The sequence below is a fragment of the Triturus cristatus genome, chromosome 11, assembly GCF_964204655.1.
Source record: "Triturus cristatus chromosome 11, aTriCri1.1, whole genome shotgun sequence".
NCBI lineage: Eukaryota > Metazoa > Chordata > Amphibia > Caudata > Salamandridae > Triturus > Triturus cristatus.
Window position 1 is genome coordinate 993746245 of NC_140594.1, and position 288358 is coordinate 994034602.

At 45.2% G+C, this 288358-nt stretch overlaps 1 protein-coding gene across 1 annotated transcript; it reads right to left on the reverse strand.

The window, feature by feature from the left end:
* Positions 1 to 16568: 16568 nt before the first annotated feature.
* WWTR1 (WW domain containing transcription regulator 1) lies at positions 16569 to 210379 on the reverse strand. The gene is made up of 8 exons (XM_085635082.1): positions 209360 to 210379; positions 99079 to 99218; positions 71468 to 71673; positions 32953 to 33086; positions 30621 to 30733; positions 26648 to 28740; positions 24547 to 26587; positions 16569 to 18304 (listed from the first exon to the last, which is right to left on the reverse strand). Exons 1-6 carry the CDS (start codon positions 209791 to 209793, stop codon positions 28559 to 28561), a joined length of 1209 nt encoding a protein of 402 aa, XP_085491208.1. The 5' UTR covers positions 209794 to 210379; the 3' UTR covers positions 16569 to 18304; positions 24547 to 26587; positions 26648 to 28558.
* Positions 210380 to 288358: the final 77979 nt, after the last annotated feature.

Sequence of the window (288358 nt, forward strand, 5' to 3'; positions counted from 1 at the left end):
GGAAGAAGTCTGATGGTAGAACCCCCATTACTCAGGTATAAAACTTGTTGTACCAAGTGGGGATTCCTAAAATTGACAACTACACAATCCCCACTAATGTCCTTAGCCCGATTGCCAATCCACTTCACCCTTTGAGTCATCAAAATGTCAACTGCGTTGGCATAAGGAAACTGATATTGTCTGGCAAGCAAATGGAGGCATTTGTTTTTAAGTTCCAAATGAGTTTCAGTTTTATCTTCACCCAGTGAGGGCACACCAGCAAGGACTAGTACATATGTGTAATAAGCAGCACAGTATCACGGTAAGCTTGATGGCATCGCGCGCCTAACACTCTACCCGGCGCGCGATACCGAATACCCCATACTACAATATGGTACACTAGCAGGAGGCAGATTAATAAGAGGTAGCTCTTGGCCTCGATGACCATGAGGTGTGGGGGCTACTTCCGGAACTGTGGCAATCTCCTTTCGACGAACGAGACCGTCTGACTTTGCCTGAGTAGTACAGGCTGTTACATTGCTAGAACTTGCTGACCCCTTATCTGCAGTATGGGCTGTAGAACCTTCCCCTCTGCTTTTCTCAGCAGATGTATTTTCCAGACTAGTGCACAAAGTTGGAGCCTTATTTCTCCCATGTGTGTTGGCTGGGAGTGATGGATTTGGATGAGCCGAGTCTCTGCATGTGCAGGTCTTAGACATGGTGTCCAAACGGGCATGGTTAGGGCAAATTCTTCTTTTAGAAGCCCGCTGATTTGATTGAATAGGATGTTGGAAAATGAAGCAGCCCATGCAGGAGGCGATAGATCCATATGAATTGGAGGCTCACAAACTCTCTGGTCGTCTACTACCGACACGGCGGTTCCATTGTTTATTTTCCTCTTTTTGCCCCCCACATTCTTGGATTGAGGGTGATGATTGGCCGCACTTGAGTTAGCGGAGGTTTTAGTGCATCCTTTACTTCTAGTAGTTGCCCTACATATAGCTTCTATAATTGGAACAGGCGACTTAGGCTGACTTCGAATACTGTCGCCCCTTTCAAGGGGAAGGGAAAGGTTAGATGGTGACAAGGCCGGGAGAAGGTCCGGAGTTATAGACAGTCGGCGCTCAGTTTGCTGGAATTCTGTGGCCACCACTCCTATCGCCCTTTGTAACATCCGATCGATTGATGTCTGGGGGAGAAGTTGAGGGGTGGAACAAGGGGGGGGGGGGACATGACATAAGGCTCTTACAGTTTGTTTGCCCATACTTGTGGGGGCTTTCTTAGTACTGACAAATACAACAAGCCCAAAGAAACAGCTTACGTTGGCGAAGTAGATAGTAAGACTTACAGTTGTAGTGGTTAGTCACTCCTGCTTCTTCGTTGCCTGACCCCTATGCAGAACCCCTCACTTCCTATTACTTCTCTCTAGGCGCAAATTTCAAACCAAGGGGGGCGGCCCAGCCCAGCCTCCTCCGGCCACTGACTGGCAAAGACGGGCCCGCCCTTGGCCCGGCGCTGCCCACGCGCGTCCCACGACACGGGAGCCCTGTACTCCTTATATGCGCCTCCTGGCGCTTGCTGTGGGCGTGGTTGGTGTGCGCGCCGCGCTCGCCGCTGGTGGTGCCGGGTAATAGAGTCCCGGAATGGTGGCGCTGGCGGCAGGACTCTGTGGCGGTAAGATTGTAGCAGGATTGATGGCCGGTAAATTGCCCCCTCAGACAAACAGGGCCCCCGCTCCACCGGAGCCCTGTACTACTTATATGCGCCTCCTGGCGCTTGCTGTGGGCGTGGTTGGGGTGCGCGCCACACTCGCCGCTGGTGGTGTCGGGTAATAAAGTCCCGGAATGGCGGTGCTGGCGGCAGGACTCTGTGGCAGTGGCGGCAAGATTGTGGCAGGATTGATGGCCGGTAAATTGCCCCCTCAGATAAACAGGACTCCCGCTCCACCGGAGCCCTGTACTCCTTATATGCGCCTCCTTGCGCTTGCTGTGGGCGTGGTTGGTGTGCGCGCTGCGCTCACCGCTGGTGGTGCCGGGTAATAGAGTCCTGGAATGGCGACGCTGGCGGCAGGACTCTGTGGCGGTGGCGGCAAGATTGTGGCAGGATTGATGGCCGGTAAATTGCCCCCTCAGACAAACAGGGCTCCCGGAATAGTAAGTGATTTTGTCTTTCTGAGGTAGAGTGGCATAGAGTTCTATAGGGTCTGGGCTAAGACACGGAAGGAGCAGCCTCACATTATGGCCCTGGTGTGACGGGAGATATGTGCTACGCTCAAGTCAGTGGAGAGTAGCGCTCTGGAGGGCCTGTAGAATTGCATCAAGGTAACTAGGCTGGGTGATCCTTGCTTGAATAGGATTTTGTGGGAGATACATAGGGCCTATAACTTTCATTTTTTTCCCATGGGTAGCCAGTGGAGCTTAACCAAAAGATGGTAAGCAGAGCTGAATTTAGGAAGGGAAAAAGAAGCCCGACAGCAGCATTTTTAACAACTTGCAATCGGTTCAGGACAGATTGTTTTGCGCCCAGATAAGAGGATGTTGCAATAGTCAAGACGTGAAATGATGAGGAATTGCATAATCTGTTGGCGATATGGGGAGGGGAGGTGCTCCTTATGATGCCAAAACAGTGGCCTGATAGAGTCTTGACTTGGGTTTCAAAGCATAATTAATTATCCATCCATACCCCAAGGTTTTTCATCACCAATTTAGGTTTGAGGGGGTCTAGTATTTCCGGCCGCCATTGGTCACTCCACAAATGGGTACGAATCTCCGTTTTGTTGGAGTTACGTTTTAAACAGTTGTCGTGCATCCAATCAGTGACTGTTGTAAAACAGTTTTTAAAGTTGATACAGCCACTGGTCAACTCAGCTGAGAGGGAAAAACCCAGATGAGTGTCATCAGTATACGACGTCAAGATTACGAAGGATTTTACTACCTCGGCTATGGGGTCTGAGGTAAATGTTAAAAAGGGTGGGACTGAGTGCCGGACCCTTAACCATTGAATACTTTCAACATGAAGGCTAAAATGAAATACCTGTACTGAATTGTGAAACGAACTTCAAATCATTTCTTTAATTTTGAAATGGTCAGTGAAGCAGCTCTTGCATGGTCAACTACAAATATTACCATGTCACAGTAGTGCATTTGTCACTGTAATATATGTATTGGTGAAATGCATGTTTTACTTGTTTACTCTCCCTTTTTTGAAGTGGGTCTCTTTCTAACAAAATGTTGTTTCATACCTTTATTCCAAGTTATCTTTCCTAACAGACCCATCATCCCTGATCCATTTCTTAGATCACCAGGGGCCATGTTGCACGTGGGGCGCATTGTTCCTGTTTGTGCCATGCTCCACCTTCAACTTGGTGTGCGGGGCGCAAACAGGAATAGTGCACCCTGATCCATTTAATGCATTGCCCCCAAGGGCATCCACTAACCCGCTTCCCTGGGGCCCGCACATTAGTGGCAGGGAGGGCAGTAGTTTGAAGCAGCTTCTCTGTCTTTCACAGTGCAGACCTGCACTACAAAGGGGGTGCAGAGATCCCCCTCAAAGTGAGTGCAGTCCTGAATCACCTGCTGGGTGTTGTCTGGGGGGGGCCATGGAACCCATATTTGCAGGGGCGCACTAAGGAGGCACACTGACTGTGAATCCCCTACAATATTTAGGTCTTCTTACCTTAAATAATCCTTTTTTTTTTAAACGAAACGGGTATAGCTATTTTTCTTCATAAAGACAAGCAGTGCTTGATTATATGCAGATAATTATGGAAACATTTTTTAAATAATTTTAGATTAAGAAATTAGTAGAGGGGCTGAGATTGACAGTTATCCTCAGCTGATCAAATTGAACTGCAATTCTCCATATAATACACCAATAGACTGGGTGGCACAAGCCAAAGGGGTAGAAAACTTTAAAATAATTTAATGGTCAGATAAAAAAAAAAAATGAAACCTTTCTTAAGTGGAGCAGTAAAATGGAAACTAATAGTCAACACCGTATTAGTACCACAAAGAAGGTTAAACTGTTGTCGTGAATTGGAACACTTTAATTGGGGATCTGAAAATTTGGCTTCTATATTCCCTTACCATTGTAGCACAAAAAGTGTAACCGTGAAAGGTAATAGCAACTGGTTCACTAAACAACTAAGAAATACCTAAACAAACTTGCCAAGGAAAGCTAATATGGGGAAATGTTAGCAACAAGTAAGGGTCTGATTTAGTTTTGGCCGACACGGTACTCCAAAAAAAAAAATTGATCAAGGCAAGATCTATTGGCTTCGCCTAAGCTTGTTATATCTTCTGCTCGGTACCCGTCCTCTCCTCCCCACTGCCACCTCCCACCCTCTGAAATCCTCTCCTCCTTCTATCTCTCCTAACCCCCCCAACACCCGAACTGCATTTCTCCAGTCAGACCTTTCAATTATAAAAGTACCCACCACTTTCCCAACCTCTGACCCATATGTTATGTTCTTTTCACCTTTAAAAGATTGGATTATTGAAATAAACCCAGAGTGCTAAGCTTATGCTTCAGCAAACTTTAAAAATATATATTTTTATTTAGTTTTTAGTTTTTTTCCCCCCAAAAGCACAGATGGGTGACCTTTGCTTTAAGGCGGGGAAGCAGCGAGTTCCATAATTTGGCTCCCGACACTCTGAACTCTCTACCTCTCACCAAGTCTGTACTTGGCAACAGATTCGATGATGGCAAGTGTTGGAAAGTTGCTTTCCTAGAAAAGTAGCTCCTGCGTTATAAAGGATCCAGTTCATAAAACGTTGGCCTGCAGGTCTTCCTTTTCTGTCTCACAAGCTAATGCAAATGTATAAGCTTAGCAGAGATTTGATCAAATTACTTCACACCAAAGAGGACCTGTGCTGCAACAATTGGATTACGCTGTAATTAGATGATGGCTTTTGCCAAGAGGTTCAAGTATACTGCATTGCCAAAGTCCAATCGCGACTCAATAAGCGCATTAGCAACCCTAAATCTCTGTGGAAAGTTCAGGCAGGCAATCCTGCATGCAAAATCCCTGGTTTTGACTCCACTGATATTTGAGAAAGTTCAGTTTTTATCATGACTGGTTGGTTTATAAGCACAGCCGTGAGGGTAGGACTCCACAGACTCAGGCAGTAGACTTGGCTTCCTGGTGTTTGGAGAGTTTTGAGTCAGCAAATTCTGTCTTTTACACCTTCTTTTTTTTTTTTAAACTATATATTTTTTCTTTTTTTTCACTGAAAAGCAAAATTTACAGATGGGAAAAGAAGTTGTCAACGCAAGAAGAGTGATCAATAGTAAGCGTACAATTACATCAATGGACCATAAGTAATGTTGCAGACTTTTCAATACTAAACACAGACTCACATCACCATTATCAACCTGTAAGTACATATGTCTAAACCCCCATAATCCTTGCTCCTGATATAAGGTAAGAAGGCAGTTATTAAGGGCCTGATCCTGACCTCCCAGGAGAGAGAGCGAGGACTTCCCCTTCTTCGGCTAGATCCAGCTTGTCTTTTTCACCTTCAAATCATTATGCTCACCCACCAGCACATTGTATCTGGTGCTGTCCGAAGTGCCTGGGAAGTTATGTTATCCTGATTCGGCAGTGTCTCAAGAATTTGTGTATCATCTGCATGCATGTAAAAACTAAGAAAATCTGTGTAGCAGAGGTGCAAGATCGAACAAGAGAGACGATAGATAATGAATTTGGGAGTCCCCCCAAAGCACTGTCTTAAGGGCAAAATGTAAGGAGCCTAATTTGTCCTGGAAAGTCTTTGGAAGTCACGAGGTATGTGACTCCTCCTTAGGATCATAGTGCGCATGGGCATCGGCTCCATCCTCAGATTATTTTTCGCCAGCAGGGAAATGATGGAGTTTTGTAAGAAACAGGAAGATGCTCTTGTATGCTGTATCTAAATAACATAATACTGGAACAGATAAAGGAAGCCGGGGAGGGGGTGGGCGTGTGTAGATCTGCAGCCCTACATGTCAAGAACAGATGCATACTGGTAAGTAGCATATTCCGTTTGAGGCATATGAGCTGCAGATTACACACTATGCATAGATTGTATAGCAGTCCCACTCCTTAGCGGCGGCCACCAGTATCTGTTGCAGTAGTCGAAATAGGGTTTTGAGTACAGCTTGGCCCACACTAGCTTGTTGTTTTGATTGCACATCTACACAATAGTGTTTTGTGAACGTGTGCGGTGTAGACCATGTAGCTGCTTTGCAGGTGTCATCTAATGGAATGTTCCCTTAAAAGGCCATAGAAGCCCCTATTTTTCTTGTAGAGTGGGCTCTAGGACGAACAGTTAACGTACGTTTTGCTTTGTGGTAGCAAATTCGTATGCATTTAACAATCCATCTGGCTATCCCGGACTTTGATATGGGATTGCCTTTGTGTGGTGGTGAGAAAGAAACGAAAAGTTGTTTAGTTTTTCAAAAAGGTTGTGTTCTCTTAATGTAATAGAGCAATGCTCTTTTAACATCTAAAGTGTGAAGAACTCTTTCTGCAACTGTGTGTGGTTGCGAGAAGAATACGGGCAACTCCACAGATTGATTAAGGTGGAAGGGAGAAATGACTTTAGGGAGGAATTTAGGATTAGTTCGGAGAACAGCCTTATTGTGATGGATTTGTAAGAATGGTTCCTGAATAGTTAGTGCTTGTAGCTCACTAACTCTTCTTAGAGAAGTTATGGCCACTAGGAAAGCAACCTTCCATGTTAAGAATTGTAGCTCACATTTATGTAGAGGTTCAAAGGGAGGTCCCATTAGTCTTGTGAGAACGATATTTAAATTCCACACTGGTGAGGGTGGAACTCTGGGAGGAATTATCCTTTTGAGTCCTTCCATTAAGGCTTTTATGGCAGGTACCCTTATAGTGATAAATGTTGTCTATTTTGTAGATATGCTGCTATGGCAGCAAGGTGTAGCCTAATAGACGTATAGGCTAAGTTGCACCTTTGTAGGTGTAGTAGGTAGCTTATGATGTGTTGGATAGACACATCTAGGGGAGTGATGTTATTGTTATGACAATATATCACAAATCGTTTCCACTTGGCTGCGTAGCAGGCTCTAGTGGTAGGGCGTCTAGCTTCCTTAATGACGTTCATACAGTCAGGAGGAAGGTTAAGGTAACCGAATTCTAAGATTTCAGGAGCCAGATCGCAAGGTTGAGCTGAGCTGGGTCCGGGTGTCTGATCTCTTCACGGTTCAGGGTTAAGAGGCGTGGTGAGAGGTGTAATCTTTGGCGCGGAACTTCTGACAGTTCCAGCAATGTGGTGTACCACGGTTGTCTGGCCCAAGTTGGAGCAACTAGAATGAGAGTCAGTGAGTGTTGCCGTAGTTTGCGCACAACCAGTGGTATGAGTGGGAGAGGCAAAAAGGCGTACGCAAATCTGCCTGACCAGTTCATCCATATCGTATTGCCTTTGGACAATGGGTGTGGGTATCTGGTGGCGAAGCTTGGGCATTTGGCGTTTTTCGTGGGTAGCGAAGAGGTCTATGTGTAGTTGCCCCCACATTTGAAAGAATGGTTGAAGAACTTGTGGATGGAGTTCCCACTCGTGGATCTGTTGCGTTTGACGACTCAACAGATCGACTATGGTGTTTTGGACTCCTGGGACATGTTGGGCTAGGAGAAAAATGTTCTGAGGTATAGCCCACCTCCATATGTTCTGTGCTAGCTGAGAGAGCTGCAGAGAGTGTGTCCAGCCTTGTTTCTGTATGTAGTACATGGCTGTCATGTTGTCTGTGCGGACTAGGACAGTCTTGCTTGATATTTGTTTTTGAAATGCTTTTAAGGCAAGGAATATGGCCAGTAATTCTAGGTGATTGATGTGGAATAACTTTTGTTGAGGTGTCCACCTGCCCTGCATGGTGTGATGTAATAGGTGAGCTCCCCAGCCGGAGAGCGATGCGTCCGCTGTCATGACAATTTGAGGAACTGGCTCTAGGAACGGTCGCCCTTTGGAAAGGTTTTTGGTGTTTCACCACTGCAGAGAGCGATGAGTGCGACCGTCTACCAACACCAGATCTGTTAGCTGACCTTGAGCCTGGTTCCATTGGCGTGCTAAGCACTCTTGTATGGGACGCATCTGGAGTCTTGTGTGAGGCACTATGAATATGCAAGAGGCCATCATCACTATGAGCTGCATGAACACTCGAGCTGGAAGAGAGTGATGTGGCTGAAATTTGGGTAGGAGAGCGAGAATGCTTGCTATCCTGGCTGGACTGGGATAGGCTAGCGCTTTTGAGGCGTCTAATGTGGCGCCGAGGTACTGTTGCGTGTGAGAGGGTTGAAGATGAGACTTGGCGTGGTTTATTGTGAACCCCATGTCGTGGAGTAATTGGATAGTTGCATGAGTGTGATGAACACACTGGTTGTACGAGCTTGCTTTTATGAGCCAGTCATTGAGGTATGAGAATGTGTTATCTTCTTAGATGGGCTGCGACTACTGTTAGGTACTTTGTGAATACCCGTGGTGCTGTTGTGACTCTGAAAGGGAACTTTGAATTGATAGTGCTGCCCGTCCACTACAAACCTAAGATATTTTCTGTGAGCTGCGTGAATGGGAATATGGAAATAGGCGTCCTTGAGATCTAAGGTAGCTAGGAAGTCGCCCTGTGAAAGTAGAGGGAGAACTTGCTGAAGTGTGACCATGTGGAAATGGTCTGATTGTATGTATAGGTTTAGTGGCCTGAGGTCTAAAATAGGTCTCAGAGAGCTGTCTTTCTTTGGTATGAGAAAATACAGGGAGTAAACTCCTGTGTTTTGTTGATGCAGGGGAACTAGTTCTATTGCACTTTTTTGTAGTAAGGAAATTACCTCTTGTTTCAGGAGTGACAAATGTTCTGCTGACATTGAAAGCTGTTTGGGTGGAATGTTTGGGGGGGTAGAGGTAAGTTCAAGACAGTAACCTGATTGCATTATTTGTCGCACCCACCTGTCTGTGGTGATGTTGGTCCAGAAAGGAAGGAACTGTTGTAGTCTTCCCCCGACAGGAGTGGAATGGTCCGGGGGAAGCGGAGGGAAGTCATTGGGCAGAGGTGGAGGCAGAGCGTGTGTTGTTAGTCTTGCCTCTGCCCTTGTCATTGTTGCCTCTGTATCCTCCTCTCTGATAACCTCTGGTGAAGGTAGATTGAGTGGGAGCTTTGTAAGAGGTGGATTGGGTATCAGACGAGTATCCCCTGTAGTTGCCCTTGTAGGATGAGCGACGAAAAGAAAGTCTGGGAGCTTGCGATTGCAAGGCTCCCATTGATTTGGCTGTGTCTGTGTCCTTTTTCATCTTCTCAAGGGATACATCAACATTAGGGCCAAAAAGGTGTTGTTGGTCGTATGGCTGGTTGAGGATGGAGATTTGCACCTCAGGTTTAAAACCAGAAATGCATAGCCACCCATGCCTGCGGAGAAGGACGCTTGTGTTTACTGCTCTGAATGCCGTATCTGCCACATCAAGAACACACCGGATGGAGGTGTTGGTGATAATTTTACCCTCCTGTATGAGGTTGTTGGCCTTATGTTTGTATTTTTCCGGGAGGTGTTGGAGTAGGGACTCCAACTCATCATAGTGAGCCCTATTGTATCTGGCTGACAGGGCCTGAGTGTTTGCGATGTGCCAAATGTTAGCTGCCTGTGACGCTGTGATTTTGCCAGAGGCGTCGAGGAGTTTAGACTCTTTGTCAGGCGGAGCTGCATCACCTGATGTCTGCGAATTAGCCCTTTTTCTAGCATTTGAGACCACCATGGAGTCTAATGGAACAGGGCCCTTATGTAAGCTGGGTCTGTAGGGGCAGCTTTGTATTTTTTCTCAATTCTAGGATTGATGACTCTAGCCCTGACAGGGTCCTTAAATACTTCTGTAGCGTGTTTAATAACCCATTTGAGCATGGGTAAAGTGGATGTGGACCTTTGGGTGGTGTCAAAAATGTCCATTAAAAAATCCTCCTCGACCGGTTCTGTATGTAGGCCGACCCCGTGGTACTGGGCAGCCCAGTGTATCAGCTGATTAAAACCCATGGTGTCTTCTGGTGGGGAAGGCCTAGAGGGGTAGATGTCATCTTGCGGGTCATTAGGCGTATTATAGTCATCCCAGGGGTCAGGGGAACCTGGTGGACTGGGGTCCCCTAGTGGCAGTTCGTTGTCACCGTCCCCTGTGTCATCATATGTGTCGTCATCGTCTACTGGTGTAGGAGATGGCGTAGGAGAACGAGGTGGTTGGGGAGGTGGAGGAGGTGGAGGTGGAGAAGGGACCCTAAGAGGTGATGTGGCTATGTCCCTCTTTTTAGGTGGTGGAGCTGGTGCAGGCATGTCCAGTGGTCTTTTTCTGGAACTCAGAGTCAATTGACCAGTTTTAGGGTCTTTAGTTAGAGTTTTTTGTAGAGTGTCTGGTCGAAAAAGCTCTTCTGAAGAAGGTTGGGTGTTCGGTGCCGAGTGTGTCGGCATCGAGGGCTTTTTCGGTGCCGGCTCCGGAGCGGTTTTGGGCTTCGAGCTGTGTGGTTTACCAGTCTCTGTGTGCTTCTTCGGTGTCGATGGTTTTTTCGGCTCCGAAGAGTGTGAGTCCGAACTTTTTGGGTGTGGCTACTTCATCGGCTCCGAGTGTATTTTCGGTGCCGGGGAGTCACTGCTTGGTGTCTTCGGTGCCGAGGGCTTCAGGGTGGAAGTAGCGGTCGGCCCGGAGGATGGGTGTGGCTTCTTTTTTGGTGCCGATGATTGGGCTTCGGCGCCGGTGGCAGGCAGACTCGAGCCCGAGTCGCCGGAAGGCTTGGTAGGCTTCTTTGCCGGGCCCAAGGGCGGGGCATGGGAAGCAGTGTGTCGGTGTGCACCGGAGCCCGAAGGTGAAGGTGTGACCGAAGCCTTTGTTGTAGGGAGTGGGTCGGGGTCGACGTCTCTACTTACGACAAGTTGAGCTGGAGCCACTTCTTCGACGTCGGAGTCATCGGCTTCAGAGGCGCTGATGAGGCCTTCTTCGACCCGCTCCTCTGGCACATTGACGCCCTCTTGGAAGATGTTGTCGGGGATCGAACTCGACGAGCGCGCCATGGTCCTTCGAGCTCGTCGATCCCGGATGGTGTTCTTCGAGCGGAAAGAGGCACAAGCTAGGCAGTCTCTGGCCTCGTGCTCGGGAGAGAGGCAGAGGTTACACACCTCATGCAGATCGGAGTGGGGAAACTTCGACCCACATCGAGGACACTTTTCAAAGGCGTCCTTTCCATGAGCCAGATGCCAAGGCTCAGGTCGGCCCGAAGGCCTCCTTCGATGACCGGAATCGAAGACTTGTAGAGATAAGTGCTGATTAGGGTTCGCGATCGAGACAATACCGTCGAAAGGGTGAAGGATTGCTCGTCGAAACAGGAATCGGTAATGGTTCCGAACTGGAGCGCATGAAACACATCCGAGCCAGATGGCAGAAAAAAACAATCTGAGGATGGAGCCGATGCCCATGCGCACTATGATCCTAAGGAGGAGTTACCTACCTCGTGACTTCCAAAGACTTTCCAGGACAAAAACAAGTGCGAACATCCGGGCCCAACACCAGATGGCGATCTATGCATAGTGTGTAATCTGCAGCTCATATGCCTCGAACAAAATGGTTATATTTCCACAGCTGACAAATAAAAATGGTTTTAACCTCATTCATTAACCCTCCCTCCAGCAGGACTCCAGACTTTGTGTAGCTTTTTCTTTCTTAACAAGCAGGAAAAATGCTTACATCTTTAGTAACATTGATGCTAGTAGTGATAGCTGATCCGGAGCCAAATGAATAATCTTGATAAGGATAGTGCCACAACAGCCAGATCAGAAGTATTCCTATTCCAAAGAGTATATGTAACAAGCCTTCTAACCAGATTGAAGATGTGATCCTTTTTCAAGGGAAGGAAGTCACTACATGAGAGAGGTTCATAGTAGACGTATCATTCATGATGGCTGTAAAGCAAAAGGGGACAGCAAATTGGTCTGATCAAAGAACGGGACAGTCAAAACCAAGAACACTCAGTTTGCAGTGCTATACATTAGATTACGGATGTGCCCGGCACCATGGAGAGGAGTTAACCACTCCATTGGGTACTGTAAATGCTACGTTTTTCTGTAACTGCTGAATGCCAAGACATACTATTGATTCTGGCTAGTTGTTAAACACCCAGTTGAGGGATTCTCTGAAGAACGAAGAACCACCAAATGATCAACCAAGTGAAATAAAACCCTGCAAATTTAGGAAGGCAATAATATAGTATGATAAACCCAACAGAAAAATGCCTGCATTTTTTTCATGGGCATCCCAAAACACTTACATTTTTAAACCAAATGTGAGGTTTCTTCACCTTCCCACCTTTCTTTGTCCACTGAAGACCTTTAGCCCCATCTCCTCCCCCCTCCATCCACGTCCATTGCCTTTTATCCCTCATGTCTCTGCTCCTAGGCCCCCAATGTCCTAAGACACCCACCAGTATCTCCCTTCCCCCCCTTAACTTGCTCGTCCGAACAATGTTAAATCCTTCATCAGACTTGTAGAGTCCAACAGTGAACCAATTTTATCTGTTCATCCTAGTCTTGTTCATCTGCAACCCCAATTATTATTAACCACCATTATGTCCGCCGTCCCACTTCATCTGGCTTGCAAATGCGATGCCAAATCATTGAAAAATTGCGGTGTGAACTTCCATGACATTCAAAAGAGAAAACAAGATAGGTGAAGAGGCTGCCCAGAGCTGCAAAAAACCATCCCACCAGGATATTTTAATAAATTACATACCTACATTCAGCTGGCAAGACTCCTCAGCTGCAGAGTTTGAATCTTTGCTCATCCAAAGCACACTTTCTCCTGCCCTTTCTTAATTGTTACTGCTGATCCTCAGATCCCCTTGGTTCACTCAAACCTTCTCGGAGTCCTTAATTTAATCTATCCCGGACATTTCCCTAAACTTCAGAAATGCAGGCAAGCTGGGTGACTTCACTTGATCAAACAAACATGGCTGGCAAATATCAGACCCCTACCATTTAACCTGAAGGCCTGAAACCCCATCAATGTTTCAACAGCCCCATGTACTCAGTCTGGTTCTCCCACACTGCTAACTTCCACCATTACCTCATCACTTGGGGCAATCACCCCATCATCAACTTCCCATTACTCTTTCCACACCAATCTCCTCGAAAACAAGACCCTCATCATACTAGCGAAGAAACTCAACCACATTATTCTTCAGTCAGGACTTTTGGATTCCACGTTACACACCCGATAATGATGGGTTGGCACAAAGTTGGATGGTGCTCTAAAGAAGAAAAGGCAATAAACCCAATTAACAAAATCCTTGAAAAACTATGGACAAAAATAACTAGCTTTGCTTCTTACGTCAATGCAGAATACATAAATCCACTTTTAAGAAACAAAGCGACTTCACAACATTACCAAATGTAAGGTGCCCAACAAATTAACTCCATAATTCATTGTTGAATTCAAGACACTACAATGCACCTTCCTTGGCATCATACACTCAAACGAGCATTGCCATACAATGGGAGCCAATTTCTTCTCCAAAGCTAACATGGTGGACAGCTACTGCAAGTTTAAATCCCCCACTGTACTACTACTACATCAGACCCTCCACACGAGACTCCTTGCTCCAGTCCACAAACAAGATTGCTCCCCTTCAACTCTCTTTCCACCAGTGAGCTTGCAAAACTCATCAACGGCATTGCTACAGTTTCATGGGGCGGGCTGCTATGTACAAAATGATCACACTGCCATAGCTGCAGTATATTTTGCAAAACTCCTAGTGCAAAATACCAGAGAATGTATTCACAACCCTTAATAGCGAACTGCGCTTGCTTCTGTGGGATGGAGCCCAACCACATATAGCGCAACGAACACTACAGCGAAACCCATACAACGGTGGACTCGCCCTACCGGATATCAGGGCCTACTACAGGGCGGCTCACCTCATTATAATTAATGAATGGAATCACGCACCTAGAGACCATCCCACCTACATGTTGGAGCGACTGCAATTCAGAGACCACACACAATTGCACTACCTCTACGGCAGTAAAGGCTGGAGCCGACTCCTCCCAGCTACCCAACGAACAATAGAGGCGTGGAAAAGTGCAGAGAAGCAAATTAAATGGGATAAGAAACCCACAAGAGAAACTCCTTTATGGGAGGGAACTAGATTGAAGGAAATTGGAAAACTGAGAGGTTTTAAACAATGGGATTTAATAGGAATCTACAAATTAGGTGATGTTATAGAAAAAGGCACATTGGCCCCGTTCACCTCGCTTCAAGCCACTTATCAACTTCACCAGACTCAATCCTATGCTTACCTTCGACTACAACATGCCTGGCGAGCTGCAGGATTGAACGCGGAGACGCTGCCGGAATATGCCCCATTAGAAGGCAGGCTCCTACAGGAAGAGCTCCTGAGTCAAGCCATCTCTTTAACATACAAAACACAAATTAACAATATGCCTGACAAACTAGGCCCACTTAGAGCTAAATGGGAACTCACTACTGGCCCGTTAGAGGACATTGACTGGGAGGCCGCCCTTACACACCCGCGTGAAGTGGCGATTAAATTACGACTGCGGCTTATTCAATATAAAATCCTACACAGGACTTACTTTAATAGAGCGAGACTGCACACTATGGATAGTGCAGATAACCCAGTTTGCCTTAAATGCCACACAGAACGCGGTACATTTATACACACCCTCTGGGAATGTAACAGGATTCAAGTATATTGGAGTAAGGTAGTGCAGGAATTAAATAATATACTGGGGGCTCAAATTGAGATGGAACCTCGATACCTCCTACTGTGAATCCCCACAGAGGTGGATCTCCAACGGCATAAGCTTATGTTGGTTAACTTGGGACTGGTAGTAGCTAAGAGGGACATAGCTCGATATTCGGGTGCACACCAACTCCCTACACTAAAGTAATGGAGAAACTGTCTAAATCTGTATATGGTTGCGGAGAAAGTGACATACACGGCCAGGGGTTGTCCCCGAAAGTTTCGAAAGATATGGACTCCATGGCTACAATATTATGGTTTGGAACTAGGATTGGAGGGCGAGGGACTGGATCTGGTACTGGGAGAATCGGGAAAAGAGCCTTGAAACTTGTATTACCTGACCTATTGTTGAAAATGATGGTTGACTCCGATGCGATCCTCAGCACATGTATATATGTAACACTGCGAATTTGGCCCGTGCTCTCTTACAGAGGAAGTGTTGTTATATTTACTGTCTTACACCGACTGTCAATGCCCGTCGATCACTTGGTATCGTGTACTCATGATTTCTTTGTTCATATGTGCAAATTATTAAAAGCAAACAAAAATATATAAGAAAAAAAAGAACATTCAAGGTAGACTGTACATTTTTACTGTTATTAAATTAACAGAAAGGTTTGTGTGTCAGCAATGGGTGTAGTTAATGTACAGTTACTGCATAAGCAATCAAAAAGGTATGTTCCAAAAAATCAGCTGGATGACACATTATGCAAGGTATAAAGCAAAACTATCTTTTTGGTCACCCTATGTTCTAATAATGTCAGCAACACTGCTCTTCATTCCAGACCATTCATATAGAGCCGTTCCTACATTTTGTAAATGCTCATTGAATCCCAATCTATCAAGTCCCTGTATCACAGTCACTGGTGGTGATGAGTGGCTGAATGCCCACCAGGCCATTGGCTTTCCCTTGTTCCACCATGTGACAGACTAGTAAATTGGTCTGTTGTTACAGTAGCTTCTTAATCTTCCTACAACTGTGCACATTTACTATACAGCCACTCCTGTGACATCTATGTTCTAGCACTCATTGTGAGCGACACCCACCGCCCATAGAGTGTTTCACCCATTATACGATTAGGCATATCACGTGTCCTTCTGAGTATTTCTTAAGGCATCCAGGAAGGCAAAGATCCAATTTTTGTGATTGCTCTGTAAATCTGGTGTTAGTTCTTGCTTCTTCGTGTGCTTGTGAAGTCCATCCATTGTAGTAATTGTTTGTGCTATCTTTGAGCACACTCACCGAGTCCTCTATGAGCGGGCAACATCAACGTAGAACTTGCTAGGCATTCATTCACACCAGTGGATCACTGAAGGCACAAAGATCTCTACCATGGAGACAGGGAAACTCTTAATAGGGCGAGCAACAAGGGACAGAGGGGTAAAGACCTCAGCTGACCTAGTGGTCGATAAGCCACCTACCAAACAAATAAATCTTCCTCTGTTTCAAGATGTACAAAAAGTGGTTTAGGCAATGCACGAGGACAGAAATCGTACTGTATATCTTGCAAAAGCTTGCACATTGACCTTGGACTGTTAAAAACAGATAAACATTGAGTACCTTGATGTAGAGTTTGTGGCTTTGTCTATTTTTGGGGGAATTAGATTGCACGTTTTGAGTGTCGTTTCTGCTGGTTTCACTTTTTACCTGAAGATATTTCAAATCAACTCTGCTCATTTTCAGATTTGCTATCAATTTTTTTTAACCATAATTGTAAATTGCTGGAAAGAAAGCAATGATAAATTATAGCTAATTAACAAAACTAATAAAAATAGGAGACGCAAATAATTAAAGACTAACACAGAGGTTCCAATTCAGTATATTTATTTTTCATGTATAAGGTCAGAGAACAAAAACCAGTCCCAAACTGTGTTTACAATAGTTGGGTCTGATTTAATGCATACATTCGTGATGCAAAATATACTAAATTAAAAACACACGTATGCCATGTAACAAAATAAAAGTTACAAAAGTTAAAGTACAAGCACAATATTGCTGTAGTACATTTGAAAACACACTTCGATCACATTTTCCCGCCCCGTGTTTAAAATGAATGCAGATTTATCTTAAAAATGCGCTTTCATAATTGCACCTCAAAACGTTACATTCTAATAGTCTTTTCAGACAACAAGTTGCATTGTGAATCACCATAGCTCAAGAGATCAGTTTCCACATGCATAATATCACCGACATTGCATATACCAAGCTGCAATGGCGGGCAGGAGCCTGGTCCGCTATCATACATCATGTATTTTCGACTAAACATATTGCGTAAATTCATCGGAAAAAAAGGTTATTTTTCATATCCATAAAGAATACAGCGAAATATATCCTGCATATGTCACGAGTGAACCACAATTTGTAAAAGTTACTAATGATATGTCATGACAAGGTGATTTTATTTAGAAGAGGATACAGTTCCATTTATAATGTCTATGGAGCATCCCTTTAACAAGTAAGACCTGTAGTGTATTATCAAGAGAGATGCTGCTCGTTTCGTCCTGTATCACGTGTCTTCTTTATTAAAGATATTTGAAGGGCTCAATTTAGAGACCAGTGCAAAGACCTACAGCGCTCTAATGCCCTTGGGCCAAGTTGTGCTGCATAAAACTGCAAAAAAAGTGATACACTCTGATGCAACCTGCAGAAATTACACAAAAATGTCTTAAAAGTTGATGAAATCCCCAAGAAGAGCAGGAAATAAGGGATTGCTAAATTGAGCTAATGGATGCTGCAACTATTTTTTTGTTTGTAGTGTCTTCAAGCCATTTGCTGCATCTTTTTAGCCAACACAACTGGCGACCAGTCACATTTTTGTTAGATGCTTCATTACGAACATTATTCATCCTTGGTGCTAAATATGTAACTTTCCATGCACACGCAAGATGGCACAGACTTTGTAGTGGCACCAATTGGTGGTAGCAGCACATTTGTCTAGCTCAGACCATAGGAGCTCAAAAGAGAAACTTCAAATACAAGTACTGGAAATACTGAGAGTTACAACACCAGCTCCACCTGAAAGAAATGCTGAACCTCCAAAGTAACCCGGCTGCACTAAAAACCGTAGCGGTAAAAGGACCCAAGAACATATATCGAAGATGCGACCATCACTTGAGTCTCGAAGTGCTGCTCTATTCCAAATCAGTACTTGAATACATAATTTTACATATAATACCTGGTTTCGATTGTGTAGTAACCATTACTAAGACATTACAATGTTTCTGGGCATGTTTTTGCAGACAGGCGACAGCTGGCTTTCTATCACTCTGGTCTCCACCAAATGCGTCACACAAGGAACGTTACTGTGGAAGCCAAACACTGATTGTTGATCACATTGCAAAGTTGCACCAATAGGACTTTCTAGATATACCAAATGATGTTGATAAGAGGCATGTTTGACCTTCAAGACATGGGTGAACACTTTCTGGGTGGCCATCAAAGCTGACCATGGCGCATTGCATAGCATATGCGAGAGGTCAGAAATATCTGTTGACCATGGCCAACAGTTTCAATGGGGAACTGACAGCTTCAATAATGAATATGCTACTTACCAGTATGCATCTGTTCTTGGCATGTAGGGCTGCTGACATTCATATCTGTGCATAGATCGCCGCCTAGTGTTGGGTCCGGATGTTTGCACGTTGTTGTCCTGGAAGAGTCTTCGAAGTATCCTTGGATAGGTGACTCCTCCCCTGGACTACAGTGCGCATGGGCATCCTCTCCATCCTCAGATTGTTTTTCGCCATTGTGGCAGTGATGGAGTAGATACAGAAAGTGATGACCATGCTTGCAATAATTCTGAGAGCTGCAGCTGCGACAGGCGCCGGGGAGGAGGGAGGGCGATATGAATGTCAGCAGCCCTACATGCCAAGAACAGATGCATACTGGTAAGTAGCATATTCAGTTCGAGGCATGTGGGCTGCTGAATTCATATCTGTGCATAGAATACATAGCAGTGCCCTCTATTGGCGGCGGCTACCCGTGCCAGCTGCAGCGGTCTGAAAAAGTGTTTTGAGAACAGCCTGTCCTACAGCTGCCTGCTGTTTTGACTGCACATCTACGCAATAGTGTTTTGTAAATGTGTGTGTAGTGGACCATGTGGCTGCTCTGCATATATCATGCAGGGGAATGTTTCCTAGGAAGGCCATGGAAGCCCCCAACTTGCGTGTTGAGTGGGCTCGTGGTGGAATAGTTAATGTGCGTTTTGCCTTTTGATAACAGATTTGAATACACTTAACTATCCATCTGGCTATCCCTGCTTTGGAGATGGCGTTACCTTTGTGGTGTGGGGCAAAGGCAACGAACAGTTGTTTTGTCTTCCTGAAGGGTTTAGTCCTGTCGATGTAGTACATGAGGGCCCTCCGTACATCTAGTGTATGTAATGCCCTCTCTGCAACAGTTTGTGGGTTTTGGAAGAAAACGGGCAGTTCAATAGTCTGGTTCATGTGGAACTGCGATATTACCTTGGGCATGAATTTGGGGTTGGTACGTAGTACGACCCTGTTGGCGTGAACCTGAATAAATGGCTCTTGAACGGTTAGTGCCTGGAGTTCACTAACTCTTCTTAGGGAAGTGATCGCTACCAGGAAGGCTACTTTCCAGGTAAGGAATTGAATCTCGCATGAGTGTAGAGGTTCAAAGGGTGGACCCATCAGGCGTGTGAGGACCAAGTTGAGGTTCCACATTGGAGCCGGTGGGTGACTAGGTGGAATGACTCGTTTGAGTCCTTCCAAGAATGCTTTGATGGCAGGCACTCTGAAGAGAGAGAGGTGCTGCCTGGTTTGCAGATAGGCTGATATTGCGGTCAAATGGACCCGTATAGAGGTGTACGCCAGATTGCATCGGTATAGGTGTAAGAGGTAACATATGATGTTGTGGATGGATGCGTCCAGCGGGTTAATGTCATTATTACCGCAATAAATGACGAACCGTTTCCATTTGGCTGCATAGCAAGCTCTTGTAGTGGGTCTCCTGGCCTCCTTGATGATGTCCATACAGTCAGGTGGCAGATTGAGATAGCCAAACTCTAGGACTTCAGGAGCCAGATCGCCAGGTTCAGCTGTTGCGGATCTGGGTGCTGAACCTCTCCATGGTTCTGCGTCAAATGCGCGGGTTTGATCCGCAGCCTTTGATGCGGTACCACGGAAAGTTCGAGGAAGGTGGTGTACCACGGCTGGCGTGCCCACGTGGGAGCAACTAGGACGAGTGTCAGGGAGTGTTGTCGGAGTTTGCGAGCCACCAGCGGTATCAACGGTGCTGGAGGAAAAGCGTACGCAAATTTGCCGGACCAGTTCATCCATATCGCATTGCCCTGCGACTGCGGGTGTGGGAATCTGGCGGCGAAGCTTTGGCATTTTGCGTTTTCGCTTGTCGCGAATAGGTCTATTTCTGGGTGACCCCACTGCTGGAAGTACGGTTGGAGTACCGATGGGTGTAACTCCCACTCGTGCATCTGGTGGCTGTGTCTGCTGAGCAGATCCGCCATCTGGTTGTCCTTGCCGGGGAGGTGTTCCGCCATGAGGAACATGTTCCTCTGAATGGCCCACTTCCACATGCTCTGAGCCAGATGAGACAACTGTGGAGAGTGTGTCCCTCCCTGCTTCTGTATGTAGTACATTGCGGTCATGTTGTCCGTCCGGATCAACACGACCTTGTTGCACAGATGTACTTTGAAAGCCTTCATGGCCAGGAAGATTGCCATCAGTTCCAGAAGGTTGATGTGCATCTTCTTCTGTTGTGTCGTCCATAGTCCCTGCACTGTGTAGTGGAGTACATGAGCTCCCCATCCCTGGAGAGACGCGTCCGCTGTCAGTACTATTTGTGGAACAGGCTCTTGGAACGGTCGGCCCTTGCAAAGGTTTTGTGGATTCCACCAATGCAGAGAGTTGTATGCCCGACCGCTCACCAACACTAGGTCTTTCAACTGTCCTTGAGCCTGATTCCACTGACGTGCTAGGCACTCCTGAAGTGGGCGCATATGTAATCTCGCGTGCGGGACTATGAAGATGCAGGAGGCCATCATGCCTATCAACTGCATAAACACTCGCGCTGGAAGCGAGTGGTTGGGTCTGAACTTGGAGATCAGCGCTTGTATGCCGTTGATCCTCACTAAATTTGGCTGAGCTGTGGCCGCCAGAGTGTCTATAGTCGCACCTAGGTACTGTTGTACGTGTGCGGGCTGGAGATGAGACTTTGGGTAATTTAGTGAGAATCCCAGACTGTGAAGAAGGTGAATGGTACGGGACACGTGGCTTGCACATTGCTGGGCCGATCTCGCTTGAACGAGCCAGTCGTCTAGGTAGGGGTAGACGTGTATGTGCTGTCTCCGTAAATGTGCCGCCACCGTAGCTAGGCACTTTGTGAAAACCCTGGGCGCTGTTGTCACGCCGAAGGGAAGGACTTTGAACTGATAGTGCTGCCCCTGAACAGTGAACCTGAGGTATTTTTTGTGTGAGGGGTGGATGGGTATGTGAAAATACGCATCCTTGAGGTCCAGTGATGCTAGGAAGTCTCCCTGCTGGAGAAGCGGAAGGACTTGCTGTAGAGTGAGCATGTGAAAGTGCTCCGAAAGAATGTACTGGTTCAGGGGTCTCAGGTCTAATATAGGCCTGAGCGACCCGTCCTTTTTTGGAATTAAGAAGTAGAGGGAGTAAACCCCCGTGCCCCGCTCGTGGACGGGTACGACCTCGATAGCGCCTTTTAGAAGCATACTTTCTACCTCTTGCTGTAAGAGCGTCAAGTGCTCTGAAGACATAGGACGGTTTCTTGGTGGTATTGTGGGTGGAGTGGAAGTTAACTCCAGACAGTAACCGTATTTTATAACATCTTTGACCCACCTGTCCGTGGTGATGGAGTTCCACGTGGACAGGAACCGTTGTAGCCTTCCCCCGACAGGTGTTATGTGGTCGGGAGGAAGGGAGAGGGCGTCACTGCTTGTTCTTGGGGGAGGACCTGGTGTTGCCGTAGCCACGTCCTCTGCCCTTGGTACTGGAGCCACGATAGCCACCTCGGGTGTTCTTATCGTAGGTGGTCTGCGTATTACCCTTGTTATATGTTTGTTGTGACCCCTGTCCTCTGCCTGCTCCCTTGTTTCCGGGGCGACGAAAGGAGCCGCTCCGAAAGGACTGAGTTTGTAGGGCGCCCATGGACTTTGCAGTGTCCGTGTCCTTTTTTATCTTCTCGAGGGTGGCGTCAACCTCAGGCCCGAACAAAAAGTCGGGGTTGACAGGCTGATTAAGGATATTGTTTTGTACCTCAGGCTTGAATCCTGAGATACGTAGCCAGGCGTGACGTCGTAGGATGACGCTAGTGTTGATGGCCCTGGCAGCCGTGTCAGCAGCGTCTAGTGCACATTTGATGGCAGCATTTGTGAGTAGCTGTCCCTCTCTGATAAGGATTTCTGCACCTTCTTTGTAGGGGTCAGGGAGGTGTTGAAGGAGTTGCTCCATTGTGTCATAGTGCGCCCTATCGTAGCGAGCGAGGAGCGCTTGAGTGTTAGCTATGCGCCATATGCTTGCAGCTTGTGCGGCAACTCGCTTGCCGGAGGTCTCCAGCACCTTGGACTCCTTGTCCGGGGGAGGAGCGTCACCCGTTGTCTGCGAGTGTGCCCTCTTGCGGGCATTCGCCACAACGATGGAGTCGAGTGGTAATTGTCCTCTGATGTAAGTAGGATCCCCAGGTGCTGATCTGTATTTCTTATCGATCCTGGGGTTTATCACTCGTGCCCTGGTGGGTTCCCTGAAAATGTCAGTGGCTGGCTTAAGGACCCCCTTCAACATTGGCAGAGTCTTTACATGTCTTTCTGAGGATGCAAAGGTGTCCATTAGAAAGTCATCTTCGATGATATCAGAGTGAAGCTGTACATCATGGTTGTTCGCCGCCCGTTCAATCAGAGCGTTGAACGCCGCAGTATCCTCTGTGGGTGACGTTTTTGCCCCATATAGTTGTGGGTCCTGTGCATCAAGAGGTGCACTGGGGTCTGCAGGGTCGCCCCAAGTTTGGTCAGGGTCCTGCTGGTCATCAGGGTCCGTGTCCACATGGTAGGGGACTTGTTCACCCATGTAGTCCTCCAATGCATCCGTGTCGGAGCGTGTGGGGGAGGCCCGGTGTGGATCCTGGTAGGGTGAATGAAAGGGTTCATACAGGAGAGGTTCTGTGTCCACAGGCAGCTTCCTCTTTAGCGGGATCCTGAAAGGTTCCAATGGCGGTTCCGAAGTTATCCTTCGGTCGTGGAGAATCATCCTGCCAGTGTCGGCGTCGATGACGCGTGACGGTGACGGCTCGACAGGCGTAACCGCAGTTTTGGTGGCCTGTGTCCTGAGTTGAAACGCCTTCGGGATTGTGGATGGAGGCAAGCCGAAGGTAATGCTGGTCGGCACCGACGAAACCGCTGGATCGATCGAACCCGACTGGTCCTGGAGGGCAGCCTTGGTTTTGCAGCCTGGCATTGCGCCAGGCCGTACTCGGGGCGCCTTAGAGGTCGTGGCCCCCGCCAGGGTCGTCGAGGCGGCTGCAGATATCTTCTGCGCCCGTGGTGCATCGAGCCGAGGTGCGGAGATCACCGTCGACGTCTTCGACACGTGAGGTTTCGGTGTCGTCGAGGGGGTGCTGCGAGGCGTAGCAGGCGGGACGGCCCTCGGTGTCGGTGGCGTCGACGCCGGTAACCGAGCAGGTTTTTCGGCGCCGATGGCCTTCTTCCGTTTGTCGACTCCCATGTCGCCCGTCTCGAGTTCGGCACCGAAGTCCCCCTTGGTGCGGTCGGTGCCGACACGGTGCGCCGGCGTCGAAGGTGTTGAAGGCCTCGATCCGACTAGCGCCACTTTCAGTTTCGGTTTCGTAGGAACCTGAGCAGCTTTCGGTTTCGGTTTCGTGGAAGGGAAACCAGCTGGCTTAAGCGGTAATGGCTGCCGCTGAACGTCCGAGGCCGGGCCCGAGGGCGGGGCCGAAGGACTGCGTGATAGGTCTCGGGTAAGGCCCGAAGGCGATCCCTCGACCGGAGCCATAGTCTGTGGCACTGGTGAATTCTCGGTTTGAACAGGTAGGCCTTGTTCATCATCGGAGCTACTCTCTTCGGCCCCTAAGGCCTCCTCGTCGTCTCCTACCTCGGTGTCGTCTTCACCTCTGTGGAAGAGTGACTCGTCGGCCTCGTCCGATCCGGGTTCTTGGTCGGAAACGGGACTGGAGGGTAAGACTTCTACTTCTTCGACGTCGTCCGCGTCGTCGAAGATGTCAGCTGGGGCCGGTGCCGCGTGCTGCGCTTCGAGCCTCGCCGCTCGACGATTCCGCAGAGTCTTCTTCGAACGGAACCGGGCACAGGCCATACATGTCGACTCGTCGTGGTCCGGCGAAAGGCATTTGTTGCACACCGGATGGACGTCGATGTGTGGGTACTTCGCATTACATACCGGACACCTTTTGAATGGCGTCCTCGATTCCATCGTCGAAGTAGTTGATGGACAGGTAAATGCGAACAAAGTCGGTGCTGGAAGTTAGTAAACTAACAGAGAGTATCGAAAACCGATCGATAAACAGTACCGACGCGAACTAAAGGCCTCGACAAAATTTTTTCCTAACTTGAGCTAAGATAGCACATCCGAACCCAATGGCGGAAAAAAACAATCTGAGGATGGAGAGGATGCCCATGCGCACTGTAGTCCAGGGGAGGAGTCACCTATCCAAGGATACTTCGAAGACTCTTCCAGGACAACAACGTGCAAACATCCGGACCCAACACTAGGCGGCGATCTATGCACAGATATGAATTCAGCAGCCCACATGCCTCGAACCAATAACTTCCATTTTGGGTATTTTCTTTTCACGACTGCATCGCTTGTTTCATATCTTTCAGCTTTACCTAGGGTCCAACTCGCCAGAAATGCCCCGCCCACTAAGAAAAACCTTCCTCTGTTTACCACTAAGACTCAATAAAAGACTACTTTCTATTGCCAACCATGGATGAAAATGCCCCTTTACAAAATTAGCCTTGTGCTATAGCACACACGATCCTTACTTGCTCCTTATGTCCACATGGCGGACAAAATCACTTGTTTGCTCTTTTACAGCCATGGGGTCATTCAACGTTCTGACCTTTGCACAATTAAAAAAAATGTTTTTGGAGAGTGAAGGCAGGATCAATCCATAGATTGTCAGATACACCCTCCAACAGTCCATGCAGGATGATATAAGTCGCAAAATCAATCATTGTTCTTTTAATAAACAACACCATTAACCTAGCTAACATTTTCAGTAAGTATGGTTGAAAATGCCCCAAAAAATATTTAAGTGAGGAAAATAGGTACATAGGCAGTTATGTAGCAATGGCATAAATGTGGTGATGGGGGCAGGAAGGGGGTTCAAAATGTTGATAAAGCTACAGACTGATAGGAAGAGACAAGTACAGAAGATAGTGACAAATGTCTACAGAGTTAGATAGGGGCAGCAATGAAGAGATAGATGCATAGACAGAGATAACGAGGGAAATGGACACAGAGGTAGATAGATATACAGACAGGAAGATAGACGCACATACGGAAATAGGAATGGCCACTGATGCACAGACAAAGATGAGCACAGAGAGAGATGGGTGGGTGAAAGATCTAGACATAGGTAGAAAGAAGCATGGATATATATATGTATAGGGATAGATAAGTACAGATAGAGATAAACGAAAATATTACCTGTAAGAATAGTTTTGCAGCCTAGACTCTTCTAGATTCACATATAAAGATTAATGTAGCGATAAATGGGAAAATGGACATAGACGTGGAGATAGAGGTTGATAATGGGCAGGTAGATATGGGTATTCGGGCAGGTGTTCAGAAATAGACACAAAGGGAGAGCTGGATTACAGAGGTATCTGTAAAAACAGAGACAGAATGAGTGAGAAAGAGATAGAAAGATATAAATGATGACGAGGGAGAGGGACTAACTGAGCACAAACTAAGGTGCCAGCATGTTTAATTCAGAAATATGCAAGCTCCCATAGCGCCTGTCCATTGAACATCGAAAATTCATAAACCAGTTCCTTTTCTGTGGAAAAAAATATGCAAGAATCATTCCCACCTAAAATGTGTCTCAATCTTAAACATTCTGCTTTGAGAGCCTTTGCATAACCATCTGCTTTGCTGAAGCCACTGCACAGCCACCGCCGCCTTTGCTGTGATGTACCCAATCGAATCAAAGTAAACAGGCAGAAGAACCTGACCGCCTGCAGGCATGTTCCAGTTGTCCAATACTGAACCTCCAGCCCCAAATCCAGCCTTCTCCTAAGTCTGTAAAATATCAAACTTGTCCCTCCTCCCAGTCATTTGTTTACATTACTTGTTCTGGCATCAATCACGAGAATTATGCTGATGGAACTTTATGTATTTTACAAGCCAGCCTGAGAACTGTGTGACCATTTGACCTCGGAGAGGTCACTCTACCCTCAGCCCAAAAAAAACACATATCTTGACAAGGCCATCAAGAATGGAAACCACCCAGCTATACTTTGGCAGTGTTAGTGTGGCGTGCATAGGTTTGTATACTAGAACCACCTCCTTCCCAAAAAAGGCTACCCCCTCCACAACACATTTGAGGTCGACCTACCACTGAGGTGAAGCAAGGAGAATAAAACACTGCATGCAATAGTACTAACAGCGAAGTGCAGCAGAGGAAAGAGAATACGAGAAGGGGAAATAGAAACAACACTGCTGCGGCTAAACTGTGAAGCCCCCTTTGGCTAGGATTCCTGGTAAACGAAGAACAAGAACGATTTCCTCAGAAAATCAAGCCAACGCTCAAAGGAAAAACTAACCAGGAGCAATGGGCGAGCACTGTTCAGCCCTGCTGGCACAGCAGCTACTGCATGAATCTGATGCCATCAGTCTCTGCCCCAAGCACAGTGACAGCAGGCCTGGTCACTGCTACTCATTCTAGGGATAACCTTCATGAATAATTCTCTACCTCCAAACACACTTACAAAAAAGGCATATGAACTGAAAATACCCAAATCTCAAAAAATAAGGAAGATTTTGTTTCACGCAAAAGTACACTGGTTTCAAACCTCCAAGAAGAGCAAGTCAAGTTCCACTTCTCAACTACAGCCCAGAATGCAGGTCAATCTACCTATGTCACACATAACGCGTCGGCTGCCTCAACCGACCGGGCTCTCAGAGCCACCGTCCTAATACTTGTGCCGCATTTGCTGTAGCTAACACCGCTTCAAACACTGTCCATTGCTAAAGCTACACCTGCCCTCCTTCCTTGCAAGCTCAACGCGGACCTCCAAATGCCTTTTCCCGCCAAAAAACATTATAAGGGTTTGCGGTGCCGGTGACCCGAGCGCATTGTCGGATCTGAGTGACTGTGCTTAACCGATACACACTGCTCCATGCAGCCTTTGCTTGTCGTGAACAACCCAGACAAAGCTCAAAGACTCGCATTCATAATGCCTTTTCTTTTATTTTCTAAAAAGTATATTTTTTAATTTAAAAGCTTAATAACTTTGATTATAAATACCCCTTTAAAATACTCAATAATACCAGGACTTCATCTGCATATCAGAGAACTGCGCGCTCTGTGTCCTTGATGCTTTCTCAGTCCAAGATACCTCTTCATAGGACATAACACAGCTATGAGTACACGTGGCAGCATAGGGTGCGCCTACTACCAACCGTAGCAAGCAGCAAAATTAGCATATTTTAAGTGACAAGCCCCGCGGCACAAAGAACCACTTATTTTTTGTGTCTTCCACAATCTTTCTGGTGATGGTTTGATGCTGTGGGGATTCAAGATCACAGTCTTCAATTGATATGCACAGTCCTGACTTTGCGGTCAGGTAAAACACTACACCAACAAAATCATGACATTTCCACTGCACACCACATTTTCATTTTGTAATAAAACCCACACTTCATTTCTGAGCATGTCCAGATACAACTGCCTAGCGTAAGTGTCGGCATTTGCTGAGTTCATTGTAGTTACAAAACTTAGTAGTGCTTAATAAAATTCAACAAACAACAATAAAGATGCATAAAAAAAACATTACAAAACAATCACATTGCTTATAAAAATTATGGTAGTTAGTACCAATCGGGTCTATTTTACAATATTGTAGTGTGTAAGTGTTATCAAACATACCCCTACATTAAAATTGGAAGTTTTAATTTCCTGTAAGCCATACAGTAATATACTGAACAATAAACTACAAAAAGTACTGCTTGTGCCTGTGCAAACACATAATTAACAATCTTGTTGCATTTGATTTAAAACTACGCCTTACTCCCTATTGCAGTACAACCTACTGATACAAAGATGAATAAAGCTCGAGTTAAATAAGTAAAAAAAAAAAAAAGAATAAAAAAGCATTTGGTACAATTGTCATAAATACAAATATTGAACTGTGAGTTTGATTGCATGCTTTTTCACCCATTATAACCTCCTGCCTTGCATGGGCTAAAACCGCCTATGCGGCTCATCAGGAGTTTCGAAACCTCATGAAAAACCCACAACTTTAGCCATCTAAAAGGAACGGAAAGAGTGGCGCTAAGTCTACGTGAACTGCAAGGGAAACTAGTTTTAAGCCTCTGGGTGCTGTTCTCCAACTATCCCCATAAAAAATATGATAGGCGGTGTTATAGTATGCTTTGCTCTTGCGCCAGATTCAATCCTAAACCGCAAAATTGCAATTGAGTTATATTATGTTATGAGTTGCGAAGCAAGCAAGTTGGTTGTTGTAGGTTTCTTTTTCATGACCATACTCGGTTCCACGCTGAAGAAGGAAATGTTGTATTCTGGGGATTGATGCTGATCGAGTAGTTACAGCCAGGTGAGGAAGGGCTCGGTCTTGTTCAGCACCGACTCCACGTCTGTTAGAATTGGGATCAGGTCTTCCGACTCCAGTGTCCCCAGATCGACATTCGTTCCTGGGAGAGAATCAAGGAAATCAGGGAAGCGGCTCTGGGGATTTAGGTTCAGGGCTGGTGGGCCAAGGTTTTCACCTAGAAAACAAAAAAAATATGAATTTTAGCGATTCTGCAGGCCACAGGGTCGATTATGTGTCCTGGTAAGCCAATACCACCGATACGCTCTCAGGGAGAATGGGATCATTTGAGCTGGTTGAAGCTCAGCAGGAGACTCCACCGTATCCTTGTTCATACAATGCCTATCTTAGAAGCAAATTCTAAACAAAAAACAAGCATTGGCATGGCCAATAGGTTTCGCCTTTGGGACCTTATAAGTGTTTAGCCATGCAACAGTTGCATATCTAAATACTTATATGGTTCCAAAAGCGAGACCTATTGGCTATGCCAAGCGGCCGTGAAAGTGATCGCGATCAAACGTGGCGCGCGCGACCGCGCATATGCACTGTAGCTCTAGGTTGGCCTGGTAGCACTTTTTGGAGCCCTCTCAATAAGTCTCGCCAGACCAGCGCATGCGCTGGGTCAGGCGAGACCTAAAAAGAGGGATGACTCGGAGCATGGTAAGGTCTGCCTCATTACTGCACCACTGCCCCAGACTATCTCAGCAAATTGAATGGACATATGGGCAAGTAGCAAATCATGGGATCACCACAAACTTCGGCGGAAGTGAGAAGGCATCCCTACTCGGGTCATGGAAGCAAATATCTATCCACATGCTGTGCAGGGGGAGTATGTGCTCACTTTGTATACAAGTAAAAAGCAAGGAAGTCCTCTTTAAAACTGATGAGTCTTCCTTACTTGAACGCATCAAGCAGAGGGTTCGCTCTGCGCAGTATCTTCCGTTGACACGCATTATTCAGAGACTATACGGCATCTACATTATAAGCCTTTGTAACACAATCTCACCAGCAAATCTTAGTGATATATTATGCCTCTCTACCTATGACTTGCTTACTCACTTCCTCTCTCTGCCATATCTCACGGATTCACTTTCGCACCCCATCTATAGCTGCCTGACTTGTTTCCGGTCAACATCTCTGCCTCCGACATACTTCCTCTGTCCATCTACACCCCACTAACTCACTTCCTCTCTATATGTACCGCACTTTTCCATGCCACCTATAGTTTACTGATTCACTTCCTCCTCACGAACTCACTTCCGCTCGTCCTGTGTGCCCCGGATACATTTTCTCTCTCCACCTATATCTTAGGGACTTACTGCTGCTCTCCATCTATGGTGCGTTGACTCACTCGTGACATCCATGGCTCAATGACAGTTACATCTGTGCCGGGATTCACCTCCTCATGAGATCTGTAGCCGACGACTTACTTCCGCTATCCATTTAAGGCCTACTGACTCCCTCACTCATTTTATGGCTTGCTGTCTCACTTCCATATCTGTGCCCGATACAACCTCACTATACTGCACTCATTAACTCCTCTGCGCTCTAGGTGTCACAAACTAAAATCCTTTCTCCATTCATATCCTTTCTTTTCTAGTACTGTTCTCTGACTTCGACTTCGACCCTTTTCAGTTTCGCGCCAGGACACCCCTCGGAGTATCTGTGTGCGTTATAAGTTTATATAACATACAGAACATAACATGTCATACAAAATTGGACCACTTTTTGTACACGATGACTGTATGAGATAAGGTAAGATAAGGTAAGATGTAAAGATGTACTTTTAAAGCGTAAAATAGTCCTTCATGAATTGCAGTGCAAGCAAGCCACTGGACACTGATTGATACGCCAAACTGCAAATGGTATGGGTGGCAGAGTGAAAGCCCACTCTATGCATGTTTTAAAGAACTGGTACCAATATCCAGCTCTGCTCTCACACCAGACCATAATGACTGCAACTGAGACAAACCAACCCTGCCCAGAGGAGTGCCAACAGCACCAGCAACGTGCAGCAGGGATAAAAGCATGAAGCTAGCGCATCAGTCACATCCCTACCTGTGTCCATTTCATCCACGTTGCTGAGGAAATCTTCTGGAGTGGTCGGTATGCTGTAGCACCCGAGGCCCAGGCCACTGTCTGTGCTCTGCTCCCGCGAATGGTATGGCCCACTGCAAACAAAATGGATTCTGAAGTCAGATCACCAAAAATCAAAAAGGGAGCAAAATAGATTAGGCTAGCGGTTTTGTCAGACTGCTGTTTCGGATTGTGGCTTTTCCAGCAAAACATCTGCCATTTTAGACAACATGACCACCAGTTTTATCATACTTATCCTCACAAATCTAGGGACATACGAAAAGTGTATAGGAACTATAGATATTTTCCTATTTATCAATCAATCCTCAATACAAACAAGAACACGCATGCAAACCAGGATTGTGAGTGGCAGTTGCCGCATCAGACGATCAACACTGCTGTACTTCAATACTTGTGTCGTGATATACAAAGATCTAAAGGCGAGGGTGGAAACACTTCCGGCAACTTAATCAGGATGAAGAGGCAGAATCCCCAGAGGAGGAGGGAGGCAGACATAATCTCATTCAATACATTTGTGAGTGGGGGAGAGTGGAAGCCTGACCAATCCAGGACACCAGGTAGCAAAAGTTGGAGGATCCACTCTTAAAACGAGAAAAAACCACTAAACTTTCTTGAAACTTGGAAGTTAGAGGGTGAATGACTTCAGGCGACGAAAGTCATGCCTTGCAAGCAAAGACGACTTAATCGACTGGGGTAATAGATCACTGCAGAAGGACATTTGTGAATTCGGATTTTAGGAAGCTACACAATTCACCGCTAATGTGTGTGTGCAGGGGTGGCTCCTCCGCTATGGCAGAGGTGCGTCGCCCCACTGCTACCACCCAGCAGAGGCAAGAGTGAAAAATAAAATCCATCCAGTGGTTCAGGGAGGAGGAGTGATGGGCACTTTTTAAGGGTGCATGCTGATTTGGCCGGCCGTCTTTGGATGGCCAAACTGACGGGCACTTAGTATTTCTGCAGCCTGAGCTGTGTTGCACAGCCGGGTGGAGAACAGACACAGGCTCCAAGGCCTTGTCTGAATGCCAAACCAGGCCGCTCAGACCAATCCCATCACTTTTATCATGCTAGATAATGGTATTCCCAGCATGACAGCAGCGTCGTGATAGGCGTCTATAGGTGGTCTGCGCGGTGTCGGGAGAGGAGCAAGGTGGCGCACGCAGCGCCAGGTAAATGATATTTTATGTTTTTTAATGTTTTCTTTTGTGATATTTATTTTTGTATTAGCCCCATGCCGCCGCCCTACTAGTCACATTTGTAGCTGCCGCTACTGCGTGTGTGCGTGGGGGGGTGCAAAAAGGGGCTTTGCCTATGTAATTAAGGGCATGGCTTAAACGCAAACTACATTTCTGTGATATCCAAAGTGTGTCACCTAACTGGTATTTAGGTGCCTCCATTATTGTATCCAGATAAATAACAGAACACCTGCCATACATCTAAAACCAGCCAAGAATATTGGCTTTGTCCCTGATCATTAGCTGTTTAAGACAAAGCACTATACAAGAGTGACATGCTACATGGAAAATATACAAAGACAACAACGTCCTGAAAATACCTAACACTCTTAGCGCATGCACGATTAAGTAAAACTTGTCAAATATTAACAGGAACTAAACCACTGACTTGGATTACCCTAACATTTATTACACTCGTAGTTCAAAAATCGATCAGTGTTTTTACCAGTGAATTGTAGAATCTCCTCTCATGCTGATGTGTATGTATGTGGTATTTCTTTAGTGCAAACCTGGGCACAAGGCAGTGGAGTGCTGTACATGCTGGTAATTAGGGGCTACAGGAATTCATGTTGGCTTAAGCTTGGGTGCCAAGAAACTGACACCCACTGACCAGCGGCGGCCGGCGCAGGTAAGCGTGGTGGGCGGTGCGGGCAGAGTGGGGGAGTTGATAGACGACGGAATAGGTCAAATTAAATAAGTAAAACCTATTCTGTCATTTGTCCACTTCCCCACTCCGTCGCACCACGCCCTGCTCCACCGCGCTTACCAGCACCGGACGCGACTGCCACTTCCTCTGCCCCACCACATCCCCCCCCTTTAGTGCTACTCATAGCGCTATTTCCTCCTGAAGGTCAGAAGAGCCATAGACACAAATATAAAAAAGTGACTGCTGTTAGGCTTGTATAGTCATGGAATTCATATGAAACGGGGAAAAATTTAGTTAAAAATTGTTATCATTCAGTGCGTTTTTCTGTTTGTAGAATAAAAGGGAAATCATATTAGTTGTTATTTCCTTTCCACAGAACAACATATAACAAGATTTGAAACGGTATGTTCATTACCTGTTCAGGAAAGGGTCTGTTCCGTTGTTTGATATTGTCCTCAAGTCCTGTGGCAGGGCAGATGTGTTCACAGCTGTCTGCACAGGTGCCATGTTCTCAGACTCCATGGGAAGTTGTCGACATAAGGCTGCTTCCTATATGGAGCAAATATAGCACAGGAAAAGGCAAGGTTATTCAAACACTTCCTGTGCAGCCAGCATCAAAAATCACACTCTGAGGTGGCACATGTGTGAGAATGGGCCTGGAGCAGGAGCAGTCTCCCAAACGCACCCAAATAACAAGCATTGGCATAGCCAATACGTCTCGCCTTTGGGACCTTATGTGTTTAGCCAGAACTTTTGGCTATGTTGTATAGCATTGTGGCTGCTGTGCATTATGTTGAAAAGTTATAATAAAAAGTGTTAAGCATTTTTGTTACCTTTATACAAATGAAGACGACATTATATACAATTGAAAAACCTGATTAAAAAAACATTTTAACATAAAAAATGTCTTCTAGTTGTTTTGTATTTGTACTCCTGGCAACTTCTTCTTGCCTGTTCTCATGATTGTTTGTTTTAAAAAAGAATTGTTATGGGGGAGCGGGACATAAATCACAATGCTTGAAATGAAAAAATAGCAGTGCAGGTACCCCATATCAGAGTACCTGCTTGCAGTGGCGGCTCGCATAGGGCATGCTGCGAGGGCAGTGAGGCGGGGTGGGCGGGGGAGGGGCAGGTGGGTAGTAAACTCAGAAATAAGACGGAACGGAGGAAAGTAATTATTACGTTCCTCCGTTCCATCATATGTCTGAGTTTACTACCCTCGCACCCAGCCCCTCCCCCGCCCCACAGCACGCCCCGCAGCACGCCCTATGCGAGCCGCCACTGCCTACTTGCTTCTGAGAAGTATCGGAACTCTCCAATTAAAAGTATTGGACCTCTGCTGAGAAGGGTCGGTACTGTCCCTCTCAAAATAGAGAAGTGCAGGGACTCAGTACCTGACAGTACCAGCCTATTTAAAGCACTGTGGACAGGGCGGGGAGCTCGCAATGCCGCTCAGAACCCCAGCCGGCTGCGTCCCAATCCATCATGGATGCTAAAGCCCAACCGCACAGAATATTTCACCTCTGTATGAAATGTACGCGTTCCTGCTGCTGACACCGTTTATTGGCGGTAACAGTATAAAACAATTCATGAATGACTGGCTCCTTAACTTTAACGGGACTGTGATCGGACTGGATTTTTACAATTTCAGAAGTGCAACTACGTGCATTGCATTAATATAAATAAACCATTACTTGATGGCCTACTCTGTTGTATCAGTCGCGTTGCGTGATGGGCCCCATTCTAATAAGGAATTGGACCCCCATCTGCTGACTTAACAGTAAAAAAACACATCAGTAAAAAAACACATATTGATGGTGCAGTGGGGCCCGGTGCCACTGCACCTCCTGCATTGCTGATGATTACGCCTCTGTTGTATGTGGTCCGACTGTTGGCGAAGGCAGTGAATCTGTTGTAGAGGGGCCGCATTGAGCACAGAAGCCCAATGACTGATAGCAACAAAGCATTGTAGGTGGTAAAAACACAAAAAATGTGTGTGGCATGTTGAATTTGTATGGTTTATACTTCTCTGAATCACCCTAAGACATTTACAGGAGTCTGGACTGCTTCTCTTCTCCATACAATAGAGTCCGACTCCTCAGACATGCCCCGAAGTGGGGAAATGTAAAACCCACAGAGGAAGACGAGTGACAATTGAATGCAAATGGCAGACTCAGGCTGGGGCACCAGTAGGCTGCTTCCTCCCCGACTTACACCGACCTGCACGTGCAGCTTTACATTTCACAGCCTGGGAGGGGTGCTGCTGTCCAGGGGCGCTCGAGACTCGACCCCGAGGACACAGGGGTCATTCTCACCAGTCACAAGACAATGTGCTCCTGGGACCTGGTGCTTAGCGGTCCATGATGCAAGCACACTGCCCCGGGTGAGGCACAGGGACCTCGCGGCACCTGCTAATGTTACACTTAAGTCTACAGTGGTGCCGGGAGGAAAAGGAACCAAGACGCGCGGAAATAATGATGCACCCAGGGTCACACAATAAGCGCTTCAGTGCCACGTCAAGGGTTGTGTGCGCTATATAAATTCAATTACAATACAAGACAATTTAGCTATGCGTGAAACGTAGGACTGGGAGAGGAGGTCGTGCTTCCTGGCTGTATACCGCATTCTTCTCCCTTATGTGTGAAATTAAACAGTTGTGTAAAATGCTCAAGCAAATCCGAAGTTTGCCCCATATAAACGATTCAATCTTCGATGAATTAATCCCTGCATTGTTTGTTTTTATTTGTTGACTGAAAGGCGAGTTTCAATCGGATGAACAGAGAGAACACTCTATTCGCACTTTAACTGGCAGCCCCACTGCAGTAGACCTAGGGGCCTAATGTTGCTTAGATCCCTTCCTGTTTCATACACAAGTGGCATGAAACCGTTCATAAACAGCGGTAAACGGGAAATACTTTCTGCAGCCGAGTAAAGACTTTCAACAAAAAGCCCATGAAGGGCGAGGGGGCTATTTAAAATCTTCAATGCACAGGATGTGTAGCTCGACAGGGCCACCTCAGCCTTTCATCCATCCGACATCTATAAAAGTAATTCATTTAACTTAGGAAGTAATGTTACGAAGCAATTTTTGTGTGTGAAAATACCACCTTGTTAGCGATGCCAATGGCATATTAGTGAACGAAGAACCTGGAAATATTTTAGGGTTGCTACTTGTTAAACCGAGATTCCGCCTAGTTGATCTGACACGAATGGCTGGATCTCTTCAATTCGTGCTACATTCAAGTGCTAGCTTGACGTGGCTTCCGATGTAATTATCCTGTTCAACCAACAATAAGCACTTCATTGTCCTAGGGGCGAGCTGGGTAGAAAATGGGATGAGCTGTTCTTTGACGGGAAAGCGAGGCGCGGTTGTAGTTAACATTCAATCATGGCACGCTACACTGCTAGACCATGTGACCCAAACACCCGGACATTTCCCAAAAATAGAAGAACGACATCAATTTTACATCAACAAAGTGGTAAAGAATGACAACCCTCATTAACACAGAAGAGGCACTAAGAACATAAATAAAGTGTTATGTTCAAAACCAGCATCATACCTGTTAATTAAATTGCTAACTTATAACAGCTGCTAACTAGCCCTGATTTGGGAACACCTAATAAAAGGCTCCCATTGTTTTAAGTTGACCCTCTATAAAAACCGGGACATGACCCAAATTTGCCAAATCTGTGGAGACAGCTGTTGAAAAACTGTGACTGACCCGGCAAATCCGGGACGCCTGGTCACCCTATAAACTGCCAGTGCAAAGCTCCCGCTGACGTCATATCTGCCACACACATTCACCTACACCACACCGCCCTGTTCTTTGTAGTCTTATGCCCTGCTACGGGAATCCATTTAAGATGCCAGAGAACCCTGCTTTTGACCTTCCCGTTCTGTTGCTCAATCCACGTAAGGAACGGCTGTGCTACCTGCTGCTCGTGACACCCCTCCCGTTTTAAGCTGCATCTACGAGTGCCCCTTTGGCAATGGTGGCTTTGTCCTCCATGCTGGATGTGCCCACTTTTCCTGGGGCCATGTCCCGTGCTGCTCTCCTGCAGGGCCGCCTGTAACCATCCACGCCTTGCGTGCTCCCCTTGCCCTGCTGCCACTCCCGAAATGGAACGTCCAGTGGACTCTTGCCATCCTACACACCATCGTACGGTACCTATGTACATCAAACCAGTCAGTGCCCCGCTCCATGCCGCACGCCGCCTCCCTCGGCATCCCACCCCGCCGCAGACCGGGCCGGCTCCCAATCCACATCCGCGTGACAGGAGGCCGCAGACAACAAAGGCCCATCTGCCCTTAGAGGGCAGCGCTGATCAAACAGGCTGGCCGGGCTTACACATTCAGGGTCCACTTCACACCCGGCAGCACGATAATTAATGAGCCACTACTACCTAACACCCTTAGTAGTATTCGTCATATATACCCAGAGCTTTAGTTGTACAAAAATAACGCTTACAATAAGTACCTAAGGGGGACTTAAGAGGGGGGTACGAGGGCACGTCACGTGATCACACTGGGTGGGAATTAACTTTCTAGGCAGCCCAGTGAAGAGCTGGGGTTGGCTTAAAGCTCGCTCACAGTCAAGTAGTGAGGGGGGGTGCCACGGTGCTTTTTCACACCACAAAACCGTGCACACAAAGGCCTGGCCGAGCAGCAGCCGCCAAAACCGACAGCATACATTAGCCGCCTTTGAAGTGTAATGCGTCTGAAGGGCACGTTTAAAGGAATAAAGAAATTTCACATAATCTTGGCACCGCTTCAAAAAGTGTGCTTTGGAAAAGCGCTTGCGTAGTTTGTAAATGTCAGTGCACTTATAACTAGCCCGGAAGTTGTGCTCGAGCAAAAGTGAAAGCGCGCGTTTGCCCATATGTTTCCAATTAACGCGACCGCGAGACGCGGCACGATAATTGGAAACATATGGGGCTCATGCTCGCTCCCGCGGACCCTAGGCCACAAGAGAAAGAAGGTGGGACATGCACCCGCAATTGGCCAATTGCGTGCTATCTTTCTTAGAAAGACGCATGCAAAGGCCAATAGCGGGTGAAGAAAACAAAAGCACACGCACGAGCGTGTGTTCCAAAGTTTAAAGCCCTTACTAAACGTCTCGCAGAGTAGCGAATGCACGCTGGCTCAGGCGAGACCTATAGAACAGTGAGACAATTCCAGACCCAACCACTAGATGGCGAATAATGGACAGCATACAGCAAAACTAAAATGTCCCACACACCCCATTTAATCAAGCACTTGGTGACGCGCGGTCACTGAATGTGCAGCAAAACAACCACCCTTCTCTCATTATGGGACAGAAAGCAACTGATTATATAATTTGAATAAATACATGTGATAGAAGCGCGTTCACTGTGGACAAATAAACATTTGCATTGCAGCCAAGCCTGCACGATATTAAAAAGATGTAGAATGAATCTCTAAGGCTGATGAAGGGCAAGCAAATCCTGCTGACACAGTAGACCAAGTGTTGTCCCTCAGTTAATGTATCAGAGCCTACTATTAAGAGCAGTGCACTACAACTGAGAAAAACAACTGAGAAAGACTGTATGAATATCACTTTTGCATCTTTCAGACACCCCAGGACATTACAGCATGAATTAGCAAATTTTGCAGCACAAATATGCAAATTTTGCAACACTTTATCATGCTATTTTTTCAGTACCCCGGGGTGGCAAGGCCCGAAACTGCTAAAAAAATGCCCCCCGTGCCCCATGGGTAGCAAGACCCAGATTTGCACCCCTGGGCCAAAACTTAATTTAAAAGATGCTCCCCTGGGCCCGCTGTGTGTTCAAAACTGGATTAACAAAAATGACCCCTGGGCCCGCCACCTGCCCCATGGGTGGTAGGCCCTACATTTAATTAACAAATAGTGCCTCCTGGGCCTGCCGCATGCCCTGTGGGTGGGGAGCCCAAAAGATTATTTTAAAAAATGTCCCCTGGGCCCGAAACTGCATACAAAAATGCCCTCCCTGGGCCTGCTGCGTGCCCCATGGGCTTTGGGGTCTAGATTAAAAAAAAATTAATTGCCCGCCAGGGCTGTTTTTTAAAATCTTTTTTTGCCACCCCACTTCCCCCTGATCCCATTCTGCCCTCATACACTACACCTTTCTATTTCTAGGTGCCCCGAGTGAGGCTATGGAGCCGCACTGCTGTAGGACACCAGGACAGGAATAACCTACAGGATCTTGGTGTGCTGGTCCTCAACGTATAGGTTTCTCTTGCGTCTTTTCCCGGTGACGAAGAATGGGAAACAGCAGGCAGGTGAATAGTAAATAAACAAACAACACCTTGCCTGCCTCCTATTGGCCCAGTCGTCGCATTCTTTAAATTACGCAGGCAGTTTTGTAAAAAGCATGTGCTTTTTACAAAACTGCGGATTTTACATTTTTTTTGCAAATCACGAAATCCTGGAGGGTTTGATCTCTAATCCAAACACAAGCTATGTACCTCATAATAAGACTGTTGTGCTGTTTTTAAGCACTTTATAAAGCAGATGTTATATCACCTTATTCAAAAGTACTCAATTTATCAATCTCAAAAGGGTGAAAGCTTGAGCAGAACTTGCCAGGAAATAAACTTGTTATCTGCAGATACACAGAAAGCAGACCAAGACTCAGAATACTGGACCAAATCCCATCGGCCACAGAATCTCCAGCAAACATGCCTGAGTTAATGTATCAAAAACCTTTTCTAGATGCACTGCCAGCAGACAAAGCTCTTCCTCACTATGCATAACTGAATGCAGAATGTTTGCAAGTCTACAAATAACTATTGCCATGCTCCGGCTCAGGGGTTGAGTCAACAGTGATTGTCATAAACCAGTCGTCCCACCACCTGCCGTATCCTATTGGCCGGGATCTTACACATAGCTTTAGTGTCTGGATTCTTTCCACAGACTCTAAAGACAAACTGAAAAGCACACCTCTAAATCATAGGATGATGCACATGTATAGTGTGTACATTGTCAGTTTGATTTAGGGTGTGATAAATGTATTTATTGAACTTCATAGACTAGCACTAATTTAAAAAGAATGATTGAATAACTGAATACAAAGCACTGACTTTTACTGTTAAACGGAAGTGAAAAGGATGTGATCTTACAGTCTCTAAACTGTACTATATGAAGACCTATACTCATAACCTGGCTTAGCCACTAAACCGTATGGTGTGATTCATAGTCCATCACCTTATTGCATTATGTAGCATTTTCCTAAACCATCCAGTTTGAGGGAACAAAAATACAGAATCTGCACTCTACAAAAACCTCGCTTGTATATGCCTTATATAATATAGCTTTATAGCCCGCCGTAGCGGGCTATATCGGCCATTAAAGGCCCACTCTAGTGTTTGTTTGCGGGTCTTTAATGACCGGTATAGCCCAGCTACGGTGGGCGATATAGCTATTGGAACATTCTGACCCATTAGGGCAGAATGTTCTAATTGCTAAAACAAAGGCTGCACGGAACCCAAGGGGATCGAAATTCCCTTGGGCTCCTTGAGGCCTTTGTTCACAGGTCTTGTTCTACAGTCAACAGCCACGTGCAGGGCCACAACTGTTAGCTTTTGAACATTCACAGCAAGAGCTGTGAAAAGGGGCTGAAGTCAGCCCCCGGTTCTCCCCGTCTTGGCTGAACTGCTTTTTGTAGTTCAGCAATGCCAGAGAGACCTACAAACTGAGCAGCATTCACCCCTAACTCCATCTGAAGCCGTAGTACAACTGAGCTACAGGAGGAGGGAAGGGTGAAGGCAACATGTGTCCTCCTGCACGTCATCAGCCTTTCTTTTTCCTCTGCCTAATTAATACATCTTCGAGAGGTAGGGAAAAGAGAAAGGCAGATGCTGTGTATCAGGACACTGAGATTGTTGAGAGTAGCGGCTCTATACCGGTTCATATAGGCCGCTGCTGCTCCACTGACTTCAATGGAGCGCTCACCATTCCAATGTTCTAATATAGCCTTAGAGCCCGCCATAGCGTGCTCTACCAACCATTAAAGGTCCGCGCTGAAGGCAAGGGCCTTTAATAAGTGCACAGGCCTTAATGGCCAGTAGAGTCAGCTACACAGGCTAAGGCTATTAGAACATTCCACCCCTAGAGGGCAGAATGTTCTAATTTGTAAGACAAAGGCCTCATGGAGCCCAAGGGGGTTGGAATCCCCTCGGGCTCCGTGAGGCCTTTGTTCTGTTGCTGCGAACAACCATTGGAATGTTGATGCTCCGAGCTTCTACCAGCCTTTAGAAGCCCAAAGCACTCCATTGTCTTCAAAGGAGCTCGCAACATTCCAATTTTCTAATTGTGCTTCACATTTAATAACCATATACACTATGTAAACAGAGTACATGGCAAACACAGAAATTACACATTTTGGGTAACTTGAGGCAACGTCACCAAGACATGGGGCTATTCTTGAATGTTTCATGTTCATCAACATTTTATTTCAATAAACGTCACTCAATTCCGTGATATAATCTTATCTATACTTGAGACCCTGAAAAGTTAAACACATTTTTGATTTTAAATTTGTTATCATTTTTTTCAATACATGTGTTGCCTGATTTACATCTTTTGATGACTCCGCTCGTGCTTTGGCCCTTCGAGCCAAGCCAGAGCCCTAGTTCAACTCTCCCACGGCTCTCGGTAACACCACGCCCACACCCTTTCCCAGAAATTGTGTATCGCCTACACCCTTGATTCGGTTTATATCACTTGCTTTTCAAACAGTTTCCCTAGATATATTTAAGTAAATGTGGTCTAGTTAAGTGTTCGTTGGGTTCTGTAATTATTCATTTGCGCCACCAGATGTCACTGCAGTCTAATAATGAAGTGATAAACTATCTGTGAGATAGAGACAGAAGTAGGGGCAGCCGGAACGTCTTAATGGCTAGGTGGGGGGGAACCGAAAGTATTCACTGGGAAAAAAAATCTAACTAAAGCGGAAAAACCTTTTCTAGATGCACTGCCAGCAGACAAAGCTCTTCCTCACTATGCATAACTGAATGCAGAATGTTTGCAAGTCTACAAATAACTATTGCCATGCTCAGGCACAGGGGTTGAGTCAATAGTAATTGTCATAAACCAGTCGTCCCACCACCTGCCGTATCCTATTGGCCGGGATCTTACACATAGCTTTAGTGTCTGGATTCTTTCCACAGACTCTAAAGACAAACTGAAAAGCACACCTCTAAATCATAGGATGATGCACATGTATAGTGTGTACATTGTCAGTTTTGATTTAGGGTGTGATAAATGTATTTATTGAACTTCATAGACTAGCACTAATACTGTACTATATGAAGACCTATACTCATAACCTGGCTTAGCCACTAAACCGTATGGTGTGATTCATAGTCCATCACCTTATTGCATTATGTAGCATTTTCCTAAACCATCCAGTTTGAGAGAACTAAAATACAGAATATGCATTCTACAAAAACCTCGCTTGTATATGCCTTATATAATATAGCTTTATAGCCCGCCGTAGCGGGCTATATTGGCCATTAAAGGCCCACTCTAGTGTTTGTTTGCGGGTCTTTAATGGCCGGTATAGCCCAGCTACGGTGGGCGATATAGCTATTGGAACATTCTGACCCATTAGGGCAGAATGTTCGAATTGCTAAAACAAAGGCTGCACGGAACCCAAGGGGATCGAAATTCCCTTGGGCTCCTTGAGGCCTTTGTTCACAGGTCTTGTTCTACAGCCAACAGCCACGTGCAGGGCCACAACTGTTAGCTTTTGAACATTCACAGCAAGAGCTGTGAAAAGGGGCTGAAGTCAGCCCCCGTTTCTCCCCGTCTTGGCTGAACTGCTTTATGTAGTTCAGCAATGCCAGAGAGACCTACGAACTGAGCAGCATTCACCCCTAACTCCATCTGAAGCCGTAGTACAACTGAGCTACAGGAGGAGGGAAGGGTGAAGGCAACATGTGTCCTCCTGCACGGCATCAGCCTTTCTTTTTCCTCTGCCTAATTAATACATCTTCGAGAGGTAGGGAAAAGAGAAAGGCAGATGCTGTGTATCAGGACACTGAAATTGTTGAGAGTAGCAGCTCTATACCGGTTCATATAGGCCGCTGCTGCTCCACTGTCTTCAATGGAGCGCTCACCATTCCAATGTTCTAATATAGCCTTAGAGCCCGCCATAGCGTGCTCCACCAACCATTAAAGGTCCCCTCGGGCTCCGTGAGGCCTTTGTTCTGTTGCTGCGAACAACCATTGGAATGTTGATGCTCTGAGCTTCTACCAGCCTTTAGAAGCCCAAAGCACTCCATTGTCTTCAAAGGAGCTCACAACATTCCAATTTTCTAATTGTGCTTCACATTTAATAACCATATACACTATGTAAACAGAGTACATGGCAAACACAGAAATTACACATTTTGGGTAACTTGAGGCAACGTCACCAAGACATGGGGCTATTCTTGAATGTTTCATGTTCATCAACATTTTATTTCAATAAACGTCACTCAATTCCGTGATATAATCTTATCTATACTTGAGACCCTGAAAAGTTAAACACATTTTTGATTTTAAATTTGTTATCATTTTTTTCAATACATGTGTTGCCTGATTTACATCTTTTGATGACTCCGCTCGTGCTTTGGCCCTTCGAGCCAAGCCAGAGCCCTAGTTCGACTCTCCCAGGGCTCTCGGTAACACCACGCCCACACCCTTTCCCAGAAATTGTGTATCGCCTACACCCTTGATTCGGTTTATATCACTTGCTTTTCAAACAGTTTCCCTAGATATATTTAAGTAAATGTGGTCTAGTGAAGTGTTCGTTGGGTTCTGTAATTATTCATTTGCGCCACCAGATGTCACTGCAGTCTAATAATGAAGTGATAAACTATCTGTGAGATAGAGACAGAAGTAGGGGCGGCCGGAACGTCTTAATGGCTAGGTGGGGGGGAACCGAAAGTATTCACTGGGAAAAAAAATCTAACTAAAGCGGAAAAACGCAGCATTTATCCAGTGTTCACAATGCCACTAACGCTGGCATGAGCGTGGTTTGCCATACCAAAACATAATCGATTTGAAAAATGCAGGCGGTACCAAAACGGTTCAAAATCTTATGACGTTGTTTCAAAGCAGTTAGCTTGAAGACACTTTAACAGGCCAATCATGGTGGCCGATAGTGCATAAAAAAGAAAATCAGAAAGAACACCTGTCGATGGCTGTAGCAAGGATGTGGAGTTCTGGACGTCTCATCAAGATTGTCGATGACGCATTTGCGTGAGACGTTCTGATGCAAGACATAATTGGCTTGAACTGCTCCCTATTTTGCAACAGGGAAGGGTCACATCCTGGCGACATTTACAAAGCAACCCGAACGACCTGTTTCTAAAAAACTTTTCCTTTGTTGAAAACGAAACGTATTCTAATCTAAACCTTCCTTTTACCACAAGACTAAATGTTAAACTTCCGTTCCTTGCAGAAAATTTACAGGCAAGCCTTTATTAAAGGTTGATAGAAGCTAAAGAAAGAAGTAACTAGGTTGTCCTGCACCAGTTAACTTTAAGAACACTTATTTTCAAAGTAATTTGCATCAAAAGTGTAAAAATATGATAAGGTTTCTTCAAAAAGTATATTTCATTAACATGTAGAACCATTTTACCTTAAAATATCAGATTAGATCAGTGCATTGAGAAGTCTTTTTTTAAGTAATAGTCTTCAAATATGAATTTAGAAACAGACATACTTCCTCACACTCACAACAATGCCAATAGTGAGCTAAGAGGGAAGTCAGTTATGTGCACTTTTAGGGTGGCCTTCTATTATACATGAACAACATTCTAGTTTAATAAAACAGAGAAGGTTTTGTGTAGCGCACATACTGAAGTAATTTGCGTTCCTCTTATATGTGACAATAAAAGAAAAAAGAAGGAAAGTGAAACAAAACAATTGCATAGGATTACACAATTTGGTAAAGTGGGGCAGCTGAGATTAATCGCAGGTTTTCTGGTTTCACATAATGCAATTCAGCCACTAGATGCATATGCTTCACTTCCCCTATACCCACCTTACTGCATGCCTCCCCCGAATCAAATCAATTATGCCAAGCTCTCTGGAAAGATTTACAAATAAAGACTAACGCCCCACTGCGGCAGTATTTAGAAGCGGCGAGTGACAATCTGGCGGTTCGCCATTAGGGAAAATGTCCTTGCCTCTGGCGGCCTTTTAAAAAAGCTATCAACGGCTGGACGAACAAGAAATTCACTGATGCAAGATAAAGAGATCCTTGCACCAAGATCTCATGTTTGGGCGATACTCAATTAATATAAAATTCTTAAACCGCTGCCCTAGAGACATGATGGGCCAGACACCTAAAAATCAATTTCATCAGGTTGTGATCTGACGCCTAACTGGCCTCTCCCATGCACAACCTTGGGTCCAAGACAGAAAAAGTACTTGCTGTAGATTATGTAAAACAGGGGAAGTAAACAATATTCATCTGACTTTTATCTGCCCAGAACTATTGGAAGAAAGGAAGAGAATGAAAAAACCACTCAGCAGCGGGGAGTGCATATGTGCCGGCAAGCAGTAATTGCATGCTTTAAGTCATCGGATACCCTGCTGAATGGCAGTTATACAAAGTTTTTAAAAGTGGCGGGAAAAAAACTGGAACTGCACGAGAGCATCTCCGCTTAAATCCACTGTTAGGAACTAACTCTGTAGATAAAAATGGTCCCACTCAATATTAAGGACACTATGTGATGGACTCTGAATGGTTACGAGGACATTTTATTGCTGTTTGCACTTGCTTGCTACTTTGAATTTTAGACAATGCACTTTTGAGGAAATGGGAATTTTTAACTGTGATTTTAAATCTAGCGGTATCAACCAATTTTTATTTATTAAATCATTGGCAGAGTATTGTAAGATTTTAAATAATATAACAATAAACATTTCCATCGTTCTATCTAGTTAGAGTAGTGACTTGCTGTACACTTTAAATTCAAACAAAGATGTAATATCAGAAGGTGGTTTTCTTTGCGTTCTGCTTAAGGTGTTATTAGAGGCAGTAAAAACGTAGACCACGAGTAGGGGATGCACACAATTGGGTACATTCATACATATACTATGACACTGCGAGCCGATCCATGAATATTGGCGCAATATACACACAATCATGAGTGAAGTGTTGGGGGTAGAAATCAAACCGGAAGCGCCCAGGTGCCTCCTTAATATTTGGGAACCTACCGACCTCAACACTTATACTAGGCAATGGGTCACGCTTGGCTGCATGATCGCCAAGAGAAATATTGCGCAGCTCTGGGGAGCCCCACACCCGCCCACGGTCACAGATTGGGAGCGAGATCTTGACTGGAGTATGCTAAGAGAAAAATCAGTTTATGTGGCCCGTGGATGCCCCCGCAAATGGTCCAAGGTTTGGGCCCACTGGAATGCATACCGTGGCGATATATGTACCACTCCCCGTGATGGTGATGATCCCCCATCCCCGTGAGTTTCAATGATCTATGCTGCTGTATTTGTATGTAACTTGATTTCACTGTAACCCATTTACTGATTTTGTGCATCTGTACCTTCATGTCGAGAATGTTCAATAAAAAAGATTTAAAAAAAAAAAAACGTAGACCACAAAAATTTACATTTTTACAAAGTGTACAGACAACATTTAAACACAGAAACTGCAGCTTCCTGCAATTTGAGGCTCCAATGTTTTCACCTAGACTTGCAAAAGACAATTTTGACCGCACTTAATGATAGCACATCCAGATCGGCCAACTCCCACGCTACCACAGGTGTCACATTATATTGGATACCTTCATAGGTCCTCCCGAAAACAGCCAATATCACACAATGGAAAACAAGGCGAGCTGGAAAGGGTATGCTAGAGAAGGTGTCCAGCTCGTGTGTAGAGGTCCTGCACAACTGACGTCCATCTCAGGTGGATATCGGTGGAACCTCAAAACCTTTGCTTTTAGGGAAGGAAAGAGGGTATAAGTGTCTCTTGGGTAGTGTTCAGCATGCAGCACCGCCTCCTCTCCATGATCCTGCAACCATCAGAAGCCCTCGAGGACAGTTTAGAGAATAATGGGACCCCCTTCAGACCACACCCTCTCTAAGGGCCCTTTTTCCCTGCTCACGTGGTGAAAACCTTTCCAAAGTTGGCGGGTCTGCATTCCTGATATTAAGCCCTGTGGTGTACACAAGTGGTAGGTGTTCTCGTAACTCTCCTTGATGCGTCTCAAAATGAAAGCCTGTCATCAGGTGCCATCACCTTTTTTTTTTTTTAAAATGATAGGGTGTTGGGGATGCAATGTGACAGAACTGAAATATTTTTGAATATGGTGGTTATCCAAGAGGAACTAGCTGTTAAGAAGAACTATATGAGAAAGACATACACAATGACAACTGCAATATGTACTATGTCAGCCTTTCCCTACCCCACCCGTGTGCTATACCTCATCCAGGACTTTCCACCATCATCACTGTCTTCAGGTTTGTAAAGTAATATTTTGGGGCGTTCTGGCTTCCTTTCTCATGAGTTGTTACCATTTATTGACCGTGACCCCTGCTCACCTGGTGGGGTAACATGAAATGGTTTTGTATTGAATTGCACTGTGAATGTTTTTGTTGATTCATGATGTCTTTTTTATGAATGTAAGTTAATCTCATTAACATTTGCCGCAGTCTGTATTCACCATTATACTGTGAAAGTCTGCAACTTTGGTTTGCAACATATACAGTCCCTGCACCATTTTAAGGTCTCGCCTACGCAACGCGCAAGCGCTGCTTTGGAGTGACCTCTTGGAGTCACTCCGGGCTTTTGTGGAAACTCGTGCATGTTCTGCACTGTTTCCAAACAGCCCTCGCGCACGTTTGGCGTTTACCTTGCGGGAGCAAGCAGCGGCGCCATCTGTTTGCAATTATTGTGCCTCGCTGTTCGCTCCCGGAAGGTAAACGGTGTGAATGGGCTGCGGGCAAATGGACTGCGGGCCGCGCTTGTCTTTCAGCACTTGTTTAGGACTTGTGCCCTGCACCATAACCAGATTGCTGGACATGCGCCGCCGTGAGGTGGCTGTGTGACTTTGGGGCGGAATCGCCTTTTTAAGATTCATGGGGATGGAAGTGCACGAGCAGCAGGCCTGCAGCTCAGCTTCCTGTGCGGTGACATCCCCCTTTGTACAAACACGCAGTAGTGTTGAATCCTCGGTGCTTTCACACAGAGGTGACAGGCTGGGGCTGTGCTAAGCAGCCTGTTGCACCTCGTCCTGTTTGATGAAGGCCTCTTCCATTCAGCCACACGTCCAACATCAGCTGCCGCCGGCTCCGTGGTCACCGATTCCTGCTTTCTACCCACGTTAATCTCAAAAGCGGTGGCACAACGTGCAAGGAGGTCTTCTTCACAAACAGAGAAACAGACTTTGCTTCCAAAAGGGAAGCAAGAGTCACAGACCGACTTAAAGGCAGACTCAAACCCCCAGCAGATGGAGAAATGGGCATGAGACATTATTTTACATCCAAGCTCCCCGACTTTGGAACGGCGACCTCTTAGCGCACAGAAACCTCCAGAGCCCACTACTACCACAGTGTAAGGCCTGTTGCACTGCAGCTTTTACATCCCCACTTTGGAGTGCAACCTTGTCACCCCGCCGAGGAGCAGTGACGGTGCGTTGACACTTTGTACTAGTCAGTGGGTGAGCAGTAACCAGCCAGCCAGCCCTTGGCACAACTAGACGCAGGCAGGAGGGCTGGAAGCGGGGTAGTTTAACTTCATGGAGGACACCGTCAGCGAGTCCCAGTCTTTATCCAATAGTACTAACGGCAGAGAGATTCTTTGGTTTGTCGCCTAAAGGGTTACAACGCAAAACTACACGTCCCAGAATGCAAATTGCTGTTGGCCGAAGATGTCACATCAAAGAATATGAGGCATGTTTTTGCAATCAACCTTCCATCTCTTCTACATTTAGAAGGAAACTCCTGCTGAATCATATTTTATTCGGTGGACTCTGAAAAGCATTGAATCCCGGTTTATGGCACCGACAGATTGGTTCAATATTGTCTCTTATGTATGGGACAAAAACAAACGCAAGTTTCCCCTTGGTGCGTTAATGAGAAGGGCCCCATTGTATACATTTTGCACTGGTGTAAAACTATTAGAAAGGCTCAGTTGGCCCCTTTTTTTGCTGCTTGTCTCATATACAATCCGTCCCAATGGGCTTACTACAGTGCATGCTGCTTAAAGGTGTTTTCACTCATGCAAAACAATGCAACCGCCCTGGTTTGCTCTGCTCTGATGTGTTTTCATACTAAAGAATGTAGCAGGTTTTCTCCACTTCTGAAACATGAAAAATCAAGTTTGGAGCTAAATCCGTTTTATTTTTGAACAAGAGTTAATAATGGGTCACGCCTTTCCGTGGTTAAAAGCTATTACCTAAAATTATGCATAAACAAAAGTAGTGTGCCATATATATTTTTGCAATTCTTTCAGATCCGTTGTATGTATGTGTTTTACACCGGACGCCCCTGTTTATGGGATGCAGAGCGAAGCAAGGTCTGTTTGTGGCCTATTTAAAATGCACATTGAAAATGGCAGATAAGAAGCTTTTTTGCTCATTTTCGAAATGTACCTGGTCCCAAGAGCTCCTCTTTTTTTGCTGAGAAAGTGTGTTAATTGAATTATATTGTATATATATTGATTACTCGTTCACGAAAGGCCATGTGACTGAAAGTGTAAATAAAGAACGAAAACGGGCACTCATTTTCTTAACCTCAGAAAGATGGACTGGGTCAGCAGGCTGGGATGAATAGTTGTTTAAATGAGTGTTGCTTCTTCTGGTAGCTCTGGTCTAAACCCACTGTGCTTTCTTATCAGCATAGAGAGACACCCCAGAGAACTGATGGCCCTGTTGAGGCATCATGTGTTAAATGACTCCATCTTCTCTTGTGCGGTGATTGGCCAGTCAGGCAAATGATACGGTGTTACGGCCAGGACTGCCGGCTTTGAAACTGGTGACCCGGGTTCAAGCTCCGGGATCGGCTCAAAATTCTGTGATCCTGGGCGCATCACTAAATCTCCCCGAGCCAGCTAGTGGTGGGCGAGCCAATAAAGTAACAGGGAGAGGCGAGCCACAGCAGAGCCAAGGGTATGGCTCGTTTCTTAGAGCCCGTGCACGAGCCGAGCTCTGACAATGTGTGTTATGGGAATCATAAAACAAATCAAGTAAACTGTGCTAAAGTCTCCTAAAAGTTGGGGGGAAAAAATGTCATTATGTGGAAGCTTCGACATTAATGGGACACATTACATTACTGCGCTGAGAAGTACATATTAAATGTGATAGTTGTGTACAACTGGTAGGCTGAACTCACATATTTGAAAATGCTTTCATGAAGAACAAGCATTGGCATAGCCAATAGGTCTCGCCTTTGGGACCTTATAAGTGTTTAGCGATGCAACAGTTGATGTTGTTGCACCAAGAATATTGTGCTGCATAACTAAATACTTATAAGGTCCCAAAGGGCTATGCTTGTTCTTGGGATGTATGATGTTACAACGCATGCTTTTACAACGCATGCTGTTACAACAAATTTTTTACAACGCAAATGCTGTGACAACGCAAGTCTTTACAACGCAAGTCTTTACATCGACTTGCAGTAGATGGCGTGCTAACATTAAAAAAAGGGTAATTTACTATTCTAACTCCAGTCCACGTTGCAGTAGGGAAGGTGTTTGGATAGTAAACTACACTATTTTTAATGTTAGCACGCCATCTAGTGCAAGTCGATGTAAAGACTTGCGTTGTAATGGCATGCGTTGTCACAGCATTTGCGTTGTAACAGTTTCGTTGTAATGGCAGTGCGTTGTAAAAGTTGCGTTGTAATGGTTGTTCACCTTGTTCTTGTTGCCTCAGACAAGCATAACTTTTCATGCAGTGGCCTGAAGTCCTCTGAGGAAAGGGAGAAGGACAATTTTCTTTACTAGAAGGAAACAGTATATAAAAAAACCTGGAGTCCAGTCTATCAGAGGAAAATGTTGACCATTCCAGGGGAAAGGGTGCCAGTATAGGGGCAGGGGCCGTGGTTAATGACTGTTGAGTTGAGGAATGGTATGAGGGGATTGGACGTTTTACATTTCAAGCAGAAGTAAGGAAACTCAAATGTAGGCTCTTTTTAGCCTGTGACTAAATGTGCAGAATTTCCTGTTAAAATTTCTAATGCTTGCTTATACTGAAGTTTTACTATAACAGCCATGCATCTTTTATGGTTTAGGATAAAAGCTGTCTCTGACATCTCAAAAGATGGATGGATAGACTTAAAGATTTGAGGGAGTTTCCAAACTAGTACACTCTTTTGAGTTACATCTGCCGGAAGGTGCCAAAAATCTTTGGTCTCTTCACAACTCCAATAGTAAAATGTATTTCAGATATTTGGCCGATATCAGGATTGTATTTAATTCCACTAATAGCTCTGTACAAAAGTACAAATGTTAAATTTCCCATTCAGTAAAGGAGTCAAGCGTTACTTTTCTAAGTTCCCTTAATCCAATTTGCACGCGTCTTTTCTATCACTAGATCATCTTTGGGCCGACCGGGCAACCAAGGCCTGTAGCCTTTTTGTTGTAATGGCAACTTCAAAAGAAATATTAATCAAATTGGATGCAAGTGACAACAGTAAAGAGTAGACAAATCTAGCAGAACACATTTGGAAGAAGTGCAAGAGAAGGTCATGCAGATGGGAAAGTTTAAGAGATATTTAATCTCAAATTCAAATATAAAAACATTTAAGTTATTCTAGGTCTAACTCTGGGGACATACGGGGTAATCTCATGTACAGCCTTACAGCAGGCTGGACAGACAGCCCCTGCAGCACTTAAAGCCGCCTCCCCAGCCACCAGGAAATTCTTCAATTTCTTCGTTGTTGTCTCCGCCCTGGCCTTATAGTAACTGTACCAATCCTCAAATTTACACAAAACACATTCAGCCTGAATCTGAATATATCCAATTTGGCCTTGTTCAGACACAGACTACACCGGACACATGCCGTTGCTAAAGTAAAGTGAACAAAAGGCTTGAGACTAGATAGAGAAGCATGTGGTGAGCTCTTACTTGGTAGAAAGAAGGAGCCATGATTCCTAAATATTGATGTAGACTCACAGTAATGTTTATACCATCACAAAACATGAATTTCACAACTCCGATTACACATTCAGTTTCCAGCTCTTGGAGACCATTCAGACCTCATCATCCCGCCGCTCAGTTTACATTTGTACTCTTGCACTCTGTAGTCCTGAGGCACCAGGGGTGACGCAATTAGCCGTCGGCGCCACATAACTATTAAAAATCAAATAAATTGTCTGCAATCAACACAAACAAACCTCTACTAAGAAAGTCTCAAAGCAAAGCTACACGTTTTGTGATTACTTAACACTAATTGCATAAGTTAAGTGTTTACCAATGCAGAAAGATGTTTGTATTATGTCCATTTGATTCCAAGAAAGAATTGATCATATCCAAGATTTCCTTTCCCAATGCAGTAAGATGTTTAGTCAATTTTGTGAAGATGCACTAGTGTAGCACTGCACTAAACACCCTCCCAACTAATTAGGTGTAGTTGAAATGTTGTGCATCATTCATTCTGCATAATTTGTGTGTGGATTTTTAGTTGTTTATATATTTTAAGAGTTTAGGAAAATATTGTGCAGATTCTGAGCTGCCTGGCCCAGAACCACCAAGTTGTACCTACTTGCATGAAGATCATCAACAAACCAGAACACCACTCTTGGTACCTTTGTAGCATTCTGCCTCACACCCTTGTCCCTTAAGAAACACAGCATTGGTAAATGAACCGAGGAGACCCAACAGCTTGAGAAGAAAGCCAAGGACCACCAGTCTTCACCCACAGACTTGCACTGTTCTTGGACATTAATGTTACTTGATGCATATGGCCCTATCCTGCAAGTAATATTAAACTGATTGGAGTAGTATTACTGCCACAGACAAGAACCTTCGCATATGATCAATTTAACATAGTTTTAATACGTGTAAATAAAGAGCATTTCCGTTTAAATAGGATACAGATCTCACAAGATACAGAGCTTTCTTCAAGATATTACTTTGTCATACTTTATTTGAGCTCCAAACTTCATACAACCCTTCTAGAGTAAACTTTGACTGCTCTCCCTCGCTACCGATGGAGAGTTAAATTAACAAAAACAAGTTTCTTAGTTTTAAAATTTGGAATTCAGTAGAATCAAAGGACTTGAGATAAACCAGAATACAATGCGCATATATTTCAAGCAGCCCACGACCGCCTGAAGACCAACAGATCAGGCAGAGCGTGATTTCAATGGAGCCCAAATTCGGTGTATGTGTATGTGCGAGCGTATGTTCTTATGAACTTGACTGACATGTTCCTATCGAGGCTGGCAATTTCAGCATTTGGAGTACAAGCCAGGAGTGGTAGTTCTAGTACGAACACCATCTAAAAACCAACTCAAGAGTGAAACTGTTGGAAAATGGACTGTTGGAAAAAGGAAGAAAGCAGGGATGAAAAAGAATCACTCGAATGAGATAAAAAGGCATAAAGTGTAGGGTCCTGGTAGATGAATGCACGAGGTGGACTAGTCAGTTGCGGCATTTGACAACCCTTGTGTTCAGCAGCTCCAGCGAAGAACTCAGAAGAAAAGACCCGACCTATGCACTAATAATAATAATAATTATTCTAATTAATATTATTAATATGCCGAATAAGCACTGCTCTGTCCTGAGAACAGTTCATACAAGCACGTTTTAAATATGCTACCTAATTCATCTTTCCAACCTGCTTTTGATAGATTTCAACTTGTCTCGGAAGAAAACAAACTTATACACAAAAGAAGCCGGAAATAGTGTCACCAAACACTAAGGCTGTTGGTGAAGGCCTAATCGTCACCTAGCTGTTGTCCCTGGACTGCTGTATCAACCAGTTGCCCTATGGTACATTTAAGGGCGTCTCTAAACTATTCTGTCAGCATGATCCGGTATAAGAAAGAGGGCGGGACTTTTTTTTTGTTACCGACTGTCAGTTTTTGCGGTCTTCATTCAGCTCCTTGGCCCTGTGTTCATTCCCAGCTGCAGCACCAGCTGTCCGCACATATGCCCTGGTCTGGCTTTGATTGTAGCCCACAAGGGGCAGCTGATGTTCTCTGAAATAAACCCTTGACCTTGCTGCACCCTCAGACAGCTCTTCATGCCTTTGCAAGACTGCGCTCGCTGTATATCATCATGTTTTGGATACTGTATGGTTAGACCTAATATACTTGAAATGCATGTTTCAGATGAATATTCTGATGAGTCAATTAAAAAAAACTATATCAGGGGCATCCAATATGTTCAGCACTTAAACCTCTTGAAGTAAGATCACCTCAAACTTGAAATTTCAAGTCTAAGAAGTGCTTTTATTTGGACACCTTATAGGTCCAACAAGTTATAATTATGCATAGTCCATTCAAATAAAAACGGAATAGTTCCTTTGGCACATGAATCCAGTTTAATTCTGCCCAAACGTTACCACAAAAGCGACACAGCCGACACGTATTTCGCAAGACGAACCCCTGCTTTTTCAAGGCTTATCGAGGTAAAGCCCTTGATTAGGCTCCTGCTGATAAACAGCACTCGAGCCGCTATGCTAGACCAGCTAATGGGAATTATGTTGGTCGGTGCTGCTCATCAGTGGTGGTTTCACCAGGGCTTCAAGTGGGATGAAAAAAACGGGGTTCTCTCAAAGGGTTGTAGCTGATGCATATAAAGGCATCGCTTAAAAACACCTAACCTAAAAATCTGTGCTGAGCCTAGTGTGCCGCCCGCCTGGTATTTTGCTGGTTCTGTCACTTCATCCGGATATGATACAACAAGTAACATTATACCTACAACAAGTAACATTATACCTACAACAAGCCAGGGCTATTGGCTTAGTCAATGGTTGTTAGTTGCATAAGATAAATAAGCAACAACTATGGCTTTGTTGAGTATAGTATTGAAAATGCTTCAGTGCTGAAATGATGAGACTGTGAAAGAACTATAACGAGTCTCTTCAAAGTTGCATCAAAGGCTTTGAGCAGTGGTCCTGCTGCAGAGTTAAGATTTTTATTTTTCACCCTGAGGGTGATGACAAAAATGTAGAGCGCGATAGGGACCCGTCTCAACACCTGCTTTTAAGCTGAGCACCGGCAGGACACGGACCACTTAAAGCCATGGGTTTCACATCAGTAACATGCCAAAACCATATCAGGGAAATCTCCACTTCTTAATCAATGGGGTGTCAGTATTCTGAGGGGAACAACCTTTACAACGCAACTTTTACAACGCACTACCATTACAACGAAACTGTTACAACGCGAGTGCATTGACAACGCAGGACATTACAACGCAAGTCTTTACATCGACTTGCACTAGATGGCGTGCTAACATTAAAAATAGTGTAGTTTACTATCCCAACACCTTCCCTACTGTTACGTGGACTGGAGTTGGAATAGTAAATTACACTTTTTTAATGTTAGCACGCCAGCTAGTGCAAGTCGATGTAAAGACTTGCGTTGTAATGTCCTGCGTTGTCAATGCACTTGCGTTGTAAAACTTTCGTTGTAACAGCATGCGTTGTAACGTCATACATCCGTATTCTGAACAAGGAAGTTGACCGTGCATGGGTTCCACATGAAGCGTCCACCTTCAACGCCACACAGGGCAAATGGGTGCCCCTCCCAAGGCCTGTCGCCTGCCTGTGGAGCAGGACATGGTGAGCTGTTGCCAAGGCAGCACTGGCCCTCGCGGCTCTGAGAATCGCATAGAGCGGGAGAGGGTAGGAAAGAAGACAGCAAGAGTGCAGCCAAACCCAGCTCCGATGACCACTGCCAGCGCGCCCCCTCCTCCCCAGTGGCACCGTGCCATCAGTAACCACTGGACTGGACCTCGGAATGCCATGCTGACCCAGAGCACTTAAATTATTAAGGAGCAGAAACCTTTGAAGTTGGCTCCTGAACTCGAAGCTCGTTACCTACCTTACAATGACAGGCCAAGGTGACGATGAAGCGCCGATGACGATTACTATTATTTTTAAACCCATTAAAGCAAAACTGCACTTGGGGAATGACACCATTCTGCGTATTTGCTTTGCAAGAAATCTGAGCTAAAAATAGGCATTTTAAGAGGAAATGTGGAGCCCCTCTGAGTAGAGTCCAAGCCTGTGTCCGCCCAGAGGCTTTCTATATGTGAACCACAGGGAGCCCTTCGCTGCTCGTTTACCCTCAAAGCAACAACTTAGACTTTGAGAGCTGGATAATTCATCCTCGCCAGATCCCCTTCCTGCTCCCAAGGACTAAATATTGCTAGTTACAGTTTCCTGGAACCCACTTGGCACAAACACCTCCCTCGTCATGCCCTGGTACGGATCCGCGCTGTCAAACTGCGCCACCTGATGGAGTCTGTTTACACTCGGCGCCGCTGTGGTCTGCTTCCGCCGGAAGAGCCCTGACAATCGATATTTTGTATACCCTGGGCCGTTACGAATTCAGCAGTGTTTTTATTTCACGGTCCTTGCACGCCCAGTCAGTGGTCCGTAAAGGATAAATACGGGGCTTTCTTTTCATAGCGCCACGGTCGTAGTTTTGTTTCAGAATTTGTGGTTGGGGCAGTGGGGCCAAGGAAATTAAGTGCTGAAAATGGAAGCAGTGGCAAAACCCCGTGCAGAGGAAGGCAGTCATAAGTGGCGCTGGGGGCACGGGTAGCGAGAGAGGTTACTACATCCGGGTGACAGACTACCGATAGGCCACCTGTAGAAGACAGGAAGCAACTAGTGTGCAGTGGCGGAAAGTACCTATCATGCTACCAACAGATTAGTACTGTTGCAGGTCCACCATACTTCTGATGTTACAGAACCAGCCCTACTCATAAGCTCTCTGCATGCTGTATTATGGATGAGCTGAACCACCCACATCTCAGCAGAGCTACTGTACTAAGTGTGGAACAGTACCAGCCCTACTCCGCATGGTGCTGTGCTTGTAATGGACAGTACTGGCAGTCCTCGCCAGAGCCGCCTGCTTTACTTGTATTTGACAGTAATATTACGGTGTACAAAGGCTAGTATACTTCTAAATTACAGAACCAGTACTTCTCAGGAGGGCTGCCACACTAGTAACTGGCAGTACCAATACTTCTCAGTAGGACTGCCATACCAGTAACGGGAAATACAACTACTTGTCAGCAGGGCTGCCTCACCAGTAGAGGTCAGTAGCAGTACTTCTCAGCAGGACTGCTGCATTAGTAGTGGCTAACACAAATGCTAGTAATGGGGAAGTACGAGTACTTCTCAGCAGGGCTGCCACGCTAGTAATGGGCAGTACGAGTACTTCTCAGAAGGGCTGCCACACTAGTAATGCGCAGTACCAACACTTCTCAGCAGGGCTGTCGCACCAGTAGTGGTCAGAAGCACCACATCTCAGCAAGACTGCCACATTAGTAATGGGCAGCTTGATTACTTCTGAGCAGGACTGCAGTATTAGTAATAGGCAGTACCAGTACTTCTCAGCAGGGCTGCCTCACTAGTAGTGAGCAATATGAGTACTTCTCAGCAGGGCTGCCACGCTAGTAATGGGGAAGTACAAGTACTTCTCAGCAGCGCTGCCACACTAGTAATGGGAAGCATGAGTACTTCTCAGCAGGGCTGCCACACTAGTAATGGGCAGTACGAGTACTTTTCAGAAGGGTTGCCACACTAGTAATGCGCAGTACCAACACTTCTCAGCAGGGCTGTCGCACCAGTGGTGGTCAGAAGCACATCTCAGCAGGACTGCCACATTAGTAATGGGCAGCATGATTACTTCTGAGTAGGACTACAGTATTAGTAATAGGCAGTACCAGTACTTCTCAGCTGGACTGCCACATTAGTAATGGGAAGTACGAGTACTTCTCAGCAGGGCTGCCACACTAGTAATGTGCAGTACCAACACTTCTCAGCAGGGCTGTCGCACCAGTAGTGGTCAGGAGCACCACATCTCAGCAGGACTGCCACATTAGTAATGGGAAGCATGATTACTTCTGAGCAGGGCTGCCACACTAGTAGTGGAAAGTACAAGTACTTCTCAGCTGGACTGCCACATTAGTAATGGGAAGAACGAGTACTTTTCAGCAGGGCTGCCACACTAGTAGTGGAAAGTACGAGTACTTCTCAGCAGGGCTGCCACACTAGTAGTGAGCAATACGAGTACTTCTCAGCAGGGCTGCCACGCTAGTAATGGGGAAGTATGAGTACTTCTCAGCAGCGCTGCCACACTAGTAATGGGAAGCATGAGTACTTCTCAGCTGGGCTGCCACGTTAGTAAAGAGGAAGTATGAGTACTTCTCAGCAGGGCTGCCACACTAGTAATGGGCAGTACGAGTACTTCTCAGAAGGGTTGCCACACTAGTAATGCACAGTACCAACACTTCTTAGCAGGGCTGTCGCACCAGTGGTGGTCAGAAGCACATCTCAGCAGGACTGCCACATTAGTAATGGGCAGCATGATTACTTCTGAGCAGGACCGCAGTATTGGCAATAGGCAGTACCAGTACTTCTCAGCTGGACTGCCACATTAGTAATGGGAAGTACGAGTACTTCTCAGCAGGGCTGCCACACTAGTAGTGGAAAGTATGAGTACTTCTCAGCAGGGCTGCCACACTAGTCGTGAGCAATACGATTACTTCTCAGCAGGGCTGTCACGTTAGTAATGAGGAAGCACGAGTACTTCTCAGCAGAGATGCCACACTAGTAGTGGGCAGTACGAGTACTTCTCAGAAGGGCAGCCACACTAGTAATGCGCAGTACCAACACTTCTCAGATGGGCTGTCGCACCAGTACTGGTCAGAAGCACCACATCTTAGCAGGACTACCACATTAGTAATGGGCAGCTTGATTACTTCTGAGCAGGATTGCAGTATTAGTAATAAGCAGTACCAGTACTTCTCAGCAGGACTGCCAAATTAGAAATGGGCAGTACGAGTACTTCTCAGCAGGGCTGCCACACTAGTAATGGGAAGTACGAGTACTTCTCAGCAGGGCTGCCATACTAGTAATGGGAAGTATGAGTACTTCTCAAAAGGGCTGCCACGCTAGTAACGGGCTATACGAGTACTTCTCAGCAAGGCTGTCAAACTAGTAATGAGAAGTACGAGTACTTCTCATAAGGGCTGCCAAGCTAGTAATGGGCAGTACGAGTACTTCTCAGAAGGGCTGCCACACTAGTAAAGGACAGTACGAGTACTTCTCAGAAGGGCTGCCACACTAGTAATGTGCAGTACCAACACTTCTCAGCAAGGCTGTCGCACCAGTAGTGGTCAGTAGCAGTACTTCTCAGAAGGACTGCTGCATTAGTAGTGGCTAGCACAAATGCTAGTAATGGGGAAGTACGAATACTTCTCAGCAGGGCTGCCACGCTAGTAGTGGAAAGTACGAGTACTTCTCAGCAGGGCTACCATACTAGTAAAGGGCAGTACAAGTACATCTCAGAAGGGCTGCCACACTAGTAATGTGCAGTACCAACACTTCTCAGCAAAGCTGTCGCACCAGTAGTGGTCAGAAGCACCACATCTCAGCAGGACTGCCACATTAGTAATGGGCAGCATGATTACTTCTGAACAGGACTGCAGTATTAGTAACAGGCGATTACAATACTTCTCAGCAGGACTGCCACATTAGAAATGGGCAGTACAAGTACTTCTCAGCAAGGCTGTCACACTAGTAATGAGAAGTACGAGTACTTCTCAGCAGGGCTGCCACACTAGTAAGGGGCAGTACGAGTACTTCTCAGAAGGGCTGCCATGCTAGTAATGCACAGTACCAACACTTCTCAGCAGGGCTGTCGCACCAGTAGTGGTCAAAAGCACCACATCTCAGCAGGACTGCCAAATTAGTAATCGGCAGCATGTTTACTTCTGAGCAGGACTGCAGTATTAGTAATAGGCAGTGCCAGTACTTCTCAGCAGGACTGTCACATTAGAAATGGACAGTACGAGTACTTCTCAGCAAGGCTGTCACACTAGTAATGGGAAGTATGAGTACTTCTCAGTAGGGCTCCCACTTTAATAGTGAGCAGTAAGAGTACTTCTCAGCAGGGCTGCCACACTAGTAGTGGGCAGTACAAGTACTTCTCAGCAGGGCTGAAACATTAGTAATGTGCAGTAAAAGTACTTCTCAGCAGGGCTGCCACACTAGTAGTGGAAAGTACGAGTACTCTCAGCAGGGCTGCCACACTAGTAGTGGAAATTACGAGTACTTCTCTGATTGTATCCCCTACAATGCAGATTCGGGGCAGGTCAGAGTGTTCTGTTTCTGTACGCAAGAGGTGTGAATAGAGAGCGTCATTGGTGATCCATGACAAAGGCTCTGGGTGCGCGGTACTTCCTCAGAGTCACACTATCTAAATGTCAGTGTGAGCAGGAACCAAACTAGGCTGTGTGGGAGCGTAGATGCTGCAGCGGTGCCTATCTGCACTCTACTGGTCACTGCGGGCCCATCCTGGTCCCATCACCCTGAAGAATAGCACACACCAGGATAGTCCTGGTTCCACCAGAGCTGGTGCGGATCAATGCACCAAACACTTACTGCAGAAGTGTAATCCAGAGCGTGATGAAGTCACGGCCTACCATCTGAACAAATGCAAAAAGAACAATTGATGGACAGAATGCTGATCAATGTCAAACATTACAGTTCAGAGATCTGGGCCCAAATCCATCGTTTTTTGCTCACCACGCCATTCCAGTTTAAACCCAGCCATATGCAAATCAGCCTTGACCCTGTGCCTCATGGGAACAGTCCAGCCTGAACTGCCAAGCCAGGCCCTCCCTGGACTGGAAACAAGCATCATGCTACTGGTTTCGGGGCATCACCCCTCATCAACCAGGATAGCTTGACTCAAGTGGCATGGACAGCACGAGACCCACGTCTGGGCATACCGGCCCCACTCAGGGTGACAAATGCAAAAAGAACAAAAAATGGACAGAATGCAGAACAATGTCAAACATTCACCCCAGTACAGAGATCTGGGCCTAAATCCACTGTTGTATTGCTCTCGATGCCATTCCAGTTTAAACCCAGCCATAGGCAAATTAGTCTTGACCCTGTTCCCCAAGGGAACAGTCCGGCCTGAACTGCCAGACCAGGATCTTCCTGGAACGGAAACAAGCATCCTGGGAACCATCTGAACAAGAAAGTGCCTGAAAGCCTGTGTAGCTTGCCTGATGCGGACTATCCTGCTTACAGATTTCTATGTGAAAGTATTCCTCTTATTCTTAGAACACGTTTCGTCAGGAACATTGATAAGGGAGGTAGGGCTCACTGTGATTGTATCCTATCTAAACTAATACAGCACACTGCCTCCAATAATACTTTCTTCCATCCAGAACTCCGCAGCCAGACTCATCCTCGGGACACGGCGCCACAAAAACATGACCCAACACCTAAGAGACCTCCACTGGCTCCCCGTCGAGAAGAAGGTCACCTTCAAACTCCTCACCCAATCCTACAAATCCCTCAACAACATCGGACCCAAATACCTCAACGAGAGAGTTTCCTTCCACGTACCCAAGAGGAACCTTCGCTCCGCCGACCTCGCCTTGGCAGAAGTCCCCCGCATCCGCAGAAACAGACCCGGCGGGAGCGCCTTCTCCTACATCGCAGCCAAGACCTGGAACGAGCTCCTGGTGAACATACGACGCTCCCTTACCCTGCATACGTTCAGGAAGGCACTCAAGACCTGGCTTTTGGACTGATCCGGAGCTACACCCCCTCCACCCCCGAGCTCCTTGAGACCCTCACGGGTGAGTAGCGCGCTTTATAAACCCCTTATTGATTGAATGATTGATTAGGATCGAAGGATAATTAAAGTGAATAAATCAGACAGGTAATCCGCCCCTTGTTGCACTTACTTGATAGAAGGGTGCCAATTGCAGGTCCAGGACTGAAGGATCTGTGCGAAAGTTTCAGAATGATAACATCACAAATTATCTGCCATTTTTATGGCTATAACACAAGATGCAGGCCAACAGTAGCTCTTGTGTGGTCATATCTAGATAATTCCAATGGGCTCCATGTCGGACACCCTTGACACACAATCGCCAACCTACAACTCAGTGAGAATGCTGCACAGACACAAGTCCTAAATCTGAGCCGGCGATATCACATTAACCCAGGCCTGAAAGACCTACACTGGTTATCAGTCGCAAGAAAAATATCCTTCAAAACCCTCTGCATGCACCCAAATTAGTCCATGTGACGGATCAAATCGAATTAAAAATGTTAATCAAACTTTAGCGCAAAAGGGGAAACCCTAGATCAAGGAGAGGTATATTCAATTTGCAAAAAACAGCATGGGTGGGAGCTCTTGCACCCTACAGACTTGCACACTTTGGATCAAGCAATGACTCAGATTTAAGAAAAGCATGCAACAGTAAACTAGAAAGCAGGAAATTACACATCAAGAGGCTCGGACTACTATTCATAAAGATTTGAATGGACAGCATGCAAAGCTATCCCTCACCCTCATCATATGCTACTACCTTATCACAATCTGCGAGTCTTCGGCACGACACCAAAAAACACCACTTCCTGATGACACTTCAACCAACAACCTTCTCCAACCATGCACTACAACTTGAGTAACTACTTACTTGACTAACCAGAAAGCCCCTTTGGACCTCTTCAAGGGCTGGAAGAGCGCTCCAGGATATTTAAGGAACATACAAGAACTCATTATAATAGTGCGTGTTTATCCTAAAAATATTACGTGGATCTTGGCCTAAAGAACTTTTTCCGGGCACTCCTACTTTAGGATCAAAGATCTGAAGTCATGTCTGAGCACAGGGTTCCAGCTCAAACTACATTCATAAAACGAACACACGCTCTGTTCATAGGGCCAATCGAGGCCTGCCACTGAAGCATGGCCTGTGAAGTAAAAACGTTGGGGACCAAATATAGACATATGGGGGCGAGGATACGATTCATCTTTTGATTTCTGCAGGAGCAAACATTTGAAGTCAAACAAGAAACTAAGTGTGTTCTTATGCAAGCAAGTACTTTCTGTACCTGGCTTCAACCATGGCGGGACTAGCCTCAGCCAGACTACAGAGAGAAGGCGGGTGAGCTGTCACACCTGCCACATCCCTACAGTCATGTGCTTTACGTGCACAGGAGGTGTATTAGTTCAATTGGTCAATTAAAGCAAACAACGACTAGACTGCAAACAGAGCTTTGATCTGTTAAATGAAATCTCAGGACTAGAAACATGGTGCCCTGCCCCATATGTACAGTCATTTGGCAATTCTTGCCAGTCACCTGCACACCATGCCGTGAAGGTTAAAGGGTGCCACCGAACATCTGATAATACCCGCTACACCAATTTTTTAAAACTCATTCGCCTTTTTCTGTCAGCCCCAGACTTGTCCACAAAACCGAGTCATTTTTTTGGTCATAGTGCATTAAAAATGTTAATTTCATAACATAATCTTTGTGATAGCAAATGGACCCAAGGTCTCTTTGAAATGGATATCGATGAAATGTATTCAAAGATATTAGAACAGCAGGATCCAGGAGGGAAATTGGTCCACTGTGCGATAGCAAGGCCTGGAGAGGTGAAATCAGGACCCAGGAAAGCGGACACGGGGTCCGGGGAGAGTACAGCGGGGCTCTGGGGAGAGTACAGCAGGCCCCAGGGGAGAGTACAGTGGGCCGGGGAGCATCATTTAGTGTAGGACAATTTAAAGGAGGAGTAAGCAGGACCCGGAGCCACAGGGGCTTTTTGAGAGTAACAGGCTTAAAAGGGTGACAGAAGTAGAACATAATGACTGAAAGAGGGGGTGTGTGGGGGGTGGGGGTTGAAGGAGGGCTGAAAGGACAGTGGGGTACAGTAGGGGAGACAAGGGAATGACAGTGGCCTCGGATAGAGGACTCTGGAGTACTGTGTGTAGGGTTTTTAGCAAAGTCAAAAGGAAAGAAAAGTACCAGCCTCCGGGAGGGGCGGCTCCTCCGTTTGAGCAGCGGTGTCAGCCCACTAACCAAGTCCAAAATACCCCAAAAAAGTTCCAGAGATGAAAAATAAAATGGTAATAAAGTTGATTTAAACAATTTTTTCATCCTCCCCATCCCGAACTGAGTGTCAGGATGGAGTGGGGCTTGTTGCGTGGTAGAGGCAGGGAGGGGGCGGGCTGGCTGCCTGTTCACTTTTCAGAGAGCGCATGTCCCTGTAGCCGGACGTCTTGAGATGGCCATCCAGACATGTGCACTTTGAAAGGTGTAACCCAGCCATCTTAAGACAGCTGAGTTAGAGCAAGTGCATGGCTCCAGTGTCCTCGGGAGCGGCAACAGAGGTAGCTCAATCCAATCCTGGTGCTGCTCTCACGCAGCATGAGACCAATGACAGGATTGGTTAGGGGAGTTGTTATGGGTCTGGCGCTGGAAGAGAAGACCAGTAGATGGAAGCCAGACAGGAGCGCGGAGGACGTTTGTGCAGGTGAGTTTGTTTTTCTTCATGTAATGTATCCCCCACCCATTTGCCCGCCCACAACTCTCTAGTGCTGCCAGCCGTAACTGGCCCCAGGAGAAAAATAGCAGGCTCCGTGGAAGAAAAGCAGGCTCAGAAGGTGACCTCACAGGGGAGAGGACAGCAGGGTAATGTGAGCCAAAAGAGGGCCCGGGGGAACAGACATCAGCTCTCAGAGAAGGTGGGAGAGGAGCGAGGGACCAGGGGAAGTCCGGGAGGGAGTACAACGGCACCCAGTGAGGTAGGACAGCAGGTCCAGGATGGAAGAACATGGAACCACAGGCTGCGCAAGGAAGAAATGGTAAGACAGTGGTCACCACAGGCCAGGCAGAACAAAAGCAGAGCCTGTGGGGTAATGACCGCAATATGCTAAGTTGGCCTAATGGAAACTGGTTGTGAAAACATAAGTGGCATAATGGAAACAGGTCATGGTGTACCCATTGGACCTTTAGCAGGAGGTGCTAGCTGGGCGCAGTGGAAGTTCTTCTCACTGGCTATAATGGAAGCTAGCCATAGTATGCTAACTGCGCAAAGTGGCAAGTGATCATGATGCGGTAACACAACAGGGTATAATGGGAACCAGTAACGATATGTTGAATGAGGCTAATGGAAACTAGCCACTGAGAACTAGATATGATGCAGGGATGTGGAATTCCTATAGCCCAACGCCCAGGACATATTGTTTGGGGTCAAGGGCAACAAGTTTTCATGAGTATTTTGTCCTTGGGACAAGTAGGCCCAACCCCCTGCAGCACAAACCCTTTAACCCCTTCCATGCTGCGCAAATTCCGCCGCTGTGCTGACGGTTTCTTGCGCGGGCGTGGTCATGACGGAACGGTTCCGTCATGAGCACAGCTCAACCGTGGCTCATGACGGAACCGTTCCGTCATGAGCACCGAAGGGGTTAACTGCCAGTTTGCCGCCCCACATTATGGATCAGGAAAGGGCACTGTCTGCAGTTAAGGTAATATTTTTGTCCATATGTAAATGCTGTTCAAACTTGTATTTATGGTTCATTAATTGAAAGCCTTTATTATTAGGGTGAGCGCTCTTAGTAAATGTCGTAAGCTCCGACTGCACTGCTGACAGTGGCTCCAGTATGAAAATGTGTACACACGTTTTCAAAGTTTGGCAATATGAGGCTATGTATAATGCTACCAGAATGCTCTCTGATTTCATGCAAATATTTGCAGAAGCTTGAAAGCAAGATTGATGATTCGTGGCTTTCAAAATAAATTTTCAGAAAAAAATGAAAGCAGGAAAAAAAACATTTTGATTAACTACTGTAACATTGCAGGTACTATTTCTTTGCAGCATCATTTAGTAACGTGTTGATGCATGGTAGTATTTGCCAAAAATATTCATAATGGAAAATCATTGCAACCAGCTTCAAAGAGATTACGGGAAACAAAAATAAACAAGCATCGGCAAAGCCAGTAGGTCTGAAATTGGTGGTCAGCTTTTTAGTTTTGTCAATGTGTGACTTCTTTTGGCAAAGTTTTTGTAAAACCTTAATGGTGTGGGAGCTGCCAGGCCCTCATCCTTCTAACAAACATTGGCAAAAGGAAAAATTACCTTTGTTCTTAAAAAGCACACACTGCCACAGTAGTTACTGGCACTGAACAAAACTACTTTGAGTGCCGATATACTCCTTGTGAAAGAGCAGAATGCTGTAACTCACAGTTAAGCCAGCCGATACAGAGAGAGAGAGACAGAATTTTAATAAACGCAAAAGGTCATGGTCAACGCCAGACCAAATTAGGGGCCCAATTATTAAAAAAAGTCTCAAAAGTGAACGCATGGTGTATGTTCTTGCATTAAGTGCAGCTACACGGCTTTCATGGATTTTCAAGAATTTACAGAAGTAGGACAAGAAAGAGTACCCATAGAAAATATTTGTGAACTGCATTTTAGCATGAGCAAATGTGCATGTGTAGATTTGCTCATGCGAAAATTTGAGTGTTTGCAAGTTCACTTTCCCTCCAACCACTGTTTTCCAAACTCTGGAAGAAGGTTTACATCTGCCATTGTCAGGAGTAAATTTCCAAAATTTCTCAGTATGGGAAAAGATTAGAGAAGAGTTGGTACAAACCCTTAAAACATGTAAGTTCGTAGGTTTGCACAGACTCAAAAGGGCATTCTAACCCTGGAACTATTGCTTACCACTACCTTCAGCCCCAGTATGTAGATCTGCGAAAACGAGGCAACATAAGGGGATTGCAAGTATTCAAACACTACTATGAAAGGAGCCCTGGCATAATCAGAGAGGCTACATCCAAGCTCTTATATTATGAGATTTCTGCCATAATTTGTCGCCACACTACATGGCACCAAAGTGACAAGTTGTTTCTGTTACAGTACAAGTAGATTTATGATTTATGAAGCAACCTGCCCCATGGACAAGTAGCTATTTTATTAAATTACACACCCCTGTGATGCAATAAATGGGAATGCTGAATACTGGCAATGTTGTGCTTTCTGAGAATAACAAAAACTGGCAATTGTGTGCTAACAAAGAATTAAACAAAATGCTATGATTTTCTGAGTGGGCATACTGGTTATTGTCAATAAAAACATCACGAAGAGGCAACATTTTCAGATTAAGTAATATAAAACACAACTACCCGCATTACAAGTATCGAGTCAGGCAAGCTACGCGTGCCTTCTGGTGGAGTGCCACTTCAGAGCTTTCAAGGTTCTCAGTTGCATGAGTAATCTACACAGTCCAGGTTTTTACTTTCCCTTCTGGGACTTGTAGTTGTGATTTTAGAACGAGACACAGAACTACAAATCCCATAATACAAAGCAAAACAAAACCTGAAATGGATGATCTCCTCGCGCACTGAACTGGGAAATGCTATAACCCTACCACGTTCACTTATATCTGTAAATCTTTTGGTGAATCTACCAAGTAAAGTGCAATTCTCCTCACCCTCCGCCACACAGCAAAAACAGCATTCAAATAAACCAGCAAAACGTAATCCCAAGCAGACACACTCCAGGACCTGCGTTCTTGCCCTGAAGGGAGTGCCAGTAGCCAGCAGAGTTGACTGCGAAACCAGCAGCTGCAGGTGAGGTTGAAAAGGAAACAAGAAACCTGACAAAATAGCTCCACTCCCCTTCACCCGAAGCACTTTTCACCTTATTCATGTTGCCTAGCAACAAGCGCCAGAATGTAGTCAGTGATTATCAAGAGGCAGTTTGTATTAATAAAGCAAGTGAAAGAAGCAAAGATGAACAGATGGAACAGTGAAAAACCAGCATGGATTCCTCCAGCAGCACACTCCCACCCACAGGAAGTGACGTTGACTGTTACAAGAGACAAGTCTGACAAGGGTTGGCCAAAGCTGGCTCTGATTACAGTGCTTGCTCGGGAAACGAAACGGGCACACTGCTAAGGTGACCAGATGACACAATGTTACTGGGACAACATTTTTTCCTGTTGTGGGTTTATATATAGCATCAAAGTGCATTCTGGGAGTTGTAGTCTTAGTCGGTTTTACTTGAGCCAGGTGGACCAACACAACTAAAAACAATGATCTGTAAAAGCAAAGTCCAGCAACGGGAAACCGTGGCCTAGTTAAATGGAGGTTTCTGATCACTGCCGACTGCATGCCTGATATATACTGCTTGAGCACACCGAGGAGGCAAGAACTGCAAACTTCTCGCTTAACGTACAACAGTTAAAGTATGTAATTAGCTCCAGGCAGGACAATGTAGATGAATTCAGAATTAATCAATCAATGCAACACTGTTGATTGGTCTCACGTCCGAAACTTTAAACAGAGGAAGGGCCTTTTCCCACCAACAAGTGGAGAGGATGCGGCGCAGTGGCCAGAGCTGCCGCTTCAGGAGCTGGGGATCCAGGTTCGCGTCTCGGCGTCAGCTCAACATCCTGTGATTGTAGGCAAATCACCTAATCACCCCGTGCCGATGATCAGCGCCTGGATACCCTCATGGGTGATAAGCCGCGCTATATGACTCTACAAATTAATTACAACTTGCTCATATCGTGCCCGCTATCTGACACTGCTCCTGGTTTGACGACCATTGGGCTATCACAGGGTTTTAATTGGGCCGGGTCCAGTCGGTGCACAACACCGGTAGGTCTAAAAAGCAGGTGCTGAGACGGGTCCCTATCGAGCTCTCCATTTTTGCCCTCTGGATGGAAAAAAAGGATATATCTTAACTGCAGCAGTACCACCCTTCATTGCCTTTGATGCAACTTCAAAGGGACTCGTTATAGTTCGTTCACAGTCTCGCCATTGTAGAATGGAAGCATTTTCAATATGCTATACAACGAAGCCATAATTGTTGCTTATTTATCTTATGCAACGAACTAGCATTGACAAAGTCAATAGTACTGGCTTGTTGTAGGTGTAATGTTACCTTTTGTATTATATATCTGGATGCAATGGCGGAAGTGGCAAAATGCCAGTCGGTCGGCCCACTAAGCTAAGCACAGATTTTAAGCTTACCTGTTTTTAAGCCACGCCCTTAATTACATCGGCCACGCCACTTTGAGAGTCCCCCAGTTTTAAAAAAAAAGAAACATTAGTAATTAATTGCCTATCTTATTAGTTGGTTAATGGCATCAGCCTCCAGTCCTCACTCTGAGCACGCCCCCTCCGCCCAACAGCTAAAAACCTGAGAGAGGTGCTTTGTAGATCAAAGCATAAAAAATGTTGTAACTCCAAGCCACAGCTTTAGCATATCAGCTAAACTTCATAAAAGCTATGAAGACCTCCCCTCCAACAGATCTACTATGCCTTTACCAACTACACCCGAATACCGCCATCTTGGCTTTGGTAGCACCCGGAAGTGGTCTGCTGTTCAGGCAGCCAATAATAACAATACTTCACAAAGCTGTTGAAGGGAGGGAGACAGAGAGAGAGCGTGGGAGTGCCTCTCTCACCCTTAGCTGAAACACCACTCACAGCCGACCGTGAGTACTACCACGTGAAAGAATGTCGTCATTTTTTATGTTATGAAAGAGTCACCTGGTGTCAGGTTCAATGCACTCGCCGCATGCTTGCATTTTCCACTCGGTGTCGCTTTTCATCTTCTTCCCCAATGCCCATTTTCACTGTACCTCACTGGGGCACTTACTACAGATTAGTAGGGAACTCCTAGGAGTGGCCGCGGGAGTAGCCTCCATTCCAGCCCGTTACAATTAACTCTTATTTACATCCTGACCCACTTTCCGTCATACATACACCTAATTATGGGCCGAGTTCCCGGGCGACCACTACAATTACCGTATTATTCACAGAAAGCGCCAGGGGCCCTTGTTAAATGAAAGGAGCCATCCAAGGTGGAGGGGACAAAGCAGTTCATGCCCAATCTAGCTTTGATACACATCTATTTTGGGAACTTGACACTACTGGGGCAGCTGCTGGATTTTAGTCGCAACACTGTGAAGGCACCCAGCAAACTCCCCGCTACCCAGCACCCTCTTGACTCAATATAAAATATACATTGTAAAGTCATAATGTAGGCAAGTTGGCACAGGTCAAGCCAGATAAATACTTTGTCTTGACACACTTCAACAGCTGATTGAAAAAGATTGTCAATTACATGGAGGCACGTGCCTTCAAAAACTCATTGGGCCTGTTTCCCAAAGATGTTGCTGTGACGTACTCTTGTAGTGCTCTTGACTAAGTACTAAAATACACCAGTAAGATATTTCCAATCCTGGGTTACTAGCAAGTCAGGTGTAACCCACGGGTAGTACAATCTTAAATCCGGCCTGCTTATGCCAAAATCTTTGCTAATCGAGCCTCTCCCAAAAACAAATGTTGATTTTCTAGTTCACTTCATAATCGGAACTACACAAAACTTTTTCCTCTGCAGCTAATTGAAGTTTCTTTTAAATCTTTACAATCTAAGTACATTTCACAAAGTTCGTGAAGCAAAATAAAAAAGCAGAGAAAAAGTTTCAATAGAACAGGGTTTATTTGAAGAAAACCAACACAAAAATACCCCTGCTGTTTTGTCCTCTCTCAAGAATTAGGTGTTGGTGTGGCAGGGCCTATGGTAAACACTATTCAGGGCCTATGGTAAACACTATTCAAGGCAATAAGTAGGGTGAATGGATAAGGTGTTAGTTGTCTCCATTGAAATCCCCTGGCTGCAGACACAATCACGAGACAGCAGTCTAATTCCAATAAGTCAGTAAAACCAGAGAGCAGAGTTGAAGAGGAACTACTTATAAGCAACCCACTCAAACTTGCTATCATACTTAGAGAAGTGTAGAGAGAAGACACCTCTGCACACTGCCACCTGAGGCAGATAACTCTGCTAGGCCACCATAGTGGCGTTACTCAAATTCAAGTCGATTGCAGTGCGTTCAGGCTGGACTTACCAAACGAATGATGATAAATGACTGCCACCTACAAGCCAATAAACATCATTATGCCGCCCTTCCCTAAACCAGCCTTAAAAAAGCACGTGGCCTACTGGCCACACGGGCGAAACACGTGTCGGCTGTTCTTTTTTCTTTGGTTTATTTCTGGCAACTAATACAGAATATCTTATTGAAAATGTACATCGGATCTCGGGATTCATTAGCCCAGGATTTTACAGACATTTAGAAGGCAACACCTATTGTATGTTCATATCAATTTCCCTTAATTCAGTGGTTCTTGGGTGAAGCCCCCAGCTAGGCAGGTGCCATATTAAAAAATTGGGTCCTGTCCCATTGTGTGTGAACCCCGGCAGTACCCACCACTCAATGATCCCAATGAACCAAGAGACAGTCTCTGGAACATCATTAGTGGTGACCTGTTGGACTCAGTGACGTCACTCAGCCTGCAATCAGGATGGTTCATGAGTGTAGAGTATGTGGTCTAGAGAAATAAAGAGAAAAGGTAGAGGACTGAAAACAGTGTGTGGCCGTCTTCCTGCTGGGCAGTGCACAGCATTTTCAGGTCACTAGTTCTCGTCGTATAAGTAGTTCCCAAAATAATAATATCCAAAAGTGTAACCAACTCAGGCAATTGAGTGGTTCAAGTGCCCCTTTAGTGATGAGGGACAGAACCAATCTGGAGATGGTTAACTCACCTAACAAATTAATTATTTCTAGGCAGTACTTTCGCACTTTCTTTTTGAGAATGAAGAGGTGGCTATTTGGAGTTAAAAATAACATACTATGTCCCAAAGCCAGAAACTCTAAAATGGGCATAGGTCTTTGTAGACAGAAAAAGAGTGGGAGGGAAGAACCTTCTATCGTCTCCTTTAGGCCCCAATAGCCACAAATATCCTGGAAAAGAGGCAGGTGACGCCCCTTCCAAACTGCCCTCTAGAGGTTCTGCATTACAAATGGGGTCTTTGTGCTGTAAGATTAGGTGCAGCGTTTCATCAGTCAACGTTTCCATGGTGTTGCCACATTGTTTGCAGATTTGTACCTGTCTTAGAAGCTCTTCTTGGCGCATCCGGATTCTTTCCCGCTCCATCTGGATCCTCTGGAGCCTCAGCTTCTGCTGCTGCTGCTGCTGGCTGGTCAAGGCGTTGGGCAGGGACATCAGGCCCGCCTGTGGATTCTGGGTGGGGTGGCTCTGTTGCGGCATAGTGGGACTGGAGGACATTTGAGGCTGATGCTGGTGGTTCATCACTACAGGAAAGAAAAATTGCAACGAGGAATTACTTTTGATGATCTGTACGTTAACGTACAAAATGAATTGCACTTATTAGTCGTCCATTTTCCATTTGAGTTATTTAGATGTATTGTACTGCTCTTAAATAAGCTAAAAAAATTAAAATAATATGCAGGACAAGATGGTGAAAGCTTCCTGAGCCAATGCAGAGCTCTTCCTTGTAATGCCGCTGTTAATTCTGCTAGGTTTAACCTGTTTCTGGTGTTTAGAGCTCATTCTCTAGGCAGAAAAAAAGTATTTGAGAGTAAAGGACCAGCTGAAAGCACAGCAGGAGAGATGGAGCTGAGCCCAACAATATATATACAAAACAGTGATGGAAGGAATGCTTGAATTAATCTCAGCCACTGGTCATAACTCTGGCCGCATCTCAATCCATCGTTATTTTGCACACCATGCCACCTTCGGTTGGACCCAGCTATATGCAAATCAGTCTTGACCCTGCCTTAATAGGAACTATTAAACCCAATAGTATCATAAGGCACCAAAGTGGGCACTGCTGTGCTACTTGGCCAACTAGCCATCATCCGGGTTGCAAAATCCCTAGTTGCTGTAAGTGCCAGACTGGCGACTGACTGAATCCAGCTGATTTAATAACATTTGGGGGCATATTAACAACGGCCAGCAATAATTATCGCTGGCCGTGCTTAGCGATAATTATATTATCGCAGGCTATCTCTGGTATTTATCGCCCTGGTAGCGTGTTATTAACAATGCGTTACTCCAGGGCAATAAAAATTCCAGAGATAGCGAGGTTATTGCCCTTTTGCAGGGAACATCGCTGGTTTTCCAGCGATGTTCCCTGCAAAAGGGCGATAACCTTGCTAATACGACCCACAGGGTCGTATCAGCATAATCCACTCCCTATGTTAGGGATGGCTAAGTCAGGATTTTAGCAGACGTTAGGTTTTGGCGAAAACGGCCGTTTTCGCCAAAATCTAATGTGTGCTAAAATCATGTGGGCTGCCTTGTAAATATTGCGATGTAAACATCAGCGATATTTGCAAGGTAGTCCATCTTGGGTACGCTCAGTAACGCCCACTTTGCATCTCATTGGAGATGCAAAGTGAGGCATTGGGGAAAAGGGTGCCAAGATGCGATTATGCATGTTAGCACCCTCTTGTAAATAGGGCGCTGGTTTTATCTCCGCTTTTTTGGCTTTGTAAGCCAAAAAAGCGGAGATAAGGCCCTTGTAAATATGCCCCCAAGTTCTTAAATCCATGCATTGAGCTTCTAGTGCGAGCAATCATTTAATTAAGAAAAGCATGCCTTAATTTCAAGGCCTTTACACGAAAACCTGTACATACGTAGCACAGAAGCTTAAAATCTCTTCTGGCCCCTCAGGCCCAAGTAGACCACACATTATTTTTTTTGAGGACATACATAGTAAACGGGAAGCACTCCGCCTGTGCTTCTATGGGTTTGCTACTTCAATATGGAATTCTTAACCATTTTATATACGGGTTTATCACACTAATTCCACCATTAACTATAAAAAAATAAAACTTCTGTAGCTCTCTATACCCTGCCAAAGCTGAAACCAGCTCTCACTTCATCAACCTTCCCTATTCTTCATGCTCTCCTTATGCAATCTGCCGCTCTCCAGTCCAGGAGTAGTCTCCATTGTTGCTTTGAAATTATGCCCTACTTGTTGATGTCTCTTGTAAGGACTGAGGCATGTGGTTCACTGTTTCATTTTGAGTAATCTTATCTCTCCCCAGTCTATGCTCTCTGTCAGAGGTAAAATAGTGACTGGCGAAGAGCAGCGTTTGTTGCCTGAGAGGAGTGACGGACATCGAAAGAAGGCAAAGACTTTGCAAAGTTGCACCGTTCATACATAGATGAAGGCATGAGTCAACAAACTATCTGTGACATCACAAAATGACCTCAATCAGTAGTTGGCATTCGGTTCTGAAACTATGTCTAATGTTAATCATAATGTTTCCCGGTCAGACTCAAGTTTTTCAAAACTCGCCTAGCCCTACTGGGACTGCATGGGGAGCTGCAACACACGCACACTTGAATGCCATCACTTGGGGTGATTCCCCCAGGCCATGCCAATCCCCTGTATTGTACCTGAAGTTGCACGATTAAAGTTAGATGGAATATAAGTATTTGTTCAATATCACTATGCTCATCCTGCTGCTATGAAAATGGCAATCCACACTTTGTGGGAAGACAACAAGGGATAGCATGAATAAATATTCCAATCCCTCACTCCTTATCTTGGTACCTTCTAGATATTCACACCTTTCAACTTACTACACTGAATCTTCCATCTTAGGAGAATGGACCAACTTGAGGTCCCAAGTACAATAACTTCAAAGTGTAAGTTGCGAAAGTCCATCTCAGCTCGGCAAAGCCCTTACGAATATGGTTTCAAAACCATGCAGAGAAAATGTCTTATAAAATGAAGAAATTCTGAGAGCTGAGGAACATTGGAAGAGGAAGTGACGTTTGGGTGCCATAACACAATGAGCATAGAAACAGCAGAACAGAAACACCCACAATGTAAAATAGCATGGGTCAGAATCATCTATCCCAACCAGAAAGATGGCCGGAAGAACGTAATGACAGCAAGTGCTCGCAGAGTGGCTTAGACGAAGCGGGATATTGCTCTGGACAGGGTGGGAGAGAAGGCAATTTGTTCCTGTCTGAAGTTAGATTTGAAGAAAAAGAGGGCTAGTTTATAAGTTTATTTTTAGGGCATAAAGCTTTTAAGACTGCTACACAGACTGGTTCAACACGCGCTACTGTCCCAAATGTCCAGATAGTTATTTTCCAGAACACACAGGACATTCAAAAGTTTTTCAGTCCATGACCACTAGAGTTTCATGAAGTCCCAGAAAGAAGGTCTGTAAGAGGAAATAACATAGCAGAGCCCACTTCTAAGCAGTGGCCCCTCCATTTCAAGTGGTGTCAGACCCACCAAGCGGCAGACCCTGATGGTGGAGGAACCTGTGGCTCTCCCATCGGGAAGACCACCTTCCACACACACTGATAAGTGGAGGAGACCACAAGGCGGGAAAACGGCACATCTGCAGTTTTTGGTGTTTGTCCAACTCACACCCACCCTTAAATGACCCCCAGCTTAACTAAATGTGGTTTGCATTCATAATCCCTCTTGAGGCTAGATAACATTTTAGAGCTATAAAGTTAACAAGAACGGATGTGTTCTCCATGTCTTAGGGACAACATTCCAGGATTCAGTTGCAATATTTTTTTTTTTAAACCATCTCCTGGTCAGTATCTTCTTTCTAGCCCTTCTAAATGCCAACAACTGCTGGAGCAGAGAATTCTGCCAGAAACATGGAGTCTCAGCCTCCTCTTCAGAGAGTCTGGTGATTCACTGTATAGAAGAGCTTCGGATGGGTCAGTAAAGGTAATAATCCTGCAAATATGTCCCCTTCTTGGAGACACAGGCCCTAATAAGAGAAAAAAAGGATGTCCCCTTCTCAAGGATGGTGTCGAGCAACTTCCCATTGATGAATTACTAAATGCTCTTGATTGGAGCGTACAAAGCATATTTTCTGTTGCACCTACCACAGTCATTATTTTTGACGAGCACTTGATTTTCATGTTCACAATTTAGGCCTTTCCAATAATCTAATCTAGCTTGGTGTCTGCGATTGATTTCGCTTTGGGAGCTCCGTGTTCCTCAGACACAAGGGTGACTACGGCGTAAGATCGATAGGTGCCACCACAATGGTACTCGCATGGTCTCTGGTGCGCGATAGTAAGTCAACAATTCTCCGTAATAGTACCTTGTCCACTAGTGCCCGAGTAGCTAATTCCAAGTGCGTACAAAGTAGAAAGTGCTTGATCTTTTTGAGTGTCTTTATATTTCTAGCCAGCAAAGGACTTTTCACCAGAATTTTATTTTATATGTTAATAGAGAATTGATGATGTTAAAAGTTATTTGAATCTCAATGGAACAGACTAGAACTATTAGCACTAATAGTTCTATTGTAAGTCACAAAGACTCAAATAGCTTTCAACAATACCGAGTCTGCCTCTGACTTCTTTCTTCACCCAATTCCCCCAAAATAAGCTGAATATCTCCTGTATAAGCCCCCGAGATGTTAAACTATACCTAGCATGCACACCCCGTTTACTGTGCCGGGCGCTCAACTGCACTCTATGTCTATGTTTTACAACCCCGCCTCCGGCCAGCCCCAAAAATTAAATGTAAAAAATCACCCCAAAAAATGGTTGGTTCAGAATAATGCCCTCGAAAAATGCTAACAAGGGGCAGAACTGTGACCAGATTGCATCTAGAGGGAATATGGTTGAAACACTTTTCGCAGAACCTTGGGTATTTCATCAAGCTATATGGAAGCAATGCGTCCTGCATCGCGGTCAATTCTATTACTTCCAGTGTTGTCTGCAGAGACCAGAAAGAGGCATGTTGGATACTTCTGGGCACAGCATCCTGGGCCGTGAATTACAAATAAAGTACGAGCATCGCTGGAAAAGAAAATGAAACCCATCAAAAACTACACCAACAATGATGTGCAGTTCAAAGCACCAGGCCTCCAGCATTCGTAATAAGGAGCTTAACCCAAAGGAAATGAGAAACTGTGTGGTAGAAGGATTTTGCAAACACAAAGGTGTCTGGATCCTGAACTTACAGTGGGGCTTAGGATGACAAAGATACACTTCTTGAAGAAAGCGTTGTGCAAGAGGAGTGTTGATGTTTCAGGCCACCTGGGTTCCACGTGGGGCGCGTCTTCGAGGGTTAATCCACAGCCAGAGAGTAACTAGATCCTCTTCAACAGTTTATATTTCTGTCTGAAACCTTATCTTTGGGAGTGTTCAGATTTTAAGCAGAAATGTTTTTTAAAACCACTCCCTGGCTGGAGCACCGACAAATTCTTGGCCAGTAGAGCGAACAGTGTGCAGAAGCTGAGCGCAGTCTCAGAGAAACTCATTTTCACTTAAACTTCTAAAACAAGTTAATAAAATGTTAGTAGGGTGTCAACCATATCTGTCTTTTTTGTACCTCTGGCTCACAGCCGTCCTTTGTCATTTGTAGCAAGTAAAATTGGAGCCAATATCTTCATAGGCCATTGAATGGATATCTAGACCAGTCGCGGCCCGTGCAGGTAAGCACGGTGGGGCCAGGGGTGGTGGTGGGGGGGGTATTTCGACAGAAGATGATGAGGGAAAATTATTTATTTAATTTTCCCTCGCCATCATCCATCGAAATCCCCCCCTCACCTGGCCCCACCACCCCATCGCTCTTAATTGCACTGGCCGCGACTGATCTAGACCACCAATACCACCTGCCACTTTTAGTAAATAAACTCAAAAATCCATTTCCGGGCAATGAGCAAGCCATTTTCACAAGTCTTACAGAAACACAGAGCAGACCTGTAACACTTCAACAACAAAAGCCTCAACCACACACTGACAAGACACAAATATACCACGAGTACCAATTACAACTCATAAACCAAGACACTAGTCTAGGATAGAATCCCTGAAAACAGGGCAGAAAGATACCAGACTCCATTAAGGGGGAGAATAACAACTTAAGATACTAACTGTAACAAAGCGTCCAGGTAGAATAAGCTTGTCACTACTCTAAGTGCTGGATGCAGAAACAGCTTTGCATAGATGTGGGTGAGCGTCCTATGAATTCGGTCATGCCTCTAGTATCCTTTTTCAAGCCACATTCATGGATGTCTTTGAAATGTTGAGCACCTGAGGATGGGTCACCTGGGTTTCTCTACCATCGTGAAACTTCATGTTCAATGTTGCTTACGGTTGCATGCCACATTACAGAAGTAAAGTCTCACACTTTTTTAATGGTGGTTTCTATGGAGAGCTTGTTCTTAAAGTAGCATTGCAGGTTAAACTATCTCTAGCTAAAGTCTGCCTTGCTCTGCTCTGTCTAGTGCGTTGGCACTCGACATCTTGTAGAGGTAGGGAGCCATCTTAGCTCCAATTTTGTCCCAAACGTACAGGATATCTTTGACAATTCTTCACTCATTGGAGCCGCTTTGGATACTTGGGCTGCTCAGGACTTGCTTGCTGAAAAGATGATGCCATTATAGGTTGAGTCTTGTGTTCTGTTAAGTTTGTAATCCTCAAGTTTGAATGTTCTCCTCCTCCTCCATTTTGGGGCATCTTTTTTCTTGGAGTGGTTAGTTCACAATTTAGTTGTTGTTGAGGGTTAGGTGGGTTAAATCATTCTATTAGTTGGTGTTTTAGACTTTCTGGCATGGAAGGCTTGAGTCCAGGAGGATGCATGTTGCGATTTCTGATCAGTTGGCTAGTGGATGCCTGATTGGGTACTGGAAGTTGGTGAAGGTGTGCATAATAAGTTTGTTAGTTGGATAAGACAGTGTGAACAGAACAAACTGTGGATTTAAATGCTAAATTGTATTTTATTGTGAAAAAAGTCTTGCTTGCCATGTCTGTGACTGGTTATCTAGGAATACTGGGAGTATTTTAGAAGATATAACATTTGGCTCATTAGGTGGTGCAATTTGTGGTACAATGGGTGAAATTCCGCAGCCATTACCCTGATGCCCAGAATCATCGGTCCCTTAGGCCCAGAGGCAGGACTGTGAGGTCAGGAGAGAAGGATTTTTTTAGGGGGCGAGTAGTGAAACCTATGCGTCAGAAGAGTGGGTTCTTAAAAGGAAGACCATTAATTCTACAGGAAAGCACTTGGGTCGTGGAAAGTGGATGGTTGAGTCACCAAGGATGGATTTAAGTCATAGGAGGGAGAAGTGCCGTTCGTCATGTTAGGCACGTTGATGGGTATAGGATGGTGTTGCAAGTTAATGCCTACTTTATAAGAACTGAAAAGCAGTGGCCCTGTGTTAACACTCTGTCCTTAGTATCTTTTACAGCACAGCCTAGAACGACTGCTTGCAGCTCTCTGCAAAAAGCACAACATGTATCCAATGTGCAGAGACATTCAGTCCAGAAGCAAATGGATTGTTTTCAGTGATCTGTCAATATTCCAGTTTTGCAACTTGTGCGTCAAGGAAGGGGCAGGATCATCTTCTTGTTTATCACCCCCCCCCCCCTCTCCTTTATTATTCCAAATTCTTGTGCTTGGTGCTTATGTCATGTTGATAGTCTGGGCTTTGGGCTGCCACTACACTGAGTGGCCGCCATCTTGAAGACACATCAGGCGGTGGCCGAAAATCACTGGCTAGAATGATAAACCTCTTTTTACAAACCAAACCTACATCTTTGTCTGCAACCACCGTTTTTTTAATCATCCAAATAAAAAATGGAAAAGGAGGAGGAATCCTTTCTCCCTTATGAAGGCATGTCGCGCCTGAAGCCGTGCCCCATTCTAGCTTGGATGGTGTTCCATAAAATAAATATGAGCATATAGATTGCGTAATTTGTTTCAGTGAAAGTATTAAAGGGCTGTAAAACATTAAGAAAAAAACATAACTCTCCCTAAGAGACTTTCCACATTCTACCCCCTGGCAGGGTACGCAACACAAACAACGTTGGGGAGTTCTACGAAGCAGCGGGGCTCAATGAACAGAAACGCGTGTGACTGTAATCCGGAGAATATGGTTTATTTTACAACCATCTGTGGTCTGCTCACGTCACAGGTCTGCCCTCTTAAGCTCTTGCTGTGGTCTGCCCTGAGGACCAGCAGACGCGCAGGTGACTTTCAGATATTCACCAACATCGTCCTTGCTTCTTGCCTTGCATCTATGTTGCATCAAAATAAGCCTAAGCTGTTCCCCTGCGTCCCCATGCTTCCCCACTTAGACTTATATCAGGCAAGAGAGACTGCAGTGAGAGGAACTCCTCAAGCTCCCTATTCAGGCTTTAGTGTGCATTGAAATCATTAGAGGCGACAATGACATCATAGCACCTCTGACCCCATACCCACCGGGCTGCCCAGCTTGCACATAAAGTGGGACGTTAACACTGTCTTTCAGCTCCCCTAACCTCCGCCTACAGACATATCGGTCAGTTTGACGTCCATGCCAATCCCTGCACCACCCATGCTTCCAGGCCTCGACTTAATTCAATGGACGAGAGACTGACCTCCTCGTCCACTTACATGAGTATGATAAAAATGATTTTCAAGCCACTCCCGTGCTTCCAGACTCACGCTTCTAGCAGTGAGATCAGATGCAAGTCCACACCTCCGGCCGTGCTTTCTGACTGTACCTGTAAGAGTGGAGGTCAGATAGAATCCAAGCCACACTCCTGTAGTCACCATGCTTTCTGAATTGTGTACCTGCATTAGAAGAGGCCAGAAGGAAGAGTGTGGCTCTATTGTTGTCTTTCCTTGCTTCCTGACCTGTGCTTTCATCAACAGCAGAGACAAAGACGACCAAAGATCTCCCCGTGCCGCCCCTGCTATGCTGAAGGGGTCTATTTCAACCTTCTCTTGTACTTTGTCGCATGATGCCATTTTTACCCACGGTTTGTTTTATAAAGAGTGAGTGCATCATTTCACGTTATACTGCACCATATTTACAACCTATAGAATTATAGATAAGAGCGAAGCTTGTCTATGATGTCACTCAGAGCCCCAAGACGGAAAATATCTTCGTTATTCACATTTTTGCCAACGTTGGACTAATAGCGAGTGTAAGGTGGAGGGCATTCCATGGAGGTCAGTTGCTGCTGACACCTTGGAGTGGACTGACACCAGGCTGTGCCTGCAATAAAGGTTATTTGGAAAAACCTCCCGATTGGTGCCTTGATGGTGTCTTCCTTCCACAACAAATATCTAGGTCCTGGCACCCTCTCTTTAAAAGGTCAAACAGATAACACCTATGGAAGGGAGGTCCTTTATAGTACTAAAAGTCCATATGAAGCATGAACTCTTGATGCACAGTTGGAGACCAGCATTTAAATGGGAAGAGGAGGTACACAGCCCTGATTTCCACGCAGCTCGTTTGTTGTGGAGACGGTACAGTGACTGGCACGCGCTCGGCCGTCCTGCACGCGCTATCGTTTGTTTCAATCAAGCAGGAAACCCCCAACAATAGGCGCAGCATTCGCGCCCAGGAGTCACAAACGCATAAGCCATACTTTCCACATCCTGCTCTGCAGCGGCCTGAGCCCTTCCTTTGTCTGCCGTGAATGGAATGAGTTTTGGTTCCATGAGCACAGAAGGCTACAGGAAAAGCTGCTGCTGTGTAAACCCTGCAGTTGGACCGGACAGTCAGGGTGGGAAGTTCATGCGCTCACTTTAATAATATAATATATGACACTCCTGATGCAGAGAATGAGCACTGGTGTGGTGTGACCTCTGTTGCCTACATACTTTGCTTATGGAAATGAAATACTGCCAGGGCCGGCTTTAGGGCAGTGCGACTGGTGCAGCCGCACTAGGCACTGACCTGTGGAGGGGGCACTGTTACCTCAGAGGAGCGCTGTGTTTAGCAATATCTTATGATAGGAGAGATGATGGGGCACTTTTGCAGGTGGTAGGGAGAGAATCCGAGGAGGCAGTCTTGAGACGTGGGGGCGCCAAAAGTGATTGTTGCACCGGGCGCCACCGGAATACAGCCCAGATATTTACTTACTAAATATTATTTCTCATGGTGGGGAGGGGTCATGTGTAGGTAGGCCTGTTCCAAATGTCCTTTTTTGCGTAATTTCAGGAAAATTATGCAGAAGCCAAATCAAAATGTTGTTGCATCTCCAATGATAATTGAATTCAAGGACATACGACACGTTCAAAAGTCACTCGGGAGACCGGTAAGAGGACAGACAGACAGGTTCATGGACCAAATGTTGCCGGCCTCTTCTGGAACACTAAATGAGTTCATAATAAAAAGAAAAAATGACTCATAACCACGGTCATCACTGCGACCCATTTCAACTGCCTGCGTCTCTAGAAAGTCATTTACCAGACGAATTGCACGTTGGCTATCCCCATGCAGTAGATGATCATGCTGTTGTAAACATTTTGTGGGCTGTTAGCGATACCATCAACGTAAATTAACAGCTACTTATGCCAGGAAATAAATGCAAAAACCAACTGATCAATATTTTGCAAACTGTTTAAACATCAACATAGGAGAGTGCTTCTGTGGAATGTAATATTTCTGTTACGTAGTTGGATAAACACTTAGCTAACTCTATTTGTAGCAGGGTGTCATGTGGTGTAACACCACTCCTTTTGCAAACATTAAATATAAGCAATTCTGGACTGTTTTTAATTGATGTGGATGTGCGACAACAATTCCATTTTTACCACTGGTATGGGTCTCGCTGGTTGGAGAAAAACTGTCTTCTGGCAAACTTTGTACCTAAATATGTTCCAGTATCAGAAAAATCCTAATTATAATGATTGTGTGTTGTGGACAAAAAAAGTAGATGTAGCTTGTGAAATTTTTGCCTGAAACGGAACACTGAAAAGTTTCAATATGCATGGGATCCTCCAGGCAGGTTATTTCTAAACAGTAAAGTATGTTCTTAGTAAATATTTTTCAAGCGCCTTTTTTAATTCCCTTATGCTCTTTTATAATGTCTCTACTCTTCACACTTTTTTTAAAAATATTGAAACTAGGTCAACCCACGCCACACTTCCCCCATTTCCCCTCCCCATATTCCAGCAGTCCTTTTCAACATCTCTTCTCTCTGCAGCTCCAGTTGTATTCTTTCTCTCCTCCCAATAGTTAGCTTGTAGGCCTGAAGGTAGGGTGGGCACCCTTTCTCACTCCCTTCCCTCAAATATGCTGAGCTACCCCTTGTCCTCTATCACTTTATCAATGCTGTTTGCAAAATGCTCCTTTTACATCACAAATTCACATGCTGAGCCCTTCCAAAACTTCCCATCTAAACTTGCACTTTTTAGGTCGAGCCTAGAGTCAGCGCGCATGCGCTGCCCTGTAAAACTTATCGTAGAGGAGTAGGGAATAGAAGCCCCGCCCACTCTCCGCCCATATTTGCCCATGGCTTGTGTCATTGTCTGTCCTAAATGCTGGCTTCTAAATCGTCAATAGGCTTGTTAGTCCCTCCTTAGTACTGCCTCCTCTTCATTTGTCACCTCCCATGGCGACTGGCCCCTTTACTTCGGTTGTTACACGGTATGTGTTATTTAGACTGTGAGCACTATTTTCTTCAATGAGGTTCTCCTACTGCAGGCACAACATGCTTTGCTGCCTTCTTTACTCCCCCGTTGTTGTGCCTTCTTTCCCCCCTGCCCTCCCTCTCGTTGTCTGTGCTTTCTCCCCCATTGCCTGCCCTCTCGTTGTCCGTGCCTTCTCACCCCCGCCTGCCCGTTGTCCATGCCTTCTCCCCTCGCCCGCCCTCCCTCCCATTGGTGATGCCTTGCCCCCCCGCCCGCCCTCCCTCCCTCCCTCCTGTTGTCCGTGATGCCTACCATTTGCAATGCAATAAGTCTCGCGTAAATGCGAGACCTATTGCATTGCAAATGCTTGTTATATATCCGGTCTCTCCTTTTCTTCTTCTCTGCTCCAATCTATTATATTTCCTATCTGCATTAAAGTAGACATAGAAAAAAGACTTCTGCGGGCTCTTTTTAAACTTATTGAACATTATTTAAGAAATGCTACATTTTTTTATGATGACTAGAAACTTATATGACTCACCACACCTACTTGTTTAGGAAATGTTGGAGCCTTTGAACGTGTCTTTTTACATCCCAGCACCAGATTTTTATACTGGGACTTTTGCCTTTTTCAAGAAATCATTCTGCTTGCCACTTCTTTTTTTCTTGGCCCACATCCTTTTTATTTTACATTGTGTTTCGTGTCTCGTCTTCATTTCGGTTCTCTTCCCTCTCACCATCCCCCCTCCTCACTGCGACAGTGTCCAAGTGGAGATGCTGCGACGGGAAAGGCCACCTTGGCATCCCTAGTGCATGGGAGGAGTTTGACCGAGCTGAAGAAAAAACGTCCTTCACAGTTTTCGCGGAGGAAATTTCACTACAACTGAAAGGCATCATTTTTGCTAGCCTAGGGGAAGGTTTCTCGGAAATGCGGAAAACAGACAGCCCTTTGTTGGCAGAGCCTGCGAGGGGAGCGAGGCTGGGTTTTTTTTTTCGCGTCGTCGTGTTGTCTGAGCTAGGCTCGGAGTGCAGGCCTTCCCCTCCACCTCGGCGGCATGTGTTTTGTATCAGACGGGGTTGCGTGACTTCTAAAGTTGGCCAGTTCACGTGAATTCAAGCGCAGACTGCCGGAAAAACGATCCCCAGATGTGCCCAGACGCTCTTGGCACTGAAGCAATGGAAGTCACTGCAACCACGCTGGCACCACCACGCGAGCTCGCTCCGTCCAAATGTGCACCTGTAGGATTCGGCATCTGCAGCCTGCACATTTTTTATAGACCGGGAGTTAATCTCTGTATCGTGTAAAATGTGTCCGAGCGATCACTTCCTTTATTTATTTAATTTCTTATTTCCATCATCAACTAATTCTCATCTCTCAAAATAGTTTATTTTGTCTCTTTTAGATCTACTTTATTCTTTTCAACTTTTTCGGAAATTCTCACTTGCTTTCTTTATTCAGTACTTTTCTTTTATTCATCCTTTTCTTATTCGGGCATTTTCTTATTTTTTTCTTAATTTTGTTTCCATAATTTGTCTTGTATTCGGTTTATGTAAATATGTGCTTGTTTATTTTTTCTCTAATTCCCTTGCTAACTGGTTTAATTTACTGTATGAAACTGTTTGATTCTTCTTTTGTGATAAAACACACAGAGCCCTTAATTTATTGATAATTCACTCACAGGCCCCTCCTCTCGGAATTACACGAATTGATCTTCCGGTTTCATGGCTCCCAGAGGTTCCTCTCGGTTTAGCATTAGAATCAAAAGACACTCTGCTTTATGTTGGTGAAGGGAGTATACTGCCTGCCCCTGACCAAGGGGAAAAGTTTCAGCTGGACAAGCTGAGTGAGGTCTGAACATGGATTTTGCCTTCTCATTTTGTAGTTTGCGGATTTTTCCATTTAGTAATTCATTCATTCTGATTTTGGGCAGAACTAGAGAAGAGAAGCTGAGGTACACTTATTCACAGCAGGCTCCCAAGAGCCTTTAACTGTAAATTCTCATGGCGGGATCTTCCTACAACCTACTTAGTTCTTTCTAGAGTTTAGATGCATGCACGTACCCTAGAGTTAGAGGCGGGTATAATGTGTGCATGAGTTCACATGCATACATGTACCCTTGAGTTGGAGGTGGGTATTGTGTGTGCATGAGTTTAAATGCATACATGTACCCTTGAGTTGTAGGTGGCTATTATGGGTGCATGAGTTTAAATGCATACATGTACCCTTGAGTTGCAGGTGGATATTATGTGCATGAGTTCACATGCATACATGTACCCTTGAGTTGGAGGTGGGTATTGTGTGCATGAGTTCACATGCATACCTGTACCCTTGAGTTGGAGGTGGGTATTGTGGGTGCATGAGTTCACATGCATACCTGTACCCTTGAGTTGAAGGTGGGTATTGTGTGTGCATGAGTTCACATGCATACCTGTACCCTTGAGTTGGAGGTGGGTATTGTGGGTGCATGAGTTCACATGCATACCTGTACCCTTGAGTTGCAGGTGGGTATTGTGTGTGCATGAGTTCACATGTATACCTGTACCCTTGAGTTGCAGGTGGATATTATGTGCATGAGTTCACATGCATACATGTACCCTTGAGTTGGAGGTGGGTATTGTGTGCATGAGTTCACATGCATACATGTACCCTTGAGTTGGAGGTGGGTATTGTGTGTGCATGAGTTCACATGCATACATGTACCCTTGAGTTGGAGGTGGATATTATGTGTGCATGAGTTCACATGCATACCTGTACCCTTGAGATGGAAGTGGGTATTGTGTGTGCATAAGTCACATGCATACATGTACTCTTGAGTTGGAGGTGGGTATTACGTGTGCATGAGTCACATGCATACGTGTACCCTTGAGTTGGAGGTGGGTATTGTGTGTGCATGAGTCACATGCATACCTGTACTCTTGAGTTGGAGGTGGGTATTGTGTGTGCATGAGTCACATGCATACATGTACCCTTGAGTTGGAGGTGGATATTGTGTGCGCATGAGTTCACATGCATACCTGTACCCTTGAGCTGGAGGTGGGTATTGTGTGTGCATGAGTCAAATGCATACCTGTACTCTCGAGTTGGAGATGGGTATTGTGTGTGCATGAGTTTACATGCATACATGTACTCGAGTTGGAGGTGGGTATTATGTGTGCATGAGTCACATGCATACATGTACCCTTGAGCTGGAGGTGGGTATTGTGTGTGCATGAGTCACATGCATACCTGTACTCTTGAGTTGGAGGTGGGTATTGTGTGTGCATGAGTTCACATGCATACGTGTACTCTTGAGTTGGAGGTGGGTATTATGTGTGCATGAGTCACATGCATACATGTACGCTTGAGTTGGAGGTGGGTATTGTGTGTGCATGAGTCACATGCATACCTGTACTCTTGAGTTGGAGGTGGGTATTGTGTGTGCATGAGTCACATGCATACCTGTACTCTTGAGTTGGAGATGGGTATTATGTGTGCATGAGTCACATGCATACATGTACCCTTGAGTTGGAGGTGGATATTGTGTGTGCATGAGTTCACATGTATACCTGTACTATTGAGTTGGAGGTGGGTAGTGTGTGTGCATGAGTTCACATGCATGCAAGTACCCTTGAGTTGGAGGTGGGTATTGTGTGCGCATGAGTTCACATGTATACCATTACTCTTGAGTTGGAGGTGGGTATTGTGTGTGCATGAGTTCACATGTATACATTTACCCTTGAGTTGGAGGTGCATATTGTGTGCGCCTGAGTTCACATGTATACCTGTACTCTTGAGTTGGAGGTGGGTATTGTGTGTGCATGAGTTCACATGCATGCATGTACCCTTGAGTTGGAGGTGGGTATTGTGTGTGCATGAGTTCACATGCATACATGTACCCGTGAGTTGCAGGTGGATATTGTGTGCGCATGAGTTCACATGTATACCTGTACTCTTGAGTTGGAGGTGGGTATTGTGTGTGCATGAGTTCACATGCATGCATGTACCCTTGAGTTGGAGGTGGGTATTGTGTGTGCATGAGTTCACATGCATACATGTACCCGTGAGTTGCAGGTGGATATTGTGTGCGCATGAGTTCACATGTATACCTGTACTCTTGAGTTGGAGGTGGGTATTGTGTGTGCATGAGTTCACATGCATGCATGTACCCTTGAGTTGGAGGTGGGTATTGTGTGTGCATGAGTTCACATGCATACATGTACCCGTGAGTTGCAGGTGGATATTGTGTGCGCATGAGTTCACATGTATACCTGTACTCTTGAGTTGGAGGTGGGTATTGTGTGTGCATGAGTTCACATGCATGCATGTACCCTTGAGTTGGAGGTGGGTATTGTGTGTGCATGCAGCTCGCTTCGGGTTGCTTGGTTTTAACCATGATCGCGTGTTAAAGTCGTGGGTTTTTGTAATAGCTCTCTGTGACCACAGACCTCCTGATTGAACATAGAGCCAGAATGGTTGATTGCCAGGTTTTGAAAAGCGTGCTATATCCGGTGGTTGTTGTAAGCACAAGGGGAACAATGCATGTTTGGTGGAATTGTGTGCAACAAATCTTGACATTTTTGATCTCCTAAATAGAGCGCAAAGTCTGGCGAAAAATGAATTTAGTGCCCCTTTGAGCAGAATTATTTTCTCTGCTGTGAGGCTGTTTTTTGATTGCTACATTTTGCAACCCTGCCATAACTTTCAGATCTGTTATTGAGACCCAAACATCATCAAGTGCATTCAAGAGAAGCAACCGGACCTTGCTGTTGTGCCCAGAATCTGAATTTTGCTTACTCTTTAGGTGTTATTTATTCATAATAATGAGGGCTCGAAAGTTTACATTAAAGTGAGCCAAGGAGTGGGACGCAAAATATGGAGTGGTGCTGGACGCCTGCAACCCACTCGTGGCTGCTCTCCAGATGTCTGTGTTTTCATCCTCTTCTTCGTCCCCTCACTTTTATTCCCCTATTGTCCATGCTGTATGACATTTGTCCTAAGCCATTAACGCTAAGGGGACAGGCTAAACATTCTAGAGTCCAGGACCGGATTGGTGATCAAGAGACTTTACTCCACCTACACATCAATATCATCCCATGACAGCTCTGTTGGTGTGAGTTCTCATATGATGCCAGTCCTACCTGACCAATCATTGTTTTTTAACCTTTTTATTTTCCTATTTTTCTAATCCTCTCTTTTATTTAATTATTTCGTTTTCTTTTCCACCACATTTCTACGGCAATTCACATTTTTATCTGTTCCTTTATTTCCCTATAAACTAATTTGTTGACTGACTCTTTTTGGTAAACCCCTATGTCCCAAGGCATTCCTTAGTTGGCAAGTTGCATGTTTTTCAAAATTAAACCATACAGCCATACTCCTAAGAGGTAGACTGCTTGGTGACTGTAAGTCGCATGTACATTTCTCCACCCACCAGGCTGTTTACGCATTTTCTTTATTCTAGAACGTTTCAGACATATTGATGTTTTTGTTTGTTTGAAAATTAAATCTACGTCATAAAAAATGTAATAAACTTTAAAAAAAAGTTACATGTCTGAATATTGTTGCCGAATGGGAACCGCAAGAATGTTCAGCAAGGCAACCAATACAAATGTGGCTGTGGAAACATCTAACAAAAACAAGCCCGCATAACAGTTAAAACCACTCCAACATTAACAGGAACAACGCTGCTCCATGCCGAGTGGCGTCTAACCTCAACATGAGAAGGCGAGGCGCTTGGTATCCATCTTTGTGACTCCAAGGTCATGAATGCACAGATTTCTGGTGGCTTGCCTGTTTACACTCTCGGTTACTGTTAAAAGGATGCATTGTTCTTCACATGTCCAGACTGCTGCCAAAAGACTGTCAGCCAACAGCCCAGGCAAGAACAAAGAGGGATTACACAATAGCTCCCCATCAAGCCTTCGCCAGAGAAGGATACGTGTAATTTGTAATATATAACGGAAGAAACGTGAAGCATCATACACAAACACAGGTCAAAAAGTTAAATCTCCTCATTTCCAGAAATACCCGCTCACGCTATCCTGTGCCGTACGGTTACTTCCAGATGTTCGCATTATCCCTTACGTTTACACGTCACAACTTAATCCAGATCTGGACGCAAGGTGACTGGTGGAACTGCAGTCGTTCGTCCTTTGCTAGCCTACTAAGTACTGCAATCCAGCCCGGGCTTCTTCAACATTACACAGAATCTCAGGGATTGGTTACGGCTAGCCACCTAGTGCCTCGCGAGGTGCGGCAGCCAGGGCAGTCTGATCTCCCCTTGCCTTGGCCAATGTCTACATACTGATAGGTCTAGCTTCAAACGCTCATTAACCTGCACGGAGAAAATAAAACTAGATATGGGACCTCAAGGATTGGTCCTACACTTGAGACTGTGCAGTAGGGGTGCTTTTGTCTCTCCCTGGCCAATGTCTACAGCCTAATACGTCAACATCTTGACACCGATTCACCTATGTGGACACAGGGAGCTGAATGTGGGGAGTCATAGGATCAGCCCCTCCTCCTCAGTTTTCTCTAGTTGGTTATGGTCAGTAGAATGTGATACTAGTTTGGCTTCCAAATTCACCACATTTCATCAGTTGGTTGATGGCTTCCACTAACTGATCCAATGCATTCTAATCCAACGTCAGAACTATTCCTTCGTTCCCTTTGAAAACCTATTAGAACAGTCTGAGGAAAATTTTTCGCTAGGAAAACAACTGAATGCCGGCATCAGGTATGTATACAAACATTGCATCTCCCACTAACTGATATTTATTTAGCTCTTCCCCCCCCACCCCCCACGATCGCACTTTTGAGCAGCATCCATGTATAAGGCTCTGAGTAATCCTACAAGCCCCACACATCATACCAACAACTTTGCATCTACCACATGCTCTCCAAACCCTGTATACGTTCTCTGACCTGCACTCAATCATTGCAAAATGATACTACTGGTAGAAGCCTACAAAGCAAATGCCAAAAAACAGTAACAATGGTGAAGCCAATTGTATTTAACCAACAAGGCGCTACAAGCAAGGTCCTCACTTTAAGCCCAAGGTGTAAAAAAAAAAAAAAATCATAAAAACAGTGAAAAAAACAGCCGGTCACCAGCATTCGTAATTTAGGTATCTGACAATAGTACGGCTTCTTTATGTGCTGTTCCATAAAGTCTTCTCTTGTCTCACAATTCTTGCTCCCCCCATGGGTTCGAGTTGGGTTGGGTTCCCATGGTTCCCCTCTAAACCCTATATATATATAACCTCCAAGTCCCTCATATTCTTTCCCATTTTGGGGGGGAGCCCCTACCCTGATACAGCACCTTTTCAGCCAGCATATACCAGTCCATTTCGCTTTTCCATTCTGCTAGGCCTGGCACTTCCCCAGCGCCCCATTTCCAGGCCATATTACGTTTCACCACAAGCAGGCCCAACGCACCCCATAGTTTGGCGTATTTTGGAGCATCGTCCTCGTCCCAAATATTCAGTACAAACCACTTAGCGGTTCTCGTAAATGGCACTCCTGTCACTGGTATTGCCTATTGTACAATCACCCACCAGTTATCCTGTATCTTTGGACAGGTCCAGACTATGTGAATGAAAGAGCATTCTTGAGTGCAACTCCTTACACACTTCGGTGAGTTGATCTTCCAACTTTATGTAGGAGAATTCTGGAATAGTATGATGTGTGCAATATGCACAGCTGTATAAGTACAAATCCCAATCTTAAACCAATTTCTCGTGGGCCTCGTAGTGCTTCTTCACATTCCTTGTGTTCTAGCTGCTCTACGTCTTTTTTCCAATCTGGCTTAAGATTCGGAAGGACACTTGGGGAGCTATTGATTATCTTTTTATAGATCAAAGACACCATTCCCTTGGTAAGTGGATCTGTCAACAGCCTGTCTTCCAGGAGAGTTGATTCTTTCAGCATTGTGCATGGTCTAAGGAGGGAGTAATGTCTGCTTGATTTTAAGGTATCTGTATTTTTGAGTGTCCGCTACTTGGTACGCTACTCGTCTCTCAGGGTCTCATGTCTCCCTCCCTCCCTCCAGAGGTCACCTAGTTTGGAGAAAACTATTGTGTCCCACTTTGTGAGCACTTTCAGGTTTCCCACCTCCAGAAACATGGCAATGTCCCATAGTGGTGTTTGTAACGTCAGAGTATCTTTCCAGACTGTTACAACCATATCCGTATGGCTCGGCAGTTTGCCTTTAGTTTGGGTCTTATACAATAAAGCAGGGTTGCCCTTAAGTCACATTGCGTATCTGTCTACTATGATCACCCGTTTCTCTTGAGCTGCGAACACCCAATCATTTACTATCCCTGCCTGAGCAGTAGATTGCTTGACGTTTGGTGGGGCTATACCTAAATCATAAACCCCCCCTCATTAGCTTCTGTAATGCAATGTGGGAGGGCCTCTATCCCACAGCAACAGTTGCGTTTCCGCTTCCAGGTTTTAAAAAAGATGCATTAGGGACCCAAAAGGGGGTATTTTGTAAGGCATATAGGAATCTAGGTGGGGTCACCATCTTGAGCAGGGCCTCCTTGCCCAGCAGTAACACTGGTAATGCTCAGCAATATTTCACCTTTAAAGCTTTTTAGAAATCTATACAGATTTCGCTTAAGGAACCTTCCTGGTTTGTGGTTACATATATGCCAAGATATTTAACCCCTTTGGGGGCTATGGGTATCCCACAGTTTGGTGGCCCACCCCATGAGTGAGTATATTTGAGATTCGTTCCAGTTCATTTTGTACCCTGAAAACTGACCAAAGGTCTTAAATATTTGAAGTATTCTGGAAACTGTCTGATTTGGGTCTGCCACATAAAGCAGGACATAGTCCGCATATAGTGATATTCTTTCTTCCCAATCGTCCGTCCAGTGCAGGCTTCGGATTAGTGGGTTGTGTCGCATCCAGTTGGCTAGCGGTTCTAGTGCTAGGGGGAACATTATGGGGAAAAGCAGGAAATCCTGTCTAGTCCCCTTCTCGGGCATAGTTGCAAGAAACATTGCACTGTTAACCTTTACTACCGCAAGTGACTGCTGCTATAGGAGCCTTACCCTTAGCATATAGCAAGGTCCAAAGCCCACTTTATCTAAGACTCCAAACAAGCTACAGCCATTCGAACGTGTTGAATGCCATCATGGCATCTATGGACATCAATAATGTTTGTTCTTGTATTCGGTCTGCCAGTCCCAGGACCCCATATAGGTGCCGTAGGTTAAATTTGGTCCCCCTGTTGAGCTTGAAGCCTGATTGGTCTGGATGGATCAATGTCAATATTACTCCATTTAATATAACTTCTAGAACTTTAGTCTGCATTTTTGCCACCACATTCAGCATTTACAAGACCAGTCTGCATGATGTATTTTAGCTCAAGCTTAATGTTTTATGAAAGGGGTTAACACATTCTGTCAACAATGTAATGTTATGTATGCATCTCAGAGAAGACAACACATTGTTCTCGCAAATAGGACATTATTTACTTGTAACTGACCACCTGTTTCTAGTCTACGGGTTAATGTGATAGAATAAAGCCATATTGCGCATATTCCAGCTAGTCATACAAATGTTTCTTTTTTTGGTAAGTGGGGGGGGGGGGGGGGATTTTGTGCTGTATAGATTTCTGGATATCTACTTAAATAGTCTATAGTAAATTTCAGTTGCATCTTGGGACATATTTCTAATACACAATGGCATTTATTGATTTTAGTTGTGTTTTCATTTACCATTATTCATACAATTGCGTTCACACTATTACTACTACGTTTATTTGGGTCCAGAAATATCCATTTACATGATATGTAACATTATATTTTCACATGCTCGGTGTTGTGATGGGAAAGTCCATTGCATGGTAGAGGGGCATGTACCCTTGCCCTGCGTGCCAACTGTATGTGAAACCCATGCCCTGGTGACACGCTAAACTAGCATGTATGACGGTGCAAGGCCAGGTATCCGTCCCGTGACCTGGAGTAGCACATCAAGCTGGTCTTCATGGTAAGTAGTGGGCTATTGTCCATGCACTGGATGGATCACAATGGGTGGTGGTGGTAACATTTCAATCTATACTGAGACCAGACCTTTTTCCTATGCCAGTGTGAGGGTGGTCTACTGACCCTACTCATCTCAAGTTCAGCTGTAATGTGGAACCCAAACCTTGGCTCGGACATCCTGTTTGCATGTCTAATGTGTGTGTATGTGCGGTATGTGTGTAGGACAGTCCTCTGAATTTTTAGAACTGCAAACTACTTTTCAGAACAACACATTTTCACGACCCATCTAGCTTTAATGGCGTTGAGGCGGGCAATATTTTTAAAGTAAGTGAAGCATTGTGCACCAGCGCGCTCTCGTTTACAGGCAGCACATTTTCCATTGAAAAGGCCATTAAATTTGCTCAGACGTATGGTTTCACTGATAAATCTGTACTGAACACAAATGATTGTGAGTGGAAATCGGGTTTTAGTGAATATTTATAATTTGTGCATCACCAAGTAACGTGTACTGATTTGTTTTTATCTTTTTAAAATTGTTGCTTCCATCGCACTTCATAATTACAAAAAATGTGCTTCATTTTTGCTTTTCCAACAGCCCAATGTTTACAGTTCATTTACAGTTTGCTGTTTGTTGCTGCCATCCAACAATCTTTCTGTTCACACTCTACGTACAACAAGAAAATTGTCGTGTGAACACCAGTGGTGTAACGAAAGTTCAAAGCCCCCCCCCCCCCCCCGCAATATACACGGAGGGCCCCCCCTCCGGATTTATTCCGGAGCGCACTGAGGAGGGTAAAGACCGGTCTCCCTTAAAAAGTCCATGAGTCCTTTTTTTAGCAAAAGGCTAATTAGTTATCATTGTGCTTTGCTATTTGGTAGATGGTCATGGTAAGGGGTGAGATGTTTTTTCTGTTGTACGAGGTGAGGAAGTTTCAAGGCAGGGCCTGCCCTTTTGTCTGTGTCTGATTACTGCTTTGAGAAGGTGATGGCAGCCAGGTGCTGGGAACTCACACTGCATTGTGCCCATGTTTTTAATACTCCTGCTTGGAGCCAGCCCCATTGCTACCTGCTGTGAGAAATATCACTTTGCACAAATGCTGTGTCTGGAGAACAGATCGAAAATGACATCTGAAAGCGAAACACCCCAAACCGGCACTGAAACTTTAGCTAGTGGCTCCACATCCTCTGTGGGGACAATTTATATACAAGGACCTCAAGACCTGGCTTTTCGAAGAATCTCCGTGAACATCCAGAAGCTGCATATACCCCCCGCCCCTCAGCACCTTGAGACCCTTCGGGTGAGTAGCTGCGCTTTATAAACCCCTGATTGATTGATTGAAAAGTGAGATCCAAACCACCCTACTTTGATCAACTTCCAAACTGTTCATGAGCAAGGAACGGGGTGCTCCACAGAGGTCTGATATGTAAACAGGCGTGGTGTCTGCCCGACAGTCAGTCTCTCAGAGGTGAGGGGACATCACCTGAAGCCTGCATTTTTTGTTGGAGGAGCTGAGGGTCCCCATTGTGCATGCTCCGCTTGTTCCTGGCATGCAGAACACCCAGGCAGAGCCAAGCCCGGTGCAACCAGTGCTGAAAGAGGGTCTCCCGACCTCTCTAGAAGATTCTGGTTGTGAACTGCACTAAGAATTTAAAGCACAAGTACTATAGAGTCAGTTGGCAGACATGTTTGGACAGCAAGCTGGTGCTGCGAGTGCCGACATGGCAGAAGAGCAGTCACTTCGCTGCTGAATTGGGAGACAGATAGCCTTGGGAGACCACAACTGCCGAAAACATACTACAGCTGGCTAATTGGCCCGAAGGCTGGAAATGTCTCACCTGGGTACCCATCTATATTTGACGGGGGGGCCAAAACGTCTGAGGATGTCATGCTATAGCATCCGATTTGCCATGCTGTTCGCATACAATGATTCCTGTTCCAAAAGGAAGCTGCAGCTGTGGTCCCTGTAGGGAAGTGCTGCTGCTTTGAAGGGCAGGGACATGGGAGGCGCGTACCCCACAACACGATCTGCAACACCAATGGGCAGGTAAAAGCTGGGCTTAGCCTGGAAACGGAATGAGTGAGTCCACCAAGGAATCTGACATGGGGAGTTGAGACTTTTTGTCCCAGCTAATAATTAGGATGAGAACTACTGAATTGAGTTGTGTATCTAACCAGTGGGGGTAAAAATAAAGCAACCCGCGCCTATGCCCAATCACGTCTCTGCCGGCAGTATACTGGGGACTATGGCGGTTTAAATCGACAGAGCACGAAGAGAGTATAGTAAAGTGGGGTGTAACGCTTACTGGAGATTGTAACCAGATTTACAACCCTGTATGCAATTGCTATTTCAGCTGAACTGTGCAGCACAACTTCTGATGTGTCATTCATGTACTTTCTTTTTACATAAAGAATAAGCACTGGTTTGGTCATTATGTTATTGTGTTTGTAGGGTGTCTGACTCAGCTCTTGTCTCCCACCCAGAGGAACCTCTGACTTCACGCTAGCCTGGCGCTCACGTGCGCAAAGGTCTGTTCTTGGCCCGCTTTGCAAAGCCATAATTGGACAGGCCACAGGACATCAGCAGCAACTCACCTCAGTAGTCAGGTTCTAATAAACTCTGTCTGCCAAATGGACCTCCTGAACAGGGTCTGACACTCATTGTTACACAATACTTACCGTGCGTGCATTATTCTTCCTAATACCTGGATAACTGAAATCAATTACAAATTGGCATTGGTTACTTCTCTAGAGAGGTTTATCCATTTCCATGTCAAATAAAGTAGCTGAAGATTTAATGCTTCCTAGCTTTTCACTCCATCAATTTCTTCATGCATCTGGCTAAAGCAATAGATACTTCAAAAGTGTCAATGTTTTGTACCAACTACAAAGCATTATCCACAGCATGGACATGTTGTTTCAGAAAGAGAAGACGTAAATACACCCTCCTTGCAGCAGCGAGAACATCAATAAGCACCCTCCTTGCAGCAGCGAGAACATCAATAAGCACCCTCTTTGCAGCAGCGAGAACATCAATAAGCACCCTCCTTGCAGCAGCGAGAACATCAATAAGCACCCTCCTTGCAGCAGCGAGAACATCAATAAGCACCCTCCTTGCAGCAGCGAGAACATCAATAAGCACCCTCCTTGCAGCAGTGAGAACATCAATAAGCACCCTCCTTGCAGCGGCGAGAACATCAATAAGCACCCTCCTTGCAGCAACGAGAACATCAATAAGCACCCTCCTTGCAGCAGCGAGAACATCAATAAGCACCCTCCTTGCAGCAATGAGAACATCAATAAGCACCCTCCTTGCAGCAATGAGAACATCAATAAGCACCCTCCTTGCAGCAACGAGCACATCAATAAGCACCCTCCTTGCAGCAACGAGAACATCAATAAGCACCCTCCTTGCAGCAACGAGCACATCAATAAGCACCCTCCTTGCAGCAGCGAGAACATCAATAAGCACCCTCCTTGCAGCAGCGAGAACATCAATAAGCACCCTCCTTGCAGCAGTGAGAACATCAATAAGCACCCTCCTTGCAGCAGCGAGAACATCAATAAGCACCCTCCTTGCAGCAGCGAGAACATCAATAATCACCCTCCTTGCAGCAGCGAGAACATCAATAAGCACAAGTCAATTTTTCTATCTCAAGTGTGTCATGTTGATGTGGCTTTTTTCCATCATGCAGATTGACCCACGCATCAGGTAGATTGTCTAAGGATATGATGATTCCCTTCAGTCTCAACAGGGTACAACATAATTAAAAAAATCAGAGCTGGAACAGATATCCATGAACATGCCAGATTCACTTCTACAAAGAGTGACAGTCCCATACTCTACGTCGCTCTGTTCAAGATTAAGCTACGTACAGTATAAGGGTTCAAACTACAGCCATCTTTCCAAATTACTTTAATTGTACTTCCTGAAACGTATACGCCAACTTTTTCACTTTACAACACTTCATATTAGTCAACTCAGCAAATGCAGCTAACAAGCAGAGAACTCATTCCATGTATGGGACACAAACTACTGTGGAAGCGATAATGTAGTTCTAAGTTCTCCAACATTTCTCTCTACAAAATATTTAAAGGTCCAACTGGAGAGCCATCAAAGAATGAGGGTGTCCTCATATTCCTTCTTCAGTGCAAACAAGGGTATTTCCTGAAGCTCTATTGAATCAAATCAAGCTATCAAACACCAGTACATTTGTGCGACTAAGTAGATTAAATTACATGTCTAAGATCCTGTAAGGGTCCACCATAATAAACTCGTAGCCATCAAGCCACCATTAATATTGCTTTCTTTTCAGTGCAAAAACTATCAAGAAGGTCTGTTAGTTGTTCAGCATTAATCTGTTTCCCCGACAGCAGTGAGTGGAAGAGTACCGCTGCTTCTCCAGATCCAGTGGTGTCCAATCTAAAATGTTCAGATCATCTGCATACAAGAACCCGCTGATGACTGAGGAGAGAGCAAGTGGATCCCTAACACTATCTGAAGAGTTGCTGTAACAAGCTGAAAAAAAACAGGACACCGTGTACACACTTCCTTCAATGCACTCTTGATCCATGTTTGGTATGCACTGGACATTTCTACAAATCTGTGCTTGAGTCCCATTCACAGTGTGCAATACTCATGTGATACCCAACCGGTCAGGAGACCGGCCCTTCCCTGAAGGCTTTTTAGAGTGTCGGCCTACTCACGCTAACCAAGGCGCCCTAGAAGTTTAATGACGCAAGAGCATAATCACTCTTCCGCTGCACTCAAGCATGTCTAAGCTAAGCGCCAGAGGGCAGAACATTGATCTATTGTGGTAACCTTCCGTTCTGCTCCAATGGGACTGCCTGCTGCCCTTCAATCCAGACCTCTTTATGGTGCAGCTCTCACTAATGAAGATATTAATCTGTGCTTGGATGGGTCGCCATTTTAAATATCAGACTTGTCTGCAAGCCTCTCAGAGACGGGGTAATAGATCAGTTTCCAAAGTCCTACCCAGGAGGCATGTGTTCTTTGTGCGCTCTTAACCTGCAAATGTATCCTCACAGCACTTCACAATAGGGGTGCCACCCCGTTAAAAAATTGGTATTTTCGAAGGGCTTTAAAAGCCACCGGTTTCAAGAAATCTAGTATCACAGAAATGCCAAATGGGCAAAATTCAGGCAAACATCTTTGCTAAAGTATCTAAACCTGACAAAGTCGAAAGTGTTTTCGTAAGAAGGGAATGCTGTGGAGGTTGGTGCGACAGTTGTCAACTGAGCATAGTTTTCTGTTGAGGGAGCAGAATATGGGGTGTCGATCCTAAAAGGGTGTTGTGCAAGGCCTAAGGCAACTCACCAGGCAGGGTTACATTATGCATCTATCGAAGCTCTGCGAACAGGTCACCCTTAGATGCAACAGTGGGCTTAACAAGGCTGAAGACTGGGAGGGAGGCAGGAGTAATGATCTTTTTGAGACATCCTTCTCTCAATACACATGAAGAAAGTATTCAAGAACAAGAACCCATGGATCAACCAATCCAATATTCAAGACACTGTAGATACCACACGCCTGGCAGTTTCAGAGAATTGAGCAAGCAGAATTTGGAAAGTGCATTCAAAGATTGTCGGAAACAAGAGTTGACTAGCTCTTCCTCATGCCAACTGGTCAGTTGCAGACAGATGCACTAGCCCTTCCTTACATGGCATGTCCATTCCCTCTGCATTACATGAATCCCACGGTAGCAAACCTTCAGCTGTTCAGTCAAACATATTAATTGAAGACAGCATTTTCTTCCTCTTACACTTAGAAGAAACATCTTGGTCCATCAAACTCAAATTTATTTTCATTTTCTCCTATTTTAATTCTGTGATCAGTGACGGAAGTACATACCCAGCATCCAACTATGGATATACAATGGTTTAAACTATTAAGCATTTTGTAATGGTTTTGAAGTTTAATTATAATAGATTGAAATAGCATTTAGACTTTTTACAAAGTGCCTGTGAGGTAGGTCAACCAACATGGCAGATTCATGCCCTGGGGCAGCATTCAAAATCGCAGAAGTATAACTCTACAGTTTCCAAATTCTGCTTTTGCCTCTCTGAGCCAGCCAATTAATTTTTAAGGGAGGGCCGTTCCTATGAAAAAAAGAGCCTATCTTGTCACCTCATACCTCTCGCGAGAACAGACAGACCAAAAGAGATAAAAGCGAATGGTCAAATCTCCAAATTATAAACCTACAGCAGTGTAGTGGTGTGATAGCTTCCACAACAAAAGCCATCTCTACATTTAACCAAGCCAATAATGCTAAATGTATTTGAAAGCAGACACTTAGTGCCACCTATCTGGAAAAGAATGATATTACAACATAAATCCGAATGGCTTACCAAGATTGGGCTGCGACATAGCCAGCGATCTCTGTGACATAGTGGTCGAAGGGGCTGGAGGGTGGTGGGTCATGAGGGTCATGGGCTGCTGGGTCATTGTCTTCCGTGGGTCCTGCCATGTTGTGATCTTTTCAATATGGCTGCAAAAAGAAGCAGGAGGAGGTTAGGTCACTTCACGGCTGCGCACCAATTGCAAGACTACATTATGGTCGAAATCACAAAGAAATGTTTAGCGATCGGCCATACACAAAGAGGAGCACAGTACAGCCTGCCATGCTACCACAAAGGGATGTCCTGAAGTTCCATATTTTACAGAAAAAGATACATCTAATAAAAAAAGATTTAGTTTTTTTACAATTTACACAAAAACAAAGTACATATGAAATTATTTTTAAAGCTCTTCCTTTGTCTCAGCATAACTTTCAGTCTGGCTTAGCATTAATGTTCGCCACACTGGTAAGACAGCTACGTAGGTTAAAGCAACTGTATCAGAGGTCAGATCACAAGATTGCATCCGATTGCACTGACCTAGCCTTGCATCCTTACAAAGAAACAGAGTACCAGAGAGCTGCTAAGAGTAACAAGCTATTTACATTGCTAAGAATCTGCACAATTGAGTGGAAAGGGCTAAGGAAAAAAAATAGTACTATTAATAAGACGCACCGGTGGTGTTGACATCTTTTTGTTTATTGGTCTCTAAAGCACTGAACAGCTGCTAAAGAACAGTGTAATGCACTCAAATGATAGCTGGCTCAAGCCCATTGTTTAATATATATTATAGGCCTGGGTGAAACTCGCGGAGTTCAACTCCACGGAATTCCATGGAGTTACAAAAAACGTCACGAGCCTCCACAGAATTCCACGAATGGACGGAAGTAGGCACGTCACGCTGCTTGCACTGTAATTTACCGAAGGGGGCTGGTTCAGCGCTGAAAATTCAGTGCGAACAGCACCACATGGCGAGCCAGAAGGCACAGCTTCTAGAGTTGATGTTCAACTCAAGGAGCAGCTTTCTGACTGCGAACGGTTGCGACCTCCCGCGACTGCCCATGTAGGAGAAATCTCGCCCGGTGCCCCCTTAGCGACCGAAATCACACTAGGGGACACCGGATCTCACTTTCCAACTTACAGTGGACTAGCCGAGAGAAAGAAAAAACTTTACTACTACTAAATGCCTTTTGTGAATACCGAAAGTCGTAAAGTTAGGATTCTGTCTCAGTTTAGTAGTAGTAAAGTTAGGAGTCCTAACTTTACTACTACTAAATGCCTTCTGTGAATACCAAAAGTAGTAAGTTTTGGATTTTATCTCAGCTTAGTTCTGTGAATCGGCCCCTTTGATCCTAACATACTGGAATGCTGTTGTGCACGTCCACAACTCCTATCGCACACACACTGAAACACTCCATACATGTGCACTGCGATGTACACTGCACCGTCTTTGAACCTCACGTACCTCAACCAGCATCTCCTACATAGGACATAGTGCAGCCAAAACACCTACAAAAAGGCCACCCTAGAACTGATGAAAAAGAGAGCACTTTGTGGCCTCATTAGGGACATGAAGCGCTACCCAATTACCCCAGGACAATATAATACGATGAAGAACACAGAAGGCCCACCAGGAAAGATTGGGCCAGAAAGCGGGTCGAGCAAGCCTCTCAGCAAATTGTTCATCTCTGTATCCTTGGTGAATGGAGGCAGAAGAGTGACCGTGAAGAGAAGAGACATCCGAGAAACAGAGGCTCTGTGGTGTGAGGAAAATGTGTGTTACACAGTCACTCATCGCATCCTAAGGAAGTTTCTAACTGACAGGGCCAACAGGACAGAGGAAATTAGGGAACTGATTAGGGCTAGAGACCAGAAGGTAGTAAAGTAAGGACCTGGAGATAGGAAAGGTAGTAAAAGGAGACAGAAAAAGAGAACACTAAAATAATGATAAAAAGATCAGGAAATTAATACAGAAAAAGCGAGGAATGAAAGGCAACGGAATGGAAATAACGGTATAAGAAAAGAAATAAGGGAAAAAGTGAAGGAACAAAAAGTGGATATGGAGACAGAAAAGGGAAACAGAGGAAGCAAAAAGAAGTGGGATGAGCACATTGAGAAGTGATGAGGAAACAGGAGGGCAAAAGAGCAAACGTGAGTAAATATGAGGGAACATATGAGAGGGAGGTTTAAAGTTTACTAGGGGACATGAGAGAGAAGGGAACAGAAGAGAGAGGAGATGGTAACAAGGCAGAGAGGGAGAAGAATAGGCAGAAGAGGTAGGGCCATAAGAGGAAATCAGAGAAGGAACTATAGAAGTGGAGGGAGAACAGGAAGATCAGAACAATGGAACTGAGAGGACAGAGGGTATGGGGAATGAGGAATCAGAAGGCGGAAGCAAACAACAGGGCAAGGCGGAGAGGAAATAGAGGAGAGTAATTATGAAAGCGTTGGAACAGTATAGAGAACAGTGGAAAGGGAAGGACATGAGAGGTAAAAGAAGAATCCAAGAGGAAGGAGAGGAATCGTGCGAGAGGGAAGGAGAGAAAAGGGAGCAGGATCCAAAAACATGAGGCGGGAAACAAAAGGCCCATTCACAAATTAAGCCAGTATAATCAAAAGGGTGACCAACTTTAGATCTGCTTTTAGGAAATAGAACTCTTCATATGAATAGGCAAACAATTCAGTCGAGGGAGGAAGAAGAAGTATGGTTCCAAACTGGGCATTAGCCACAGCCACGAACAGACGAAGCAATGTGCACCCCGGAACACCACATGCAATTCAGTGCAGGGACAGGAAAGAGAATTGTACTAGAAAAAGGTCAGAGTAAGGAGAGTTGCAAAACCAAGAAAGGAGTAGAAAACAGCTGAAAGAGGGTCTGGCATAGCGCCAAACCACATCTGTTATTCCAAGAACTTAGTCTTAAAGACACAAGGCTGTCCAAGCCCCACTGGACCGGCACACGCTGAATTCAATAAAGCTACATAAGTATCAATAGACCAATGGTGGGAAATTGCCATAGCGCCGAAGGAGAACATGCAACAAATTCATTATGTACCTACTGAAGGTGGATATCACTCACACAATATCAATCTCTGCTCCTAACTATTCATAACATTTTACAGAAATGAGAATACCCAGAACTCAAACTGGACTCAAACCAATGCCCGGGTTCACCCAAGGACAGACGCACAGACTTTCTTCTTCTACCCGCACAGTCAGGCAGTGCATGGTGCGACCTCGGAACCATCGATTCCAGCACGGAGACCCTATCTATGAAATCAGGTGTGTAACTGCACACCTGTGTGATGTAGGGGAGACTCCCACCGCCTGGGGCTCCATCTCACACCAAAGCCTGCGTGTATCCCTGAGGTTACACACCAACGTAAAATTTAAGGTTCCCCTGTACAGATTCCAGAGGAGGATCTCATCCCTTCGCGATATAAATGGAATAAAGGGTACTCTCTGCAAGCTGCTGCTCTCAATATGGGTCTGGTAATTAAAGTCTGAATTATTGTTGCATACAAGTGCTAAAGCTCATTACTTACATAGGTGAACCAAATCGGTTGTATTCTTAAACTACAAAAAATTTAAAATACCTTTTCAGGATCCGAGCAGAGATTCCTTGCGATAGACAGAAATCTGCTCCTAGGTGCAGCTGAAGCTGTGCCAAAGTTATTGTTTTTTTCTAGGGATGATTTTCCTTTCCTTTAAAGGAAACACTTTCTGGTGCGCTCTGACCACAAGCGAGGTATTTCTACACTTGATCCAACCTGTTGCTCTTTGAGGGCACCCTGCTCGTCAAACCTTTGAACATACACCCAATCCAGGAAACCACTTCTGAAAAATGTACCGCCTCAACGCCACTTTCTTCTGGCTACACTGCACACTCTTCTACCAACCCCAACCACAACCCCAATCAGAATAACGTGTAAAAGACAGTGCGTACAGGCGAGCACGGCGAAATGTGGCTTAACGGTTGGGGAATTGATGAAATGATCAATGCATTCACTTTGTCTGTGCTGAGGGATACGAGAAAGCTGCATAGGTCGATTGTACTCTGGAATACGGAGTCCAAAAACATTATGGCACATATTGAGAGGCAAACTATCGAAAGGTAAGTGCATACAGGGAGGTATATCGTATATTTTATTCGCTTGATATCATGCCAATTAGGCAATACAGGGAGCTTTAGATTTACTCTTTCTAACCCCACATCTATGTACCTTGAAGATATGGATCTAGATATGGAGTTAGCTATGGAAAATCTACACATACTTTCCTTTCGATATTTTGCCCCTTGATGTTCGGTCCATGATATTATGGTCCCGCATTATTCGGTAGTCTATATTCAGGATCCACACCCCAAAGGTCTAACACCCTTGTATGTGTGCATGGAATGGAGAAGCTTTGCTAGCGAGCAACAGAGCCCCGTCATACCATAAGAGATTGTGTACAGTAATCATGATCAAAAGGGAAAGTCCAGTGTGGGTGGGATAAAGAATGAGTTATTAGCTCTTTTCCGTGTTGCTCTGAGCGTGCAAGCTGGAGATGGCTTTAATATTTTCAATTCCGGTCTGACAATGTCATGGGCTCCTAGCTCGTGGTATTGCGCTGGGCGCCACAGATGCTCAATATTTCCAAGTATTCAAACCGTAGCATGAGTTGCAGCCCCTGAAATGGAATTAGTTAATGGCAATATTGTAGAGTACACACAGGACAGGAACTGGATCCTGTGCTTTAACCTAACGCCAGATTGGAGAGACCAGGCATTTTATGCTATGTGCAGCTGCTAGCAGCAACTCTACTCATCTCTCTGTGGACTACAGGTGGTGGGGAGGAAAGGACAAGAGGAGATTGGGGTGTTGAGGAGCACAAGGGGCTCACAACATAAAACTGTCTGTACATACGAATCAGCAGAAAGATGCTTCTCCCCCAGTTGTTATCCACATTACAGACAACTTGAGCTTCCCACTCATTGTCCTGATGCCCTGGATAAAAACTCTCATTTCCTCCACACTTTACCATGCACAGTTCTCTATGCACTACTGCACTTCAGAATCCATACGTCCCTTTGGGATCACCAATGCACAAATGCTCCACCCACTACAGTGAGCGTTGGCCAACACTCTCTTGAGACGAGTAAACACTGGACGGGCACTGTTTCGCTGCATCCTAGAAGGAGACAGATCATAAGTACCCATTATAGGCACAGTCAAAATCCTCAATAAGCAGCCAAAGTGAGTGATTCCTCTGCGCTAAGATGGTCTCCGAGCAGGCAGTCACGTAGGTAAGAACAGGCACACATCTGCTCAACACGGAGATCTGTCGCAGGCACTCATTTGGTGTCCAGGTAAAGAATATCGCTTCAGTGGCACCAGATGCCAGGCTTACTGCTTCTTGCAAACAATCACTGCTAGTTATAACTGACCATTGTTTAAAGAGTTGGGACAGTCACCCTCGTATGACAAAAGACATCCAGGCACCAGTGAGGCCACCGCTCCGTAGAACACTGAAAGGTTTCAAGCAGGATTTCCAGCTTGGAGAGTCACAGTAGCCGCTCTGGACTTCTAAGTGGTGAATAGGATCAGAAAGAGGAAGAAATTCCGTCTGCTTATTTTGACTTAATAGTCAATCACGTGGGTATAAAACTAAAAGACTAAATGAGGCGGCCTAAAATACACAAAAACAAAACAATCTGCAAGATTTGGATTTCGAAGCTATATAAAAGAGCAGACAATAAATGCAATGATCGCACAATGCTTAAACCCTGGCACATATGTGCAGGGCGGCTGCTGAATGGCTGCACCGCCATATCTGCACCTTTGCTGAGGAATACTGCCCTGCAAACCTTCACCCCAAAAAACTCACGGATGGGGGCAGCCTAAAAAGGAAACAAAAAATGGTACCTCAACTTGTACAACCATCATGCGCTGCTCAGTAACATAATGCGATACAAGGTGCATGTTCTATGTTCATGTCTATTTATTTATTGTTTTGTTTTGTGTGGCTTTCGTGTATGACAAAATCTCTATAAAATGTTATTGAAATAAAAAAAATAAAAAAACACGTACAATAAACCATGGAGCACATTGAATCCAGTGCAACTGCCGCATTTCTGTACAGTTCCGAGTGCTCATATGCTCCTAAAATGAGGTTTAATTCAGACCTATGGGAACAGATGCTTGAAGCCGCCAACACAGGGATGCATTGAAAGGCCGACGCGGGGGAGCGTCGTGAAAGGCCGGCTGTGTGCGCCCGTGGCGGCCATTTTAGGCAAAGCGCAGCGTGGATGTGAGCCGGCCTCTGTGCGAGTACAGGATACATGCAGCACATCTCTGCCCCTTGGCACCGAGAAAAGCACGGAAATTGTTTATCTGTCTCCTCAGACCATGCCAGAAAAAACGTGGCTAGTCCTGCAGAACATAAAAGTATGTATTATGCATGAACCACTAGCAGTCAACATCACACCCCCAGTCCGTCCCACAACCCCGTTATTTCGCCCTTAAAGGCAATGATGCTAATCATAACATTATTTTATGGCACTGAATTGACAGCACCGAGTGAAAAAAGCCAAAACAGCACCAACTGTGCCCTCCGGGGAGAATCACACATACTATTTATGTAGAACTAAACGGTCTCTTTTAGCAGCTGTCTACAAGATCAATCGTTATTAGCTCTTTAAAATAAACAGAGTACGATTTGGCTCCGCCGAGAAGGGTATTTTTCTCTAATTTCATGCCTCTGGCTGTTCGGTTATCATTCTGCCTTCTACGGAGTTCTTGCATTGCTGTGCACGAGGGACTGTTTTATATTTCAATAGTACTCTGAATCGTGTCACATTAATTTCCTTATCTCATAGATGCACTGTATTACGAAAGCAATATTTCTTTTGTTTTCTATTATTACTGCCTCAACTTTAAAAATAAAATAAAAAAAAAATGGTTATGATCACTTTTTTTCAGGACACTTTAAAGTACCATCTTCTTCATGAGGAATTCCATTACAGTTTCTAGTACTTTTTTTTCTGGGACAGCTAAATCCCCCATTGCCTCAAAATTTCCAAAATAGCATTTTTAGATCGAATCTAACCAGGCAGCACAGCTGTCTGGCAAAAACGATCTGTTGTGGGGTTGCCAAGAACATACGATGGGCTTCAAGCCCGCCAATTGCTTACGATTGGCTGACTTAACTGACTTTTATTTCCTGGCTTCTTATGTGATAGTTTGCCATATCTATTTTGTGTGTCCCTCCCATTGAGCACAGCCTCTTTACCACCCTCTTTAATTATCTGACGTGTGTCCTTCCACTGTTCAATTTTAGGCAACTAATTTTTTTCTTTTTGATTAAGCACTCCATGACAGTGCATGTGTTTTCCAGGTCTTACTGTCATGTACTACCCCCAAGTTTTTCTTTCATGTACCACTCCCCATCCTGTGTTGTTTTCTCCCTCACACTTCTCTCCCACTCTGTGTTGCTGTCTTTCTTGTGTGCCACTTTCTCTTGAGTGTTCCTTTCCCTCCCCGCGCACCATGTTCTTCCCACGAGCTCTCCAACATTTCTCTCTCCCACACCTTCCTGTGCTGCTTTTCCACTCCCGCCTCCCATCTCCCCCCCCCCCCCCCCCCCCCCACCGACACCGCTCCTCTTTGCTCCCCCACCATCCTCAAAGCATATTTTTTGTCCCGGTGAATCAACTTGAGCGTCTCTGGTGTAAAGAGGTGTCCAAATGTACAAATGGCCAATTTGTGCCCAGAATGAAATAAAGGCCCTCTGCAAACCTTGATTAAGTTGAAAACACAAACACATCTTTCTTTGAAGGCAGTTGCATACAGGAAATCTTTCGTATATGTATGCTAATAAAAACTATCCACCAAACAGATTCCATACAGCTGTATTAAAATCTGATGCACAAAATATGATGCTAAAAGATCACTGAGCTTTAACCATATACCCGAACCACCAGCTTAACTGGTGACCAGTATTAAATCCAAACGCATACCTGTCGACCAGTGGCACTCAAAAGCCAGATGTGTACCAGGGCGATCCCATTAAAGTCAATGGAATGAAACCAATTTAGAGGTGAGGCACATTTGCAGAGAGGGTATATATATATATATGGAAGTTAGTGAAGCCATGTTGCTATTTAGGAGGGTGAATGTTGTTAAGAAGAGGGCGACACCTGCCAAATGAGCGAGCTGTCATACACGTTGTCGTCCATCACCGACTTGCAAAGGTGATACACAGGGACTACAAACGACAGCGTCCATTCTCTGTGCTGCATGCAGGACTCATACACACAGGCCAGCCACATCAAAGAGGGAGGGAATATACAATCTGTGCACAATGATGTGACATCAGCATCATACCACTCACTGCCTCCCAGCAGATCGGTCGTCAGTACGAGCTGGCTGGCTGAATTCCCACAGTCTGCCCCAGGAGCCTGCAATCTCGCCTATGGCATGTCCAGACTTGCAAGAACAAAAGCACATATCCTGCAAGCTGTTTAGAAAGGTTGAGAAACAGGACATGATCATACACGTTTTATTCTGCTACTGAGGACAGGGTTTACACTTGTGAGCATCTATGTTCTATGGATTAACTGATACTGGTGTCCACCCACTGCAGCGCAGGCCTTTGTCTCTAAGGACCTGTAGATCCTGTCCGTTTTCTCTAGAATGAACTCTAAATATAGGCCCCTCCATTGTCATCAGCCCAGATTACAGGCCATATCTCAAGCTCACTTTACAGCACACCCACAAACTTAGCATCACAAGTCCGCTCCATGGATTTCTTCACCACCAGGCTCCTTGTGCAAGAAGTACACTCTGAACAGACGGTGGGTAACTTATGCAAAGCATTTGATAGGATTTTGATTTAAGTGGAAAGGAAGGACTTTGTCATTGCTGTGCACCCACTTTTTAAGCGCTAGTCAATCAAAAAGGAGGTTTTTAGGTGTTTAAATGGAGCATAGCTGAATAATTACAAGCAATAGTTCAGCAAAAGGTTTTGCTCCATCAAGTCATCACTGGAAAACTAGCCAATGTAAGAGACGGTGTGGCTCCCACGGGGTACGATAGCTAGTTGCATTGAGACATTTAAAGCCAGTTTATGTTTAGTCTTGGACAAAACCTTTTTCCACCTGAAAAATCTCGCGTTTTTTGCAGGTGCAAAAGTTTGCTAAAGGTCCTGAAGAAGACCTTTTCTTGTTTAACCAGTCTCGCTTAGTATGTCATGTGACTTTTGAACGTAAAGTGTGCAATTACTTTCAGTTTTCCTGAGGCATACGAGAAAGTACATTTTGGGAAATTTCACCCTATTATGTTTCATCAAATGTTACAAAAATAAAAAAATGAGTATATACACCCAAACTTTTAGTTCCAGAGATTTTCTTTGCAGAAGCAGCTACCATCAACTTTTCTCAGCTCTGCAAAGCACCTGCTGCCGTAAACATACATCCGTTCATCAACCATGACTGTTGCATGTATATTGATGCTTGTCAACTACAATGAACATGCAACAAATTTATACTTATAATATGTCTGTTGTTTATATCAGTGAATAAAAATGTTCAACAGAACAAGCACATTTTTATATAACTTGTTTTCTGTAGAATTTTTCATCCTCCAGTAGAAAAAGGCATTATTGAACACAATACAGCTCAGTAAGTGTAACAAGAACTTGCTTCTCCTGGTATCCTCAATCTACATTAAAACAAACATTTTGAAGAGTAGCTGTGACAGGAGTTCTGGAGTACTACAATAGTAAGACATAGCAAAATCATAATGAATCGGACACAAGAGTATGGCCGGGATCATCGGTCCACCAAGGTGCAAAATCCAGTCATATTTCAAGGATATCCGCAGTAAATATGTAAAAATGTACATGTACTAAATATCTGGGGAATTGTTTTCCATATTCAATGGTCATTCTGAATCTATAACCACATTTTAAAATTTAGTGGCTCAGTGAGCACATCTCTAATTGACACAAATCTTGGTGGAGTTCCAAAGCCCGTGTCACGGGTGTTTTCTGCATACAGGACGGTCACCGTTCAATTTATAGCGCAGATGGCACTGGCATGACCGCGTGGCTGTATTACCTTATCGCAGAGTCTATGCAAGTCACGCTCGCATGCATGGCTAGGGAGGTTCAAGAGTGGCTATAGGGGAAAAACTGAGAGACAAGCTTGAGACCCAGACATGCTCGGACCGTGCTGCACCGATGATAGACAAATTTCAAACTTTCTTGTGAAAGTGACATCTCAGGCAAACTGGGACATCAATTTTCTAAGGTAAATAGATTCCGCTCATCAATCAGTGGTGACTAAAATGATATACGGGTAAATGCACACTATAAAACAAATTCCCGATAAGCGGTTGCCGGGGAGCCTTGGGTTTGGGAGATAAATGAGGAGGGAACAGTCATATCCAATACCTGTGAGTTACATTAAAGTCCATCTTAACTTCCCTCAGTAGCTCGCTCAAAAATGTAGTAGGGTTAATGGTTTAAGGTTAAATTGACCCAAAGAAATGACGACTTCAACGACTACAGCGGTGTCCAATGTTGATCCAGGAGGGTGGAGGGGCCTAGGTCCATGCCAGATTTCAGGTTATCCACAAATGTAAAATGTACATTGAATGAATCTAAATGGAACTTACCTTTTTGTGAAAGGTTATCTAGAAAATTTGGTGTGGTTTGTACCCGCCTTGACTTATGTCGGACACCCCTGTACTAACATAAAGAAGCGCGTTTCCTGAGAGTGCGAGAAGTCCTGGGAAACCTAACAGTCAGTTGTCTGAATGAACAGCAACACAATTTGTGGTCTCTTTGCTGTGCCACTGCATTACTTGAAGTAATGCAATCTCTCGAGGTCCATGTAGCCAGAGCTGTGGACATAAAACGCAGCTACTCTCTGCTGCGCTCACCTTCACAATCTTACCAACGGTGGGAATACAATGGCGACGAGGTTTCTAGAAATGAAAATGCTTCTATTTTTGGCACCAGTGTAAATGGTGTCAAACCTTGGGCAGGTTCAGTAACCAAAACTTCCAGCTTGGCAAGTCAGACTAGTTTTACCCTATTATTCGGGACAAAGACTCAATTCAGAAAATGTTGTTAACGATTGCAAGGTGTGGCCAAAACTGTAGTAGGAAGTTGGTGCTTTAAGTTTCGCTAATATAGGTAACGAGTGTGGTATGTCAAGTGTGGAGTGCTGGAGCATTGACAAGGCTCACACTTACCATCCTTGCTGTACATTGTCATAAGGATTGGTGTGTCATCAGAAAAATGTGGAAACATTTGACAAATTTGCAGACAGCTTGATAGAGGAAACAGCGTTTACAACGCTGTTTCCACAACGCATACCCTTTACAACGCGGTTGTTACAACGAACGCGTTGTTACGACGCGTACCATTACATTGCAAGTCGTATCAACGACTTGCTGCAGGGGGCGTGCAACACCAGAGAATGTGTTGGATTTTAAATCGAACGCCTTCCCTGCTGTTGCACAAACTGGAGTAGGACTAGTAATTAATACTATTCCTAAGTCCAGGGCGCCCCCTACAGCAAGTCATTGATACGACTTGCGAAGTAATGGCACGCATGGTAACAACGCGGTCGTTGTAATGACCGCGTTGTAAAGGCATGCGTTGTAAAGGCATGCGTTGCATCGTCACATATTCCTTGATACGCTTAGTTCGAAGTTCTCACGATTGAGACATCATGGCCAATTTTTCGTTGACTGTGGCCTCCCTTACATCAAAAGCACAGCACTCTCCAAATGTTCTGCACATGGAAAGATTCCAGGGTCGTATTATAAAGGGGATGGGATCAATTATAATAAAGTTAATGCATTGTAATAAAATGGCGCGGATGTCTATGCATAGATACCTGCAGCCATTCTGCCAAATACCACCGCTCCAGCACTTGCATGCTATTAGCACCTACTATAGAATGCTAGTCTCTCAGAATGCTTACAGCTATCATCAGTCTGCTCAGCCAATTTCTGAGTTGGTTGGTGTGTCTTTTTGTTCCTTATCCTGCCCCACGTCTACAGTCCCTCTTATCAACATCTTCCTAGGTTTTTGTAAGCCTGAGATATGCCAGAACAGCTGTGAAACTGACCTAATTCTAACAATATAAAGAGTGCTGCCTTTGGTTCCGCCCATATCAACGTCAGCTTTCTTCGGCCAGCCTTTTTAAGCCATTGGCTTGAGGCTTTGCCAATCATGTCTTGGCTCAGCCCAAGTGAATATTCACCTCTCACCTGATGCTATTGGCTGTTTGAACATACCCTTGCTCTAAAGGGGAGTGCTTGCTCTGAACTGCATGAGGGACTACTTTACAACTATAGCCCTATCTGTCCACTCCTGCTGGCTCCCTCCCATGTGTCTATAATGTGCGAATGCAACATGTGCTAGCAGATAAACCACAAACTATTGGCTTTGCTAAGGCTTGCATCAAAAAGAGGCAACCCTGATCCAGAAACTGCCCCACACTTGATCAATGGTGCAAAGACATGGATACAGCAATGGTGGCGGAAAGGTCAGTCTATATCCACCGGAGGTGTCCCACGAAGTGGGAAAAGGTTTGGGGTGGCTGGAACAATTATCGTGGGAATATCTGTGAGCCCCCCCCCCCCCGCCCGATGAATCGGACTCAGATGCCAGTGGCTCAGCTGATTAGGAGAGACGCACATATAAGGGGCGTGGATGATGAGACCGTAAGGATGCCAAAGATGGAACGAAAAAGAGGGCACTGTGAGATGTACTGTAATGCTAATGTAGATGCCGAAACATTTCAGTTCATATGTCACATGGAAGTAATATTTATGTCATGCTTTGCAAGATGTTTAATAAAAAGATTATACAAAAAAAAAAAACAGGCAACCCTTTTTTCAAGTTCTCATCTCCGTGCTTCATCACAGAACCTTAAGGGACTGAGCAGAGCACAGTGGCTGCAGAGAGCACATGCTTCAACCAATCTCAGCTTTCTAGGGTAACATCATGAGTTTTTCATGAAGGCAGTGGCTACAGGGGGGGCGGGTGGAGGCTGTGAATAGGCTCTGTGTGTTACATCAAAGAGAGGCAGGTGGCAAAAGCAAGCAGGCTGGCAGGTAGTGGTATTGGAATCATTTTCAGACTGCAGGCAATGCCATCAATGTTTATCACTGAATTCATAGGGATTCAGAAAATGTCGAGCATCACAATAGAACAAGTGCCACAGATGAGCCACACCCATTCAGCAATGGAGGGGTAAGGGTGTAGTACGTGGCTGGTATTACATTTAGGAGCACACTGTCACAAATATATTACTAAAGCATTGTGTGCTAGTGCACGGTCATTTACAGAGAGCACATTCCACTGAAATGGCCTCTAAATTTACACAGACATACAGTTTTACTGCTAAAACGATATAGCGCACAAATGATAATCCGAGGAGATCGGGTTTCCAGCAATATTTGCCATTTCTGCATCACTAAGTGTCTTGGTTTGTTTTTATCCAATTAAAATCTTGGATCTAATCACACTGCAGAGTTGGGAAAAAGTGATTTATTTGTGCTTCTAATAGTTTATTTATTTTGAAATATTTGTACAGTTCAATTGTAGGTATTTAAATATTTTTATGTGGCAGAAGAAAACACCCTACAGCCTTTCCATTCACACAGCACAATTTTCACATTTTTGTCTTTACAAAATTCTAACCCTTTGTAGTAAGCATTAGAAAAGTAAACACCAGTTTTCAGGTTCAAAGAATAAGCTAAGACTGGGCGGAGTAGCACTACGCGGAGGTCCACGGAGTCGGGGAGCAACTATGTGGAAACTCCGCTCCACCGCCCGCCTCCACCCCCCCGGAAGAATTACATTAAATATACATTAAAGGTAAAAAAAAATAAACACTTACCTTGTGTTATATCCTATACTTCCTAGTCCTGGCTGCTCAGCCTGCATGAGTGTGATGTCATGGAATGTTGGGTGTGTGTGCATGCTTTGAAGGAGAGAGCAGTTAGACTGAGTGGGGCTGAGCAGCAGGATGCTGCTCCCGGTGGGGCAATCCTGTATCATCTTACTTGAACAATAAATCTACCTAACTACATCTCTGGCTCCTGGTCTACCTATGAAGACAGCACTTTCTTCAATTACAAAAATGGCGACGAGGATGGGATCGGCCTCGCACATCAGGGTTGCGTTGGCAGTGTCCCTCGCACGTCATGGTTGCGTTGGGAATATCCTTCACACGTCAGGGTTGTGTTGGGAATGTGATTGGCCTCGCACGTCAGGGTTGCGTTGCCGGTGTCCCTCGCACGTCATGGTTGCGTTGGGAATGTCCCTCACACGTCAGGGTTGTGTTGGGAAGGTGTTTTGCTTTGCACGTCAGGGTTGCATTTGCAGTGCACTATTTATTATTGGCGTGCATTATGTTTGTTTTGTTCCCTCTCTCACATCAGTTATTGTGCGTTGTTACATGTTTTCTTTCATGTTGTTAGCAGAGGGAGATAGGTGTGTTGTGATGTTCTTTTGGGTGTACTGGGTAAGTGTTTTGAATCCATTATCTGTGAAACACATGCCATATTTTGTGTTTGCACCCTGCATGAAACATGTGCAATTTTTAATGTGATTTTACATGTTTCATACCATTCTATATAAAGATCAATATCATTTATGCTATATGTTCTTATGTGAACTAGAGAAAAATCATTTATCTCTTTTCAATTTATTTGATCTTGTCGATTTTAATATCCGAGAATGCTAATTGATCGTTATTGTGATCTAAGTAAGCATTTACCTATTTAATGTGATTTTCGTGATTTAATTGATTTTTATTTACTAAGTAACAAATTGTGATATTGTTCCAGCAATTTGTTTCTTGTTGTTTTATTTGTTTCTAAAGGAAGGAGATATGTTATATCCTATACTTCCTAGTCCTGGCTGCTCAGCCTGCATGAGTGTGATGTCATGGAATGTTGGGTGTGTGTGCATGCTTTGAAGGAGAGAGCAGTTAGACTGAGTGGGGCTGAGCAGCAGGATGCTGCTCCCGGTGGGGCAATCCTGTATCATCTTACTTGAACAATAAATCTACCTAACTACATCTCTGGCTCCTGGTCTACCTATGAAGACAGCACTTTCTTCAATTACAAAACCTTGACTGCGGCGTTCCCGGGCTGCCGTCCTCTTCTTCCTCTGTTTTGCGATGATCTGCGCATGCCCGCGCCCGCGCATTTCTCACGTAGAATGCGCAGGCGCGTGCGCATCCGCAGATTATCGTGAAACCGAGGAAGAGGAGGACGGCAGCCCGGGGACGCCGCAGTCAAGGTAAATGTTTTTTTTTTTTACCTTTAATGTATATTTAATGTAATTCTTCCTAGGGGGAGTAGAGGCGGGGACTGGGCAACTCCGCTCCGCCGCGGAGGGTGCCGAGTTGTGCCTTCTCCGTGTTCTCTGTGAAACACGGAGTAGGCACAACTCCACGGGCGGAGCAGAGCTCTCCGCCTACGTTTAGAATAAGCGGCAATCTGTCAAGAGACTAGACTGACATTTGTACTATGTCTAAAAACACACAGCAAATATGACTAGGTCTATTCAGACTGTCATCCTTCTGAGGTCGATAAAATGAGTCCCACTGAGTTGGGTAACGATCATCTGTTACAGCGCCAAGATACCCTTCAGGGTGAAGGTACGCTTTACAAATACAGGCTATGTAGAAGATAAAAACAAAATTCAAAGTCATCTTTAATGCTAATTTACCTTCAGAACTCCAGCATGGTTGTTTTGAGGGAGCTGCAGCCGGGCCCCCTGACTTCCAGCACCTATTATATCAGGCAAGCATTTCTTTGATCCTTCTGACCAGCAATGTGCCTATCTTTTGGGATGGGGCACCCTGCGCAGGAAGGGAGCAGATCATGGTAATATATTTATTACCCCAAACTGCAAGGCAATAACCACTCGTAATTACCTGCTCTCACTTTATTGTAAGCCCACGGCTTGGGCAATAAAATGCCCCATTATATTAAGCAGCAAGATTACATAACACAAAGTCACAACATAGACACCTAAATTTCTCAACTTTATTCTAAAGGAAATGCTGCCAAAGTCCTACCTTGCTTCACAGCAAGGACAAAACAAGCATTGACAAAGTCAAAATGTCTGGATTTAGTGTCCTGATGCATGCATCAGCATATTAGAGCTAACACTTGAAAGGGAGCCAGAAGGAATGGACAGAGAAGGCGACAGGCCAATAAAAGCATTGGAGTGGATGCAAGTGACACCCAAATGGCCAATAGGACTAGATGAGAGATGTAAACTCCACTGGGCTGAGCCAAGATCTGACTGACAAAGTCTCCAGCCATTGGCTGAGAGAGGCTGAATGAGTAAAGTCAATGGTTGAAAATTGCAGATCAAAGTCCATTTTATGTATATTGTTAGCAACACGTCAATTTGACAGTCTTGCTGTCAAACCACTAGAGCTAAAAGTACTTTTATTTCCCTTAAAACCTTGCCCATTTTTTCATCTGCAGACTTCCATGGCTCTCCACAAGAATTCGACCTACTTCTTATACATAGACACCGTTGCACCAGGTCAATGTAAACAACCATACAATAGCAATTGTTGCTATTGAGACCTGTTCGTTAACATAACTGACTCGTCAATATTGCCACACCGGAAATACAGCATACATGCCAATAGACTAGATTAAGAAATGGCTTAATTTAGACAGTCTCTCGCCGGAAATTGGCTCGGCTTCAATAGAAGAAATACATTCTCCCATTTTTTTATTTTTTTTTAAATCTTCCACTTTCCTCTTCTAAAATGTTGGCATGTATGATACAACAGTGCCCTCCTTGTGGGATTTTTTACAGGGGCGTAGATTCCAACTGTGCACCTAGAACTGTGGCACTTGGGCTCAGAGCCATGAGGGGCACAGTGAACCCCAATTATTGTTGTATGCTATAATTCAGACTGCAGAATTGGGTGTGTCCTTCCTTGCGTAAGGTCCATGACACACTGGCTAGGCTACTGGACTTATAATAAGTTTTGCATTATCTTAACACACTTCACGGCCTTCAAATATCTGTAGGTGATGATGACCATTATGAGCAGGATATGTAAAGCGCCCAGATGTTCCTTAGAGCATCCCGGTGCTAGTCCATCAGCAATTTAGTTAAGTTTCGGTGAAAAGCCATGTTTTTAACTTCTTTTTGGAAATCTGCTCCAATCTCTCCAGCCAAAGGTCATGGGGAAGTTTATTCCACTCAGAGGGCCAAGAAAGCAGAAAGACCATCCCCCAGCCCTAGACCGACGAATTCTAGGGACCTTAGCGAAGGCCCTGTGCAAGGACCGGAGGTTCCTGGCAGGACAGCAGAAATTAAATCTGGTGGACAAGTGGCTTGGGCCGATTGGATGCAGAGTTAAACTGATTATCTGGAAAAAGCTGTAAAAAGGAACAACCATGTCGAAAGGTGACTCGTGTGAGCCAGGGCCCGCTTCACTTAAGATGGTAAATTTCAGTCATTTGAACAATAACTTTCAATTAATTGATCTACCAGGACATGGTGGCCTTTCCTTCTCCCTGGGTGATTGTTTGCCTCTGTTCCATCGCTTTTCTAATTTCTCCTGCCCAAAAGGTGACAACGCAGAGATAAGGAGTGTCAGGCCCCACAACAGGGCGAACAAGTGATCAGAGAGGCAGGGGCCCTCGTTTGCAAACTCGGCAAACGAGGGCCCTTGTTGGGGGTGAACATATGTTCTCTGCTTTATCAAGGTGACATGAGCAGGTACTGAAAAGCCGGTATTACACGGTGGGTGGCACAGTGAGCTAGGGAACCCCAGTGCACCCGTGGACACTTCAGAAGCTTTTATTTTTTAGGGTGGGTTCACTGGCCACATTCTTTCCCCATGGCCGTTCCCTCGCGTGGGTGGTGATAGTAAAGTGCTCAAGGCCCATCCACTTCCCACTCCAAGCCCCCTCTACTCACAGTAAGATTTTTAGGCCTGGCATTATCCAAGACCTTTTCATTTTACTAAAATTATATGTATAATATGCTTACTTATAGAGGCTTTCAGCAGCTCTCCTCATCCATTAGTCTGTTGCGGTGTCATTCACATTTTTCTTCTACCCACTACAGTGTATAGCATGGGGCAGTGGGCAGGCCCTCAGCAGCCATTGGCTAACTTAATTATGATTGACACATTCTGCTCTTTCACAAGGTGCATAGTCTCACACAAATTAAATCCTTTCAGTGCCAAGACGAATATGGCAATGTGGGTTTTTTTAATCCCAAAAAATGTTTTACTTTCAGCAAGGTTGTTTCAATTTATATTGGCAAACCTAGCCAAAGCTTGTTTTTCAAAGTGGAGAGGTATGAAGTCTCCAAAAATGAGTGAAGATTCCCATCACCTGAAAACACCAGCACAAATCGAGCACCATCTGCATTTTCACATCAACTACATTAGGCCAAGCAAACCAGAAAGAAAACTATCAATCACCTAGTAGACCATATTGTTTTTTTCTAACAAGTGGGCCTGGGGACAATTGAGTGTTAAATGAAGAAAAAAAAAAAGCTCTGAAGGAGTAACAGTTGAAAAGAGAATATCTTTTTAGCATCATCTTTTCTCATAGCTAAAACGAACACATCTGTGGTACCACAACTTACAAGGGAACTTATTTCTACTCACTTTTCTCTTCTAGCTATGGTTGGAGCTTTTGATGTATTGGCTAGGTTTTATGTATTTATTGTGATTATGAAGCAAGCTCTACAAAATGTATTATTTCTAAACTAAACAGACTAAAAAAATAAATCTGTAGAAAGTGTACATGGTTGCTGTGCCAATAACCAATTTAGCCCATCCTGTGGTAACTTAAAGTTTACATAGAAAGAATTTAACCACCCGTTTTAACCTCAGAAAAGTGGGCAGTTTTAGTGTCTTCGGGCAGTGATCCCAGATTTTTGGCCCCAGCACTGAAAATCTGCAATGCCCTTTAGCTATGGAGTCGGTACCTTGGGTGGTCAACAAAATGTGGTTGTCTGATCCAGTTGTTGGAAGCTAGTGCAAGGGGTTTGTCCCATAAATATTTAGGAGCTGTCCTGTCCCTTTGATGCATCTGAAACCACACACAGGCCACTTTGAATGCAATTTGTTTACACAACGAGATGCAGTGAAGAGAGGCAAGTCAATTCCCAAAATATTACATATTTTTTAAGGACCAGCCAGGCTGCCTGCCGTATTTTGCAAGTTCAGTAGTTGTTCAATTTGGCATTTACTGTGGCCTCTATGTATAGCACTGGCATAGTAAAGTTTCCAATTTATCGTCGAACCAACTATGCATTCAGGATGTCCTTCAACTAGGTCAAGTAGGACTCTCATACACCCTACAACTCCCAGATTATGTGCAGCGTTGTTGAATCTGAGTGGAAGGCTAAAGCGTTTGGGGAGATTTTTTTTGGCAATCTGTTTGGCCAAGCTCGCTATGCTAGCCATCTAAGAGTACGAAATCAAAGAAGCTATAGACTATTTTAATGGTACTTTATTGGCTGATCTTGGAAGGGTGGAAGACGGAGCTGGACTTGCGGGTGTTCAAATGTGGCACCTGCATATCATAGAGAACGTCAGCAGCAGCAGTTCAACTCACCGAGCAGGACCACTGCTCAAAACCTTTGATGTAACTTCAAAGGGACTCGTTTTATTCTTTCACAGTCTCGTCATTTCAGAACTGAAGCATTTTCAACATGATATGCACAACAAAACCCCAGTTGTTGCTCATTTATCCTATGCAACTAACAACCATTGACAAAGCCAATAGTCCTGGCTTCTTGTAGGTGTAATATTTTGTTGCATCATATAACTGAATGCAATGACAAACAGCAACAACAAAAACAGTCGGATGGCACGCCCTTAATTACATCGGCCACGCCCCTTTGAGACACCCCCTAGTTTTTTCATCCCTGTTAAAGCCCTTATGTTGGTCACTTACTTTGGCTCCCAATACAATGCAATACCTCTGCACGCTGAACACTAATGCTTTCCTTTGGGAATGTACAGACGTATACATGATCTGGAGTTAAAACAAGCCGCAGTTTATTAGCATGTTCAGAATACAAGTCCACCTCCCCAGGTGCACGCGGACCCTTTCCCGCTCAGTGTTGTGTGGGTGCGTCACCGCGTGGACAGAGTTGCGCGCGCTTTGGTTCTCTTTCCCGCGGCCTCGCGCCCAGTGTGCAGTCGGAAGTGAGAGGCTGAGTGTTCTCCCGCGCAGTGTGTGAGCTGTCAGTGTGAGGAGAGCAGGGAGTGAGTCAGGGCGTGTGTGTTGGGAGTCCTCGTGAGTCACCAGCGGCCAGTGTGGCCCCGAGGCGGGCTCCCTTTGAAGTGGCTGTGCCGCTAAACCCACTATTCTCGTAAAGCGACAAAGCCGCGATAATGGCGTTGAAGTGATAGCAGCTCTGCTGGCCCAGCGGCTCGCTTTATCTTACCTGACAGCCGATTTGCATGGGAAAGGCAGCCATTCATTCATGTTGTCTTGTCTCTGCCAGTGATGGGGAGTTAATCCCTTGAGACCCAACGCACCACATGCCGCCCAGATTGAACTCGCCAGCAGGACGGCGAGCTACACGAGGGAAGTGGCGCGCTGAGTGGCAGAACCAGCCCACTGCATAGCGAATGTTAAATTGTGCCTGAGTTGTGTATTATGGGACTGGTGGCACTGCTCAGTAAAAATACCGGTCTGGTACTCCCAACTGAGAAAATTCCAATAGTGGCTTCTAATGCACCCAAATATGAAGTGGGTGGGTGTTTGGGCAACAAATAAACTGCAATTGACATCATTTCACTTGCACCTTGAAACTAGTACACCACAAACTAGAGCAAAATTCACTCAACATATTACAAAGAATTGTATTTTAGGTAGGGGAAATGCAAGGGTTGTGATTGTACAGGCTCACCAGATTTCTATCTTGGCCGAACTGCCCGCTAGAGATAGACCTCAGAATCCCGCCCAGCAGCCCAATCACGTGATCATTAGTTTGTGTAACAAAGTATTTGTTTACAGATAATTATCACGTCGTGCGAATACCCTGAACTGGCCTCATTTAAAAGCCCCCCATATTATCAGGCAGGAGTATTCACGTTTTACCGTGCGACCACAAGCACGTTAATTCAATTATGAACAACTCCGATCAGCAGGAGGGCAGCCTGCAACTCCCCTCGGTGGGGAGGGCGGCTCCCTTGGCCAGCCTGCCTGTCTCCTTCACGCAGAGAGCTGGCAGCGTGGCTTTATGTTAAAATGTGTGGGCAGATTCCCCATGGGGGCGGAGAGGTGACATGACTTGAGTGATGAGCCGTTCAAGACACAAAAACTGTCCCGCACTTCCTGAGTTAATTATACAGTACTGGCCACTGCCCTGTGTTATCAGTCACTTTCGGGCCATTCCGTAGGTAACAATTTTTTTTTTTTAACCCTAAAAGCCTTTATACCCTGGGACTTGCAGACCCACAAATAAACTCGGTGGCCACCTTACCCATGAAATTATAATCTAATGCATTCTGGGGGCCGTAACCAATGTCTTTAGTATGCTCCTTCCACCGCTTATTAAAAATAATAATAATTTGCACCAATTACATTTCATTTTTTTTTTAATTGACCGATTCCATCTCAGATCCAAAAATTGAGAAAAATTGAGGACGTATCATTTCACAGGCACTTGTGTGCATGAACAAGCATGCGTCACCACACATGCACACGCCTTCAAAATGACACGGCCCGCAGACGCCAATGTACCTTGTTTTTTTTTCTTCATTTTTAATTGTCGAAAGCTGCACAGCATCAGCAGAAAAAGTGCTTTCCGCAGATGTTGCATCGGCAAAGCCCATAGATTAAAAATGTGAGACATATCAGCTTTGCCAATGCTCGTTATAGCCTGCATGCTGACAGTAGCCTTACATTTTCCAGTGAGAGGGACGTAGCGCAACAAGGCAGCTTACCTCCTATAGGCAGGAAGCATGAACAAGTAACATAATCGATATAGTCACAACCATATTCCATTCATTATTATTAGTTTTTTTTTAATAATGTCTTCGTATTGATGTTCTTACATTTTTTTCAAATATTTATTGATTTTACGTCAGAGATTGTCTGTACATGGTCTTCAGTTCTGAAGAAAAAAAATATCAAGAATGCTAGTGCCTGCTGTGCGTATTATTCCCTTAATCATAAAATAGATCCTTCACAGCATTCTGTTGTTCTGCGGTATAAATAAAGCAATAAGAGGCGAGGCAAAGCCGCCGCTAGTCTTCTTGGACTTTTCTCAAGGCCCAACACAATGTAGAGAAAATCCCTACGACCTAAAAGCAATAAATATTTGTAGAACAGCAATACGAAGATATACTAAAAAAATTACCAAATATAAAAGAACAAAAACTAAAACTGATAAAATCATTTATGATGAATGTTCAGGTACCAGGGCCCACCACTTTGCTTGATTCAGCTGGAAAGCGCATTCCCAATTAAACACCTTGGTACCAAAGAAGCCTAAAAGATTTACTACTTTATTTGGGAAAAATTGAGGGAGGTTCCACACCAATAGCACCCTATGTCCAATAGGTAGGCGTCTGCAAAAATCCATTCTAGTTGGCCTGATTTTTAAAAAAGGTTGGAGTACCTTGCAAAAAGCTTCTATAAGTTCTAAAATTGCCTGACTAGTATAATATAATATACAAAAGCGATATTGCAATTTAAAACATGAATTTGGAAACAATTTTGAAGGTTATTTACAATGAACAATTTCAACATGTTTAACACTCTTAGGGGCCTATTAGGATGGCGGTCGGAAATTCTCCCCGACCGCCATGGTAGCGGGAAAAGACCGCCCACAAGGACCGCGGCATAATCGCCGGTCCGATTAGGATGCTCCGCAGTCGAAATCCGACCGCAGCGGTCTGATTCTGGCGAGTAACATTGCGGCGGTTGCTGCTGCCAGCAGCACCTCCGCGGTGTGAAAAGGAGCATGTCATGCATGTCACTGCACTGTGTGGCAGGCACTGCACAGTACCTACCACCTGTTACAGGGACATGTAGGGGTGTACCCATGGTGCCCCCCTGTGCACCCACACACCCCCCCAACACATTGGGGGCCCCCGGAGACATTCTCCGCATACCTTTCCATGGCGGTTCCACCGCAGCGGAAAGGTTGGCTACCGCCGGCATCATAATCATGCCGGTGGAGCCTGGCCCTGCACCGGCATCATTGCAGAGGTCCAGTTCTGCCCGCTAGGCATGCGTGCGGACAGGTACAGACGGAAAAGGGACGGGCGGAGATTCTCACCCCCGCGGTCGTCACCGCCATGCTAATGAGACCAGCGGTTTTCAGGATTGCGATCGCGGGCGGATGTCGGCCGCCGGTCCGGCGGTTGCCACCGCTGGCTGCCATCCGTTCGCCATCCTAATAGACCCCTTAGAGACAGAAAATCAGGGCACAAATTGCCAAAGTTCAGGGAACACTGAAGATAAAAGGCAACCACCAGTAACGTCACCTTAATGATGTCTGCAAACCCAGATGCCAAAGTCCTTTCACTTTCACAGAGTCATCACTGACTGTAGCTGAAAAGAACAAGTTTTTCATCAACTTCGAATATGAGGTTTTCGGACCATGGAGTTTAAGTATAAACCCCTTATGTTTTATGAGAAGGTCAGATCTGAAGTCCAGTAGAGTTGACAGTACTACGTTCCTGAACTTCAGTCCACAATTGGGTCTTGTCGGCCACAGAGTGAGATGTGAGAAGCCCAGAGCGTCCGCCTTTGCCAGAAAGGTCTGAACAGAGGTTCACTGATAAGCAAACACAGATATGTGTGACAGATCCTGCTGATATTTCTAGTCAGTACCTTTGCATCAGACTGAATGGTCAAAATATAGTAATAAAGCTCTTTGTGGCAACCAAAACATAGTAATTGCTGGGTGCAAGCGGTCGTGGAAGGTTAGAAATCACGGCAGCACCAATATCGTAATCAACAGCGAAGAGTAAATCGACTATGATTTAAATTTGTTCCACCATAAATAAAAAGAAAACAAACTGATGAAACAGACCTTTCTAACAGTTGTAATGGAGCACCGAGAGTACTTGTGTAAAGTGAGGAAGATAATGGATGCTAGATATAAAGACCCTCTGATGTTGGAGTGAGGCGCATGCATGATGGACTGTAAAAGAACAGAAAATAGAGGGATATACCAAGTGAGTATGATAGGGAATTAAGTATAGACTGAGTTATTGGGGGTGAACTACTCCTGAGCCCGAGCCCGATGGTCTATATTGTGAAGGAGGTGTCCCACACGCTGAAGTCACACTACAGGAGTACGTCTGTTATTTATTAATTATCTGACTCCCACAAAGGAGAAATGAGCTTATTGATATACAATAATATAGTGATCAAGGCATTTTACTCTGGGTCTTAAATTATTTTTCTCCTTCAACATGACACCAAAAATTATGTTCGTATTTAGTAAAAGAAAAAGAAAAAAATAAGAAATCAGGAAGGCCAGTTTCAGGTTTTGAAATCTGTTTATCCTTTAAAGAAGGAAAGGAGCAGCAGATCCAGATGTTTCTTCCTTCACACAGGGACAGTCAATCCCAGTAATTACCTGGCGCCTGTTATTAGGCACATACATAGAAGTAAAGCCTTTCCGGTGACAACTTTATAAAGAAATAAAATAATATAGTGGCTGAGAAAAAAAATGCGAAAGCAAACCCCCAGTTTTAGTGGCAGAGTTATTTTATTAAAACAAATATTTGGCAGAAACATTCTTATGAAAAAACATTTTCTGCTGAAAAAATTGAATGGGCTACGTTTTGAAAAGTTACCAAAGTTTAGCACTAGTTTTTTTTTTAAAACGTCTCAACAAGAGCAAAAAGGTTTCCTAGAACATAAGATATTTTTGACACACGCACCTTACAATTAATGATTAGTGTTTGCACCAGCTGATCATCGTTTTGTGAGAATGAGGCATAACTAACTTCCTCTACTTTTTCCTAACTACCTCTAGTTGGTCCTAGTGAAGTCACACCTTTCATTCAGGAAAGACTTCAGTTTTAGAAGTGTGCTTTCCTCTTATGTACAGGCCACAGACACATCAAAGAATGGCTTTGAAAGAATATTGATATTTCCTTAAAGAAAGAAAAGGGGGACGAGGGGGGGGGGGGGAAATCAACGTTTGAATCCAAATACTTCCAATAAGTCCAAAATTGAAAAAATTATAAATCAGTAAAAAAAAGTCACCACGTGGGAAAAGAACGTAGTTAATATGAGACTTACGACACACTAAAAATGACCAAAAAATATGATGCTTTTGAGACTGCCTGGTGAATAGAAAATATGAATAATGACATGCTAATATCATGTGGTAGTTTTTTTAATATGGCAAATTAGACCCCGCCTACTCCAAAAAAAATTGAGTGTGTAATTAAGTTAGAAATCTATAACTGTATTGCCAAAGAGACTTAGGCTACTGCCTGCATAGTGCCCACGAGATACCCCTGTTAGGGGTACGAGTCTGACTGATTGAATGTACTTTTCATGAGATACTGTGCAAGTGGTTCAAGCGTAAATTGTTTTAAGGATTTTACTCAGGCCCCTTCATATATATGAAAAATAAGGTTTGGAGGCAAGCTCTGCAAACAGAGACTATCATTTTTCATGTTATATACATTACACCATAATGAGCCTTAAAAAATGCCTCGTTGACTATTTGTCTGTCAGATGGACGCAAAATGTTGGCTATGTGTGTTTCTCACAATGTATTATCTACATAAGAAGTGATATTGATGAACTCCTAATACTGATGGGCAGGACAACATCCAAACAGGGGAGTGGGGACAGGAACAAATAGACACTGGGCCCGATTCACAAAAGTAATCTAAGACAAAATCCTAACTTTACGACTTTCGGTATTCACAAAGGGCATTTAGGAGTAGTAAAGTTAAGAATCCTAACTTTACTACTCCTAAATGCCCTTTGTGAATACCGAAAGTCGTAAAGTTAGAAATTTGTCTCAGTTAAACTTAAGTTTTGGTCTTAAGTTAAGCTTAAAACCAAATGTGGAATAAAAAAAACATATCAATCCAGATGCATGCAGTACCATTAGCATTTTTTAATTTTTTTAAACACACCGATCTGGCTCTAAGATACTGGAAACATTAACCTGGGACCCAATGTAGGGGATTTCAGCACTTCCATTGCCAGTAAGGAAACAACTTCTACTAAACAAATCTGGTAATGAAAAATTAATATTAATGATTTCCCATGCACATTTCCTCTGAAAACATCAATATCTGCCCAAGCTACCTCACTAGTGACTTTTAGGTGGTACTTTCTTCATCCAGGACTCAACAACACTCCAGTTGTACTTCGACCAAAGAGTTCAACAGCAGTAGACAAGTCTTAAGGAAACTTTGCACCAAGCTGCATTGTCATGCTTTCATAACACAAACATTACTGGATAGAGCTCCACCCTTGCCGTGGCTGTCCAGTGACCTACTTCCCATAACTTCTACATGTCCTACAGTACAAACACAGCCCTGGTCTTCAATTACATTAAATGTTGTCTCTTGTTGCTAGGCAGCATAAGAAGCGCATGGATCCTGGGATGAATGGGAGAGACTGCCTTTCAGTCACTCTCATTAAGTGATGGGTGTGTGATTGATGATTTGCATATGTAATGGTTCTGTGACTGGGTCCGATTGGACCTAAAGTTGGTCCTTTGCAAACGTTCGGCAAATGAGTCAGCCCTACAAGGGAGCCAAAAGTTAAGTATAGCAAAAGGGGATTTCCAGATATAGAAATAGTACATTAATTTTGTATTGTGTTTAATAAGTGTGTGAAGTTATAATTTCTTCTTCAAGGTACAGAACTGTGTAAAGTTATTGTACGTTTCCCAGATTTCTGCTGGTGTATAATTTTCCCACAATAATGTTTTTACTGGAGAAATTTAGCTAGGTTTCACAAGACATTTTATCCACAAAACCCAGTTTTTGTCATTTTCATGCAACTGTTTCTTCAAAGAACTGTATCCAAGATAACAGGTGATATTTTCCTACCTATCACAACACTAGTTTTTCATTGGTGTTAGAGCTAAGTACCATCAAAGTTGCACCTTAATACAATAGAAAAGATTATATTCTAGGGAAAAAAACTACATTTACATTTTGAGTTTTCTTTTTCACCACTGAGATATTCTGTACGTGATAAGCAGTTCTGACCGTACCCAGACAAATTCACTTATGGCCGATGAATATACCCCAAAATGCCCAGGATCTACAAGCACGTCAAAGCAGGCAAAAGGAAAACAATCTGCTTATTTTTAATATCAAATCTTAGCCCAAACCAGTATTGATCAGGTAGGTCGTTTGTGAACAATAGCCTACTTTTATAGATCTACCAGTTATCGAATAATATCATTTCAGGGTATTCAATGGAGGACAAGCCAGACATAAAAACTGATGGTAAATAGCCTTCAGTCGTGGTCATGATGCTACAGTGCGTAATATCACAAAAAGTGGCTTGTAATTCATAGCTAGACAATCATCTGTCAGCACAACAAATACATAACTAGTGATTAACTGGACCCTTTTCACAATACTGCCGACTGCCTACTCATTACCTTGTACTAAGCTGTCATATGTGTTTGCTTGTGTTCCATACTGTGTCTAATATGGGATTTTTTGTTTGCCATGGCCAACTGGAAGAAACTCACTCAACCATGGCTTTAATCGCCATAGTCCATATGTATCAGCCTTCACAGTGCAATCACGTGGCCGCTGTCACATAGAACATTGTATTGTTACCGTTTCACCTTGAAAAGCTAGACGCATCCAACATAAACTCTGAGGTGAAATCAAAAAGCAGAACCATGAGCAGAGGACAAACTTCCTGGCTGCAGACAGCAAACTAGTTGATGAGATTACAAGTGATGCAGCCTTGCTCCATGCACACCTCCATTGATAATACCGCCTCTTAACCTGAAAGATGAAGAGTTGATAAGCTTGCTTCTGGTTCAACCTAAACAGCTCCGACAGGTCGCGGCTGCTTGAGCCAGCATGAATATATGCCCAACTTCCTGCCAGGGATTTTCCAGTTTCTAATGGGCTACGGTGGATGCGCATGTCTTGTGACATGGCCCCAGTCCATCCTGTTCTGGCATGACCATACAGGTGACAAGGAGCACAAACAAATGAGTCCTGAAGTGGCGTTATCCACTTCCGCAGGCTTATTCAAAGAAACACAGGGCAAGCGGCTTTTAGCTTTGCAACTCTTGTTCTGCCGATGTGTTGCTACTGTAAGGCGAGCATAGACAATGCTCTCATTGCACTGCATGAGATCACAGGAGGGCACATCAAAGCATTCAATTCAAGTACTTATCGTGGACATTTGAGGCTATTTTTTGTGCTCAATGCAAAAAAGCAGCTTTTACAAAAGTTGTTGCTCTTTTTGATGTTGTTATTTCAGGGCAGAACAAACAATAAGATAAGAAAACCCGTAAACACATCATATTACAACAGATACGCAACAAAATTTAATTCACTGGTCTATACATCAGCATAAGAGCAGGCATACACCGACTTCTAACTTGGCACCTAGATGACGTATTGGAAGGTGAACAGATCAACAAACCCTAGCTTGACAAATGGCTAATGGCTTCGTTCTAGATCCAAGGATTGGATCCAATTTAGATCAATGATGGAAGCACACAATGAAAGCAAATCTTTCATATGGCCTATGTGAAATTATTTGATGAAGTCTGTGCAGTTCATGCTCATACGGGATCTATGTAAGTTAACTCCAACTCAATGATTGGCCCCAAATAGTGCCAATATTTGTGGTAAGTCTAAGGAAAGAATAATCATCAGGTCAGAAACAGCATTCTCCTCCTGCAAAGCAGGATCTAAACCTGCTGGAGCACGTTATGAATTTGACAATTTTCAACTCTCGACTACTTACTATACACTGAGCACTCAGGCGCTCCCTCAAAATACACGTCGACATGAGAATTACAGGCGTAGCTGTAGGGCAACATCTTCTCCTGCTTCCAACTCACTGAACATTCAATAAACAACAGCTGACTAAGGCTTATTTAATAGATCAACAGCAGGGTCAACCAACAAATACAAACCTTGGCAAAACCAAACATTCTGGCCCAGGCATGCATGCCATTTTTATATATTAGTAAACAAAAAAGGCAAACACAAAAGGAGTAGCCCAGCAGCCCACGTAAGTGCACCAATTTTTAGGTGACTACATGGGATTAGACAAAAGTCCGTCACTGAGTGCACGGTAGCCAATAGCTAAAGTGCCCTGGTCACATTCCCGTGCTGTTTAGTGGAATAATATCAAGATTCAATGTCCCAAATTCTACGCACAACTTAATTACTGTGCAGGACGCACATCTATTCAACAACTTGGGATGTTACGCATAAAATGCATGTCCTCTTTTTACACAACTTATCCGGTCCACAAAATGACCATTCACCTACCTATCTGGGTGTACAAACCTGTCCCTCAACCAGCTTGCCAGGTTTTCAAGTCCCAAGGGCCTCAGACACACCGGATTCTCTGACAAAGATACAAAACTATTTGCCGCGCTTCCCATTACAGTTTTTAAACACCTGCAACCACAATCTCTGTTCAAAGGATCCACTTTTCTGCATTTGACTATTGAGGTCTGTGTCACCAAGCCCTGCATGTAGCACCTGGACATTGTTCACACCGGAGTGTATGCCACCACAGCATTACTCACAGTCAGTTATGATTTGCCTCTCAACGAAGAGCAAAAAGAGTGCCAGTACTCTACAGTAGCCTGGATGTTTTTTTTCCCCACCATTGTGGTTTCGCCATTTAGATCGCAGATTCTGTCGTCATGAAATCTGTGAGACAACTCCAGAACATACTCAACTGAACTGCTGAATGGTAGTGAACAAAACAAGCTCAATCCGCCGGGAGGCCCCTGGTGGGGCAGCTGTTGCGCTATACAAAATGGCAGTAACATAACATAACAATCCCACCAGTTTCAAGTCCAGTGTTGGTCAATCTTGAATATTATAGTGAGATCTGAGAACAGCATTCCAGCAGTTGCACTGCAGAAAGGAAAATATGGCAAGGTCAGACTAGGTTTTCTCACGTCATCGTGAAAAGGGGAGGGTAATCTTCCAAGTGTTCCATTTATGTCACGATTATTATTATCTCTGCAATAAAAAACAGTTTAAAAAATATTACATGCTGGAGAGGGGGGTGGGTCGTGGGGGCGCAAGCTACTAGGGTGTGACTTTTTGTTTGTTTCTTTAGACTGTGAACAGGATTAAGCGGATGTAGTGCGATCACAAGGGGGTGGGAGTTAAGAGTGGGGAAGCTTATTATCACTTAGCATGCCTTTGTTATGCATTTTAATTTTACATAAACAATTGTCGTTTGCTTTCATGTATACGTATGTCTGATTTGGCAGATGTCTCTGGAGTACAGAGCCCTGCGCTGTGATGGCTAGATGACGAATTAAATAAAATATGTTTACAAAAATATATATATATTACATGCTACCACTGATTATTTTCATCTGTGGAAGGGCACACGTGTGTTACATACATGGTTTGGGTATAGGACACTGCCAGAGTGGACCACATCAGTAGACTGATTATCAAATAAAGAGAGAAGTAAATCTAAAACCTACCTTGAAACATATGTGAAATGTAAATATTCAGCACTAACACAATTTCCATATGCATTTTGATGGTTCACATTTACAAACAGACCATGGTGCACCCCGTGTAACAAGAGGCCGTTGCTGCTGGTTACTGCTCGCCAAGATGCAGCTGCCACCATTCACCAGCTGCTGGTATCAACAGCTTTACCCACTTACCAGCCAACACGCCTTATTTCAACCTTTACGTCTAAAAACCTGGAAGAGGGAGTATTTGGAATCAGTTCTGTTCTATCAGGAAATTAGATGGCGAGTGGGGATCCTTTGCATGTTATGACCCTGAGAATCGATGTGTTGTACCTCCAGCGGATGCTAAAAGGCACAGGTGGTGAGGAAAAAACAAATGACCCTCCAAGAGCACAGCCGCAAACTCTCCCAACTGAGCCCAGAAAGACTTCGACCATCATGAACGTTGCACGCTCATGAACGTAAGTACCCCAAGGCAAGAGCCCACACAATATTTTCTTACGATTTTCTACAGATTAGATACTACACTCCTGTGCACACATACCACTAATAAAAATTAAGAATTAGAATAAATATTCAACATGCCTTGTAAGCAAAAAGCAAAGTGCCTCAACCTGTTGCGGTGTAATCCAACACTAAACAAATTCAATGTAATTGAACTATGGAAAAATGGAGACGCGAAATGGATCAAAACACCCCTCAAATGGAACAGAAGACAAAATTTGCACACTTTATATATCGCATTCCTGCAGGAAGCTGGAATTAAAAAACCCTGATATAGGGTAAGGTGCAGCCAGTCCATTAGGCAAAAATATAGCTCGTAGCACAAACATATCTGTACTCAAAACTATGCTTCTGTGCACAATCTGAAGGCAAACCAAGACATCCGGTTTCAGCTTTCCAACAAAGTCTGGTCATTTTAAAAAAAACAACAGTGATACACAAATTAAATGACATAGAACCGCTACATATTATTAACATTCCCAAAAACGAATCCAAAAACAGGAAACTATTAGTTCAGGTGCGCAGTCTACAAGCCACCTGTAACATGCATAACAATAAACCGTCCTGTACACAAAGATATGGCCGCCCTCCAAAATGATAGAGGGATGGTACAAGATGTGCCTTCTCAGGTCGAGGTCTCTAGCGGTAATAACATGATGTTGTTCCTGTTGGATGCCAGCCACCACAAAGGAAGGACGGAGTCTAAAGCTGGGCTATAATCAAGGGACAGAATCAATTCAAAACAGTACCTTTCTGTAAAGCAACGCGAGGGATTTCAGGGAACATCCTAAAGTGAAAGTAAGGAGTGTGCAGAGGGGAGAAGATGTGAAAGGTTTTAGGGCCCCTCAAAAGTTTCAATCTATGTAACAGAAGGAGAGAAAAAAAAATCTTCATTTTATTGTACAATGTCAAGAAGTTTCATTTCATACATGGCGAAGGGTGACCAAATGTCCCAGATTTGATGGGAAGTCCTTGTTTCCATGGTCTGTGCTGGAAAGTGTCTTTTAATATGCTACATGCCCCGGTGATCAAGGAGGCTGGTCTGAGCACAGATTGGGAAGGGCCATCGTGTGTGCATGTGCAGGGTTGGTAAAGGAACTCGTTAGAAAACAATTTACATGACTGTCAAAGTTGCATTTAATTTTACACGTTTTATCGGTTTTATTTTTTGGGCAACGATATCAGCTGTCAGTCCATGCCTGGAAGTCACTACAATTTTGTAGTTCTGCTTTTTTGTCCATGTTCCGGTATGTTTTAGTGTGTGTGTGTTTTTTTTTTTTTTTTTTTTTTTTAATCAGGCCATCCAATATATGGGACATGTACCATGAAAGCCAGCATACAAGTAAACAGGGATACAGCCAGCATGAAGCAAAATGGAGGCTACTCCCTAAACTGCAGCAGGGCAGGACGGTAAACAATTAAGGAGAGAATCAGGTAGAGGAGTCGAGGAACAGACATACTGACACAGGGACGGACGCTAGTATGCATCTTTAACATACTAAAAAGCTTAATTTGTGTATTCCGCTCCGTGAAATGGAAGCTGAATACAGAATGCCCATTGGTGTAACCAAGCCACTGCCAATACTGTGTAGTGAACAAGATGGTGCAACCATCGGTTTTGAGCAAAACCAAAATATGTTTAAGAGGGTAAAAAAAAAAAGTCAAAACACTTCCTTGTGTTTTGTGTTTGTTTTCACCGGGAACAGAAAAGCAGGACGCTTTCGTGGACCACATGTAACACTCGTGCCCTCCCTTTTAAAGCACGTTTGCGTCTATTCTTAGCGCGCTCTTAAAATACTTGCTGGCACTCCCAGCAAACTAGTTCTGCTGCTCAGATGTACAGCTGCTGCAAAGCACTATGGGTGGCTCCACTCAGAGCCCTTGAAACAACTGCTGTGACCCGGCACCAGGCGCCGGGCGCAGCTGTCAGATCCCAGAGTCTAACTTTAGCAAGTCACCGAGCCCGCTAAATGAATCCCTCTGACCGAGCAGGGCAGCAGCCAGCGGACGCCCACAGCGCCTCGGGGCAAAACATACATCTACCACATTACACCACAGGAAGCTCACGTTTTAAACACTTTAAGGCGCGAGAACGAATTAGCATATCTGATATCATGGACGTGATGTCACGCCAGCTTCGACATCAATGACAATGGAGAAGCTGACATCATTAAATTATTTAAACAAGCACTTGCAATGCAATGGTCTCGGCAATATTATAGGTAGAGCTATTGGTATTGCTCATTATTTTTTTTATCATTATTGTATCCCTAACTAAATGACATTGTCATTTCTATTGGCATTAGCTTTTTTTTTTTGCATATGTGATACCTATTGCATTAGCAGAGAGAGAGTGAGGCAGTGAGATAGAGAGAGTGAGGTATTGAAATAGAGTGAGGTAGTGAGGGAGAGTGAGGTAGATAGAGAGTGAGGTAGTGAGATAGAGAATGAGGTAGATAGAGAGTGAGATAGAGAGTGAGGTAGTGAGTGATGTTGTGATGTAGTGAGATAGAGAGAGAGGTAGTGAAAGTGAGAGTGAAAGGGAGTTAGTGAGATAGAAAGAGTGAGGTAGTGAGATAGAGAGTGATTGAGGTAGTGAGTGAGAGAGAGTGAAGTTGTGAGGTTGTGAGCTAGAGAGTGAGGTAGTGATGTTTTGAGAGAGAGAAGTTGTGAGATAGTGAGGTAGTGAGATAGAGTGGAGTAGTGAGGTAGAGAGTTATGTAGTGAGAGAGAGTGAGGTAGTGAAACAGTGATGTAGTGAGGGAGAGGGATGTTGTGAAGTAGTGAGATGTAAGCAGAGTGGTGTTGTGATGTAGTGAGATAGAGAGAGGTAGTGAAAGAGACAGTGAAAGTGAGTTAGTGAGATAGAAAGGCGCAGTAGCGACCCCCAGCTCCCCAGGCGAAGACGAGGAGGTTCTTGGCGCCGAGAGCAGTGGCAGGGTAAGGGCTTAAGCAGCGGGGGAGCGGATGCGGTCCGGCGGCTAGATTGCCGACCTAGGTGCAGGAAACCAGAGTTCGACACTCGGGGTCGCGTCCACATCTCGTGATCCTGGCTAAATCCCTTAACCCCCCCTCGTGCCTGAATGCGCAACATAACCGGCGCGCATGTAAAGCGCTCCAATACCTTCGGGCGAGTTCACGCTATATAAATAAATTTTTTAAAAAAAAGTTAGGACAAGTACTTTACTAAAGCTGGCTCCTATTACTCCTTAATGTGCACCGGCATCCCCTCATTCCGAATGCACCGATCGTAAAGGAGTCTCCCCCGAGTGGAATGCTAAGTAGGCGCCATTGGTGCGGAGGGCGCAGGAGTCGGTGGAACAGATGCAAGCTGTGGCCTTAACTCTCGTGATCCTAGGTAAATCACTTAACCCCCCCACGTGCCTGAATGCGCAACGTAACCGGCGCACATGTAAAGCGCTCCAATACCTTCGGGCGAGTTTGCGCTATATAAATAAAAAATAAATAAAAAAAAGTTAGGACAAGTACGTTACTAAAGCTGGCTCCTATTACTCCTTAATGTGCACCGGCATCCCCTCATTCCGAATGCAACGATCGTAAAGGAGTCTCCCCCGAGTGGAATGCAAAGTGGGCGCCATTGGTGCGGAGGGCGCAGGAGTCGGTGGAACAGATTGCAAGCTGTGGCCTTAACTCTCGTGATCCTGGGTAAATCACTTAACCCCCCCTCGTGCCTGAATGCGCAACGTAACTGGCGCGCATGTAAAGCGCTCCAATACCTTCGGGCGAGTTCGCGCTATATAAATAAAATTTTTTTTAAAAAAGTTAGGACAAGTACTTTACTAAAGCTGGCTCCTATTACTCCTTAATGTGCACCGGCATCCCCTCATTCCGAATGCAACGATCGTAAAGGAGTCTCCCCCGAGTGGAATGCTAAGTGGGCGCCATTGGTGCGGAGGGCGCAGGAGTCGGTGGAACAGATGGTAACAAGCACACCACTGCCTTTCTCCGAGGCGAAGCAGAAATGCCTCGGAGAAACACAGCGGAGGTTTTCAGATTCGGGGGCGTGGCTAAAAAGTGGAAAGAAGAGCAGGGAACACGCCCCCAAATCTGAAAAAGACGGAGCCTATTTGGAGGGACGGCTCTCTCCTCCAATGGCTGGCGTCCGTTTAGGAAGCCAGCCAATGGAGGAGAAGCAAAAAGAGAGGCGGGCTAAATAGCCACTCTAAGAATCATTAAATCTCCGGACTTCCGGTTCTGCCTTCGGCAGACTGGACGGTCCCTCGACCTAAAAAAGGAATGTAAAATTAATTCAAACACAACAGTAGATGAAGGACTGTCAAAGGCTGTGTGGAGCTGCACTCGAGTGCGTCCGAGGCCGCCCCTAGGGGCGGTATTGCTGCCTGAAGGTTCTGCAGCGCCCAGAAGCCATCTGCACAAAGCAGAGAGCGCTCTGAATAGAGATGCATTTAGACGTCAGGTTCTAGACCTTCCCAGAAGGTGGGACATTTAGTCTGCTGTGACTGAGAGCTCAGCCTCGCCTTCAAACGTCTGCCTCTCATTCCCAATCATAGTTGACATCTCCCACACCATGCACAGACGTCAACGCCTACAACACCAAGCTAGACTGTACCAAATAACTCAAGATGGAGGGGGTGGTGCTCGGCCACAAACGGTAGACATGATGGGTTTCAGTTTTGTTATAGGGTAGGGCTTCGGCCTTCTCTGTACCGTTTTTTAGGTCTCACCTAGCGACGCAGTGCATGCGCGCTGAACGCCTTGGCGAGATCTGTTGTTGTCGGTTTAGTGTGCGAAGGGAGACAAACCATGTGCGTGCATGGACAGGCGATGTGCACGCGCATGGCATCTCCTGTCTAGCGATTTAAGCTATCACACGCTCCCACCTTGATTGAGGTTTCAGTTTCACTGCGCGATGCAACTATACAAGGCAGACACATAAATTTCAGCGCTTCAGCATATCAAGAACTTTGTGCCGCATGGTATTTACTTTGCTTTTTTTCGCTTTTGTTGCCTCAACACACAACAGTATTGTTCTTGCCTCGCCGTGCTTTTTATCTGCCCGCACTCTATCCAGCCACTTATCCTGAGGTTTTTAACTCTCCGGGCGAACCAGGTCAGCAGAGCTGCTCTAGAGGCAGAGAATCAGGTCAGCAGAGCTGCTGTAGAGCTAGAGAACCAGGTCAGCAGAGCTGCTTTAGAGCCATAGAACCAGGTCAGCAGAGCTGCTTTAGAGCCAGAGAAACCAGGTCAGCAGAGCCGTTGTAGAGCCAGAGAACCAGGTCAGTAGAGCTGCTTTAGAGCCAGAGAACCAGGTCAGCAGCACTGCTTCAGAGCCAGAGAAACCAGGTCAGCAGAGCCGTTGCAGAGCCAGAGAACCAGGTCAGCAGAGCTGCTCTAGAGCCTAAGAACCAGGTCAGCAGAGCCGCTATAGTGCCAGAGAACCAGGTCAACAGAGCTGCTCTAGCGCCAGAGAACTAGGTCAGCAGAGCCGTTGTAGAGCCAGAGAACCAGGTCAGCAGAGCTGCTCTAGAGCCTAAGAACCAGGTCAGCAGAGCCACTATAGAGCCAGAGAACCAGGTCAGCAGAGTTGCTCTAGAGGCAGAGAACCAGTTCAGCAGAGCTGCTGTAGAGCCAGAGAACCAGGTTAGCAGAGCCGTTCTAGAGCCAGAGAACCAGTTCAGCAGAGCTGCTGTAGAGCCAGAGAACCAGGTTAGCAGAGCCGTTCTAGAGCCAGAGAACCCGGTCAGAAGTTGCTCTAGAGCCTAAGAACCAGGTCAGCAGAGCTGCTGTAGAGCCAGAGAACCAGGTCAGCGGAGCTGCTTTAGAGCCAGAGAACCAAGTCAGCAGAGCCGCTTTAGAGCCAGAGAACCAGGTCAGCAGAGCTGTTGTAGAGCCAGAGAACGAGGTCAGCAGAGCTGCTCTAGAGCCTAAGAACCAGGTCAGCAGAGCTGCTCTAGAGCCAGAGAACTAGGTCAGCCGAGCCGTTGTAGAGCCAGAGAACCATGTCAGCAGAGCTGCTATAGAGCCTAAGAACCAGGTCAGCAGAGCTGCTCTAGAGCCAGACAACCAGGTCAGCAGAGCTGCTCTAGAGCCAGACAACCAGGTCAGCAGAGCTGCTTTAGAGCCAGAGAACCAGATCAGCAGAGCTGCTTTAGAGGGAGAGAACCAGGTGAGAAGAGCCGCTATAGAGCCAGAGAACCAGGCCAGCAGAGCTGCTTTAGAGCCAGAGAACCAGGTCAGCAGAGCCGCTTTAGAGCAAGAGAACCAGGTGAGCAGAGCTGCTATAGAGCCAGAGAACCAGGTTAGCAGAGCTGCTTTAGAGCCCGAGAACCAGCTCAGCAGAGCTGCTTTAGAGCCAGAGAACCAGGTCAGCAGAGCTGCTCTAGAGCCTAAGAACCAGGTCAGCAGAGCTGCTCTAGAGGCAGAGAAACCAGGTCAGCAGAGCCATTGTAGAGCCAGAGAACCAGGTCAGTAGAGCTGCTTTAGAGCCAGAGAAACCAGGTCAGCAGAGTCTGCCTCTCATTCCCAATCATAGTTGACATCTCCCACACCATGCACAGACGTCAACGCCTACAACACCAAGCTAGACTGTACCAAATAACTCAAGATGGAGGGGGTGGTGCTCGGCCACAAACGGTAGACATGATGGGTTTCAGTTTTGTTATAGGGTAGGGCTTCGGCCTTCTCTGTACCGTTTTTTAGGTCTCACCTAGCGACGCAGTGCATGCGCGCTGAACGCCTTGGCGAGATCTGTTGTTGTCGGTTTAGTGTGCGAAGGGAGACAAACCATGTGCGTGCATGGACAGGCGATGTGCACGCGCATGGCAACTCCTGTCTAGCGATTTAAGCTATCACACGCTCCCACCTTGATTGAGGTTTCAGTTTCACTGCGCGATGCAACTATACAAGGCAGACACATAAATTTCAGCGCTTCAGCATATCAAGAACTTTGTGCCGCATGGTATTTACTTTGCTTTTTTTCGCTTTTGTTGCCTCAACACACAACAGTATTGTTCTTGCCTCGCCGTGCTTTTTATCTGCCCGCACTCTATCCAGCCACTTATCCTGAGGTTTTTACCTCTCCGGGCGAACCAGGTCAGCAGAGCTGCTCTAGAGGCAGAGAATCAGGTCAGCAGAGCTGCTGTAGAGCTAGAGAACCAGGTCAGCAGAGCTGCTTTAGAGCCATAGAACCAGGTCAGCAGAGCTGCTTTAGAGCCAGAGAAACCAGGTCAGCAGAGCCGTTGTAGAGCCAGAGAACCAGGTCAGTAGAGCTGCTTTAGAGCCAGAGAACCAGGTCAGCAGCACTGCTTCAGAGCCAGAGAAACCAGGTCAGCAGAGCCGTTGCAGAGCCAGAGAACCAGGTCAGCAGAGCTGCTCTAGAGCCTAAGAACCAGGTCAGCAGAGCCGCTATAGTGCCAGAGAACCAGGTCAACAGAGCTGCTCTAGCGCCAGAGAACTAGGTCAGCAGAGCCGTTGTAGAGCCAGAGAACCAGGTCAGCAGAGCTGCTCTAGAGCCTAAGAACCAGGTCAGCAGAGCCACTATAGAGCCAGAGAACCAGGTCAGCAGAGTTGCTCTAGAGGCAGAGAACCAGTTCAGCAGAGCTGCTGTAGAGCCAGAGAACCAGGTTAGCAGAGCCGTTCTAGAGCCAGAGAACCAGTTCAGCAGAGCTGCTGTAGAGCCAGAGAACCAGGTTAGCAGAGCCGTTCTAGAGCCAGAGAACCCGGTCAGAAGTTGCTCTAGAGCCTAAGAACCAGGTCAGCAGAGCTGCTGTAGAGCCAGAGAACCAGGTCAGCGGAGCTGCTTTAGAGCCAGAGAACCAAGTCAGCAGAGCCGCTTTAGAGCCAGAGAACCAGGTCAGCAGACCTGTTGTAGAGCCAGAGAACGAGGTCAGCAGAGCTGCTCTAGAGCCTAAGAACCAGGTCAGCAGAGCTGCTCTAGAGCCAGAGAACTAGGTCAGCCGAGCCGTTGTAGAGCCAGAGAACCATGTCAGCAGAGCTGCTATAGAGCCTAAGAACCAGGTCAGCAGAGCTGCTCTAGAGCCAGACAACCAGGTCAGCAGAGCTGCTCTAGAGCCAGACAACCAGGTCAGCAGAGCTGCTTTAGAGCCAGAGAACCAGATCAGCAGAGCTGCTTTAGAGGGAGAGAACCAGGTGAGAAGAGCCGCTATAGAGCCAGAGAACCAGGCCAGCAGAGCTGCTTTAGAGCCAGAGAACCAGGTCAGCAGAGCCGCTTTAGAGCAAGAGAACCAGGTGAGCAGAGCTGCTATAGAGCCAGAGAACCAGGTTAGCAGAGCTGCTTTAGAGCCCGAGAACCAGCTCAGCAGAGCTGCTTTAGAGCCAGAGAACCAGGTCAGCAGAGCTGCTCTAGAGCCTAAGAACCAGGTCAGCAGAGCTGCTCTAGAGGCAGAGAAACCAGGTCAGCAGAGCCATTGTAGAGCCAGAGAACCAGGTCAGTAGAGCTGCTTTAGAGCCAGAGAAACCAGGTCAGCAGAGTCTGCCTCTCATTCCCAATCATAGTTGACATCTCCCACACCATGCACAGACGTCAACGCCTACAACACCAAGCTAGACTGTACCAAATAACTCAAGATGGAGGGGGTGGTGCTCGGCCACAAACGGTAGACATGATGGGTTTCAGTTTTGTTATAGGGTAGGGCTTCGGCCTTCTCTGTACCGTTTTTTAGGTCTCACCTAGCGACGCAGTGCATGCGCGCTGAACGCCTTGGCGAGATCTGTTGTTGTCGGTTTAGTGTGCGAAGGGAGACAAACCATGTGCGTGCATGGACAGGCGATGTGCACGCGCATGGCATCTCCTGTCTAGCGATGTAAGCTTTCACACGCTCCCACCTTGATTGAGGTTTCAGTTTCACTGCGCGATGCAACTATACAAGGCAGACACATAAATTTCAGCGCTTCAGCATATCAAGAACTTTGTGCCGCATGGTATTTACTTTGCTTTTTTTCGCTTTTGTTGCCTCAACACACAACAGTATTGTTCTTGCCTCGCCGTGCTTTTTATCTGCCCGCACTCTATCCTGCCACTTATCCTCAGGTTTTTAACTCTCCGGGCGAACCAGGTCAGCAGAGCCACTATAGAGCCAGAGAACCAGGTCAGCAGAGTTGCTCTAGAGGCAGAGAATCAGTTCAGCAGAGCTGCTGTAGAGCCAGAGAACCAGGTTAGCAGAGCCCTTCTAGAGCCAGAGAACCAGGTTAGCAGAGCCGTTCTAGAGCCAGAGAAACAGATCAGAAGCTGCTCTAGAGCCTAAGAACCAGGTCAGCAGAGCTGCTGTAGAGCCAGAGAACCAGGTCAGCGGAGCTGCTTTAGAGCCAGAGAACCAAGTCAGCAGAGCCGCTTTAGAGCCAGAGAACCAGGTCAGCAGAGCCGTTGTAGAGCCAGAGAACCAGGTCAGCAGAGCTGCTCTAGAGCCTAAGAACCAGGTCAGCAGAGCTGCTCTAGAGCCAGAGAACTAGGTCAGCCGAGCCGATGTAGAGCCAGAGAACCATGTCAGCAGAGCTGCTATAGAGCCTAAGAACCAGGTCAGCAGAGCTGCTCTAGAGCCAGAGAACCAGGTCAGCGGAGCTGCTCTAGAGCCAGACAACCAGGTCAGCAGAGCTGCTTTAGAGCCAGAGAACCAGATCAGCAGAGCTGCTTTAGAGGGAGAGAACCAGGTGAGAAGAGCCGCTATAGAGCCAGAGAACCAGCCCAGCAGAGCTGCTTTAGAGCCAGAGAACCAGGTCAGCAGAGCCACTTTAGAGCCAGAGAACCAGGTCAGCAGAGCTGCTATAGAGCCAGAGAACCAGGTTAGCAGAGCTGCTTTAGAGCCCGAGAACCAGCTCAGCAGAGCTGCTTTAGAGCCAGAGAACCAGGTCAGCAGAGCTGCTCTAGAGCCTAAGAACCAGGTCAGCAGAGCTGCTCTAGAGGCAGAGAACCAGTTCAGCAGAGCTTCTGCCGAGCCAGAGAACCAGGTCAGCAGAGCTGCTTTAGCGCCATAGAACCAGGTCAGCAGAGCTGCTTTAGAGCCAGAGAACCAGGTCAGCAGAGCCGTTGTAGAGCCAGAGAACCAGGTCAGCAGAGCTGCTCTAGAGCCTAAGAACCAGGTCAGCAGAGCTGCTTTAGAGCCAGAGAACCAGGTCAGCAGAGCTGCTTTAGAGCCAGAGAACCAGGTCAGCAGAGCTGCTCTAGAGCCTAAGAACCAGGTCAGCAGAGCTGCTCTAGAGCCTAAGAACCAGGTCAGCAGAGCTGCTCTAGAGGCAGAGAACCAGGTCAGCAGAGCTGCTGTAGAGCCAGATAAACCAGGTCTGCAGAGCTGCTTTAGAGGGAGAGAACCAGGTCAGCAGAGCTGCCTTAGAGCCAAAGGACCAGGTCAGCAGAGCTGCTGTAGAGCCATAGAACCAGGTCAGCAGAGCTGCTTTAGAGCCAGAGAACCAGGTCAACAGAGCCGCTGTAGAGCCAAAGAACTAGGTCAGCAGAGCTGCTGTAGAGCCAGAGAACCAGGTCAGCAGAGCCGCTCTAGAGCCACAGAACCAGGTCAGCAGAGCTGCTTTAGAGCCAGAGAACCAGTTCAACAGAGCCGCTGTAGAGCCAGAGAACTCGGTCAGCAGAGCTGCTGTAGAGCCAGAGAACCAAGTCAGGAGAGCGGCTCCAGAGCCACAGAACCAGGTCAGCAGAGGTGCTTTAGAGCCAGAGAACCAGGTCAGCAGAGTTGCTTGAGAGACAGAGAACCAGGTCAGCAGAGCCAGAGAAACCAGGTCAGCAGAGCCGTTGTAGAGCCAGAGAACCAGGTCAGCAGAGCTGCTCTAGAGCCTAAGAACCAGGTCAGCAGAGCCGCTATAGTGCCAGAGAACCAGGTCAACAGAGCTGCTCTAGCGCCAGAGAACTAGGTCAGCAGAGCCGTTGTAGAGCCAGAGAACCATGTCAGCAGAGCTGCTTTAGAGCCAGAGAACCAGGTCAGCAGAGTTGCTTTAGAGGCAGAGAAACCAGGTCAGCAGAGCCGTTGTAGAGCCAGAGAACCAGGTCAGCAGAGCTGCTCTAGAGCCTAAGAACCAGGTCAGCAGAGCCGCTATAGAGCCAGAGAACCAGGTCAGCAGAGTTGCTCTAGAGGCAGAGAACCAGTTCAGCAGAGCTGCTGTAGAGCCAGAGAACCAGGTTAGCAGAGCCATTCTAGAGTAAGAGAACCAGGTTAGCAGAGCCGTTCTAGAGCCAGAGAACCAGGTCAGAAGCTGCTCTAGATCCTAAGAACCAGGCCAGCAGAGCTGCTCTAGAGGCAGAGAACCAGGTCAGCAGAGCTGCCGTAGAGCCTAAGAACCAGGTCAGCAGAGCTGCTCTAGAGCCAGAGAACCAGGTCAGCAGAGCTGCTCTAGAGCCTAAGAACCAGGTCAGCAGAGCTGCTCTAGAGCCAGAGAACTAGATCAGCCGAGCCGTTATAGAGCCAGAGAACCATGTCAGCAGAGCTGCTATAGAGCCTAAGAACCAGGTCAGCAGAGCTGCTCTAGAGCCAGACAACGAGGTCAGCAGAGCTGCTCTAGAGCCAGACAACCAGGTAAGCAGAGCTGCTTTAGAGCCAGAGAACCAGATCAGCAGAGCTGCTTTAGAGGTAGAGAACCAGGTGAGAAGAGCCGCTATAGAGCCAGAGAACCAGGCCAGCAGAGCTGCTTTAGAGCCAGAGAACTAGGTCAGCAGAGCCGCTTTAGAGCCAGAGAACCAGGTCAGCAGAGCTGCTTTAGAGCCAGAGAACCAGGTTTGCAGAGCTGCTTTAGAGCCAGAGAACCAGGTCAGCAGAGCTGCTCTAGAGCCTAAGAACCAGGTCAGCAGAGCTGCTCTAGAGGCAGAGAACCAGTTCAGCAGAGCACCTGCAGAGCCAGAGAACCAGGTCACCAGAGCTGCTTTAGCGCCATAGAACCTGGTCAGCAGAGCTGCTTTAGAGCCAGAGAACCAGGTCAGCAGAGCCGTTGTAGAGCCAGAGAACCAGGTCAGCAGAGCTGCTCTAGAGCCTAAGAACCAGGTCAGCAGAGCTACTTTAGAGCCAGAAAACCAGGTCAGCAGAGCTGCTTTAGAGCCAGAGAACCAGGTCAGCAGAGCTGCTCTAGAGCCTAAGAACCAGGTCAGCAGAGCTGCTCTAGAGGCAGAGAACCAGGTCAGCAGAGCTGCTGTAGAGCCAGAGAAACCAGGTCAGCAGAGTTGCTTTAGAGGGAGAGAACCAGGTCAGCAGAGCTGCCTTAGAGCCAAAGAACCAGGTCAGCAGAGCTGCTTTAGAGCCAGAGAACCAGGTCAGCAGAGCTGCTGTAGAGCCATAGAACCAGGTCAGCAGAGCTGCTGTAGAGCCAGAGAACCAGGTCAGCAGAGCCGTTGTAGAGCCAGAGAACCAGGTCAGCAGAGCTGCTCTAGGACTAGGTCAGCAGAGCTGCTGTAGAGCCAGAGAACCAGGTCCGCAGAGCCGCTCTAGAGCCACAGAACCAGGTCAGCAGAGCTGCTTTAGAGCCAGAGAACCAGGTCAACAGAGCCGCTGTAGAGCCAGAGAACTAGGTCAGCAGAGCTGCTGTAGAGCCAGAGAACCAGGTCAGGAGAGCCGCTCCAGAGCCACAGAACCATGTCAGCAGAGCTGCTTTAGAGCCAGAGAACCAGGTCAACAGAGCCGCTGTAGAGCCAGAGAACCAGGTCAGCAGAGCTGCTTGAGAGACAGAGCACCAGGTCAGCAAAGCCGCTGTAGAGCCAGAGAACCAGGTCAGCAGAGCTGCTTGAGAGCCAGAGCACCAGGTCAGCAAAGCTGCTTTAGAGCCGGGAAACAGGACATTGGGGCTTACTTACAAGCCCCTTGCACCGCCGCTGCGTCACTTTTTCCCACACAAAAGTGAAGCACCGGCAGTGCAAGGGACTTGTAAATAAGCCCCATTGTGCGCATTTGAATGCAATAAAACAGTTACATAGCCTTCACACCACAGAAAAGGTGAAATAAAGCACCAGTTTCTAAAGTTATTGCTCTTTCCACAGTTACTGGTAACTCAAGTCTCCTACCTGAGGTCTACTACATTTATTGTAATTTAAAACTTCAGGTATCAAAATGCTAAGTTGTGTGAGCTATTAGCCTTACACTGGCCGAACAACTGCCTCCTACCATAGGACTGTTACGAGTGTATACAAATCTAAGATTGTATTTTGGGAAGTAGATGATGCACCTCATGCCTGCAACATAAAACAAGCATTTGCAATGCAATAGGGCTGGCATTATTAAAAGTTTGAGCTATTGGCGTTGCAAATGATAATGTTTGTTAGTTTTTGTATTTTTCTGTTAAAAAATATTACAGCAGTAGCATAAGTAATTAAATAAAATCCACGTAGACCACCAGTACCACCACCACTAACACCACCAGTACCACCACCACCAGTACCAATACCACTAACACCACCGCTACAACCGCCACAAGTACCATTACCACCACTACAATTATTACTATTACTACTCTATGGTGATAGTAATAATAATAGTGGTACTTATGGTACTGGTGGAAAATTACTATTATAAATTACAATACCTGTCAATTTTTCAAAAGGCGTTGCCATTTACAATACCAATAGCTCTAAAACTCGCAGTTGCGAGACCTATTGCGTTGTAAATGCTTGCTGCCATTTGTTAACAGTAACTGGCTTTATAGGTTCCAGGGAAGCCGCACCCTCTCTGAGAGTTCCCAACTACACCCCTGCACGGCCTTTGCACTGAACTGGTTGACACACAGGAGAGCAACACCCCATGCCTCCGATGAAACCACCCTCTGCTCTGAGCAGCCCCACACACACTCCAGTACATTACGAACTTCCAAGGAAAGTGGCCTTTGCACTGCATGTACTTACTCACAGAGGCCCCACAGGGAACCAAGCTCTAAATATTGCCCCCACCCAGCCTAAGAACCAGGTCAGCAGAGCTGCTCTAGAGGCAGAGAACCAGGTCAGCAGAGCTGCTGTAGAGCCAGATAAACCAGGTCAGCAGAGCTGCTTTAGAGGGAGAGAACCAGGTCAGCAGAGCTGCCTTAGAGCCAAAGGACCAGGTCAGCAGAGCTGCTGTAGAGCCATAGAACCAGGTCAGCAGAGCTGCTTTAGAGCCAGAGAACCAGGTCAACAGAGCCGCTGTAGAGCCAGAGAACTAGGTCAGCAGAGCTGCTGTAGAGCCAGAGAACCAGGTCAGCAGAGCCGCTGTAGAGCCACAGAACCAGGTCAGCAGAGCTGCTTTAGAGCCAGAGAACCAGGTCAACAGAGCCGCTGTAGAGCCAGAGAACCAGGTCAGCAGAGCTGCTGTAGAGCCAGAGAACCAGGTCAGGAGAGCGTCTCCAGAGCCACAGAACCAGGTCAGCAGTGTCAGGCCGTGAGGTAACAAGCCGCGCCTACTCCCGACATCCCGTCGGAACTACAATTCCCGGCGGCCTTTGCCGAAGGGGAGGAGCCACGAGAATATAGTCGCGTACGACGCTCCTGGCGTCGTACGTGATACTGACCAGATTTTGCCAAGCGGACGCTTGGCACGGTGATTTCCGCGTTACGAGGCGAGTGCTATCGCCCAACCCGGGTTCTATCCGGACCCACCTTCTGACTACGCGACACGGCTGAGCGTGAGTTAGAGTCCAGGAACCTCGAGCCGAAGATACGGAGCAGCTGCGGACCGTCCACGAACGCGGGAGGACCCGTAGCGGTGCATCTGACCCCCCCCGGTGTCTCCCTGAGACAGGGTTTTGGGCAGGACTGTTCCCGGTCGAACTCCGTGAGACCTGGGTCTGCCGACGACCAGAGGGGTAAGACTCTTGACCCCCGGAGCGGAGGTTGAGAGTAGGTTGTTCTCATTTGTTTTCGAGACATTTGGCCACCGCCTCTAGGCTTCCAGGGAGGAAGTGGAGAGGCTCGTTTTTCTTTTGTTATTAGGGGCAAAAATCAGGGACGAGACTTGTGTTCGTTTGATATTCCAGGGCCTTTTTCGAACTTGTGCACAGGGGCAACGGGGTTTATCAAAACTATGCCAACCGAGTTTTCAGTGCTCCCAGTGAGGTACTCTGTACTCCAGCGTCAGAACATTGCTGCATTCCTTTGATTCCCCGGTGAGGGGCCTTTTTGGTTTGTTCTGTTTCCTGCTGCTTGATGCTGGCAGCGTTCTTGTATGCTTTCGGTGTGGGCAGCACGGTTCTTCTCATCCGTGATTTATACACATCATACCGTCAGGACTAGAGAAGACTGATGGTACGAAAAGGTCCTAGCGAGAATGAAATGAGAGTAGTTAGGGAAATAAACTGTTGTTGACCTGTGTGTTTCTCTCGTTTCAGGTATCCCTTCCCTTGCAGCCCCTTCCTTACCTTTCCCTCGCTTGATTACCTCTATGCTCTGTTCACAATTGTCTAGTCAGAGTGTGGGGAAATCAGGAGGTGGACCCATATGAGCATCACCCTGATCCTGAGGAGCGTGGAGCCGCCGTGACAGAATCACGTACCCACGAAAACAGTCTCCTCCCGGTCAGGGTTCGGCTCAGTGATGGCTACGTTAGAGGAAGTTATCCAAGCTTTGAATTTGGTCCAACAGGAAGTCGCCGCTTCTCGCGCAGAGAATGCGGTGCTGAAGGATAGACTTGATAGACAAGCCAGAAATCCATTTGATGTGTCTTCAGGCAGTTCACAGATCCAGGTACATGTCCCCCCGCCGATTCCCTTGGCTAGTCCGGAAAGGTATGCAGGCGACCCCCATAAAATACAAAATTTTCTGACACAAATTGCGCTACATTTCTCTTGTAGACCTGCCTCTTTTGCCACAAACATATCTAGGGTATCCTTCGCTATATCATATCTCACTGGGGCCGCCGCCAATTGGGCGGTTCCGTTGGTCAGAAACGACGATCCACTACTCTCCGATTGGACAGCCTTCCGGATGGAATTCGAGAGGGTGTTCGATAGGAGAGCCACCACACTCAGTGCGGATCGGGAGTTGTTGGAACTGCGGCAGGGTAGGAAGGATTGGATTACATACATGACCTCCTTCAACCGACTGGTGGGAGAAACAGCATGGCCAGAGGAAAAACGAATGGCCCTGTATTACCAAGGACTTCGGGACGAACTAAAAGACGTCCTGGCCCAAATCGATCCCCAGCCCAACACTTGTACGGATCTCATAAACCTCACCCTGAGACTAGACCATCGAATGTCCGATAGGGGCGGGGACCGTAGAGGAAGAGAAAGAGGAGCGGGGGGCGTAGAGAGACCAATCCGACCATCTCAGGCCTCGAATGAGGCCGTTCCCGAGCCCATGGACGTCGGAGCTATAAGGCCTCCACTGTCCAAATCCGAACGCGAATCCAGGCGAGTGCAGGGGCTCTGCATGTACTGTGGGAAGAAGGGTCACTACGTAAGGGAGTGCCCTGTGAAGCCCAAGAAAAGGAGTGCTTCATATCCAGGGAAACAAGTTGCCACCGCACAAACGGAGTCTGTCGAACCAAAAACCGGAGACCTCAGGCGGGAGGAGGTAGCTGAATGCAAATGGATAGTTCCGTCGTTGGGGTTTTCAGGGGAACAGGGAGCTACCGCTCACATAGTGTTGACAATGACCCTCCGAACCGGGCGGAAACAACATCTGGTTCGGACGATGATTGACTCCGGGGCCACCGGCAACTTTATAGATGACAGACTAGTGCAGCGACTGGGACTTGGAAGAGTGCCCAGCGAAAAACCAGAAACCGTATTAGCAGTAGACGGCAAACCGTTGAAATCCGGTCCCGTTACTGAGCATACGGATATCATAGAATTAGTGCTCGAAGGTTCACCACAAGACCATGTGGAGAACCTCGCGCTGAACATCATTGAGGCACCTCAATACGAAATAATTCTGGGCATGCCATGGCTCTGGCATCACAATCCCACCCTGGATTGGAAACAAAAAACCATTGCGTTCAACTCTCCAGACTGTTTGACCACGTGCATGAAAGCCCATACCTCGCAGGTTCTATCCATGATTCAGGGTTACCAGGTAGCCACAGCAGCCGAAAAGGACGTGGCGTTGCCCGCGGAGTATCGGAGATACCGAGAGGTGTTCAGTGAAACCAAGGCGGAGAAACTCCCTCCACACCGCGAATATGATTGTCAAATTGATCTCATAGATGGCGCCATCATCCCATCATGTAGGGTATATGCCTTATCGGAACCCGAAACGAGACACCTACGGGCCTACCTAGACCATTTCTGTTCCATTGGCTTTATTCGCCCTTCTCGTTCACCAGCGGCATCCCCCCTTTTTTTTACGGCGAAAGCCAATGGGGAACTTCGCACGTGTATCGATTACAGACAACTGAATAAAAACACCATTAGAAATCGATACCCTCTCCCACTCATCCCCGTGTTGTTGGATCAGGTCAGGGAGGCCAAGATATATACCCGATTGGATTTAAGAGGGGCGTACCACCTGGTGAGGATCCGAGACGGAGATGAGTGGAAGACGGCTTTTAAAACTCGTTTTGGTTTATTTGAATACTTGGTTATGCCGTTCGGGCTGTGTAACGCCCCGGCGGCATTCCAGTATTTCCTTAATGATGTTTTAAAAGAATACGTGGACAGATTCGTAATCGTCTATATCGACGACATTTTGGTCTATTCAGTCACAGCTGAACAACATACCCGTCACGTCTTTCACGTCCTACAAGCACTACAGGACAATGGCCTCTATTGTAAACTCAGTAAGTGCGAGTTTAGCGTTACAGAGGTAGAATTCCTGGGAGTAATATTAAATCCCCGGGGGTTTCGAATGGCAGAGAGGAAGGTGGAGGCAGTCCAGAATTGGCCCATTCCCAAAAGCGTGAGGGAGGTGCAATGCTTTTTGGGGTTCTCAAATTACTACAGACGGTTCATCCCTCACTTCTCGCAAGTAGCCGCTCCCATCACTAGATTGCTGAGAAAGGCTACCCCGTTTCTGTGGACCTCAGAGGCCACGGAGGCATTTGAACAACTGAAAAGGGCCTTCTGTAACGCCCCCATTTTGCGACATCCCCAAATGGAGAACCCATTCATTGTGGAGGCGGACGCCTCGGATGTAGCCACGGGGGCGGTGCTATCACAGAGGGACAAACACACAGGCCAATTGCACCCGGTGGCGTTCCTATCCAAAAAGCTAAATGCAGCAGAAGCAAATTACACGGTGGCCGAGAAAGAACTCCTGGCCATAAAGACAGCCTTCCAAGAGTGGAGGCATTACCTTTGGGGAGCACAACATCCAATAACGGTATACTCGGACCACCAAAACTTGCAGTATATGAAAACGGCCAGACACCTGTCACAAAGGCAAATGAGGTGGATGCTGTTTTTTGCAGGATATGACTTTGTGATCACCTTTAGACCAGGAGCTGACAACAAAAAAGCAGATTCATTGTCTAGGCAGGGGGAAGCGGAAGAAGCCATACAGGATGAACCAAGAACAATCATACCTCCCGAGAGAATTGTATGTACCATATCTGCAAATCAGTTCATGGAACACGTGACCGGTAACCGATCTCCACAACAGTGGAAAAAATGGGCATCTCAAGACGTTCGTAGGACTCTCAAACATGGAATCCCGCTGCACGACAACAAACTATACCTACCTACCCACGCCCTCCGTTTGAAGGCGTTCAATTGGTGTCACAATGCGACATTAGCAGGCCACCCAGGAGTAAAAAAGACCATGCACTTGGTGCAAAGGCAATTCTGGTGGGGAAGTCTGGCAAAGGACGTGAAACTATGGATAGAACAATGCGAAACATGTGCCAGGGCAAAAGGCGAACAGAACAAGAACAAAGGACTGTTAATGCCTCTACCCACACCCTCCTAACCATGGCAATCTATCAGCGTGGATTTTATAGTGGGTCTCCCACGGGATCAGGGATGAAACGCCATATTAGTAGTCGTAGACAGTCTGACGAAAATGGGCCATTTTATTCCCTGCAATAACCTGCCTACGGCCAGCGAAACAACGCAACTACTTTTGACGAATGTAGTGAAGCTACACGGAATTCCTCGGGTCATAATCTCCGACAGAGGCCCCCAATTCATAGCACGGTTCTGGCACGTGTGGTGCCAGGCTCTTCGAGTGGAAGACGCTCTGTCCACCAGCTTCCACCCGCAAACCGATGGGCAAACGGAGAGACTAAACCAAACCATCAAGAAATATCTACGATGCTATGCCAACGAAGCAGAAAAATCGTGGGTATCCCTGTTATGGTTGGCCGAACTATCGTACAACAATGCGTGGCATTGTTCGACAGGAGAAACCCCTTTTCGGGCCAATACGGGCTTCCATGCAAACACCTTACCAGTGGCCATTCCTAGGGAAGTACAAAACCATCCAACGGTCTCGGCACAGATGAAAGCCCTCCTAAAAGGTCATCGCCGCATCCAAGCACATCTCCAACAAGCCAAGACATCCTACAAGAAATGGGCAGACAAACACCGACAAGAGGGTCCCACATACCAAGCAGGCGATAGAGTATGGCTCTCTACAAAGAACCTACGGTTCCGATATCGAAGCATCTTCCACCCACGGTATATAGGTCCATATACCGTCCTGCGCAGAATAAATCCAGTGGCCTATAAACTGAAATTGCCAGGGTCATTGAGAGTCCACCCAGTATTCCACTGCAGCCTGCTGAAACCAGCAAAAGGCAAACCCCACAAAGTACCGCCACCTGTGATAGTGGACGGGGAAAGAGAATACGAGGTACGACGCATCCTGGATTCCAAGTACCGCCAAGGATGCCTGTGGTATTTGGTGTCATGGAAGGGTTACACTGCGGAGAACGATTCATGGGAACCGTGCTCAGGGGTCCATGCCCCCCGTGCGGTGCGATCGTTTTATGCCCGAAATCCGACCAAACCTGGCGCTAGGAGGCGCATGGGAGGGGGGCGTACTGTCAGGCCGTGAGGTAACAAGCCGCGCCTACTCCCGACATCCCGTCGGAACTACAATTCCCGGCGGCCTTTGCCGAAGGGGAGGAGCCACGAGAATATAGTCGCGTACGACGCTCCTGGCGTCGTACGTGATACTGACCAGATTTTGCCAAGCGGACGCTTGGCACGGTGATTTCCGCGTTACGAGGCGAGTGCTATCGCCCAACCCGGGTTCTATCCGGACCCACCTTCTGACTACGCGACACGGCTGAGCGTGAGTTAGAGTCCAGGAACCTCGAGCCGAAGATACGGAGCAGCTGCGGACCGTCCACGAAGGCGGGAGGACCCGTAGCGGTGCATCTGACCCCCCCCCGGTGTCTCCCTGAGACAGGGTTTTGGGCAGGACTGTTCCCGGTCGAACTCCGTGAGACCTGGGTCTGCCGACGACCAGAGGGGTAAGACTCTTGACCCCCGGAGCGGAGGTTGAGAGTAGGTTGTTCTCATTTGTTTTCGAGACATTTGGCCACCGCCTCTAGGCTTCCAGGGAGGAAGTGGAGAGGCTCGTTTTTCTTTTGTTATTAGGGGCAAAAATCAGGGACGAGACTTGTGTTCGTTTGATATTCCAGGGCCTTGTTCGAACTTGTGCACAGGGGCAACGGGGTTTATCAAAACTATGCCAACCGAGTTTTCAGTGCTCCCAGTAAGGTACTCTGTACTCCAGCGTCAGAACATTGCTGCATTCCTTTGATTCCCCGGTGAGGGGCCTTTTTGGTTTGTTCTGTTTCCTGCTGCTTGATGCTGGCAGCGTTCTTGTATGCTTTCGGTGTGGGCAGCACGGTTCTTCTCATCCGTGATTGATACACATCATACCGTCAGGACTAGAGAAGACTGATGGTACGAAAAGGTCCTAGCGAGAATGAAATGAGAGTAGTTAGGGAAATAAACTGTTGTTGACCTGTGTGTTTCTCTCGTTTCAGGTATCCCTTCCCTTGCAGCCCCTTCCTTACCTTTCCCTCGCTTGATTACCTCTATGCTCTGTTCACAATTGTCTAGTCAGAGTGTGGGGAAATCAGGAGGTGGACCCATATGAGCATCACCCTGATCCTGAGGAGCGTGGAGCCGCCGTGACAAGCAGAGCTGCTTTAGAGCCAGAGAACCAGGTCAGCAGAGTTGCTTGAGAGCCAGAGAACCAGGTCAGCAGAGCCAGAGAACCAGGTTAGCAGAGCCATTCTAGAGCCAGAGAACCAGGTTAGCAGAGCCGTTCTAGAGCCAGAGAACCAGGTCAGAAGCTGCTCTAGATCCTAAGAACCAGGCCAGCAGAGCTGCTCTAGAGGCAGAGAACCAGGTCAGAAGAGCTGCTGTAGAGCCAGAGAACCAGGTCAGCAGAGCTCCTTTAGAGCCAGAGAACCAAGTCAGCAGAGCCGCTTTAGAGCCAGAGAACCATGTCAGCAGAGCCGTTGTAGAGCCAGAGAACCAGGTCAGCAGAGCTGCTCTAGAGCCTAAGAACCAGGTCAGCAGAGCTGCTCTAGAGCCAGAGAACTAGGTCAGCCGAGCCGTTGTAGAGCCAGAGAACCATGTCAGCAGAGGTGCTATAGAGCCTAAGAACCAGGTCAGCAGAGCTGCTCTAGAGCCAGACAACGAGGTCAGCAGAGCTGCTCTAGAGCCAGACAACCAGGTAAGCAGAGCTGCTTTAGAGCCAGAGAACCAGATCAGCAGAGCTGCTTTAGAGGGAGAGAACCAGGTGAGAGGAGCCGCTATAGAGCCAGAGAACCAGGCCAGCAGAGCTGCTTTAGAGCCAGAGAACCAGGTCAGCAGAGCCGCTTTAGAGCCAGAGAACCAGGTCAGCAGAGCTGCTTTAGAGCCAGAGAACCAGGTTAGCAGAGCTGCTTTAGAGCCCGAGAACCAGGCCAGCAGAGCTGCTTTAGAGCCAGAGAACCAGGTCAGCAGAGCTGCTCTAGAGCCTAAGAACCAGGTCAGCAGAGCTGCTCTAGAGGCAGAGAACCAGTTCAGCAGAGCACCTGCAGAGCCAGAGAACCAGGTCAGCAGAGCTGCTTTAGCGCCATAGAACCAGGTCAGCAGAGCTGCTTTAGAGCCAGAGAACCAGGTCAGCAGAGCCGTTGTAGAGCCAGAGAACCAGGTCAGCAGAGCTGCTCTAGAGCCTAAGAACCAGGTCAGCAGAGCTACTTTAGAGCCAGAGAACCAGGTCAGCAGAGCTGCTTTAGAGCCAGAGAACCAGGTCAGCAGAGCTGCTCTAGAGCCTAAGAACCAGGTCAGCAGAGCTGCTCTAGAGGCAGAGAACCAGGTCAGCAGAGCTGCTGTAGAGCCAGAGAAACCAGGTCAGCAGAGCTGCTTTAGAGGGAGAGAACCAGGTCAGCAGAGCTGCCTTAGAGCCAAAGAACAAGGTCAGCAGAGCTGCTTTAGAGCCAGAGAACCAGGTCAGCAGAGCTGCTGTAGAGCCATAGAACCAGGTCAGCAGAGCTGCTGTAGAGCCAGAGAACCAGGTCAGCAGAGCCGTTGTAGAGCCAGAGAACCAGGTCAGCAGAGCTGCTCTAGAACTAGGTCAGCAGAGCTGCTGTAGAGCCAGAGAACCAGGTCCGCAGAGCCGCTCTAGAGCCACAGAACCAGGTCAGCAGAGCTGCTTTAGAGCCAGAGAACCAGGTCAACAGAGCCGCTGTAGAGCCAGAGAACTAGGTCAGCAGAGCTGCTGTAGAGCCAGAGAACCAGGCCAGGAGAGCCGCTCCAGAGCCACAGAACCATGTCAGCAGAGCTGCTTTAGAGCCAGAGAACCAGGTCAACAGAGCTGCTTGAGAGCCAGAGCACCAGGTCAGCAGAGCTGCTTGAGAGCCAGAGCACCAGGTCAGCAAAGCTGCTTTAGAGCCGGGAAACAGGACATTGGGGCTTATTTACAAGCCCCTTGCACCGCCGCTGCGTCACTTTTTCCCACACAAAAGTGAAGCACCGGCAGTGCAAGGGACTTGTAAATAAGCCCCATTGTGCCCATTCGAATGCAATAAAACAGTTACATAGCCTTCACACCACAGAAAAGGTGAAATAAAGCACCAGTTTCTAAAGTTATTGCTCTTTCCACAGTTACTGGTAACTCAAGTCTCCTACCTGAGGTCTACTACATTTATTGTAATTTAAATCTTCAGGTATCAAAATGCTAAGTTGTGTGAGCTATTAGCCTTACACTGGCTGAACAACTGCCTCCTACCATAGGACTGTTACGAGTGTATACAAATCTAAGATTGCATTTTGGGAAGTAGATGATGCACCTCACGCCTGCAACATAAAACAAGCATTTGCAATGCAATAGGGCTGGCATTATTAAAAGTTTGAGCTGTTGGCGTTGCAAATGATAATGTTTGTTAGTTTTTGTATTTTTTTTGTTAAAAATATTACAGCAGTAGCATAAGTAATTAAATAAAATCCACGTAGACCACCAGTACCAGCACCACTAACACCACCAGCCCCACCACCACCAGTACCAATACCACTAACACCACCGCTACAACCGCCACAAGTACCATAACCACCACTACAATTATTACTATTACTACTCTATGGTGATAGTAATAATAATAGTGGTACTTATGGTACTGGTGGAAAATTACTATTATAAATTACAATACCTGTTAATTTTTCAAAAGGCATTGCCATTTACAATACCAATAGCTCTAAAACTCGCAGTTGCGAGACCTATTGCGTTGTAAATGCTTGCTGCCATTTGTTAACAGTAACTGGCTTTATAGGTTCCAGGGAAGCCGCACCCTCTCTGAGAGTTCCCACACACACCCCTGCACGGCCTTTGCACTGAACTGGTTGACACACAGGAGAGCAACACCCCGTGCCTCCGATGAAACCACCCTCTGCTCTGAGCAGCCCCACACACACTCCAGTACGACATTATGCACTTCCAAGGAAGGTGGCCTTTGCACTGCATGTACTTACTCACAGAGGCCCCACAGGGAACCAAGCTCTAAATATTGCCCCCACCCAGCTCCCCGCTCAGCCTGCCTGCCAGGAAAGCGGCCTGTGCCATGTGCAGTCCTACACCCACAGCCGAGGCAGGATGCAGGTTAAACGGGGTGCAATACCAGGCGCAGTACTACATCTAGCAGATCAATTACCACCCCGTTTCCTGGTCATTACAAGTAAGAGGCCTGAAATGGGGAATAACGTGGAGACTGGGTATTCTACGGAATGTTCTCGGGCATTCCAGGCTCTTTCTGGTCTAGAATGAAAAAGCAAGTGGAAATAACGTGTATGACATTGCCATCAAATGTGGTAATCCTACCATGGTAATATTTGTAATTGTGAGGAGTGGTATTACCACTGCAAACCATGTGGTAACCTTGCATTCTCAACTAGTATTAAGGGCCTCGGTGCCTTGGACTGCACACAGCGCAGGTTACGTTTATGTAATTACGTAGGTCTGGCATTGGCAAACGTGCAATTATTTATTTCTAACCATATGCAAAATATTTTCCTGCAAAGAAAAACAGAAATTAAGGTGTAGCTCAGCGGTCCAGTCACCATCTCTGCATCATTTACAAGGCATAAATGTAAAAAGTGCATAGACCCATTCCCTGTGCTATGGGAGGTAAAATCAAACGTGAAGGGCACTTTAAGAGAGCAACCAGTGAAGATGGCGGACTGAAAAGCCCTTTATATATGTTTATATGCATGTATTATTGTTATTAATTTCTTCGGGGGAAAAATGATGATGATGCCGCAACTAAAGCAGTCTCTCGACCAGATCTAAAAAGGGCATCTTTTCTTGAAATGAATGACTTAAATACAAGCAAAATAATGAAGTCTTTCATAATATTCTGAAGAAACGTGTTGGTTTTTAATTTTGGACCCGGAACTATGAGGAATAAATATAATTGATGCAAGGTACAGTAGCTAACAGAGAGCCTTTTTGACTCCGCGCCTGACAGATGGAAAGGAGTGTAGCTTGGAGGGTAAAGCAAATGGGATCAGCGGCTGAAGTAGACGAGAGAGAGAGAAAAGCACACAGGGCTAAAGAGAGAGAGAGAGCAGCACACAGCTGGAAAATACACAGATGCGCATGAAGTTCTTAATCAAAAAGAAAAAAAATACCTTAAAAGTGAGCAGTAGAAGGACAGAAGCCAGAGAGATGGTAAAGAGGTTGTGCTCCAGGGGCGGGACAAACACCAGATGGACAAGTTGGGACAAGGAACACCATTGAATACGAAACAAGCAAACGAGAGTGCCAATAAAGCCAAACAGTGGTAAGAAATGGTCAGGCTGTAAACTCCCTGTAAATTCTTGATAATCCCACAAGTCCTTTGCAGCTAGACAGATTGGGCTGTCGGGGCAACTCAACTTAAATAATTGAATGCACGATTCATGCTCAACCTTATCATGCAATCAAGGTCCAATCATTATGTGGGTTTTAAAGGTCAGTGTAGTAACAGGTGCCCTATGATTCGGCCAAAGAGAGTTTGGTCTCTCTCTGTTCCAGTCAACGTTTCTGGTGGATATCATGAAAGGCTTTCAGGCATTAAAGCCTATCCTTGGCAGAGCCCACGCTCTGGAAAGTTAGTGTCACATACATCTGTGTGCATAAAACCATGCCACTTTGGTAAGGCCATATTAGGGCCCCTCTCAGTTTGCAAGACACTCAACTGATCAGTTTACAAAAAATATACTTAAAGTGATCTTAAAAACTATGATCTGGGAAAGAGCATTTGAATGCTGATACAGATTGGTTCTGCAGACAGCAACACGAGGGTACGTGGCCCAGACCAAACGCTTGGTTGGCACAAAAACTCCCCTGACACTCAACATTTAAGCAAACACATTCAAATGATTGTGCCAAATAGAAGAGGCTGAGCTGCAACAGTGCAATATGAATGTAAAACAAAAAAGATCTCTGCTGTAAGTGCAGTTGCAAACTAAAGGCACACCTGTAATCAAAGACAAACTTAAGTTTGAGTACTAAAGTGTTTTTCCCTAAAATCTCTAAAAACAACTATTAAAAAAGGATATTAGTGGTTTCTGCTCCCCCTTCTACTAAAATACACACTGGGGCGATTGCTTCCATCACTTCATTGAGATTTACAGGAGGTGGACGTTGCCTACTCATTGTATGACTGGCACAATCAACACTTTTATTAGCACCAATACCCCAGCAACACACACAAACAAAAACAATGACGCGCATTTGTCCACCCCCACTCCTGTGTTGTGTGTGTTTTTTTTAGCAGTGCACCGTTGGCCAATTCCTTGACCTTAAGGCAACTGGTGCTTTTTGGGCCATCAAGGTTTGTGACTGTGGGGTTTCACACCCGCGACATCTCCATGGGAATTAGGAGAGTTTATCCTACACTGGTGCTAAAAGGATAGGGGGATGTGCAGCTTTGCACATCTGAGAAATGAGGATTTCTAAAAGATGCCAGCAAAACCCACCAGTAGCCTCTGCAGAAGCCTCTAGTCGAAAAGAGCAGGGCACCCAATCATCTCTGCACGTCTTCCATGAAGGAACCTTACTGCTTGAAGCTCCTTTAACAACTTCAACGCGTAACTATGATCCACCTTGCAAAGTCCTGAGATCTGCTCCTAGTAGAGCGGGGGCAGGTTCTGGTTCTTCTCCATATTAATGGACCGCCTCTGGAACACTCAGAAACCCAGCAGCCAAGCAATCACCCAAGGGCGGAGGGCGAAAAAAACAATTCTGAACAATTAGGGATGAAGAACATGCAGGAGCAAGACAGCCGGTGTTGGATTGGGGTATTTCCTTTACATCTCAGTTCATTTTGGAATTTCATGTCGAACTTGTTCCATACGTAACTACACCTGCAAATACAGCCACACACTGTGGACTGTATGGCTCAAAGCACAGACTCCTCCTGCTATGGGAAACTTTATGCTGCATAATGTCTTAAGTTCTGTGCTAATACTATTTCACTATTTTGACATTTTAGAACAAAATATTCGTTTCTGGGCAAAAGTTTCACCTCAGTATCAGTTTAAATCTTGATTACAGCTATCACCAACTTAAAGGTGAGGGATAAACTTGGCGATAATCTGTCACTGAGGCGCAACGTGCGCAACTTTTGATATTTAGTAACTTTTGATGAGTTTGAGCTAGAATCATTTTTTTGGTTGACGTATAAATTATACGGTTGATGGTGGATTATGTGGCAAGTATGGTAAATCAACAATTATGTGGAAAACGCTGCTACCGCAAATTGGTACAACTCCAGGGGTCTGGCTATTAGGTCACAAATTTGTGAGGCCAAAGACCATACACTGGGGGCTGACAGAGAGTCTGATTTTTATAACAATGAAAACTCATAGCCATCAACCCGATGATTTTAGAGGATTTCTGTGATTTCTGAGCGCGATGTCGCCATTAACTGGATTTAACAGCATTTAATGAAAGAACAGCTCGGGCTTGGGATCAAAGTAATTGGTTCAAGCCATTTTCTCAGCCTTTATGGAACGCAGATGGGTCGGAAAAAACGAAGGAGCCCTGATAGCTTGCATCTGCGAAAGCATCAGAAATCGGAATCCACTTACTCGGGCATTTATTACACTGTTTTCTTGGCTAGCCTTGCTATAGTCTTTTTCACTCCAACATCTGGCGGGCGGTGTGCCAAGGTTTCCCAGCTGGGAAGTGTTGTTTTTACCCTTTTAGGAAACACTACACAATTCCAGAAACTACCCAAATCGCATCTATTAAGTAACCGAGCACCCCAATGCATTTTCCAGATAATATTAAATGCAAGGCGGGCATGGTGTTTCTTATGGCTCATCACCAACCAACCACCCACCCAAGCCCACACCCAGATACTGGCCCCTTCCACCTGTCACTCCACCTGCAATTCTCTCACTTAACCAGGGCCTGACTTGCCTCTCGCCGGACCGCCGATTCCACAATCTGGCACCGCCCCATCTTGCCTCAGTTTCCATCTTCAACTCAACTTCTTGGCTCCATGGCCCCCTTCTTGTAATTAGCACCTCCACCTTGCCTCGATTGATTGATTTGGCAATTTATAAAGCACTAACAAATGCCCGAAGGTGTCAAGGCGCTGATGCGATTAGTCCGATGGTTGGCAACAACTTCATCCCTAAACTGAAGTAGCATTAAGAGGCGAAAAGTCATGTCTTCAAGGCCTTGCGAAGAGGGAAATGAGATTCTAGGCAAGACATGGATTGAGGGAGGGAATTCCAAAGCCTGGATGCAGCCACAGCAAAGGCTCTCCCTCCCCATGTTGCCCATCGAAACCTAGGACTAACCAACAGATTTTTTCCAGCAGAACACGACTGTCTAGAAGGGACATACCGTTGAAAGTGATGCCTAACTCCCTCAGGGCCTAAATTGAGAAGTGCCTTATGTACAATGCATAAGGCCTTGAAGGCAATCCGTTTCGCGGCAGGGAGCCAATGCAATTTCCGAACAGCAGCAGAGACTGAATGATATTTAGGAAGATATAAAATGAGTCTTGCTGCAGCATTCTGGACAAACTGCAACTTGTCGATGGCAGTTTTATTAATGTCAAGGTAAAGCGTGTCCCAATGATCCATCCTGGACATAGTCAGTGCTACAGACGCTTATTTGTGCATGGGGGAAGAAAGAACTGAAACACCTTCGGAAGAACCCAAAAACAGGATGATACTGTCCTGTTGACCTGAAGATTAAAGGACAAATTGTTATCCATCAGAAAGCCAAGATTTTTAGCAGAGTTAGCAGGGCTAGGGCCTCTTCTGCTTCAACCTTCCTGGCTTGTTGACCAGACGTCTATGGTTGACTCCCAGAATAAAGCAAAAACCAAAGGAAATGATGGACGGAGTGTTGAACATTGCAAGCACTCACCCCCAGTCAACTGATCTGGGTTTAATCCATCACCGTTCTTTAGCCCACTCTGCCACCCCAGTTCAGACATGGCCATATGCAAATCAGTCTGACCCTGTGCCTCATGGGAACAGTCCAGTTCTGATGCTCCGTCCATCACCACCCCCTTTTGTACCGCTTTGTTCGCCATAAGTTGGCAGGGTATGCTCAGACGTGAGTCCCTTGCTCACTTTGCCACTGGATTCAAGCAAGCCTGGCTGAAGACGGCTGAAATGCCAGAAACCGGTCCTAGGAAGCTTGTTTCCGGTCCAGGGAAGGCATGGCTTGGCAGTTCGGGCTGGACTGTTCCCATGAGGCACAGGGTCAGACTGATTTGCATATGGCCATGTCTGAACTGGGGTGGCAGAGTGGGCTAAAGAACGGTGATGGATCAAACCCAGATCTGTTGACTGGGTGTGAGTGTTTGATTGGTTCTGATGCTCCGTCCATCACCACCCCCTTTTGTACCACTTTGTTCGCCATAAGTTGGCAGGGTATGCTCAGACGTGAGTCCCTTGCTCACTTTGCCACTGGATTCAAGATAGCCTGGCTGAAGACGGCTGAAATGCCAGAAACCGGTCCTAGGAAGCTTGTTTCCGGTCCAGGGAAGGCATGGCTTGGCAGTTCGGGCTGGACTGTTCCCATGAGGCACAGGGTCAGACTGATTTGCATATGGCCATGTCTGAACTGGGGTGGCAGAGTGGGCTAAAGAACGGTGATGGATCAAACCCAGATCTGTTGACTGGGTGTGAGTGTTTGATTGGTTCTGATGCTCCGTCCATCACCACCCCCTTTTGTACCGCTTTGTTCGCCATAAGTTGGCAGGGTATGCTCAGACGTGAGTCCCTTGCTCACTTTGCCACTGGATTCAAGCAAGCCTGGCTGAAGACGGCTGAAATGCCAGAAACCGGTCCTAGGAAGCTTGTTTCCGGTCCAGGGAAGGCATGGCTTGGCAGTTCGGGCTGGACTGTTCCCATGAGGCATGGGTCAGACTGATTTGCATATGGCCATGTCTGAACTGGGGTGGCAGAGTGGGCTAAAGAACGGTGATGGATCAAACCCAGATCTGTTGACTGGGTGTGAGTGTTTGATTGGTTCTGATGCTCCGTCCATCACCACCCCCTTTTGTACCACTTTGTTCGCCATAAGTTGGCAGGGTATGCTCAGACGTGAGTCCCTTGCTCACTTTGCCACTGGATTCAAGCAAGCATGGCTGAAGACGGCTGAAATGCCAGAAACCGGTCCTAGGAAGCTTGTTTCCGGTCCAGGGAAGGCATGGCTTGGCAGTTCGGGCTGGACTGTTCCCATGAGGCACAGGGTCAGACTGATTTGCATATGGCCATGTCTGAACTGGGGTGGCAGAGTGGGCTAAAGAACGGTGATGGATCAAACCCAGATCTGTTTACTGGGTGTGAGTGATTGATTGGTTCTGATGCTCCGTCCATCACCACCCCCTTTTGTACCGCTTTGTTCGCCATAAGTTGGCAGGGTATGCTCAGACGTGAGTCCCTTGCTCACTTTGCCACTGGATTCAAGCAAGCCTGGCTGAAGACGGCTGAAATGCCAGAAACCGGTCCTAGGAAGCTTGTTTCCGGTCCAGGGAAGGCATGGCTTGGCAGTTCGGGCTGGACTGTTCCCATGAGGCATGGGTCAGACTGATTTGCATATGGCCATGTCTGAACTGGGGTGGCAGAGTGGGCTAAAGAACGGTGATGGATCAAACCCAGATCTGTTGACTGGGTGTGAGTGTTTGATTGGTTCTGATGCTCCGTCCATCACCACCCCCTTTTGTACCACTTTGTTCGCCATAAGTTGGCAGAGTATGCTCAGACGTGAGTCCCTTGCTCACTTTGCCACTGGATTCAAGCAAGCCTGGCTGAAGACGGCTGAAATGCCAGAAACCGGTCCTAGGAAGCTTGTTTCCGGTCCAGGGAAGGCATGGCTTGGCAGTTCGGGCTGGACTGTTCCCATGAGGCACAGGGTCAGACTGATTTGCATATGGCCATGTCTGAACTGGGGTTGGCAGAGTGGGCTAAAGAACGGTGATGGATCAAACCCAGATCTGTTGACTGGGTGTGAGTGTTTGATTGGTTCTGATGCTCCGTCCATCACCACCCCCTTTTGTACCACTTTGTTCGCCATAAGTTGGCAGGGTATGCTCAGATGTGAGTCCCTTGCTCACTTTGCCACTGGATTCAAGCAAGCCTGGCTGAAGACGGCTGAAATGCCAGAAACCGGCCCTAGGAAGCTTGTTTCCGGTCCAGGGAAGGCATGGCTTGGCAGTTCGGGCTGGACTGTTCCCATGAGGCACAGGGTCAGACTGATTTGCATATGGCCATGTCGGAACTGGGGTGGCAGAGTGGGCTAAAGAACGTTGATGGATCAAACCCAGATCTGTTGACTGGGTGTGAATGTTTGATTGGTTCTGATGCTCCGTCCATCACCACCCCCTTTTGTACCGCTTTGACTCCCAGAATACCCTACAGCGCCACCAGCCAAGGATGATGAGCGTTTTAGGGAACAACATTCTAGTCCGAAGGCTCACCCATCTTTCACTCTCCTGAGCTCTTGTTTCCTCTCCTCCCACGCTCCAAATTGGCCTCAAGGCTAGGTTAAGTGCTTCACAAGCAACATATGTGACATAACCCATCTATATTTTCGTAAAGTAGTAGTTCCATACATCTTTTTTCCAAGAGTTGGCCTAACAGCTAGGGCGCTCGACCTCGGACCTGGGGAACTGGGTTCGAGTCTCATCCTGTGATTCTGGGCAAATCACTTAATCTCCCCGTGCCTAACAAAGAATGAATGTGTGTCCTAATGTAACGTAACTGGTGCTATGTAAAGCGCTCTGATACCCGATAGGATTCGGGTCAAGTTCAAGCTATATAAAACTCTGAAAAAAAAAAAAAAGAATAGCACACAATGGAGGGAGGATGCAAAACCTTTTTTAAGAGCTTTTCCAAAATGGTGCTCGTATTCGAGTGCATACTGTTGAGGTTGCCCATTCTCACACAAAAAATACCAGCCATTTGTTTACGTTTTGCTATAATGAAAGATCTAAGTGCTGGTGGGTGAAAAGAAATTTTGCAAAATTCTCAGTATCCTTGTGTACCAAGGCACTTATCTCTCTGTTTTATATGGGTTTAGATATCATTTAACCTGCTGCTCTCAAACACTTTTTAAGTGACTTCTTCACGTTTTCCTTTTTAAAGTTTAGATTTCAACAAAGGATTTCACAGCTTTTTCCATTATTTTTTTACTGGCAGGGATATTACAATATAGGATAGCCAAATAATAAAACTGGCCTGGGGGCAACCCTACCCACTGTGTGTGCCATAATCCTGGTTCTGGGCACTTGGTGGTTCAGGCCTTTCCTGAGCAGGGGGTTGAACATTGGCTACTTTTACTTCAGGACTAGAAACCGCAGGCTTCGCAGTATGCACGGAGACCAACCATACCATTCGCAATTCTATAGAGCAACATGACAAACATATATATGTATATAGCTACGAACCGGAATCTCGCTGCAAACACAATACGCCCTGGTTCCTGCATGGACAGGTTTCTCTGCCAATTGGAAACACAAAAGAACACATAGTAACAAATGGATGATGCTCGTTGCAAACGTTTTAACTACTGGTACAGGCCCGCTCATGAACTATTATATCCCTGCCAGCCACCGTTCCTGCGGTGTGCCATTGTGCCTGGCAACTTTCCATATTCGAGAGAGCAGGGCAGTCTTTTTTTTTTTTTTTCATTTTACCATCGTTGATACAGCTTTCTAAGCCTTCTGGGCTCCACTATTGATATTTGTGAGGGGTATTTGGCTTTATTTTTTCTCTGTTCACTAAGTTTCTCCCAAAGTACACAGCTGCAGGTGATGTGGAAGGGCAAGTAGGGGTGTGTATTGGGCCATGTGTCCTGGCACAGCTAAGACAGGGGCAGAAAAGGGCTGGTGGGCGGTAGGAAGGCAGTTTGGCGTTGAGACAGGGAAGGTAAGGCAGATGTGAATGGCCTCACCGCCATTTGCTGTAGGCAATACTGGTCTTTAGTTATCTGCCTCCTCTTTGTGGGTGTTCACTTGTGGCGCCGACCCATAATTGTGGAAGGAGGTGGCCAAGAGCCGGTACTTCCCACAGTAGCAATTCAATTAAATGTTCTGGAATGAAGAGCAAAACAATTAATGCAACATGAGGATGCATGTGAAATTCTACTTTAATGTATTGAAATAAAAAATAAAAAATTGTGAGTAGGCCGCTGACCCCTATGTGTTCAAGATACAATGATCTGCAGTCCATGGCAGGGAAAAAACATTGGCTTATTGATGGAAAAGTCATGGTGGACCAAGCAACAAAAACTTGATGCCTTTCCTTAGTTATCTGAATTGGTCTTGGTTCACAAAAACACACAGTTTTTTTTAAAACACAAAACTCTTGCTCAGGGATGCCATCTTGAACTTTGCTATGCGTGTCCGCTGCTCTCAAATCACCAGATACAAAAGTTGATTTCGTTTATCTGTTCTGTAAGAAGTTACCTCGAATGGAGTCCTTTTGCAGTCTGTGTGGAAGAACTGCTATTCCACTTAAGCAGCACCTGCTCCTTCTCCCTTTGTTGATGGTGCAGCTGCTCTGCAGGACTGTTGTCTGGGGTGAGTGAGGATATGAGGCGAGGGCACTGACTGACCATTAGCAGGTGCTGAAGGCCTGCTGAAAGAGTAACCTTAGTCATTGGTTGCTAGAAGCAACATGTGCCTCCCTCTAGTAAAGGGCACTGCTGCACCTCCACCACCAACAAATTCTGACCCTCGGCCATTGGGGAGGAGGGTTTTGATGCAACGCCGAAGAGTGGGAGGGGGGCATCCACATATAGATATATATATGTGTCATGTGATCAAGACTGCCGTTGGGCAGTCGAAACGTGTCAGGCTGGGCACTTGCTTTCTTAGAGACTTTGCACATGTACTTTTAAAAAATCTGCAATAATAAAGAAGAACTTATCTCCATATTGCGGTCTGTACCTGTTTTTCTGATCGAGATTGGGATCATCTGCAGGACTGTGGTTAACGTGTATGTATGTATATATATATATATATATATATATATATATATATATATATATATATATATATATATATATATATATATATATATATATATATATATATATATATATATATATATATATATATATATATATATATATATCCTACTGGCAGTCGCCAGTAGTTATAGTTAGGACCTATTGTCCATAGGAAATCCGCATCATTCTATTTGGAATAACAATGGCGCCGATTGACGAATCTTCACGAAATTTTCCAAACTTTTGGCCAGCTCCGGTCCGCTCCTATCCTGAAAATTTCATATATATGTTTTTTTTTGTTGTTTTTTTACTGCTCACTGTGTTTCTGAGTTAGATGTCCCTTCTTCTACCTGAAAATGTGGACGCTGAGGGTTTATGGACAGCCAGGGTCGATCGGGAATGTTCAATACTACCAGAAAAATCAACATTGACAAGGAAACGGATTGAAAACTAGTTTGGCAGCATATTTGGTGAAAATGTAGAGCACTACATAATATTATTTGAAATCATACCAGAAGCAAAACCAGGCCTGCACTGCACTTCATTAGCGGCTCTTTCTCCGTGATGCCATACTCAAAACTGTTATGGCCTTTGTATGTTGCTTACTGCAGAAATGATCTAGTTATTGGCTGATAAATTGTTAAATAAAACAGATGGCATATTTAATAAAGGACTTGTGATGATGAGATTGCATGACTATGTTGAGATCGAAAGTATCGGCTGACTACAATGGAACATCCACTCTATCTCCTAGCACTATACCATCAAGAACTGTACTTTTCTTAGTGTGTGTGTGTGTGTGTGTGTATATATATATATATATATATATATATATATATATATATATATAATTTATTTTTTATTTATTTATTTTTTTTTTTTTTTTACTCTGACGATACCGAGGTAGGCGATATAGTGGGTGTGATAATACTGCCATGCTATATAAAGCATGCAATATGGTGGAGGTTTAACATGGTACAATTATTGTTTAGAGTAACACTTTCCTATCAACAACCGGATGTTGCACTTGGCAACATTGTTCATCATTTGTGACATTTTTCTGCAACAGGGACAATATCACAGCAGTAGGGAAGTATCTAAAAAAAAAAAAAACTTTAAAGAAAAGACTTTACACGGTCAGTGTAATACTGTCCGTAAAACACGCATCCATGTATTGTAGTCTAAAGATGTACTATAATTTTAAAGGTGCTGGCCTTAATCGTCATAACTTTAGTCGTTCTTTTTTCTTGAACTCTTGCTGAACTTGAAGTGGTGCACTCCTTAGCTGCCCTGTGAGGCAGGGCTGCCACTTAAACTCTCAGAAAGGCAGTCTTCAGATATCTCAAGCTCTGCTGTGTCCAGGAAATCCTGCCAGACGGGTTCTGTTTGCCAATGGCTGGAAAGTATGGTCGCTTGCCATCAAAAACAAGGCGAAAACCAGGATCTGCTTAACAGCGTGTCTTTTCCCCAAGTTAAACCTTTCCAAAATAAAGAAACAGTGTCTGCTAGTGCTAACTGAGTGAACCTCGAGCGAGCAGAGGGGGCGGCCAGACTGCGGTGCTCAGCACAGGGTTCTTGCAGTTTAGAGCGAGGTGTCCAGGGAGCAAGGGCTAAGGGCCCGTCTACTCCGGGTTTGTAGATAAAGCATGAAAAACATGGGCAGCGTGGCCCCCAGGGACCCATCGGAAAGGCCAAAATAGGGATCTCATAAGCAGATCCATTGTGCTTGAAAATTCCCGCTTGCCCCCCCAGGCGGTAGGCCCAGTTCACCTCTGCCACCCGGGGGGACTGGCAGCTTGCATTCGGAGACTTGGCCCACCAAACATCATGCAGCCAGGCAACTGCATGCCACCTGCACTGGATGGTTGTACGGAACAACAACTCCCTAAACCACACATGCCTTAACAATGTAAATGTAAATGTTGTAGACTTGTAAAGCGCACAGCTGCCCCAGCAACGGGGCGTCCCGGCGCTGTAGACCGCTGGGGAACCCGTCCTGGCTATCCCTGTGAGATGGTCCCTTTCTGGGTATCTCCAAGGTGAAACCAGGCATCCCCGGCGTCTGTGGGGGGCCGTTGTAGAGATGAGGCAAGCTTAATGCCCAGAGTTGCCGAGTGTGTTCCTGGTTAGAGTAGGTACCGAGGCAAGAATTATCAAGTCCGTTTTGACCCTGGTCCACGACCCTGCCGCGTCGGGAATTGAACCCTGGTCCTTGGTCGATTCTCTGCCTACGGGTCTGCCGCCTCTAACCAGTGAGCCACACCTCTCCATGCGGTCTTAATAGCGACTGTGTCTTTACTACGCATGCCTTTATCAAGCGTGCCTTTACAACTAACTTTGTTGTAAAGGCATGATTAGTAAAGGTATATGGGTGGAAAGATCACACCGCAGCCCCTCCCACCCTGAGCCCTAAAACCCGGCCCCAGCCCAAAAAACTAGCCCAACCACAGCCCATCCGCCCTGAGCCCTAAAACTGCCCCAGCCCTGAAAACAGCACCTTTCCTCCCTTTGCTTTAAAACTCGGCCCCCAGCCTCAAACACGATCCTGACTCCGACCCCCGTTCACCCGACCTGCACCCTAAAATCAGCCACCAGACCTAAAAACTACCCCGACCCCCCCACCACCCTGCGTGGTTAAGGCATATGTGTGGTAAGGCAACTGTTCCGCTTGCGTTGAAACGGCATGCGTGGTTAAGCCTGCGTTATAAATGCTGTTTCCCGCTCTGGATACCACCTCCCACTCTCGCTGCTACCCAGTCAATGTGACCTGCAGAGGAGCGGCGGCACCGTGAGGTGAGGGGCAAGCACAAGGAGACTGTGCCTAGCCCTGTGTCCCCTCTCCCACCGTGCCCAGCCCACATAACGTGACACAGGCACTGGATGCAAGGTGGCGTGCCCGACCAAAGGGGACTGCCCCCCACTGATGCTCCAGGGTGGATGGGCTGTGGAAGGTAGAGTTCTGTGTAGGTTTATTAGTAGCGGGGTCAGGTTTCTGTCTCTTTGACCAACTCCACTTGGACAGGTGCCGTTTTTTTTTTAGCATCCTCTCATTTGTAAGGAGGAGGGGGCACAGGTGATGGGCTGGGGTAGAAATTTGGAGAGATGGAGCAGGTCTGGGTAAGAATCGTTTTGGGAGGTTGGTGATCCCCTTGGGATCTGGCTGTCGCAAGGAATCGCTGTGAAATGTAAGAGAAATGTATGAGTTGGGAGTACTTAAGGGTGGGAGGGAGTTAGGTCCTCGCATTGTATCTGAGAGAGTTGTTCGAAATTATTTATTAATCGCTATAATGCAGCAAACCTGCCCTAATAAATGTGCGCATTTTCGCTGTCCTGGAGGTCTGAGATGTATGTAAAATCTTACAGGATGGGTCCAGTTGAAGCTGTAATGAATACGTCTTAGCAAAGAAGGTAAACTCCGAACTGGACAGCGAGCTGTTTTAACACCAGCAGACCCATCTGAAGTAACAGCACAACTGGAAATCACTCTGGATGGAACTGCAGTCTGTTCTGCACACGGTTTTAGAGGACACAAAGACTTCCTCTCACAAACTGTCATTATTGCAAAAAATAGGATTAATTATCTGTGGTTCACGAAGTTTTCTGCAGGTGGGTTTTCAGGTTGAAATTTGGACATTTTCACACAAGTTATTTCTAAGCTGTTTCGAGATAATAAAAAAATGCCAACAGTCAATTAGTTTCCCTGACAGTAAATAAAAACTTTTCACACTCACTAGTTCAAGAGAACTTATTTATTAGGCGTACTTCACAAGTAGATTAGCATATTCAGACTAAAAAAACTAACCTATATTTAGAGACCGTAACTGGTAGAACGTGAGCAAAATAACATTAGTAAAAACTTAAACTTAAAAATAGATTCTTTCTTGATGAGTTACCCAACACTAAGCCTTTGTCTCAGTTCAAAACTTAAACATTAACTATTTTATTATTTGCTTCTAGGCTTTAACATTTGTGACTTCACAACACATGGTATAAGATGTCATTACAAAGAAATGGGATTGCTGATGTCTCTGGGGCAACACTTCAGAAATCTTTCCTCTCTAGGCATTAAAAAGGAGAACATGACTGCTGAATGTGGCCATTCCACAGCTTTGTGTGTCCCCTGAATGCCGCCCTCAAGGCCCATGAACCTTGAAATGGGCAAAGGGTAGCATGAATTGTCTTAAAGAGACAGAGACATTCCTAAGATTCTAAAAAACAATATGTTTTGTTGCATTCCTTTCGTTGTCAATCATAACAAAGGAGCACATTTATCAAATGTTCTGCTTTGAGGTAATGTGGGTTGTCTGAATTTCAGGTCCCAGATACCGTCCAGTGTTTGCTTCGCTGTACCTTATTGGGCGCACCAGCACGCCAGGTGAAATAGGGTACAGGCCCTGGTGTAGCCTATAAAGCACATATGTGAAACATTTGTCTCCTCGTTCAGTCCATCAGAATACAAAGACATCACTGTCCAACTTTCCATACATCCTTCAAGGGGAATGTCCCCTGAACACACTCCAAGCAGAATCTTCTTTGCTTTTAGAGGCACTGAAATTTGGAACGAGAAACAAACAGTCGTGCTGGGACAAGTTCCAGAGGTGGATGCTGCCATCAATGTCGCATAACTGGTCAAAGGGATTATGAACAAAATTAAGTGTCACAAAGAACAAGCGTAGCTATTGAGCCACGCCCATTTAGCAGGAGAGTGGAAAGGGTGCCCTATGAGGCCAGTGGTGTGTTCTAGGGCACATTGCCACAAATATATAACAAAAACATGGTGTGGTAGGGCAAGGTCTTTTGCAGGATGCTAGTTTTCCAATGAAAGGGCCCCTAAGTTTCCTTGGACATCAGGTTTTACTGATAAACCTATATGGTGCTCAAACGATAATGTGTTTAAATCGATTTTTAGCAAATATTTACCATTTGTGTACTACACAAGTAAAGTGTCTTGATGTGTTTGGTCCTGTTAAAATCTTTGTTTCCATCACACTTCAGAATTACAAAAAAACAATGCGTCTCATTTGCGCTTTCCTAGCTGCCGATATATTTTTGATATTTGGACAGTTCATTTACAAGTATGCAAATGTTCTATGTTAGAAACAAATGACACCCTATAACAATTCCATTCATATTCCCTGTACCCCAGCAAAATTGTCACACTTCACATCACAAAATCCTCTCACCTTGCAGTCAGAGAAAGGAAACACCAATGTTCATGTTAAAAGAATAAGCATCATTTACATGAAGTCAGTGCCTGACAACTGACATCAGTCTTCCAACGCACTGCAAATGTGACAAGATGTTTTGCTCATTCACATTTTGAACTCTAGCATGATTATTTTGGGGGTTCCTCCGCCGACATCCCTACTTCAAGTGCCAATATGAAGAATCACTTTCAATTCAGGTACATTAATATTTGGACAGCAGCAGCCTTTTGGCGACCTTAGCCATCATAGACAGTAATGTAGGACTCTCCATAGGCACACAAATGTGCACAGGCTTTGGGCAGAGAGTTCCACCCCAACCCTGACGAACAACAAGAATTGAATGGGTGGGTGGGGCTATGTTTTTACAATATTTTCAGAGCAAGCAACGCTCTTCCAATATTTACTTAGTGGCATGGCACTAAAGGGGCCTGAGACCCCTCTTTCTGAGTGCACACATTGAAGGAAAAACAAACTAAGGGGGATCAGAAAGTCACAGGAGAGACTAGATTACAGACTTGCTTCACAAATCCAATGTAGACTGCAGGAAGTAAGGGTACACACACGGGCGAGGATTGAGCTTCACAGAGCTACCCTTGGTTAAAGTTCTGACCAGCATAAGTCAACCTGATTGGCTTATTACCCCCCCCCCCCAAACTTTACAACCCAGCTCCAGCTCCCTCTGCCCTGCCCATACTCAGCCAGACATCTTAGAGGGTTATGAAATCTCTGTTGAGACCACCTACCCCAATTCCATTGAGATTTCTTAAATAAATCCACTCCCTATACAGTGCAAGACAGACAGCTAGGTGAGAGGGCTAGAGTGCTGCTGCCAAGTGGCGGTCAATTATTTGTGGAACCCTCTCCAGCCTTAGCTCGTTAGCATCTGGTGCATGTAGTTTTGCTTTTGGCACCAGTATAGGATCACCCCACGCGTCCCAATATTCAAAGTGCTATTAGCAAAACAGCCACACTGTCTGTGGCATATAAGGCATGGGGCTTCCTGGCAGCGCCAGAGAGCCCTGGCACCAGTGCTGCAGCCCTGGCACTGGAAGTCAAATCCTCCAGGAGTGCAAGTCAATCAAAAGAGCCTCACTGAAATTAGCCAGTGCTTCTAATATTTTATGGGTCTGGCTTGACTGCGCAGCTATGGTTACCAATTCTTTGAAATAAACATAGACTGGACTTTGGCTCCACCCAGAGGAGTATTTCTCTCTCGCCTCAGGCTATTCATTCTGCCTCCTATTGGGTGCTTGCGTTGCAATGCATAAGTGCCTATTTTACATCTCCAAAGTGCTCTTAGTCATCATACATTACATTCTTTATCTCATAGAAGCATATCACGTCTACCAAAAAAGCAATCAATTTTTGTTGCTTTTCACTGCAGCAGGCCCTTTTGACTGTCTTAAGACTCAAAATGATGCCGATGCTTGCTTAATCTTGTGAAGCGGTGCTGGGTTCTATAAATATGGCCATTTTTGATTTCTTGGGGAGAGGATGTGGCCTACCAGCTAGAGCGGTCGACCTCGAAGCTGGAGAACCGGGTTCGAGTCTCGGCTGGCACACTCAACATCCTGTGATTTTGGGCATATCACCTAATCTCCCGGTGCCTAACTAAATGAATGTGTCTCTCTCTAACGCAACAGGTGGTCATGTAAAGTGCTCCGATACGTTCAGGTCGAGTTTACGCTATATAAAACTCACCCCAAAAAATTGTAGTAATGCATTTCCCATATTTAGCGAATGATTAAAGGCCAACAAGGATTTCATGGGGTAATGATGCCAGCAAAGGGTCTCACAAACTAAAGTGCAGTGAATGGCTGTTGTGGCAGCGACGCCATAGCCAACAGGCCAATGTGAAACGTCGACTGCTAGAACCCTTGCTTCTGCGCTACGTCGCGTCACCAAGCAAATGCACTTAACGGCAGGACGCAAATGAGAACCAAGTCAAAAGCAAAGAAAGCATTAGACCCACAACCACATTTTTAGCTGAGTGCGAGAAAGCGTTCCAGCTAATTACTTGCTGGGCTCTGAAATGATTTACTCTGGCCACAGGGATGTGAGATGGTGACCTCTAACCTCCCAGCAGTCCTAGCTGCGGATCTGGAAGCCCTCTCCTGCATCCAGGCCTCGGCCTGAAATCCACCTAGTAATAATGCCAACAAACAACGGATGTGATGCTGGCAAAATATAGATTTTGTTGTTGTGGGAAAACCATCGCCAGTGAGAGACCTGGAAACAGATTTTGAAGCAGAGCATCCTGAACTGAAACAAGGCGGCTTCTCGTTGTTTACTCCAATCTCTGCAGTTCTGTGAACATAAAACATCACTCAGGAGAATTCCAGCCAATGCTGTTTGAAAGGGAAGAGGCGCCAGGCTGTTGGCAGTACAAAGAACAGAAAGGTTTGGTGAAGTTTACTTTTCTTGATAAAAAAAAAATACCAGTCTCAGAACTGTATTGGAGGCACTGCCCCACATAACATTAAAAAAAGATGCCCGAATGGGCGAGATCTCTTTTCACACTAGTAAAGAAAACTGCACAATAAGATGCTCTCCGTGCAGACCAGAGGAACTCTCACTGTCAGGTGGAAAGGAGGCGGTGTGGTGCCTCCTGGGAGGTTGTCTGGTAGGGGCAAGTTTGAGGGTGGAAGATTTGGGAGGGCAAAAAGACCTTTCAATGCATTCTGTAGAATGCACCCAAGAGACAAGCAAAAGGCTAATATTACTTTGGGGGGGCGGGGCAGTTCAAATAACTCAGAAATGACAATGGCAAAAGGAGGGGGGAATAGAGCTGATTTACATGGCACTTATCACACATCCAATGTAAATTAGATCTGATAGTGGAAAAGGAACCGCCAATGTCCACCCAAGCTTCTATGGGGGAAAGCAGAGTCCCTCTGCTCTTCTATAAAGAGGGTCAAGGTGGAAGGCAGAGACTTACAAGACTGGCTGATAAATAAAGGACGAAGTGGGCACTATAGCTAAGGTGTGACCTGGCAATCAGAGGGAACTCCATCACAATGGGGCTTCATTTGCCACAGCGGAGTATAAAGCATAGAGCCTTGATCCGAAGACAAACAGTGCGAGATCCCATGTTAATTCTACAGATGGTGTTACAGGGACGGAATGATTCTAAGTTTGGTCTTGGACTAAGAAAAACATCAGTGATATTGGTAAATATATATATTTGGCCTTAGCCAAGGGAAGCTAACAAAGGAATCTAAATATCAATTTTTGGGGGGGAGAAAAGAAACATTTGTAGCTCCACATTGATCGATCTTCCATCATAGAAGCACCTTTTAGACCATATACTGCTAAAAAGTCGTGTCTGACTTTTTCACCACAGTCCTAACTCAACCTCGGTGTGGAGTATAAGGGAAAATCTTAGTGATAGCTCAATCAATGATTCATCTCTATCAAGTGATCAACATATGTAGGATAATTGCGCAACAAACAAGTGGGTACAAGTAGATGGGTCCATCTCCTACACACTTCAAGTGAAGAGAGTCAGCACACATGTGTTCCTTTAATCTTCTCCTGCCCAAACAACACTCCACCAAACAGGTGATGCTTGAAGTGATGAGGTCAACAGTTCATGCATAAGACTTTATACAAGATCCAAAGTACCTAATATCAAGCCGCCCCTTCTTATACGTTAGTCTCCGAAACTACTTCGACCCACACTTAAGACCTCAAATTGCCAACAACTGAGGCAAAATCCTAGAATAAAACAATAAGCACTGGCATAAATCTGCATGACAACGCCTCAGTATTATAAATGGCCCCATCGCCTATAGTCTTTTGCCTTCTCCATCCATTCCATCCACAGAACTAGATTTAAATGCTTTGGATAGCGGTCATTACATGCTGGAGACTACAAATGGCTTTTTGACCACACTTAAGAGTTGAAAGACTTCCTAATACTCCCTGCTCCTGTGCTGCATACAGGTCCAAATAAGAGAGTCCCATGCAACCTCAAATTTCAGGGCAGCACAATGAGTCAGCAACAACAAAAAGAGCCAGTCTAATCCTCAACTGGACTGACTGCCTCTCTTCAGAAGCTACCTCCCTGAAACCTCTACAAATACTCAGAAGAGGCAAAAAATGTCAGTGCGCATTTTACAAAAACTGCACATAAATGAAGAGTGGACCGCAATCACAAACAATGGGAAAGCTATGACCATCAGAGGTCACTAACTTTAAGGTCACAGAATTACGTCTAAGCTCTCCCCCATTAAGTTCAATAAAATTATGGCCAAGTTCATGACCATTACTGCCAATGAATGTAGGGCATCGCTCTCCACCATTATAGTAAATAAATGTGCTGAACTTACCACTACTGAAGTAGATTTAGGTCTCCACTCACCACCACCAAGGTCAAGATATTTATTGCTGAGATCACCACCACTAAGTAGAATAGATTAACTGCTCAGCTCAAATGTATGGCAAGCTCAACACTACTAAGGTTAACAGGACTAGGATGGACCTCACCACCATTCAGGTGAACACAATTTGGGCAGCGGTCATCACCAATAAGTTTTAAAAAAATTAGGCTGAGCATATCACCACCAAGGTCAATAAATGTATGTCCAAAGCTTACAGCCAGTAAAGTCAACAGATCTATTTCCAAGCTTACCACCACTAAGATCAATAAATGTAGCGCCGAGATCACTACTGCTAAATTCAACAGATTTAAGCTCAACAGAATTAGGGTCAGGCACACTTCCAAACAGCATTAGGGCCGAGGTCACCAGCATTATGGTCAAACACTGTATGCCCAAGTTCACCGCCAGTAAGTTCAACAAATTCATTGACAAGTTACCCACCATAAAAGGTCAATAAATATATGGCCAAGCTCACCACTATTAAGGCCAATAAATGTATGCCCGAGATCACCACCAATAAGGCCAATAAATCTAGGGACACAACTACAGCGACCATGAAGAACATTACTGCATACACAACACCGGCCACTCAGTCCCACCGCTATGATCAGACTCCCCAAAAGATCTGCTAGCTACTCTTTTCTGGTGTTTGCTTAGCATTATAATTTACTTAATAAATAATTGGTCACCAAGCAAGAGGAAAATCATAGATGACATACTAGTGCCAGAGAAATGAGAACACACAAAGCCTATGGCCGGCTTATTGTCATAATTAACAAATGTGTTATGCTAAAGAACTATGTGACTTTGTTCCAGAACTGTGTGTATGTGTTCACAGAGTGTAAAAATGCAGCACTATGTGGAAAAGCATGCAATTTTTCTGTAAAATGCACATGTCATAGTGCAGACACTTCTGAAATAGTTTAATTCCCGTAACTCGCACTAGGGATACTTTATGGTATCCTGTTTTTGAAGCAAAACGAAGCGGGATTCTGTGTTTTTGGGAGATAAAGACAAGCTGTAGAACAATGCTGGTCTTCTGCAGGCCAAGCTGACAAAAAAGGAAATGTGAATGAGTCAATATCCTGCCAGTCCAGCAAAACACAAGGCCCCAAATCTGAGCCAAATAAACCAAAACACCTGGAAACTCTTCTCACATCTATAACCTCATGGGAGACTACAATAGCTCCAACATTTTTATTTTATTGTTCCTACAGTGCCTGGATACCCTCAAAGGAGATAAGCAACGCTCTACAGATCGTTGATTGATTGACAGTCTTGGTGCCCAGTCCACAACTGTTCCACTGCACACATCCTTGCCGAGATGAGGAGCCAATAATGATGATCAGGAATACGCCTACAGTACTTAGCAGAGGTTCAGACCTATTCAAGCCTTCCATCGGTCCTGTTTTTGCTGCCTAAGTTGTGTGGGTAGGCCCTGACATAGGTCCCATGCTCATTGTGACTTAGGGATTTGCGATGCACCATACTGATGAGACCAAACAAGTAAAAAAACTTCTGTGGTTACTTGGACTCCCATTCAGCGGGACGCGGCCTAGCAGTTTGGGCTTGGCAGTTCTTATTGGAAAAGGGCCAGGGCTAATTTCCCTAACATTGATCTGCTCATGCAGTGACCACAGGAAACACAGATTAGTACAAGTCTTTGCATCCATCACTTTTATTTGCTGTCTAATTAAGTACTCGCCAGCTCTGACCTCCTTTTCCCGTTAGACTGTCTGAAGACAAAGGCATTTTCAGGCCGGACAGCTTCAAAATATTTTTCACTGTGTGAGAATTAAGGGAAGGGGGCGCGTTTTCACATTGCGCACTGACTGAGACCTACGCCTACCATTCCACAAAACACAAAGAAATGCTTATGGGGTTGCAGCTGCTAAGCCAAGGCTGTGCAGCACCACCACACCATAGCTGCAAACCTACTCTTTGCAGGGGCTTCTAGCTCACCTTGTGTTGTACCACATGACATCCTCTCGTCACCAGGTGATCATGGGAAGAGAGTAGATATCGTGTGGCACACTGTGGCATCGTTTGTGTTCACAGGCCTGCACTTCGGTGCCTCTCTGCCCCTCGCCCACCAAGTCATCAACATCTAGCAGAAGGCAACCTTGACCTCTATATGCCATTTAAGGGAACGCAAGGTAACACTGGACCCGTAACCAATGAGGAGCCTTTGGTGAAAGACTTTTCCAACCACAGCTGATGTGTTTTAAGATCCTGCTGGTTTTTGTCCAACTGACTACCACAAGCGGAGAACAGCGATACAAGTAATGCAGCGGTGGCCACAACAAAAACCCTAACAAGAGTGTCCAAAATTACCAGTCAAACAAAGAAACCACAAAGGTTCTGGATGAAAAAACACTACTGTAAATGAACCCACTATGCTGACTCGGAAATCTCTACCAGACTCTAAGAGTGTTGGGTTAGATTTCTGTGCCACTCCTAGCTAAATTGTATCTACTGACTTGCCTGTACGTTAATAGATAATAAGTAACGATTATCCAAACACAGAAAGGCAGAGGGCTTTCCAGGATTGTAGCCAAATATTTAGAAAAAATTGCCTAGACTGCCCACCGTGTACCACAACCTAATGCAAACGATAGGTGGAAGTCTCCATTTTGTTTTATCTTATGCGACTCTACGCAAAACCTATTTGAGATCTTATCTCTGAAAATGTGACTGAAGTTTCTATGTACACACAAGGGTGTCACTCAATTGGAACTTTGATGACACCCTGATAAACACCAGGTTAATTTAGGTCCCATGTGCCAATGACGCACAACCGAAAATTCGAAAAAATTATCTTCTCTAGCTCACAAGGCAATTCATCTTATGCAACCCTATTTAGTAGCTAAATTGATGGCAAAGTTTCTACCCAAAACCTCGCTATCCAGCAACTGCAGACTCAAGAGACCTTTTAACAGAAAATACAGGGCAATAAAAGGACGACTGAAAAGAATCCCTCTTCATCTTTGGGTCCAATACTAACATTGGACCTACAGCCTACTTTACCATTGCTATAGTGTGCAACACTGGATGCTCGGAAGCTGATGGGTAAATCAAGCCACCCGCGAGTGAGTCTAGTGGCAAGCTCCTGCAAGTATATTAGGCACTTGATGCCGGTGGCGTCCGACGCCCAAACCACTAAGTTTCTTGAGATCCGCTTCTAGAAGCACCAAACCCTATTAGTCTTTGTGGTCTCAGTTAGATTTTTGCTGAGCCTTGCTCTGCAGGATGCGTTTATGGGACGAAAGAGGCTTGATGCAACTGTAGTCTGGAGGTGCAGAGAATACACCAGTGACCAACGACAGCAACCCATCTTAGCCATTTACGTTATGAAGTGCCATGTTTTTTTTTAACAATATCCCATCAATTGTCCACAGGCGCCGTCGCTGCTCTCTAGAATTCTCTACTGCCAGATATTAGAATGATCTCTTCAGGGCAGAATGTGAGAGCTTTTGCTTATTCACTTGTACTTCAAATGCCAATTATTGAACATTTTCTTGTTCCACCTGCGTTCTACTTTGTTAATTTATCTTTATGTTCAACTGTCATACATAATGTATCCTGGATTATGCACCATTTATTTCACATCAATGGTTTTGGGTTTTGTTATAAAGCCCTTAAAACAGCCCTCTGTGCCTTTGGTCTAGTTCACTCCATTTAGAAATGCAAAATAAATAAAACGGGGTTACTACATCCTGGCAAATCCATCATATTGCACCCACTTTAAATCTCAGTTACAGGTAGTCTGTAGGCACAGATTATTTCCAATACATAGCATATATTTTGAGTGAGTTTTGGGTCAGCGCCTTGCTCATAACTGGATGACCTTTTGTCTATCTCAGTTGTTTGCTGATGATTTTCCACCCTAATCTTTTCTTTGTCCCACCCAGGGGGATTTTGGCCTTATTGTGTTCTGACTGGGTCAGTTGTATCCTTCCACCACATACCTGAGGGTACTTTTTTTTCCATTTGTTATTGAGGACTCCATAGTATTGCATGTGTTTCTTTGCTCTAGCCTCCTTTTTCCAAGATTGGCAGCCATGCTAGTGAATGTGCCTTGACTCATGAATATCACTCGTTACAACACATGTGTTTACGATGCATGCCATTACAACACAAGTCGTTAAAACAACGCGTTGTTACATCGCATGCCATTACAACGCAAGCCGTTACGACTTGCTGTAAAGGGGGCGCTGGAGTTTGGAATAGTATAATTTACTATTCCAGCTCCAGTGTGTGCAACAGTAGGGAAGGTGTTGGATTGAAAATCCAACAAATCCAACACCTTCTGCCCCTACAGCAAGTCGTTGTAACAACTTGCGTTTTAGTGGCATGCGATGTAACAACGCATTGTTGTAATGACTTGCGTTGTAATGGCATGCGATGTAACGCATGCATTGTAAACTATTTTTCTCTCGACTCATACATCTGCTCATGTCAGTGTCAAAAAACAATTGGTCAATGCAATAGGTCAACTTTTTCAAAGTTGCGACCTATTGGCTTTGCCAATGCTTGTCACTATAGGAACGAGTGAAACCCATTCATATTTGCGGTGTAGAGAACATGAAGCAAACGGTGAGAAATGGTCCACATAATTACATGTTCGGGTTCTGGAGTTGACCCTTCCCCATCACTTCCTATTTTGAATAGTAAATTAATTTGCATTGATTGGCAGATGTAGCCAGAAGTTGCAAAAGCTTTATTTACCCTCAGACACAATCCTTTGCACGAAGGTGCCAGTGATTCTGCCCAAATGGACGCCACACAAACCTTAATGACTGTATTGATGAAATAGCTAACTACAGTGGGGGTCGATTCTTAAACGATGGTTTGACAGCGTGAGTAATGGGCCTGGGTGCTCCATGAGGAATTGATTGACAGCACTACAGAAAGAATGGGAGCATCATGAGGGGTGATTGACAGTATATTGGTTAGTTGTGCATACTTTATGCTGATTATCAGTACTAGACTAACAAGGCCTTGTTTATCCAAGTAACTACACACGAAAATGCAACATTTATTGAGGGTGGACATTAACAGGGTAATTTGCTTGCCGGTGCCATAGCTGTTCTATTTTGTACGCATTTTTGACAGTTTCAACAGGTCCTAAGTGTTTTTAAAGGTGCTGATGGCAAAAAAACAGTACAGGCATTTTAAGCCTCGTCACCAATTGGGATTCAGTGTTTTGGAGTAGACAGCATATGACACAAACGAAGGCAAAGAATGAAGCTATTTCCACTAACGGGAACCCAATCTCGCTGAGAACAAGCACATTTATCAAACTGCCTAAAAAATTAGAAATTAAATCTATCAGTCGAGAGGTCATTAAAAAGTAAATTAGAGAAATGCTTCTACAATTATTGTACAAAACAGAAAATGACAGATATGGATCATGATATTACAAAGCAGATTAAAAGAAATCTCATTGTTCTGAAGGTTGTTAGTTCTGAAAAGGACATCATTTTTTGTGCGGCACAATGTATCTCTGCAAGTAGAAACATTTTTAAATGCTCCAATTTCACTGTTACTGGCACAATATAGTTTATCTTGTGAAATATACTTTTTGAAAGAATGTATTTCAAGTTAGTTTACTTTCTACCCTGGATTGGAAAGTATTAGGGGGACGGGGCACTAACCCGTTTTTTTAATGAATAACTTGATGCCTTTGAACTCACTAAAGCGTTAAGGCAATGTGAGGTTTTACAAAAGACTTACAATCACCATTATAAAAGCAAAACCGTTCCATTCAATTACATAAGGACCACAATGTGTGGGGAGACCAGCTGGAAGAATAGTTGGATTGTGATAGAATTCTCAAAACATTTTTTTTCTTTTCTCAATGCCTATTTTTTGCCCAGCATTCTTCTTGTATCCATCAGTGGTGTGTCACTGTCCTACCTGGCAATTTCGATTTATAAAAGGAAAGACCATAACGTGAGGTGCACTGCGCCGATGACATGGAGTTATATGGTCACCCTACATATATAAATAAAAAATTAAATCAAACACAACTAATTTTATTAACCAAACACAATCTTAACTATCTAACATTCAAAAACAAAAAATCACAGAAAGAAACTACCACATCTCAACTAATTAAAAGGAGCAACAACCCCTGATGTAGAAGTCATGCAGGGTGTGTTCTGTGTTCCACGGCATTCCAGCTCAATCTAATTGATACAAACATCAAAAAATATATTTGCTCTGAATTTTAGTTCTATATTTTATATTGTAAAAAAATCATATTACATAAAATGTAAACAGAGTGAAAGTCAACTACTAAATATGGCAGACAAAGTTCTAAAAAAGTGTTCCCACGTATGTTGCCCATTTCAACACTTCTCTGTCCTACTCGGTTCAGCCTGTTGCTTGGTCTAGCCACTTTTATTTCCATATTCAGCCAAAAAAAGTTTAATTATCGTCCAAGCCCCGAACAAAAAAGCATTTCATTCCTATGCATGCTTCCTTGTTTTGAGGCAAGCTGGCAGCCGCGCGCCCTTCTGAAGTAGCTCGATGCATTATGGATGAAATGTCAAGAATAATTACGACAAAATGGACCTCTAATTCCCACAGAAACAATCTCGCTTTGTGAGGCCCACCCACACAAAATCCCGCCTCGCTCATTGGCTTGGAACCCGGTCCCCCAATTACCGCCTGAAAGAACGCGATATGTGCGCCTCCGGCTCTTCGAGGCGGCGGAAGAAAACCAAGTAACGCGGCTCGCACCGCCCTGCGTTGTGTGGCTTTCTATATGGGATGCAATGGTGTTCCGCCGCGACCCTGCCAAAATACAGCTTTCCCACTGATGCCCGACCTACACTTTACCTTGAGGAAAAATTCAGAAGAAAAGTCAGCGTTTAAATGAGATTTAGCACCAATTATAGGAGAATTCATGCAAGAAACCACACAGCGGTCGGCACATCTGGCACACAACATACATCGACATAACCACATGGCCAAAACAACTCGCTCTAAAAAATAATCGTAAAGGAAAGTAATCAATGCCACGCGCCAGCAGGAACTCAAGTAATATTTTTGTTGTACTTCATCCGATCACATACATTTTATGTCTTGTAGTCACGCTAGGGCCTGGGGTATTGCAGGCTCGGTTACAAAGCGCCGCTTGTCCTATAATAACCTCGGTAGGCGCAGAGCGCGGGGATGGGGAGGGCCAGCCAGACAGAAACGGGGCCCTGCTCTATCCAGGGAAATGAGTCAATCCCCGCCACTGGCTCGGGATGCGAGAGCTCGGGAAATCAAAGGAACCGCAGAGCGGCGAAGAACAACGCGGATTTTATCTTCTTTATTCAGCCATTTTCCATATAATATATCTCACATGCATATCCCGCAGGGAGGCGCTGGCCCGAAACCTCAGCTAAGCCCACGTCATGACAGGCCACTTGAAAGGCCTGAAAAAATCCCTCCAGCACTTAGGCCTCAGAAGAGGAAGGAGAAAGTGTGCAAACTGAAGAGATAACTCTGCGAAGCCAATAAATAGACCAGGAGTTGGCGGTCATCCTTTTTGGCTCGGTCAATAAATGCCTTTCTTGTTTCCTCGTTTTTGTAAAAGTTTATTGCTGGGCATCCTTCCGGGCCTTTGTCAATATGTATATAAAAAAAACATTGGCTAAAAGAAAGAATAGTTTTTGGTCTAAAAAATAAGTTGCCGTAGTAATCCCTACCACTACTATGTAGGTAAATGTGTACATTCTAAAAGAACAGAATGCCATCACTTAGAGTTCTACTGTAAAGACAGAGCCCCCCTGCTAACAGGGTACAGTTCCTTATGGCAGGGCTAATTAATCTAGTGTACAGACTTAAGGCCACAATAATATCAACATAGCAAATATTACCTAAATTATACTAAACATTATCTATGTTTCTTTACAAAAATACGTTTTTATTAATAATCAATTAATTAGCAAAAAAAAGTAATTTCTTACTAGAACAACACCCCATTTATACTCATATTCATTCATTCAACATGTGACTAGCAATCAATTAAAAATTAAAATTTTCTTTGCTTTTAACGGTACAATGATGACAATCAATTTCTAATAATTATGGAGAAACAGTGTGGCACAACACGTGGTAGACTGTTATATTCAACGCACGTTTCGGCACAGAAGGTGCCTTCGTCAGGAAAAGGGGCCACTATTTGTCAAAGTTGGTTTCTTGTATCTCGCAATGGGATGATCAAGTGGTAACTGTTACTCCTGAGAGCTATGAGGCAATGGTTGCATCCTAGCCAAGGATGAAAATAAACTCCAATTAGTCTCCAATATACATCAGTGCTTTCACCTCCAACCCAGGGTTGAAATGCATCTAGCGTTCGTCTTGATATATTTTATTCTTTTATTTTGATTTCAATATATTAATCTGCTGATACATGGATTTATTTGTTTTATAACATCTGATTTCCCGATAGAGAGTCCTCCGCACAGCATGATCTCTGCGTAGAGACTCCCTTTAGTATAATTTATGTAATATTATCACTTAGAGTTCTGTTAGCCAAGGACAGCATTGGGCTGACCCACTACCCTAGGCTGTACGCTGTGGAGAGCGGAAGGAAAATGTGAATGAAACAACAGACCAATGGATGAAGAGGTCTCACGGAAAGTATATGATGTATATAATTTTAGTAAAATCGAGACCTAAAAAGAGTTTGAGACACTACCCAGAATGCCTCACCACATAACTGAAAAGTACCTCAGTTGCTGGGGCATGATCTGTGCTCTCTTTAAAGATAGGTTGATATTTTGCGCTTTATAAATGAGGGAAGAAATGTGCAGGCTGTAGAGAGAAATCAGATCAGAAATAGAGCCCTTGGGTAAAAGGTAATACTTGGCACCGTTTAGAATTAAATATTATATTTAATAAAACAAGCATTGGTAAACCCAGTAGGTCTCACAGGAGCAAGCCTGGATGATTGATTGTTTTGTCTTCGTACTGGTGTTAGCCAATGCACTTTGATTTTACTAAAACAATAAGTAAGATATGCTTATAAAGGCTTACGGCTAGCCCTCTTCATCCACTGATTTGCTACTGTGACATTCACATTTTTCTTGTGCCCACTAAATCTTTGAGATCAGGTAATGCAAGAAAAGAATACATTCATTCGCTCACAGATTTAGCAAGAGAGCAGATCCCCTCATAAAGTAGTTCCCTTCAGTGCCAGGAAGTTTTATACTAACCGTGCCCTTTTTGATATCAAACAAATGTTTTTTGTCTTAGCCACTGCTTTTGGCCTCATAGTTCATGATGTTACCAGAACCCATAAATGGCAAATTAAAATGTAGGACTGGTGAAACAGCTAAAGCAGTCTTTAAGTCTGACCAAAAATCTAAAGTTGCCAATAGCCACGTCATAATAACCAGCTATCCAGTCCTTGCGTTTTAGCCAAAGGTTCACTGTATGCTGGAACCCGCAGGTTTGCTTTTCCACTACAAGTGTCTACCCTCGACTCCCAGCATGCAAAGCGCAACTGAATTAAAAGCAAAGCCTGGATTAAGGTGCTCCTGATTACAGAGGGTCAGAAAACTACAGTGAGACAAGTGTTTGTGGGTCGGCACAGTAGTGGGGGTGCATTTGTTCAGCAGAATCGGTGAAATGACTACGGTGGCAGAAGTCTGGGTTCAGATCATAATGTCCAAAGGAGGCAAGTACAGGTCTTCTCCTGCCTGCTAAAAATCAGAGTTTCTTGTGGTTCAAGAACAGCAAAATAGCAGGTTGAAATGGTTTCGCTGAGACAAAGAAAAAAATTGAGAAACTGGAAAGCTTTGATAAAAATGTTTTTAAATCTCCTTCCCACAGGAGAAAACAAGTGAACACAGAAAACACTTAAGTACAGCACCAAAGATTAGGAGATTGGCCAACCACACAATGTGGGGGTGGGGGGGGCACAAAATATTGGATGTGGACCGGATTTTGAGATTTAAATGATGTGTATGCCATACTGATAGGGGACTTAACACCCTAATTGCTTAGAAAAGTTGAGAAGCAACATTACAGTAAAGGTACTTACTTTGTTGTTACAACAAGTATCATACATAGAGAGTAGTTTAGTTGCTTTTCAAAGAAATTGCGGTTTATCATGATTGGATGAATTTAAAATCAAAATCTGTTGTTAAAACTAAAAAAAGACCTGTCTGATAGACCAACAGAACTGGAAGAGAACCAAGAGGGAATAATATATAAACAGTTTCTCTTAACTACATCTTAGTAACAAAGTTTCAAGTTTAGCTGCATGGGTAGCGTGTAATGCCTGTAAATACTAAACAAGCATTGGCATAGCCAATAGGTCTCGCCTTTGGGACCTTATAAGTGTTTAGTCATGCAACAGTTGCATAACTAAATACTTATAAGGTCCCAAAAGCGAGACCTATTGGCTATGCCAAGCGTCCGTGCGGCCGCGAAAGCGATCGCCATCAAGCATCAAAGCGGCCGTGCGGCCGCAAAAGTGAAAGTAATCGCGGTAAAAGCGGCGCGTGCCCGCGCACATGCACTGTAGCTCTATGCTGGCCTGGTAGGACTTTTTGGAGCCCTCTCAATAAGTCTCGCCAGACCAGCGCATGCGCTGGTCAGGCGAGACCTAAAAAGGCTTAGGGGCAAAAAAGATAACCGCGTTCCAAGGGCTAGTGAGTATTATGAAATGGCAACTAGCATAGCATAGCTGTCAAGTTCCCCAAGTCAGCTCCGCACGTCATGTGCGGTTCCAGTCTAGATTTATTAATTTGAATTCTGTGACTTTTAGTCCTGTTTTATAATGAAATAAAAAATACAAGTCCCAGAATTCAAAGGAAAAAAACGGACAGTGGCAACATATCACGCAGAGACCTGGAACACTTGGAATCGCAGAACTAGGAAGCTACTGCAGCATTCAAAACTTTGCTCCTGACACGTATGTTCATAGAGCTTCCAAGTTTCCCAGCTCCAGCGTGAGTTGCTCACCCAGTCTAGGTTTTGCTTAAATTTCTCGTCCCTTTCCAAGATCACAACTACAAGTCCCAGAATGCAAATCGAAAACTGGAATTGGGTGTGCAACTTAAGCAGACAAGTGGACGCTGCAGAGCCCGGCTATTCATTAAGGCTTTGATAGTGGATAAAGGTAGTAATAGTATCTGCACTTGATATGAAGGATTCTAGATGTATGCCAGTTTCTGGTACTGCACCGTGGCACATACTGCATAAAGAAAGATTCTATGTTAGTTCTAATTTTGGAACTTGTAAAACAAAATTGTAATGGTGCCTCTTCCTGGCACCAATGGGCAGCACATGACGCTGCCCCAATGACCCTGTCCCTTTACTTCTTCTCTGATCTTTAAAGATAATCTCGGTTAATCATCGCCAGCCGTTCAATTGCTGTTAAAGTGTAAGAAACAGACAAAGAACAATAGCGGCCCCGTGCACGCCGCTGCAAGACTTACCCTGCACCGACATGTTCCTGAAACGTCAATTATTCTCTTGAACCAGTTTCTGTGAGCAAATCATTGGCTTCCAGTCAGGGCCGAGTGCATTAATGCCATAAATAAATAAAAACTCTAGGCCTAAATGTACCACACAGCATGCTGATTTTACGGCACTGGTCAGCCACAAAATTAACAAGATAATGCGATCCCGATATAGAAAGAAAACGGGCAGTGAACTAGACAAAAAAAAATTTAGAATGTATAATTTCATGTTATTGTGATTTGCGCCTTTTTCACAGGCTCACCCACAGAGCTCTAGGAGTGTCCTAGGTCAGGGTTGAGATGTTCTGCTAATTGTCACTTTTGGCTCACTTTGTACAATACTACCACTTCTGGCAAAATTCAAACTGCAAGTACCAAAATACAAAGCAAAACGAACGAAACAATCCCATATTAGCTAAACATTTGATGGCAGGTTTGGGACAGCCTTTCAGGATTGTGCCTCTATAAACAGACTTGTGTTACCGAAGTAAACTTCACGGTGATGCGCCTTGAACCTCACCCCCACCCGCTTAAACACTTCACTGATGCACAACAACTCCGAACTGAAACTTAAATTCGCTGCAGAGGGTCGAGATGGCAATAAGGAGAACCTTTATAAAGTAAAGGCTCCCTGGGGTATGGCAGCGCACAAAAATAGGGTGCTTCAAAACACTGGATGGCATGTTTACTTTGTAATAATCACGGAGGTATTCAGAAATTGTAATAAGACAATGAAGGAAGACTGCAGATAGACAGTGAGAACAGACTGCACCATGTTGGGATTTTCAGGCGTTTGTAATGGACAATAAAAGCGGACTTCAGAGTGTTGAGGTTTAGGAAGGTTCTGAAAGAAGAAGGAAACGACTCAGAATTCAAAGAAAAATACCCGGACTGGAGCAGCACATCGCGCATGGACCTGGGACACTTGGCAGCAAGGCTTAGAACATGTGTGCCCCTTTAAAGTACACTACGTCACAAAGCGGTAATAGCCCACACACCATTTAACACTACTTCAGAGAATCAGGCCTGGTGACGTAACATGAGCTTTCCTGCCTGCTGCGATGGCGCGTGCCCGCTGCGGTCCTTGTTTCAATTATTTCATGAACTCAATGCCTGGAGTGGCCACAGACAGTGCAGGGACAGCCAGGCCTGGCATGCCCTCTGCAGCGGCCACCGACGCCTCGGCACCCCCTGAGGATTCTGTCAGGCAACAGTTGCCACTAGTGTGGGTGGCTAGAATGCCCCCCTCCCCCCGACAGCACGTGGATGGGGTGAGACAAACGGGGGGCATGTGCTCTTTCAAAGGCAGGTGAAGCAGACTGACAGAAGTGTGTGAAACGACTACAAGCAAACCTACACACTCACCGTTAATGTTTATTTTGGGAAACGACTTTCATAATGCATGAACAACATTAAAAAAATATTAAAAAGCTCTTTCTTGCACACCAATATGGAACAAAAAGAGAGTAATGTGCTAGTGCATTACACAATCCAGTTTCTCCCCCTATCTATATACACGCACACACACATACATACAAATGCACACACACACATTGCCACTTTTTCATTGAAAAAGATACATTTAAAACGGAGTTATTGTGGCTCAAACATGCAAACCCACCAAAAGTGACCAGTTATGGTATGTGAAGCACAGAAAGCATGCTAAGAATTTGATCGGGTGCCATGGTTTGGTCTTGTTAGTCGGCTTATTCTCTCCTGCATCATTTTAGAATGGTTGTTTTGGGTTTTGTTTCTTTCAGAGCAGGCGACCCATTTTGTGGTGTGCATTGCATATCATAACTGGCATACTTTGGGGACTGCATATCTGAACCACAACTATAACTCAGTTACTAACTGCAGCTTTCTTTTGTGAATTTCTTTGGGTTTTTATAGTACACTTTTTTCCCAACCCCCACTGTGCAGGACTTTAGCCTTGCAGACCAGGCACTGATCACAAAGCTTGCACATACAACAAGCTACAAGCAACCAACACCCTTTGCGCATAGACTCAGGCCATGCACAGCAGTGGTTTGCTCTCTCGTGCACCGCTACAATGCAGCACACGGCCTTTAGCCATGCACAACAGAGACTGGCCGCAGGGCCTGCAGGAAAGCCTTGCACCCAACTCGCTGCGGTTGGCTTTGGTCATGTGCAGTGGGGACGGCCGCAGGGCCTGACCCGAAGCAAGGCGCTGTACCCAACACCCTATAGTCAGCCAACCATCAGTTGCTTTGCCGAACCCTCCACAGGCAGCCTACCTCCACTGCGTACCTCCTTTGGCTCTGCATAATGTGGGTTCCATATTTAATATTTTTATTTCATGCACAAATAGCTGTGTCTCATGAAATTTTGTGAAATAAAAGCCTTGATGTGTTGAATCCCTAGAGTGCTTTGTATCATTGTTGGAATTAAATATGTATATATAGTGCCATCCACACCGAGCTGGAAAGGGTCAAAGCCCTTTGCCATTTCTACAGCAAAATCTTTAAGAACTCTAGGGATTCAACACATCAAGACATTTATTTCACAAAATTTCATGAGACAAGGCTGTTTATTCATGAAGTAAATGCCTTGATGTGTTGAATCCCTTGAGTGCTTAAAGATTTTGCTGTATAAATGGCAAAGGGCTTTGTTCCTTTCCAACTCGGTGTGGATGGCACTGTGCTAATCCTATGCTTAAAAAACTTTGCTAGAAAAGCAGACATTTGAGGTGAGCAGATTCAGAGTGCCGCTGGTGTTGCAGGGTGCTCTATATAGGAGCTGCTCTCCACCTAAATTTGGGAACTACCCAAAGTTCTTGGCTTTCTATTTTGTGTGTGTGTGTATATATATATATATACACACACACACAAAATAGGAAAAATGTACACAATGTAAGAAAATGAACATATATAAATAATATTTGTAAGAAATGTTTCTTTTGTGTATGTAAAAATCATGATTTCCTACACAAAACAATACCCTTTTCCAGAGGCATACAACAGCCACGGAATTGCGACTTTCTTAAAAAGCAATTGGTGCAACTAGGGCATAATCTGGCAAACTACACTGTACAGCCATGTCAGCAGTGACCGCAAGGTGCAATCTCACAGTGGACACTTTTCTATCATGGTGCAGTCCCAAGTATGCACAATTTACTTAGGGCGGCATAGGCCACAGTGAGCGCAATTTGTTCAGTCTACCATGTTATACCTCAGAGCGTTTATGCTTTACTGTGTGTGACCTACAGGACACAGGTTCTCATCATAGTGAGAAAGCACAGGGGGATAATGCACTTGCTGCAGATGTACTGCCTTCCAGCACCACATCATCAGTGTGAAAAAAACTAAACCACTATAACATTTATAAAGAATTATGAAGCCAATACCATAACCCCGACCTTTGGCAGTTTCCTCCATAGGTCAAGGACTACTCCTGGGAGATCATTTGCAATAACATTTGCTGCCACTTTGGGGGCAGACATCTGCTGTGTCAAAGGTCAGTCCTGTGCATTCCACTCACAGTGACACCGCACAGTAGACCTGAGGTCGTGAAATGATGGCAACTGTGCCAGCCATGTGTGACTCCCTCAGGAGCAAGACTGCGTTGGTTGTGTTAGTAGTAATCATATTTCCATGCTGCCACCTGTCAGTGTCCTTTCTGTAGACTATGGCTACAGAGAGAGGACTCTGATCACACGAGGTGTCTAAAAGTCCCACGAAATCCGAAGTGGTCTCAAATATATATATATATATATATATATATATACACACACACACACACACACACACACATATATTATATAAGCATAGGCTTAGGTCGAGACTTTTGACTGTCTTTGCAAAACTAATGGCTTAGCCAATGCCTTTTGCTGATGCTTACAGCACAGAACGTGGAATGAAGGGATCAGGAGTGGAAAGCTGCACACTGGGGGACAGGTAACGAGAAAACATGCACTTCCGTGGAGTGCTAAAGACATAAGAAATGTCAGCAGCGGAGGGATACATTTCATCCCATCACTAGGACGATAAAGAAGCTATGTTTCAGGGGAGGGACAAACTCAAGAAGAAGAAAGAAAGCCATCGAATAAGAAGCAAGCCAAAGAGAGTGACAAAAAAGCCAGCCAATGGTGAGCGATGGGCAAGCACAAAGCCCACTGTAAGTATTGGTATTTTTCCACAATAGGTCCTCTACAGTGGGCAGCTAAATGCAGATGTAGGCCAAACCTAAATAGGTTAACAGAGAAGCATGCTCTCGTATAAGAAACTTGAAATATTCCTATTTACAAATGCATTTCCCCCCCCAAAAGAACGACGAAAAGCCAGGTAATGATCTCTCTCCATACTATAGGTCTTCTCTATAGACCCCACAATTGCCTTCATTAGCAGAGAGCTGGCACACTTTGAAAAAACGATATAGCGCATACCCACCCATACCCAACCTAGCATGGCATCAAAATCATCACACACTACAGCTACATCTCAAGGGCAGGTTCTTACACACAGAAAAAAAACTTGGACCAATACGGCTGGAAGTCCACAAGGGCAGTACGTCTGAAAACACCCCGGACCTGGGGCAGACCATCCTTTGCTGGGTTAGGCAATTCTCCTATGTTCTTCAAAGATCCACTCTCTCAAATGGTGCGCCAAGTGACACTAGCTGAAAAGGTGGATATAGGGAAATTAACTACATGCTGGACATAGAGTGTGTGCAACTGGCGAAAAGTGGGTTCCTCACTATGATATGTGTCAGGTATGTTCCCCAATGACTAGATGATGGCTCTTTAGATCTCCACATTTGGCATTTCATGATAAAACATATACTGGCACATGCATCAACAATGCCATTTGCGATTCCTTATTTTTGCTTTGATGCATGTGGGCCATAATGTTGACTTTCCTTGAACAGATGTACCTTCAATACCTTCAGAGATAGGCTTTCCTAGCTAGGTCATTAAAACCATAACCAGTTCAGGGGCTGCAGTAGTGAAAGAGGCTTTGTTCTAGGACAACGTTACATACACTTGCTATAGCAATGCTGTAGCAGACACATGACCTACAGAATTTTAAAGCCCTATTTCATTACTTTGAAAGAGTTGCTCTTCTGTGCTGGACTGACGAGGCCTACAGAAAGACTACATAAAATCACATCCAACTTCTAATAGTAACATACACCGAACAGGGAAGCGATTGAAAACTTGCTGATGACATCTTTATCTCGGCTCAAATGCACCGAAGGCTCACCCTCAAATACACCATGAATTAGTTCTTCATTTAGTGGAAGCAACAGACAGAAGAAACATGACGTTTACCGAAACTTCATGTCCATGTTGTCTCAAAGGACTTGTGCGACCAGTTCCAGCCAAGATCTGGCTGATTTATGTTTGGATTTCTCACCTCTAAGCCACTCTGGTAATGTGTAACACATTTACACAAAGAGTTGACCCGTCTGGACTCCACTGGTAGCCTAGCAAAGAATTCACATCGCAAATTCTCTGTTCGTCCAGTCCTTAAGAGTGTTTCTTTGTCATCCTCAGACCCCAAACCTGAATCTAGAGTGAATATGCCCCATGGTAAACCAGAGAGATATGTGGACATTTTTAAAAGTCAACAATATGAAAACGGAGAGGCACACTCCTATTTAGAATACTTTTTCAAATCAACACAGTATTAAACAAATTTTGCTGAACTTTCATCATAAGCGTGCAACAGGGGAAGGCATGAAACAGTAAAATTGATTATGCTGTCATACCAATAGGTAACAGTAACAGTGCACAGAGGTTGGGTCCCATTGACCCTTTATATTGATGTGACATTTTTAAAAGTGCCACCTTCTCCACAGAGCCTGACTCTTTCTTCCTGCAGTTCTGTAGGGAAGGGAAGCAAGGTTTTTCTTTTTGATAGGAGCCACTATGAGATCAATACCAGATCCAAAGACACTGAGATCCTTGTAGGAGGACGGGCACGGTGGATCACAACACAAAACGTTTACTTGGCAATCATGTCTTGACCACAGACACAATCCCCACAGGGACGCAGACAAAACATGCAATCAGCCAGCCTGCCTATCCCCATTAGAATGAATCCCAAGGAAGCAATTAGGTGGGCTGTGTTGGAGGGTCTGGGTCTGTACAATCAAGTTCAGATCATGCATGGAACATCCTGGCTGAGCAGAGACCACAAGCAAGAGCTGGCTTTCATTGACTGCAAAATTGATACCATGGCTTAGTGACTTCACTGGTGAACGTAGTGAGCTGCACTCTTATTAGAGAATTGGCTAGACTGACCTCGGTCACTCCCGCTTCAGAACACCAACAGAACGACTTCGCTCCCTGTCTGAATCATATCAGTTCACCGTCCTCACTCACTTTCTCTTCACCATGGCTACAGAATTGCATTGCGCACTCCCTCACGGACTCCATTAAAAGATTGGCCATCATCATTCGCCACACAATACCAACATCCAAATTCTCTCGCTCCTTCATTCAACAAACCAAGAGGCTTACCTCGCACCAGGCCACGAGAGTGACCATATGCACTCTCTGCACCGTCCGATACACCGGCCTCGTTCTCTGAATCTCTAATTTAACCTCCTCTGAGTGCAGTGTTCTACCAGACTGACCACTCTCTCTCTGTACACCAAACAAACATACCTTGCCCACTCTCACAGCACTTTATAAAGATTAAACCGGTTCACTCACTATCTACCGATCTCACTCACTATCTTCGAACAATACTAAGACTGACCGTGCTCAATCTCTCTGGCCTACCTCGCCCACTCTCTATGCACCATACCAACAGGCTGACCACAAGCGCGCTTCTTGCACCATAAAAACAAACAGAAGCCAGACATTTATTACTCTCTCTATGGTACCGATAGACTCAACCAGCTCACTCTCTGCACTATGCCAACAGACTGACCTCGCTCAGTCTATGCACTATGCCACTGGACTGGTCTCACCAACTATCTCTGTATTGCACGAAGAGACTGACCACGCTCACTCTCTCTGCACTATAATAGGCTGAGATCCCTCACTCTTCCTACCTCGCTCACTCTCTCTGCACTATAATGATAGGCTGACATCCCTCACCCTCTCTACCTCGCTCACTCTCGCTACACTGTAATAGGCTGAGATCCCTCACCCTCTCTACCTCACTCACTCTCTCTGCACTATAATGATAGGCTGAGATCTCTCACTCTTCCTACCTCGCTCACTCTCTCTGCACTGTATTAAAAAGCTGAGATCTCTCTCCACCGCGCTCACTCCATCTGCACTATAATAATAGACTGAGATCCCTCACCCTCTCTGCACCATGCCAATAGACTTACCTCACGTATTCTCTCTGAACCATACCAACAGACTGACCTCACTCACTCGCTGCACCAGACCAAGAGACTGACTTCGTACACTCTGTGCACCTTACTGACTGAATATGCACTCACTCAATAACAATCATCTGACCTCGGTTACTCACAATCTCGAAAGACTGAATTTGCTCAATCTCTGCACTCTAAGAGCCTTACTTCTTTCACCCTCTCTCTGCGCCAGGCCAAAACTGTCAGCACCAGACCAACAGACTGCCCTCACTCACTCACTCGGCATCATACTGGTAGACTGACGTTTCACCTTTCTTAAAAGCACGGATGCTTGTCTCCAAGACATATGATCATAGCAGCAGCTCCTCACCACACTGAACTCTCGAGCCAATGACGCACATGCACAAAGTTCTCTCTGACATTTGATGAACTAAGTGAGTCAGAGATCCCAAATACCCTACAAGTTCACAATATACACTTTACATTTCACATAGGCATGGGCGGATTCGGGGCAGCTATTAATTATACTGTCAGACAACACAAAATTAAAAATGTTCTGGGCTAAGTTTAGTGATGACTCAATGTTATGGAAGAGACAGGTAAAAACATAACATGAAATCTCTAAATCCTAAAACAGGATTCCCCAACTTAAAAGTAGATCGTCATTATAGGGTTGGTTACCTTGACCCAGTTTCCTGCAACTAAGCATCTGTGTGGGAGAACTGCAAGTCACTGCCTTCCAAGAGACTGACTGAACATATGGGGAACTATCTCATCTCACCCGTAATCTTCTACGAAGGTGTAAATCTGGATCCCTAAACTGTAGCTACAAGAAAAGTGCCAACTTCACCAAGACACGGAATTTTAATTACTGTCAATCTCACGCTGTGCATATGGATCAATTCGCTGTTGGTTTAGATTTTAAGGTACAATGGCACTGAGACAAACTGACAACTACATGTCCACAAAATGAATACAAACATGTATAGTACATTTGCTAGGATAGAGATCAGGTCTTGGGTTACAAAAGAAATTGTTACACAATTGTTACTTTCCCATACCTACACAATTCTTCCATAAAGCACATCAGAGCAAGACACGCAGAAGGAAGACGCCGGAGTGAACAGAGTGGGCCACATTTGTAAGAAGTCGCGAGAGCAGTTTCATGCAATCACTCGAGCAGAATGGAAGGGCGCAGCCAACAGCTCTGGGTGAAAGATGACTACTCCACTGACCTGAGCCAAGAAGCGACTGCCAATGTCTCAGGCTAATAACTTAAAGAAGCTGATCGAAGAAAGGCAATGATTGAAAGGGGTGGACCTAAAGACCACTCAATATATACTGTTAGCAATAAGACTGTTTACAGCTAGACTTGAAGAAATCAAAACCTTCTCAGGGGTTTCACTGATACACCTGGTCCTTTTAAACCAACAAAGAAGAGAGTGGCACAGAAGCTGTAATATAAAAGACATCTTTTTTATTAACCTCAGATGAGGGAGATTGCGTCACACAGTAATCTCAAGTCACTGTAGGAGGCATTGTAAGGAGTACAGAGAACAGGGGCCTTATATACCCACACAGGGGCTCAAAAGAAGGCGGTACAAGTACACATGAGAAGAGTTACACACATAGATGGTCATACAGAAAATGCACAGTCAACAAGTAGGAGGAGTAATGAGTTGCTGACATCAGTTAGAACAGCCTGACAGTTCTATGCTAGGTACAGGTGCATTCTACTAGCTAGGCCCTTCTAAGCATGTGCAAGGCTCTGGATGAGGGAGAAAGCAAATGGCTAGCACATAGCTAACTAAAATGGCTGCCAAAAAAAATGGCTTTCAGCTCATGCTAACAGATCCCCGTAATCTTTAACAGACTGACAAAACCCTGAAGAAATTCGGGTTGTATCAAATACTGTACTATATGGTTAGGTAAGAAAGAACAATTGATATGTTAAGACAAGTGATACACACCATGGTTGTCAATATTAACCCACTGTGTTAGTTGCAGAGAGTAACCTTTGACAAAACCCAGTGGCACGTGTCTTTTTGCAAAAATGAAATATCTGGTCCTTACTATGGATTCATTTATTTCTGCTAGATTTTAAAACTACACCCCAAAGTATCTTATTTCTTAACTCCATTTGAGAGCATGTTCTTCTCCATCAAGCTGTGGTTTGCAAACACTCCCTGATATCACTACCTGCAAACAGGCAATGATCTCAGATGAAGATGAGAAATGCCGCCTCCAAAATGCAAGACAAAGGTTTTGTGGATGGAACGTATCAATACATCTTTTGTACAGTTATGCTGCAATAGCTACTTATAGTGCACTTTCTGTCCTCCTCTCTGATCCATTTCCTATTTCATCCAGTGAAAGCAGCTTACATACTGGAGGACGCTCTAAGTAAGAAACAGGGTTAAAAAAACTAGCAATAAGAGAAACAGAATGGATTTTTGATTGATAAAGTTGGCACACTTTTCAACATTAATAGCTACAACATATTACATATATATTTTGTACCCTCTTATGTCACAATGGATAAAGACTCTTCTCGTGTGCCAGCCAGCAGAGGAAATCCTACCATAGATGATATTCTACAAGCTATTCTACTATTTTTACAGGCGAGAGAGATCATAACGCGTGTACTAAATCTTGTTCACAACATGAGAGCTTTATTCAAGTTCTGCTTAGAAATTTGGGTAGCATCCTGTGGAGGAACACATAAGAAGAACAAAAATCACTGTGTAGGTAGACCTACACTTTAAAACTGTGGTAAAATTGCAGTGAGGCAGTGGAAATATCCTGTATACCAGAAGTCCGCCATCACAAATTTCAGAGCAGAGACGTTCTTATTGTTGTTAGTAGAACACAGAAGAAGACTGGACTATGCAAGTTGGGTCTTACACAATTTAAGGGGTCACTGTGAAGGATATTTACCTCATCTGACATGGAAGCTTCAACAATAGCCAGAGTCCAACTACTTTCTATTGAGTCCAAAAGTATTTTGAATCACTTTTTAAGAATCATTTTGTTAAGGGGTCAACCTAAGCTCCTCATTCAATGTGTTGCCCAGTTATTTTCTTCTACTTATATCAGAACGCACTTTTAATCAAAACATTTCTGAATAGCTCAGTACATTTTCTGCAATTTCAATTCAGCACTGAAAAATCAACCTGGACCTGGGCTTGGCTTAGGTTTCAGTTGCACATTAAAAGGGATTGAAAATGGTTCTATTAATTTCAGAGTCAGGATATTCATCACATGACAGCCAATCATCTAAGAGTACCTCTGTGAAAAGCCCTCACACACTTTTCTTGACAGCTCATTAAGGCCTCTTTCTTTCACTTACTACACCCCAATTATTTCACCTACAATATATCCCCTCACATCTCTGAACAGCTTTTCCAGACATATTATGGTCAGTACAGTGATTTCGAAACCATTCGGCTGGGACACTTGTGAATTGGTACGAGTATGTGTTGGGAGTTGTGGGCACTATAAGTCAAAAACAATGTGCAATATTACAAGTGGAGGCGGCAATGTCACAACATTGAAGAGCGTGGGTTTCTATAGAAGAAGGAGAACATATTAATGAAAAAAAATACACAATACTCTGGGACATAATGCATCCCACTGTCTGCAAGGGTAGCATAGAAAGACCTGAGTGTTGGGTATGCCTTGGATTGGGGACTCATATCAACAATGACAGACAGTGGTCACCGCTTACCCTACAGGTAGTACACACGCTCTTGTTTTGCTTTGCAGGTAAGCGTATTCAGCCTCCGCTTTAATGGCCTAAGTAATGAGATGGGAGAAGGGGCAGACCCACAACATGACGCTCTTAGTGGTCACAAAAACAACTCCATTGAACACGCGTTCCCTTTTGTGTTGGATGAGCTTCAAACTGTCGATATAAAAAGGGTAATTAGGCAGACGGAAGTTGCTATTTAAAGGAGGAAAGCTTTCATTCAAATAATTATCAATACCTCCTGTGATATAGGTGAGAAAATTGGAGGGTTTCCCGAAGGCAAAATGGATTTACCATGTTGAGACTTGGTATTTTAAAAAACATTTTGGTATCTATAAATACATCAAAACAAATAGATAACAAGTCAGAAGTAAAAAAAATAATAAAGGGTCTGATTTCAGGGGTCTATTCGACATGCCAAAGGAAACCATTTAGTTTCATTTTATATTGCATCAGTCTTGGGGGGGCGGTAAAAGAGAGAGAGAGAGAGAGAGAGAGAGAGAGAGAGAGAGAGAGAGAGAGAGAGAGAGAGAGAGAGAGAGAGAGAGAGAGAGAGAGAGAGAAAGAGAGACATAAGTATAACCCAAGGTGTAAACCTTATCAGGCATGTATTATATTCCACCTTATGCAGGAACTCAGTCCTCTACAGGAGCACTAGGAGAATGTGGGCATGGTGGGGCAGACTGGCCACCGAGGAAAATCATGTTAGAAAGTCAGTTAGAAAGTCAGGGAAGCAAAGAGTGAGTGAGAAGGTAAGCAACAAATCTAATAATAATTAAATTAGATTAAGAGTAGGAAAGGAAAGAGGACAAGGAGTCAAGACTGGGCGACGACAGCCACTGACCAAACGGTTCCACTGAGAGGTGGTTACAGAGGTAAAAGCCAAAATGTTATGGGTAGGTTTTGTGAGACATCTTGTAGGGTGGGTGGATTAAGGGGACCTGGGTCCAACCAACCAAAATAAATCTCTAACTGTCCACTAAGGGAGTGGATGCACCCTATTTCTGGCATCCTGAGTGCCATGTGCTTGGGGTACTGCCTGAACAGTACTGAGTTAGAGCTTGAAGCTTCTTGATGAGAGAGACATGCAAGAGTAGATCCTCAGTGCTGTGATGGGATCATGAAAAAAAAAAACAGTTGCGGACAATGCCACCCAGCCACCCTTCACCCTAAAACAATACGGGCAGCAGCGTTAAATATTCCAGACCTGGAGGTGTCACGTTCTGTATGGACCTATCTCCCTCTGTCATATTTCTGCACGATCGCAGTCAAAGAGCGAGGCACACTTCTATCTGCAGAGTGACAACTTCATGGCCAACATCTTCACCAGTGCAACTCTACCTAGATTAGAATCAGTGAGCGCTCAGCATATGGCATATATAGGAGTAAATGAGCCAGGCGCCATATGCTAATACATACTGTTAACCTGCATCAGTCGGTGCCACAACACGACTGCTTAAAGGAAACTGTATTATATACACTGTTAAAATAATGTTTACTTTGGCAATTTGAATTCGGTGTACATGTTATACGTGTGCTATATCAACATTATTTGGAAGGAGTAATGCATGCAGTGCAACTGGGGCTTTACAAGACCACAGTGGGCATGCTGCGGGGGAAGAAATATATCAATCCAGGCAAAAGATCATATAACAAAAGCACATTATTTTTTTTAAATTAGATTCCTTGCTTCTGAGCAGATTTACTTGCCTTAAAACACCTACAAGTCAAGTGGAAATTAGTCAGTTTCATGCTCACTCAAGCATTACTGAAGATGTTGCGCAAGCAATGCAACGGGGGAGCTCGAGACAGAGAAAAGGGAGTGCGAGGCAGGGAGACCACTAAGAGGCAGAGATAAGAGGCAGCGGCGATGAACAGGACAGGATGGACAGGCCAGGAACCGGAAGCGGATACATGAAGTACAGCACAAGCCATGCAGGCAATGGCGGTAGGCGCCAGAGTGCAATGACTCAAAACACAGGACCAGCAGGAAAGGTGAGAAATGGCAAGCCCACACAGCAGAGGCAGTGCACAAAGGAAGAGCACGTTTCAAACGTAAAACCTGCCAAAAAAAGACAAATTAATACTTCTGGTGTCTTAACTACATCATACCGACGAGCAACCAAAATTGCAAATTCATCTAGGACTGTTGAACTTCTTCCAAGAATTTTTCTTTTTGCCTGTCATTGTAATTTTAAAGTGGTAATCACTGAGAAGGAGATGTGTGTACCCCAAACTTCGGCTTGTGCCTCGATTTCGCTTTGAAATCCCCGACAGGAGAAAAAGGGTGGCAGCTGGCTCTATGTTTTGCTGATGACCACAGGGAATTACTTTTTTTTGGTATGGAACTAAATTCTTTGGGAAAAGTAGGGGGGATGTATTTTAACATTATTGTTTTCCTATCTTTTTCTTCTTTCTCTCATTCTTCCTTTCTCTCTCTTATTCTGGGTCAAAATCCAGAGAAGAAAATTAAGACCTGGTCCTCAAAAATAAGAGCCGGATCCCACTACCGACAACCACCTGCACAAACTAAACACTAAAAACTAAACTCCCCATCACAATAGCGGAACACTAACTATCAAGACTCTTCATTTCTATACAAGACTTTAATCTACCGCTTATGCTAGACTTTAAAGAGGATAAAAGCACCTTTCAGAGAGTATTCCAGTTGCCTTGAAAAAAAAAAACAATAAACCTACTCATGGACTAGGGAAATAGGTTGTACCGTACGGGGAAGGGGGGTTGGCTATATTTCCTAATGAGTAAGTGTTATTAATTAATACAATGTAACAACTTACAAGTGAAACAACAACTTCCTAGCAAAAATAAACACCAGAAGGAAAAATAAAAATAAATCAAACTAAAAACCTCCTGCAAGACCGCCATATCCAACCCCACCAACCACCCCAAAAAAATAGAGTACATTTTAACCGCAAATTGGTTTGAAATTACCAATTTACCTATTTATTTCGCAAAGTTACTAGCCTGATGATACCCATTTACACCACTGAGTCTCTGCAAATTCCAATTATGTACTATCCTCCAACTTAACAGAACATCCAAAATGGCTGACAGGTTGACACTGAAAACTAAGGGTCAGATTTAGATATCAGCAGACAGGTTACTCCGTCACAACAGTGACGGATATCCTGACCGGTGAAATATAAATGCTACGGGTCAGGATATTCGTCTCCATTGTGAAGGAGTAACCCGTCTGCTGATATCTAAATACAGGCACTAAGTGAGCTATGAATACAATTCCTTCTCCTCTCACCCAGACCGAACTTCCCTCTATTGAAAGCTGGAGAAATACAATTCAATCTGGGGGTTTTAGAGAACAAAATTGTTGGTTCTGCAAAATACTTAGGACTCACACTGGACAAGAAACTTAAACTTGAAATTCACATCAAGAATCTAGCCATAGGAGCATTTTTTCCCCACTCAGACTTCTTAACAGCTGCTAAACCTTCCTACCACTAAATGACCCGATAAATGCTGGGGATAGCCCTTGTTCTCTCTGGCCCTGATGACGGCAATGCGCTTTTAACAGAATCCCTAAAATAAGAGTATGGGTCCATGAAAGGCCATCCCTGCATGCTGCCGCCATGCTTGTGTTGAACCCTAGCAAATATGTTCAGATCACACCAGCCCCCGTCTCCTTACAAAGTGGCTCCCAACTGAGGAAAGAAGCCCTTCTCAAACTAATTGATAAAACTACCAGGTGCTACACTTAAACACCTCTCTCAAAACCTCATTTCAGGAGGGGGCTCCCGCTCAGAGAGAAGCAAAACTTACAATGACCTACAGAGCAACCCATACAAGAGAAAGTCCTCCCCTGCCTGGCCCTTCTGTGGGCATGCACCAAAGATGAGGAACTCCCAGAGAGTGTGACTCAGACAACTCAGCTATTCCAAAACTCCTTTTTGAAGTACTCCTTGAAATCGCACCTAATCTTATTTCTCGACTATTGATGCAACTGCAGCCCCTCTAGCATCCCTCTGAAAGATGGAATATCAAAACTTAGCAAAAATGTTCTCTTCAATGATTCAAATTTAGCTGACTTTTGTGACTATGATCATACATCCTGTAATCAGAATGCAGCTAACACTACTAACTCAATTATTTCCCACATGCTAATTTCTGAAACAATATATGGTGTGGTAGCATATGTAGTCTTTTCGTACATAATTTGTGACCCCCTTAGGGCCTTGTTCGCACTTTAAAAAATAAGCCAAAAAAACACACAATAGCTACCACAGGATCACAGCTTGTTCTAGAGGTGCACTTTAGGAATCTACAGTCTCTACACCACAGGATCACCAGGTGATTCCCCACAACCACCCGAGGGCAGTTCTCCCACGATGCTGCGAGTCCCCTGTTCCATGGCTTGCATGTGGCACTGCTCAATAGGCCAGTGGTACTTAACCCCAGGATACCATGAGCTCCGTGAGGCCTACTCATAGTGTCCGCAGCTGTTTTACAAAATTAAATAATATTAAAAATAATAAAGTATATACAAATAAAGCTAAATTGAAAATGTAAAAACCTTTTCTGTATTGGATTATGAATTAAATAAAATATTTCAATATGTTTGCTTTTATTTAGGGTATAATTATTTTTGCATTTTTGTGCGTTGTTCCGAGATTCAAATCATAGAAATTACTTAGGCTGGGGATCCCCGCTTTCCCATAATAACTTTTTGAGGGTCCACGGATTCCAGTTAGGGTCCAGTGGGGGTCCACAGCAGTCAAAAGGTTGAGAACCAAACGCAGCATGAATGTTACTCCACAGGCTCCACGAGGCACTATGCAATAAGCAGCGCGGGATGCCTTTCTATAGAGACCTGACAAGGACCCCTCTAGTGCCACATATCTCACAAGTAACTAACAGTGAAGCGGAGGTGTGACTGCCATGAAGCAGATGTATGTATTCCTTATACATAGGTGAACGACAGTCAAGATAGTGCCTAGAAACGTCATTCGGAGCAAATATAGCAGGCGTTCCACGTGTATTTCTTATACACTGGTCGTCGTTGTGAGAAACCGCTTCTTTCTGCAGGCGCAGCGATGAGTAAACAGCAGATAGAACATAACCTGGGGGGCCCGAGCAAACTGCCGGAAAAGCTAGCGCAAAGAGGCTCAGAGCGGGTTGTGGGACCCAGCATTCTGCTGTCGGATGTCACAAACAATGAATAGGGGCTGAAAGGGTTTCGTGAGTGTAAAGTTCCCAAGAGCCACTGGTGGTTTAAAAGTACCCTGATTTAAGAGTCAGGGGGCGCCCCAATAGATGCGCGGGTCACAGATGGGGGTGTGCGGGCGCTCTCACTGACTGTCTGTCGCAAACACAGCTACAGCTGCGAATATTTGCCCTTCCACAGGCTGAGGACACCCGAGGCTCGGTGACAAAGGAGTCCCTTTCTGTGACGCAGTGTTTATGGTGTGAATATAAACACACGGGCACGAGGTCGGAGCTCTGCGCTGGCCTGGGAAGAGGGAAACGTCCTGTAACCTGACGCCAATGTGTGGGAATGCCATGTGTGGGAATGCCAGTGTCTTACTCGGAGTCCGCGGTGTGGTACTTCACTGAGGCGGGACATCAAGGATCTCGCCTGCCTGACTACTGTATGAGCTGAAGACACTTCTAGGTAGGCTGTGCTCAAAGATGCCGTCTGCTGAAAAATAATGCAGCGCGTATGCTGGCAAATGGACTGAAAAGAGATGCAGTCGCCCAAGATCACAAGGCGATTCCATGTGTCTAAACTTGAACTGCACTAGACGCTTAGGCTAGATTTACACTAACATCATCTACGCAGCAGAACATATGGGTGTGGCGGGGTGTGCAGCATAGAGCCTGGGGGTAGGGGGTGCTGAATTTGACCACGGACTTTTAGGATAGGATATTTGCTCATTAGAACATTGTTAAATGTATTTCAGTGACATGCCGTCGAGTCACACGAGGGCACCAGTGAAATAGAAACTGGGCACGAACAAGTTTTTTGGAAGCCAGGCTTAATAGCTGGGCAGCACTGAGCCGCCCTCAGGGTGAAACTCCTGACCTAGTTTTCACGGCCTGCCCTGCCCCTAGCAGCAGTCAGCAGTCTGCAGGCGCCACCCTGTCCTCATTTCACTTTGAGGTTTCTTCACCGAGAACACCTGGGCTGGACAAAACCTGTGTGCTGGAGCAGAAAAAAAACAAGCACGTGCAACAAGTCTGATGGTAAACGTGCGCGTGAACACACTGGCATTTCCAGTTCCTTTTCTGCTGATGGGCAGAGTGGGTGATCCCTTGAAGCGTCACTCGCTTCTCAGCCTCACCCTCCAGAACATAACCAATCAAACGGTGGTTGAACCATACACAAAATGCGAACTTGGGTGCTTGCCCAGTTCCTAGTTTCCTGGTGGGGACATGTACACGTGGGTGTGGGCCTCACAGAGCCAAAGATGTTGCTAGAGAATGGCTTTTGCTGAGGCGATCGCTAGGTCCTCTCACCACTGTCTCGTGGGGTTCAGTTGGAAGTGGTGTCTCTGGTTTGCAGGTGCACTCCCGTGAGTGACCTGGCGGGCTCCCAAGTTGTGATGGCCACTAGGGTCTGCCTGCTGGCTAGGGGTGGGGTTTTGGGGATACGCTGTGCTGACGCCACAAATTCTTGTGGTCTTTGAACACTACAGTCTTCCATCAAGAACTCCTGTTCTTCAGGAGGTGGGGTCTTCCTTTACACAAACCTAGATTGCGTCTACTCTATAGGGCAGCCTGCCCAATGATAATCCTAGTATTTGCCTTGAGCGGCGCCCTCACGGCAGCACTTCAGTCAATGCACAGGGAAAAACACAGATATATTTAGAAGGTATAAATTCACCTTTGCCCTGAATTGTCTCCTTTGCACCTTTGTCCTGAATTGTCCCGGTACAAAATGGTGTTCAGCTAATAAGTTGTTCTTTCCAAGTTTCTTCCAGAATGCTAATCGTTCTGTAAATTATCCTTGGAGTTATGTTTGGTAAGTTTTTAATGTGCCCGTAGAGAAAATGAGTATTGTAACGCGCCCATATCCCCATGATGCAGGAACACTGGGGAAGACTTAAATAAATGTAAAAACATGGTGGTGCATTCAGAAGGTAGCTAAGTCACTGGGCCTCCGTCTGCACTGGAATATCACCAAAAGCTGAGCTGCGGGTGAGGCCAGGTCTGCTTTTCGAATAGTCCTAGAAGGCAAAAAGTCACTGCTAGCACCACACAGCCCTTGTGAGTACACTTGCTCAACATGGAAAATGCCACCCAATCAGCCTGTCACTCCACCCTATAAAACATCACATGTGCATCAAGTTGTGCTAACAAAAATATATAGTTCCCTGCACAGAGTGACCTATATACAATGACTGTGAAAAACAGTATAGAATCCTGCTCGTCCTTTATTTGCCATCAAGGGACGTATCGCTGATACCAGTGGCACAGTGAGCCCAGGACCCACGTCTGGGCATATCTGGCGCACTTAGGGCGAGAAAGCAAAAGACACACAATTGATGGACGGAATGCAGAACAAATCAAAACATTCACCCCCAGTCAAGAGATCTGGGTTAAATCCATCATTCTTTTGTTACCATGCCACCCCAGTTTAGACACTAGAATCAAGCTATCCTGGCTGAAGAGGGGTGAAACCCCGAAACCGGTCCAAGGATGCTTGTTTCCAGTCCAGGGAGGACCTGGCTTGGCAGTTCGGGCTGGACTGTTCCCATTGGGCACAGGGTCAAGACTGATTAGCATATGGCCAGGTCTAAACTGGGGTGGCATGGTGAGCAAAAGAATGATGGATTTAACCCAGATCTCTTGACTGGGTGTGAATGTTTAGATTTGTTCTGCATTCCGTCCATCAATTGTGTGTCTTTTGCTTTCTCACCCAAGTGCGCCAGGTATGCCCAGACGTGGGTCCTGGGCTCTCCATGCCACTGGAATCAAGCTATCCTGGCTGAAGAGGGGTGAAACCCCGAAACTGGTCCTAGGATGCTTGTTTCCAGTCCAGGGAGGACCTGGCTTGGCAGTTCGGGCTGGACTGTTCCCATGAGGCACAGAGTCAAGACTGATTTGCATATGTCTGGGTTCAAACTGGAATGGCATGGTGAGCAAAAAAACGATGGATTTAGGCCCAGATCTCTGTACTGGGGTGAATGTATGACATTGTTCTGCATTCTGTCCATCAATTGTTGTTTTTGCATTTGTCACCCCAAGTGGGACGGGTAAGCTCAGACGTGAGTCCCGTGCTCTCCATGCCACTGGAATCAAGCTATCCTGGCTGAAGAGGGGTGAAACCCCGAAACCGGTCCTAGGATGCTTGGTTCCAGTCAAGGGAGGACCTGGCTTGGCAGTTCGGGCTGGACTGTTCCCATGAGGTACAGGGTCAAGACTGATTTGCATATGGCTGGGTTCAAACTGGAATGGCATGGTGAGCAAAAAAAAATGATGGATTTAGGCCCAGATCTCTGTACTGGGGTGAATGTATGACAGGGTTCTGCATTCTGTCCATCAACTGTTGTTTTTACACTCTACTCGAGGCGCTCAAGCCGCTAGTCCACCTGAGAGGAGGGTATCCTTGCAGAATGGGGTCGCACGGTGTAAAGAAAGAACCTACCAGACCTCTTTAATTAGTCTTGCATCTCTAATAATCACCAATAACTGAGTTTTCCTTCCACACTTGACCAAACGGGTGATTCTGTGACACTTAAACTCCTATTTTCAGTTTAATTATTTGCCCAAAACGCGAGTTCTTAAATGTGGGCTCGACACGAGATTTAAATGTTCTGCTCCCTGCAATCACTGGTACATCCCACGGGCTTCAAGTGGAAGCTGGAACGTGTTAGCAATGTTTTCTAAACGTTCGTGTCCCTTTAAAAGAAGCATATTCTTTCCTGATTTTGAAAGAAAATTCCTGGAAGTAGTCTTACACGCCTTTCATCTGTGTTAAAAGGGTGAACTACTCACTTAAGGATGCGCCTTGCTTAAAAAAAAACAATAAACAGAGGCAAAAGTGTGAAAAATCAGGTGGACGGTTTTAACTCGCAAACAATGGACATTGTTCCTGATGACAGAGGTGACCCGTTAACATCCGGAAAACCTGTCCACGGTTTCATCTAAACGCCATACTTCAGTCTGCTTCATACAACTGCCTTTCAGCTGCCCTTCCGGTCCCCCAAGACTGACCATGTCTTTCGGGACATAAACATCATCACCTCAAACGTAATCGTTTCTCGCCTTTACCGATTGAGCGGCAAACGGTTACTGTTCCAGGCCGAGGTTTTGGGGCACAAACAGACAGATGCATGTCGCAGTGCCGCGCATTTCAGATGCGCCCCCGCCTGAAGAAGGAAGTGGAGGCAGCTGCAGTGTTTGGGACACCAGGCCATCCCTCCCGAGCTAAGACTGCCTGGAGGACCGACATCTTGGATCCGAGAGAGCAGCTATCCCCCCCCCCCCCCCCCCCCCTTGAGATTCTAGCCCTGGTGTTCACGTGACACCTGAGGAAGTACGTCCGACAGGGGAGTTCTGCCATCTATCCCGACCAGGGGCCTTCCAGGTGCTCCCACCACAGGCTAGACGCTTCATGTTCTAGAAGACACCTTTGGGGCCATCGACCTACTTTGCAATGCAATTTACGTCTGTTTTTCTTTACAGTATGTATGTAAAGCGCTCTGAAACCTACGGGTCAAGCTAGCGCTATATAAAACTTTTTAAAATATAAATTAAATAAAACCCTCTCTGCCCTGACCACTGAGGCTGTGACAGCATGGACGAGTCCCCTTTTAACTTGCTTGACACTCCTTGGAACATTTAACCAGAGGTGGTCAAATGTCCTGAGGCCATCTACTCAAATATCACGGCATGCATGAGTGATTGTCACCGTCCTATGCCAGGGAACTCAGACCCTTGGCCACAGCCTTGCACCTCAAGTATCGCTGCGCTTTGTCAAGCACTGGGCCCTGAGGAAGCATCTCTGGACCAGTATAAGGAGGGGTCACTGCCCAATGGCCAAGACCCCAGGTCCTGTCCTATAACCCTTGCACTGGGGTCTTCCTTGTCTAGCAGGGGCTTATGTTGGTGAACACCATCTCCACGTGCTTGTGATGCACTCTCAGAAATCTGACCTCACTTCTTGGTCAAGTCACACTTTTACCCAACTCTCTCCTCAAAGAATTGCCTGAGACAGCCTCCAAGCACAGCTTCGAGGGTGAGGGGGGCATAATCAGTTAAAACAATCACCTCCTCTCAAAAAAGTGGCAACTGAAGGCTACCAAAGGGAGAAGAAGACTATAAAGAGAGTGGGGCCTATTCACAAACGGCATTTTGTTGTACATTAGTGGTAATACTAACATACCACAAAATACTATTCACAAACTTATGACAGCGGTCACACCTCCGCCGCTCTTATCTTTTTCGGTGCAAAGATTCCTGCCCCGAGTGCAGAGCCTCCATAACTGCAAGGTTAGGTTTTACAAGTGAATATGGAAGCGGCTGTAAAATGGGGGATGCGTACGACTAAAGGGAGGAGCTAATGGTGGGGTAAAGAGAGGATTAGGGAGGGGTTTACAGATGGACATCTATCCACCCACAAAAGAGTAAGCTCACTCCTATTCACAAACTGCTCTTTCTAAGTTACAACAGTCAAAAAGGTCCCCAAAAAACAGTAGTAAATTACTACAGCTCAGAGCTAAGTCCAGCACCACACATAACCAAACACTGCTGATGCAACGCCCTACTAAAGAAACGAAATTCTCAATCAAAGTAAAATAAACTATATGTATATGTATATATATATTTATTTTTTTATTTTTCTTACACGCATTTCTATTGGAAGGTATATTAGGAATATTACAAGTAATTTAATTATATTTCAATAAAAACATGTTTATATTCAAAACCAGTTACAATATTTTATAATTATATAAATGCTTTATTTTTAGGTTTTTGGCAGCATTAAATTATATTTTTCTATATTTTTAGCTATTTTAAATAATTTAGTGTAACATTATTCTCTATAAGGTTGTATTTTAAGTCCCTACCCGCAAACTTTGCTATGGGAGGTCTTGGTGTACCATTGGCTGGACATGCTAGGTGCTGGACCTACAATAGTTTCTTTATGGAAGTAACTCACACTTGTAAATTTGGTGGCTTCACCAACTTTTTCTGAGGGTGATGGTGTGTAAATCCACACTTTGAGTAACTTTACCCTTGGATTTTGTGAATAGCTCTGTGAATCTCTGGCAACGCTCCCAGGATGTGGAACGCTCTCCTTAGAGTCCTCAGATGCAACCCCTCCTTCTCCTGTTTCAAAAGAGACCTGAAAATCCATCTCCTTAACAAATACTTTCCTGACCAACATCAACTAACCTAGACTTCAATATCCGAGTTTACTCCTCTCTCTTGACATTCAAGGATAGTTGGTGACCGGAGTGTGTTAACCACCTTATCTTCCATGCTGTATTTTTTTTATCCCTGGTTTTGCTTCCTTACTGCCTGCCTACTATGTAAAGCAATTTCCGTCTGTTTTTCTTTACAGTATTATGTAAAGCACTGATACCTACGGGTCAAGCTAGCGCTTTATAAAACTTTTAAAATTAAAATTAAAATAAAAAATAAAGAAGTCAAATCAATCGAAAGTGAAAGCGTCACGTAACATGTGGACTTACTGACAAGTGTAACTTTCCTTTGTGAATAGCCCTCTGTGTGCGTAAGAGAGCGAGAGAGTGAAAAAGAATTAACTTGGTATCGCAGGGCACTGAGGTTTATAGTGTTCTTAACATGCCAGGCCATACACAATCACTTCTCAGGTTGGAGCAAGCAACAATATTCTCCCATTCTTAAAGAGACCAAATTGCTTCCAAAGCTGTACCCTGATATTGTCACTGGGCATCTATCTATTTGTGGAATTATACGCGACTCGCGTGGGCAAAGGTCATACTGCTGTACTTGTAACCCCACATCATATCTCAAGAACCTTAAGGCGCACTGCCCATGACATATCTCTTGACAGCATGTGGTACGTTGTCAACCGAGTGGAGGCCAGAGGTTTCCAGTGTGGTTGGCGGCCATATCTTCCTGCTTGTGTCCCTTCAGCATCTGTATGCGACAATCTGTACCATCCTGTGTCCCATCCGCACGGAGGCCTGGTTAGCATGTACAAAAGTAACATTTGACACTTCATATGATGGGCTAATGACACGTCCTGGGGACTCGAAATACCTCCCTAAACACTAAGGAGATTTATCTCTGGGATGTGCGACAGCCCCTCCCCAATACATGTTTTCAGGCCCAACGCCTCTCATGGAAAAAAAGTCCCCTCCTTAGCTATCGTAAATGACTTCGGCCTCGGACCCCAGAGCTGTCGAGAATGTCTGCCAGGAGGCTGTCAGCTGGCACTCACGCGCGGAAGAATACAGATCTGCGCACGAAGTACAACTGTCAACAGGCCTTGAATTATACTTCTGCCCGCTAGGGCAGCTCTGTCCCAGACTGTTAATGTTCAATTACCTCAGAGGCATCTCTTGGGGGCCGTGCGTGACATGGGCAAGAAGCTTTCCTTGGGGTAACACAACACACATCTCTGGCCATTGCTGGAGTGGCGTAGCACCCCCAGCTTCGGATACCAGCGCCCCCATCGTCAAAAAATATACTGCAGCTTAACCACGAGGATGAGGGGCAGTATTTACGGGAAGACGTATCAGTGGCAACAGGCGTGAGTGCGTGGCTGTCATCCAACATTCCACTGGGCCTCACTGTCAGAACTCTGTCCCTGCGAGGGGATGGGAAGAGAGAATGATCCTATATTCCCCACCCAAGAGTGGGCAGGACATGGCCTCTTGAGAAAATGTATTTTCGGAGGGGTGGGGGTCTTCCCAGGTTACCATCCAAGAGCTCTACCACAAGCGACCATTCCACACTTATCAGAGAAATCACTTCTAGCCTCTACAGGGGGCGATCACCTGCCCCGGCCTTGCTCCCTGACCCCACTCTGACCTCTGCCGGGGGCTGCACTTCTCCCCTGACTTCATGGCGCATCTTTGACCTGTGTGTGCACTTTACACCTCAAGGTGCTTCCAACGCAGACTCCGTACCGGGAGTTCGAAGGTCAATGTTCGGCTTCACCTTCCCTTCCTCTGCCCCTCAGGCCCGCCCCCACTCCCACCTGACCCCAGCTGTCAAGGTCCACTTACTTGAGGAAGTAGCGCTGGCCGGTGTGGGTGATGGCCATCTCCCAGCCGGGGGGCAGGGGCATCTCGTCGGTCACGTCGTAGCTCTGCTGGCGGAGGTGAGCGTGTTGCTGCTGCTGCGGGGCGGCCGAGGCCGGGCCCCCAGCGCCCCCCAGCTGCAGCGAGGCCGGGGAGGAGTGCGAGCGGACGTGCTGCACCAGGCCCGGGGGCAAGCCTCGGGGCACCGGGGGCAGGCCTCCCGAGTCCGTGCTGGACTGCCTCGAATGGGAGCCCGAGTCCGGCTCCATGAAGAACGACTCGGGCAGGATCTTCTTCCTCCACGAGCTGGGCTTGGGGTTCATCACGGAGTTGAAGAGCGCCTCGAGGTCCGTGTCTAGGTCCTGCGTGACGTGAATCACCTGCTGCCCCGGAGGGGGCACACCGGGGGCTTGGTTCATCTTCAGCCCGAGGGAGGCCGTGCACAACCAGAAGGGATTATTGTCCTGCGGGGCCTAACTGGAGTCGGACCCCCACACAAAAACACTGTTTCCAAACAAACTGCTGGAAGTTCAGATCCACGCGAGAAAACTCAGCCGGCCAATAAATGCCCAGACCAAGCCACACAGCAGCGCTGCAGTCACAAAACACAGTTCAGATCCGCACTGTGCCGTGCCAGGGAAAGTTGTGATGCACACGCAGTGAAACTCTCTGCGCCAAGGGAAGTTCAGATCCACTTAGGAAAACAATGGCAGAAGTTCCAAGAAAGAGAACAAAAGTCCGCAAAAGTTCAATAAAGTATAAAAACAATGCAAACTAAAAATACTTCAGAAGGCAGTAACAGTTAAGACCCGCGCGGTGGTACTGTGGTTGTTCTGAACGGTGATGATCGCACAGCTGTCCCGCACGGTACAAGGTCCGGATCCCGCACGGCGAAGGTTCTGCCGCGTGACGTCACCGGGGAAGGTTCTGCCGCTCCCACCGTCCCGCACGGGCTCCTACCGCATCCCAGCTCTGCCCCGAGCAAACTTCGGGAAGCAGCCAGTCCACAGGAAGGGGAGGGCAGAGCGCTAGGGCGCCGCTCTTTGGCAGAAAGTTGGCCTCTCTTGTATATTCATGAGCTGCGCCTGGGACAGGAGGGGTGAGGGGAGAACCAGACTTACTGTCTGCCTGCCCCCTGTCCGCCCCCGCGATCCCGCCCCTCACAGGCGGCAGGGCTGAAGGGGCAGACCTGGAACCTGAGGGCCCGGGGGCGGGAGCACTTGTGCACAACTTTGTGAGTGTTTTGGAGAGCGCCTCCCCCCGCCCGCCCCAGGCTGTGGACCCAGCTCTGATTTACACGGGAGGGGGGAAAGGGTCTTAATCAGAAACTGCGGCTCAGTGACGTCGGCGCTGAAAGCTGAGGAGGCGGAGGGCGCCCCCGTGCCCCTAGGCCCGCAGTGTCCGATTTCTGTGCACTAGAAACACGCTCTGCCCGGGCTGTCGCACAAACACAGGAGCGAGATGGGGTGGGGGGAGGCGAGTATCACTGACACTCCCAGGCCTTGGCTGTGTGCCGCAGGTGTGGACTCGCAAGCCTCAAGTGCCCTCATTTCAAAGCCTGGCGGCCCCTTTCTGATCTTGTACTAAAAGCTGACACTTCCCTTACCCTGTAAAATATTCACCCACTCAGGCCCCCTTTACATTTTACGAACAGAAAGCGGCCTCTGTTAGACCGTGGCCTGTCCTCTTACCACTAAAAGTCACCTCTCAAGGTATGCCATGAGGAACTTGTTATGGGCCCTTAATTTGTGGCGGTGGTTGCTGTTGTCAGCACCAGCACTCATTTTTGGAGACCGGAACTTATTTGTCCTCATCAGGCACTGACCCTGTGAACAAGCATTTGCAATGCAATAGGTCTCGCATTTACGCGAGTTTGAGCTATTGGCATTATAAATAACAATGCCTTTTATTTATGTTTTAAAAAACGAAAACAAAAAAAAAAGGCATTGTCATTTACAATGTCAATAGCGCAAACTAGCGGAAATGCGAGACTTATTGCATTGCAAATGCTTGTTTAAAAGGGTAGCATGTTACACTGTGGGGGAGCGCATTGGTGGCAGCGTGTTGCATTTACTGCGATCCAGTGCGGGAACGATTTAGGTGTTGCGTGTGAGTGACCAGAGATGGGCTCTTATCTTATCACGGGGAGCACTGGAGCAGTGCCTAGCAGTGCGATGGAGACGGTGGTGTGAGAGGACGGCGTGCAAACCATAATTGTATTTAGCTAGTGGTTATAATTTAATCTACAGTCCACGAGTTATGTTCCATAGATTCTCCTTGATGCAAAAGTCAGGGGAACAGGGCAAGGACCTACATCAATGTCATGGGGCCACAACACACCGAACACTATTCCTGCGTCAGTGCAGAAACAGATTCCATGCCTGCACCCCCTTACTGCATGCAGCATACTACCAACATGTCCTTGTGCACACACATATATCAATCAAATTCTGACTGAAAGGCATTCGATTGTGTAAGGAAGAAAAACACCCTTCAAGCTGTAGTCCCTGTGCGTGCTCTGGGATGCACATTCCCATGTTCACAGCACCCTGCATTTAATATTAAAAACGACAAAACTATGTGCATCAGAATCACAGCACACAGTCTAAAAAAAAAGAGCATCGACATCCAAAGACAGTAAGGTGAGTATTTTTTCCATGTCTACAGTCTCACCACCCGCATCTATGATTAGCAGAGAAACACGGTTTTAAGCAATTGTGCAACTATAATATTAAGTGGAAATTGCACAGATTTCTTTTTGCCTTTTGATGCTGTTCTACACATTCTTCAGACTGAAAGTCCAACATTATAATACAGACTTTATTGCTTGATGAATCAAAATAGCGCTACATTGTGTAGAACAAAAACTTGCTATTTGGGGCAACAAACCACAAAGATCTAAATGAATAAATACAGGTACTTTTGATAGTACAGTTCCTGCCTCCTCACGAGAACTGCTGGCACTCTCCTATTGAAAGTAGTGTACCTCTGTGCGTAGTATACCCATCTCTGCCCCATTTCAGCTAAAATAATATATATAAAAAATAAAAAAATAGTGCATGTACCCAGATGCTGCCCATTGGAGGCATTGGTGCCAATAGAACGGGTGCGTAAAGCACTGCATGACACCCCTGAAGCTACACGTGGTTGGTGCTGTGCTCTGGAAAAAGTAAATATAGACCACTTACCTCGTCCAACAGACCTGCTGGTGGAGAGTGGACTGCGCCATCCCGCGGCCCGGGGTGGGGTCAGTCAGCGCCCAGGTCTGCGCACCCCAGAGCGGCCCCGGACGGAGCTGCAGTTGTTGGCGGGTCCCTACTTCATGCTGCACACAGCGCTGCCGCCGCTGACAGGCAGCCGTCCTCTCTCTCCACGCTCTGCCTGAAGACTCCCCTGTCTCTGTCCCACCTTTGGCTGCCTCCCCTGTCCCTGGTGATGCTCACGCGCTCCCGGGTGCCGTTCGGCGTGCGCCTTCTGGAAACTCGCTCATGCCTCCTGGAGGTCCGTCTGGAGCAAGGGAATGCCAGCTTTCCGCTCTCCACACGCGTCCCACATCCAAGGTGCACCCGCTGTCAAAGGCCTCTTTGTAATTGTAGCCTCGAGAGATCAGCTCAGAAGCTTGGCACCGGCTCCACAGGGATTTTCCGCTCAGCACTTTCACAACAAGTGATCAGGACATGTGATCACGCCATGCGCCAGACGCGTGCATGTCTCTTAAAAAAAGTATCACAGGACGCGTGCACATCTCCTGTCCTTTGAGTTGTGCTAACGCTGCTGTACGAGCGAGCAAGCAGGAGGCGTGTTAACGCACCGCCAGCCGTACGGGTGCACACATCCTGTCTTGCTGTCAGCCATACACGTGCACATCTCCTGTCTTGCTCTCAGCCCTACGCGTGCACATGTCCTGTCCCCCTTCCGAACCCAAGTCGACAACAATAGATCTCGCCAAGGCGAGCAGCGCAAGCGCTGAGTCACTAGGTGAGACCTAAAAAGAGAGAGGCACAAAATGGTGACAGAAGGAGGAAGAAAAGATAGCAAAACATTGACAAATGGAGAAAGAATTGATGAAAAAGAACCTCAGAGATGGAGAAGAAGCAACCCTGCATAACTGTGTCACCCTCGGGATGACTTTGTATGGACATCCCCTCAGTGGTGTAACGAAAGTTTAAGGGGCCCCCCTGCAATATACACTGAGGGGCCCCCGCTCCGGATTTTATCAGGAGCACTCAGACCTGAGTACTGTGCTGGGGCCTGTGTTACGTGCCTGCATCTCCTTAGTGTGTGCTCTGGCTTGGGAAACCTAGTATTTTTAGGTCGCACATTCAAGGCCTCTTGTATATACTTTAGTATATACTTTAGTACATACTTATATGTGTATGTACTTTGTGGGCTCTGGAGATCAGCCCTAGGACTTGTCTGCTTCCGCATAGGGACTTTTTTCTGTTCAACTGCCTCTTTTTAACTGTCTTAATAGAAAACGACCAGCAGAGGTCAGTGACAGAGCGCGGGTCACCAGCTCTAGCTAAACACATACATACCTAAATACTCACCTAGGCCCAAACCATTCACGCAAATGAGCTAGCATCCCCGCTGATATACATTTTTGAGTTTACCTGTAATTTAATTTCACCTCTACCAAGTCTTCCAATTTGATCTCCTTAATAATTCCTTTCTCGATGAATCAGATTTCTGAGATAGTTTAAGGTAGAAAATGACATTTAACTTAAACTTGAAATAACCACAAACTCAAAAAGTTTTAAGAACTTTATCTAAATCAATAATTTTGTGAGTCAGAATCAATTACAGCTTAAACACATTCTTTCAAGAGGCAATTTAAAGTAAAATAAAACAAAGTCATAATAAGGATCAATGAAGACGGTACCTGGAAAAAAAGAGAGCAGGTACAATTGACAGTTTTAGCAGAATTATATTTATAAAAATCCGATTGGCCGCACTCTGCTAGTCCTATCAGCGTGTTGCCTCAAAGAATTGTGGTCCATGAAGTAGCGTCGGTGGGTACGCCTATGCCAAAAGTTTAAAATGAAAATGAGTGTCGCGTTAGCCATCCCTGGACCACAATTCTTTGGGGCAACACGCTGGTAGGTGGAGCAGTGTGCGACCAATTGGACTTTAGTTAATATTCAGGCTCCTTGAGCCGGTGGAGCTGACGAGCTCATGGTTACGCACCTGCGCGCTACGAGAGGTACTTTACCTGAAAACACTTATTTTAGCAGCCTACACAGCAACCCTACACACTTTCCTACTCCCTGCTGACGAGAGGCAACTACCTTGAAACACGTGTCCAGGGATGGCTAACGCTACACTTACTTGCACTCATGACTCGGGCATAGGCGTACCCGCCGACGCTGACTTCAGGGACCACAATTCTTTGGGGCAACACGCTGGTAGGTGGAGCAGTGTGCGACCAATTGGACTCTAGAATTATATTTACCTAAGGTGATAGATGAACCCAACTCTTTGAAGATAGACCAGATAGAATCTGCCAGGACTATATGCAGTCAGAGGATTGGACAGATTCGGATCTGGGAAGGTGACCTCTTCTAAGTGCAACGCCAGCGGGTGTCCCTCTTCCGAAATCCCCTTCTAGATGATTAGATTAGCGATCAGTATCTCAATTTCTCGAGCAGAGTTTCTGGCAGCAGCAGGGTCTGAGACGGCGTATCGGATAGAGTCTGTAGCAGCATATGCGTTGGGTCGGTGACGAGTCGGAATGACGGATCTGACAAGTCTGACAAAATTTCTAGTTAACTTACCTCAATTATACTATTCTGTATTCGTGTACCTCGTCCTAAAATTGCAATATTTGTGTTTTCCCCTATTCTGATTGGTCAGGGCGAGGAGGTGAGTTCATCACACCATATTAAAAGTAATAATTTTACTGTGAACTATTGTTCTATGTTTCCGCCCCTTAATTTACTTTCCCATAGCTTTATTCCCACCGGCATTTCACATTATGATCATTACAAGTTATACATTTTATTCAAAATTGTTGCTTTCCTCCGGTTCAGGGGTTTACTTTCCCAGGCGTCTTAGCCTAATGTGGCCTTCAAGTGTGTCATCCCAGTTTCCGGCAAGTTTCTATGCGCATGCGCGCGGATCATGTGAGGTAGGGATTTCAGTCATCCTCCGAGGCCCAAACGTGAACTAATAACAAAGACAGAAAAACACACGTTAGAATGTGACAATAAATGATTTCACTGTATACCGCTTATCTCTACTCTATCCCCATTTACTTATTTCTTCTTTTTGCATTAGTGTTTAATAGAACTTACGAGTTTTAGTTCAAGCAGTAGCATATGCGTTAACATGTGAGTTTCAAGCAGCCATATTTAGTGCTATTGCGCAGCTGCAAAGAGTTTTTCCACCAAGTGACAGAATACGTCATACTACGTAGATGCAGTAGACGCATGCGCAATAGAAATCCTGCGTTTTTGGCAGCCATTTTAAGACACTCGGGTTACTTGTTAGTAATACACATAGGAACGCTTCCCTTAGATACAGTATGTCATGTATAATGCAATATTAGTATTTACAAAACGTGTTGGTTACGTGGTGACATGTTATTTGAGAGGATTGCATACAAGCAAGTTTCTTTAATACAAAACCTTGCTCCATCAATCCCCTCTCTGATGGCATTTAATGCCATCACTAATGTCTACTAAATCAGATGCCAACTTTAGCACATCTAAATTTCTTCTTCAACCCTTTCATTCCTTTCTTTCTCCCCCTTACACTGTAATCCTCTCATTCTTTTGTAAAAGTCTCCTTTTAATTCTTCTAGTTGTATTTCCTTGAATTTTCTTTTCTTACCTCTTTCATTCAATTCATATTTCTTTCTCCCTTTGCAACATTTATGCCAGAACATTATTGCTAATACTAATAGTGTTATTCCCATTATGGGCAGTATTATATGGCCTAGAATGCCATTACCTATGTTAGAAAATCAACTACCTAAACTAGAAATGCTATTTGTCAACTTCGTCCAAACATTTTCAACTTCCAGTGGTTTCAACTCTTCTTCTAATTTCGTAATATTTTTAATGTATTTCCCAATTTCAACGCTTGTATCTGTAATATACGTGCAACAATGTTGCGCTTTCAATAATTTACAGACTCCATCCTCTTTTGCCAATAGTATGTCAAGAGCAAGTCGATTTTGCATAACTATAGATCTGACCACAACTAATTCAGTGTTGATCATTAAGAATTCTCCAGCAGTGTCAGTAGATAACCGATCAACTACTGTAGATAACTGACAAATCTTCCGTGAATTTAGAAGAAAACCCACAAAGGTATCAATGCTCCAAAAATGTCACCTACTATTTCTGAAAAACAAGCTCTTTTTACGCGTGTTAGTTCATTATTGCCTTCATTGCTTCCAGTGATTCTCTTTACATGGTAAACTTTAGGGAATACTATTCCAAAATAGCAACTCCCATACCAGTGCTCAGGCAGCCTAAATAGGCTTTATTGCCACACACATAATAGATTCCAGGAAATACTGGATCTGTTCCTCCTTTTAGTCCCCATCCCCCAATTACTAAGAAATTATGTTCACATTCACTGGAACCAATCAACACATTGTTATATTCAGTCTTTAACCTATGAAGAAAGATTTTTCCCTTCTTTTCAAAATCCAAAGACATTGCAGCACGAGTCTTGCCATTTGCATAATGCTCTTCCTCCTCCGCCCATTTAGGTATCTGAGGTTTAGGTTCATCAGCTCTACTTTGAAAATACCGTCTTTTTGTCTTAACTAAATTCAAAAATATTTTCTCTTCTTTATGCAATGTACAAGTTAAATTGTGCTTGTGTGCTTCAGCTATATCTATTGTTTTCATTGTTAGAAAATATTCACCCATAAATTGTGAGTCTCTCGTACTAAGGACAGGGTTCATGCTTTTTCACATAGGAACCTCAGAAAAGATCACATCTACATTAAAATAATAATACTGCAATTTCCCTGTTCTATAGAATAAACTTGCTAAAATGCTACACAAAATACCATATGTCAATGGTAGATGATGATATTTTATAAGGTATATTCTCTCTGTACCCCCTAGCACTTCCACATTTATATGCCACGAGGAGTTAGCTCTTCGCTACATTGCAGATCTTGTAAAACTTGAGCCTATACTGCTGTGGCATAGAGTCTGGTGTAAGGACCAGACAAGGTTAAACAGGGAGATGTTAAAAGACAACTTGAGATTAGACGGGGCCTTAGCAATCCCTTGGATCAAATTCGTACATGATTTTATGAATGACCTGGGTAACCCAGAATATTTTTCGAACCCAATATCTATTATGGAGATCTCTAGAAAGGCCTTAAAGAAAGAGGCCCTCCAGTTATTGGAAGCAAATAGAATGGTTGGGGAAATCTCAGCAAAAATCACAGTGAGGCACCACCAGTTGATATGTACCACCCTGGGAATGGAGCCTTACCTATCATTCGTACCAGGAACCTTTGATAGATTCCTTCTAACTAGGCTCAGACTGGGTAACATTCATAGACTGGTGTTATACCCGAAACTAAATGACTGGTCGCGTACCTTAATACTGTGTCCATGTGATAACATCTCCGACCAGTCCACCATGCACCTAGTCCTGTTTTGCAAATTTTATCTAGAGCCAAGGAAAGTTTGGATTGTTCCATTTTTTAAAAATTTAGGGCTTAGGCAGTGCCGTCAAGCCATGCTTCTACTCCAACTATTGGAGAATGAGCACATAGCATGGAGGCTAGCTCAGTTTTTAAAAGCAGCGCTTCATATAAGGAAAATAATTTTATTGGAACAGTAATGTTTGCACTATGTTCTTAACTGTAAATTAATTGTATTTTCTATTTTGTTGTAAATAATATGACATGTAATTTTGTGCATTGTATTTTGTGCTTTTATGACTGTTTTAAATAGCAGCCGAATAAAGCTTTCCTGGACCATCATATGTTACTCCTTCTGCTACAGATGCGGGTAATTTCATACATACATAACAATCACCAACCTCCATGGTTTCTACATATTTTACTAATAAGTTGGTAAAAACATTCAAATCTGTATCATTTTATTAACAGTGTGATGTAAATCTAACTCATCTGGTATTTCTAATTCTACTTTGTCTCCTTTGATGGTATCTACCTTTCCATGTGTATTAGTGCTATTTTGTACATTTGTAACCATCAAATAAGGAATGGAAACCGGTTAATACTAACCATATTATGAGTACTAAAAATATACTACCTATACATATTCTAAAACATTTCTATACACAATTCGGTTTTTCAGCAGCTCTGTCATCAGCCATTTATCAAATGGGATAAGAAGATTTCTCTTCTTTACTTTAGTATTTAACTTTGTGACAGAATATCAAGGGAAATTCTTTTCAGGTTGGCCTCACTTCTTCATCAATTGGTTCTGCATTTAAGCTTTCATCATCTTCTCCAAATAGTTCCAAATTTTCGAAATCTTCAAGAATAACATATGTCCATTCGGGACCCTTGAATTTATTATTTATTATTTTCAATCTTGGACTTCTTCGTTTTGGTACTTCAGTTGATGGTCCAGATTGACTGGATACTTCGTCTACTTGTTCTGGTTCCTCTGTTATGGGTTTAAACCGGTACTTTACTCTCTTGATAACATTAGGCCAATTATCGCCTCTCCTGATTCTTTTAGCTTGCACTGCGCTTTCACTTTCTTCGAGTGTTCTTTTACTTTCACTAAGTTGTGGCACAACTTGTTTATTTTTGTTTTCCGAATCCCTCTCTACCTGACCTTGTCCAGGGCTTAATATTTTGATGTCTCCTGCCTGGATGCATTCTTCTTCCCTAATCTGACCCTTTTCAGGTTCAGTTCTAATTGGATTTTCTTCTTCTTTTACCTGAACTTGTTTGACTTTGTCCTGCTCAGGCCTTTCTGTTTCTTGATTTTCTTCTGCCTGAACATTTTTATTAAGACCTATCTGTCCCTCCTCAGACACCGGGGCTGTAACTTCAACTTCGTCTCTCTGAGTAAATTGCTCTTTCCTTATCTGGTCCTGATCAAGTTCCCTAACAATTGTGGTTTCACCTACCTGAGTGTGTCCTGTTCCTACCTGATCCTCACTCTTTTCCTGACTAGCTAATCTAGTTTGGCTCCTTGCCCTTACAATTTCTCCAGGTATCTCAACTATTGGGATCCAATCATCTTGACTGGTGCTTGGGTGTTCCTGCTCAGCTACTTCAGGATTTATTATTCGTGATCCTTCAGCTGTACAACCTTCAGCCCCGTCACCTGCTTGAGTCTGTTGAGTTTCTTCTTCGTCTGGTGCTGGTACTCTTTTAGTATGGCTTGCATGAATCCAATTAGGCAAACCTGCACATTTTACTGCTGTTGTTGTAACCAATATAACCTGATGTGGTTCTTCCCACCTTGGTGCTAGGCACGATTTTCGAGTATGATTCTTCACTGCAACCCAGTCACCGGGATTCAGATCATGCGCTTGGTTCGGCTGCCTGGGGACAGTTTCTTCTCCAACCTGGTGAGATATAGAACGCACTTGGTCAGCCAACTCTTTGCAATACTCCAGTACCAAATCATCAGTCATATTTAACAACTTTTAACACTTAAAAGATAAAGCAGCAAGGTTATACATGAGTGCACAGCCTGGACCTGTCACTTAGCAGTAGTGAGAGTATTGCCCACCTCAAATGGCCAGCTGCTTAAACGACCATAAATGAAGCATATATACACAAGTATGAGAGGCAACACAAAACTACATACACTGTATTGGTACAGTATGAAAACTGAGTGCTGAGTCCACACAAGGATTGAATGATTCAAATGTTCTTTATTCCAAGATGTAGTACAACCATATTCGCAGCCAACGCGTTTCGCCCAAACATGGGCTTCTTCAAGGCTGTTAAGGATCATACAAAGATATTGGTTGTAACAAAGAATATGTACATAACAAAGCTTCACAAACACGAATAGTAAAAAAAAGGGAAAAAACAGAAAATGCAAGGAAAAACTAAAGAAAGCAAGGGAAGAGCACGAGACGGCAAAGCACAGAGAACTCAGTAAAAGGTTAAAAGGACCAGTGAATAAGTAACTAAGAAAAAACTAAACTAGTGCAATGTGGGCAAAAGTCTGAAATAACCAAATAACCTGATGATAAGTGAAGAGAAAGAATAGATGAAAGAAAAGAGTAGTAGCCCCTAACAAAACCCCTAGTGAGTGTCCAAACATGGACGCAAGACTATGTAAAAAAAGGAGCCGAATGTGTTGCCGAAAGGAGTTTAAACATAACCGAATTACGCCATCTCCAAAGAGTTTGAGCTAAGTTAGGAGAGTATTAAGGAATAAAGGTGAAAGATCTAGGCTAAAAACAGTCGCTTACCAAGGTTTATAGAGCGTAGATGCACATCAAAATGTTCGCAAATGTAACGGAGGTAACTTGACCCAGTATTGAGTCTGTAATCAAAAGAAACACCAATGAATGATATTCCAAGGTGAAGAAACACCAATCAGAGTTGGCCAAGGCTTGAAAACACAGTAGTGTCGACTCACCTTGCTAAATAAATAGCCAGTGAGCAATGGATTTACGTCTGGTGTGGTATATCAAAATTAATTCTCAAGAAGCTCTGGATAATCAGATCTGTTAGAAAAATAGAATCACAATACGATGTGAATAAGTGGTGGATTATGTCAGGGTAACTGGCCGCAGGTACAGATCACAACACACATAGTATTTAAAAAAAAGCACACACAAATCCCCTACCCGTAAACCCGCCAATAAAGTAGACCGCGTCCACGTATTCTCAAAACGCACGAACAGACTTTAGTGCTACGTGAACTATAATGACAAGAGACAGTCTTAAAGTTCACGGAATCATGCAAGTTTAACGAGTGTATTGACCCAACTAGTTAGATACATCAATGAAAGGTGCTAGTCCGTAGATTACTGATGCTTCAATTATTCCCGTTTTTGAACGATAAACGCTAATCACAGGCAAGAAGGAAAAATACCCTTATATCGCTAATACCCAAGTATTTTAGCGTCTGGCTAAAATGCCACATAGTGTCACAGACCTAGAAGAAGATCTACCCAACATACGTAGCCACAAAAGTATGACGGTGTTTTTCCCGATACAGGATCCTAATGCCCGACGAAGTCGTGTCCCCCACCATACACTTACTTCGATTATCCCATAGCATTAATTCCAGTGGAGGTCCGTAGCGCCGTGATTCCCGTCGTGTTGGAACGGTTACCTGGGTGATGGCAACGCCCTTGAATTTATACATTGGTGCCAAGCAAAATATATCCGGTAAGCAACGGTGACGAATGCAAGAGCGCTAGAACGTGTCAGTGACTGGAATCCTCCATCTTGGAGTAGTTCCGGTGTGCCGGCAATGTAATACAGAATACGTATCCTATGTGAAAGGACGTTTTAAAAAAAATAAAAAATAAAATAAAAAATAAAAAATAAAAACGGGAGGTGGCAAGTGACATAGTAAACAAAGAGGTTACTAATGTCAGATAATAGTATACAGTAACACAATAGTGCTACCGTGTCAACCCGCAAGTCGGGAGTACCACAAGATCAAATTCGAAGTGTCAGTAGCCTAAATACTACATTCCGGAGTAGTACCGGTATGGAGGCAGTTTGATGCAAAAAGCGAGTCTGATACGTAGAGTACCACATGTACGGCATCTGAGTAGGTGGAGGGTGAAGAAATGGCTGGGAAAGCGGATGCTGTTACGCGTAGGGTGGTCAGTGCAATTGAAAAGAAAAACACGGGGTAAGCGACTAGAAAACAGGATTAAAATAAGGCCATATTACGACCCATAACTATACAAAAAGATTTTTGAACTAAGGCATACATTGATCGTCTGCTGTGAGACTCGGACTATATCCAAAAAAGGGAAGGATAAAGACTAGAAATTTTTTATTTAAATATCTGGAAGCGGGAGGAAGACGTGTCTAAAGTACATCTTATTTCGGTATTCTAAGAGATCTAGAGTGAAGAAAGCTGTAATTTCTTTCTCGGATGCATATTCATATAGCATTGGAGTGATAGATAAGCAATAGTACAGATCGGGCTAAAGTTCATACAAATAGACTTACTAGGGTACATTCCACCAATCAGATTAATATATCTAATTTCGACAATAAGGAGCAGTATTATCGGACAGGGTATGAGCATAGTTTTAAGTTATGTTTGATACATAAGCAACACACCCAATTGTGCTCCATTGTCATCACTGTGTACAGAAAGCAAAGAAAGTGGGACAGAAAAATAGCAAGGATGTCCATACGTTTAAATGCAAGGAGCACAAATACTTTTGCGTCACATGAATGTACATACAAAAATTACAGTGTTCTAGCAAGAATTATTTTAACAATGCTGTTACACTCCTTGCAAAAGCTGTGCCAGATTATAAGAAATAATGCATTTCATTATCGTTGTTAAAGCCCAGTGCAACCGCCCGCAGGGTACAGATCCATCTCGCCTCCAGTTGCCTAAGTCTGAGTTCTCTATCCCCACCCCTGTTTACTGGTAGGGCTACATCAATAGCATGGAACCGAAATCTAGACCTGTCCACACCCTCTCTGCAGGAATGTGTCACTAGAGCATACGTAGTGTCCCCATGTAGTGCAGCTCTACGATGTTCCTGTATGCGGGTTTTGAGTGGTCTTACAGTGCTACCCACATACATTTTGTTACATCCACATATCAGGACATAAACCATAAAGGTGGTAAGACAATTGATAAAGTGGTGAATAGTATGTTGTCTGTCTGAATTGTACTTGAACGTCAGAGTTTTATTACATCCTAGGTTGCAAATGTCACAGGAACTACAAGTATAGAACCCAGAAGGTTTTTTTAGCCAACCTGGCTTGGGGGGCTGTGGCAACGTGTAACTGGGGCATAGGCTGTCCCTGATAGTTCTGCTTTTTCTGAAGGTCATCGAAGGTCTAGATGTAATGATGCCGTTGACACCTGGCGCTCCCTTGAGGATGGGCCAATGTCTATTGAGTACCTTAAATACCTCATGATTAAGAGTAGAAAATGTCGTAATGAATGCAAGTCTTTCCTGGTGTCTAGGAGTATCTTTGTTGTTCTTGGTGAGTAGATCCCTTCTATTCAGTTTTGTCGCCCTGTTTTTAGCCAGCTGTAAGATGTCATGTTTGTACCCTCTCTTGTGTAGCCTATTCATAGGGTTCTATACTTGTAGTTCCTGTAACATTTGCAACCTAGGATGTAATAAAACTCTGACGTTCAAGTACAATTCAGACAGACAACATACTATTCACCACTTTATCAATTGTCTTACCACCTTTGTGGTTTATGTCCTGATATGTGGATGTAACAAAATTTATGTGGGTAGTACTGTAAGACCACTCAAAACCCGCATACAGGAACATCGTAGAGCTGCACTACATGGGGACACTACGTATGCTCTAGTGACACATTCCTGCAGAGAGGGTGTGGACAGGTCTAGATTTCGGTTCCATGCTATTGATGTAGCCCTACCAGTAAACAGGGGTGAGGATAGAGAACTCAGACTTAGGCAACTGGAGGCGAGATGGATCTGTACCCTGCGGGCGGTTGCACTGGGCTTTAACAACGATAATAAAATGCATTATTTCTTATAATCTGGCACAGCTTTTGCAAGGAGTGTAACAGCATTGTTAAAAGAATTCTTGCTAGAACACTGTAATTTTTGTATGTACATTCATGTGACGCAAAAGTATTTGTGCTCCTTGCATTTAAACGTATGGACATCCTTGCTATTTTTCTGTCCCACTTTCTTTGCTTTCTGTACACAGTGATGACAATGGAGCACAATTGGGTGTGTTGCTTATGTATCAAACATAACTTAAAACTATGCTCATACCCTGTCTGATAATACTGCTCCTTATTGTCGAAATTAGATATATTAATCTGATTGGTGGAATGTACCCTAGTAAGTCTATTTGTATGAACTTTAGCCCGATCTGTACTATTGCTTATCTATCACTCCAATGCTATATGAATATGCATCCGAGAAAGAAATTACAGCTTTCTTCACTCTAGATACGAATTAAGATGTACTTTAGACACGTCTTCCTCCCGCTTCCAGATATTTAAATAAATTGTTTTTAGTCTTTATCCTTCCCTTTTTTGGATATAGTCCGAGTCTCACAGCAGACGATCAATGTATGCCTTAGTTCAAAAATCTTTTTGTATAGTTATGGGTCGTAATATGGCCTTATTTTAATCCTGTTTTCTAGTCGCTTACCCCGTGTTTTTCTTTTCAATTGCACTGACCGCCCTACGCGTAACAGCATCCGCTTTCCCAGCCATTTCTTCACCCTCCACCTACTCAGATGCCGTGCCCGTGGTACTCTACGTATCAGACTCGCTTTTTGCATCAAACTGCCTCCATACCGGTACTTCTCCGGAATGTAGTATTTAGGCTACTGACACTTCGAATTTGATCTTGTGGTACTCCCGACTTGCGGGTTGACACGGTAGCACTATTGTGTTACTGTATACTATTATCTGACATTAGTAACCTCTTTGTTTACTATGTCACTTGCCACCTCCCGTTTTTCTATTTTTATTTTTTGAAAACGTCCTTTCACATAGGATACGTATTCTGTATTACATTGCCGGCACACCGGAACTACTCCAAGATGGAGGATTCCAGTCACTGACACGTTCTAGCGCTCTTGCATTCGTCACCGTTGCTTACCGGATATATTTTGCTTGGCGCCAATGTATAAATTCAAGGGCGTTGCCATCACCCAGGTAACCGTTCCAACACGACGGGAATCACGGCGCTACGGACCTCCACTGGAATTAATGCTATGGGATAATCGAAGTAAGTGTATGGTGGGGGACACGACTTCGTCGGGCTTTGGGATCCTGTATCGGGAGAAACACCGTCATACTTTTGTGGCTACGTATGTTGGGTAGATCTTCTTCTAGGTCTTTGACACTATGTGGCATTTTAGCCAGACGCTAAAATACTTGGGTATTAGCGATATAAGGGTATTTTTCCTTCTTGCCTGTGATTAGCGTTTATCGTTCAAAAACGGGAATAATTGAAGCATCGATAATGTACGGACTAGCACTTTTCATTGATGTATCTAACTAGTTGGGTCAATACACTCGTTAAACTTGCATGATTCCGTGAACTTTAAGACTGTCTCTTGTCATTATAGTTCACGTAGCACTAAAGTCTGTTTGTGCGTTTTGAGAATACGTGGACGCAGTCTACTTTATTGGCGGGTTTACGGATAGGGCATTTGTGTGTGCTTTTTTTAAAATACTATGTGTGTTGTGATCTGTACCTGCGGCCAGTTACCCTGACATAATCCACCACTTAGTCACATCGTATTGTGATTCTATTTTTCTAACAGATCTGATTATCCAGAGCTTCTTGAGAATTAATTTTGATATACCACACCAGACGTAAATTCATTGCTCACTGGCTATTTATTTAGCAAGGTGAGTCGACACTACTGTGTTTTCAAGCCTTGGCCAACTCTGATTGGTGTTTCTTCACCTTGGAATATCATTCATCGGTGTTTCTTTTGATTACAGACTCAATACTGGGTCAAGTTACCTCCGTTACATTTGCGAACATTTTGATGTGCATCTACGCTCTATAAACCTTGGTAAGCGACTGTTTTTAGCCTAGATCTTTCACCTTTATTCCTTAATACTCTCCTAACTTAGCTCAAACTCTGTGGACATGGCGTAATTGGGTTATGTTTAAACTCCTTTCGGCAACACATTCGGCCCCTTTTTTTACATAGTCTTGCGTCCATTTTTGGACACTCACTAGGGGTTTTGTTAGGGGCTACTACTCTTTTCTTTCATCTGTTCTTTCTCTTCACTTATCATCAGGTTATTTGGTTATTTCAGACTTTTGCCCACATTGCCCCTAGTTTAGTTTTTTCTTGGTTACTTATTCACTGGTCTTTTTAACCTTTTACTGAGTTCTCTGTGCTTTGCCGTCTCGTGCTCTTCCCTTGCTTTCTTTAGTTTTTCCTTGCATTTTCCCTTTTTTTTACTATTCGTGTTTGTGAAGCTTTGTTATGTACATATTCTTTGTTACAACCAATATCTTTGTGTGATCCTTAACAGCCTTGAAGAAGCCCATGTTTGGGCGAAACGCGTTGGCTGCGAATATGGTTGTACTACATCTTGGAATAAAGAACATTTGAATCATTCAATCCTTGTGTGGACTCAGCACTCAGTTTTCATACTGTACCAATACAGTGTATCTAGTTTTGTGTTGCCTCTCATACTTGTGTATATATATTTAACAACTTGTGTCCTGGTATAAATGCCTGCCTCATTGTTCTTCCCATGATTATTTCATGGGGACTTAATCCGGTATTCTTGTCTGGAATACTTCTAAGTCCCATCAGAACAAGAGGTAAACCTTCAGGCCAATCCAGTGGAGTGGATGCACACACCTTTCCCAGCCTTGACTTAATTGTGCCATTCAATTGTTCTACCACTCCAGATGCCTCTGGGCGGTATGCACAGTGCAGCTTTTGTTCAATTTTGAATGCTTCGCAAATTAATCAAATTATTTCATTATTAAAATGAGACCCTCTGTCTGATTTAATAGTTACTGGAAAACCGAAACGCGGTATAAACTCTCTTAATAGGTGTTTGGCCATTGTCAAGCTGTCATTTCTTCTGGTGGGGTATGCCTCCACCCACTTTGAAAATAGACAAACAATGACAAGTAAATATTTTAATCCTCGACTAGCAGGCAAATGAATGAAATCAATTTGAAGTCTTATAAAGGGACCTTCAGCTTTTCCAATTTTCCCTGTATACAATATTGTTCTCTTGTCAGGATTCATTTGTTGACATGTCAAGCATCTTTGGCAAAGACTCTCTGCAATGTTCCTGAATCTTGGATTAAACCAACCCCGTCTAAAGAGTCTAATCATTGCATCCCTGCCTATGTGGGTGTCTCCATGATACATCCTAGCCATAGGTGCAAGCATACAGTCTGGCAATACAAGTATGTCATCTAAGTAAACCCATACACCATCTTCTGCCATTCTCTGACAACCAATTTTCTCCCACTATTCTCTTTCTTTTGTCTCTGCTTCATCTTGGAGTTCTCTTATCTCTCTCTTTGTTTGTAATCCTGACAATAGCATAAGTTGGCAGCTGATTCCACAATTTTCAACTTTCCCGTTTACTGCCATTTGAAATTTTGCGCAATGTTGGGCAACCTGGTCAGCATATCGATTTCCTGCAGTCACACGATCATTTACTAACTTGTGTGCGGCACATTTGACCACAGCCACCTCTTTTGGTAATTGTAAAGCTTCAAGCAACTCTTTTACAAAATTTCAGTTTTTTATGGGAGACCCCGAAGAAGTCAGGAAGTCTCGCTGCATCCAGAGCTGGCCAAAGTCATGCACAACCCCGTAACCATACTGACTATCAGTGTAAATGGTTACTCTCCAATGTTTCCCATTTTTGCAAGCTTTAATTAAAGCTATCAATTTGGCTACTTGTGCAGACTTGACTCCTGGTAAATAGGATGCTTCGACTATTCCAGCCAATGTACATACGGCATAAGCAGCACTCAACCCTCCCTCCTCAAGGCGCATACATGAGCCATCTACAAAAAGCTTGTGCTCTGCATCTCTCAAAGGCTCATCCTGTATGTCTAGTCGGGGTTTGGTACTGAGTTCTGCTACATCAAGACATTCGTGTTCAGCTTCATCTTTCACTTCCGCATTGTATGGGTCTGACAACAAGGTAGCTGGGTTAAGAATGGTACATCTGATTATGGTCAAATTTTCTGCTCCCAATATGATCCTTTCATATTTGGGTAATCTGCTCGGAGAGAGATACTGAGTTTGAGTTTTTGTTAGCAGAATTTAAACTGCATGAGGGACGTATACCTTAACAGGATGGCCCATTACAATTGACTCACTTTATTCTATGCTTACACATGTTGCAGCCACAGCTTTTAGGCATCCTGTCAATGCAGATGCTACAGGATCTAAGGTAGCAGAAAAGTATGCCACTGGACGTCGCATTAGACCTGAGAGAGCACAGTTATCTCTCTCACAACAGAACAATGCAAATTCTTTCGAATAATCTAGCATACCTAGAGCAGGTGCTTCACATAAACAATTTAGCAATTTTACAAAAGGTTGCATGCTCAGATCATCCCACTCTACTGGGTCTTTTGCTCGTTTCTTTATCATTTGTATCAAGGGATTTGCCAGTAGAGAAAACCCTACAATCCATTGACTGCAATATCCCACAACACTAAGAAACATTCTTATTTCTTTTTGTGACTGTGGTAGTTTCATTTGCTTTATTATTTTTATTCTCTCAGTGGTCACTCTTCTTAATCCTCGTTCTATTTGGTGTCCTAAATACTTTACTTCGTTTCTGCTGAATTGCAATTTTTCAGGGGACACTTGATGTCCACCTATTGCTAGATGGTTTAATAGGGCAATGGAATCAGTTACACAACCACTCCTTGTTTTAGACGCAACCAATAGGTCATCAATATACTGCACCAGGACTGATTCCAGAGGCAGCACCAATGTCTTAAGGCATTTTTTCAAAATTTGGTAAAAATGTAAGGACTTTCAGTGTACCCTTGAGGAACGCAATTCCAAACATAGATACGATCCTCAAATTTAAAGGAAAATAAAAACTGGCTATCATGATGTAGTGGGATGGAGAAAAAAGCATGGCATAAATCAATTACAGTAAACCATCTTGCATTCCATGGTATTTGGTACAAAATCACTGCAGGGTTGGGTACTATAGAGCAACATGGCACAACAATCTTGTTTATTTTTCTTAAATCTTGAACTACCCTATATTTTCCGTTTGGTTTCTTAATGCCAATTATAGGTGAATTACAGGGACTACTCATGATTTCCTTTAAGATGCCCTGTTCGACCATTCGATCAATTTCAGCTGCAACACCAGCCTTTACTTCGGGACTCATCTTGTATTGTTGAGTATTTGGATAGACTGCACCTTCTTTCACAGTCACTTTAACAGGATCTACGTCTGTCATCAACCCTACTTCTTTTCCTGTAAAATCCCATACTTCAGGATTCCCTGTTGTTTTGACCTCATTGGGTAAGTCAGCTTTGGTCATCACTGAATATAATTCATCCACCCCTGTTCCTTGTTTGGCTAACATGATTTTGTATATTACATCTTCATCAGGGGTCTGAATGGCAACACCGTCCGGTGTGCAAAATATGGTGCAATTCATTTTGCACAACAAGTCCCTTCCCAATAGGATTACAGGACTAGAATGCACACCACAAACTTGTGCATTTCTTTAAAATTTCCAACACATACTTCCATTGGTTTTGTAATAGGGGTCCTAATTTGTTTATTAGAAACGCCCACTACTTGGAATGCTTCTCCCGAGAGGGGTAGGTTTGGGATGTCTGCTGTTCTCACAGTAGAACGGATAGCACCAGTGTCCAACAAAAAGGTAATGTAATTTCCTTCTACCTTTCTATCAATGTACGGACCTGACTGATCTACCGGTAAGGATGCGCCAAGTACGCACTCCCCTTCCTCCCCTCTCAGGCACCGTCATTGATCTTGATCTCCAAAATATGTATCCTGCAAAAGAAACTGCGATGTTACATAGTTTTTCTTACCACTTCCTTCTTGGAATCCTGTGTCCGCACTGTACTTTGGCATAGGGGCAGGTGGCAATTGACTCTGTAGGTTTACAACCTGCTGGGGTTGATTCATTAGCACCTCATTCTGCGCCTGTGGATTTAAATTTTGATGTGGGCCATTATTATGTTGTATGCTTTTACACTCGTTCTTCCAGTGCCTGAATTTTCCGCACCCATGACAGGGAAACCTTTTCTTGGCCTCTTCTCTACTTAACCGCCCTTTTGGTTTACCCCCATTATTTCCCCACTGACCATGCCCCCTTCCTGTATTTCCTGCCTGATTTTGTAACTGGAGTTCTTGCTGTTCTGCTAATTTCACTTGAGCCCACATCACTTTTTCTTCTAAATTCTTTTGTCTATTGTCAATTTCATCTCCGCAATATTGTGCATATTTTAAAATCTCGTCTATTGGCTTTGCTTGCCAGCACAAATTATGCTGCTTACTCATTTAAGATATTTCTTTTCGTAACCCTGTCACAAACCGATACACAAAATGCGTCATGTCCTTATCCCCAATACTCTCAAATCCACTATACAATTTGAATACCTGTAAGAGGGGCTCATAATACGCATGTACAGACTCATCTTTTTCCTGGGTTGTTCTATCTATTTTTATCCAATCTGTTTCCTTTGGGTGAATTTTACCTTTTAAGAAAGTTATTACTTGGTTATATTTCTTCATAACCTCCTCTGATGGAGCTCCTGTTTTCTCATTTCTCGGGTATTCATCATTAGGCCAATCAACTGTAATTTTACATTCAGTTCACAAATCAACAGGCACCACTATATCAAAGAGACCATCTAAATCTTTCAGCAATACTTTCGCTACCTTCACAAACCTTTCAACTTGCCTGTACTATTCCACTGGTTTTTCTCTCAGCTTTGGAAAATCATTTGTAAATGATAATATATCCTGTCGGGTCCATGGGACATGTACATAACCTCCTCCTGGAACCTCTCTCATTAGGTACAACCTTTCTGCCTTCTCTCTTTCTTTCACTAAATATTCAGATGTTACCCCATTTGCCCGGGCTTCCTCTTTTTTCTTTGACCACCAAACTTTCCACCTGTCTAAATCTCCCCATTTCTGCAATATCGTCATTAATTCTTTAACCTGTAATTTTCTTCCTGACACATTCATATTTTCTAAATCCTTATCAGAAAATTCTGCTCTATAAGGTTTTTGCAATACTTTGGATCACTCTATTTCTATTCCCATTTCAGAGTCTAAATTTACCAGTTTTTCATGAAATGTTTTTGGGTTTCGGGTTATGCTTCTGCAAATGAATAGCAATTCTTCTTCATTATAGGTATTCAATCTATCCAGTCCTACATTCCCAGCTATCATTTCTACTAGTTCAACTCTCAATTTGAATATGTCTTATATTTTCGGTGGTGAATTTGGTTTCTCTATTTCTTGTGCCCATCTTTCTATTTCTTATGGGGTTACAATTGTGGCACTTTTCGATCCGGTAGCTGGTGTGACTTTTCTGGGTGTGTCATTTATTTGCCCTCTTATCGGTAAGTCCATTAATGAAATTACAGACTCGCAATCACTAGCTTGGTCTTAACTACTAACTTCTCTTTTCTTTGCTCAATAATGGGTGTAGTTTAGGACTATTTGATTTATCCCCGTACAGTGGGACAACAGGACCTATAGTCACTGGTATAGTCAAAGCTTCGGGATGTGCGTTTAACTGTGTTATCTTCTGTATTAATTTATCTCTATTCTTATTTATCGCTTCCCTTACTTTTTCCTGAAGTACCCTTTCCATTGTTCTCTAATGTACTATTTGTGGCAATAAGGGTGTATCTAGAATCGGACCACTCGGGTTGTTCTATTAGGTCTTTCTTGATAAGGCGGAGGATTTTTCATTAAGATATCTTCTAAATAATCATCTTCTGAATCCCCGCAACCAGTTAATGTTAAATGCTTTTTCTTTTCTGTGCACTGTCCTCCTGTCTGTTTCTCTGCCACCAATACAGGATATAACCCTTCAGTTAACATGGTTTATCTCGACTGTTTCATCTGCTTATCTTGAGTTTCACGTGGAAATTTTGGATAATATCTGCTCAAATTTCTGTCACTCCTAGGTCTATCTCTCTCAAATGCCTCAGTTTCCCATTCTTCTAGTGCTTCATACTGAGTTAATCTGGGTCTTGGTTCTATTTTATTCATTCTAGTGTGTAAGTTATGTAAAATTCTTCCATTAAATGTTCCGTACTCTGGGAACGCCAGTATTCCATCATCTCTTGTATATTTTACCCAATTTTCTATCCATACACAAGTATGATAACCTCTTTCTACCATCATATAGGATGCAGGAGTTTTCGGAGGAGGAATGAGAATTCCCTCTCTAGTTTTAATGGGTTTATCCTTTTTAAAATAATTCTTAATTCTCTGCATAAATGAAATTTTTCTTTTCTCTCCATACATTTTGCGGGATCTTCCTTTTATGTACTGTTCGTGGGCAAAGCCTAAATATCTTCTGTCTGGGCGATTCCCTATTAAAGAAGGATCGTGTCTCCACATGCAAGACCCACTATCAATTATTATTATTATTATGGCTTCTATTTTCAACTAATCAAATGTTCGCTTTTACTTTAACAATTGACAAATACCAGCACGGCTTCCTTTCCTTCTCACCAATCAGATTCTGTTTTGCTATGCGTTTAGCCAATACTAGCACGGCTCTAAGTGACGTCAGTATCACTCCTCACTACTGACCCCTCCTTTACAATTCTTCACGTCAGTCACACGCCGCTGTTTCAACCAATCCCAGCGCGGCTCTCTGTGAAAACAGTGCAGCACTCGTAACTGACCCCTCCTTTGCAAGGTAATACGAAAAATGTATTCTCTCACAATTTTACATATCATTTTCATTAATCAACAACATAAACACATTCGCTACTGTGTCTGATCCTCTAAATTCAAAGAATAGTCAACTTTTTACTGCGAGCGAACCTTTTCCGCTTACTCTTCACACACTACGAGTAAAACCCTTCCGCTTACTCTTCACACGCTACGAGTAAAACTTTCCGCTTACTCTTCACACAAACATCAGAGAACCTGCTACTCCTTCAGTATTACTCTTTGTAGGTGATATAAGACCAAAGTTTTACCAGTGGACTCCTTTGCTACCAATTACTCTCACTTTATACGAAAGAAAATAATCCCTAATTCAGTGCCTCTAGTCCTGCGTAACTTTCAGCACTTTCCTGATCCAGACAAGTAACCTCACTGCGGTCTGGCTTCCATTTGCCACCCACTATTCAATATTCCCGGGAATTTCCAGACGACATGAAACAATACATAACAATTAACAAATAGCGGTTGTTAATGCATAAATCAAATAATTCAATCCACAATACTTCCTACCTAACTAACTAGAACCTAACCATGCCTCTGCTACCAAAGAAAAACTGATAGAGCACGGGTCACCAGCTCGGGTTAAACACACACATACCTAAATACTCACCTGGGCCCAAACCATTCACGCAAATGAGTTAGCAAACCCCGCTGATCTCAATTTTTGAGTTTACCTGTAATTTAATTTCACCTCTACCAAGTCTTACCAATTTGATCTCCTTAATAATTCCTTTCTCGATGAATCAGGTTTCTGAGATAGTTTAAGGTAGAAAATGACATTTAAGTTAAATTTGAAATAACCACAAACTCAAAAAGGTTTAAGAACTTTATCTAAATCTATAATTTTGTGAGTCAGAATCAATTACAGCTTAAACACATTCTTTCAAGAGGCAATTTAAAGTTAAATAAAACAAAGTCATAATAATGATCAATGAAGACGGTACCTGGAAAAAGGAAAAAGAGAGAGAGCAGGTACAATTGCAGAATTATATTTACCTAAGGTGATAGATAAACCCAGCTCTTTGAAGATAGGCCAGATAGAATCTGCCAGGACTAGATGCAGACAGAGGATTGGACAGATTCGGATCTGGGAAGGTGACCTCTTCAAAGTGAAACGCCAGCGTCGCACCCCTCTCTGATACTACTCTCCTCGGGTGTCCCTCTTCCGAAATCCCCTTCTAGATGATTAGATTAGCGATCAGTATCTCAATTTCTCGAGTTTCTGGCAGCAGCAGGGTCTGAGACAGCGTCTCGGATAGAGTCTGTAGCAGCATATGCGTTGGGTCGGTGACGAGTCGGAATGACGGATCTTACAAGTCTGACAAAATTTCTAGTTAACTTACCTCAATTATACTATTCTGTATTCGTGTACCTCCCCCCAAAATTGCAATATTTGTGTTTTCACCTATTCTGATTGGTCAGGGCGAGGAGGTGAGTTCATCACACCATATTAAAAGTAATAATTTTACTGTGAACTATTGTTCTATGTTTCCGCCCCTTTATTTACTTTCCCATAGCTTTATTCCCACCCGCATTTCACATTATGATCATTGCAAGTTATACATTTTATTCAAAATTGTTGCTTTCGTCCGGTTCAGGGGTTTACTTTTCCAGGCGTCTTCGCCTAATGTGGCCTTGGCTGTGATTTAAGTGTGTCATCCCAGTTTCCGGCAAGTTTCTTTGCGAACGCGCGCGGATCATGTGAGGTAGGGATTTCAGTCACCCTCCGAGGCTCAAACATGAACTAATAACAAAGTCAGAAAAAGACACGTTAGAATGTGACAATAAATGATTTCACTGTATACCACTTATCTCTACTCTATCCCCATTTACTTATTTCTTCTTTTTGCAACACCTCGACCACATATTGACACACAGATGGAGTGAACAATGGTTAAACGATGCCAGAATTGGCCCGCGTGGCATTTCGGACCATTCCCCAATAGAAGTGATGGTGAGGGGTCCGAGCCGGACATCCACTCTACCACCCAGATTGAACGCATGGTTCTTCAAATACAAGGAAAACACCCAGAAAGTCAGGGAGCGGGCACAACTTTACTTCCAGGAAAATGAGGGGACAGTAGAGAAGGCCTGCACTTTGTGGGAAGCGTTTAAGCCAGTAATGAGGGGGTTTGTCCAGGCCTGTATAGGGGCTAGCAACAAAGAAAATAAACTTCAATGGGACACGTTAGAGGCAGCAGTGATCGAGATGGAGAGACGCTATCTCGAGGGATGGTAGCAGGATCAGGAGCTAGCGCGCCGTATAGACCTCAAGCGACAGGAATGACAAAATCTGGCACATAATGCTGCGAGATCGGCAGCACTGGTCACGCAGAGACGAATATATGACCTGGGGGACAAGGCTAATAAAATGATAGCCTGGCTCGAAAAGAGAGACAGAGTTAGGAGTTGGGTCGCGGAATTACGTGATAAAAGCTTGCGTGCAGTACCGGGGAGGAAATGGCACGAGTCTTCGCGGACTATTATGAAGAGATATACGCATCCAAATCTGACTGGACAACTGTAGATGGCAGCGAATTATTGGCCGAGATGAGACTTCCAGAACTATCCACTGAAGATAGGGATCAAATAGACAAAGACATTACGACAGAAGAATAATCGGGGCAACATAAGAGTTACAGGCAGGGAAGGCACCGGGACCAAATGGGCTGCCGGTGGAGCTTTTTAAATGTACAGCGAGTATAGTGGCCCCATACCCCAGGGAATGTTTAATGAAGCGAGAACACAGGGGTGTCTACCAATAGATCAGTGGATGGCAACGATTGTTGTAATCCCAAAACCAGGCAAGCCGGCCGATCACTGTGGTTCGTACCGGCCAATATCTCTGTTGAATATGGAGGTTAAAATACTAGCTAAAGTATTGGTAAATCGATTGTTTGAACCAATCAACAACCTTGATCCACCCAGACCAGTCTGGTTTTATGCCCCGTCGGAGCACCAGGCTTAATCTCCGATGCTTATATGGAGTGATGCATCTAGTAAAAATATATCCGTGGGTAGAAGCGGCATTATTATCCCTTGATGCACCTACGGCGTTCGACAGAATAGAGTGGCACTATCTATTCGAAGTCCTAAAACGGTTCGGGTTTGGCCCTCAATTCCAATCCTGGACTAAACTGCTATACGAAGCTCCCCTGGCCAGGGTCTGAGTGAATGGGTCGGTGTCTCCATCTTTTGCCCTTCATAAGGGAACAAGACAGGGGTGCCCCCTCTCCCCGGTGCTCTTCACACTGGTGTTGGAACCGTTGGCAGCATGGGTGAAAGGGGACCCAGTGATATCCGGTATTTATGGGGGGGGACCAATGTGGAGAGAAAATCTCATTGTATGCCGACGATGTTCTCTTGTATGCGACAAGGCCACGATTCACTGTGAACCGGCTCTTACAGATTGTTTAATTATTCGGGGGCTATTTAGGGTACCAGATTAACTGGGATAAATCTCTCTTGTGCATGTTATCAAATGGACCCCCACCAGTACTACGGGTGGAAGTCAAACTTCAGGTTAAGGATAGTTTTAAATACTTGGGCATACAGGTAGCCAAAACGAATGCTGAATTTCAAGCAGGAAACCTACAGCCACAGTTAGATAGGTTAAAAAGTGATGTTGCCCACTGGAGAACCCTGTCAATTTCCCTTATTTGGAGAGCGGTTCTTTTTAAAATAATGTCCTTACCCAGAATGCTATACATTTTTCAGAACACACGGTGTCCATTTCTGGATAAATTCTTTAAGGAAGTGGAGGGCGAACTAAGGACACTATTATGGGATGGAGGGGGTGCAAGGATTGCATTAACTAAGCTACAGAGAGGCATGTATGACGGTGGATTGGCCATACCGGACATTCGGAAATACTATTTGACATCGCAGTTAATGGTTATTAATGATTGGGTGTTTATGGACAGAAACGATACAGCATATCGTGTGGACCACTGGGCAATGAGTCCCGAGGGTTCATGGGGGCGCTATACATGCGTGAGGTGAACAAACATATGCCACCACACACTAACACGTGATAAATGTGGGAACAAAAGCCACTAGATTCCTCGGGTGGGCTAACAAGCTGACAGAACAGACCCCCTTGTGGGATAGTGATATGCTAAGGGATGTAGGTAGGCTACAAGGGTTTGGTAAGTGGAAACTAATAGATACAGTACGTCTAGGAGATATATGGCAGGGACGGGCCCTGGTCCCATTCTCGGATATGCAAAATGAGTTTCAACTAGCAGAATCAGAGGAGGATAGATACCTGCAATTGGGACATGCATTACGTAGGCATATAAAAAAGAGGGGGAGCACCTCCCTGAATATAGCCCACTAGAAGACAGATTACTATTGGATACGATCCCTGAAAAAGCACTGTCTTGCACATATAAGAAACTTATTAACAATTCACCAGACCCCCTCACGAAGTTAAGAGAGGCATGGGAGACCAACGCAGGTTTACGTGAAGATGATCACTGGATGGAAGCTGTGCAAAGCCCTAGGGAGGTTGCGATCAGGGCGTGATTCCGACTGGTTCAGTTGAGAATATTACACAGGTCTTACTCCACTAGCACACTTATGTTCAGGCTGGGTCGCACTCTCACAAAGGAGTGCCAGAGGGGCTGTAAGCAGAAGGCCACCTTCTTCCATATACTAAGGGACTGTCCGATTATACAACAGTTCTGGAGGAGGGTGATGCGAGTAATGTCAGCCCTCCTTGGGCTCATGGTACCTATGGAAGCAAGATGGCATGTTCTGTGTGTATCTGGGGAACAAACGTGCTAGTGGCCGCAATGGTGGCCAAGAGAAATATTGGCAGGACCTGGGGAGCCAACCAACCACTGACAGTGGCGAGTTGGAAATTGGACATGGATTGGTGTTGTGCAGCGGAGAAAACAATCTATGAGAGCCGAGGCTGCCCAAAGAAATTGGAAAAAGTATGGAGCCAGTGGGATGTATATAGAACTCTGTAAGGGAAGTGGGGATGCATAGATGGGAGGGGGTGGGAGACTAGGATTACTTTGGGTAAAGTTCCCGTAAGAAAAGACAATATATTGTAGACATGTATCATGTGATGATGTGTATGTAATGACAAATGCGAATTGTGGTAAAGCTGTTTACTAACACTGATGTTTCTTTAACCCCTTGGCTGCGGCAGGAATTCCGCCGAAGCGCTGGGGGGGGCTTGGGGGCAGTGCGGTGGCGCTGTGCTCATGACGGAGCCACTCCGTCATGAGTCACGGTTGAGCTGTGCTCATGACGGAGTGGTTCCGTCATGACTCCACCCACTGCGCTAATCGCCCGCACAGGCGGGGAATTAGCACCGCGTGGGCGGAGCGGCCGCCAACGGCCGCAGCATGACGGAACCACTCCGTCATGAGCACACGGCGCCCGTGGCTCATGACGGCGTGGTTCCGTCATGAGCACGGAACGGGTTAATAAAAAGAAGTTTAAAAAAAAAGAAATGGGGGTTTCTAGTTGGCAATGGTTTGCACCTTTGTCCAAGTAGGGACCCTTCTTCCTAGTCAGGGTAACGGGGGTACACTTCCAAAATAACCCCTGCTCACCCCCTTGGTAGCTTGGCATGAGCAGACAGGCTTATCTCAGAGGCAGTGTGTAAAGCAATAGTGATGCATACAGTAACACAGTGAAAACACTACAATGGACACTACACCAGTTTAGAAAAATAAGCAAAACTTTATCTAAACCAACAAGACCAAAAACGACAAAAATCTAGCATACAATACTGTAAAAGTAGTTACTTTGCAAGATAACCTTTAAAATGCAAAAATAGCTCCAAAACAAAGTTCTTCTGAGTAGGCAGCTCTGGCCGGGGCTTCTGCAATCCTGAAAACGACAGAGGCTAACAGTTCCATCCGACCGCATCGGTACAGGCCAGTTAAAGCGTTGACAGACTCGTAGACAGTACCTTTCTCGTTGTGGTCGACATGTTGGTATGGGTCGGTTGGGGCAGCTGTCACGGTTGCAGGGAAGTGGAGCGGGGCCCTCACGGTGCGGTGCAGGCAGCGGCTCGGTGACGGTCATCCGACAGCGTAGATGAGGCCAAGGCTTGCGATGCGGAGTGAGGCGGTGCTCGATGCGGTGCTGGCAGGTCACTAAGCAGGCGACAGAGCCGGTTGGTGTTCGGGTTGGACAGTGACAATGTTAGCGACGGCCGGGCAGAGTGAAGCGATGTAGTGAAGAGTGCGGGCCCACAGGGCGCAGTGCAAGCAACTGCTCGGTGACGGTCCCCAGCGGTGTCAGTGAGACCAAGGGTTTGGTGCGAAGTGCGGTGGTGCCTTCAGCGGTGCCTTCAGGACACAGAACCAGCGATGGACTCGGTAACAGAGTCAGCTGCTCTTTGCTTCTGCTGCCATGAAACCCAGCGGGTCCAGAGAAGGGTCCCAGAAGGATGGTGAAGTCTTTGCTGTTCCTGAGACTTCTTGCTTCCAAGCCCTTTTAGATACTTTCTCAAGCAGGATACACACACAGTTCCGCTCCTTGGCAGAAACAGCTACTGCAGGCCAACCCCAGACAGCACACAGCAAAGGGGCAGTACTCCTCCTCCAGTTTCTTCCAGCTGTTCTCCTTGGCAGAGGTTCTTCTTGAATTCCAAAAGTGATCTAAAGTTTAGGGGTCTGGGCCCCATGTTTTTTATAGCACAAAATCATTTGTTCTCTGGTGGCAGAGAAGCTCTTTGCCCAGCCAAAACTAGGTCTGTCTTCTCTGGTGCAGCTGCCCGGCAGGAGGTAAAGACAGCATTGTACCAGGCAGACCAGGCCCATTCAGGTGTAAAATAAATCTCCCCTACTCTGAATGCAGTCCAGGTCTATTCAACCTAGCCCTGACTCATGCAGGAAAGTCAGGACACACATCACCCCCCCCCCCCCGGTGGCTGTCTGAGAGAATGAAGCAAAAACCAAAGGAAATGATGGACGGAGTGTTGAACATTGCAAGCACTCACCCCCAGTCAACTGATCTGGGTTTAATCCATCACCGTTCTTTAGCCCACTCTGCCACCCCAGTTCAGACATGGCCAAATGCAAATCAGTCTGACCCTTTGCCTCATGGGAACAGTCCAGCCCGAACTGCCAAGCCATGTCTTCCCTGGACCGGAAACAAGCTTCCTAGGACCGGTTTCTGGCATTTCAGCCGTCTTCAGCCAGGCTTGCTTGAATCCAGTGGCTTGGCAGTTCGGGCTGTCGTAAGTCACTGCTTGAGTCCAGTTCTCCCGAAGCTGGCAGCTGCCTCCCCCCTCCTTTCTTCCCCCTCTTCCCTCTCTGTCTCGCTCCTCCTCATGTAGTAAAAACCGGTCGGAGACTTCAAGAAACGAAACAGGTATTACCTTCTCTTTCCTCCTTTTGTTTATTTGCTTCCTTGTGAAATGGATCTAAAAAAGAAAACACTTGCTGGAAACGTAGTCTTTTGCTGACATTTTTCAATTTCTAAGTGCAGTCTCAGGGTAGAGAGGAATAAAACATTCAAAATATGAAAAATAACTAACTAACTAAAGCAAGGTGGCCATATTGATTTATTCACACCTAAACACATTAGCGCCACATTAGTGTTTGCCAGTCAAGCCCTACTTTTGTCGCCTCCTCGCTCTTTGAACAACCATGTTTTCCCTGGGTGGGAAAGCACACTATTCCTGGAGGTACTAAAATACCTGCTTGTTGGGTGTGTGCATTGGAAAACAAAATGCATACTGCGGCTCTGTATTCACAAACGTGGTCTTTTGAAACCATTCTGCTTTCGTTTTGTAATGATAAAAGCAATGGGCATTAGGTCAGCTCCGTTACTCTCACACGTTCCTTTCTGCACCCTCGTTCCCTTATGTCACTGTTTCCTTCTCTTTCTATTCCCCGGTTAACTGATTTTTCTCTCTTGCTCTGGGGGTGAAGGCCGATGATGAGAAATACGCCCCGGACCGGACACCAGACCTTAAAAGAGTGGCAGCGCTAAGTGCCCACCGCCTGCAATCACCGGTACATATTAGGCGCTAAAGTAGAGTCTAGAGATAGTTCATCCGATTCTTGTGAGATGTGCTCTGTCGTAACTAGTTGACATTTGCTATGACGGGGGAATGGAGGTGCGGAGACAGAGAAAGAGACGAGGGAGGAAGGGATACTGAGATGTAGGGAGGGATAGCAAGCAAGATGGATGTGACAGCAACAAGATAGGAAGAGATAGCAAGATAGAAAGAGGAAGCAAGATAGGTAGAGAGGAGAGCATGGGGGTTGCGAGACAATGGATGGGGCAGCAAGAGACAGTCACCGGGCAGTGTCAGCAGCACCCAGCCAGTGACAGAGGAGGGGAGATGCTGAGATCGCGAAAGAGATAAGGTAGGAAGGGATACTGAGATGATGGGAAAGTGAGAGTGTCACTGGAAGAGAGTGACACCGATAGAGCAGCTTGCAGCCACTTACAGGTGAAGGTGGTGAATTCTGGGAGAGAGATAGGTAAAGAGAAAAGTGACAGTTCACAGAGGCACTTTCACAATTGCTTTATTAACCTTCCTGATTTCTCAAATTTGCTTGAAAATGCACCATTTTTCTTCTCTTTTTTCAAAATTTTCACGGGAAGAGAATCGCAACGAACCCCCCTTATGGTGGTTCAGGCTCGCTCGCTACGCTCGCTCTTAACTGTGCAGTACACCAATCATTTTACGCCACCACCACTTTCAAATGTCACCAGCCGCCCCTGATTAAAGCTAATATCGGCTTCCAAGCACCCTTTACATTTGGAGATTAGACAGTTGGCTACATTTACATTTCTTATAGGCAAGCAGGCACCCAAGCAAGAAGGTTTGTTTGACTGTCTGCCCCTCCCCTCGTTTTCACAACAGAGGAGACTCCCTGCCTTAAACTGCAGCTGAAGCATTTCAATTCTCGGAGTGAATGTTCCTGGGGCGGTTGTCTTGTCACAAAAAGTAGGGGAACCAAACCAGTGCTTTAAATGGGCAGGTACTCTCAGGTACTGAGTACCTGCACTTCTTCAATTAGAAAGGGAGAGTACAGGCACTTCCCAGGACTTGTGCAATACATCTAATGAGTGTGCCTGCGGTAAACAGGTACTCTGAAGTAGTGAGTATCTTCTATATTTCCATTTCATGCACTGAGGGGGACTGTGGTTTGTACTATCAGCCAGCTACAAGAGGAAAGATCTTGTTCAAGTTCACAAAGCTGTCTGGTCAGGCTGATTCAACCCACAAAATCCTGCTATCTACTGCCTGAAGGGTGGGCACAAGACAAATATATGGCATCTAATTGCAGATTGCCAATCAAATTTAGTTGCCTTATAAGCATTTTAGGTGTTTTGTGCGACATTTGTTCTTCATAATATGAGGAATTTTTATTAAGATAGCATTATCATTGGCCTTCTTTTGTGCCTTCAGATGCAGTAACTTGGTGGCCCACTCTAAAGAGGGCCATAGCCTGAAAGCTTTGGCCATTCAGCATATTCAAATGGGAGAAGTTTGGATGGCCATTTCATTAAGAACTTCTGAAACGGATCAATAGGGTACCGGGGCCACTTTCACAGTAGCTTCACTGGATGGAATCAAACACTGCACATTAATGTGGCCCATTAGCCTGACTCCTGGTGTGCTATTGCATCCCTAGGTGTAGGCGGGCTGGGAAGTCTGACAAACAATGGCCTTTTTAAGAGAATTACTGCTGCATGTACAAATGCTATACTTCAGTGTGTATGAAGCCGGGCATATATTTGCAGCACAGCCTAAGTGTGGTGGTTTGATTGTAGCTCTATAACTGTGTGATATTTAGAATAAACTCTTTACAAGCATGGTGTTGTTCATGACAAGAGAGTAGGTGCCACAAAGCATTCAAAAGTGTGTTTTTTCTCCTTATGCGCAGATAAAAGAGTCTGGGTTATGATGCAGCAGAGTTTACCAGCTTTACACATTCATACAAACAACACACATTTGGGCCCATATACATTCATAAACACAATGAGCGGGCAAATATCCACTGGTCATCAATTTTATTTTTCCCTCTGAAACCTTTACACCAGTATTCTTACCATTCCTGTCTCCTGAGTAAATGTACATTTGATAAGATCTAGTAGTAGACTAGAATAGGGAGAAAAGACAAATATGCATTTAACTTTGATTTTAAAGAACCACAGACTCCGGGGAAGTTTTAAAAGTGTATCTGAATTAATAATTCTGTGAGTCAAATCAATATACACATGACTGAACTAGAAATCTCCATCAGGAAAAAATAGTACAGTTAGCTTATAATCAGTTGCATTTATAACTCTTTGCAATGACAGCACCTGAGGAGAGAAAGGACAGAAAAGCAAGTACGGGGCATTTACCCTACAATTATATTTACCTAGTATGGTGTGAGGACCCCGATATCAGAGTGTCAGAGTTTCGGGATGGGAAAAGTGTTACACCCCTCTCTGGTGCTACTCTGTCCGGTTCAGGTGCGTCCGGACCCTTCCCTGGATGTGCCTCCTCGGTTGTTCTGCGAATTTCCCTAGTGTAGGATTCTTCAGTCAGGTTGCAGCAAAATCGGGCAGTATCTCAGCATAGCATTAGCATCTCCGCATCAAGTGTGTCTAACTATCTATACCTACCTCCTGTTATACCAAATTCAAGTGTATGATCCACCCTCAAATGTTTCAATTCCATGTTCACCCGTAATTTGATTGGGCCAAGCAGTGGGGAGAGGACATGACACCATACCAAGTGCAATATGTTTCTAAAGTCCATTGTCTAATTCCCCGCCCTTTAATTTTAATACCCACAAGCTTTATTTCCACAAGCATTTCGCATTATGATTGATAATTTTAAGGTACAATGTTGCTGGGTCTTCCTCTCGTAGGGTCAGGAGTTTACTTTCTCATGTCCTTGCTGGGTTTGGGTTTTGGCAGTCCGTCAAATGACTTCCTTGACTTGAGAGCAAAACTATTGGGCGCATGCGTGGTTGCCACAAAGGATGAGGACACTAGTCACCCTCCAAGGCCCAAATGCGAACTATTAATATAGTCAGAGAGAAACATGTTAGAATACAAATTTAAATGAATTCACTGTATGCCATTACTTCTACTCTAACCCCATTTACTTAATAAATCTTTTGCATTAATATCTTAGTAGAACTTGCATGGGTTAGTTTCAGCTCAGCATGCGCGTGAGTAAGTTGCTTTGAAGCGGCCATATTAGAAGCTATTGCGCAGCTGCAAAGATTTCCCCCAAGCGACAGAAGAACGTCACACCACGTGATGTGGATGACGCATGCGCAGAAGATTTCCCGCATTTTAGCGGCCATTTTTATGACATTCGAGTTACTTATTAAGACAGCACATAGGCAAGCTTCCCCTAGATATGGTTATATAAAATGTGGTGCAAGATTAGTACTCACGGACAGATTGGTTATGGTATTACAGGTTATTCGAGAGGATTGCATACGAGCAAGTTTCTTTAGATGTGAAACCTTGCTCCATCAATGCCCTCTCTGATGGCATTTTATGCCATCACTAAATTCTATTTAAATCAGATGCCAACTTTAGCATTTTACCATTTCAATGTCTTCAAATCTTTTATTCTTTCCCTTATCTTTCTTAAATTGTGATCCTTTCATTCTTTTATAGATATTTCCCTTCAATTCTTCAAGTCGTATTTCTGCTAACTTTCTTTTCCTACCTTTCTCATTCACTTCGTACTTCTTTCTTTTCCCACTGCATTTGCGACAACCCATTATCATCAGAACTAGCAAAATTATGCCCACGATTGGCAATAATATTCGACCTAAAATACCTTTACCTATATTAGCAAACCAACTACTTATAGTGGAAAAACTATTTGTTATTTTCTTCCATACACTGTCAACCTCCAGTGGTTTCAATTCTTCTTCCAAATGTGTAATATTTTTAATATATCTTCCAATTTCTACACTCTTAAAGTATATACTTGCAACAATGTTGCGCTTTCAACATTTTACAGACTCCTCCCTCTTTTGCTAATAAGATATCAAGGGCAAGTCGATTTTGCAAAACCATAGATCTGACCGCAACTAATTCTGTATTGATCAGTAGAAATCCTCCAGCAGTGTCAGTAGATAACCGATCAACTACGGTTGATAATTGACAGATTTTCCGAGAATTTAGTAGAACTCCCACTGAAGGTATCAATGCACCAAATACATCACCTACTATTTCTGAAAAACTATTTCTTTTATATCTTGTTAGTCCACTATTGCCGTTATTCCTTCCAGTGATTCTTTTAACATGATAGACTTTAGGGAATACTATTGCAAAATAGCAACTACCATACCAGTGATCAGGCAACCTAAAATAAGCTTTGTTTCCACAAATATAATAAATTCCAGGAAATACTGGATCAGTTCCTCCTATTAGTCCCCAACCCCCAACTACTAAGAAGTTGTGTTCATATTCACTGGAACCAATAAATACGTTGTTATATTCTGTTTTAAGTCTATGGAGACAGATTTTCCCTTTCTTTTCAAAGTCCAGGGACATAGCAGCATGAGTCTTGCCAGTTACTAAAAGGTCTTCCCTTTCAGCCCATTTAGGTATCTGAGGTTTCGGTTCAGAGGCTCTTCTTTGGAAATCCTGTCTCCTATTTTCTACTAAATTCAAAAATATATTTTCTTCTTCATGTAATTTACAGGTTAAGTTGCGTTTATGTGCGTCAGCTATATCTATTGTTTTCATTGTTAGGAAATATTCACCCATGAACTGTGAGTCTCTAGTACTAAGGACAGGGTTCATGCTCTTTCGCATGGGAATTTATGAAAATATTACATCCACATTTGAATAATAATACTGCAGCTTTCCAGTTCTATAGAATAAACTAGCCAATACACTACATGAGATACCATATGTCAAGGATAAATGATGATAAGTTACTCCTTCAGCTACTGAACTTGGCAATTTCATGCAAACGTAGCAATCACTAACTTCCATAGTTTCTACATAATGTACTAAAAGATTTAAAAATACATTTAAATCAGTTTCGTTCTTATTTACAGTGTGGTGTAAATCTAACTCATCTGGTGTTTCTAAGTCTACTCTATCTCCTTTAAGGTTTGCAACTTCTGTGTGTGTATTAGTACTATTTTGTTTATCGGAAACCATCAAATAGGGAATAGCTATTGCTAATACCACCCATATTATGAGGACTAATATTAAACTACATATACAGATCCTACAACACTTCTTTATATAGCTCTGTTTTGGTTTTCTGGCAACATTATTATCAGACATCTTGGGCCAGAAGATTATATCTTCTTCAATTCAGAACCTGGTAATAGATAACACCTTGAGCGTCTTCTCCCTTTCAAGTCGGTCTCACTTCTTCTTCAATTTGCTCTACATTCAGCTCTTCATCACTTTCTTCATTTAAATCGAGATTTTCAAAGTCTTCAAGAATGACATATGTCCATTCAGTACCCTTGAACTTGTTGTTCAATGTCTTCAGTCTTTGACTCCTTCGCATTGTTATTACTTTGGAAGGTCTAGATTGACTAATTACTTTATTTACTTGGTCAGGTTCTTCATTGATTGTCTTAAGTCGATATCTCAGTCTTTTGATAATTCTTGGCCAATTATCACCCTTTCGACTTTTCTTAAATTTCACTGCACTGCCAGGTTCTTCAAGACTCCTTTTATTTTCTTTAGATCTTGGCACAACTTGATCAGCTTCGTCTTCGAATTTCCTTGCTATCTGACCTTGTCCAGGGCTTATTACTTCAGCCTGTTCTGCCTGGATGGGTTCATCTACCTCAATCTGACCCTGTTCAGGATTAGTGATGTCTGGTTTTTCTTCTGTATCCTGAACTTGCGTTTCTATGCCTATCTGGTCCTGTTCAGGTCTTTTTACCTCTTTACCTTCTTCTGCGTGAACGTGTTCTCTAATTCCTGATTGTCCCTCCACTGACTCTGGTACAGTGCTTTGGGTTTCTTCTGCCAGAGTATATTGTTCTCTCCTTATCTGTTCCTGTTCAGGCTCCTTAACAGTCGGGTCCCTACTTTCCCGAGCGACTTCTTCTATACCTATCTGGTCCTCACTCTGTCAGGATCCGGGCACAACGCGCCTGCAAAGACTACGACTCTCAGAATTCCCTGTGCTGGAGTGGGAGGAGCCACGGGCATAAAACGCCCTGAACGCACGCACGACGTTGTGCGTAATTGACGATTTTGAAATCGACGAGCTGAGTTCTCGTAACTACTTTCCCGCATTGCTTTTGAGAGCCGCGGGGATTGCTGTAGCTTCGGCCGAGTATTTCGGCATCAGAGTCTCGAGGAATGAGACCGGGACTCCTTGAGTGCAGTTCCAGAAGTTCTTGATTCCATGCGGAGAGACAAGGACTGGAGGCATTATTGATTTCGTTAAGGCACCCGTAAAGACCTCAGGAGTAGTCAGAGGTACACGCGAAGGCTAGCGTGTCGATCCAAGGCGGAGACCGGTGAACACCGCAAACTGCAAGTATCTGGGGGGTGTGCGCACGATTCCCGAGAAGGACATTTACTCGCGCAACATTATTGTTTCCCTTTCAAGAGGGCCTCTTGCAATTCACTCCGTCCCTAAACACTCTAAGAGTCTGGAGTAAGACCAGTGTTTAGTATTCGATATCAAACGCGGTGAGGAAACCGCCTGGACAGCGCTTAAGAAATAGGTCAGGTCAGAATCAGGCTGGGTGTCACTTATATATAGTACGGGAAACTCGCTGGAGAGACATTCCGGCAGACTTCATGATAAACCCGTAACAGGAAATATAGAACTTTACCCACCAAAGGTATACCGACAGGGTGCACCACTCTCGTGGGTATTGGATGCAATAAGGGTGCACCGCCACAGTGTCCTGATATCCCTACAGATAGGACCAGAGCCTCTCACGCAAACAAACGTAGAGAAGGAGACAGCCAATCCTCTCTAGTATCTTTAACAGTATATAAGGTCCTAACCCAAATATACTAGGGTTATCTATTGCTTGGTCCGCTTGTGCATGTTGTGTATGGTTACGCAATCGAGTTGTGGTGTGCTTGTTTATGAGGAAATAAGGAAGCTCATGTATCAGAACTGTGACATGTAGCGAGAATTAATGAGAGTAGATAATTGGTCTGGCATTGTATTCTGTTCTTGTCTGTATGTTAATTTTTCTTTTACAGGTTCTACTCCCCGCTGTTCCCATCCTTCCCTTCCCTCGCTTGATTGCTCCAGTCTTCCGTGCCTTTAGTGCAGGAAGTTGGTGACGTCGAGAGGTGGACCCCATATAGCGTCGCCCGAATCCTGAGGAGTATCGGGCCTGGGACTGATTCTCGACACACTCTTTTCCTGTCTATCTAGATGTGTTTGACGTCTAGTTCTTATAAGTACTTCAGGTATGTCCACCACTGGGATCCAGTCATCCTGATAAGTGCTCGGTTGATCTTGGGCGGCTACTTCAGGACCTTCTATTGGAAGTTCTTCAGCTGCACAACCTTCAGCAACCACCGATTTCTTCTTTCAATTGTATTTCTTCTTCAGGAGCTGGCATCCTTTTGGTATGGCTTGCATTAATCCAGTTAGGCAATCCTGCACACTTTACAGCTGTTGAGGTAGTCAGAAGAACTTGATGAGGTTTATCCCACCTTGGTGCTAGGCACAATTCTCGAGTGTGATTCTTCACAACTACCCAATCACTGGGATTCAGATCATGTGAGTGGCTCAGCTGTCTGTTGAAAGCGTCTTCCCCAACCTGATGAGAGATAGAATGTACTCTATCAGCCAACTCTGCAATTTTCCAAAACCAAGTCATCAGTTGTATTCAACAGCTTGTGTCTTGGTACACATGCTTGTCTCATTGCTCTTCCCATGAGTATTTCATGGGGACTCAATCCAGTATTTCTGTCTGGAATACTTCTGAGTCCCATTAGAACAAGAGGAAAAGCATCAGGCCATTCCAGTGGAGTGGATGCACACACCTTTCCGAGTCTTGACTTGATTGTGCCATTCAATTGTTCTACCACTCCAGAAGCCTCTGGGCAGTAAGCGCAGTGCAATTTCTGTTCGACTTTGAATACTTCACAGATTAGTTGAATTATTTCATTATTAAAATGAGACCCTCTATCTGATTCAATCATTACTGGAAAACCAAATCTAGTAATGCGTTCTCTTAATAAAAGTTTGGCCACTGTCAAGCTGTCATTTCTTCGGGTCGGGTATGCTTCCACCCACTTTGAAAATAATTAAACTATGACAAGTATATATTTCAACCCTCGACAAGCAGGCAGTTGAATGAAATCTAACTGTAGTCTCACAAAAGGACCTTCTGCCTTTCCAATCTTTCCCATGCAGACCACAGTTTTCCTGCCAGGGTTCATTTGTTGACATATTAAACATCTCTGGCAAAAGCTCTCTGCTACATTCCTGAACTTTGCGTTAAACCAATCTTGTCTAAAGTGTCGAATCATTGCATCCCTGCCCACATGTGTGTCTCCATGATACATTCTAGCCATTTGCGCAAGCCTATTGTCTGGCATGACTGGTCTGCCATCATAACAAACCCACACACCATCTTCTGCCCTACTCTGACATCCTATTTTTACCCACTCTTCCTTTTCTCTCATGTCTTCTGCATCCTGCAGACCTTTCACCTCCTGCCAGGTTCCCACTCCTGCAAGTAGCATAAGTTGGCAGCTGATGCCACAAGTTTTGATCTGTTTATTTAAGGCAATCTTATGCCTTGCACAATGTTGGGCAACCTGGTCAGCATATCTGTTACCAGCTGTCACATAGTCATTTCCTTATTGGTGAGCAACACACTTAACCATGGCTACCTCTTTTGGTAATTGAATTGCTTCTAGTAATTCTTTCACAAAAATTCCATTTTTAATAGGAGTCCCTGAAGCAGTCAGGAAATCACTCTGCATCCACAGTAGGCCAAAATCATGCACAACCCCCATAACTATATTGACTGTCCGTAAATATGGTTACCCTCAAATTTTTCCCAATTTTGCATGCCTTAAATAAGGCGATCAATTCAGCAATTTGAGCAGATTTGACTTGTGGTAAATAGGATGCTTCAACCACTCCAGTTAATGTACATACAGCGTAAGCAGCACTCAATCCTCTCTCCTCATGTCTCATGCAGGAGCCGTTTACAAACAGCTCATGTTCTGCATTTTTCAAAGGTTCTTCTTGTATGTCAGGACGTGGTTTTGTGCTCAGTTCAGTCACATCAACACATTCATGCTCAACCTCATCTCTCACTTCCTCTTCATGTGGATCAGGTAGCAAGGTAGCTGGGTTAAGAACAGTACATCTTACTATTGTCACATTTTCAGCCCCTAGTATTATTCTTTCATATTTTGTCAGCCTACTAGGAGTTAGGTACTGTGTTTGGGTCCTGGTTAGTAGAATCACCACTGCATGAGGAACATACACCTTGACAGGGTGTCCCATCACAATTGACTCATTCTGCTCTATGCTTACGCAAGTTGCAGCCACACCTTTCAGGCAACCTGGTAATGCACAGGCCACAGAATCCAAGGTAGCAGAAAAATAGGCCACTAGCCTTCTCATTAATCCGTGTCTCTGTGTTAGGACTGAAAGTGCACAATTACCCCACTCATAGCAGAATAATGCAAATTCCTTTGAATAGTCAGGCATTCCTTCACACAAACATTCCCGCAATTTTCTAAAAGCTCCCATGCTTTCATTATCCCACTCTATGGCATCTTTCATTCTTTTTCTGGTCAGCTGTATCAAAAGTTTAGCTAGTAACGCAAAACCAACAAACACTACTGCCTACAGTACCCTACAACTCCAAGGAACATTCTTATTTCCTTTTGAGTTCGTGGCAACTGCATCTGACTTATTATTCTGATTCTTTTAGAAGTCACTCTTCTAACTCCTGTCTCTATTTGATGTCCCAAGTATTTAACTGAATTTTTACAGAATTTGAGTTTTTCAGGGGACACTTTATGTCCACCTTTTGCCAAATGATTTAACAATGCAATTGAATCAAAGACACAGTCCTCTTGTGTGTTTGACGCCACCAAAATGTCGTCAATATACTGCACCAGGACTGACTCTCTGGGCAATACAAGAGATTCAAGACTTCTTTTGAGAATCTGATTAAATATTGAAGGGCTTTCTGTGTACCCTTGAGGCACACGACTCCAGACATCAACAGGCTCTTCAAATTTAAACGAAAATAAAAACTGGCTATCTGGATGCAGTGGAATGGAAAAGAATGCATGACATAAATCAATCACTGTGAACCATCCTGCTTTCCATGGTATCTGATAAAGAATCACAGCTAGATTAGGCACTACTGGGCAGCATGGTACAACAATCTTGTTAATTTTCCTGAGGTCTTGAACCACCCTATATTTTCCGTTAGGTTTCTTGATACCAATTAAAGGTGTATTACATGGGCTACTCATTATTTCTTTCAGAATACCTTGTTCGACCAATCGCTCAATTTCTGCTGCGACACCTGCTTTTACTTCTAGACTCATTTTGTATTGTCGGGTGTTCGGGTAAACAGCACCTTCTTTTATAGTTACTTTTACAGGATCTACATTTGCCATTAATCCTATCTCTCTTCCAATAAAATCCCATATTTCTGAATTTACAATCAGTTTTACTTCTGCAGGTAATTCATTTTGTGTCATCATTGAATATAATTCATTTACTTCTGTTCCCTGTTTAGCCAGCATGAACTTGTAAACTCCATCTCCATCTGGGGTTTGTATTGCAACACCATCCGGTGTACAAAATATAGTGCAATTCATTTTGCACAACAGGTCCCTTCCAAGCAAGTTTACAGGGCTTGAATCACAGACCACGAACTTATGCATTTCTTTACATTTTCAATTTCGCACCTCCATGGTTCTCTGGGATTGGGGTGCTAATCCGTTTATTTGAAACACCTACTACTTGTATTTCTTCTCCTGAGAGGGGCAAGTTAGGAATGTCTGCTGTTCTCACAGTAGACCTGGTAGCGCCAGTATCTAACAAGAAGGTAATATCATTTCCCTTTCCTTTACCCTCTATGTAAGGCTCTGACTGGTCTACCTGTAGGGATGCACCAAGTACGCACTCCCCTTCCTCCCCCCCTCAGGCACCATCATTCTTGATCATGATCAATCAGTGGGTTCTGCAAAAGAAACTGAGATGTTACAACATTTTTATTACCACTTCCTTCTGGAAATCCGGCGTCCACACTGTACTTGGCTTGACTCACAAAATTTGATTTAGGGGCAGGTGGCAATTGACTCTGAAGATCTATACCCTGTTGCTGATGACTCAATAACACCTCATTCTGCGTCTGTGGATTTAAATTTTGATTCAGGGTGTTATTAACTTGCATGGCTTTAAACTCGTTCTTCCAATGTCCCAACTTCCCGCACCCGTGACAACTGAATTTTTTCTTTGCCTCTCCCCGATTTAATCTTCCTCGTGGCTTTCCCCCATTATTATCATTTTGACCTCATGCTCTTCCCTGATTTTCTGATTGCTTACTTAATTGGAGCTCTTGCTGTTCGCCTAATTTCACTTGAGCCCACATTACTTTTTCTTCTAATGCTTTTCGTTTGCTATCAATTTTATCCCCACAATATTTTGCATATTTTAAAATTTCATCAATGGACTTTGACTGCCAGCACAGCATGTGTTGCTTAATCATTTGAGATATATCCGTTCTCAGCCCAGACACAAATCGGTATACAAAATGAGTCATGTCTTTATTTTCTAAACTTTCAAACCCACTATACTGTTTGAACAACACCTGTAAAAGACGTTCATAGTAGGCATGTACTCATCTTTTTCTTGAGTTGTTCTGTCTATCTTTACCCAATCAGTTTCTTTCGGGGAAATTTTAATTTTCAGAAAGGTGATTACCTGATGATATTTTTTCTTTACATCCTCTGTTCTTGCATCTCATGGATATTCTTCACTAGGCCAATCTACAGTAATTTTACATTCTGTCCACAAATCTGCAGGTACTACTATGTCAAACAAACCATCCAGATCCTTCAATAAAACTTTTGAAACTTTCACAAACCTCTCAACTTGTGGGTACCACTCTACCGGTTTCTCTCTCAATTTTAGAAAATCATTTGTAAAAGACAAAATATCCTCTCTAGTCCATGGCACATGTACGTACCCCCCTCCGGGTACTTCTCTCATCGGATACAACCTCTCAACTTTTTCTGTTTCTCTCATGACATATTCAGATGTCGCTCGATTTACATGTGCTTCTTCCTTCTTCTTTGCCCATCTAATTCTCCATCTTTCAAGATCTCCCAATTTTTGTAACAAAAATAACAACTCTCTGATCTGCAACTTTCTTCCCTACACATTCATATTTTCCAAATCCTTATCAGAAAATTCTGCTCTATAGGGTTTCTGCAATACCTTTGATTTCCCTATGTCAATTCCCATTTCCGATGCCAAATTAGTCAGCTTTTCATGGAATGCCTTTGTATTTCGTGTAATGCTTCTACAAATAAACAGTAATTCTTCTTCATGTAGGTGTTTAGCCTGTCTGGACCCACATTTCCAGCAATCATTTCTTCCAATACTACTATCATTTTTAAAATGTCTAATATTTTTGGCTGTGACTTTGGCTTCTCTATTTCATGAGACCATCTCTCTATATCTTCTGGGGTTACTATGGTGGCACTTCTGGTTCCTGATGATGTTTCCAATCTAACCTCCTTTGAACAACTGGGCAGATTTATTTTCGGGGTTTCCATTATTGGCTCTCTTGTAGGCAAATCCATCAATGATATTACTGATTCACATTCACTGGCTTGATCATCTATGATGACCTTTTCTTTTCTAGGTTCTATGCTTGGAGTAGGCATTACAGGAATTTTAGGACAATTTGTTTTTTCTCCATATAATGGAACTACCGGACCTATTGTCACTGGTATGGTCAATGCTTCAGGATGTGCGTTTAGCTGAGCTATCCTCTGGATCAATTCATCTCTGTTTTTAATTTATCGCTTCCTTCTCTTTCTCTTGAAGTACTCTGTCTGCGGTATCATGTACTATCTGTGGAACCAAGGGTGTTTCTATCATCGGGGCACTAGGGGTCATTCTATTAAATCCTTCATTATAAGGTGGAGGACATTTCATCAATACGTCCTCTAAATACCCTTCTTCTGTTTCTCCGCTATCTATCATCGTTAAATGCTTGGTCTTCTCTGTACATTTACTTCCCATCTGATCTTCTGATGTTAACACAGGATATAAACCTTCTGCCACCATCGCCTGTCTCCATTGTTTCATTTGACTATCTCTTGTTTCTCTGGGAAATTTTGGGTAATATTTGCTTAAATGTCTGTTACTTCGGGGCCTGTCACGTTCGAAAGCTTCCATTTCCCATTCTCCTAAAACCTCATATTGAGTCAATCTAGATCTGGGCTCTAACTCATTCATTCATGTTCTTAAATTGTACAGGATTCTTCCATTAAAACTTCTGTACTCAGGAAATGCTAACATACCATCATCTTTTGTGTATTCTACCCAATTCTCTAACCACACACAAGTATGATAGCCTCTTTCCACCATCATGTATGATGCGGGCATATTTGGAGGAGGAATGAGAATCCCCTCTCTACTCTTAATGGGTTTGTCCTTTTTGAAATAATTCTTAACTTTTTGCATGAAAGTCATTTTTCTCTTTTCTCCCTACATTGCGTGCTTGTGCTGGTTAAGGTACTGCTCATAAGCAAACCCTACAAACCTTCTATCTGGTCGAGTCCCTGTTAAGGTTGGATCGTACATGCAAACTCCACTATCTATTATTATTCTCGGGATCTCTATTTTTATGGCCAATCAAACGCTTGCTTTAATTCTAGTGATTCTCCAATACCAGCGCGTTTTCTATTCTGAGTATCAATCAACTTTCACTCTGCTCGCTCGCTCAGCTAATGCTTGCGCAGCTTTTCTGTGACGTCAGTATCACTCCTTACTACTGACCCCTCCTTTCCAATTTCGCATCAACAGTACGCCCGCTGTTCCAACCAATCCCAGCGCGGCTCTCAGTGACGTCAGTGCAGCACCCGCAACTGACCCCTCCTTCACAAGGTAATGCGAAAAACCTATTTTCTCACGAACTTTTCACACAATTTTTCCGTTAATTAACACCGTATAAACATTCGCTATTGTGTCTGACCCACTAATTCAAAGAATAGTAAGATTTCTATCACTGCGAGTAAAACCCTTCCGCTTACTCTTACTCTTCACACACTACAAGTAAAACTTTTCCGCTTACTCTTCACACAAGCATCAGAGAACCTGCTACTCCTTCAGTATTACCCTTTCTAGGTGATATAATACCAACATTTTACCAGCGGACTCCTCGCTACCAATTATTCTCACTAACACACAAGAACTTTTCCCTAACTTAGTGCTTCCAGTCCTGCCTAACTTTCAGCACTTTCTCGATCCAGACCAATAACCTCACTGCGGTGTGGCTTCCATTCACCACCCGCTATTCAATATTCCCGGAATTTCCAGGCAACGAAAAACAATACATAACGGGTTTTGGTTAAAACATAAATCAATAATTTCAAAAATTTCAAACACAATCCTCACCTAACTAACTATACTAACCATGCCTCTGCTACCAAGTAAAACTGATGCAGCGGAGTTTACCAGCTCTACACATTCATACACACAACACACATTTGGGCCCATATACATTCATACACACAATGAGCTGGCAAATATCCACTGGTCATCAATTTTATTTTACCCTCGGAAACCTTTACACCAGTATTCTTACAATTCCTGTCTCCTGAGTAAATGTACATTTAATAAGATCTAGTAGTAGATTAGAATAGGGAGGAAAGACACATATGCATTTAACTTTGATTTTAAAGAACCACAGACTCCGCTGAAGTTTTAAAAGTTTATCTGAATTAATCATTTTGTGAGTCAAATCAATATACACATGACTAAACCAGAAATCTCCATCAGGAAAAAATAGTACAGTTAGCTTATAATCAGTTGCATTTATAACTCTTTGCGATGACAGCTCCTGAGGAGAGAAAGAACAGAAAAGCAAGTACGGGGCATTTACCCTACAATTATATTTATCTAGTATGGTGTGAGGACCCCGACATCAGAGTTTCGGGATGGGAAAAGTGACCTCGTCTAGTGTAACGCCAGCGTTACACCCCTCTCTGGTGCTACTCTGTCCAGTTCAGGTGCGTCCGGACCCTTCCCTGGATGTGCCTCCTCGTTTGTTCCACGAATTTCCCTAGTGTAGGATTATTCAGTCAGGTTGCAGCAAAATCGGGCAGCATCTCAGCACAGTATCAGCATCTCCGCATTAAGTGTGTCTAAATATCTATACCTACCTCCTGTTATACCAAATTCAAGTGTATGATCCACCCCCAAATGTTTCAATTCCATGTTCACCCGTAATTTGATAGGGCCAAGCATTGGGGAGAGGACATCACACCATACCAAGTGCAATATTTTTCTTAAGTCCATTGTCTAATTCCCCGCACTTTAATTTTAATACCCACAAGCTTTATTCCCACAAGCATTTCGCATTATGATCGATAATTTTAAGGTACAATGTTGCTGGGTCTTCCTCTCGCAGGGTCAGGAGTTTACTTTCTCATGTCCTTGCTGGGTTTGGGTTTTGGCAGTCCGTCAAATGACTTCATTGACTTGAGAGCAGAACTGTTGGGCGCATGCGTGGTTGCCACAAAGGATGAGGACATCAGTCACCCTCCAAGGCCCAAATGCGAACTATTAATATAGTCAGAGAGAAACATGTTAGAATACAAATTTAAATGAATTCACTGTATGCCATTACTTCTACTCTAACCCCATTTACTTAATAAATCTTTTGCATTAATAGCTTAGTAGAACTTACATGGGTTAGTTTCAGCTCAGCATCCGCGTTAGTATGTTGCTTTGAAGCGGCCATATTAGAAGCTATTGCGCAGCTGCAAAGAACTCCCCCCAAGCGACAGAAGAACGTCACACCACGTTATGTGGTAGACGCATGCGCAGAAGAACTCCTGCGTTTTAGCGGCCATTTTTAGGACACTCGAGTTACTTATTAAGACAGCACATAGACAAGCTTCCCCTAGATATGGTTATATAAAATGTGGTGCAAGATTAGTACTCACGGACAGATTGGTTATGGTATTACAGGTTATTCGAGAGGATTGCATACGAGCAAGTTTCCTTAGATGTGAAACCTTGCTCCATCAGTTACCAGGCACTCTTTCGCAGCAAGGTCGACAAATAGAAATCAACAGCCAGAGCGCACAAGTGACCTGGATCGACATGCTGACATGGGCAATGTTGGAAGCTAAAAAGGAACCACCTATTGAGGGCAAGCGAATAAAGGCCCAACATACTGGTGATACACCAGTGGGGAATGATGCAACTACACCTAGCAAAGGTCATCTGCTCGATGAAATAAGATCCTCCATTGTCAGGTTGAGTGCCAACCTGGAAGTTTGCAAGAACTCCCTGGGGTGAAAGGTGGGTGCCAGGGCCCACTCAGTCCTCAAACCGTCAAGGAGAAGGGTGAAATGTACAATGAAAAAATTCACAAAGAACTTGGACGTTTGCTTCATTAAATGCTTCCTTAGTGGCTTCTTTGCACAATATGGGGTCCATTTGTCGGTCGAGGGCAATGAAGTATTCATACAAAATATTGTATGGGCATCAACGTCATTAGGATGTAGCTAACTTGCCTTAAACCTGGACAAGTTGGGGGTGGGGCTCATGGTCGCACGATGCCACTTGAAGCTAGGTGGGGTTACTGGGCGACTCTAACTCACAATGGGGCAGATTTACAAGCCCCTTGCACCACTTTTGTGTCACTTTTCCCATGTTAAAAGTGACGCAAAAGTGGCGCAATCGGCTTGTAAATCTGCCCCAAAGTACACACTTGTGCCAAGAATGGGAGATCGGATCACGAGCTGCATCTCCTCAGGCCTGAAGGTGCCATGAGAGGAATGAAGCGGCGACCCCGTTATCACAAAAAGGACAGTTGGTATCCTGACAACTGGGGGTTGGCTTCAAATCTCTCTGTATTGACACCGATGCAGCACCCTAAGAATTGCGTGGGGATACAGAACCATGTGAAATGACGAGCACCGGATGTTGAGATACGACAAGTTACGGTGATTCCTGGTGGCTCCGGTTTGGTTTTCTGGATGGGTGTCCAATATTTCCCTAAGACAGCCCTGAACACCCGGATCATCTGTAAGTCAACACTGAATGCGAATCGCTGAGATCAATGACCTTGGAACAGTTCTTCCCAACACAATAATGTGTGGCCTGTGTTTTGATGTATAATTTGTCCAAACTAGTGTATGGTGGAGGAAGGAAGGCATGATGTGGAATCAGAACCAGGCAGCCCATGTATTCAGCAAAAAAAACATTCAGCAGCACTGGTGGCAGACTCCTAAGAAAAACTCTGGGCCGTTATGCTTCTTTTATTTATTTGTTGTTAAATTAAACACAGAAACAGAAAAAATAGATAGCGTAGGTATTCCTCACATAAGCACAGTTCACCCTGTTTCAAAGGCAGAAAATTGTAACCCTAAAATACTCTAATTTTAGGGGCTGACAGTCTTTCATTTCTGTCTTCCACCTTAGTAACAAGATCTGACAAAGCCAAACGGTCTCTCTTTTTGGTTTTGCCAATATTTCTGCCAACGCTGTCCAACAATGGCAAAAAAAAGATTAATTCCAATTCTGAATTGTATTGGCAAAAAGGAAGGTAGCCCCACCGTGATGATGAATATGCGTGCATGCACCTATGTACCATGACACCACCCTATATCCATGATGACATCACAATGGCCTGGAGTAATGATGCATATGTGTGCATGCACTTATTTATCATGAATTCAACCCATAGCCATGATGACACCACATCGGCCTGGAGTAATGATACACGTGTGCGTGCACTTGTGTATCATGACAAAACCCACCATCTTCTTCTTTTTTTCTTTTACTATTCGAAGCTGTCTGTTGCCAATCTCGTAGCAGTAAATTAAAAAACGTGTAAAAAGTGTGCAAAAGTTATCTTCCTGAAGCTATTCTGGGGTTGAGCTCCTACTTAAGAGTTGCTATGGGGTGTCCCTGGTATGCGCGCGCATCATTTCGGTGTGTCCATCAGGAGGTCCTATCGGTGTGGCGGGTGTTGCCTGGGTTTGGGGTGTCTTGTCCGGGTCATCCCGTGTCGTTTGTTGTCTAAAGTGGTACAGTAGTTGTGCCCATTCCATGGAAATATGATGTGTGCGCGTCCCTTTCACTTCTTCATCCCGTATCGCTTCCTCTTCAGCCATCCCCCATTTCTTAACTGCTCCCACCCAGGCATCCAATGGGGGTACCTCTGGGGCCCGCCAATGCATGGCTATTCCTCTTTTCGCCAGGAGGAGGGAGAGCGACATGAATCGGACCTGTACTTTATCAGTTTTTCGTCTTCTGAACACGCCTATTGCACTTGCCTCTCATGACGTGATACCTGGGACATTCGTGGTGGCCCGGAGTGTCTCGTGAATGTAATCCCAGTACTGTTGTAGTGTGGGGCACCCCCAGAACATGTGTTTGAAGTCCGCAGCTGGGGCTGAGCACCGGGGGCAGAGGAATTGCGTATCTGGACAGAAGCGGTGTAGGCGCTTTGGTGTCAAATATGCCCTGTGTAAGATGTTAAATTGTATATTCTTAATGCGTGCGTTTCTTGCGACCTTTTTGGGGTATTCTAGAGCCTGTTCCCACTCCTTGTTGTGTAACGGCCGACCCATGTCCTCCTCCCATGTCTGACGCAGTGCAGTCAGGGGTTTGAGCAGTAGTTCCCGAACAGCCTTATATAGCCATGTGACTAAGTGTCTGCCCACCCCCATAAGTAGTATGGCATGTATTACTGGGTGTGTCGGTGGTTCTCCTGCGTTTGGATCCCAAAACCGGCAACTACTGGCCACAATACGTCTATGCAATAGGAATTGCCCCAGAGGAGGTCATATTCTTCCACTAGCTGATTATAGGGTCACAGTTGCCCATCCTCGAACAGGGATTCCAACTCTGTTAGTGAGTTGTCGGTCCCCCTACCAATGGAAGCAGTGGGGAATACGGAGGTTTCCCCCCAGACATGCAATGTATTCACAGCATACAGGTGCGAGCTATCGACACTTGTAGTGGATAGGAACGTTGGGGCTTGGTTCCAGGTAATAGCATGCGTCGGAGTGCTGGCAGGGGTATGTGTCCCACGTCAGAGGTTGCCTCGCCACTGTACTGCAAAAAAAATAGGCTTCAAAGGCTGGAGCGCCCAGGCCCCCTCTGTCTGTTGGTAGTAGCAATTTAGACAGAGGTACTCTGTGTCGGCCCGCTCTCCAGATAAGAGAGGTGAGTAGTGTGTCCAACTACCAGAAAAAGGGGCAGGGAGGAATGACAGGGAGATTAGCAAAGTGGTACAGTAATCTGGGGAGAATGATCATTTTGGCCAGCGCCACACGCCCAATGGGGGCCACGGGTAGTGTTTTCCAAAAGCTCACCGCCGTCTGTACACCTGCCAACGCCTTACGGTGGTTTCCTTCATAGATGTCCTTGGGGGAGTGGTACAGTCGAACTCCCAGGTATCTAGGCGCAGCACCGCTCCATACGAGCCTCTGATCCCCTATTATAGTGTCAAAAGGGGCTAAGTGTGAACTCAATGGGTAGATCGTGGACTTACTCCAGTTTATTCAGAGGCCTGAGGCGTTCGCAAATTCCCATAGCGTTGTCCAGATTAGGGTCAAGTCGGAGGGTATGTAGCGCACGTACAATAGCAGATCATACGCGTAAAGAGATATGCTGTGGAGCGAGCCTGCTATTGGGATACCCCAGGTCTCTCCTTCTCGGCGCAATCGAAGTGCCAGTGGTTCTATGGCCAAAGCAAACAGTAAGGGGGAGAGTGGACACCCCTGTTGTGTACCTCTCTCTACCCAGAGCAGGGAAGATATATATTTGCCCAGGCGTACCCTCAACGTGAGGTTCGTGTATAGGAGTCGTGTATATGCCAATAGGGTCGGACCCGAGAACAGCGAACAAATATGGCCATAGAAGAGTGTCGAAGGCTTTTTCTAAGTCGAGGATCAGGCACGCTGCATTAGGGCACCGGGGATGGGCACTATTCTGCACATGAAACAACCTGCGCAGGTTCTATGACGTGTTGCGTCCTGGCATGAACCCCACTGATCGGCGTAAATCAATGGGGGGAGGACTTGAGAGTACCGGTCTGCTAGTATTTTCCCCAGGATTTTACAGTCTGCATTTAGTAGTGTTATCGGCCTATACGAAGCTGGGAGCCTCAGGTCTCGATCTGGTTTTGGGAGCGTTGCCAGGACGGATTCTCTGAGTGAGCTGGTAACTCGCCACGCTCCAATGCATCCTCCTACATGCCCACCAACTGGGGTACGAGCTGACCTGAAAATGTGCTATAGTATTCTAACAGGCAACTGTCCATGCCCAGGGCTTTGTTGGTACCAGGGCGCGGATTGCGCAGGAGATATTGGCGGACACAATCTTCACATCCAGGGTGTCCCTACCTGCTGCTGGGACTCGCGGTATAGTTAGAGGGCTCAGGAATTGTTTGATTGGTATTAGACAGTCTGGTGCTGGGCATCGGTAAATATCTGAGTAGAAGGCGTGGAAGATTTGCAGAATCTCCACTTGCGAGTATCGGGGGTCCCTGTCTGGTCTATCACTTTCGTGACCAGCTTTAGCTCCGTATCTTGTCGAGCTAACCAGGCTAGAAGCGTCCCGGCCCTATTACACTCTCTATGGGTCCTGGTCGCATGTGCCCTAAAGTTGTATTTACGTAGGTCTCATAGTGTCTCTGCGTAGGTCGTCTTAGCCGTTGCTACTTATGCCGGGATGGCTTTGCTCGCGTCTGCATCCTTAGTGGGAGTCGCTAAGGTAGTCTCTGCTCGCTAGAGTGCCTGCTCAAGTATTTTCTGGACCCTCACTATCTGCTGTATACACTGTCCCCTAGCAACAACTTTGAAAGCATCCCATTCCAGCAATCGGGACATTGCTGTGTGGGCGTTGGTTGTGAAATAGTCGCGGATGCTATTCTCCTGGTTGTGTTTGAACACTTCATCTGTAAGGCACTCTAGCGGTAGCTTCCACGTGGGCACTGGGGGACGAGGGGGTCGTCATCTGAGGGTTATGATGTGGGCATCATGATCCAATAGGATCCGCCCCAAATAATCGGAGTGTTGGATTTTAGGGAGCAGTGATGTAGAGCAGAGGAACCTGTCAAGCCGCACCTGTAGGTCATGGGGAATCGAGTGAAAGGAGTACAGCCTAGCGTCTGTGTTCCGGACCCTCCACACATCCGCCAGTGCCCATTGTGTGACCCAAGTTTGGAATTGTTCCATCTGCTTACGTGCCGGGAAGTGCAAAGGGGGGGGGGGTGGGATCTATCTAGGTGAGGATCTAGTATGCAATTGTAATCGCCCCCTAGGAGCCATGGCGTTGATGTGTATTGGGCTAGAACCTTGCTGAGGTGTACTCAAAACTTGTGCTGGTCGACATTGGGGGCATATATGCTCCCCAGGAGTATCAGCTGACCTTCTAGGGGCCCCTCTAGGAGTGCATACCTGCCTTCCCTGTCTATGGTGCATTGAAGTTCTCGGAAGGGAATCCCTGGATGGAGCCAGATCAGAGTACCCCGAGCAAAGGCCGAGTAAGTCGTGGCACAAATAATCCCCCTCCATTTCCAATGCAATCGGTCACCTTCCAACGCCGTCAGATGTGTTTCCTGCAACACAGCTATATGCGCTTGTTGCCTTTTGATATATTAGTATATGGCGTATCTTTTGCACGCTGTGTGCAGTGCATTCCCCTGCCATTGATTGTTATGATTGTGATATCTGTGTTAGGGATTTTGGGAGGCATACGATATGGTTGGAGGTGACCTCCCGCATTCAGGCAAACTGGCCATATTTGACGGGCTCGCCCGTCCGCACACTTTTCTCTGGGTGTCTGGGTGTGTCTGCAAGGGGTGGGAGTATAACTAAAAACTAGGAAAAGCTCCCAACAAAAAGGACCTGTCGCTCGTGGTGACATGTCCAAACTAGAAAGTGTGTACATACTCTAGTCCAGTAAGTGAGGGGTCGTGGTCTTTCTCACTTTCAAACGGTGGTCTGCGTGACCCGGTGCAGCATGATTGTGGGAAGGTGATGCCGGTCGGGCCCCTCACTCCCCGTGTGTTGTAGCCAGTAGAAGGATGTGATGCTCTTTTAGCCTTTCCCAATTAGTCCCATCATGTCATATTACTATGCTACTGTTCAGGTACTCGGCGCTGGGGTAATGTCAGATGCGCCGAGGAGACTAGGTGGGTCCCAGCATCCATTGTTAGACGAAGATGTCCGCAGTCTGTGGGGTCCCTGTTGAAGGGGTGATCAGGTTAATTCGGGAAGAGCTCATGTCTGTGAGTTCCACCCCCGGCGTGATACTGGTTGCATCGAGGAGTCAGGTGGTGGCCCAGTGTCTTTTGTTAGATGAGCGTGTCGCAGTCTGTGGTGTCACTATGGGTGGAGTAATGGAGCCATCTCGAGATGTGTTTGTGTCACTTACTTCCTCCTCTGGTGTGAAAAGATGGGGTCCTTTTTCCTCATCGGAGCTCTCTGCTGTCGGGCCGATCTTTGTAGCCGCCTTCAGTGCTCTCCTGCATTCTACTATTATTTTCTCCAGGTCAGGGGAGCTTCGAGTGCTAGCTTGAGGTCGTGGGCTTCACTGTTTGAAGGTAACTATCTTCTGCCGACATCGTTGACTTCTAGGTTCCCGGTTCCCTGGGGGTGTGCCACCAGCCTCGGCACCTGTAGGTGTTGCGCTACCCAGTCATGTGCTTCCTTGGGATCCGAGAAAAAGTACGTGTTACCATTGCGTATGATTTTGAGGCGTGCTTGGAACAGGAGGGCATATTGCACATGTTTTTGGCGTAGTAGGCACTTAACCTGCAGGAAAGTTGCTCGTTGTCTCTGGATCGCCTTGGAATAATCGGGGAACAGCATAACTTGCTTATCTTCAACCCGGATCGGCCCGTGTTGTCTGGCCTCCCGGAGTATTGTGTCCCTGCACCCATAGTGAAGCAGTTTCAGCAGGAATGGTCTGGGTGGGGAGCCCGGGGGAAGTCTGCGTGCCGGGACGCGAGGTGCCCTCTCCACGGAGAAGAAGGGGGTCAGGTCAGTTGCTGACGTGAATGTGCTGAACCATGTTACGGCGTACCCTATGGGGTCTAGTCCCTCAACTCCCTCCGGCAGGTTTAGAATCCTTATATTGCTGAGACGAGAGCGCCCCTCCAGGTCATCTGCTTTGTCTTCTAGGGTTTTCACTTGCGTCTGGAGGTCGTTCAGGGCGGTCTGCTGCGACTTCATTTGGGGTTCCATTGTGTGCATTGTTTTCTCCCCTTGTTTCACCTTGTCTGCCAGCTTGCGGTGGTCTTCACGCAAGAGGTTAAGGTCTGTAGCCAGCACCCCGAATCTGTCTTCCATAGCGACCCTGGAATCTTCTATGGCCGCCAGTACCTGATCAAGCTTGTCTGACATTGTCACTGTGTGCGCTGGCTCTCCTTCCGTTTGGGTATCAGTGGCTTCTGGGGAGGGCCGCCTAACATGGGCCGGCATGTGTCCGGTGGTAGCAGTGCGTTGACGCCCCATGTTCGGCACAATTTTTAAGGGTTTTCCATCCAGCGATCGGGTTTGCACTCTTGCGATTCGTAGCAAGTGGCCCTTCTGATGCTCCTCTCTGGGCCCCTATTCTGGTATACTTAGTTCTCTGGATCCCAGTTGGGGCGCTTTCATCACCATCCGCGGCGCCTGCCGGGAGTGTCCCCTCTACCCCAGTTGCGTGGCTTCACAGGATATTTCAGGAGGGGAGTCCCTGCGCAATGTTTTGCAGTGGATAGCTTCTGACCAGTTGTACCGTTACGCACCTCGAGGCCTGGCGCAGCACTCACAGAGTTGGTAATTCTGCGCTGGGGGCAGGGCTGGACTGGCCATAGCAGGCACCGGGCGTTTCCCCGTTAGGCCGCTAGGGTGGGGGCCGGTTTTGGGCCCCAGGGGGGCCGTTTTTGTTACCGGGGCTGGCAATATCGGCCCCCTGTAACAAAATCGGCCGAAACCGACCCTCGCAAACTGCTCGGCTGCACTACCCCGCCAGCTGAGCAGTTTGCCAGTGCCGGTTTCTGTTCCCAGTCCGGCCCTGGCTGGGGGTGGGAACCTGACGAGTGGGCAGCTGGCTTTATTATCTAGGTGCTCAGGGCTGCTGAAGAGGGCCCCTTCGTTGGAGAAATCAGGCCATGGGATGTCCTCGACTACGTGTTAGTGGTGCTTCTGTGGGTACCGGCCCTTCGGAGAGCTCCCGCGACAGAATCAATCAACTTAGCATCAAGGAATGTCCCAGTATTGAGCTGAGTGCGGACTGTCACGCTGGTTTAGGATTGGAGCGAAGGGCAGTTGGGCTTCAGACCGGTCACATGCGCCCCTACAAAAAATTGACCGGACGCAGAGAGCGTCTCTTCTTGCGTAAATTAGTCCACCCAGGCCGTCACAACCAAACCTGATTCCGCGGGGCCGCACTCTCCCCTCAGATCACGTGCAAAAGTGCGTTATTTAGATTAAAATGAATAAACAAAAGAACACTGGGGAGAGGTGGGGGAGCAAAGTCTAGAGCGGTCAAGGGGAGAGGACAAAAAGCAAATACTACTGAGCAGTTGGGACAAGGAGCAGCAGGGAGGAGAAGATCAGCAGAGTAGCTGGGGAGGGGCGTTTGAATAAAAAACAAGCATTGGCAAAGCCAGTACGTCTTTCCTTAGAGACCTATTGGCTTTGCCAATGGTGTTAAGCGATGCTGTGCAGCACAGCTAGAGACTATTTAAACAAGCATTTGCAATGCAATAGGTCTCACATTGACGCGAGTTTGTGCTATTGACATTGTAAATAACAATGCCTTTTATTTATGTTTTTAAAAAGAAAACAAAAATAAAAGCCATTATTATTTGCAAGTGTCAAGAGTTGAAACTCGCGTCAATGCGAAACCTATGGCATTGCAAATGCTTGTTAACTTCTAGTCTTCAGTCCCGGATGCTTACAAACCGGAAGTCAGGCGCCCTTGCCCGGGGACGTGGGTGGGGCCTGCTCCAGCAAAAAGAGAAACCGGCGTGCTGTGCTAACGCGGGGCTCCCATGCTGAAGGGAGAGCCCCGCGGTGGTGGCCAGCATGGAGAGAAGCCACGGGTCCCAGGAGGGGGCTCGGGTGAAGACTGCGGCGGCCGAGGCTGCCCACAGCAGCGCGGGGCTCCCTGGAGTACAGGGAAGCCCCGAAAGAGAAGTGCTGCAGCTGCGAGGAGGAGCCCCCCCCCAGAAGAGCAGGCCGGTGAGTGAAGAAGGGCTGGGGGGCTCCGTGTGGGCTATTGTTGGTGCCTGATCGAGGCACAGTGTCCTTTGGGCAAAGTGTCCTTTTGGCATTCTGAGCGGCCCCGTCTTGCAGCGGACCGCTCAAACAGGGCTGGCATGTGGTCGGAAGGGGGACAGGAGATGTGCACATCGCGTGTGTGGACGTGTGTGTTCACATGCGCGTATACAGGCTCAAATCCGCCAAAAGCCTTGCGTGTGCCCATCCCCTGTCCCACTTCCGAGGCAAGTCAGCAACAATAGATCTCGCTGGCGACAGCAGCGCTTTGCGCTGCGTTCGCCAGGCGAGACCTAAAAAACTGCCTATGACAAGACTGGCCACGTCATTTTGTAGGTGTGCACACCACGGGTGCGCATGCCTATAAAATGACGTGGGTGATTTTTATTCATTTTATTTAATGATCCAACTTGGATGGGTAATTATTTTTTTAAAGTAGCACAAAATTCTTTTTAAAAAAAAGAAGTTGAAGAAAGCAACACAGACCGCGGTTGGGGAAAGCAACATTGTTGGAAATAGCGGGAAGTGAAGGGGTGAGGAACATGCAGTGCGGGGTGGAAGAAGCCCACTGGCAAGAGAGCAATGTGGAGCTGGGCGTTGGGAAGCACATAGGCAAAAAAGCAATGCGGGGGAGAAGAAGAATAGGAGGGTGAGGACAACACAGAGGGGGCGGGGAAGAAATAAACATACAAGAGAGAGCATCACAGAGTGTAGCAGAGTGGGGAAGAGAAGCAAAAAGGGAGACAGCTGGAAAACACATCTACTAACCAAAAAGTAATGACTGAAAAGTAAGCAGTGGAAGGACATATCTAATGAGGAGTTGCTCCAGGGAAGGGACAAATACAAGAAGAGGAAAGGAGGCCCGCACAAGCTAACAAAGAAGAAGTAAACAAATAAGAGTGACAATAAAGTCAACCAATGCTAAGTAGTTGGTCGGCTATAAGGAAACTTTAAGCTGGCAATAGGTCTTTTTGCAAACAGACACCTTGCACCTGAGTCGGAATGGCAAACCAGTGTAGGAAGCTGTCTTTTTATACAGTGGACCAATGTAAGGCACCCCATGCAAAACGTCCAGGTGACCCTTATTGGTTTACAGGCTGCATTTGTGTTATTGTGGTTGAGCAGCTTAGGCTTATCAGAGGAGAGTGTTAAGCATTTGTTGCACACACAGAGTCAATAAATGATAGACACGCTCAAGAAGAAATCAGAGACCAATTTATAAAAAAGAACACAGATTTTTATATCATATTAGACACCAAGATCATCAGGAATCAGATAAGTACTTTTGGAGTTATGGATTTTACAAGAAAACAGAAAAATACACAAATAACTGTTTTTGAAGTATGAGCCTAGAATGCGGTAATGATATCCTATGGGAGGAGAGACATATACTGCAAACATATAGTTGTAGTCGAAGTTCGGGGATACCCTTTAGAACATGAGTTGCTAGAGGGTCATGGTCCAAAGAACCACCAGCAGTTTTCGTTTACCTTGCCTTGGCATGTCCGGGTGCAGAGGTGCTGGACGTGTTGGTAGCCTCAAGAGCTAAACCATTGAAGTCAATGGGCACCTGAAAACAAAGGCTGCAAGGGGGGAATGGGGGACAAGTCTGGCAGAACCCAAGGTCAGCTCGTGAGGGTCTTTAGAACAAGGGGGTGCAGTTAGTTGTCGTGAACCCAGGCTGGGCAGAGGGGTTTGGATGGCTGGCCACTTGCATTGGAGGCTCTCACAGTTCTTGGTTTGACCTGTACAGAGGAAGGACAAAAAGACAGCAGGCCCACTCTCAATGTAAACCTTGTCAGTCCTGAAGTCCCTCATCATACAGGTCGGCTTTAACGCCTCTGCTATCTGGACTGGACACTTATCAAGCCTTTGCTGCTGCACATGCTCTGGTACCTAGGGTATCGGTGCAGGGGGGCTCCTGGAGGGCCTAGCATCACGAAACTCATTAGAGAGACAGGAATGGCCTCCTGGAACCAAAAAAAAAACGCTTCCTGGTGTATACTTCCTTAGTGGGCCTGATAGCCAGCAAAACGGTGTACCTGAGTGCGGTCCATCTCTACAGATGCAGGGGGGTGAATCCTCCACACCAAGTTAGATGCTAGAGGGTTGGCGTTAGTGCTGAATAGTCCTCCCAGTGTTGAGGAGGATGCACAGTTTTTGGAAAAGTCGGGTCTTTGCAATTGTCGAGGTACCAGGAGCCAGGCAGTGTTTTGTGCCAAGTTTGGTGTTGGTCTTCCATTCTCGCGATGATGACTCTTCTTTGTCCTCCTTCTGTTTCCAGTGAGACAAATCTGTCTCTCTGCTGTCGGGCGGACCCCTGAATACTGAATTGAGCGGCATTTCGGGGAGTGTAGGGCAGCAGCCAATGGTCTACCTACCCCTGAGGTATCTACACCCCTTATATGTCTCTTTGCCCACTTTGTGTGAGGAGTGGGCATAATCCTGATCCAGAGTTCCTCTTTCACCAAAACTAAGATGGTGAAACCCTTCTTCACTGTCCGTTTCAGGTGGCCCACCTCAGGGGTGTGCTTAGCCTGTAAGTGTGACACGTTTTCTGACTATTTAATTTCCCACCTGCTCTGGTGCCAAATGGCAGGGGGTAGCGTTCCCCAGTTCTGGGGTGAAGCCAGGATGAATCTTGAAGGGGGTCAGAAACTCATCTGTGGTGGCAGGCTGGATGGTACCAGTCAGACAGCACACTATGTGACTAGAAGGGTTTCAGAAATGTAAATTGAATTGATACTTGTATAACGCACTACTCACCTGCAAGGCACCTCTAAGATGCCCTCTGGGTGCATGTCATAATAAATCTGATACTGGCATCAGTATAGATTTAGTGAGACAAGGTGTTTGCTACCAAACACCATTACTTTCAGATAAGCCATCATGTAGCTGGGTAACTCATAATGACCAGTGTCCAGTACATGTCCTTAAGATGGATTCCTGATCACTTGCAATGTCTAGCAATGGAACTAGGCATTACATGGACAAATCTGCTCATGCAGATATGCCTTCACATGTAACATAATCCATCCTGCCTTAGGGGTCTAAGGCCTGCTGCAGGGGTGACCTACATATAGTACATGCAGTGTACATGGGCATGGCTCACAGAGTGGGCCATGTTGTATTTTAGGAATGGCGTGCACCATTACATGCATCCTGCAATGGCAGTTTGCATGCAGTTTGTGCACTGGGTGTGAGGAGACGCTTCCCGACCCCGCTTAACCCCCTAACTTATCCTATGTTCCTCCGATGTCTTCCTCGCCTTCTTCCCATCCCCCATTCCTGACTGGTGAAAATAAAGAAAGGACTATGAGAAATAGAAGAACACTGATACTAAAAAGCGACTACTGTTGTCTGTAACAGAAGGGAGGAGACCAAAGCCTGACAAACTGATCCCGGAGCTGGAAGGACGGAGAAGAGGCAGTCATTGCAGGAAGGGGACGGGACCATCAGGAAGAAGACGAGGGTACAGAGAGAGAGGACGGACCTGGGAGAGAAACACCAGTGAGTATTGCCGAACGGGTGCAGGACAATGGCGACTCCAACAAGGCCCCAGACTTGTGGAGTGAAGAGTGGTGGAACCCCATGGAGGGAGCTGACGAACAGCCGATACTCAAGAGAGTTGCGGCAGACATAGGTAGGTGAACTCGAGAAAGATCTGGACAGCTTTATGGGTGGTTGGGGTGGCACGGGTACTCAGGTGGGTACGCACAGCTGGGTGTTGGTGTTTCTGGTTTCTTTTCCTTGCCTTTGTTCCTTAGCCAATAATCCTGTTTAAACCCCCCCCCCTCCCTTTCATTACTGTTATTTTTATTTATTTATTAAGGGTCTTTTTGAGTTCAAAGAGTCTACGCTCTAGGGAAACAGAGCGTATCCTAAGTTTAGTATCCCTCATACTTCTTCTTGAGGTCACTAGGAAGAGGGAAGGGTAGGAGAGGGAATAGCCATCAAGAGTCAGTGTTTCCCCCCCATAGGTGGCTAGAGGTGGCCCTAGCAAACGATCCAAAGAAAGCAAAGCACTAAGGGAAGGCTAGAATGCATGTACTCCTTCACTAAGAGTGATAGTTCCGACCACAGAACCACAAACTATTGGGTGTGGTGACGGCTTCTAATTTTTGAAGCATTGAAGAAAGAACTCCCATGTACTGCTGCTCTTTTTCCTATTGAGCCTCCGGGTGGCCCCTCTTGGTAGAAGTGGACATGCTGGAAAAGAAGATAGTAAAGAACAAGTTTCAGAAAGCCACACAAGAGCAACCAATTAATAGAGAAGATGCATTGTTATCATTTCCATGCCATAAAGATAATGAAAGATTTCACCATTAAGAAGTATATTCAGCCTCCTCACCTATTTTCCATCCAGCCCTTCCACAGTGGGTTCCTTAAGGTGGCATAATACATGCTGCAGTCCTTAGGGAGCCTATTTAGTAATCATTCCCTGGGTACCAGGGGTGCCAGTTACTAGGGACTTGCAGGGGTGCTAAAGTCTTTGCCAATTGGGTTACAATTGAGCGTTTGTCTTGTTTTAGGGGAGAGAGCACTGGCACTGGTTATCAGGGACCCAGTGTACCTCCAATCAACGATATCAGTACCAGAGAGCAAAGCTGGGGGTGACCATGTCAAAAAGTAGCACTTTCTTACAACTGGACAGTGGATGGTGGGCCAGTGAATTAGGTCCATTTGTCGGCCAAAATAGTTTTGTGATTCAATGATGCCCGTTTTCAACGGTTTTGGATTGAGCGAAGTTGTCCAGCAGCGTCAGTGGTCGGGGGAGCTAGGTACCCTGTAAATGCCTGCAGCAGGGACAGACGGCCACCTCCTCATCCCCAGAGGGGGGCTGGCAGTGTCCCTACCCTTCCCTTGCTGATTAGTGTGTGGGACCAGTCTGCACCAGCAGCGGTCGCATAATAAGTGCAGATTGATCCAGGTGAGGGATGCCTATGGAGGAAGAGCTGCCTCGCTGGAGCCCAGAAGTAAGAGCTATTATCACCCCTCACATCTCTGTAGGTGTCCAGCAGTGTCCTACATAGGACCTCTCCCCACCGCTCTCTAGTCACCTCACCTTTCTCTGCCTCTTCCTTCTCGTTGTACTTCACCCACTGCTATTTCCCATCTTTTTCTATATTTTTGTGCCCCTTTTCTTTCTACCTCACCGATCACCAAATCACTGCCCAAATCTGTCTACCCTCTCTCTGACTACCTTTGTCATCTTTATTATAACTCTCTACCTGTCTTTCTCTGCCTCACCTATCGTTCTGTCTCGGATATCTCCCCTTACTTGACCCCAGCTCTTCTGCCTCATCACTTTTCTTCGCCTCTCTCTCCAAAGATCGCCGGGCATTTATGCTCCCATGGGAAACATCCGGAACTACGCGGCCAGAGCCATGAGTGCCGAAAGTTCGCAAGCGTAACCACGCTTGCCCGAGCAACGTATTTGCCTAAACCACGCATCTGCGTGGTTAAGGCAAATGCACTCTAGTGTTCGGGATGGGAGGGGACTTGGAACAGGAGCGGCAGAACAGGAAGCGGACTCGGACATGTAAGTGGGTTTGGGGCCGGGTCTGGGGGTCGCTTTCGGGGGAGGAAGGGTTTGGGGTAGCTTTAAGGGCTGGGTTTCGCGGAGTAGTTAAGGAATGGGCCATTTTTAGGGATCAGGGCCGGGGGCACATGTAGGGTGCTTGTAATTTAGGGCTAAGGGCGGGGGCAGGTGGGGGGTTTGTGATTTAGGGCTTAGGGTAGGGAAAGGGGGATCGGAGTAGTGGCAAACTTAGCCACGCATACACCCTTGCCATTCATGCCTTTACCATTGCGTGGTAAAGCCATGCATGTTAAAGGAATGCATGGTTAAGTCGCATTCGTGGTTCAGGCTGCGTGGTAGAGGCACACGTGGTTGAGCCTTGCGTGCCTCTTTCATACAACCTGCTCCTACCCCTAATCTCTATTTAAGCCCTTTCTACTACATTTCTGTCTACCTCACCTCTCTATCCCAAATATATCTCACTTTGTCCCAGCAGTCTCTACCTCTCTCTGTCCCCTAATCTCTGTGTCTACCTCCACATCTCTTCCTCCCTACCCTGCCTCCACCTCTCCCCTTCCTCAGCACCTGGCAGTTCTTTTAATCTTACAGCACTGCTTATCTCCTCCATCTACCTTACCTCTCTTTCTCAACCTCATCTTTTTCTTTACCTCCCACTACATCTCTTTGCATCACCTCTCTCTGCCTTTCTCACACATCTCTCCCCATCACCACTGTCTTCCTCATCTCCCGCTCTCTCTACTTCACATCTCATATACTACGTCATCTTTCTCACCCCACATTTATTTCTCTCATTCTCACTACTTAACCTCTCAAATTCCCTTATCATTTGATCAGCTTATCACCACTCCACTTCTTACTAGCTCTATTCCCTCTATGTGTATTCTCTAATAACCTTACTCATTTATCACTTGTTCTTTCTCTACCTCTAGCCCTCTTTTTAAACTTTCATTGTCTTGTCTCTCTATCTTTAATCTTTCTCTCTCTGGCCCATCTTTCAACACACCTTTTCTGCCTCACAGCTCTGCCTCTTTTTTTCTTTTACATCCCTTTACTTCAACTCTCTTGCTCTTCTTCACACGTTCACTCTTCCTCTGTCCCAATTTCCACTCTTCCCCCCTACCTCACCTTTCCCCCTATTTTGCCCCTCGGTGTACCCCACCCCTCTATTTACATTTCATTATCCTGAGCTCTCTCTATGTATCTGCCTCTCTACCTCACACCAAAATCTTCTCTCTCACTCTACATTCATTTTTCTATCTACCTATTCCTACCATCCCATGGGGCAAATTATCAAGCACGGCGTTAAAATTATCGCCGCCCTAGCGGCAGAAAACTGCAGCTAAAGCGGCGATAATGGGCTTGATAATATGCCGCAGAGAATTCCAATAGAAGCCCATGTTAACACCAGAACATGGGCTTCTATGGGAATTCTCAAGGGCATATTATCAAGCCCATTATCGCCGCTTTAGCGGCAGTTTTCTGCCACTAAAGTGGCAATAATTTTAACGCCGTTTCTTGATAATATGCCCCCATATCTTTCTGTCTAGCCTCCTTACAGTTCTCTTTCTACCTGTGTTCCATTATTTCTCCTATCTCTCTACATCATCTCCGTCTCCACCTCGCTTCTCCCTCTGCTTTATACCTCGCTGTGACGTTCTCATTACCTCGCTATCCTTTCAAATTTTGCCTACTCTGCAGAGATGGAGCTCACTATCGATTCAGATAAAGAAAGGAGGGACAAGACAGGGGAAGAGAATTAAGCAGACTTTTTTAATTCAATATAACGGTGAAAATCCTCAAAGGAGTGCTTTGATTTTCACTGCTGCTGCAAGAGGGCCAGTGGTGATTAGAGATGTATTTGAACTGGGGCTCCCAAAATAGGTCTTACCCGGGGTCCCAGAAACCCTTAAGATGGCACTGAAAATAGAAGGCCTGGAGGGTAATTTGTGCCTTTAGGCTCTGCCCTCGCTCCTTTCTCATCCACCCAGCAAGGTGGAGTTTCTGGAGGGAAGAGGAGGGATAATGTGCCTCCTCTGCTAAGGAGGAGGAGTGTTGCCCCACTGCTATTAAAGCAGTATTGATAAAGGAAAAATTAAATTATAATAGATATTATAATTTTATTTTATTCCTTGTTGCGGCAGCTTTGCGTGTGGGGCTGCTCTGCTACCAGAGCAGGGGAGTGGAGAAGTGGTTTGCCCTCCTATAGTGCGCATGAATGTTTGGCTGGCCAGACAGCCATGCGAACTTTGCATGTTCTCCACGCTGGCTGCACTACAGCCTGCGTGGGGAACATGCCTAGGCCCCCAGTCCCTGTCTGGGTGCTGAAACATGGCGCTCAGACCAATCGCAATGCTGCATCGCAGCCTTGTGATTGGCTCCGGGGAGCCTGGGTGCTGCTTTATGTTCCTGTTCCGGAGACGATGTGGAGAGAGCAGCAATAAGGTATGTTTTTCTTTCTTCTTTACCCCATCTCTCTCCCCCCAAGCCCTACCACCCCCGATCTGTGCCAGCCTCGCTGGAAATATTTCCTTCCTGCCCCCTGATTTTCATGTCTACTTTTGACAGGTAAGAGAGATAAAAGCAACTAGATTCTGCTGTGACCAGTACCAGCAGGATCTAATCTATTGGTCACAGGAGGAGGCGAAATCAGAGAGCTAACCAGCCCACAGGTCCACAGGAGACCCTGCTTTAATATACCGCTGCTTGACACCACTTTTCAACTCCTTAGGGCCAGTCATCTCCTATTTTTCTAATACGCAACAACATGCCTATACATGAACGACACGCATATTTCGAAATATATCTGCAAAACGGAAAACACAAATGAAGCTCATTTGTTTTTAATTTTGAATGGTGATGGAAGAATAGGGCCTGATTTAGATCTTGGCAGACGGGTTAGTCCGCCACGTCAACGGTGATGATATCCCGTACGCTGAAATAGAAATCCCCAGGGGCGTAACACAGGCCCCCACAGCCCCTGCGGTGTGGGGGGCCCCCAACTGCTCCAGATTGAGTTCGGAGGGTGCCCCTCCACGTATCCTGCAGGGGCGCCCCCTCAAGTTTCGTTATGCCACTGTAAATCCCATAGGATATTATGGAATTTATATTTTGGCAGATGGGATATCCGTCAGCGTTGTGACAGAGTAACCCGTCTGCCGAAATCTAAGTCAGGCCCAAAGATTTTAATAGGATCAAAACAAATCAAGACGATTTACTTGGTGACGTGCAAATTATGAATATTTGCTGAAACCTGATTTGCAAATATTTTCATGTGCGCTATACAATTTTACCAATAAAACTACGTACCATTCAAATTTTGTGCAGCTTCAAAGAAGAACTGCTGTCAATGAATGACAGTGCGTTAACACACCAGTGCTCCAAAAAAGACCAGTGGCTACATACCACACCCTAACCACTCTCCTGCAGAATGAGCATGACGCTTGGATTTTTCACAATCCCCTATGACTTCAGTCATATGCAGGCGTGCAACGCCCATAGGGCTAAAAGTGCTTCAGCCCCCCCCTGTCATGTGTCTCAGCCCGGGCTGCTGTAGCTCGACTTCCAGTGGGCTCGGCTGGGCAGTGTCTGGAGTCTTATCTCCGGCACACCCGAGTTTTTCACAGGTCTTTAAAGACAATTTGCATATCTACATACCTTTGTAAACTGGTTACTGAGGCCTAGTTGTTTTTTTCTGGTTCCAGTACCCCCTGGGCCCCCATTCTACCTATTCTTACATTTGTATTTAACTTTTAAGGTCATAGTGTGAGAATGCATTTCATGAAAAGGAATATAAAGTAGGGTTGCCAAAAGAAAGATACCGTCCACTTGTTGTTTAAAGAGACCGCAAAGGCCTCGTCTTGACAATGATAGGGTTATAAACAAAATAGTATGTGTTCATTTGTAATGTGACTTTTCTGTCATTGTTCCCTTTAATTATCAGTCATGGATCATTCAGGCAGCCCTAGAACACAATTAAATATGCTTTCTATTTATATTTGCTGTTCCAAGTATGCACAGATAAGTGCTGAAAATAGGCTTTAGGGGACTTCTTACTTTTGTACAGCCTGGTTCATCAATATAATGAGCTGGCAACCCTAACCAAAAGACTGGAAGTTTGTTGCAGGATGAGCACAATATTTATTTCCTCTACCCTCGATCCCTGAACAGGGCCGGACTGGGAATGCAAACCGGCCTTGGCAATTGAGTCAGATCGGCTGCTGGCGGGAGGGGGCGTGGAAAACACTGCAGCAGCTTTTGATACAAGGGGCCGATATTGCAGCACAGCTGCAAAACTGGCCTCCTGTACCAAAGCCAGCCCCCACAGGTCCAAAACCGACCCCCACCCTTCTGGCTCACCGAGAAAATGCCTGATGCCTGCTATGGCCAGTACGGCCCTGATCCTGAATAATGCCATAATAGCAATAGTTTAACTTATATCTGAAAGCCTATGCCAGCCCTCAATAACATGCTGAGTTACTTCAAGTGTCTGAAAATGAACCCTGCATTCAGACAACTCCCTCCTCATTCTCGCCCTTCACTTTCACACTCACCCTCCTCTCACAGTGATCACAGTGCACTCACACTGATCACCATGCAATCACACCATTCACCCTGCACTCACAGTGACCACACTGCACTTATATCACTCGCCATGAACTCACACCGTTCTCCCTTCAATTACCCTGCGGTCATATGAGCACACCACTCACTCTGCATTCACAGTGATCAGTCTGCACTTACAACAACAATGCACTTGCGCTGTTCACCCTGTACCTCACCCTGCAGTCACACAGGCACCCTACTCACCCTACACTCAAGTAACACTTTACTCACCTTTCCCCCTCACAGCTCTCTGCAATCTCACTCAAACAAGCCCATCACTAACCATACATTCATTCATCCAACTCTACACTTACATCTGCACCCAAATTCATATGGTCACCTCACTCACCTTGCAGTAACTCCTCTCACCCTACTCTCACACTATTGCATTGCGCACCGTGCACTCACATGGGCACTCATGTCACCCACACAGTGCAGAAGGTTAATGTGCCTGCTACAAAGAATGTGTACAATGCAGATCACAGAACTGAGTGTGAGTGAACTATGAGTAGCCCTATAAACAAGCATTTACAATGCAATAGGTCTCGCAATAGCGAGATCTTGAGCTACTGGCATCGTAAATGGCAATGCCTTCTATAATATTAAAAGGCATTGTCATTTACAATACAAATAGGTCAAAGTTTAGCAAAAGGAAGACCTATTGTATTGTATGTAGAGTGCGGTGTCCCTGAAGCGGGCGCCGTGCTCAACATTATAGTTAAAGAAAAAAATGAAACTGATGGTGGTGTTCCTAACCGGGCGCTAGGCTCAGCATGCAAAATTTTAAAAAAGTTGAGAGAACGTGCGGTGTCTCTGAAGCGGACGCCACGTTCTTCTAAAAAGTAATTCTAAAAAATAAAAAAACCTTCGCCATAGTTCCATGAGTGTTGTGGGGGTAGGGGGCAGCCGCTTGCACTTTTCAAGAGTGAGGTATTACTTTTGATTGGAGAGTACCGGCACTTCTCAGAAACAAGCAGGTACTCTGCTTCAGGGTACCTGCACTTCTATCTTTCCATTTCAAGCACTGGTTGGAGCGGCATAGCGCTCTATTTGAAAGCGGTGGGCGCACTGCAAATACAACAAGCATTGGCATAGCTAATAGGTCTCGCTTTTGGGACCTTATAAGTATTTAGTTATGCAGCACAATATCCTTGGTGCAATAACATCAACTTTTGCATGGCTAAACACTTCTAAGGTCCCCAAGGCAAGACCTATTGGCTATGCCAATGCTTATTTAAAACAGGAAGTTGTGCGATTGTGATGCATGACTGATATATTTACGTCTACTCTTCATAACTAAACAATTTCTAAATGTACACATTTTCAAGAATAAACTCAGCAACTTAGTAACAAAAAAACTTAATTAGAGGTCAATTTTTGTCACCATAATCATACTGAGAGGCGTGCACGCTTTCACTGATCGCAATATGAATACACATTCCCAACAATACAATGTGCATGTGAAAATGTGCATTGCATACTCTCACGATGGAGCTACACTTCAGCTGGAATATCATTTCAGGGCCACGAGCTTTCACAGCTGGAACAGCCCAGTTTCACAACCTGCAAATTGACACACATTGATGTCCTCTTTGAAATCACAAACGTCACAATATGTAACAAGGGCGCGAGCAACCAAACAAAAGCCAAGAAATCCTGTTTTTTTGTAATATTAGAGCCGGAGCAACAAAATTTCAAAAAGAAATTAATCGGGCTTTTTAGAATGTTAGTATTGTAAATAAGATATAATAATTACATAACTTTCTATGGCGTACTGGATTTTAAAAACTCTCATAAAATGTTTGGAACTGACGTGTACTTGGCGTAATTTTGAAATTCTTAAAATCCTTTTAAAAAAAAAAAAAAAAATAAGACAATCTAATAGCTTCATTCCCAGTGAGCCACCCAGTTCCTCTGCAAGAACCTGTCCATCGTAGCCCTTCTTTTATGTCTACAGACAGAGCGACCCGGACAGTTCACAGTCTTATTTCCTTCATGCACTTAGGGTCACTGCTGAGGAATACTTAAAACTGTCGCTAAATAGAGGCGATCCCAATCGAAGGACAGAAGCATCCTTTCAAGGCCGGGGTGCTTCGCGTGACGCAATAACGCCGGGTGAGTGACGCATAGATGTACACGTCGTCGAGCCGGATGTTCAAGATGGCCGGTGAGTGGGGATTCCTGTCCCACTGCTAAGAGTCAAGCTTTCCCTGAACCTGACAGGGGCTCACACCGGCCGAGGCGACTGAGGTAAGTTGGGGGCATGGGTGAGATGGGGATAGTGCGGGCTTTAACCTCAGTTAATTGCATGCCATTTGGACAGACAGTCCAGATCTGCATTGGTTGTCCAGGGAAGAGGCTTACATTGCACCAGCAGCACTGAGTGCACGAGAATGTAGCAGACAGGACCGTGGCAATCAACAGCCTGAGAAGAAACAGTTCTTGGGTAGGAGGCAACCGTAATATCCCAAGAAAAGGACATGCAAGACTATAACCGGTCGTAACAGTGTGAGTCACGGTAGGTATGATTGTAAACAGGTTCAATAGCTCGAGAAAGAGGCAGGCGTTTCTGCAGCAGCTTTAATAGTCCGTTAAGAGGAACAGATGGGTATTTAGTGGCACAAGAAGAGAACAGAATGGCGCATCAACGCCCCGGGAGGTAGAAGAACGCGTTATTGGACTGGGAAAAACTCCTTTATGCTGAGATTAAAAAAACATTCCAGGAGGGTGAAAAAGTAATCTCTAAATGCGAAGATAACATTCGCCTGGTCTGGTTAAGGGGTACATACATCATTGATCATACTTAAAAGCAAAGGAAGCAATTGTTTAAAGTGTTTTGGTTTGACTGGTTGTGTGAATGGGTAAGACATTTTTTTTTTTTCTAAATCCCAAATAAGTCTGCTTCCGAAGTTAGTGATACCGGGTTGCATGGTTTGGGGTCTGCAACTGAAAGGCTTGTCACTTTCGTTGTTGCTTTCACGTGTTATTGTGTGTTTCTTGTCCTGTGATCCAACATATGTATACGTGGTTTGAATTTCTTGTATGCAAAAAGGTGCACGATTGTCTGTATGATCGCAGCCTTCCTAAATGTTGCGCATGTTGTCCACTACCGTCGCTATCCCTGTACTGTTTGTTATCGTTCCTGTGTCCTAACATCACATCACGGTCATGATAATGTGTTGTCGCTCATATAGAGATTCAAGTGATTCTTCTCTTAAGCAGACCTTGTTCTTCCGGACTCAGTGGCTCGCCATATGTTGCAACCTACATTATGTGGTTCGATGCTCCCATTTTTCACAATCCTTAAGTTAAATAAAACATTGACCTGAATGAATACTCAATAGTGATGTATTAATACCGACCTAGTGCCTCAGAGAAACCCAAAACAGTTGAAGGCAGATAGTAACAAGACAAGCCCGGCGGAGTGTGGCGCGCGCGCTTGGCGGGGGCGGGGGAGCGCATTCCAGGCGGGTGAGTGGACCCTTTAAAGTACATGCCAAACGGATTGCATGGCGGCATGATGCACGTGATTGTGCGCGTGCTCGCCATGCAATCCGCTTTTGGGAGCACTTTTGGGAGCCCCTTACTATAGTCTAGCATTGCGATCGCTTACGCAATAGCTAGGCGAGACCTAAAAAGGCTATCCGCCAATGTTTGTCCCCATTAGTCAATTAACAGCATAGTGCTCACCCACATATAACGCAGACCATGTAAGAAGCCAAGTAAAAGGTCCAGTCGTTTTGGGAGGTAACAATTGCAGACAAGGCCATACCAAGGAGGGAAACCAAAGGAAATGATGGACGGAGTGTTGAACATTGCAAGCACTCACCCCCAGTCAACTGATCTGGGTTTAATCCATCACCGTTCTTTAGCCCACTCTGCCACCCCAGTTCAGAAATGGCCTTATGCAAATCAGTCTGACCCTGTGCCTTATGGGAACAGTCCAGCCCGAACTGCCAAGCCATGTCTTCCTTGGACCGGAAACAAGCTTCCTAGGACCGGTTTCTGGCATTTCAGCCGTCTTCAGCCAGGCTTGCTTGAATCCAGTGGCAAAGTGAGCAAGGGACTCACGTCTGAGCATACCCTGCCAACTTATGGCGAACAAAGTAAAAACCAAAGGAAATGATGGACGGAGTGTTGAACATTGCAAGCACTCACCCCCAGTCAACTGATCTGGGTTTAATCCATCACCGTTCTTTAGCCCACTCTGCCACCCCAGTTCAGACATGGCCATATGCAAATCAGTCTGACCCTGTGCCTTATGGGAACAGTCCAGCCCGAACTGCCAAGCCATGTCTTCCCTGGACCGGAAACAAGCTTCCTAGGACCGGTTTCTGGCATTTCAGCCGTCTTCAGCCAGGCTTGCTTGAATCCAGTGGCAAAGTGAGCAAGGGACTCACGACTGAGCATACCCTGCCAACTTATGGCGAACAAAGGAGGGGACTAACAGGCCTACATACGAATAAGACGCCAACATTTATGAAGGACAATGACAAAAGCCAATGACAAATATGGGCGGAGAATGGGCGGGGGTTCCACTGCATACCCCAATACAGCATGCCTCGCAGAGTGAGCAGCGCATGCGTGCTGCCCTTAAGCTCGACCTAAAAATTAAATGTTTGTGAGAAAGGGGCTATAGAGAGATTTGGTGCATTATTGGTGAGTGGTAGTGAGGGAATTCATGAAGAAGGAGGTAATGGGGGAGAGGCGCCAAAACAGACTTGCACCATGCGCGACCAGTGCTAGGACCAGCCCTGGCTAGGAGTCTTAACAACCCCCACCCCGAAGTTCGGGTCTAGTTGCGCCCCTGGTCATATGATCAGGGCTCGAGTCGGGGTACCACGCGGGTGGACGGCGTCCCCCCACTTATTTTACCAGGTTTTTCCGGGTGGACGCCGTCCCCCCTGCCCAAAAGCTGGACAGCATTGTGTGAGCAGAGAGCCCGGGTGGGAGGGAAGTTTCCCGTAAATTACCAAAGATATGCTAATATTTGTAATTGGAGACTTTAAGAGGCACCGGTGGTGTGTGCAGGCTGGAGTGATTGGGAGGCGGAGCGAGCAGGCGTTGGCGGTTAACGCTTGGAATGTGTGTCCTTCTGTATCTTGTGCACTTCGTTGTGCAACTGGGGCACCCCCTCGGGGGAGTGGGGGGGAGGGGGGGTTGCAAAGGACATCGAGGAACAGACCAGGGGTAGCAGTGCTGTGAAATGCCCCGTCATCTAAAGGCATATGAATACTCATGAGATTCCTGTTGTGACGTCACTTCCGGTGACAGCGTCCCCCCACTTCTTTTCATGAGATTCCTGTTGTGACGTCACTTCCGGTGACAGCGTCCCCCCACTTCTTTTTTTAGGACTTGTGCCCTGCATATGATATGAATTGCAGCACCCCCACTGTGAAAATTGTTCGCAGCACCACTGGCACCGACTGGTTCAAACAGGAAGTAATTTCTGCAACAACAAAAAAAAGCCAGCCAGGTCAAATTCACGGTATCTGAAGGAGGCCCTCTGATGTGCGTCAGTGCCTCTTGAATTAGAACATCCATGAGATTCCGAGGAGCAAAAGCAGAGAGATGAAAGCAGGACTTATAAAACGCCCAGTAACTAGCTGGATAAACCAGATTTCCCTGAAATAAAAAAAATAAAAAGCAAGCAGAAGTAAGGAATCTACGGGATGCGCGAGACTTGCGACCTTTGTTTTTGTTTTCCTCCTCCCAGTTCACATGGGCCGGGACTGGAATATTTTCAAAGGGGCCGGTTTTATTCCACGCCTTATTTGGTCTCATTAAGAAGGTTCCCCGACCGCCAGCCTGGGTCCTGTAGGGGAGTGCACGCGCGCCCCCAGGCGGACGCTGCACGCGCCCGTGACGAGCTGGGAAAAAAAGAGACTTCTCAAAGTAGGAACACTCGTGAAAAGAGGGGATTTGTTTACACGACTGATAAGAGCGCCGTGAGAATATTTTCAATGTCACTCAAGCGCCAGTTAGGGTGTCATTCAATTCGCTCGCGCTAGTAAAAGAGTTAACAGTTCCTCGGGGAGGATCTGGTCTCTGCAGTAGCGCCTTCTCACCAGTAAAAAATCCGGCACTGAAACTGCTTCTAAACCTTCAGGGATCGTTAAACACCGATGGTGCTGCCGTGTCCTTAAGTGAGAATTTCGTGGTTGTTGTTCATACAGTCTCACGCTGCGTGTCTGTATTATGCTTTCTAGGTGCAATCTTTTAAAAATGTTTGAGGCTGTCTTTGTGAATTTTGCAGCCTTACTTCATGTTGATTAAAAATACGCTGTGTTGTCAAATAACCTTAAAGGGGAAAACAAGACCTGCCCACATGACCATAACAGCCCCTCAGCTTTTGCTCATATTTAAAAAAAAAAAAAAAAAGAACCAAGCAGGGGCAAGCCAATAGATTTCGTCTATGTGGGATCTATTTTTTACATGATGCACAGTAGCACGAGTGCTGTTCAAGATCTCTTAAAGTAAACAAGCAGGGCACAAGTCCTAAAAAAATAAGTGGGGGATGCTGACTTCACGTCAGGAAGTGACGTCACGAAAGGTGGCTTGCACCATCAGACTCATTGCCTCCCCTCGCTCCCCCCTTAGATGCGATTGCATCAGAGAAGCCAGAGGGTGAGCAGCGTTCTGAATGAGCTCCGGTCTCACCCCAGAGAGGCCAAAGAGTGAATGTGTGGCTCCATTTGCTCCAGATATCGAGCTCCCGGTAAAATAAGTGGGGGGACGCCGTCCACCCGCATGGTACCCCGACTCCAGCCCTGTAAACAAGCATTTGCAATGCAATAGGAATCACATTTACGAGAGTTTGAGCTATTGGCAAATCAATAGCTAAAACTCGCAAATGCGAGACCTATTGCATTGGAAATATTTTTTGTTTACTAGCACCCATGCAACGCTTTCACATTCATGGAGGCCGCACCCCTTTCTTTGGACAAACCGTGTCTAAAGAAAGGGCCGTGGCCGACATTAAAGTGAAACCGTGGCATGGTGCCTTTGACCAAAAAAAGCCTCTATTAATTTGACAAACAGATGTTTTTTTGTAAAAGCGCCCATGCCTGCTTTTGTTTTTTTTGCAGAGTTTTATATAGCGCGAACTTGACCCGAATCCAATCGGGTATCAGACCGCTTTACATACCACCAGTTATGTTACATGAGGACAAATATTCATTTTTTGTTAGACACGGGGAGATTAAGTGATTTGCCCAGAATCACAGGATGTTCGGCGTCATTACCGAGACTCGAACTCAGTTCCCCAGGTCCGAGGTCGAGCGCCCTAGCCGTTAGGCCAACTCCTCTCCCCCCCTTTTTTAAACACAGCTTGTCTGAAGAAAAGGACGAGGCCTCCATCAATGTGAAAGTGCCCCATAGGCGCTAGTAAACAAACCAAAAATAACTAAATAAGTAAATAAGTAAGTGCGGCTGCTATACTTAAAGCGAACCGTGCTTCTAAAATAAAGAAAGAAACGCGCCCGCTATAGTTAAAGCGGACCTTCATTAGTAAGTAAAATAAAAGCAGGCAGCGTGCTGCGACCTAGTAGCTGGAATAGGAGCAAATCATTAAACACAATAGTGTTCCCAGCCAAGATAAAGCAGACCGTGTACCGAGACAAGTAAAAGGTCCAGTCGTTATGAGAGGTTGCAAATGAAGACAAGGAGGGACTAACAAGCCTAGAAACGACTCAGAAGCCACCGTTTAGGAAGGACAATGACACAAGCCAAATAAAAATATGGGCGTAGAGTGGGCGGGGCTTCAAAGCCATACTTCAATACTGTATGCCTCGCAGCAGCGGATGCGCTGCCCAGGCTCGACCTAAAACAAAAAAATCGCTATGGCGCAGTCAATGCTGGCTGCGTCATTGCACTTTAAAAAAAACTTTAAGCCATGTTGGCTGTACAACATGGAAAAAACGCTCTATAAAAGTTTTTTGCTTACAAGGATGAGTGTAGCAAGCACCATTTGGATATCCCCAATATGAGAAATATATCGAAAAACCCTTGATTTCTAATGGGAAGGGGCTTATTTAACCTATCTAATCCTCTTTGTGCCTGCTCAAGTTTCGAACTCTGGTTAAGAGTAGCTATCTCAAGTGAAAGGGCCGCTCCGTGACCACCAGTATCCAACTATGGAGAAGATAAGCTTTTCATTGTGAAATGCAGGATCGGCGAATACTAAATCATTTCAAGGCCGGCATGTATGCTACTGGAATAAAAGCTACAGAAAACAGTCAATGCCTAATTGCACAAGAGCACACAGTATGCCCGCCTACACAATGCTGGTGAGGGTATGAGGGGCATGTGGGGAGAAGAAACAAATGTACTGTTAGAAGCAAATCAAAGCAAAGCAATAAAGGACTGTTGGAGGCGGCTCAGGAGGAGGCAAGCAACAGGGGGTAAAAGCAGTGACAGGATCGGGATGAAGGATCTGTGGATTAGGCAAGCCATAGGAGTAGAGGGGACAAGCAGCGATGGGAGTGAGGTAGTGGGGGAACAGGCCAAGCATCAACGAATGCAGGCAGGTAGAGAGACAGCCTGCAAAACGATGCACACTGATGGAGTGCTATACTAAAAATATAAAAAAGTACCTCTGCAGGCACAGACAGGAAGCAGTACTTGGTCCAGGCTCCAAAGTAGGGACATTCATGAAGCCACAGGAGGAAGCCAGAGGAGAGGAGGAGGCACTGTTCAATAAGAAGCAAGGAAAAGCGAGTGACGTGGAAGCCAACTGATGACAAGTAAAGGTAAGTAATAAGTGCACTCTAAGCCCCTTTTAAGATATTTTTTAGGTTGAGCCAGGCAGTGCATGCACTGCCCTGCAAGGCATGCTATATTTGAGTATAGACTTGAAGCTCCGCCCACTCTCCACCCATATTTTTCATTGGATTGTGTCATTGTCCTTTGCAAATGCTGGATTCTGATTCGTTAATAGGCTTGTTAGTCTCTCCTTAGTACTGCCTTGTCTACATTTGTAATTTCCCATGTGGACTGGCTCTTTTACTTATGTTGCTACATGGTATGATTTATTTAGTTTATAAGCACTATTTTCTTTAATGAGTGTCTCCTACTGCAGGCATGTCCTCCTTTCCTGCAACATTTAGTGCGAGGGTGACCAATCATCCGTAAATTTCATGGACCGTCCGAAATTTGGACCTCCGTCTGTTGGTCGTGACGATTCCTTTTACGGACGCCTTTTGTCTGTAATTTTGGGCCTTGCAGGGAGCAGAGCTGTTCCCCTGCGAGAGGCCTCAGCTCCTTGATGGGGCCACCTCACACTCATCCTTGGAGAACAAGAGCAGCCCCATCCCGCCCATTGTCATTCTGTATGCGGCTGATTGCGACAGACAGAATTACAATTGGCCAGTCTGGGCTGTTACAACATGTGGTGAGCCTCCTCCTGCCCCGGTCTAGGGCATGGCATTCGGTTAGGGATAGAGTGAAGAAATTTACAAAACATGTACAAAAACGCCCATGCCGCTATGTGCCAGTTCATAAAAAGAAGCTATTGAAAACAGTTAAAAAGAAGAGGTTATAGTTCTTACACAGTTTCATCATTTCAGAGCTAAAACATTTTTTATATTATATACAACAAAGCCATAGTTGCTGCTTTTTAATTTATTTTATGCAACTAACATTCATTGTCAAAGCCAAAAGTCATGGCTTGTTGCAATGATAGAAACAGCAAAATACCGGTTAGGCAGCACATTATGCTCAGCACATATTTTTAGCTTAGGTGTTTTAAGCCACACCCTTAATTACATCAGACACGCCCCTTGGAGAGACCCTCCGTTTTTTCATCCCACTTAAAGCCCTGGAAACAACACCATGTCATAGTCACCTCAAGTCCTGGCACTGTGCATCATGCATGGCTTCCAAGTTTTCAGATTGCCTATGTGCAGGGGCATAGTGAACCCTCCCCCTTGCTTTAGGAACTACAGAGAGGGTGAAGTTCTTGATGGGTCTCTTCTGTCTGCAACTCAGTAGACAAAGGCTCAGCTCATAATTAATGTGAAAAGGTGGGTGGGTAAGTAAGTGAAGGAATGGGTAAATGGCTGGATGGATTTGTGAAAGGATGAATGGATGAGTGAAAGGGTGAATGGATGGATAATGAGAGAAAGGATGGATGGATGTGTAAGTGGAAGGATGAGGGTAAATAGATGAATGTATGGGTGGAAGGGTAGATGGATGGGTAAAAGGGTGGATGGATCAGTGAAAGTATGGATAGATGAGTGAAAGGGTGGATGATGGGCGAGTGAATGGGTGGATGGATGAGAGAAATGATGGATGGATTGATGAATTGATAAGTGAACGGGTGAATGAATGGTTGGATGGATGAGTGAAAGGGTGGATGATGGGCGAGTGAATGGGTGCATGGAGGAGAGAAAGGATGGATGGATTGATGAATTGATAAGTGAACAGGTGAATGAATGGATGGATGGATGAGTGAAAGGGTGGATGTAAGGATGGACGAGTGAGTGAAAGGGAGGGTAGATGGATAAAAGGATGGATAGATGAGTGAAAGGGTGGATGGATGAGAGAAAAGATGGATGGATGAGTCAAAGGATGGATGAGTGATAGGGTCAATGGATGGATTCATGAGTGGATGAATGGGTGAAGGGTGGAAGGATGGATGGGTGGCTAAGTGAAAGGGGAGTGGAGAAAGAAAGGGAGGATGAATGGATCGATAGATGAGTGACAGCATGGATTAATGATTGGCAGAATGGATGGGCGAATGGGTGCCTGGACGAGTGAAAAGAAGAATGTAAAGATGGATGAGTGAAATAATGCATACATGAGTAAAAGGGAGGGTGCATAGCTGGAAGAAAGGATGGATGATGGATGGATGAATGAAAGTTTGAATGGTTGGACAAATGAGTGACTAGGTGGATGGATGAGTAAGTGAAAGGGTGGCTGGATGGGTGAAAGGGTAAATGGTTGGCTGAATGAGTGAATAGATGAATGTGTGGAAGAGTGGATGGATGAGTGAAAGGATGGCTTGGGTGAAAGGGTAAATGGTTGGATGGATGAGTGAATGGATGGATGATTGGAAGGAGTGGATGGATGAGTGAAAGGATGGATCGGGTGAAAGGGTGGATGAATGGATGAGTGAAAGAGTGGATGGAGGGAAGGATGAATGAAATGATGGATGGAAGGATAGATGATGGATATGTTTGCAAATGGTTGAAAAGGTTTGGATATGGATGGGCACACAGATGGATGGACAGAATGAATGGTGAAAGACTGAATGATGGATGAAAAAAAATAATAGATGACAGAATGTAAATTTGAAACAGTAGATATCAGTGGTTTGATGGACAAGAGAGCTCTTCTGGGGAGGCTTGTGATGATTTACTTTGCTTTCTTGATGCCATAAGAGCTTTAGTTCAAAGTGGGAGGTATTTACATTTTCTGGCTAGTCCCTTACCTATGTGTTACTATTCTGTATTTGCTGTGTGCTTATGTGTGGGATCTATACACCATGCATATGACATTTTGAGTGACACCCAACTGCTACTTGAATGTTACACTAGTAATTGTAAATGTTTGCATGTTTTGCTTTAGGTATAAGGTTTTAGGGAGAGCCCCATAGTGCCATGAGCTGTGCTTGAGATTTATATTGTGTCTGTGGCAATAGGCAAGACGTCAAAAATAAACTATGTAATAGTGTATCGACAGTGCCTTCTTTAAGAAAGCTGCGGGGAAAAGCACCTCTGTGACTTCCGTCAGCTAGTGCAACTGTCTGCGAAGCTCCCATAAGCAAAGTCAGATTCCATATTTTAAGTTCCACTTGCTGAAACACCATAATGTGTTCCCTATAGTGTGTTCATCACAGCATTCCTC

Coding starts and splice junctions, on each gene's coding strand:
- WWTR1 (XM_085635082.1), bottom strand. CDS start 209,793: ATGAACCAAGCCCCCGGTGTGCCCCCTCCGGGGCAGCAGGTGATTCAC. Junction 71,674..99,078: donor TATGTCGCAGCCCAATCTTG/GTAAGCCATTCG, acceptor TCTTTCCTGTAG/TGATGAACCACCAGCATCAG. Junction 28,741..30,620: donor CGTGGATGAAATGGACACAG/GTAGGGATGTGA, acceptor TTTGTTTTCTAG/GTGAAAACCTTGGCCCACCA.